The 252252-nt window shown below is 40.9% G+C and overlaps 9 protein-coding genes across 10 annotated transcripts; 5 read left to right on the plus strand and 4 right to left on the minus strand.

Moving 5' to 3' along the window:
* Nucleotides 1-8447: 8447 nt before the first annotated feature.
* Nucleotides 8448-83754, plus strand: eny2 (ENY2 transcription and export complex 2 subunit). Of its 2 annotated transcripts, XM_079561143.1 has the most exons (6): nt 8448-8576; nt 8742-8819; nt 9604-9674; nt 9921-9995; nt 10079-10185; nt 83734-83754. In XM_079561143.1, exons 2-5 carry the CDS (start codon nt 8752-8754, stop codon nt 10150-10152), a joined length of 288 nt encoding a protein of 95 aa, XP_079417269.1. In that variant the 5' UTR covers nt 8448-8576; nt 8742-8751; the 3' UTR covers nt 10153-10185; nt 83734-83754. The 2 variants fall into 2 exon arrangements, with proteins under 2 accessions (XP_079417269.1, XP_079417268.1); XM_079561142.1 differs by lacking the exon at nt 83734-83754 and having other exon boundaries at nt 10079-10471.
* Nucleotides 83755-83911: 157 nt separating this feature from the next.
* Nucleotides 83912-88997, minus strand: gdf6a (growth differentiation factor 6a). Its single transcript, XM_079561239.1, has 2 exons — nt 88498-88997; nt 83912-85398 (listed from the first exon to the last, which is right to left on the minus strand). The coding sequence occupies exons 1-2, from the start codon at nt 88889-88891 to the stop codon at nt 84464-84466; spliced, it is 1329 nt and encodes a 442-aa protein (XP_079417365.1). The 5' UTR covers nt 88892-88997; the 3' UTR covers nt 83912-84463.
* A 2440-nt stretch (nt 88998-91437) lies between these two features.
* On the plus strand, nt 91438-100769 carry sybu (syntabulin (syntaxin-interacting)). Its single transcript, XM_079560823.1, has 8 exons — nt 91438-91585; nt 94732-94777; nt 94891-95065; nt 95412-95597; nt 97424-97508; nt 97844-97993; nt 98943-99098; nt 99240-100769. Exons 2-8 carry the CDS (start codon nt 94754-94756, stop codon nt 100345-100347), a joined length of 1884 nt encoding a protein of 627 aa, XP_079416949.1. The 5' UTR covers nt 91438-91585; nt 94732-94753; the 3' UTR covers nt 100348-100769.
* Nucleotides 100770-101804: 1035 nt separating this feature from the next.
* On the minus strand, nt 101805-106863 carry ebag9 (estrogen receptor binding site associated antigen 9). The gene is made up of 7 exons (XM_079561127.1): nt 106582-106863; nt 106265-106358; nt 106071-106152; nt 105670-105834; nt 103317-103427; nt 103149-103240; nt 101805-102826 (listed from the first exon to the last, which is right to left on the minus strand). Exons 2-7 carry the CDS (start codon nt 106345-106347, stop codon nt 102709-102711), a joined length of 651 nt encoding a protein of 216 aa, XP_079417253.1. The 5' UTR covers nt 106348-106358; nt 106582-106863; the 3' UTR covers nt 101805-102708.
* Nucleotides 106864-107377: 514 nt separating this feature from the next.
* Nucleotides 107378-115969, plus strand: ttk (ttk protein kinase). Its single transcript, XM_079561458.1, has 25 exons — nt 107378-107447; nt 108372-108459; nt 108539-108761; nt 108848-108954; nt 109035-109178; nt 109254-109347; nt 109469-109544; nt 109612-109703; nt 109785-109869; nt 110086-110185; nt 110272-110494; nt 110589-110695; nt 110768-110908; nt 110982-111148; nt 113631-113776; nt 113854-113983; nt 114075-114167; nt 114245-114402; nt 114486-114637; nt 114739-114863; nt 114923-114994; nt 115080-115256; nt 115327-115423; nt 115556-115641; nt 115735-115969. The coding sequence occupies exons 2-25, from the start codon at nt 108372-108374 to the stop codon at nt 115810-115812; spliced, it is 2961 nt and encodes a 986-aa protein (XP_079417584.1). The 5' UTR covers nt 107378-107447; the 3' UTR covers nt 115813-115969.
* Nucleotides 115970-116876: 907 nt separating this feature from the next.
* bckdhb (branched chain keto acid dehydrogenase E1 subunit beta) lies at nt 116877-143621 on the plus strand. The gene is made up of 11 exons (XM_079561125.1): nt 116877-117106; nt 117541-117618; nt 117736-117804; nt 120739-120872; nt 122104-122259; nt 124320-124428; nt 125903-126000; nt 126970-127080; nt 135998-136084; nt 141596-141739; nt 143238-143621. The coding sequence occupies exons 1-10, from the start codon at nt 116911-116913 to the stop codon at nt 141734-141736; spliced, it is 1179 nt and encodes a 392-aa protein (XP_079417251.1). The 5' UTR covers nt 116877-116910; the 3' UTR covers nt 141737-141739; nt 143238-143621.
* Nucleotides 143622-206913: 63292 nt separating this feature from the next.
* Nucleotides 206914-209897, minus strand: tent5aa (terminal nucleotidyltransferase 5Aa). Its single transcript, XM_079562127.1, has 2 exons — nt 208718-209897; nt 206914-208293 (listed from the first exon to the last, which is right to left on the minus strand). The coding sequence occupies exons 1-2, from the start codon at nt 209141-209143 to the stop codon at nt 207514-207516; spliced, it is 1206 nt and encodes a 401-aa protein (XP_079418253.1). The 5' UTR covers nt 209144-209897; the 3' UTR covers nt 206914-207513.
* A 6828-nt stretch (nt 209898-216725) lies between these two features.
* On the minus strand, nt 216726-227994 carry ibtk (inhibitor of Bruton agammaglobulinemia tyrosine kinase). Its single transcript, XM_079561780.1, has 29 exons — nt 227843-227994; nt 226348-227231; nt 226179-226275; nt 225949-226073; nt 224753-224863; nt 224202-224372; nt 224003-224120; nt 223745-223925; nt 223547-223670; nt 223298-223475; nt 223069-223216; nt 222073-222460; nt 221587-221834; nt 221415-221501; nt 221257-221339; nt 221141-221178; nt 220963-221059; nt 220774-220875; nt 220565-220682; nt 220427-220487; nt 220182-220309; nt 220001-220113; nt 219774-219919; nt 219515-219633; nt 219339-219434; nt 219111-219260; nt 218765-218974; nt 217526-217661; nt 216726-217005 (listed from the first exon to the last, which is right to left on the minus strand). Exons 2-29 carry the CDS (start codon nt 226669-226671, stop codon nt 216880-216882), a joined length of 4023 nt encoding a protein of 1340 aa, XP_079417906.1. The 5' UTR covers nt 226672-227231; nt 227843-227994; the 3' UTR covers nt 216726-216879.
* Nucleotides 227995-231171: 3177 nt separating this feature from the next.
* tpbg (trophoblast glycoprotein) lies at nt 231172-233521 on the plus strand. Its single transcript, XM_079562145.1, has 2 exons — nt 231172-231263; nt 231359-233521. Exon 2 carries the CDS (start codon nt 231574-231576, stop codon nt 232702-232704), a length of 1131 nt encoding a protein of 376 aa, XP_079418271.1. The 5' UTR covers nt 231172-231263; nt 231359-231573; the 3' UTR covers nt 232705-233521.
* The last annotated feature ends 18731 nt before the right edge of the window (nt 233522-252252 follow it).

The following is a 252252-nucleotide window of genomic DNA, read 5'->3' on the forward strand; positions in this document are numbered from 1 at the left end:
GGGATCGCACTTCCTAGAAAAACCCTATGACGAAAAGATGGGACAATATATCACAGAGTCATGCAGTCCTCCCTGTGGATTCATTCGGCTGTGGATGGTGGCTGTAATTGAGGACACCATACATTTTTACACTCACATTAATATAGGGACAACGTTGAGATATTTTAAAAATATAGACTATTTGGACTTATTTGAACAAACAGTAAAACTTGGTGCGCACATGTGTAGAAGAAAAATATTATTGAAGTTCACCACGTTTCCAAATTTTCTTATTTTCCATTTCAAAGAGACAAATCATCATGAATTCTTAAAGTGCTAAATAACTTATGCCCCTAGAGGCCATAATCGCCACTGCAGGTGTTGTAGCATGTCGCGTTTTTTCACTCATTAATTGTCAGTGAGAGTAACTGCTACGCTGACAGAAAAGAAAAAGGGAGAGAGGGATATTGTACATCCAGTTACACAATGGAAATCATTTTTTTCACTCAAACATGGCTGTAAATGCTGCTCAAGTGGCGCTAGCCCACAGTTAGCTTTGCCCATTAGCCTGTTAGCCTCTTTTTCATGATTCTATTAGTGCATAGTTCAGGAATGTGATGTCATATCGCTAAGCATCATGGGATTAGCAGCAATTGTAAACTAATGGAGATTTTAAAAGTTATAATACTGGAGTTATTACATTAAAACACTTGGACACCACAGTGTGTTAGATATTTACCAGCAGTAACTCAGCAGCTAATGGAGTTGTTCCACAGCTTTTTTCTCCACTTTTTATACTGTTTTTGTTTAATGTTAGTCGATGGAAATGTATGCTAAGAGCTGCAAAGATGGCTGATCTCCATGGTAACTGTGGAATTTCCCGAACTCGATTGGGGCCTTGAAGCGAAGTGACTACGGAAAGGATTTATTAAGGTAGCTAAACAAGTTACTTAGTGCTTAAGGCTTGTACAGAGTAGGTCTATATGATACTGTACTCCAATCTGAAATGCAGTGTTATTTAGGTGTTAGCTTGTTTTAAATTGGGCAAAAAAAGTTTGTGACTTGATCCAAGCTCCAACAAGTGTATATTGTGACCTTTTGCAAGACATTACCCCCACTGGAACGTGCGTGTGCATATGTTTGATTGGTGGTGTTCAGATGCCCTTGGTGCAGATTGGCTGCTATGCATCCATAATCTGTTTAGTTTGCATTATTGCTCCATGGTTCTGATGTTTAATGTAGGGTGTGTTCGATTTGTTTGTAAATAACTCTCCCACGATATCAGATCAACATATTGAATTAAATTAATTAAAAACAATTACTTAAAGCCACATGGCGCCAAATTTTACCCAATAAATAAAATTGAAATACAAGCATTTATTTAATGACAGATCCCAAAAATCCCTGCACCTGTCTGCCAAGTCTCCAAAGTCCTAATTAACAAAGTGACACATACGTTGACACTTATGCTTGTTTTCTCATGTAGAGCTTAACCTCTTAATATCTCCAGTTCGGCTTGACACAAATCTAAAAACTTCTCAACTGGAGAGCTCATTAAGAACTCATTAGAAAAGACCTACAAAACGGATCCTAACTTTGTTGCGTTGTCGCCGTGTTTTTGTCACATTTTTTAAGCGTTTTTGTCACGTTTATGTCGCTTTTTGGTCGCGTTTTCGTAGTTGTTTTTGTCATGCTATTGTTGCTTTTTCATCATTCTTTTTCGTTGCTTTTTTGTCGTGGTTTCGTCACATTATTGTCACTTTTTTGTTCCTTTTCATCCTCGTTTTCGTTGCTCTATTCACACTGTCTTTTCTCAAGAAGCTTTCAGATTTGGGTGATGCCAAACTGGAGAAAATGTGTTTGGTCCAGGTGGGGGTTAAGACGTTAAGACAACCCGAGTTCAGCTTTGTTGTTGTGTGCTTTGTCCAAGAAGTGAAGTTGGGAAAGTCAATATCCTGCCCAAGGGCCTGATAATATGATAAAAGCAAAACAAAGCAAAACAACCAAAAAACACATTTTAGTGAATATGTCTTCACAACACTGCCCTGAAAACAAAACTTGTTTACACAAATAGACAGGTATGATATAGACTCTTTCAGAAGATTCACTAAGAGATTTTTTGTTTACTAGTGACATCCAAACCCTCTCTTATTTCAAAATAGGTCGGCGGGTGAAGACAGAGAGCTGGTTGATTGCGAATTTTAGCGAGGCGGTGCATTAACCTTTTCTCAGACTGTGAATAATGATGGATATCCACTGACCCCTTTCCACTGGAGTAGCGTATTCAGATGTGGCCCATTCACTTTAGTGTTGTTCGCTTCAGTTACTGTAGCAACCCGATGAGGCGAGAGTGTTTTTTGTATGTTCAAAATGACACGTCCTCCTCTTGCATGCCCACATAAATGTTAGCTAATGATTAATACACTTCCATATTGTAGTGACGTATTGTGCTATAGCAGCTTATGTGGATATGTAACTGGTGACAAATTAATGAAAGCTCTCATGGAAGAGTTTTTGTTGTTGTAATTTGCAGAATGGAGGGAACGCTGTCTATAAAGTTGAGTGGAAAGAAACAGGTGCTGCCGGGAAGTAAGATGTTCACTTATTTGTGGTAATGGGTGTGAGATGCAAAGTAGATAATCACCAAGGTCATTTGACACTTAGACAAAACATTCTACACTGCTTAAGGGAGGCAACTGTTTGCAAAGACGTGTTACAAAATCCAGTCCTTAAAGGTAAGATACACAAGTACCAGTAAATAAAACAACACTTTTGAAGGCCTCACCACACCCTTAGCCTTACAAGAAGTCGAGCTGTTGGGCTTCATTAAGCCAGTAATATGGCCAGGGGCCTGTGCAAACAAAAGAAAATTATGACTTAAAGGGACTATACATAAGTTTAACCACAAATAAATATATACAAATTAAAAAAATGTCTTCCTCATACATGCTTCAGCAATGAGTAGAACGAGCCATGGCCTTGTCACCACGATTGCCTCTATATGTCTCTAATTTCACTTGAAGAGAGAGTGCCTTGGGGCGAACAAGCAAACAGCGTTCACACTCAGGTAGCGTTAGCTATATCTCCTCCATACTGAAGCCGCAGAGCGAGAAGTAACTTTGGAAGGATGGATTTAGCGGAGAAAAAGAAAAGATCGGCTTCAAGCAAAAACGAAAAGTATATTCGAGTGCGACGAAAAGGGCGAGTCGAGTCTGATCCGCGTAGACAAAGGACCAGAGTTATTATCGGAAAATGTTGAGAGAATCCCTGGGTAGGGCAAAAGACTACCGCAGCTGGCGTCATTTTTGCTTAAAAGGTAAGAAATTATTACTAAATACGTGGGGAAAAAGTGTTGTTGATGCTTTCAAAACAGTGGTGTACATGTTTTGTACAAACTTCACTGAAACAAAAAATAATCATATTTTGAAGTTACCCAACTAGTTGATCTAATAGTTTTATACCTACAGACAAGTTGTGTAGTTATTAGTAGCAGACTAGTAGTGTCAGTAATAACAGTAATTGTGCTGTACCTACAAAACATTTGAGTAGTAAGAGTGGTAATGGTGCTGTATTTTCACTGGCAAACATAATGTGGCTAATGTTAGATCTTGGACGCAAATAAAGAGTGACTATTCACGGATTTATAAGAAGTGAAGCGACTACTAAAAGTAAACACTGGACATGTGCCATTTACAAGCATAGTTTACAGCTAGCTACACTAACTTTATTGGGCCCAGACGATTTTGGCTTTTCCTATAGTAGCATTTCTACCTGTGTAATTCTTTTATTATTACAATAGAGGCCTATGTTTAAGCATACAAAGTATACAAGTATTTTTTTTCCCTCCTTCAAACTCATTAATTCGTTTATCTGTATTATTTGGCTTCTTCACTCGATTCACTTTGCTATGCATTTGTAGTAGTAGTATTTGTATCAAGTATCACATCTTGGAAGATATACGCTCACATTGATTTGGTCTAAATATCTTTCAAAACAGTGACGTTACAGTTGAAGCCATGCCTGCAAATCTGTAAATTGACCAGGACGGGGCCGTTCTGGTGCTTGTAGCCTGCCGCCTCATGTACAAGCTTATCATTGAGGCTGCAGTTACGCGTTTGGCCTGAGGGGGCAATTGTGAGAACAAAACTGACAAACTCCACATAGTCCCTTTAAGCAATGCCCCCCTGTAGTCAATGACAAGCTAACCCACCTGGGAAAATAAATAGCAAGTAATAGTCATAGGAATATAGGTTTGCAAACTCTTTCGCAAGCAGAAGGAATTAAGCATACGTACATGTTCTGATGAGTTAAATGTACTGAAGTTTATGTGTTTTATGTTTTGTTTTGCAATATCAATTATCATTAGCTTGAATGCCAAAATCAAAATATTTAAGACCAAAGAAAATTCCTAATCATCCTGACAATAGAGAATATATAAAAACGTACTTTAGTGAATCATACACTAGACTAGGCTATAAGGTCTCACATAATAAAGCCTTTAGTCTTTTCGCTGTCCATCACTGCACATGTGACCTACCGCTTCAAAGTACAGCATTTCACGGACAAGTGGTTTTCATCCCAATTCACAAAACCATCCAGGCAGAACCACAATGACCGATAGCACAACGCAGGATTAGGAGGATTGTTCTCGACGAGATAAATGCAGAATAAAGAGGCCAAAAACTCATAGCAAAACCGCTTCCAACAGCCAAACGGTGCATATTTAAAGCAATCGCATATAGTATTACAGTGACAAGTAAATAGGGACTTCATTCTAGCAGGCGTAAATATATACATTTGGTTTGGGTGAACAAATTAGCATTAATGTGTCATTTACTACGGGGAGAGAAGACATTTTATAACCTGTGTCTGATTCTCTCTTGTAGCCATCGATCAATGTCTCGGCTGCAGCTTCGTATCGGTCTGACATCTGAGGGCTGAGGCTGCTCATGTGCAAACTGGATATGAAGTGTGGGGAGGAGGGGGGCAGGAAATGATTTCTTTACATATTATATTTTAGAGAAGAGAACATATTTGCATGTCAGTGTCAATCATGTTGATTAATGCAGTTTATGATATTTCAAATCGCCTATATTGTGTCTTAGGGCTCGCCAACCAGTAACTCAGGAGCTGCCAGTATCTCCAGCTCTGTCCAAGGAGTTCATCAAAGGCGTCCGACATTTCAATATGCTTATAGGCGTCTTTTCATTCTGTTCTGCGCACGTTGGACACAATCAAACTCAGAAACTCAAGTCATTTTCTTTCTTAGTGTTGAAATGTGTCCAAACTGTCCTGAGTGCACTCCGCCTAAGCCCATGGTTGCACAAGTATCCCTATGGAGCTTTAAGCACAAGAAGTTCTCCAGGGGCTGCTAAAGCTCAAAGACACCCACTAACAATGAGGCTGCTAGTTTGATTCCAGCTATTGAATGCTACCCTTGGTCAAGGCACTCGGTCCATTTCTGTGTCACTGTGTTTAAGTGTTTGGTTGAAGGGACTTTCCACTGTTGAGTATGGGTGCGCAGTGTGTAAATAATGCACTAAATTGGAAAGCAACTTCGAGTGTTTAATATGCTTTAATGCGATGCCTGGTGCACTATCATTATTCTGGTTTATTCATCCATTTTCTTTTCGTCAGGCATGACTGTTGCCTTTTCCATCGGGGAGCAAGTGAGAGAGACTCGCAACAACAAAGGGGCTGTGCGCACCCAAATACTCCAAGAAAGATAGTATAGGCTGGGAATGTGAAAGAATCTCCCATTAAAGCATTTAAAACAATGGATAAGTGCCAGTGAACTCTTTGTGTCAAATCGAGTAAACACTTTGTGAGCTGTCTTGAGAAACCTGATGTTTAAGTTTATATGTCGCCTGAATGATTCCAAGAATGTTGTGATTGTTTTGTTGTCGTTACATTGTACCTCGCAGCTGTAAACATTGGTGGTACTGCCTCTTGAAAGTTTAGAGGTGTTTATTGTGTGTTTTTTTTCTATTCTATCTATCTATCTATCTATCTATCTATCTATCTATCTATCTATCTATCTATCTATCTATCTATCTATCTATCTATCTATCTATCTATCTATCTATCTATCTATCTATCTATCTATCTCTATCTATCTATCTATCTATCTATCTATCTATCTATCTATCTATAACAATGAATAGGAATTGTTGCATCATTTGATATTGTGGGATCTAAATATTCATGGCGTCCCACATGCGTCTTACACACTAGTCATCACGAGACGCTGCCCTTCTGATTAATGAAGTCAGGGGGCCACAGAGCACAGAAATCTTCTCCCTTCTCCAGGATGGACAAAGTGAAAAAAAAAAAAAAAACAGTGCAATCACACCACTTCACCTGCGCTCCAGCTGCTCTTTCAACTGGGGCCGTTCAGAAAAAACCCTTACAGTATGTTGGACTAAATCACATCACACACACACACACAGTCAAGAACCGAATCACATAAAGCTATTACACATTAATTACTTGGGGATAACATTTGGTATTGAAATTCTATTTCAGACAACCCTATTCGGGCTGTTCCCCAGCATTGTCACGTGATGTTATAACATTTAGGGCAAGTTAAGAATGTGTGGTGTCGTCACTTAGTACTAGATGTCTTTGAGGCACCCTCTTTTTCTGTCACTGCTCCACTCCCCCACACACTGATGACGGTCTTATCACGTGTGAACGATAAGGCCGCTTAATGTTACATCAGCCGTACTACTGCCACCAAATACAGAGTAAAATGTGATTGAGCGCAATTTAAATAATTGAGAACAAAAGAAACTTCAAATATTGACTGCATAATAGTGCAAGAGGTAAGCTTTTATAATATATTGTTTCTTTCTTTTTCATCGTTGTATAGCCTAATTCTGCCCCATTTTGCTTGCATAACCTATTTGTTGATAAGATGAATACCATGTTACATCAGATGCTATTTTAAACCTCTTATCATTGGGTAAATGCAGGTGCATTCGACCCCTATATTTTCTGTAGCATGATGCAAAAACGTATGACTACACAGAGAAGCAGGTCATCCTGTTTGTGTGCCAATATCCTGGCTACCACAGTTCACCGAGTATCACTCCCACTTTCACCCTGTAGCTGCTGTCCTGTCCAATAAAATCTAGTGGCTTAAAAAAACAACAACATTCATTTGTAAGTCTTATAGCATCAGTTTCCTATGGCTCAAAATAATTTTACAAAATCTGAAATCGTCTGTGGTCTATAGCGCTCAAAAACACATACATTTTTTAACTCTGAGGTTACTTATGTAAAATATGGATAATTTTACAATCTCATTATCCATTTTTCTTCCCAGCGACTCACAGGTGAAAGTGGTAGCATAGAAGAAGCAGTTAGTGAGCAGACATAGACATCATTAGGAAGCAAACTAGGTAACAGGGGATCACGAGCAGGGCAGGGCAGGTCAGCATTCTGAAGCTGTTCAACCTCCAAGACACCGCAGTGAAAAATATCTGGACTCGTCCCTGTGAGTAAAGTGAATATGAAGGGCTTTAACAAGGTTTCCACTGTGGTGTTAAAATCACTGGGTGAGAACGTCTTCAAAATGCATGTCAGTTCAATGCTATAAACGCATTGTACTCAGGGCTACTGCAGGTTGAATGTTACTTTCATAGTCCCTATGTCCCTCTGCTGTCCCTTACCAAAGCTATGATGAATGGCCCAACTTGTGTCAATTGTGGAGGGGGTTGGGAAGATGAGAAACATAAGCCAGAGCAGAGTAAATGTTATATTGCACCGGGTGACCCCCCTTTCATTACATCCACTTTGAGATATACACACAACCTGTCATTTTTGTTAAGGTACTCAATTGACTAGGCCTACTGGCAGATTTTTTCAACACCAGGGAGAAAGACAGAATTTCTTACCCACTCTGAATACCATTAGTCCAGGCACATGGCAGCACATCTATCTGACTGTCAGAGAGTGAGGCAGACGATGATTCCCACTTGAACATGATGGAGCAGGGACCACCGACCAGTTGCTCAGGAGTTAGTAGCTCTCCTTCCCTTTCCAAGGCTTTCAACAGATTTGCTTTATTTTTGTCCTGAACATACTCACAATCTGCAAAAGAAGATTGCAGTTGAAAGAAGCTACCTATAGCTAAGTGATGAAAGACAATGCAAAAATTGCCACTATTTTAGAAACGTTGCCTACACAATGTTGCATCATTGGCTTGTGAAGGAGCACTTAACCTAATTGGTAAATTGGCTCATAAATATAAAATATTATTTTAGACTACAAGAGGTTGAGGGTGTAGATATATGAATAGCCTACTAAAGCTCAGGCCAAGGGCGTTGAAGCGATTAGGCAAATGGCGCCATCTTGTGGCTTTTAAAACAATTACAAGACTCGGAACCGTTGCACTCGCTCTTGTTTGTTGTCGGAATCTGTCTACGACAGCACCATCTAAACTTGTGGAGGGGTTATAAAGGGAAGGAGAATGTTTGTTCTAAAGCCACAAAAGTTGTAACAAAGCTAGACGAGCAAAAGTTAAGTTTACTGCGAGTGTCTTTACTACACGTTTATTAACGAGCAGACGGACTGATCACGTTAGCAACAACGAAGTGAGTCTGAGCCTTTCCCCAGTAAACACAGTCCCCTCGATGGTAACAGTTAATGAAATGTGATGTGTGTTTTGTTTATGTTCGTCAAGCAAAACATGAAGAACAGATTAGGTTTGTCTTTACAATGTTGCCCTGTAAACATGTATGTGTGTGTATCTGTTTCAGGTGAATCATCATGAACAAAGACACTAGATTGAAGGCGTCAGTGAACCAGAGACTGACAGAAATGGGTGAGCGAGAGAGGTGAGTCTGGTCAAAGACTGCTGTCATTTACATCATTATTTCAGTTTTGTTGTCTCCTTAAAGCTTGGGTACCTGATTTTTCCGGCACAAACTGTGACAGTTTTTTATTTGGCCTAAACTCGTTTCTAGCTCTCACATTCCCTCATGGGAATTGTTCAAGCAAACGGTTTGCATGCACGTTTCAAGCCTGTGTACAGCTTTGACCAGTTGCAAAGTGAAGAAGTAAGTTAAACTCTTTTCAGATTTTACTTCTATCGCTCAATAGGGAGGATAACTGTAATTGTTAATTTCACCGGGTGTTTTGGTGACTGGTTGGCAAACAAATAAAATCACAGAATAGCGAGGATCTTTTCACAGAAGCAATGCTCTGTTTGTGAACGATGTTTTGACCCACCATAGAACTATTATTTTCTATTTAATACATTTGCGTTGCCTCGGACGTGACAACACAGCGAACCCTCCAGTAAAAAAATAGATGAAGACCGTGCAACAAGGTCTGTTTTTTGCTGTGTTTACAACATACACTGTGGTGATAAAACAAAAAGCAAATTTACTTTACAGTAACTAAAAGTCAGGTACCCCAGCATTGAGTTTAAACGTTGTTTTAACCTCCTTATCCCTAAATAAGTATATTTGACCTCCTTTAGAAATTAGTATATTAAATTGGGCGTGATCACAGCTACAAAACTAAGATAAAGTAATAGTTAAAAGTAAAAATAGTCCATAGCCCTAAAATCAAATTCTTTGATGAAGACAAATGAAATAATTATATTCTTGTTGAAAGACTGAAGGAGCTGTTGAGGGCCAAACTCACAGAGTGTGGATGGAAAGACCAGATGAAGGCCCACTGCAAAGGTAAGAAGCTGTTTTGCTCTGGACTAGATTGTGTTTGATATATTTAATGAATGAATGAAAAACGAAAAACTTACTTTGTAAAAGCACTGAAAATGGTAGCCTAATTGAAGTAATACTACTCGGTAAGCTGTTAACAGGCAGCAGCTAAAGTCCCCGTATGATAGGCTTTATCATATAATTACCCAACGTTTTTTTTGTTTTCTATTCTTTGGAGCAATGAATGTCTAATTGTATTTTACTTTGCAGATGTAATCAAAGAGAAGGGTCTAGAGCATTTGACTGTGGAGGACTTAGTGGCAGAGATTACTCCCAAAGGAAGAGGTATTTCTTTATTTTATTTTTCAATACTTGTCTGTATGAAATCGAGACTGTGGATGCTTACTGCGCAATCTCCTCTTTTGCAGCAACGGTGCCTGACAGTGTCAAGAAAGAGCTTCTCCACAGAATAAGAACCTTCCTGGCTCAGCATGCCTCATGAGCTACTTGTTTTTTTATTGATTGTGATTGTTTGGTTTTTACTTATTGCACCATAATATTTTGTAAAAAGAAAGAAAGAATGAATGGAAAAAAAAAATCATGTGTCAAACAGTTTTTAAATACTAAATCGATAGAACACTAAAAATGTTTTTAGGGGGAAAACTATGCATCTAATTATCAGGTTATTTGTTAGCATTGCAGTTGCCTTCATAAACTCATCCCTATGAAGAATCGGGATGTTAAAAAGCGTTTGGACCTCAACTAACGACTTTCCTTTTCTGTTTTCAATGAATCTACAAAAATACACAAGTGCTGTGCAAATTTTATAAAAAATAAATCTTGATCTTTATACCAATGGTGCCTATTTCCTATCTGTGTTAATACCCGTTTCAATGGTTCTCTAACTTTTTACACCAATCTCAAAAAATATTTGACCTTTCAAGGACTACCGGGCCAAGATCAAATCAGGACTAAACCTGGGTCTCAAAAGGGACTTAAATGTCACCTTTCGGTCCAAAGCAAGGTGACCATATTGGCTAACATCCGGGGTCTGTTGTTATTGTTAGTGGCAGATCAGCACACTATAATGGAAATGCGTGAAACATGACATGACATGTAAAATAAAAACTTCAGTTGAAATACTGTGCCATACTCCATTCTTTTTTGGTGATAGGTGTGCACCTGTTTCAAGTGGTGAAAGTTGGGCAAGTGAATTATTGAAGGTGAGGACCTGGACATGTTGCAGCGCGGTGTAAATCTCGATACGTTTACAACAGTCGTTGTGACGTTTCAAATTTATTAAGACATTGCTTAGGCTTTTGTGTGTCATATATCTTTGTCAATCTTTCTTTTTTTTTAGATATAAAGAAAAGGGTTGGAGCATTGCATAAGCAGACTCTGAGGTCAAAAAGTCTTTTATAAAGCAAAAAAAAAAGGAGCCCATGGGGTTGTGTGCTGCTACAAATTCCCAAACCCCGGTGTGCAGTTGGCCCTTTTTACTGTCAACATGTGTGGATGCCATGCTCGATAAATTTCTCTTTGAATTCCTCTAACAGAATTTATGAGACGTGCAACATAGGCCTGCAACTGTTTTGATGACTACAGAAAGTGCAACAGTGCTCAGAACCATCTTTTGTATGTTCTTAAATAAAAATGGACAGTGATATTCAGGAGAATGTTTAAATTACATTATTTGGTCTGGTCTGCTCACACTGACTGATACTTTTGCTGACGACCACATTTCATGGTTATTTCTGACATCATACTCCTATACATTACCGGTTTTCACTTTCGCTCTCAGTAGCACAGTACAATTAATATATATAAGGAAATACATCATCCTCTTTTTCAGAGTGACAGCCAGAATTTGTTCAGCCAAAGTTAACAGCACAATCTTAGGTTAATGATCAGCAATGCGTATAAAGTTTCATGGAGCATGACTTCACACAATACTTGAAGCCACTTTTTGATTGCTGCTTTTGTTGTTGTATTCACTCTAAATGAAGCATTTGTACCATTGTCCCATGGTGAATGTTGAAAGAAAGTGCTTGAAATCATTGTGTTTGAGCACCAAACTTTGGACAGGATAAACTACCATCATAAAGTGTGTAATAACACAGCTGTGTACTATATAAAACATGTAAGATTTTCCATTCAGTAAAATGGCATTGCATCATTGTGCCATTGATGAGAACTAATTGGTGATTTGTAAAATAAATGTTTTGTGGCCCTACCTACAGCAGAGTGCACAGATGGAGAGTCTTTATGTTTCCCTGTCAGTGCACAATCTGTACATTGTGTTTACCTTGTTCCTGATGCAAAGGCCACTTACAATGTTTAACCCTTCATTAGCTGATCCAGTCTTTGAAGTGTGTACATAGTCTGCTGCCTGACACTACCTTTTCTCTTTCTGCTCTCTTACGCTTGGTGCTCCAAGCTGCAGCAGTATATAATACTGTAGTGCAACTGGATAGACCATGTTTCCAAAGTAAGGGGCTCTTTTAGGCCTGTGATAGAAAACACAAGTGGGGAAGAGGGGAGATCCTCTGAGAGGCCCCAGCCCTGCTTTAGACAACGCTGCAGGGGATTAGAGCACACCCTGGCAGCAGAATGGTTTCACTTAAGAATTTCAGTAATCACTTTTAGGAGTGTAATATATAGCTGACCTTCGGCAGCGCCACACGACCCCCCGCTCCCCCAGCTATTTGATCAAAGGAAGCGGCAGTGGCTGTGCAAACAGGCACTATCAGTGGACTCCAATAGATTTAGTGCCTGCTTCTTCTCTCTTGTCTCCCCAGAGTTCTGTGCTGATGCACACACAAACACAGTTTCATCTACAAACCCAATTTTTGTTCCTACCTTTGCTAATTTACTGATCACGACAAACTTAAAGAGGAAAGATTGGGGGACCAAAAGCCGAGGTCGCCTAGGGGCCCTTCACCACTGCCTGCTGACTAGACCAACCTTAGGCGTTTTCATCATGGGAAAAGCACAGTAGGTGCTCTCCTCTCAACTGGAGCAGCCCGGCCACAGTGGCCTATGATCTACAACAATAACAACCTCCAGTGCGAGACAGAAGACTGACCCAGTAGGGTCACCATACTGCTCACGCTCTCAGGATGATTCCACAGAGAGAGGATGTCTGTTACATGGCAACTACCAATAATCTGGGATATGCTGGTATGAGTCCTAAAAGTGTTAAGTCACTGAAATGAAACATAGCTGTCACTCACTGAACAGAATCTATCAGACCAACTAGGTCGGTCAGACTGTGGTTCCACCTTCCAAGTATTACCAGGCTTAGATCAAATCAGGACTAATCCAAGTCTGAATAGGGTCTAAGGCATAAAGTATGCCGTTTTAAGTAAACCATGCCTAAACCAGAATAACAGATAATTAACAATGCATTACTAAAGCATAAATGAAAACAACTCTAGTTAAAACAAGTAAAGCCCACATTTACAGATGACCTGATGGAGCCCAAATACCACGGTTTGAGAACCACTTGTATCAGGAAGTTCATCCGACTTAAATCCAAGGTAGAATTTGTTAGACTTTAAGCGGAGAACAAAACAAAAGAAAAAACAACATTATTATGAACCGTACAGTACATGCTTAGACTTGTCCAATATCACATGCATATTTCAGCCACTGGAGGGCGTCAAAGAACAATTGATGAGAAGGCCCAGATGCACATCAGCAGAAAGGCCATTGTAACCACAGACTAATGAATCAGTCCTAATAAATGAATATTATCTTCATATTTAATAAAGCATTGCCGTTCCCAGGGTCATCGGAGGAGCACAATTTTGGCTGGCATAGCAGGAAGTGTTTATGTAACCCAGTTGATGACAATGTGCACCATGTTGTTAAATGACCGCAGGAAGTCCTGAGCTTTTATGAGCTTCTTAGACAGGCTTGAAGGGAAAGAAGAAAAATGTTTCCTGATTCGAGCACGTGAGAGCGGCGCACCACATGTTCGGTTTGTCCCAGAAACAACAGGGCGAGACCCAAACAGGACCTATGAGAAAGTAGGGTCCTAAAAAGCAGACTTCACCCTCCCTTTCATCTCAGCGGGTCACTGCAGGTCAGCCTGTGTTGTAGATTTATTTTGGCTATACGTTACAGCAGAAATGGGTGGTCACTTAATTTAGGAATAGTTCCACTCTCCTCTGGACTAAGGTCATTATGCAAGCTTTCAGTTTTCATAAAAAGCACTGCTGCAGGTGAATTCATGCATTCTGAAGAATCCCAAATGAGCAGATCCAAGTTATTTGTATTGATGCCTTTGTTCCTTGTTCCTGTAATGTGTCTCGTGATTTTAACACAAAGTTCAGCTGATTCAGTTACAGTAAGAAATAATAATTTCTCGCTCGTGTTGGCCAGCACTGTTATAACTCTGATGGTGCCGTAGTCGGATCCATTAACATATGGTCAACACTTGCTTCCAAAGAAGAGGAACTCTACTGACCCTCATGATTATTGCCTTACTAAATATGCAGGAGATTGGGTGGCGCGTTGGGTGGCTGAGCAAATGACTAAAGGTTTAAATATGATGAACAACATGTCTGTTCCAATTAGTGTCTACCTCATTATATGTTATTAAACTAACAGGTGTAATTATCATATACATTTGAACTGGCCTAGACACTGTGATATAGAGCGGATGGTGTGCCACTGGGTGTGTAGATCAGCTGAGCCTCATGTGGCTGGCCTGCCCTTGCTCTCTATGACCCAGCCAGGCTCAGCCACCAGCTGCCTAGCACCCACTACACATTCCTGCTTTATTCCCATGCTCGCAGTGCCTCTCCACTGCAGCGGTCAGGACCAAATTTATACCAGCTGCCACATCATTAAGTGAATGGAATCTGTGCACACTTTATTATAAAGCTTAAAGGTCGGAGATGTTACTCATAACTTGTGTGGTGAAGTGTGCAAGGTTCTACACAACAAAACAACTTACTCAATCACGGTCCATGAATAGTTGCATGCAGGTGCATGCAGAGTTTCATAAACAAACATGGATGCAAGAGAACAAAGAGCAATAACAGAATGCTGGTTTGCAAAGAAATCAGTTAAGTAAATCTAATGAAAGACCATGATCTTGCAGATGATACATCAACAGAGAGTATTTTTTATTTTTTTCAACAATACACAAAACATATCGCTGGTTGGACATTTGTGCAAGACAATACGTAATCTCAAACCTGCCCTGACCCAGTTATTGTAACGGATGACTTAACAATGCTTGGTTATTCACTCGTGTTTGCATTAGAAGTTAAACTCCTGCTGTAACACACTTCTGGCTCACAACGTGCTATATAAATCAAATTTATTATTTTACCATCATCATGGACACTTGAGCTCACCCTTAGGACCCATCCTCTGGAGATGCATGCTCTGATATTTTCAAACCAAGACATAGCACACCAAAGAGTCCACTACTAACTATCAGAGACCACGCAGCCAGACGCACACACCCTTCCCTCCAGACCGCAGCAACTACACTCAGAGCACAGCTGTCAAAACGTAGCTTCATCCAACTCCGCAATAGTGAGATGGCAGGGAGCAGGAGGACAAGGAGAGGAAATGTTGTCAATGTCGTGAGCTGCAACTCTGGACGATAGATTTGCGGTTAACACAATCAGGGTGGAACGCTATAATATGTCAAAGCGTCACCTTCCTCCTCCCTGCTCTTTGCACTACTACCTCTCTCATGTCATGGTGATGTGCAAGACTGTTGTCCCCATCAGCCCTCCAAACAGAAAAAAAAAACTATGGCTTCCCATATGAGTGCAAGCGGAGCAATAGCACGCAAATCCTCCAAATCAGGGCGTCTCAAATTAATAGGGGTATTACAGGACGGAGCCCACCCAGGTCTGCATGAGGGGTCAGGAGAGAGCCAATCCAGGCCTCATTTGCATGTCAAAATATACTCCAACATTCAGATGTCATGCAAGTTGAAGGAAAACAGTTGAAAGTGGTTGAGAGTTGAGAAGATGCTTTATGTTTAGGTGGTGTCTGAGCGGACATGGGTGAGAGAACCTTTTGGCAGACACAAGACAAAGAAACTCGACGGCAAATGTAATGTAAGGACACATGGTGTGATGCAGGGTTAGCCCATTGTGGGAGCAAATGTGGAATCAGGAAACAAAACACTATAGGGGTCATTTACTAAGCGTTTGCTCAGGTGCAAAACCAGTAGCACATGCAAAAGTGAAGCAGCAGCACAGTCATTTATGTAATTAATGCATGTTAATTTTCATCTTGCACTCGCAAATTAGCACCTTTCTTGATAAATGCTTCCCTATGTGCATTTGGAGAGCACAGACCTCAGACAAGGAGTTGGTTTTCTTTGGCCATTCAAGGTAAAAGTGTCCTGATTGAACACCTAGTTTTGCAAGAATAATCATTAAAGTCACTCTGGCGTCGGCTGCCTGTTTGCCCATTGTTACCTTTCAGCTTTTCTATTTATCCATGCTTTGAAACGGTACCAAGAACGCAGGCTGTGATCGCAACATTTTGTATTATATTATCGACGAAAGGCAACAGTGGCTCAGGTGGTAGAGCTGGTCATCTTACAACTGGGAGGTTGGCGGTCGAATCCTGGTGGCACTCCACCCACCTTGCCTCTGTCAAAGTGGTGTGTGATGAATGATTGGTGTTGGTTGGAGGTTTGAAGATAATCTCACTGATCGAGAGGGTTTTTAGATTCATATCAAAAAATAAATTCTTTTGTAGATTTGGGGGCAGTTATTATGATAACAGAACCTTTTAATCAGTATCCCTGTGATCAGCTGTTTTCTTGGTCTTTGGCTTTGTTTATTTTTAGTTAGTAGTCTTAGTTAGTATTTCCTCACAACATGACAATCCCTCTGCAGCATCCAGATTTGGATCATTTTAAGATCTATTTGACTTGGCAGACTTTACATTTTCCCACCTTGCACACTGCAGTGCACCTTGCAGCAAAAAGCAGACCACCGAGTATGACTTGTTTGATCAGTGATAGCCCAAAGATGACACTGTTTAGCACTGATAACATTTGAGCCTCATGTGAAATCCCTAAACAATCACTTGGCCACATCGTGAGGCTGACATTCCTGGGAAGTGGAGGTACCGCAGATTTACGGCCAGGATGTGACTGCAGTGAGAGTGTGAACGCTGCGGGTCAGAGAAGGTGCTGGAGTGGCAGGTCGGGGAGATAGCAGTCTGGGATCTATTCAGGAAACTCCCATAGGGGCTGTTGGCTGGAAGGAGGTGGTAAATCTTACTCTGAAGCATTTTGTTTTGCTGATATTGCGTAACGTTTTGAAATGTCAGCAAATTTAACCTTCCATATTAATGACTGCCTATTTTGCAGGGTATCATAATGTCTTTAACCATTTAGAACTGGTTGCTCTTTTGTTTTGAGACGTATAAATCATGATGAGCATGACATAGTCTAAACTTTGCTAAAGATGGGGCAGATGGGGCATGAAGAAGCGTCTGGGATGGCAAAGCGTCCTCAATATAAAAAATCCGGACTTGGAAAACTTTATACTATGATTATGTGTATTGGATTTTACCACCTTATATTAATATCTATTAGAGTCCTATCAAAACCCTATGAGCACAGTATATTTTATTATTCCTGCAGATAAATGTGTCTCCTGTATATCACCCATCCGTCAATGCTGCAGGGGCAACTTGTCTGCAGATGTGGGCGACCGCAATGCTGCACCTGCGCACCTTGCACAAGCGCAATAAAACACCTTTTCCCAAGCTGTTCCCATGTCCCCAGACGCTCAATGAGATGCCAAGCAAATGATGTGGTTTCTCAATTTTTCGATTAGGACTGAAATCTGCCCATTCCCTCCGCAACGGTTAGTGGCTGTGGTGCACGTAGAAATCCACTGAGACTATAGAAACATACACAGTGGTTTAGTGTTAGTCCCAGGCCAAATGACTGCTCCAAGTAGAAATAAACTGACTCGCCATTCCAGTTTTCCATTTTCAAGTCTTATGCGTATTTACTGATGGTGGTTTTTACACATGTGCTCCACGTGACTGAACCGCCAACCAGAGAGTCCGAAAAATCCAGCCATAATAGTACCCCACATGAGGCCCATAGTTATTGGACAGCAATCAGTAAGTAAGTCAGTAAGCATACCACCAGTAAGTATGATCTTCTTCACAACATTATTGCTACTTTGTTTCAGAAATGATCGGTCTGGTTGTGTGCAGAGATTTGCATACTCTATCTTAAAGCTCTACTGCCAGTTCTACCACAGGCAGAATTTAAGTTTTGCTACTCTCAAACCCTTGATGGAAAAAACAAAAATCAACTTTATATACAAATCTATATCAGAATCCATGTGTAGAGTAGGGGTCAGCAGAGGGAGGGAAAGGGAGAGTCTTTCAGTCAGATGGACCTGGCACAGATCAAAACTTCCGTCTTCTTTGGCAGAACTGCAGAGGTAGAACATGGTCAACCTAAGACTAAGAGTTCTGCAAGTTGTACAGTGTTTTTCGAACGTTTTCCGACTGATCATTGTCAGGAACGATGTGTAATCACCTGTGTTTTACCTGAGGGAGCGGTGAAAGCCTGCTGAGCCACCTGAATGAGTCTCAATTAAGAGAACAATGTGTTCAGTCACAGCGTTAAGCGGCCAGGCTGAATAAATGCAGAAGGGCCTGGAGGAGTGTGGCTAAAGATCTGTAGGTCCTGCTGCTGTCACCCGCCCACCCCCCACGGCTACCCACAGGACGACCAACTGGAAACCACTTCATTAACATGAGCGATGAGGGATCAACTAAGGCCGAGACAAAGCCTCAAAAGGGCTGCATCTCCTCTGCTAAATAAGGTGACATTAGCACAGTCTGCTACAGTAAATATTTAACAGGTTTTGTTTGCGGTAAATATACTAAGTTTGCTTTTACAGCTAATCTCTCATTGTGTATGTTTGTGGCTTCAGTATCCAGTTTGTTGTCATGTGCCAATTAAAGACCAATTACAATGTTTTGTTAAGACCATACTTGACACTAACATTGAATGAATCACTGTATTGTGTGAGCTAATTCTAATTTGACGGCATTGGTTCTGCACCTCTTCTTGAAAAGTTAAACCGCCGTTCACATGTACAAGTTTTAGGACCATATGACTTAAACATTCCTCCGCTCTTTCCCTGATGCACATTTTTTATGTGCCAAATGCAAAGTGAAAAAGAACATAAACAGAGATTTTATACATTTGCCCACACAACTGAAGAGGACCTAATTGGGTTGATAAAATTAGCGTCCATCTTGGATAGGCAATTTAGATTAGCAACTGGCCCCCACTCAGCTTTGCTTTGGCAACCGCGTTTCTTCTCGGAGAGGAATGAATGTGCAAATGTGCCACAGGTGGGATTCATTACAGAGCGACCTGGCACATTGGTATTCGCTCTGCACAATTAACATGTTGCAACAGTGAGACTCAGGCTAATGCTAGCATCACATTCTGTCAATGACAATTTACTTTGGGCAGGGAAAAAAAAAAAAATCAAAAGGTGAAACTTTACATCAGCAAATGTGCGTGCACAGCTGAAATATACTGAGTGCAGATTTCAAGGCTCCCCCGGGGCCCGTTTAAAAGTAAATAAATTAGCAGTGCTGCTATGTGTGTGCGCGGTTTCACACAGGATGAAGAAAGTTAAAGTTCAAATTTCACAAGATCTTTTTATTGGTATCCAGGCTTCACTTCGCTCACCTTGCAGATAAAACTTTGCGCAGCCAAATTGACACGTTTTCTATTAAAACCAGGCTTAAACAAACTCTCCCAAACCGTGCATTGTGTAAGAGATGTGTGTCTTTTTTAGCGCGGCCTTGTCATGTAAACTCTGGTGTTAATTTCACTGAATAATACATGCACTGTGTTGTCGGAGTTTGCGGTGCTGCGGTCACATCAGAGAGCATTCTTAAACTTTATAACTTCCTCCTGCGTCCCCTCCGCGCTGCCATGAGAGGCCATTAAAGAACTGCGCAGATACTGAATATGGAAGAGCCGAGTGCAGACTAAAGGTGTAACGGGAAGAGATCCTAATGACCACTGACGACTACAATGTGAGGAATTCGTTTGCAGTGTTGGAAGCAATAAGGCCCAGGGTCCCATCTGCACTGATGGGAGCTGGCTTGCGTTGGCCTGTTGCACTTTTGATTTGATCCGAGGCAGGTTTGAACATTTCTCGTGTAAACTGGGAGAATTACCGCTGTTTTCTGTCACCGCACAGGCTGATCCAGGTGTTTAACATGTGTAAGATATAAACACGGAAGTTAATTAGTCTTACACAGCGTAAATACTTCAATAAACTGGATTGATATGATTTTTTAGAGGTTGTATCATGTAAAGCAAAGGTAAATAATTTGTACAGCTTGAAAACAATCACCTATAGTTGCATTTCAAGTCCAGAGGAATGTGGAACGTATTCAACATGTATAGTAGTGAAAATATTTTAAAGGAAGGTGTTAACATCACACTGTATTCTGGCTGTAACTGACAATTATAATACGACCAAACCAGGAATACGCGATGAGGAAAAATTCATATTTGTATCATTGATAATCGCACCAATGATGTTACAGCAACAATAAACAAACCATTTCAAAACAATATCTCCCATAGAATTACCTGTGATTGTGCTTTAACGATACATTGCTCTGCCCTAAATATAATTAATTGTGTAAAATTAATGAAGTCATAGGCTATTTCTTGCGTCTAACATCTTTCAAGACAAAGGATAATGCCCAAACCCTGAGGTGGCATGTAGGAAACGTTAACATTCATGGAACAAGTATAGTTTTCAAACGGACATGCACATTAATGAGAAATGTGCCGAGAAATCCTGAAAGAACTGACTGTTGAGCGTCAGTCAGTCATAGCACTCTTCCATTTACACCTATGAGACAGAGTACATTCAAATGTCCTGCTTCCAAAATCCACAGTTAATAATTATTTCCAGTTGCAATTAGAGAAACCGCAAGATTTGTTCTGTATAAACGGGATCAGCAAATACCCTTGTCTTGGGTTTTCTGCTTCTCTGACAGTGCTTGTATAAATATCCTCCACCTGGTCATGGGAGCGCCTTTAGGGGAGCTATCAAAGCATTCATAAAATCAAGATGTATGTGACATTCAGTGGATTTCCCCTTGTGCAGCAAATGGCAGGCCCACTGAGGAGGGCCGGGGCTGGGGTAAGGTTTCCTCACTTCTCCTCTCTGACTAGCGCCTGACGCCTGATTGACTCTGATGGGCTTTTTTATGCCCTGCACGTGTTGTTCCGCTGCACAGTCTTCACTTCTGTCTCAGCGTGCGGTTCGAAGTCTGGCCTCTGCTGCTGCTGCTGCTGCTGCTGCTTTCCATAATGTCAGTTTAACAATCTAAAAATGTGACCAGAACAGGCCAGGAGCATGTATTTCACGCTTAGAAGAATTCTTTTTTTTTTTTTTTTTAACCACAATCTCATTTCCTTCAAACGGTTCGTTTACAAATTATAGCCCGTCGGCATTTGTCAGAACTAAAGAAAAAGAAAAGGCCATTTTATATACAACAGTGAATTGCATTTGCAGCTTCTCTGATTTTTGGGTTGCTAAAACATGCTTGCTTGTGATATCTTCATGTACTGGTGGTCAACGGCATGCACGAGTGATGGAAAGTCAGTTCTGAATGATATATACTGCTCAAAGGAATTAATGGAGCACTTTGTCACCTAAAAACTGGAAAAAACAATGATCCTTTCAAACACTGCAGCTCAAAATACATCATTATACATGTAGGTCTAATTATGTGTTAATTTATTCATCTTAAAGCTAATTAGTTATGGGGTTATGTGTTGTTGTTTCTTTTCATTTGTATATATTTTTAGTAGTCTGGCAGTAGAGTGGGGGAGGGAGTTTGTGTAGCAAGACACAGAAGCACTTCACACAAGGGAAGGGGATTTTCATTTATTCCATATTACATATGTAGCCACAGTTGCCCCTGGGGCAGACTGACAGAAGCATGATTGAACAACGGACCATCCGACCACCACTGCTCACTCATGCCGGCTCTCTGGTATTCCATGGCGGTCTCCCATCCAGGTACAAACCAGGCCCTATACCCTGCTGACAGCTTCCAAGATCAGGCGGATACAAGATCAGCAATTTCCCCAATTTAGGTAGATTATAATACTTTCCCCCACCTGTAGGGGTCAGTGTTAGTTTTGCACAACCTGCCCTGACATCAGATTAAATGGGCACAGGTGAAAGCAAGAGACCTGCAGAGATGGCCACATACTTTCCATTCTTTAATGCAGGTTTTCCGATGACTCTTGTACCGCCACTTAAAACTCCACACGCACATACATTAGCATTACTGCACTTTCTGCCCTATAGCACAGACTGCATAGGAGGCCCGTGAAGTATTTCAAAGTGCTTAAATGGCAGTAATGTTTGAGCAGGCTCCTAATATAAACGGCACTATTCAGATGCAAGCAGAATGTGGCCATTAGGGTGATCCGAGAAGTGGCACATAATAGCACTAGGCCTAAAATACTTGGGAAAACTCATTTAGCTTCTTCAAGGGACAATTAGGCTTAATGTTGAGAAGTGATGTTTGTAACAAAAAGAAAAAGAAAAAAAAAATAATCCAATGATTGAAATTGTATAACTGAGATTAAATGTGTAATAATATTTAATCCAGGCCTGATACCCTCGTTTAAACGTGACTCAACCCAGTCTAAAACAAGTTTAAAACAGTATAAATTGGGTGTAAACTACCAAAACAAAACACGTAAGTTAAATGCACCACCTGATGAGGCCCAAGCACCACCATTGGCAGACGTACCACCAGTTTGAGAACCACTGAGCTACTTTCATGGTCAGGATAGAAATGTGCCTCCTTCGTCATTCATTAAAAAAAAAAAATTGTGTGACATTGCAAAGCTGATCGTATTCTACTGGTAATCTGTGTGCTCGCACGATCTCGCAGTTGTTCATGTGTCAATCTATACAACATGGTCTGACATTAGTTCTGCTGAGAAGCATAACAATAAAACAGCTGTTTTAAACATTTTCCATTGCACACTGTGAAACTCATAATTGTATTTTTTTTCCACGTAAAATGTTTGTAAATTACAGCCATCAGGAGACCCGCCAGTGCACCACTGAGGCCCACAAATGTTCAAAAATCTCCAGAAAAATTGGACCACCATCCCACTCCAAGATATCCAACGACTTGTGCGGCCGGGACACTGGACCAACCAAGTTATATAGCATGGCTATCACTAGATTGCAATATAATTCAGAGCAAAACATTGCAATCTTTAAGGAGAGAAATTATGAAGCAGGAAAAAAAACAAAAACATGAATGAATAACATGTTTCTGTCTTGGCTGCTGTCTCAATGGCCAGCTTTGAAGGAAATTAAACTAGTAAAAGCGTGAAAAAAGCAAAGACTGAGATTAAGTTGATATGAAATACCCCAACCAACCAGAAGTACAGCTTTTACAGCTTTAATGGGATGGTTTTGATCAAAAGGAGACTGCCCTGCCAAGTTGGTTGCTGCTCCGCTGTTTTTGGCCTCCGCGCTCCTAACCATCCTGTCAACACTTACACCAACTTCCTTTTTCAATATTGGTCTTGTTATGGTCCTTATTAATTGGCTTAAACTGACAGACGAAGCATAAATTACAACTTTTATGCCCTAATATTCGTTATTTTAATTTAATGAACAGCAGTCGAAAAATAAGCTACGTTCTATGTGTCCAAAAATGGCACTTGGTCATATTACTCAACTCCAGCACCGGCTGAAATCCAAATGACCTCTTTTACTTTTTACCTTTGAAACGACCAAGCAGCAAGTTTCCACGAAGTTCACAATATCCAATAATTTACAACCTTACATAACTACGAGACCATTAAAGTAAGTAAACTTGCTCTTGGCCAGTGGATTTGGGTCCTTTATGTGGGCTGAACGCCACAGTACCTTTCTGTGACCTCTTCAAACTTCATATTATTTTGCGTTTCATCTATCCTATGATGACAATTGCGCAACATTTTACTCCCATTCGACCATGGTGGCTTCGACAGGCCTGATTGTGACCAAATGGACACTCAATGTTGTGCTGAGAAATATGGAAACATTTGGTGTATTATCCCACTTTGAAGTCAAATCATTTTAAGATCTTATTAGGAACGGAAAAGTTTAATGCTTGTGTATATTTTTTTGCTTCTGAAGTTTTAAAGGCTTAGTGGATGTTGGCGCAAGTGGCTCGTCAACTGGAAAAACATTGGCTTATAGTTGTAAAGACCTAATGAAGCATTAGTTCACTCTCACACACCCTCTCCCTCAAACGCCTTGCCCAGAGGAGTTCTAGGAAAGCTGGTCTCCATAATCCTGTATATCTTTAGCCACTTGTTGCGAACTTCCTTCTGACAGTTATCTCCCAGAGCAATTGTTGGTCAACACGAGTGGACTGCTTAGAGCAACAACAGCTTTCCTCTTAATCCCGGCAGCAGGAGAGACCCCATCGTGCCCTTTTGACCCTGCCCCCATCCTGTGGCCCCTCCCCTCTGTGGTGATGGCGTTCGATGGGCCGGTGAGATAAGCTGCGGTGGAATTCCCGTCTGGGTGTTCTTGTGAGTGACCTGGGTGGCAGAAGAGCGTCACAGAGAATCACTCAGCACTCAGCCCAATAAGGAACCAGTCACCACTATTCTGTCTCTCCGCTTTCATTCGCCCAGTGCATTTGATTTGGCCCATTTGCTTGAAACAGTTCCAGCAGTGTCAAATAGAGAAAGTAGTGCTGAATGAGCTATGAACTTTTGACAACCTCTAGCCCAGGGTAAGACAGCCTTAAAAAGTCTTGTTGTGCACAAATCAAGGAATGAGCTTAACGTGGAAAAGAGCTTGAAAAAAGCACCAAGAATGTGATCTAATGCAAATCCGATTTGTCAAATTATAAAAGAATCATATTTGGGTCAGCTTTAACATTTATCTTACAAAGTGGCATTTTGTCAGAAAGAAAAACAATCAGGAAATCAGCAGTTACATTGAGAACTAAAGCTTGAACGTGCATAAAAGCTGCTTTCCCCAATGGCATTTTGGGGTCTTATCCACCATATTTGTCCATGCGCCGGGCTCTTCCTTGGGTTTGCGGTGGAGGGGCCACTGTCTGGGAAAGAATGCTGGGGTCTGGAGTACCCTGGTTAGGCAATGGCCTGGCCATTGTGCCCCAGGAGAAGGTAATTAGGAAGTGAAACCTTGACCAGTTGACAGCACGCTTTGTTCAGGGGCGAGTGGGCCAAGAGAAATGCTTTTGAAAGCTTTTTCACTTTCTTAGCTGCCCCCCTCCCTCTCAGAATACTCTGAGGGAGACCTTATACATTTTCTGAGGAATATGTACAAAGGGGGGGTTAAGTGTTATTTATTGAAAGAGAAGTAATCTATAGGCAATAGGCTGTTTGACAAGAGTAACAAACCAAATATACAGAGTGCTGTATCTGCTTACCACAAATGTCATTTCTAATTCATGTAAAGGTAGTTACAGTAAATTCATTTCCTTTCCACAAGCCCACTCAGATTTGTGCATGTGGATATTTTAATAATACCCACATGCAGCCTGTGTCCAGTCCTAGTCACCTCTTCAGGTGCAGCTGCACTCAGAGCTGCCAGTTGTCCATAATCAACGCAGATTGTGTACTTTTCCCTTACTGTACTGTGCAACATTACCCTTATTACTACTTGGAAGCAGCCAAGCAGCCACACCTCTGTCCTGACCGACCCCAGAGCACCCCTCCTAATGTGGCAACTAAAGTGTGAACATGGCTCTGGCATACACAGTCGGGCCAGTTCACAACTGCTCACCGCAGCCCTGCAGAGAACTCATCCAGTCTCTGAAGCAAAGCCAACTTTTGCACTTGTTGACTATAGACTTACGTGCAGTAAGTGGGCTGGATGTGAGATGGACAGACACTGATGGCGAGTGGCGATGTTATGTACAACAAGCTTTTTCCTTCTACAAACCATATAGACTTTAACATTTTACATGTGCCGGGTTTGGCGGGATGTGGGGCCCATGGCACGTGCTGGTGTTTTGATCATGTTTCCGCAGCATACAGAGCCCTGCGCTCTTCAAAACTAGTGCTAGAGCGAGCAGACAGTGTTTAACTCACAGTGGGATGAATAAAGTTTGTATTTGGTCCTGTAAGAGATTAAAACCCAAAATGCGTGCGACGCCCTCAGGTCACTTATCACAAGCAGTGATGGGCAGGTATGCCAGGTTCGCAAGATACCGGGCTCGTCTGGACCAATGCTGTAGTTGCGCCAGGTGGAAAACACTGTATGTCTGTGTAGGATTTTCATGGCGCTTTTAACAACCTTTTTTTATGCAGTTGGAATTTTAAACATCAGACCAATACTGTCTTTTTTATAGTGCATTGTTCTGTGACTTTTGCAGCAGCGTATTACTCCATCTTGATTCATGTTTGAGTAAATTGCATGTGTTACAAGTTTCTGAGCAACTCTCTTAATTTTCATGGGATTAACAATCAAAGTGCTGGCTTGTAGACATGTTGCTCTAAAGGCATCAAGGTTATATACATGGATTAATAGTAATTTGTGAAACATCTGTACGTAGCATTTAACAGTGTACACAAAGCAGTTTTAGTGTAAATACAGGGTTGTTAAATTAAGTATATAAATTCAGCTGATGAGGAACTGCAAACACACTACACGCTGTGGAAAAAGTACATCAGAGTACTTGAGAGAGTTTGTCTTACCTTCAGTCATGTTTTATGAACCTGCTGGGGAAAACCGTTGTGGGTGGTTTTGCAGTGGTGATTGTGAGGAGCAGGTGTCACAAAGACATGGTGTCTGGGACAGGATCAGTCCACTTCATGGAACTGATGGAAAGTCAGAAATGCCAAGAAACATTTAGATTAATGATGGCCTGCTCCAAGCCAGAGTTATGTCACTGTGAGTAACTGTGAAGAGGGAGAAGGATGACATTTTTACAAGTGCACTCTTGTAAACACATTTGTGTGTTTGTGTAAGTAAATATTACTCCAGAACTGGAGAACAGCAGTGTACACATGTTACGGCAGAAATAATGAGTGTAGCGGGTGCTCAACCTGTGTCCTGTGTGTGGGGAGTGCCACAGTGAGCTAGTGCGCTAGTGTTTGATGATGAAGTCATCAGTTTAAGTAAACTCCAGATGGCCAGCGCCAAAGTAAAACAAATGCCATCTGCTTAGATTCAGGCACTCCTGGACTCTTACCTCTCCCTTCTCCCTCTCCTCTCTCTCAGCGGGCACCGCAAGAGGACCAGAGCACTCGGACATTAATGCCATTAGTGAAATGTGTCAGAAGAGGCAGTCAAGCACAATGCATTACTCCTGCTCTGCACTACCAGGAGAGCTCAATCAAGGTGAAACTTCATCTAATAAAACTCACCATTTTACATTAAGAATCAAAATTAAGGCAAATCGTAATAAGTATAATCTAAGTGATAATCAACAATGTATTAAAAATCAGTTTGCTACTATAGCTGCAAAAAAGTAAAGCCATTTGCATGCAGTTTATTTTGGATCGTATCAGTGAAACAGATATAATCTTACACTACCTTCTGTGGGAGGATGCACATTGCTCCTTTCCAACAAATTATAGAAATTATTTAATCAAAATGTCCTTTTCTTAAAGCCACATTTCATTCATAACATTTCACCTAGCGATAAAATACAAGCATTCATCATTATTATTATTATTATTATTATTATTTTTATCATTATTATTATTTTATTCTCTTAAACAAGCAAGTGGGTTCATGCTGAGATGACCTGGCTATAAAAAAAAAAGCAAACCTACAAACATAAGGACTTTTTTTTGCCGTCTTTCTTGTTGCTTACTGGCTCTATGATGCCTGTCTTAGGTTCAGCTGTTAAACGTGTTGATTCCTTCCTTCTCATTGGCCTTTCCTCTGGCAAAACTCACGTGCCATTGTACCCATCGACTGGATGAAACCTTTGTCAGACCAGGGCCAAAGAGAACGCATTTTGGGACCTTTCGTCTGCCTCAGGGCAAAGCAAAGCGAAAGCTGCTCTGATATGAACATGAAGTGAACAGACTGCTGGCCTCTGATTTGTCAGAGGAGAGAGAAGACAGCCTCCAGTGCAGGCAGGTCTTACGTGATTAATTATTTCACAACATTATGCCGTAATAGTAAGAGAAGATTTTGCTGGTTGATAGCACTAGCCACTATTAGCATAACATTGCTGCTGTTTGCATACTTTAGTTAGTTGTGTTTTATTTCCTCTAGTTTTTGTCTTGGCACTTCATAATAACTTGAATTTTGAACTCCAGCAAAAGGCAGTAGCCTATATTTGTTCACATAATGCTCTCATCGGGGACGGCAGATGGCAGTTAATTCAGTATTCCAGTATTGCTCTGCATTGTCTGACTGTCTGAAAGTGAAAGTTAATGGGAAAGCACATGGCAAACAGTTGACTTTACTTTCGCTTTAGTCTGGATTGAGCCTTGAGGCCAATCAGAGATGGGCAGACTATATTATAGTCTATTTCATAGTTTTAGAAAACATTTACATAATGATTTTTTTTTTCCTATTGCTGTTCATGAATGTAAAAGACATAATATAGGGGTCTGCAACCATTCACATCCAAAGAGCCATTTCGGACCATTTCACATGAAACTCTCAAAGAGCCGCAATAGTTTTAACGTTTTGATGACCAAACAAATTGTTGATCTGTTTAGAAAAATACAAATAAAGTCACAATATGTATTCAAATTATATTAATTATCTTTTATTTTATTATTTTAAGTAATACCTATTTGGGAGCAAGTCACATGCCATTTGAAGCATTCTGTTGCATTTTATATGTAATATTTTTAGCTGCTTGCATTGATTCAGCAATCTACAAAAGTCATTATATTCTAACACTGTACTCATAAAGAGACTATAGTTGCATAAATACATTGGCTCAGCACAAGCACATATACGCAGAGAGCACGGACTGGGCTGGTGTAGGTCGGCCCAGCGCGTGTGACTGGGAGGAATGACAGCGGCACTGAGCCAAAAGAGAGGAGCGATAGTTTACAATATGCTCCCGAAGTATTTCACAACAGACAGTTTTTATTACAATTTACTTTGGTCGTGCCAGCTCCCAATTTGGGCACATACTCGTGGCTGCGCCAGTGGGACAAAGAGCCACAGGTCGCCGTGATATAAGTCTTTTTTTATATCACGGCGATGGCTGCGTTCGGTGCCCGTCCAAGAGGATGTGCCCGAGAACACCTCTCCACCGCTCCCCTCCCGCAATCCGAAGTCGCAAAGTTGGAATCAAGTCGCTCGTTCATCGGGACCATCCTGGACTTCCGTGTTTACATCGACGGGGAAGCCGGCCGGCTGTTGCTACGGCCGGGAGTCACGTGACCGCAGGAGATGGCTGAAACCAATCCCACTGCGGCCAGCTGACCGAGGGACGCCACCACCATCGAGCCATATCGGACTTTTGAACGCTCGCTCTATTGCAAATAAAGCCTTCTCCCTAAACGAGCTCTTCACCAGGGAAAAGCTGGACTTAATGTTTCTTACAGAGACATGGCAGAAGGAAGGAGAACATATCCACTTAAATGAGCTGTGCCCTGTAGGATGCTCAGCCCTTGGTTTGCCCCGCCCCCGTCGCCGCGGGGGAGGTCTTGCTGCTGTGTATCGTGACAGCTACACATGCAGAAGGTTGAACACTGACAACTTCTCCTCTTTTGAGTCACAAATAATTAAGATTGGCTCCTCCAATATCTTTTACTGTTGCTTGATTTACCGTCCTCCTGGCCCTGCAGCTGACTTCTTAAATGACTTTAATCTCTTTTTATCATCCATAATCAAACTGGATAAAGTTTTAATTCTTGGGGACTTCAACCTCCATGTTGACGATGTGTCATCCAGCTCAGCAGCTGATTTTATATCTTTGACTGAATCTTTTAACTTTCAGCAGCATGTCTCAAGCCCCACCCACAGCAAGGGGCATACTCTAGACTTGGTTCTTTCACTTGGTCTGTCTATTGGAAATGTCTGTGTCGTAGATGTCCACCTCAGCGACCACAGCTGTGTTCTTTTTGACTTAAATGTTCCTTTGGAGCAAAGGCCCGCCGCTTTGAGGGCAGAAAGGAGGATAATCACAGAAACTACAGCTGGGAAATTTTGTGCCATGTTTGATCCAAATATTTTAAACCAATGTGCCAATGTTGATGATTTTATGCATTGTTTTAACTCACATTGTGGCTCCATCATTGAGCAAGTGGCTCCTCTAAAATCGAATGATGTCTCCAAGAAGTTTTCCTCTCCCTGGATAGATGAAAATATACGGGCCCTGAGAAGATCTTGTCGCATAACTGAACGGCTCTGGAAATCCACCAAGCTTGAGGTTCACAGACTACACCTTAGAGATCAAATCGCGTCTTTAAACCTTACAATCAAGAAGGCTAGAGCTGAATACTTCTCCAAACTGATTGCCTCCAACAAAAGAAACCTAAAAATGTTGTTCGACACTATAAACTCAATTGTGTCACCTCCCACTTTGTCTGCTCCTGTGCTTTGTATAGCAGACAGCAATGACTTTTTGAACTTTTTCATTGACAAGATCAAAGACATTAAAGATAAGATCCCACCACCGTCCATGTGTAGTCCAGCTCATACTAACCCGCCATCCTACGTGTGGTCCTCTTTTAATCTTGTGTCTCCTGAGGACATCTCAGCAATGGCAGAGAAAATGAAACCCTCCAGCAGTTCTACAGATGTACTGCCATTTAAACTACTTTTAAATGTTTTTAAGACAATTGGACCGTGGGTGACTAAAATGATTAATCTGTCACTCTCCTCCGGAGTTTTTCCACACTCTTTTAAGCATGCTATTGTGGAACCAAAACTCAAAAAAGCCAGCATTGATCATGCAGATTTTAAGAACTTTAGGCCAATCTCAAAACTCCCCCTTCTGGCCAAAATGCTGGAAAAAGTTGTCTTCTCCCAACTTGCATCATTTCTAGAGTCACAGAACATCCATGATACTTTTCAATCAGGGTATCGTAGTAACCACTCTACTGAAACTGCTCTGCTGAAAGTGTCAAGTGACATCATGATGTCAGCCGACTCGGGAAGATGTACGGTGCTGGTCCTCCTGGACCTGTCTGCGGCCTTCGACACAGTTGACCATCAGGGCCTGATCAACAGGCTGCGTGACCTGGTTGGGATATCGGGCCCAGTGCTAGAGTGGTTCTCCTCATACCTAAGTGGGAGGAGCTTCTGTGTGTCGGCCAACCACATAATGTCTGACCCAGGCAATCTGCTTTGTGGGGTGCCCCAGGGCTCTGTTCTAGGACCCCTCCTCTTTCTTCTATATATTCTACCTCTCGGGCAGATCATCCAGCAGTTCAGTGACGTTGCCTATCATTTATTTGCCGATGACCTCCAGCTATACTGTTCATTCAAACTGTCTGAAGTCCACAAACTGACTTCCCTCACAAACTGTCTGATACAGGTAAAGCAGTGGCTAAGCGACAACAGTCTTCAACTGAACTCTGACAAAACCGAGACACTTATCTTTGCCCCTGACGGTGACCTCCCCGCCATCAAGCAACACTTAGGCAACTTGAGCCTCACGGCAAAAACAAAACTGAGAGATCTTGGCGTCATCCTTGACAAGAATATGTCTCTTGAACATCATGTCAGGCAGTTGGTCAAAAACTGCAACTTCCATCTGCGTAACATCGCTAAACTCAGACCCATGGTGTCCAGAGAAGAACTGGAAATGATCATCCATGCGTTTGTGTCCTCGCGATTGGATTACTGCAACAGTCTCTTTACTTGCCTGAGCAAGAAAGAGCTTGCTCGTCTGCAGTCAGTTCAGAACTCAGCTGCGAGACTTCTGACCAGGACAAACAGGAGAGCCCACATCACACCTGTGTTGAGGTCCTTGCACTGGCTCCCTATTGAACATCGGGTTCAGTTTAAAATCTTGGTGCTGACCTTTCGAGCTCTACACGGTCAGGCGCCCACTTATATTGCCGACCTACTTAAACCCTATAGTACGTCTCGGAACCTGAGGTCCTCTGGGCAGAACCTGTTGATGGTTCCACGAACACACTTTAAAACCCGGGGAGACCGCTCCTTCAAAGCCGTCGCGCCCCGACTTTGGAATGAACTTCCTCTTGACTTGCGCTCACTGGAGTCAGCAGCTACTTTCAAAAAGCACCTAAAAACCCATCTGTTTGAGAAAGCATTTGAGTCCGGCTGATGCAATACTGACACCATTTGTACCATGATTACTGAATTTTGAATATTATTATGTTTTAACACTGTGAAGCGCTTTGTGACTCTGTGTCTGTGAAAGGCGCTATACAAATAAAGTTTACTTACTTACTTACTTACTTACTTTTTTGTAGAAGAGTGCTCGGCCCCACCTAATGGCCAAATATTGTATATACAAAGGTGTTCTGATACAAGGCCATAGCACAAGTGTGGTTGTTGCCTGTCACAAGCGTAATTTCCTTGGCCACCCCCATACTGCAGACCGCTTTACCCGCCTAAAGGCAATTGAAACGCAAACTTGCAGGGACTGCCCCTTCCTAAATGAACCGGTCTGAAGCACTGATCTGGTCCGCTCCCATAGAAAGGGGCTATTTAGGCACCAGACTCACAGCATGCACCATTCCACATTTAAAGCAGTCATGGTGAAGTTGTTTTGTCCAAATACTGTACTTGTTTTGTTTTTTGTTTTGCTTATTACGGTCGTGTGTGTTCTGTTTTGTGATACAGATGAAGTTTCGCACAGTAAACAGTGACATTTATGTTTAAATCTGTATAAAATTACAGTATGCCTTGAAAAATCATAGAGACATGGTATGTTTCCCCAGTAATGCCAGAGTTCACACCAGATCATATGTTCCCAAACTGAATTTAATCTATTTACTAGCTGAAAATGTCATAAAAACAAAGCTTACTGGAGTCGGGCCGTTCCCTCCTCCCACTGAGGCAGATCTTTCAGCGTTTCCCTTAAAAACATTGGAGTCTACACACTGGTTAAGCTGCGTGTTCCAGAAGAAAAACAGGACCAGTCTCCCTCACCACTGTGTGCTGTAATTAGGGCCACAGCTGGCAGTTCCCATTACACCATCACAGGGTTCAGGCAGCACCGGCCTGTGCCACACCCCCTCGGCCCGCGCCCCTCTCATGCGCTGGCACCTGTACATTGTAAAGGGCCACTGCCTACAGCTAACACAGCTTTCAGAGTGTTTGTTGTGCAACTCTTGGGCGTAACAGTCCCCCTCCATTGCCTCGTTGCCCACTTTAGCAGTTCAACTCTTCTGGATTTGCAGATGCACATGGTTTTGGGTTTAGTAAGATTTACACCACCGTTTTATATCCGAAAGGAAACTGCATTTGGGGGAAAACAAAGAACAGACAGGTCACACAGCAAGTGTCACGCAGTGTCAAGAAAACAGTAGCAAAGTCTTCACTGTGCATTGCAAAAATGTAGCTGATCATGTTCGTATTGGAAACCAGGTGAGTAGTAATTAGACTCTCCTGCTTTCTTGTCCTTTTTTGTTACTTGTTCCCCTTTGTCTTTGACTTTAGAGAAAAAAACATTTACACTCTCTGAGGGCTGGCTCTTCTCTGGCCAAGATCAGCTGCCTCACCAACGCTCGGCCCCCTACCCCCCAAAAAAAACACTTGCCAGAGTTACCACACGCACGACTGCAGCAGAAATGAGCACACTGACAATTACAAGCAACTATCGTCAACAAAACCGTTTTGCCACAGCTGCTTGACATTTTGACTTGCGTACCGACAATTAGAAACAACTGGTCCAAATAAAAGCACAACATTTATCTCAGACATTGGGAAGTCTTTTGTAACCAGCAGTAATGAAATACACATAACAGTTCATAGTTTGCCCTAAACCTGGAAAACATATATTGTCATTTCGGATTGATTAGAGTCATAGGCAACTTTTACTCTATGACAAGAGTATGAATAAAGATCAGCTTTGTCAAAACATGCTAGTTATTATATTACTGGCCTATATATAACTGTAGTCTAAAATATAATGATTCATCTATAACATTTCCATCCAAACTGTTAAATATCTAGTTTGCATGTCTGTCCTTAGTGCTCTCCAAGCCTCCCTATTAGACTCATAAGTGTGCTGTTAAAGGACATAAAGCTGAAACGGACCATGTGGCACCCTGGTCCTGGGTCACTGTTGTTTTTGTTCCATGCGCTGCTGTCAAACATAAAAATGGCCATGCACTTTGTTGCTCCGTCTCCCTTTGTTGATCTATGTTTATGTGAGCCTTTCTGTCAAAACATAGAAAAAAAGACAAATGTGGCTAATTAAAAGAGCATTTCTTTGGTAGTTGCTGTAACCTCATTGTGAGGTCTGGGGACAATACAGCCTTTAACCAGCGCACTATAAAATTAACTCATAAATTTGGCGTTGACAAAACATGACTAATGTAACCGCACATTCACCGAGACATATGGGCTTTGAAAAAAAAAAAAAAGTTTGCTGTGTCATTTAGGAATAACAAAAAACAATGTTCAAATTCAAAGTGCTAATTTGATGGAAAGGCTGAGTCCCAATGAGTCAGAGCTCAGAACCTGCCGTACCTTTACAATTTAGACACAATGTCCCCACCGCATTAACTGTGATATATTCCAGGTGACCGCAATTAAACAGTAAACTGGAAATACTTACCAATCATTGATTTAGTTGTAGGCTACATGAGCTAAATGTGTTCCAGGGGACTCAGTTCTTACCTCACCCTCTTGCCCAGAGCGAACACACTCTCCACACATCTGAGCTTAAAGACTGAAGTTCCTTTGTTGCAAGAAGTTTGTGTTTTCCAGTTACAACAGGCTGATACATACAACAGGCTAATACATACAATCATCCTCTGACCTAAAGACTGGCAGCGATAGATCAACGCTTCCGCCGATTCATTTTGCAATTTTGTCCACATTGCCCGTGTGATGTGTCGAAAGCTTGAATGAGCTTCTGGGAAAGCGTGGCTTGCATTTGGGTAGACCAGGCACCTGCAACCTTCTGTTTTAGAGCCACATTATTTAGCATTTCTTTGGCATTTTGGTTGAAACTGGTCTGATAAAGTTCTGTTAAAGACCTGGTTTCATTTATGTTGGGACATGCTTTAGTCCTGATCTAATCTAGACTATTCTGTTCTGGCTTAGTACGCTACTTGTTTATATTTGAGTCTTCAAATTTACAACGTCGTCTCTTTGAATCTAAAACGTTGCAGACCCCCAGGTTAGTTTCCAAAAATGCATCCTTGTATGTTGTTTTTGTGTCTGTTTTGGTTGTGGCACGTTTAAAACTTTCTTAAAACTCACTTCAGCACATGAGGTTATGTCATTTATCACCTAAAACAGACTGTATTTGATTGCTGGAAAAAGATCATGTGTATTCTTCATTTGTTTTGATATATTCCTCGGTAAGATCATCTGGAAAAACAGATCTATGCATGATATTTGTCATTAATAATCTCTAATGCTGGGCTACAACTAGCTATAACAGTGAGTTATTGAGAGCAAAGTACATTTTATAACTTATTTTCTTCTGCTGCTTTATTATTTCACGTGCGTAAAACATTATAAATCCTGAAGCTTGGAGATGCACTAGAGAGCCCCAGAGAGATTTATATGCTTTGCCTTTTTCTAATCCAATATTCCCTCCTCCACTCTCTACATGGTTTGGCTGTGAGGCTGGAGGCTCGGAGGGGAAACACATGTTCACAGTGACCAAAGAAGCAGGAGGAATGTAGCGAGTTGCGCCACATCCCAGCTGGACGGACAGTGAGCTTGTGGTGTCCTCCTCTCCACCAGAACGATGAAAGGACCTCAGCTCATCCACCACTCTGAAGGAACGCCTGGAATTACGACAAGGGAAGCTCTCCAACAGGGGCCGGCCTCTGGGACGACCTCGGTTCACTGCTAAAGCAAAGAAGAAGAAATGAAAAAAAGAAGAAGTTCAAAACACTCCCCACCTGTGATCAATTATCAAGTGCAAAATTAGAGACTTACCAACAAGAGCCCGGCCTGTAATAATTCATAATTATCAAAAGAGCAGGGAGTAAAGAGCCGAGTTCACACAGACTGCAGCAGGTCTGACGTGAGAGGAGGGCTGTCCTCCGTGGGACGTCCCAGGGTCAAATCATTGTAATTGTGCTACACTCATGACTATTGTCAGTGAAAATATTTGCGTTGAGTAATGGTTGTAGTTAGGAGCAATATTTTTGAAAGCATCAGCTGCAATGTCTCACTGTGAAACATCCTTTAAACTTGTATCATATGAAACACACGCTCTTTGTAGAAGAGCAATAAACACCTCCTAAAGCCATACAGTTTGAGTCGCTACAAATCCTCACTGTGTAATAAATCCTGTGGCTAATGACAGCCAGTACCAATTGATTTAAAAGAAATTGTTCCTTAGATCCTGGACTCCTGCACAGGAAAGGAATATTGGAACATAGCAAAGCAAGTAAGAAAGGGTCAACACATTAGCAATTCACATTGAAAGATCAAACAAGATGTTGTTTTCTTTGCAGTCTGTAAAACACAATCTCTTAACACGCAACAAGCCCTGTGGTAATACCGTCCTGGTTTAAATCAGACAGACTAAGTGTGTCTCGGGAGCTTCCACAGGCGGATCCGCAAGAGTACAAACTCTGATGTGGTAATGATAAAAGTATCTCAGCTTATCACCAGCGCAGCTCTGATTGTGTCTGACCATCAGCCATAGAGCAGACAGAGGGAGGGCCAGGGAGCAAAATGAAACTCCTCTCCAAACAACCCCAGAGCCAGAGAATATTCACTGAATACACTCTCCCTTTAAGAAAATAAATTAAATCTTCTGTTTGGGTTAGATGGTTCAGCACAAAAAAAGACAATTTTCTGGAAGTGCTCAACGTGCAGCCAGTTAGTGATGAAGCTAATAGGGAAACGAGTGTGAGAAGCCAAAGTAGACAGGGATAATTGTTCATTGACAAGTGGTGATTAAACATACCAGTGCCAGTAGATAATTTTACATCCATCTGAATATTGAATCAGATACAGACTTTCTCATCACAGAAACGTGACAAATGGTTTCACACCATGTAAATAATTGAACTAAGGCTGCAAAAATGATCATGCAATTATGTACAAAGTTTTCTCAGCTGCTAACAGCACAAATGCGCTCTTATTTTTGGCCGTTATACACCAGTGTTAATGCTGACTCTTTCTCTGCAACACCTGTGAATACTAACAAACATTTACATTGGAAATGTAATTATGTTCTGAAGCTCTTATCCTTGATGAAATGATAGCAGTGTCTCAAGTATCTCTTTGAGCACTGGACATTGGGGCAAGCAGCTGGAGTCATCTTTGGAAAGTGTGTGTTTGATATCGCGCCACATTAAAGCTTCAGTCTCCAGAGCCTCAACACTAAACCACAGCTTTACAACTTTGTTCTGTGCGATATAGTCAGCAGCATCCTCAGCTGCCCTTTGGGCTACATTCCTTATGTGTCAATGCATTTTTATGTAGCATTGTCCCAACCTTACTCAAGTTGGCTTTAAGTGTCATGAGCAACGTTTCATGTAGCATTTCACATTCAGATGTAGGTGTCACTAACGGCACAATGCCACTATATTTTTGAGGACGGCAGATTTTTTGTGAGAGTATGGCTTGTTGGTCAGACGTTCAGTTCAAGTCATTGCTTTTTACTACTGTAACACGTGTTTACTACTGCACATAATATCCATCTCCTATGGTTCAACAATAGATCAAAAACAGCATTTGCTTTTGACTTGGAGTGTGAAAAGAAGATTAAAATTATCATTTCAACATCTCCTAATTTTGGGGGTATGGCCTAACCAGATTGGCTGCATTTAGCACCAGGCCAATATGTTGAGTAGTCTGGCTATACCTGTACGCATGCATGGTTTTCAGTTGAAAAGCATGAAATCTGCCATCTTAAACCTTTGTTAGTCAGTGTGCTGTACGTTAAACATCATTGACTTTATCATGTCTTTGTCATTGAAAGGGGTTTAGAGGAAGCAAATCCATAACTTAATTCATGTACTTTTGATGTTTGCCATTATTGGTGTCATGATTAGGGTTACCACAAGCAAAAGGGGCTTCTATTGCGGCATAGAGGCCATTGTTACACATTTCTCAATGAAATACTCCTTCCCCTCTTTCTCCTCCCAAACCACTTTGCCCTCCAGCCCCACTGCGCCAGCATCTTCAGACCCCTGCCAGCCTCTGGAAACTCCCAGCATGCTTTGTTCCAACAGCAACCACAGGAAATGAACCTCAGAGTGTGCTGAAGTTTAATAAAACATAAATGAATGGGGTGTCATGGGGACAGGGGTGAAATCAGGGAAGAGAAAAGGACAGAGGGGTTGCTGCCTTTAATTACGGATACTGGTACTGTGCTCATGTAGAAACAGAGAAACCTGAAGCAGACTTGCGATTCAGATTAACTTCAGTTACATTTTAATGTGGACAAACAAACAGAAGCCATCCGCGTGCGGTGAGTGTGTGCACAGTGATAGCCTCATACATGGCTTTTTGTTTTTTTCTGTCGGGCCGACACAATAACTTTCATGCTCTGAATGAGGGACAAACATTCCACACATGCCGTATGTCTGCTGCTGGCCAATCATTAAGCTGTGCAGGAGAAACTGCAGGATCCCCTCTTTTTCCCCATGTCTTCTCTAATTACCCCATACCTTTAATTGATGCTAAACATGAAACATGTATTAACTCAAAAGGGGGCAAGGGAAATGGGGAAACTGCTACCCATTTGAGAGCCAGTCAGTGCACTGTACATGGTGAGAATAGGCCTTTGTTCTCAAGTTTACATTATATTGGATGAAACAAATTGATAACAAGGAGACTTCAGCGAAACGTTAAGCCATTGAAAGAATTGCTGGGCAACACAAGGCACAAGGAAATTATTTGTGTTGCAATTTTTGATATATTTTTTGCCTTTTTTTTTCTTTTTTTACTGAATATCGTTACCACATGCAGAGTAATAGATGTTTAAAAGAGCATGTGCCTGGATTATGTTCTTTCACACCTTGCTAATTACTGTACTCAAGATGGACATGAAGACCCGAACAGGTTCAACAAGAAAGAAGTAACTTTTAGAAACCTACTTGCATACCCCCGGGGCATATCCAGACCTCCCTTTTTGAAACGCAGTCATCCGAGCGCCTGGAGCGTAACACCAAGCGGCCTGTTGAGCTGCAGGTGATGTGCAGATTAGAACAAAGAGAGGATTGAGCACCTCAGTGACACAGTGGGGAAGAGATGAGTGATGATTGGCCCCGCTGAGCGCCCTGACGGACCGTTTAAAGGCAGCTTCCTTTGATAGTGACAGTGTAATTGTTTCACACTTACAATCAGGTCGGGCACTTACCTGGGGCAGGGGAAACTGGACTTTCATTTGGAGCGTGGGACTGTCTCCAGGCCGCGCTGTAATTGTCCCTGTTGTCTTATTTTGTGTAAGTTGTCGAGCCGCGTCACCCTGCTCTCCGTGAGCTGATCCAGAGGTGTGTGAATGACCCGGAGCAATGGGAGATACAACGCTAGATTCCACGCATGCAACCGTCAAGTAAAAGTGCTTAAGATGCAGTGAAGCTTCTTAAGCGCTTTTACTGAAGAGGTATTTGGAGCTGGGCTAATGGGATTTACTGTAAATTCTTTTTACCTTTAGGCCATTTTTGTCAGGAGGTCACGCTGAATCTTTTGTCTTTGCCTAAGAGACTTAAAGGAACAGGCCACCATTTTTCCATACTGAGATGTGTTCTTACTTGAGCTTAGAAGAGTTGGCGTGTGCGCTCAGTCACGCAAAAAGACCAAAGATTGTGTTAGCATTTAGCCTCTTCTCCTCTCCTCTATGAGGCTCTTCCACGTTTCCCCTATTTAAATACGGTTACGTGAATAGTTACACAATCCAAGTATAGTTACATAAAAGGCGGATCAGCACCTCCAAATCCGAGGAAATGGTTCTCCACCGGAAAAAGATGGCTTCCCCTCTTCAGGTCGGTAGGGAGTCCTTGCCTCAAGTGGAGTGGAGTTCAAGTATTTCGTGGTCTTGTTCACGAGTGAGGGACGGATGGAGCGTGAGATCGATAGACGGATCGGTGCGGCGTCATCAGTGATGGTATTTCGGCTGTATCGGACTGTTGTGGTGAAAAGGGAGCTGAGTCGGGGGGCAAAGCTCTCAATTTACCGATCGATCTACGTTCCCACCCTCACCTATGGTCATGAGATTTGGGTAATGACTGAAAGGACAAGCGGCCGAAATGAGTTTCCTTCGCAGGGTGGCTGGGCGCGAAAGGAGCCAGCTGAGGTGGCTCGGGCATCTGTTTCGAATGCCTCCTGGTCGCCTCCCTCAGGAGGTGTTCCAGGCATGGGACAAGGCCTCGTGGAAGGCCCAGGATACACTGGTGGGACCATGTCTCAGAGCTGACCTGGTGTCGCCTCGGGGTCCCCCAGAACAGCTGGAGGAGGTGTGCGTGGATCAGGAAGTCTGCTAGCATCTCTGCTAAGACTGCTGCCTCCGCAACCCGGCCCCGGATAAAGAAAATGGATGGATGGAAGGATGTTCTAAGCAGTTATAAAGGGGTACTATATTGTAAGGCGTAATAATACCATAGGAGCGATGTCCGGACGCCGAAATACCGTTTGGCCCCATAGAGGAAAGGAGGCTAAATGCGAACAACATCTTTGGTCTGTTTGCGTGGCACAAAGACCAGACAGGTAAGAATCAACTCGTCTAAGTTCAGGTAAGAACATATCTCAGTATGGAAAAACAGTGGTCTATTCCTTTAATTCTGAGATTTTCATTTTGATTTCAATTGTTAGGTAATACCCTTTTGACCCTGTCTGTTTTTCAAGGCTTAGAACTGACTCAGGTAATTATTTGAGTATTAGAAAAGAGGAGAAACAGAATCAAAGAAATGGTATCACAATATATTGGGTTCTATTGTTTAGGTTAGCAAAGACATAATGATACATTTCAAAGATTCTGACGCATCAACTCCAGGTCATGGTTTGGAAATAAAATGGGTTCTTGTTGCATATATGAGTAAACACTAAAGATGACAGATTGAGCAGAAGATATAAGTTCCAAAAACAGAAATAGTATAATGTGCCTCTCCTGCTTCTCATCTACTGCATTTGTTGTATGCATCATCGAAAGTAACAGATTTACCACTAAATATATCTGGAGTATCCTTTCGAATAAAGATATGTATTATCAGCGTAATAACCTTGTTTGTGAGCACATATGAGCCAAAGCTGTGACAAGTGGAGGAAAATAAACCACACAAAGTGAAGCAAACTGTGGCGGAGGGTGTTGGTACGTCTCACTTAAGCCCCTTTGTTTGTTTTTGATCGCGGGCAGAGAGAGATGACACAGTCTGCTGGGCGCTCTATTGGCCATGTGGTCTGGGTCCACTGAGCTGCCTGTGTCCGAGGGCTGAGCTGATTGGACGATAAAACGCCAGGTACAAGAGAGTCAAGACAGAGCAGTTAGATGGATGATTTACTCCTGCAGCAAACAATCTGTCAAACCAGCAGCAACAGATTTATACTAAAACACAGCCAGGTCCAAGCAACGTCTCAGCTACAGTCAGAGGTGAGACTAAATGTGTGGTATTACATTAAAATAACAAATTCACTCACACAACATTTCATTGTTTGTAATAGAAAATAAAAAAAATCAGGTATAGGGCCTTTAAGCAAAAAGATAAATTGTCTTCATATTTGTTTTATGTAATTGGAAGGAACTACTTACAGCATTTATCTGCTTTGTTAACACAGGATGTTTTGCCATGTGTTTCGCTAATGGCTCAATGAAACCCTGACACAAGCTGCAGATGTTGTAATCTGTTGATAAGCGAAGCAAGCAAACATCTCCTTTGATATCCTGCGGTTGTTTGATATGAATAGATTAGCCATGCATTAATAACACTGCGGTGCCAACCATGATTTAGCAAAAAGAAATATACAACACCCAGCCGGGAGCGCTCCCTCTGCACTTAATCTCCCCGTGTCAAGATGTGGTGTGAAGTATTTTTCATTAGAGCAAAATAAATTAGCGTTATTATTGTTCGAATCAGTCACGCTCTCCACGCACATGTAACCGAATCCCGTTGCCCTTCCTCTCGGTCCTGCGCTTTTAGCCGCTCAATTTCAGCGATATGTTTTGGTTTTCAAATGACAAATGTGCGCTAACTAGAAAGTCGTGCGTCTCTGTCGGCGTGAGTGGTGCCACTGACCCTTGTCCCCTGTGTTTATGCCCCAAATACCTACAGCTAATTTGCAACCTGTTGATAGGCATGGCACAGATCAAGAGCAATTTCAGGGCAAGTAAACGAGAAGAGGGAGCACAGGAACACAGAAGATCGACTGCCTCTGGGTGGCAATATAAGGACTTTTTTTCTACAGAACTGCAGGAAATGTACTCCAACACTCCAGACATTTGAAAAATAAATGATTTAGCTGATTTTTAGTCAATCATGCAGGTAATTATATTTTATATTTGCACGACATAAAATGTTATTAATTTGGCCATTTAAAGCTGTACCAAGTAACTCATGCCCATAGAGGCCATAAGCGCCATTGCAGGTGTGGTAACATGTTGCGTTTTTTTTTACTCATTAATTGTCCGTGAGAGTAAATACTACGTTGACAAAAAAGCTTGGCTACAAATACTGCTTAAGTGGCACTAGCCCACAGTTAGCTTTGCCCGTTAGCCTGTTAGCTTCTTCTTCGTGATTCCACTAGTGTATATTGCGCCTCCGACCCGGAGACAGGGAAGTTGCAAGGGTGGTTTTCAGGACAGAGACACCGGGGGAGATGAAAGACCCCCCCAATCATCCCATTAACACTTGTATTACCCCTAGACTATGAAAAGGATTTATGAACGTAAACAAATTACTTTTTTAAGAGCAGGCTCAAGACCCAACTTTTTAGCTTAGCCTTTAACTGACTAATCTATTTATTTAATTTATTTAATTTATTTAATTTATTTAATTTATTTAATTTATTTAATTTATTTAATGGGAGGTTGTCCGAGGCGCATTGTAATCTGTAAAGCACTTTGTGATACCTTTCGGTATGAAAAGCGCTTTATAAATAAAGTTTGATTGATTGATTGATTGATTGACTTAGTTGTGCAGTAAAACTTCTGCCACATCCAGACCAAAGAAGAAGACAAACAAACACTCAATAAAACATTAGAGCCAGGTTTTGGTTTTATAATGTTGATGACAAAAATGAAGTTAAAAATCTAAAGCAACCCTGGACAGCCCCTAGTGTAGCATGATGAAATCAGCATAATAATGTAAGCTATTGACTAAAGAAATGCTATCAGATGTAAATAACTGCATCGTTGTAGGGCTTTTGAACTAGATAGTTTACTTGCAAAACTCCGAGTAGTATACGCTTGAGCTCAGTCCATAACTTAACAATAGCCATCTGTTTTATTCATGGCCAATATTAGATTTACATGTATTTCACTAACCTCATGTGGCAGCTTTACTCAAGCTGCTTATTGGGAGGTAAAGTGACAGTTGACACCAATATTGCATCCCTCAGTGGTTTGGAGTGTGTCCATAAGTCCCACGGCTTTTGTTTGATACAAAAGCCCCGCTCTCCAAGCCGAGTCCCATTCCAAAAAGGATTTGGGGGGGGGGAGTATAACATGGGCCCCTTGAGCACACCCCGTAATGTAGTGCCTGAGGGCCATCTCTGTGCAAATATCAGCTCTCCTCCTCGCTCCACCGTGATTTCTCACATTCAACGGATCACAGGCACTTCCTCTGCTCAGTAAATCTGAAGAGCAGCGGCCCTGATCGACATTAATTAGCCGCACTCCTCCTTAAAGGAAGTCTCCTCCTTCGCAAGCATCTCGATCGGCCAAATGCGCGTTCAGGCCGTGCGCGTGAAAGGGGAAATTGAGTTCCGATAACAGGAGATGAGCAAATTCAATTCTCACGCTATACATTCTTGCAGCAGGACGGCCCATCTTTAACCCGCCCCACCAGCACCGCCGCCACCCTCTCTCCAACCAAGGTCCCCTAGCCTGCTGTTTATAAGTGCCTCAGCCCCCAGAATTTAAAATAATAAGATCAGGTATCCGGGCAGGTAAGTGCATCCAGACCCGTTATCTGTGATATCGCTGCAGCCTCCATCTCTGCCTGATCCCCTCTCACTCCATCCCTCTCGTTTCTTGGGTATCTTGCTGAAACTTTACAGTGAAACCAAATCCTTTGCATTATAGACTTTGTGAAAAGCGGTTTGTGCAGCATCTTGTCATGGTTTGGATGACCAGCCCGCTGTTTGAAGTGCTCTCCGGTTCAGGCCTCTACGGCAGCGCTGCGTATTATTTACCCAGATGGGGTTAATTGCTGGATAAAAGAATGGTTCTTTTCAGTTGACCATTGTGAAGCTTTGGCCCACCCCTCGTCCCCGGGCTTCTCCTCCACACACTCGAACACAAGGCGGCAGAAACATGAGCGCACACGGGGAAAACGCACACACAGCGTATAGAAATGTAAAGAAAAGCACATACCCTGAAATATTGCAAGAATGTTGGTAAGCCAGTACAGAGAAGTGGGGGAGTGCGGGTATGAGATAATCTCGGCTTTGTAACTCCCATTAGGAGCATCACAGGTGGCTGCAATGCACAAAAATTACTTGATATGATGGATAAACAATTGATATGAAGGGTAGTTTCTGACTCATTCATCCTAGATCCAAAAGCTGCACAGGTTTGTGACCCCTTTTACCTGAATTGTAATATTTGTGTAAATACATATCAAGTCAAATTCGACCTTCCATAAGTTTCTCTTCTTAAAGTCTAGTCTTTGTTCATTTCAGAGACAATTTGTTCAATGTTTTTGGATGCTTTTAGTTTTGTTCTGTTGGTTTAGATCTAGTGATACTAGTGGGTTTTTTTTAGGTGGTACATGGTGTGTACATTTTGAGAACCCCACTGCCATATTGTTCTAATGTATATTGTCTGTAAGAAAACTATCTAAATGCGTGAGAGGAGCAGCTGGGAGTTAATGCAGAGACAGAGAAGGAGAGAGGATGCGAGTGAATGTGAGAAAGCGCGAGGAGGAGAGGTTAAATAGCTTCCACACTTTAGGGCAGGATGGCAGCTCAGACAGGGCTTGACAAGTCCCAGAACAGTAGCCTTTCCTGATCCCCATTAGCAGCAGGCTGCCAGTATTTCTCCTTTGAAGAACTCAAAGTCAACACTCCATTTGTGGCGATAAGGAGCAGGTGAAGGAGTGGAGCAGGAGGCAGGGAAAAAGAAACAGTTTGGAAGGAAAAAATCTGAAAAGGTTAAATCATTTGACCTGCAGTGCCGTTTCATTGAAACAATGTGTACATTATAGCAGCTCCCTCCATCTTCCTTCTTATCTGTACACTTTAATACTCTGCGTTCCAGCGAGGTTACTGCCTCTGACCTACTCTTCTAAACAATCACCAGCTTTTAAGATCTAGGAAATTCTATTTATCCCCATAGTCCACTCCTGTAAGAAACACTGCTTACAAAAAATAGCACCTTTGGGGCAGAAAGTTGGTCAACTTTATGGGAATATGTTGCCATTTTAGCACTGGATATTGCAGTTGTGTCTTTGGGCAAGACGCTATGTTGCCATATATGGGGAAAGAGGATAATCAAAGGCATGTATGTCATGGAAACTGTGTTTAGACAATGCCTTTAGAAAATGTAGAATTGACAGATCAATGTATGGTGTTGAACCATTTAAGTATTAAATTTTGATTCGTGCTTATCTTTTTGTTTGGATTGAATTTGTTTAGTTAGTTAAAACTCTTGCAGAGAAGATACAGGCTTTCACTATGCACCAAGCTAGATGTGTATATTTAGCTGATGGTTTTGAGAAAAAACAAATTGTTTCTTCCCAGAGCCAGAGATATTAACTGAAGTCTCACCAGGTTGCTGACTGGGCAGTGTAACGTTCCAGTGCACAGCTGAAAATTGCACCTGACAAACAATGTCAAACTTTAGTTCAGTTTAACAAGTATTCTCAAACATGTGAATATGATTTATGGGAGTCCAATGCAGTTGGTTGTATCAGTATGTCCCCTGGATCAAGGGGGAAAATCCTCTGTGGAGCATCTTCAGCCATGACCATAGTCCCCTCTGCATGTGAACGTATCGAGAGTGTTTCCCAGTGTTTCAACAAAGAAAATTAGGCTGAATACCATCAAAGTCTTTCTCTTCTCCAACCAGGACCCCGCTTTTAGAAAACCCAAGTGTCCCACCTTGGCCCTGCTCTTCAAACATGGCCTCTATTGATTAACTCAGGGTGCTTTCTCCATACCGTCCACCTATTAATTATATGGCCTTCGTTAACACTGAGCTGAAGAATGGCCCCTGGTGGAAAGGCGCGTTAAGAGGAGGTGTTAACACAGCACCTGCCTGCACTCATGTGGACACTTATTACCAACAATGACCTTTTACATCATAAACCCACTGGCCGCCTATTTGCTGTCTAATAAACTCAGTCCCTCTCACTCTCTCTCCTTCTCCAGAGGATCCCCCTTCACTAGAGCCCCTCGCACTTTATTGTTCTGCACCAAGAAGGAAAAATAGATGCCTATAAACCCAGGACACCTGGAATCAACTAAAATACAGTTTCAAAAGGAGTTAAGTGTGAAAGTAGTTAATGGATTGATGAAAAAGATGAAGAGGCTCTTCACAACATAAAACATACTTAAAAAATAGATAGGAGTGGCTATAGGTGGACAACCACAGCTGACAATGAGGTATTTTGAAATAACAGCGTCTGAGCAATCATTATTGGTTGAATCGAGGATTGAACTGCCCATCTTTAGATCAAAACATTATCACAGAGCATTTAAACTTCCCATGATAAAAACACAAACATTAAGGAAATATCTGAATGAATATTAGTGTCACTTCTCTTATAAAGTTTAGCAATTAGCAATCAAAACTATGTCACCTTTGAACATGACATCTATAATTCATGAAAACTGATGCAGTCTTGAGATAACATTACCTCCACTTAGTACGTTTATGTATGTGTAAAAACTGCACCGCGACATGTATAAACAGCATTAATGAGACTGCCAGAGGTTGTAAAAAGCTTCTAAGGATAGTTTTTCCCCTGTGTTTACGGGATCAGAGAAGTGCATGTCTCTGGACTGTGTCACACTGGCTTTAGTATATCTATGGTTTACTTTCCTTTGGCTTTAACGGGTCTTCAGGAGATGAGTTGAGTGGTCCACAATACCCCTCTGTCCATCCAGTTAACAAGTTCTGAAAATAAAGATGTTCCAAGGCAAACTACGTAAGATGTTGCCATTATAGATAGGTATGGCCAATCACTATTTAGGTATTTCAAGTGGACACTAGAAGTGTCAACAACTTATTTTGGCAAAGAAAGTGAGAATATAATATGCCAAAATAAGAAACATTAAACTCCCTCCAGATGTTGCCTGAAAGTTCAGCTTTAAACCATGTAATAGCTCGTCAAAAACATCCTTGGAGTAGTATTTCACAACATTTACCCAGTTGTGTGTAATCCTGTTTAATTTAAGCTGTTTCTTCTTTTACATTTTTAAAGAAATAGTTCACTGTTTTTCAATACTGAGATATGTTCTTACCTGAGCTTAGACGAGTTAATGCGTAGCACAATGACCAGACAAAAAAAGACCAAAGATGTTGTTAGCATTTGGCCTCTCCCAATGTATTGCTATAGCTCCAAACGGGGTGAAGTTGGAAGCGACCACGCTCCTTCACGGGCACACACACAGACCAGACAGGTACGCATCAACTCGTCTAAGCTCAGGTAAGAAAATATCTCAGTATGGAAAAACGGTGAACTATTCCTTTAAGGCCCGTAATCCAACATCCAACATATTTTGGTTCTGAGCTGTTCTGCACTCATAGTGAGTTTATCGGGCTGCAGTGAAGAAGTAAATCGAAACTGAAAGTTGTTGTTTATGTTATTCCTACAGCTGCCAGCAGGACGCGCCTATGTCAAAGTCTTCTTTAGCGCTAGCTGTATTTCATTGTTACTATTTTATTCTTGCAGTGACATCATTTAAAGGAAGTTAAAGGTTAAAGGAAGCTTAAGCGCAAATTCAACCTGAAAGACCTAACCTGCAATCATCCAATCACAGTCCCATCTCAAGCCGCACCTTCGCATCAGCCAATCACTGCAGCTGCTCATTCCTGCTTCAGCCATACATCACCCAGGATCCCCTTCTTAAGCTTCCCCCTGTCCATCGATCTCTGGGCCACTTCCCAGCTGTGCTGCGACCCTCCTCCATATATTTACAAATCATGAATAGTTTACCGCTAGTGTTTCCAAAGTGCGGGCGCTGACATGTCTAGACTTTATCAGTAGTTGGAAGTGAGATCAAACGAGAGCGCAAAAATAAAGACATTTTCCATACAAATGTTTTTGTATAAACTCTATGCCAAACATGACCGCATGCGGCACTCAGCCTAAAGATACATTTCCATGATCCACTAATGAAGAAAGTCTGAGCGCCCCAAGTTTATTGTTAATCTGAAATGGTTAAATCACTTCTTCTATAATAAAATGGCGAACTGAAGAAAGAATTGTGGATATATTTCTGTCAGTACTGAAGTAGTCGAGTCGGTTCATTTGGTTCATGCATGGTTCGAGTGCTTTTGAGTGACCGTGTGGATGGACACTCTCAACAGAGGCTAGAGTGGTAGATCTCTGACAGCCATAATGATTCTGGACCTTACCACCAGCACTGTGGCCCTCCACAGCTAAAAGGGGAAAGAGAGGTCCACTAATGGCTCCTAATGTGAGGACGTATTTATTTCATCCACTGGCCCAAGTAATTGTCTGTCTGTCAGTGTAGCTTGGGTTAAAATGGTGAGTGATGCATGGTAGTTTGGACAGAGGTTAGAGGCTTTCAGCTTTCACTGCTATTCTCAGGGTACAAGTAGTGAAGTATCTCAAGGGTAACATTATTTATTGAACTAAAATATGCAGTACTGTTCAACACCTCAAGACAGGTTTTCAGGAAAGGTCCACCAATAGAAAAACATACAACTTTAAAATGGTTTTGGCCAGAACTGGGCAATGTTCATTATTTTAGTAAATGTTTGCCCAATATAGCCACAAATTGTGTGTATGTTAAATTGTTGTCATACAATCCCAGCAAATATAGCCTAAAAATGATATTGTGTGCATATTATTTCAAACAAAGAAGACAGTAAAATGTCACTGTATTTAGTCTGCACCAAATACAAGTTTCACAGTTTAAGTTAAGATGTCATGTTGGAATGTGTGTGTGCTTTGGGAATATTAGATGAATGTGTACATCAAATGTTTTCACAGCTAATGCTAAAAAGTCAATGATGAAAGAAGGTACAAACGGGACTACCATGGCATGTGGAGAGTTTCCTCTCTGTCGATGATAATGTAAACTACAATAAACTTCATTCCAATTCCTATGAGATGGGAACTTTTTCTTTTGAATTGAAAAAAAAAGTGTCTTGGCTGTGGCAGAGATTCATTATACATTTGTCCAAAACTCCATCTGAAGAAAAGTTGTTAATTGAATGTTATATTCCTTGTGAGCTTGCAAAGAGCTCAAAGTTTGGATTTGATTCATAAAACGCTGCCAATAGGGGTACAACTGAGGCTGAGGCCAGCTTGCTTTGGCTTGTTGTCAAATTTTACAAGTGACTTGGGGATCTATAAAAACGCACATTTCCGAAGAGTAAGGAAAGTTTGCCGGATTTAATACCAAGAAATAATTAACAGAAGTTTATGACGTCCTGTCCATCTCTACCTGTTTAATTTAGTCTTGGCGTGAGGTTAGATCTTGGCAGGTGGATTAGAAATCATGTTTCACTGGTCAACATCTAGACCTGAATCCATCCGAATAGAAGAAGTGTAACACATTAATCTAAAAAAACAACAAAAAAACTGTCCCTCATTTTCTCATTATAGCTGCATTCATGCCAGGACAGCTGAAAGATCCAGGAATATGAACCAAAACAAGTTAAAAAGGAAAGTCCTGACATGGACAAATGCCTACTGCCTGCAGAACTGAGGAATTATTTGCCTGCAGTTATTTGGCAAGCTGTGGAAGGGGTTTCAAGCATTCAAAATACTGCTTTATGTGATTTTATCAACCATGTGTTGTGCCTGTTTTGAATATTCCCATGAGCCTATTGAATAAAACGATGGTCGATATGGTGCATCTAAAAGTAAATCAAAATGACATTTGCTTCTCCATTTGATTTGTCTAAAGCCACTTTTTTCCTTTCACCCCTCTCTTACCCTTTCTTTCTTCTGTCTGGCTGGAGAACATTCCCTGCTTGAGCGACCGGGCCATAGGGATATTAGTCCAGACAGGCAATAGTGTTGATTACTCATTGGCCATTAGATTGCTTTCACTGCGGCTAAGCCCTCTGCATCATGAGATCGCTTGGCTGAGTGCAAGATTAGAGAGCGTGCTTTGCTCAAATCCCCCCTAACTCTACCCCCACAAGCCCACCGGCCCATCAACTTTACACCCTTCATGGCCCCCATCAAGTTGGTGCAACAGCAAAATATACTGGAAAACCCAGCAATACCATATGTAATTAAAATCACTCAACTGTCTTAAAGGGAACAATGCTACTTCAGTGCGAGAAGTCAACTGGTATTTTGGTCCTCCTACTTGTGTTTGCATCACCATCGGTCAAACGGGTTGCATCAGTGTAAGCACGACAAACGGTAGCCCAAATATGTCAAAAGCTTTATAGCGTGTGTAGCGCTAAGGCTTATGAAGTACACAGGCTACTTCATCCATTCATCTCACAGGTGACTTAGATTACAACTCAGGATTTCAAAAGGAAAATCAGGATCTCCTGGATTTCACACACAGTAGAAGACATCTTGCCTCTCCTCTTAAAGTTTTATGAGAGGCAAAAGAGCAGATGGCAACTTCTTGAAAATCTTGGTGTTTAAACCAAAGATTTGATTAGACGTACAAAGTCAAGTGGAGCATGAGGTCACACAGGGGTCAACCAGACTTTTGAGTTGTTATTATAGTGCTTACATCCAAAGCATTAACCTGAACCTCCAAATTAAAAGAATGGCAGCATGGATGCTTGTGTTTAATGTATGATTTGTAATTTGTTGCATTCATAATTTATTTCTTAACCGTGAAGGACAAGCTGTGCAGTTATTTCCTACTCTCTTTTACTGTAGATGAAAAGAGCAAGACTGGCATACTGTAGTTATTGATCCATGACTTCATTGTTTTGAGGGCTAGTTTGGAGTGACAAGTCCAGAGCATAAAGCGGGCTGTTTTGTTGGTTCACGTGAGAGGCGTTTGGTGAGTGCAGATTGAGGGCTGCTCTGTTTGTGGTTCCTGTCATAAGCCTCAAAATGTACACGCACAAAACAAGTGAAAGTTCCCATATACATAAAACACATGGGTAAACACGCTGCCACATACATTTGTAGTTATGACACCCCTGTGGACAGAATGAGGGATGGTAAGAGCTCAACCTACATAAAAAAGTCCTATGACCTGTTTCAACCTGAGTTATATCCGTGTGTTCCTCATGCTACCTTTTTTAGTTCTGACGGGATTTAGCAAAAACAACAAAAGATTTCCTTCTTAAAACAGAACAAGATTGGGGGGGGGGGGGGAATCACATGCACTTCACGTCCAAATGTTCCCTCCGAGTTACTTGGCAAATGCTGAACTTACTGTGAAGCCTTAAAGCTCTTAGCACCAATTTTGAGAATAAGCTTGGACTTGAAAGGTGGCAAAGCTAAAGGCAGTGCAGCAGAGGCATAGCAGTGCAGCTTAAAGCTCATTACCTTCACTCCCGGCACCTCGCTGAGTTGAAAAGGCCCCGCTGCCTCTCGTAGACACATCTACCGGCCACTAATCAGGTCAACAGCGGAATTAACAAATCTTTTAGATTTGATCACTGATGCTTGCAGGTTGTAAAAATACTTGCTTTTGAGTGTCATGGCAGTTTACTGTGATATAGTTCTTGTCTGTCATCAAGAACAAAGAGGTAAATCAGGAGAGCAGTTTAAAGGTAAGGGCGGATTTTAGGGAGCTCCCAGGGACACGAAAGTTTGAGTTATGATTGTGACAAAAATCTTTAGGGATGTGAGACCACCATGGACTTACTTTTTATCTGAAGTTATGTGAACTCCGCTTGACAAGGGTTATGAAACACCCTTCACGACCATTAAAACTTGCAGTGTGGCCTGTGCCGTTCAAGCTGTGTTATAAAGAGGACCTCTCATAATGAAAATAATAATAATGATAAATGAATCTGTTTATTTCGTTTTGAAACACATAGGCCATTGGACTGACAGGGTCAAAGGGCCTAACTGTACTGTCTTGGAAGTGTATGGATGTGTTGGTCTTGAACCTGCTGAACATCAGTTGTATACTCAATAACACAATAACTAATCTGCCGTTAGCCTACCCCCTCCCATGCAATACTGGGGTGAATAAATTAGCAACAAAAAAACCCCACATTGAGCAACTATTTAAACCAAGCTAAAGAAAAACCATCAAAGAAAAACTGCAGATTTACCTTAAAAACTGTCTTAAGTTGCTGAGTCTTTCTGCCAGCTCAGTATGAACTGCCTGTATCTTTGTAATGTGAATCCCGCTGTATCCTCCTCCCTCTTCTTCACTTCCACAGCCAGGGCCAGATGTTGTGCACTGCAGCCCTTTGACACTGACAGGCACCGGCACATTGTCTTCACTGAGAGGTACATCAATCTCCCTCTGCAGCGCGGTGCTAAAACCGGGCTGTAAAACTGTTAAAACATCGAGTGGCATGTATGTGTTTCCCCCAAGGAATTTTTACTGAGCCTTCCTCCTCAAAGACCACATCCAGCTTCGAATTTTTCACTTGCCTCCTTCTTAACACACACATTGGTCACGTATAGAACCGATAGAACTAGAACAAATTATTTTTACTTTACTAACGTTCAATTTGCAATTCTAAAAAGACCCAAGGATTCGTATATTGGGACTTGTGGTGTCTCAGCCCTTAGTTTAACCTATTTGTAATGAATTATGTGGTGGTTCTTCTTCTCTTTGTTCTTTAACCGTACTGCCAGACAAAACAAAGTAACGGAAACATTCGAGTGCACACTCATTCCCAGACTGCAGACAATGGACCAGACAAATTAAAGGCCAAAGATAAAATAGCTTCACCCCATCACAGGAGAGTCACTTCATTCCTCACATTCCACTCAAACCGGGAGCGAATCTCACCAGTGGCTCATTTGGCGTGATTGACATTAGTCGCTACCATTAGGCACTAGTATGCGGTTGCCCTTTGACCCCGCAGCAGCCACGTTGTTTGAAACAACTTTTAAGCAGAACGATTTAATCTGCATGGGAAAAAAAAGCTAGAGGAAACTGCCAGTCCAGGCCCTCTTTAGATCGATCAACAATTAGAGGTGAGGTAATGGCCCTATATCTCCAGTGCCTTTGATCAGATTCTACTGCTCAACGTCTGGTTATCAACGCCACAACAGTTTAAAGGGAACGTTATATTCCTTAGTTACTGAAAAAAGTTATATATTTTTACCCCAAGCACTGATCATAATGCATGCAAGAACATCAACTAAACCGTCAAATGGGGTGGGGGTTTTGAACGTGTCCTGATATATCACAGAATTAACATCAACTGTCTCACCTCTAATTATTGCATGCATTACATTTTACACATGACTCCAACGGACTGTGGAATATGCAGGTGAAGAGGTTTTGCAAGAGGGCGCCCAAATATGCCAAAGCCTTTTGACGTATTCAATTTGAACCAAGTCCAGCACTTATGGCACAAGCTATTACCATATTTGCTTGAAAGATGGACTCACAAATGTCAAATGTGTTTACTATCTACTGTGCATACTCACGGCTCTGGTGAAATACTTATCCGGTTAAAGGCTCTGGCTGTTTTTCCGCAGAATGAGTGAGATATCAGTGACCGTGACAGATCTACTCTGAATGTTTCACTTTCTGGAGAAGATTTAGATTTTCAAGCTGGCGTTGTTTTGTAAGAGGAATAAAATGCATGACATGAGGTTTCAGCACCTGGACCGTTTTTCATTCAACATTTCAATGTTCTGTTCAGAGGTTCTCAACCCGTGGTATCAGTACTGCTGGTTGTGCACATTCATAAATTTATAATTAAATCAGTGAGAATATGGAGAGAGAAAAGACGTGTACAGGGTCTAGCACCAAAGTACATCTGTGACATGTTAGAACCATATCAGCCACCTCAGACTTGGACCCGGAGTCGTCATCAGGCCACACTACCGTTCATCCAGTTAAAATGATTCTCTGAAAGCTTCTATGTGTGTCCATGCTGGGCTGGCTCCAGAAGACGGGTGCTTGGTATAGAAATGAAGCGCACCTGAGGTATATTAAGTTTGCTTCAGGCTCAACTGTGACCCGACCTGTTCAGAGCAGCTGGTGTGAAACAAGGGTTAACAACAGCCTCGCGAAAACGCCCCATCCTCACCCCACAGCCCTCGAACATAAAGAGAGGTGCGGCCCACATAAGGCTACGAAGGGGGGGGATTGAGCTACTACGGGGGCAAATGAACAAGGACGGTGTAAATACAAACAATGTCTGAATGTTCTTTGACAATTACTGAAATTGCCATTGAGGCAGATTACTGGATGTGTATCTGCCATGGATTAACCCTCCAGGTGGCTGTTTGTGTCTGTATTTGACATGTGATATTGATTCACTGGTGTCTGTCAGTGCGTTGAGTCATTGTTTAACTTCCTCTTCCAAAAGCGTCATCTCCCCCTCTCTGGACTCAGGAATGTTTGGATGTTGAAGGATCAGAGTTCTACTGTTGTTACGGTCCTCTTGTCCGCAGTGGAGTGATCTAACACATTGGATTTAGACATCAGACAACTCACAGAGAACGCTCGCGAAGTCCATTACCTCTGATTTCATGATTTAAAATGTGTGTTATTTATCTTCTAATTGCTGCTTGTGTTGAGAAATGCGATATCATATGTTTTATGTATTATAATTTTGAAACTCTTCTTGGATCAGTGGGTCAATTCTAAAGGTTTTAGAGACGAGTTCAAATATTGGCAAAACTTCGCTGTTTCAATCAGTATAGTCCGGGTCACATTTTGTTTTTACAACAAAATGTCTTTGTGAAATTGACTCTGTGCAAAACTTCAAATCACAATAACACCACCCAAGAAGTGACTTCCTGTTTTGATCCAGCATACCAAAATAAAAGCACCATTGTATTCATTAGTTCAGCACTTCATTAGTTCAGCTTTCTTAATGCCTAACTATTAACAGACAAAACATTTAAAACGTGTGTATTTAATTATATTCTTGTAATGTTGCAAGTGCCTGCTGAACTGATCAATGAGACGAGTGTGCTTTTATTTTGGCGTGCTGGATTGAAACAGGAAGTCACTTGTTGGGCGGTGTTGTTATGACTTTAAGTTATGCACAAAGTCATGCGATGTTGCCTCGGCCTTGTGAAGGACTAAAGCATAACAACGTTAACCTGTTCACCCCCGCCTGAACTGAATGCATATTCTCCAACTTGGCTTTACCCAAATCTAAAAGCTCCTTGAAAAAAGCGACAAGAATGAGATGAAAACAAAGACGAAAATGCAACGAAAGAGCAACAGAAAAGTGACAAAAAAGTGGTCAAAATGAGGATGAAAATTCAACAAAGGAGCGACAAAAACGCAACAAAAAGGTGATGAAAAAGAGATTCAAAAGCTGCGAAAATGCAACAAAAGAGCGACGAAACTTTTAGATTTGGTTAAATCTGAGAAAATGCGCTCGGTTATGGCGGGGGTTAAGAGGTTAATAAGTGGGTCAAATAAGTTGTGGAAAATACGACAAATGAGCGACAAAAATAGGATAAAAATGACCAAAATGCAACGACAATGCCACAGAAAGTTTAGATCTGTTTTGTAGGTCTTAGCTTTCAAATGAGGCGTTACTCTGGCCTGTCGTCTGTTGCTCTCCAGTCGAGAAGCTTTTAGGTTTGTGTAAAGCCGAACTGGGGAAAATGTGCTCTGTTAAAGTGTACTTTGTGGAATAAAGCAACACATTTGTCAATAACTCTCTGAGGTTTGATATTGAGTAAAATGAGAATGAATATTTTTTTATGTGTGGCTTTACTCACCGGGGGCTTCATCCTTATAGCTGAGGTATCCTTCACGGACCTGTTACGTGTCCATAAAGATTAGTGGAGGATTGTGCTGATTGTCGTGAGATAAATGACATGCTTAGACGGGGGTAGTGTTAGTCTGACACAGAGCAGCTCCAGGTGAAGCAGCCTGACATTAGGAGCTGTATACAGTAGTGAGCGACTGTCAATAATACACATGTCCGCGTAGACCTGTTTGTGTCTGCAGTGCCAGATGTGCCACTGATGTGCTGGCCCATATGGAAGCACTTGACAAGGCAAACAGAGAGGAGCCAAGATCTCCCCAGCAGGAAGGCAACCGTACCTCCGAGTAATAATAATGAAAAGTAGGCTAACCATACGTCAACGATCCCACATTTACGGTCTCCATCCTTCAAACTCTCCCTCCTACCTCTCTGTCTCTCTCGCTCTCTCCCTCCCTCTCTCCCAGAAGACAAGAGCAGGTTCAGAACAAGTGCACAGATGTGAGCTGTGCACTTGCTGTTGGCCTGTGCGGCATGTTTCCATTCATTAGAGTTAATATGTTAATAATAGCTTCATAACTGGGATCAGAAGTCACACATGGTTCACAGTTTGTTATGCTGTCAAAGCCAGCGGAGGGAGAAATGTTATTTTACTATTCGGAAAAGCTGTGGGAGCAGTCAAACATTCCTCGTCTGTAAAAGTCAAGGCAGTGCGTGGGGACTTTCATTTGACTAGTACCACTGTTTCTGTTGCTTTGAATTTCTTGTAAATTCTTCTATTGTGAGATAAATGCATGCATAAATGAAATCATCTCTAATTTAAATGAATAAAGTAGATGACCCTGAAGACTAGCCATTGTGGGCATCATGTTTATTAATCTGCACTGTCCCATCTTAAAGGGACTATACAGAGTTAAAAAATAATAATAATAATAAGTATTTTCCTCCCCCTACATGTTCCAGTCATGTCCTAATGTGTAGAATGAGCCCAGACCTATTCACCACAACTGCCTCTCAAATCCTGCACTGTCACTCAAAAAGTTGTTGCACAGGCTTAATATAGAAGGTGCAGTTACATGTATGACCTGAGGTGGCAGTAGTGAGCATAAAATGGCCAACTTGCATCTAGTCCCTTTAACCTCTGAACCACAGTTTGACCAAGTCTGAAAGCTTGTTGAAAATAGCAACAAAAACAGAGACAAAAATGTAATGAAAACGCAACAAAAATGTGACAAAAATAGGGACGAAAAAGTGATGGAAAAAGTGGGGAAAAAAGCAAAAACAAAACACAAAAAGTGACAAAAGACGAACAAAAATGTGAATGAAAAGTCAACAAAGAAACGTCCAAAAACGCCAATGTCAGGGTAACCAAAAAGGTGCAGGCTTAAGCCGTGGCTTATTATGTCTACCCCAATGTGACAAGAAAGTGATAGAAAAAGCAAGAAACGATTAACGAAAGAGCGACAAAAAAGTTCTGAAGACACAACAACAACGGCGTCTAAAAGTGACTAAAAATGATGGAAAAAGTGACTTAAAAAGCATCGAAAAGAGTGACAAAAATGTGACAAAAACACAACACCGACACGGCGACAACACAAGGAAAAAGACCCATTTAGATCAATTTCGTAGCTTTGAAATGAGGCGTTACAGAGTCTGTGAGCTCCAGTCGAGAAGCTCTTACAGTTGGGTAAAGCCAAACTGGAGAAAATGCACTCGGTTTAGGCGGGGGTTAGGAGGTTAAACAAACATACATCATTTTGTGTGATTGTTCCACTTAATTAATAGGTTGACGGAAATAAAAAGACAGGGACAAAATAGGAAAGCTCTTCACTACAAACATACATTGTCTCTTTTTTCTCCATTTCTCCACAGATCACTCTGGCAGTACGTTTCATCTGTTGCACATTCAGTCCTGCATTTCTTTAAGCTAAACAACCCCGTGCCTTCAGTGCCACGCATAGACTGTCAACATGTGTCCCCATCAGGCGATTATCCAGTAAAACACAGTCAATTCCCCGTGGCAGCAGGCCTTTGATCACGCCATTGGCCTGTCTCCGCCACTGATGACACACAGTCTTACCCCTTTCTCTCTCCTAATCTGCCCCTGTGTCCCCCACGGGGTCAAAACCAGACACTTTTATATCTACACACACTGCACTTGAGCCAGCAGTCCCCCCGCTCACTCACTCCGGCTATATTACAAAATATGATTTATAGCCCCTAAATACAGACGTGAGGTGCTTTAATAAGACGGGGGAGCTTATAAAGAGGAACATGATTAAGAGCAGATCCCTAATCCTCCAGGGGCACTGAGGAGCATGTAATATTGTTAAGAGGTGGGGCCTGGGGTAATGTAGAGGGGCAGCAGCACAGAGGTCCCGGGCTACAGGGCCATTAGATCTTATGGGCTGTCAGGCACAATTCAACCACTGCAAGTCTCCCCAACCAAACCTGTCCACGGGAGGGACTGCTATTGCTAAAAATAGTGTTACAGATGCAGCTTTATTATTTTTTTTACAATGTTAAGAGTCTGGAGGATTCTCATGCAGCTAAATTCATGTTAGAAAGACAAAGAGCTATGCAAACCTTAGTCGTTTTTTATATGATGCAATACTATAGGAGCAGGAGAATAATGCAAAGGGTCAAAAAAAAAATTTGTAACAACACCCCTGAGAAATAAAACCTCATGCACAGCCCCTCCTAAATGAAACTGTGTAACTCTTCGGCAAATACAAGCTCTCCATGTGATATGATCCAGGCTACACTTACACTAATTGTGGCATTTTGGTCAAAGGGTGGTTCTCAGGATTTTTGTCCCTCCCAGCGCTCTGTATCTAAAGGGAACAGTCTTTTGTCCTGGCTGTAGTCGCCAATCAATCAGGACAAAACTTAGGACTAATAAATCTGTTACGCTGCTTCCTGTTGAAGGTGAATGGAGACTATACGCCAGAAAAAAGTTTTTGGGAGTCGATGACAAACCATCTCTGAAGATTTGTTCACTGGATCTAAATCGACATAAGTTGTATGCTATTGGATAGGAGGAGGAAGCAGGGGTTACAAGAATTATTCCATGGTCTGGGTGAATACGCAATTCTGATTGGCAAACTGGCGTGCGTTAAAAATGTATAACGCACAGTTAGTCCGGCAACAGTTAAATCATGTTCTATATCAGCCCATAGTAACAACAAACATTTGAGTTGGAACTAGTTTCAGGTTTAACAGCTTAAAACATAAAATAACTCCTGCCCCGGACAAAAAAAAACAGGCCACAATGAAGAGTTTCAGTTTGTGTGTTCATTATTCTATCTATTAAAGGTTATAAACAGCATAAGTGCGTGTGCTGATCTGTTTGTCAACCATGAAATATGTGCAAGCCATCTTGGGTTAGAGTGGGGCAGGGGGGCTATATTTCCTGGTTATCCCAGGGGACTATGGGTAGGTTCAGTTGGCCCTAGCTGCGTGTCGTGGTGTTCTTGCCTCCACGTCGTGCATTAAAACTGTATAATGCACAGCTCCTCATTATTTAATCCTTAACTGTCACATGTGAAGATACCACTTGGAGCGACTGTTTGAGCCAAGCATCTAACACACTATCATACACCAATCCAAACTTGTCTTAATAAGGTTTCTTATGATGGTGGAACCCAGCGAGAGCATAGCACTATGTCTTTGAACAGCGGGAAGAAGCAGAAGAGAACCTATAGCACATACAGACTCCATTAAGTTATCTTGAATCAGTCAGATCCCACAGACTCCACTAACTAAATGAATAAACCAAATACCACGAGGGTTATAGAGGAAGTAAAAAATATGGAGAATCTATATTCCGTGTAGTGGACATGGACATGTTCTGCTTTGGCATGAGGCATGCAACAAGCTTTCATCATCACAATTACTATCATTTTGTCTGTCTGTGCGGTCCAAAGTCATGACCATCTGGGACACAGTGAAGTGCTCTCAATCCAGCTAAGTCCTGTCAGCAGGCCCCTCCCTCACCTCATCCAGTAGATAGAGAGGAGCGAGTGGGAGAGACAGAGGCAGCAGACAGAGGGTGCCTCCCCAGCCCCAGCATTGCCTCATCCTATATGAGCTCAAAATGGGCTGGGACCCATGTGTCAGGGGTCGCACTGTGCACGGGGACTAGGCTTGGCCAGAAACCATGGGAAATGTGTAGAAACTCAGCCATATACATTCTAGCTGCCAAGAGCAAACGCAGCATTCATGCATGCTCGAGTGGGGGGAAAAAACACGGAAATAGACACATGCGCACATTTAAAACACATGGCTCTGAAAGTGGGTGTAAAACTGTGAAAAGAGGGAGGGGGCAGGTCTAGGTGCGGGGCAGGTTGGACGCATCGTAAGTGCGCGGTGGGGAAAATCCCTGAGGCAGCTCTCCCCCTGTTGTCCATCCACCACACACACCTCACAAATCATAAAGCGTCTCACCAAAGTTCACATTCCTCAACATTCAACTTCATGAGAAACATATGGCTGACGTGAATCGCATTATTCCTGATTGAGTGAGTATCAGGGAAAAGCATCCATAATAAACATTGTGGGTAACAGACGTGCGTTCACTGGACCACGACAATGTTTGATACTTCACTACAGGCGTGAAAGGGTTGATATGGGGACAACTGACCAGACAGTTATGATAATCAAATGGTCATGTGCTGAATTATACTAGTTGATGTAGTACTAAATGGTTACTTTTTGGCCATCTGCAACTCTTACCATAAGATAAAGTCTAGTTTGGCAATGTTCTCCATTTATTTACAGACATGACCAAGTCCAGGCAGTGTCTCTTGTCTGCAACGGGTGTTTCGCCACGTTCGGGACCATCAAAATCTTTCCCTTTGGCAAATTCCCTTATCCATCAGGGTCTCTGCCACCTCAGCCACCCCTGTAACTCCGCCACTGCTTCCACTTCTGATAATGAGCGTGCCGTGACTATTGAACCCTCTCTATACCCTGCAATTGTCACTCTCCTGCAACTCCCTGAGGAGATGATGAATGAGAGCCAATGAGAGGCGCTAGACAGTGACAACATGGTCGACGCACAGAATAATGTTTGTGAGGAAAGAATGAAAATGCCCAAGCGAAACAATGTCGGCAGATAATTAGAGGGCGAGATCATGTCATGCCGTGTGACTCCGGAGACATCCCTGGGCTCTGTAATCTAAAGCTTTGTCAAGGGAGGAAGAAGATCGCAGACAGACGGATGCAGTGAGAGCCGCTGGTTCACGTTGTCAAAATCAGGTACAGGGGCGAATTGCAACACGCATTTAGCACGCATCACAAAAGCTCATTGATATTTCGGCATTAAAGTGATTACAAGGTACTCAAAAGAACCATCCATCTTCAAAATAAAACACTGCCGTCTTCAAACACCTTATGGAAGAAAACAAAAAAAAAACAGTCTGAGTCATTTTCCCCCAAGGGCGAATGGGAGTCAAAATTTTATTAAGAGCTTCATAAAGCCTTGGCACATAAATTACACCTCTGATTATGAATTACCGCAAAAGACATCTATTACTGAGTCCTCCACATCCTGTTGGCCAAGCTGGCAGCGCGTGATTCATCGGAAATTACTGTGGGAAATTAGGAGTGTAAAAGTGCAAAGGGCTGAAACACTGCCCCGGGCCATTAGTAGCAAAACAGGTGAACCATAATCTGTTATTTAGTATCATGGCGAGGCGGCTGAGAATCACTAATGGCTACACGTCAATAATGTGTACGGGGAGATTCCAGTGAAGACACCAATAAGAGACACAACTGTCATCAGGAAATCAGGTTGATAAAAAGGCAGGTTAATAACAATGGTCAACACAAAATGACATGTGAAGTTAGTGCCTAAATTTAACAGTAGCAGAATAATGTGTTAATCAAAGTGCCATATCACAAAGAAAGTGGTGCAAACAGTGGGCATGTGTTCACCAAAGTTGTTATTCATGAATAAAACCTCCTCCCACTCGCACGGCACCGGTCTTTTTCAAAGAGGTCTATTGTAAAAGAAGTGTGGTTAAACAACAGGCGTTGGTTAAAGAGGTTTATCGCAATCAATGCAGTTCACTTTTTCCTAGACAGTGAGCGAATGCTTCCAACGTTACGATAATCTATACACAGGCCACTCGTCTTCCTATTCTGTTCTTACTCATGTGTGTGTTGTTGATTCCAGAGACTTTTTTTAATGTCTGCACTGTAAACCCCAACAAGTTCAGTAAACTCAAAACTTTTATGGAAACTTTATTACAACATTGATTTTGAGTTAATGTTTTATAATTTTTACATTATATCTATGTTACAAGTTCAGTGGACTCATCCAACGTATAATTTTTTTAAGCTTAGCAGACTTATTACATATTACTTTTTTGACCATTTGAACTTAAAATTTTCAAGTTAAACACACTCCTTACATGAACTTTTTCATGTCAAACTCAACCTTAATTTTAAAGCTTGGCAGACTCATTAAATTGCCTTTTGTATCTCTATTACCATTACCATTCTAATTCATAAGTTTAGCAGACTCCACTTGGACAAAAATACTACCATTAATAAACTTTAAAGGGACTATATGGGGTTTAAAAAGGTTAAAATTATGTATTTTCCTCCCCGTACATGTTCCAGCCAAGGTGTAGAATGAGCCCAGACCTTTTCACCACAACTGCCTCTAAAATCCTGCACTGTCACTCAAAAAGGGTCCGAAGTAACATCATGCACAAGCTTGATATAGAAGGTGCAGTTGCACGTATGACCTGAGGTGGCAGTAGTGAGTATAAAATGGCCAACTTGCATCTAGCCTTTTTAAATACAAAAAAAAAAACATCCAAGCATTCAAAGCCCTAGAATTATTATATTGACATAATATTAAAAATATAGTGCCTCATATTACATAACATTTCAACCATAAAAATGCAACTTTAGCATATTTTGTATATTCAGGCACAGAATATCTTCTCGTGACGATGAAAAATGCAACAAAAGTGATCAGTCTTCATTGGACGTTCATTTACTGTGAAATAATAATTTAAAGAAAATATGCACAGGTGTAGTTGAGATCTGCAGATAAATCAACACATTTCTCCGATAGCTACATCCGCTGTGTCTGCGTTGAGATTTATGCTTGAAACAAGAAACGACCCACGTTGATTTAAAACTTTTTCTTTCCTCTCTTAGCCTCTCTCTTCCCAGCCCCGCCTCCTCCCTCTCCCCGGACCCTTCGACTACTGCCTTCCATAACGGCCCTACTGATCTATGAAAACATACAAACATGACACTGAGCCTATGATAAACACCAGGGCACTACTTAGGGCCCGCGGAGGAAATCAACTCCAGTTCAGGATGTGACCACTCGCTCTGCCCAGATCAATCATACTCCAGGCCTGCACCATGTGGGGGGGCAACCATATCGCGCACACATGCAAACAAAGACTCCGGTATACAAGCCCCTGTGCAGTGTATAAGGTATGCATATGAGCACTCAATGTTAACAAATCTCCCCTGGCAGACAGGTAAAGGAATCAGACCCCCCAATGCAACTGGATTCCATAGGTTGCAATTCTTGGTTTACACTTTCAACTCCCCCTTCTTTCTTATCTCCCAGATTAGCTCGATAAGAGAATTATGAAGCCAGACGGACATCTAAAGCTTCCTGGGGGGTCAACGGCGTGATGAGAGACAGCCCAGGAGAGCGGTGGTGAGGTGGGGCGGGAGGTGGTGGGTGTGGGGGTGAACTAGTGCTTAACCCTTGGACAATATACACACAAGTATATACCCCAACCTATAGGGCCCTACTTGTGCCTTTCTCCATCATCTTTTCATGGCCTTCATCGGTGGAAAAAAAGAAGTCGGAGTGTGACACAAAAGAGGAGAGAAGAAGAGGAAGGGGGTGCGAACAAGTAGCCTCGGTCCCGGGACTTCCTTCCTGAGCATTCCGAGTTTAGTGACCCCCCCATTCAAGGGCACAAACTCAAAACCTGCATCCCCTTTCGAGAAATGTTGTTTTAAAAAAATAGATAAATGTAATCTATATAATATTGTATAGTCAATAATTGGGGGGACGGGGGAAGCTCATAGTGAAAGCGTGTTTCCACTTTGGTGTCTTTGGTAACGCTTTATATTAAGGTGTGCTCATTAAGTGTTCATAAGGTATTAATAAGCATTAAAAATATGCTTGTAAAGTACTAACAACCTGTTTCTTATACTTTTATTTGTTAACATACTAATAGGCCATTAATAATTGTCTTATTCATAGCCAACCCTTAACCTAATCCTAACCTTAACCCTTACCCTAACCCTAAAATTATTATTATTAATTATTAATACTTAATGATACTAATAATAATACAAATAAAATGTGTGGATTGTATGTCATCAGTGGGATATTTTTGTAGTATGTGTTAAGTCAAATTGAGGATATACAAAACTATAAAAAAAAGTATTAAACATCACCATGTCAGCTAGAGAAACCTCCAGAGAAACATTTAGATTTTTTTTCATTTATTGTTTTGTAATATAAAAAAAAGAAACAATAAATATCTGTCTCTAGCAGAAAAAACAAACAATCATTCTTTCAATCCAGTCAAGCCATGTCATTCTTCTAATAAGCAATGTGAAATACTGAAACATTATTTGTGAACTCAGGCCAGTTAACTCTGCTGTTTCCTCTGCCATGTGACTCTGTGAAGGACAGTATCTCCAGGTGGGTTTTCTCTTTATACCAATAAGGCTGAAAAGAAACATAATACCACTATACCTCCACCCAATGTCAAATCAGCCAGTCAAGTAGCTGCAGTGGCTGCACAGTAATCATTAACTCTTAAAAAGTCCTCAGCGTAACTATCCAAAGTCAGTGGGTGTAACTTCCGCATCCAAAGTTAAGGGAAAATGTTTGCAGCGAAATCTCACAAATCAACTCAAATTAGTTATTGGTTCTGTATAAGTTTTGCCAATTGCAAATAATGTTTATTTAAATTGTGCTTTTCTTTTTGATTTTCAAAATAACATTTGTATAAACCTGTCTGTCTCTTATTACAGTTTTCAAGCTTAAAGCCAATCTGCAGAACATGTTATTTTTATATTGCTACATCACTAGAGCGACTGGGGTTGAAATTCAAACAAACAAGCTCCTAAAAATCAGCTGGACCCACAATGCTGTTTTTGCAGTGAGTTGTCAAACCCATGCTTTTAGAAGATATATTTAAACTTCATGTTTGCAACTTTTAGTCAAAGCAAGGCAGCAACATCTGCTTGGAGACAAGATGGTGCTGTCCCTCTGCAAGCAAGGCTACGAGTCAGGTCTAAGGAGAGATGTTTGTTTAAGCAACAACAAGAACACATTTATTTGATTATTTATTAAATCCATTGGGTGGAATATTACAGTGTCTTGCTTTATGTTGCAAAAATAAATTATGCATCGAAGTTGATTTGATATTTCGTAGTTTAAAGCCAACATTTTTTTAATCATACTTTAAAGTTTACAGTCCTACTCTACCAGTCACTCACTTTGCCATCTGTGACTGTGACGCACTCTGCTGCCTCCTGGGTCATGATTAACCCTCTTCTTTAGATGCTGCAGCTGCACCTCCGCCGCCCTTGGTATCATCACCTGCTATCAAACTGCCTTATAAATACCGCGTCTAGACCCTTTAACACCCACCGTATGCCCTCTCTCCCGGGCTGCCTCTGACCGCCTTCCCATGCCAGGCTAATTTGATCCAAAAACACTTCCTATAGCAGCCTGTTAACGTCAGGTTTGATTTCCTCTACGTTCTCCTTGACCCAAAAAGGAGCACCACCCTGCCACTTAGCCAGGAACCTTCCTTCGGCTTAGTGTTTCTCAACAAACGGCAAATATGCTTCAAAGCCAATAAAGCCAGCCTTGATATTTATTGAGCTGCTATTCAAGCATTCACTCCCTTCGCGGACAAACGTGCACTCTCGTCCATATTGCTCGCACACCTTTCGTCGGGCTTATTAGTGATTGTAATGAGGGTCAGAAGATTAAAGAACCGGGCGTTACAGTACACGGCTAGCCTTACCATGAGGAGCAGAGGTCAAGAAGAGGAACAGGGAGGGAGGAAATTGAGAGCATTTCTTGATTAAAGGCTTCTGCTGCATATACAGTAACCTTTGACTGGGAACAGGCTTGTCAGTGGCTTCGGCGCATGTGTTGCCAGGTCTTTGGTGACGTGATACGTAACTGGAGAAACATTTAAACAATCAGGAAACCAGTACTAGGACAAAACCTGGAGTATAGACATGGAATAACCCGCTTTATTCATGTGCTTAAGAAAATCCTTTACCTGGTGGATGCACGGACATGGAGAGAGCAGGCAAACTCCTCACAGAAAGTCCCGGTTACAGAATATAACAAGGATTTAGTTGATATTCAGACAGGGCCCGGGGTTTTCATTTGGTTTTGCCAAAACATCTGTGCAGAGACTGGTAACAGCAGCAGCTAACTTGGCAGTGAGGTTTATTGTTTGGCTCTCAACAGTGTGCAGAATGAATTGCCATGAACAGAGCTCACACTTTTATGGAAATTATGAACATTTCTTTCTTTCAGCTCTGCTTCCAACAAAGCTGTGTTTTTGTGCATTTTTCAGTCCTATCTGTTCTTTTTTTGTTTTGTTTGTTTGGCTTTTTAATATGAACACAAACTGAAGATTCTGTATGTTGTTTCTCTCGCATCAATTAAAGAATATCATTGTGCACAAACATAACATTTCAGGCGTTTATTCAATCACCGGGTCTCAACAAACATGATTCAAATAATGCATGATTTTCTGTGTAAATATTTCCGAGAATGTTTTTGTCCAAACGCGGCTTTCTACTGTCAAACTGCTGTCCAAAAAACAAATCCCATCCTGTAAACGAGTTTATTAGGCATCTCCTCCTTTTCCTCTCATTGAGCCACTGTTTCCTTATGACCCTTGACCCTGCGAGCCCCCTTGCGCCCGTTTAAAAGTTTGCTTATCAATGCTCTCTCAGCTCCATCGTCAATCTCTCTGTGAAAATCCGCTGGTTTCCTCAACAGTTTGCAGCCTCCCTGAGACATGTCCCCCCTCCCCTCTTTCCTGCCAGGCTGCTCGGGAGCTAATAAAAGTGTCCTGGTCAGTCACGGGACACCCCAAGAGAGAATAAGCGGGTGGGATTGGTGCAATGAACCCTGGTCGTGCAACCCAGACCAGCGGCAGTTTCTTAAGGGTCTAACGTTTGGACCTTTGGATCTCCACAGGGTGATGGATGGAGTTTAAAAGAGACAGTAACACACGGCTATTGCATCAAGTCATCATTTAAGGTTAATTAGGAATTATATGGCGCTTTGATTAAATGGGTCTCAGAGGAGTGGTGAGAGAGAGGAGCAGCGCCTCTGACTCACATGCATTCCTGAAGCAGGACCTGGTCTGTGTAACGGACTTCAATGGGTCGGGATGATTCATCTTTTTCAGCGGCCCTAAAAGCACAAGCCAACATAGGACACTTCCAATGTCAATCTACGACCAAATACAATGATTTTTTCTGCTAAGTTCAGGACGAGAGCCAAAAGCAGTTGTAGTCATTTGCTGTTGACACTTTAACGGAGGCCTATTGGGTGGCACTTAGTTTTTCTGTTGTGCTGCGACTGGTCTAAGCCTTTGGGGAAGTTTTGAATGCTTGAATATGTGTGCTATTTATAATTGCCATTTCCACATTTTGTAAGCGTGTTGTCATTACAGACCAATGCACTCAATGCCTCAGCCCTTCAGAGTGGGATGACCCAATCAGATTCCAGGGGTGGCCCGTGCTTGCCCCTGCTCAACCCCAAGACACCCTCCACTTTACCTGCAAGTGCATGGATGGTGTATTGACATTGAATCATTCAGTAATATGTGCCATATTTGTGAACTGCCATGTCATATGTGCATATCTGTGCTATTGGCGCGATTCTTCCTGTCCCTGCATCGAAAATAATGTGTTGAAAGTTTGTCGTAAAAGTATTACTGAACACAGTTTGTAGTTTCGTCCACTAACATTCACACACCTCTCCCGCTCCTCCATGTGTTTGTGTGTGACTGCGTGTGTTTTGGGGGCATCTGGTCCATTTCACATCGGCTTCATCGTTACTGCTTCTGAGTGTTAGTGTGCAGCCGCTCATGCAACCAGTCTGTGCTCTTTATGTGATCTCCAAAATGTCTGTGTTTTGGTGTCTCGTAACTCAGCAGCAACTCAACAACAATCCCCAACAAAGAAACATACTATATCTTCGATTTCCCGCATAACATGATCAAAACCAGTCCCCCACTGGGTGTTTTCATGTTGCATCGACAGTCGTATTCCCAATCAGTACTGCCAAACAATATTAGCATGAAAAATGAGGTTAACGGATGTGTAGAATTCAAATATACATATAGTATTTATTTAAACTGCTATTTTCATGACGATATGCTGTTCTCTGGACAATGAATGTGGCACCTGCTTTGCCACTGTATCAAATAAAACCACCTATTCAGATGAAAACAACTTATTTACTAATTTGAAAATGAAGGAAAAATGAGCCAGGCCATTTGAAGGGCAGCGGAGAGGAGGCTGAGGTGGTTTTGGGAGCATAAATCTTCATGGGGTTTCCACTGAAGGAAACTCTTATGCAAAAGGAACAAGAAGCACATGTAGCTACCAGGAAATTGGTATAGTCTTGTATGATTTTATAGGGATCTTGGGCATGCCCTTCACATTAATTAGGATGTGGAGGGCTGAGGTATTTCTTACAGGAAACTAAGAATGGGACCCCTGCTGTTTGCCTCAGGGTTCAAGCTCCTGAGTCAGAATATCCTAGAAGAGACACAGTATCCAAAGACAAGGAGGATAATTCAGGTCATGTGCACATTGCACACACACATACAGGGATGTATCCTCATGCAAATTTAGATCTGACTAAATAATGGCTGCAGTGCTGGGTGCATATAGAAAGACCATGATAATATTATTCTCTTTATGTATTATAATTCTCTTGATTATTGCCTATATACTGCTTTTTGCAAGTCTGTCACCCAAATATACGTACGTATGCCTTGGGGTAGACTGACGTTAGCCCCACTGCCAATCAAACCGTCCAACAAAACGATCATCATCTCGCACTCACCCAGGCTGGTATTCCCACACAGTTTCTCATCCTGGCACTGGGTCAACCCTGCTCAGCACCTGAGATCAAATAAAACTTTCACAAGCTGCACTCTTGTATAGTCCAAACGATGTCACATCAATGCTTTTTTTAAGTGTGAAGGTTGCAGTTATGTCCAAACTGAAGAGAAGTTAACTTCATGCATGGGGCTTATGTGTGAATGTGTGACCAAGCCCACCCAGGTAGAGCCTATGAACTCAGAGTAACCTTATTTTTTACACTGCAGAAAGGCACAACATGAGATGAACTTAATAAAGGTTTAAATTGACAAAGGTGTGACAAACCAAACAATGAAACATCAGACAGATTGTTATCCTCATGAAATTAAAGTAGCTCTGGACTCCTCCTTGTGGTTAAGAATGACATATCGAGCCACCCAGATTTAACATAATAAACAATACAATGAATTGACATCTTTGGAAACATTTAAATGCCATATGTTGCATCATTCACTCAAATTCAGTCGCGAGTAGCACTAAATTTTGGTTGAAACATGGAAAAGATTATGTACAGTTTGTACCCAGGGTTCTCGTTTGACAAACCACAGAGAAAATCCTGGCCTTCCTCTCATAAATATCGAAGCTGCTTTTATTTTTGACCCTTTGCACTTTCCCTCTCTCTCACAGACACACACACGCACACACATGGACACGCAATGCCGCCGATCCAAAGAGGGCCAATGTGTGGTGGAGCAACGCACAGTCAGGACCTAAGCATCTCCATGTATGTTTACACAATCTAATGCACAAGTTCAAAGGTGAAGAGGAAAAGGGCTTTTAATGTTTCCGGGTTTATTTATTCAGCCTAGTGTCTGGCTAAGAACTTGCTCCCACCCACATAACCCCCACCCCCATTTTGCATGAGAGATCCTCCCACCTCAACGTCTACCTCGTATGACATCTGAAATCTCTCCACTGGGAATGGCTGGTGGCACAATGCAGTCTGCAGAGGGAGACAACTGCAACAATACACAATCTACATGTTTTTTTTAAGGCAAGTTAAAGCCCCTATACCTGACTTATTTATTTTTTATTTTTTCCAGTGGAATGAAATTAGTTTTGTCCTTTGGAATTTGGTGAACACAGACATTTGTGGAAAAAATATCTCAATCAATTTATTTATTGTGAGCGAGCAGCTGTTGCCGTTTACATCGTCGTGAGTATTGCTCCCTGACAGTTGGGAGAAGTGCTTATAAAGTCACGCCTGAAAAGATTTGTTTAAAAAAATGTGTTGGGAATTAGTTTGGACAACAACTAACAATTGAAAATGTTGTCCCGCTTTCATTGTTTGTAAATTTAAAAAAAAATGGTGTAGTGAACTTAAAGCAGAACTAAGTAATTCATGCCCCTAGAGGCCATCAACGCCACTGCAGGTGTTGTAGCATGTTGCGTTTTTTTTACTTATTAACTGTCCGTGAGAGTAAATACTACGCTGACAGAAAAGACAAAGGGAGAGAGGGATATTGTACATCCAATCACACAATGGAGATCATTTTTGTCACTCAAACTTGGCTGTAAAAACGGCTAAAGTGGCGCTAGCCCACAGTTAGCTTTGCCCATTAGCCTGTTAGCTTCTTCTTCGTGATCCTATTAGTGTGTATTGCGCCTCTGGGTCAGAGCAGGGAAAGTTGCAAGGGTGGTTTTGTGGACAGAGACACCAGGGGGAGATGAAAGACCCCCAATCATCCCATCAACACTTGTATTACCCCCAGAGAGACTACGAAAAGGATTTATTCAGGTAAACAAGTTACTTAGTGTTGCTTTAAGTTCACAATGTAGGCGTACATACCACCAAAAAGCTGCTCTCCCACGCATATATTCGGTGTAGAAATACTCTATATACTCAGTTTCAAATAGCTCATTTAATTACATATAAGTACAAAAAAAAAGAACATGCTTTTATTTTTCATTTATTTATAATATAATTTGAGCAACTACCTCATGTCTTGAAAAACCGTAAATCACAATGCGCGCAGATGTTCAATATAGCATTTAATACACAGCACGCACTATTAAAATTGTGTTCGGTTGGCAAGACTTTAGGGCAGTGCCTGTGAGCGTAGTCAGTCATAAACAGTTGAGCTGGCCCACTATTACTTGGCCAAGTCGCTGTTAGTGGATAGCACTGGCACACACAGCCGCGCTCTCGTAAAATTGACATGTCTGTAAATTCATGTATTTATTGAAACAAATGAGTAGAATCAATGGGGTTTTATGCGCCTTCCTTTTTCACTTTGCTTTACAATGAGTCCGACAGATTTTGGATGCTGTTCCCAGTCCTAAGAAAGAAAGAAAGAAAGAAAGAAAGAAAGGAAGGAAGGAAGAAAGCAAGAAAGAAAGACAGTTTTTTCTTCTTTTTTTTAAGTTTCAAAATCAGTATGAGGGTTGAGGCCAGACTAAACAGAAAACAGAGAGTTTACTGTGCACAGATGCTTGGCAGTTCAGTTCGAGTCCGGGAACACAGGCCAAAGGAGCACGGCTGACTGTACATTATGGCTATCAGGGGGCTTTGTTCTTCAGACAAGGACAAACCATTACATTATGTGGAGGAGCAGAGAGTGTTTTGCCCCTTGAATCAGCCGCGCTCTGGTCTCTGTGCAGTCTGCAGGTGTTTGTCTGCTTCTTGCAGGTGAGCCGCAGTTTCCCACAGTCTCCCAGACTCAGGCGTGTCAGGGGAAATCCATCATGTTCATCATCCATCATTCACATATTGTACGACTATTGCATTGTCTGGGCTTGTAAGTAGACGTGGGTAACAAGTCCTCTCTATGCGCAAGCAGAGTGTGCTGTTTGGATCAGATCATGAAGACCATATAAATACAGAAGGTTTCATCACATGGGGATATCCAAATCAATAACTTAAGGCAATTCATCTGGTCCTTCAATGCTTTGTTGAATTGCCAGGGGTCGGTCATCACTTCTGTAAGCTATATTCACGTTGAGTGCAAACTATTATTTTTCCTGTTTCAAACATTTTGCCAATTTCATGCTGCTCAAATAAACCGAACCAAACTAACTTAGCTGCTGTCATGGACTTAAAACTTGCATTAACGCCTCCTCCCTCTTTATGTATTTCTCATTGACAGAAAACTGATCTGGTAAGCTGAAATTGTGGCCTATGAACTGCATCAAACTGCCCACCTTTTTTTAAAATGTATTTCCACAACAGCACATCCAACTCTGGGCTTAAAGGCTGTAACTTTCCCAATCTCATTTTCTCAATTTCACACTGTCCCGTCCCCCTCCGTGAGCCGCTAACGAGACGTGCCAGTCACGAGACGTCCTGCCGGTAGAGGTACAGCACTGCCCCTGTCTTTTTGGCCCAGGGGCTGCCTCGGCGATCTGCCTGGCTGGGAATCAGGAATGCCCTCCCTCTCCTCCTCCTCCATCCCGATGGCTCATACCAAACTCACCGGGAGACCAGTAACCGCACCATCCGCAGGGCATGCGAAGAGCCACCATCTTCCCAGAGGAGCAAACTGCACATGCGAACGCAATGTGTACCTATACTACTGAGTTCACTGCCTCGTTTTGAAGCCGACACTCATTTGCACGGAAAACGGTGTTTAATGTAACACTTGCACACTTATATTGTGCAAAATGGTCCAGTTCTTTACATGTTTGTGCCTCCAATCATTCCCCGCAATCCCTCAGAAAGAGTGTATAGCATGTGGACTCTGGTGTACCTGCCTGGGCCAGTTTTGTGCATTGCTTAGACCTGATGATAGCAGTGATGTATTTCTATCTGGCTGCTCTAATGGTTCTCGGCAGCATCTGTTCAGTGTCTGGGCCCAGGGTGGATATGCCTTTTAGACCCAATAGGAACACAACAGTGATATGAGTCAATGCAAGAGCTTGGGTTGGATTCAGCGCCATACCCCCGTCCAATCCCGGAGAATTGGACCTCTATGATGTATAGACAAAGAGGTAATTTCCATGAGCATCTGGTTCCGGTGGCAACGCGGCGAAGTACATTCCCATCTTAAAAACCTCCCCCCCCACCTCCCCCTCTGTAGCCCGCAACCACCACCCCGCTCTGTTTATCATAGGATCTCCAACACACAATCAAACATGAAAGGATGAGTGCGCACAAGAGCCATTTTAGATTTTGTGGAAATGTGACATCTCTGGAAACATTTAGCCTGTCATAGCTGCTGCTGCTCTTCAAAGCGCGCCGAGAGGAATAGATTAATGTTGCTTCTGTAACAAACCTTCTTCCTGTCCGTCCTTCTTAGACTAAAAAGGCTGTCCCATATCTACTGTTAACCGTACGCTGCCTGCGCCGCAATAATGCCGCAAATCATTTAAAGATGCGAGAATCAGTGAAGTGCAGGCCTTGATTTCACTGATAAGACATTTGTGATTCATTCGATATCCCCAAATGCCTGTCTCTGTATCCCATTATACAATTTAGATTTATACTAATCTATATGTTTTCATGTTATGCCAGCTAAATAGAAAAGGCATGTGAATGTGCACCGTGCAGTTATCTGTCATCATGGAATGAAGATATACTTTGTGTGCTATAATCAAAACAAGTCGATTGTACGGAAAGCTAATATTATCCAAGCCATTTGTTTTATACCGATGATGGTTCGCCTCAATGTTTGTCCTTTCCCACTGTTTTGTTTTTCTGTTTTTGTTAAGTTGGGACTAAGGACAGGGGACACCCGGAGACAATTATGCATCTGCTGCTTGACTGTCAACTGTTGGACATTTGGACGTTACATGTGCTCGTCTGTTTCACAGCTTGATCTCTGTCTCATTGTTTCCCTGTGCTGCGACTGCGGTTGTGACTTGGGGATTTACAGAAATTGATTGATTAATTGAGTTATGTTCTGGGTCTTTATGTTGAAACATCATGTCATGATGATCTCTTTGTTTTGTTTATTTGAAAATGTTTTCAATACTGTCTGCATTAACAATTTGAATTTACAGAAATATAAATAGACCATACACTTGTGGACCTTTAACAGAATGTCCTTTCCTTTCCCCACCTCCAGTTATCTTTTGCAGCAGATCTCAGCTACATCCCTTCTATCTCCACTGCAGCAGAATCCACCATCTGATCCTCTCCATCTTCTCCATGTCACCTCAACCATAATGTTTGCCCTAATCAGAGGGTAAGGTGCATGTTTTCTCCTGAAATATCTTTAAATGTGCAGCATTCAAATATTTTAATGAACCCACTTTATTTTACCACTCAGTATAATGTGCATGGTGATAGGATTTAAACTGCAAGGTAACTATCCTTGTTACCTGGTCATTTAAGTCTTCATCTTAGTTTAGGATTAGGACTTTCCTTCCCCCCTTTAGGCACTCAGTGTTCCTGGAAGAAGAACAAGTCTCAGTTTAATTAAGCGATTCAGCGATTTGAATTGATTTTCCTTTGATCAGCATGATATCAATTCAAAAAACCTTAAATCTATTCTAAGGTCGTGTATGACCGCATCAACTATGTTTATTTCGATCGACAATTACTTGGGAACTACATGAGTTCCACTCTTCTTTGAGTGAAGCAACCTATCCCTCTGGATAAAAAAAGGCATTTGCGCACATGTTTCCTTGTCCCGTATATCCTCCAAAGATTTTTTGGTTTATCTCCAAAAATCTTGCCATGGACAGCTTGAGTCTGATGTAATGGTGGCATCCATGTCCATGTTGTTTACTTTCAAAGGCCTGATTGGCTGTGCCAGTGCCTCATTACGCACATTGCAACAAAGGGGGAGTTAAATTCTTAATGTAAATATTTGTATTTTTACTAATTTACCAAGTTAGAGGAAGCTTCTACTATTGGTAGCATTAGTTATTCTGTGAATGGTGCTGTGTGATATCCATAACTGAATTGAAAATCAATCAAATTGAATCGTGAATCGAATGGGCCCTTATGAAGAGAATCAAATCGAATTGATTTGGGAAATCCGAATCCATACCCAGCCCTACTTCTAAGTACTATGTCCAATCGTAAAGTGAGGTGTTGTTATTCTTATATAAAATATTTAAATTTCATCCATGACATTTTGACTTCATTCAAAATTAACTGTGGGATAATCTATGGTTTTGATTGTAGCAGCAAAGACAGAGAATACTCAGTGGGGTAGACAAAAAGTCGGGAACACTGTTTACTTATAACACTCATCCATAAGATGGCTCCATACAGCAGCGGGACATCCGACCAACTTTCCCCCCTCTGTCCCTCTGTGAAACCCTCAAAGACCCTAAACCGCCACCACTTTACCAACACAAAAAGATGCGGCACGGCACTTTCCTTTTCACCCAGCAGCACCCAACACACACAGATACCGCGGCCTCCCCCCTTCCCCACCTTTGTATCAGTTGAAAGGCATATGGTTACTGCCATCCGATTCCCCGCGGCTGAAAAGTGCCTTTCACTTTGCCGCAGTTCACAAAGAGGTCAGACAACGGCAAACAGAAATATTGTGTGAGTTGAACTTTTTTTTTTTTTTTAAAGATGTGAGGGAACAGCGGAGGAGAGAGCAGGAGTCTGATAAAGTTACATCTGGTCAAACAAACCCCACTCCATTCCTCACGCCACGACTGGAGGATTTATGTAGTCGAGAATAAAGAGGCGTATTTGGGAGAATTGACAGAGACTAACCTCGGACATGGTCAGCCGTAGATCATTCATTCAGCTGCACATCCATGCACCCAGTGTTCAGAGCTCTGTAGATTTCCTGTGAGCAGCTGAAAGTGGAAATCTGGACTCAAACAGTGACAAATGAAAAACAGGGTAAAACATAGCGTCCTGAGGTGACACAATGAAGAGATCAATCACTGATGCATGACTGTATCCTCCTCAGCTATTTACATGCACCAATAATACTGAATATGATATTTCCCTTTTATTTTCATTGTCAGAGCAAAAACCAGTTGGCCCATTGGCTGCCCTTGGGTTTGCGTAATGACTCTTTTGCAGCTGGAGTTACATTTATGTGTGGCTGCTTATTCAGTGGAAAGTAACGAATGGCTGACAAGGTCATACTGTTGGTGAAGACATCCAAAGGTCACATTTAAAGCAGTACTAAGTAACTTGTTTAGCTATAATAAATCCTTTTCGTAGTTCCTCTGGGGGTAATACAAGTGTTGATGGGATGATTGGGGGGTCTTTCATCTCCCCCTGGTGTCTCTGGCCAGAAAACCACACTTGCAGCTTTTCTGCACTGGGTCGGAGGCCCCAATACACACTAATGGAATCACAAAGAAGAAGCCAACAAGCTAATGGGCAAAGCTAGCTGTGGGCTATCGCCACTTAAACAGTATTTACAGCCAAGTTTGAGTGAAAAAAAAAACATATCCATTGTGTAATTGGATGTACAATATCCCTCTCTCCCTTTGTCTTTTCTGTCAGCGCAGTATTTACTCTCACGGACAATTAATGAGTAAAAAAAACACATGTTAAGACACCTGCAGTGGCGCTTATGGCCTCTAGGGGCATGAGTTACTTAGTACTGCTTTAAAGGCCCTGTACCCGTTTTGTTTACAAACAATGAAAGAGGGTTCAAGTAAAGATTGATCTTGAAAGTCATCCCAAACTTTCCTCATGCATTTAAAACACTATGCACAAAAACTAGCCTGCAAGTTCACAATCAATATTAAATGCACTGTAATCTGAAGTAGCATTTTTTGTTGGTTAATCAAACAACTACACAAGGTTTTGTGTTCACTTGTATTATACAATGATCAAATTTTTTTCTGCCTTGATACCTTAACAGCCTTGTCTGCAGTATAGAAGCGCCAAACCCTATAGGACCACTGCGCTATCTGCTCCCTCTGACTTTCTTTGTGTTTCTTTGGTAAATAATTATTAATGAGTGATCCTCTGTTGATCTTGTTGAGTAACAAAGTTGTTGAAACTTGTCGCAATAGAAAGTCCAGTCCAGACAAAAACCTATTTCATTTTGAGACTTGTTTTTAATCCGTCATGTGTACTTTTCAGAGTTAAATTTGTACGTATTTATTCACATTTTTTTCTGCCCTCTGTATCCCTGCTCCTAAACTCAACTCCTAAACCTTAATCCCCTCAACAGAACCATTTTACAATTATCCACATATATAATTAAAAATGAATTGCATCTTATTACTTTTTTTGTGTGTAATTGTTTAATCCTTTTGTTTTGGTTTTCGCGGGAAAAAAGGAGGCGTTGACGTCATTTCCTGTGGAGCTGTGGACTCTCTAACGTCTTGAAGAATTTAGTGAAATAACATTTGCTACAGTTATTAGACGTATCTGATTAATGTTTAGTATCATAATGCAGCAGAGAAAAAAGATGTATACGGTACATTATTACAGTGGACCGGTAATGTTATTTTCCACTATTAAAACACTCAGCGTGATGCTAGCGTGTCATAAAAAACAACTTTTGCAATCTCTACTCCAGTGTCCTCATTGTTAACCTTAATAATTGTAGCCATGAGTTGAGGTTACATTTTCACCACACTACCCTGTAATTAGCCGACATATTCCGGCACCAATTTATGAGCGATATTTTTCTTGGCACAAAGAGCCACTGAAGTAAAGATTTGATTTCCAAATGGGAACTCTGAGGGAACCACACCAAAAAACAGCCTGTGGAAAGAAAACCACGCAAGCCAGAGAGGGAGGCACTTCAAAAGCTTCAACAAAGGCTAAAAGAGATTCACTCTGAAACGCTAACTGCTGTTTACGTTGCCCCGTGCGATGGTTCCCTTTAGTAGGATAACATTTGGTGAGAAAGTGTCAGAGTTGGTTTTCCTCTGCGTCTACCACTTCCCCTTTCTGCAATGCTCTTCCAGGAGGTCTTCCCCGACTCCCTCCCTCCTCTGGGGTATTGACTGATGACTGACCTGGAATTGTGCCTTGGTCGGTAAGGCTATCAAACATTTATTCAACACCTGCGTCTTTGCCAGCAGCTCTGTCTGTGTGTGTGTCTGTGTGTGTGAGCAGAGGTACACTGGGCAAAAGTCAGTTTGTTAAAGACATAGACGTAGAAAGTATTGGTGGTCGCAACCATTACTACTTTTACTGTAAAAAAATGTGAGTACATGTTTATTTTTATGCTGAGTACCATACAATAGGAGAAGAAATTTGAGCAAATATTTCTGAAAGCAAGTGGACTTAAGTTGCTAGAGGCAAATGACAAGAAGTATTGTAAGATTCAGTATTGTAATATTCCACGGTGGCGCAGCGGTTAGGGTTTGAGCTTCGCAGCTAGAAGGTTCTGGGTTCGATTCCCACTAGGACGGGGCCTTTCTGTGTGGAGTTTGCATGTTCTCCATAGATTTTCTCCGGGTACTCCGGTTTACCCTACCGCTAAAAACACAAAAGTACAATAGGCAATAGGCACATGGGGGATGACAGATGGCTACAATCTGGCATGAGACCCATGTATGTTAACATGCACTGTCCCTACAAAAAAATAAAACATAAACTTGTTTTGTGCTGGGTTTGTCGTCTTGTGCACACGTGTTTTTGGGGAATGGAGCGAGGGAGATTTCACCCCTCAATGGAAGACTGGCTTCCCCCATAAATCTGTCCTTCATTGGGAAGACAAAATGAAAATTGCCCCGTCATAAAACATCTATAATAGCTCCATCCACCACCGACACATAATGGGGCAGTTACCCAGAAGGGGGCAGGGACTGTCTCTTTGGTGCACCACACAAAGCTTTTGGATATGAGACTCCGAGTATGCATATGTTAGTGCTTTATCCCACCACTCCATAAGACTCTCTTTACAATAGCACATTGTTTCCAGTTGAACTGTGTATGATTTGGTTCCCATAACAGAATTATCATTATTAATACAAAAATTAGCAAATTTACCAAAGAGTAAAATGTACGTTTATTCAAGTTTGGCGCTGGAGTTCAGAACTTTTTGGATATAACCCTCGTTGTCCCCTCTGGGTAAGGCCCTACTCGCACGGATGCATATAATCAAGAATATTGTACATTTGGAATTCTAAACCTTCTCTAATGCTCAATGATAATGTTCACTAGATCACATTTTCATATTTTGCCCCCTTCTTCCGCCAGTCACTAATCTCACATTAAGTGGTGGAACTGTCTGGTCAAAGGGTGAGAGTGATCTATCCGACCATAAGATACCATGGACAGAGCCACTTCTAATCCCAAACTGCATTATTGATGCTGAATGTGCAGTCTGAGCCAGTGCCCTCTCGCTTCCACACCTTGTAATCAGCCATAATTGAGGTTAACTGTACGATGCTGTTGAAACACTAGACAGGTGAGCCTCCAACCCTCATGATTTATGTAGTGTGTTAGTGTGCCGGGCTCTGACCTTTTGAGATAGGCCAGGCACCATTTTTAAGTGAAAGCTCTGCCTCGGCCTGCTTGAGGAGTTGTCCGTCAAATCCTCCCTCTGCTCAGCCTACCATCCAACACCCACTGGAAGAGGCTTTTCTCCTGCCGCCTTTAAAGACCCTGTAGTGTGTTTGTATAGAGTACTTCCTTATATTACACATCATAAGTAAGTTAAAGTGTACAGTGAGTGTGCTGATGTTATACCAGGCGTTTTACAAGAGGTGAATCTGGATACAAAGAACATGGCAGGGCTGCATACATTTAAGATTTTACACTCACATTGTTATTTGAATGCAGTGTGTTAGGATGTGACACAATGATTGTTTTAACGGTAAACTCTAACCAGTCTTCCTTCGGTCGCTCTCCTCCTCTCTCCAACTCACTTTTCTGAGCGGATGTGAACTGTCAAAAGAGGTCATATCCTTGACTTGCTCCCAAACATTTGTATTGTCGACGTTAACTGAGCAAATTTACTTTGGGCTCAAGCTCATCCTCCCACCGCGCACCGGCCCTTGTCTGCGCACACTGCGGACACTCGTAAGTCCCCAGTGGGAGAAATAAAGAAAGATGGACTGCGAGTTTATACAGCAGTCTTCCCTTTTAGTCTTGGGGCTGGCTGCCGAATCTGAAGGTGTATGTGTTAATCGCGGTGAGCGTGGGCTGAGGTCACCAGCTGTAACATAGACCAGGGGCAGTAAATGGATGGGGAGAGGTCAAAGGTTGCGCTCAGACATTCCTTTAGAAAATAAACAGAACCAAAAAATGGGCTTCTCCAGACAGGTATTTCAAATAGATTCATCAGAAATGTTGCTGCACAATCGTGAGCTGTATTTAAATGAACTGGTCTCCGCAATTAACAAAATCTGCCTTGCTCACATTGGGCAATATTGACATTACATTACACTGTTACCAATGTTCCACGGACAAGATTCACCTTCAACTTACTATTTTGCTGGGCTTGGGGTGGCTTCTGAAGTTGCAACAAGCTACATTTACTAGAATGACGATTAGAATACATTAAAATGGCTCTTAAACATTCACTTACTTTCTTTTGTAATCTTTTGGGGAACATACCTTTGCCAGTCATTTAATGTACTGGATTTAAACTGGAAGGAAATTGCTGACCTGATTACCATGACTTTTTTTTACAGTTTGAAGAATATCAATTTGATTTTGGTCATGTATAATTGGCTCGAAGCAACGAAGTGTACGCTTTGATTATTCAGGTTATATGGATATTTGATCTGGCCATACTGCATCGTCACGTTCCTCACATTTCCAAATCCAGTTGGAAGAGAGTGTAACACGATTATCTGGTGAAACATTAATGAAGCGAGGTGCTGTTTTCTTGTTACCGTATGGTCTGATCAGAGGGGGGAGCGCTTCAAGAGGCAGCGGAGGGAAAGAACAAGACAGATGCTGCTGTCTGAAGGAAATATCTTTGCCCTTTGTTTGCTCTATATCGCTCCCCTTTTTTGACGTTGTCTTGTTTGTAATCATTCCTGTTTTGATTTTCTCACAGCTCAAACGAATTAACCCCCGCTGATAGTCGCCTAAATCTGAATCTACCTCCTCTCTCAATGTTGCAACTCCTCCATTTCCCTTCATAAAAAAACAAAAACAAAAAAACACTTGCAGAGAATACGTAAAGCAATGTCTCGCACTAAAACACCGGTCCTTCTGTCGTGAATTCAGTGCTGTGTGAGAGACAGCGGGGGTCAGCTCAGGCATCTGCTCCTCTTTACACTCATCTGTCCATCTGTGTGCTCTGCTGCTGCCCTTCTGTCTGCGCGTGTATCCAAATACATCCACAAAATGAGAGAGGTCAGCATAATGTTGTGGTCAGAGCTGCACAGACCGGGTCGTATAGGTGGGACTGTAAATCTGCAATGTCAAGTTAAAAGCAAACTTATCGAAGGGGAATTAGATCCAGCACAAACAAAGAAGCCTAAGCTAGTCCCAATTATATATGCAGACCATCGAAAACTTCATAAGCCTCATGAAGTTTTCAAATGTGTGCTCTTCCTTCTTATACAGATACAGAAGGCCCAAGGACTATCTGTGTGACACAAATGCATGATGAAAAGGAACTGTCCACTGCTGCTTTCTGTTTGCTCAGACTTATGTTTGTAAGAATTTTCCAATAAACACTGCTTTTTAGCTTTTTCTGTCACTGCCGTGGTGAGGAGAGACAATACAGTGGTCGCAATAAGAAGCTTCATAGGAACATTGAAGCGCAGAGTGCGGGATTTGAGGCGAGTAAACAAAGCATTCCTTTCCTTTTCATCAGGGTTTAACTGGACTCCTATAAGCAGTCTCCAGCGGGCCAGTGCCCACTAGGCCGGTACTTGTCAAATAAAGATAAATCAGAAGCTTAATCTCGTAACATACATTGCTGGGCTTCTTAATATAAAGCAAAGATTGTCTCTGTTTTCACACCAGACACTGTATATTGTCGATATATGAAACAAAGAAAGGTTTGTGCATTAGAGCCACACATAACACACTTCTCCAGTTTAAAAATGATTGATATCAGGGAGTCTGTTCCTGAGCCCTCTATATAGTGTGACAGTACAGGAAGTAATGGCGGTGCATATCCCAAAGTGCACTTGGGAGGTGGGACAGAGGTGGTGAGGGTGCTCCACAGCCTCAGGGGCCATTTGGTTGTACTCAGGGGGATGCTTGTTGTGTCAGTCATTTGCAGCGGCTGCTAAAGAGTGCACTTAGCATCCTCTGTTTCCCCCAGCAAACATGTGGGGAGTGACATGATACTGTACAAGAGCCTGCACAACATATAACATTTCAAAGCCATTTCCTAATTGTTTCCAGGCCAAGGTCGACAGTCTATATGGAAGCAATCCCTCCTCCCAAGCTCCTTTTTTTTTTTTCATCCACAGATTGGGAAACATTAAAGTGTTAAGTAAACTTAACCCAGGCTGGCTAATTCATTGGGAAATAGCCAGGGTCTGTGCATTCACTGCCGTATCAGTGTCACTCTGTCACTGGGCTCCCTTCCATTTCAATGGCCACCATATGTTTATACAGTCTGTGTGGTACATGTGGCCCCACAGCCACAATGTGTGTTTGAATTTAATCATTAGTGTAGTTTATGTGATGAGTGGCCTGTGCAATCACTGACATGAGCTTTATGCAGCATTGTTTGTCTCCACATTTGTACATTAGCACATCACACGAAAAGGGTGTGCTTTGAATTAGTGACACCAGCAGAACACAGATACACGTGTGAGGTTTAAAGGTGTCAAAATGGGAATTAATGGATGTCTCCCTTCATTTTAGTCACGCTTTCGCACACATCATCTTTAGGCAAACACTGATGCCACACAGTTTTATGGTGTTGTGGGTGACTTTAAAACAAATACTCAGCTAAAGTTGTGTTTTACTTGAAATACTGATGCATGCAGCTCTTTTTCTTGGGGGATGAAAATATTGTAATATGTTTATCAATTCAAACCCTGAAGTGACTTTATAAAAAGTGGATGAACAACACCATGATAATAGTAACAAGCCCACAGGTATAAATGCATTTACATGAGAAAAAGGTTGGCATTCATTTCAATTGGATTTTATTTGTACAGTAATGGTGTGAAATATCATCCAGTAATATATGTTTATAAATGATCTTATAGTATATCATTGAAAAAGTACTTTACACTCAAAGTGAATGCACCTCAAACTCAGATCCTACAGAAGTAATTATGAGGTAGACAACAATGACGGTATTTTCCACCCTCAGCAAAACAAACATGTCCAATAGTACATTTTAAATTACTCTCTTCAATGTAAGAAATATATGATTATCATGAAACTCTGTACATCACAAATAATAAAATAATTATAGAATAAAAATTATACCGATTTGAGTGCATTTGTATATTTACAAAGAAATGCTATTTGCTCATTTCTCCATTCGTTGCACTTTGTAGAGTATTTACAAATTTACAAAAAAAATGAACAGCAGTGCATTCAAAGCTAATGTGCATTTAAATATTGTCTCGTCTCGAGTCTCTTTAATTTTTCATATCTTTCATCAGTCGCTCCATTCTCAGTCTCTATCTCAATGGAAGTGCATTGCGTAAAGATGCCTCAGTCAGTATTCTGTGCTTTTTCTTTTTTTTTATATATATAGGGCCCTATAGTTACTCACACAGCGGCGAGTCTATCCTCATCCTTCTGGAGGCTTTTGGCGTCTCTCTCTATCCGAGGATCTTGTGACCTTAAACGTCAGATCAATCGTGTTTTACATTCGTCCAAGACAAAATAAGAAAATAAAATAAGGCTTGATTTTAGTTGACTTCTCCAAAGATTTAGTGTTGTCACTTTTTGCACCAGGGCGAAAGTGACATATAGCTACTGTATCTCATCTAATCACCTGACAGTTTTTGCCACAATTGAAAATGAAAAAGAGGCCTTCTTTGATGTCTTGTCATGTGAGTCCGAACAAAGCCAGGCTACCATCTATCTGGTATATGTGCACAGTGCTCCACGCTGTCCCCTGTCCACTTAGCAGTGCTAAATCTCATTTTGGCAAATCTTCACCCCCGTGTTTGGTACACTAGACGTTTTGCCCCTTCCTTTACGGCAGAACGGCGACACATGCACTTGTTGCTTGGGGCCTGCGCACTGACCCCAGTTGGACAGTAAAGCAATTACTGGCCTCTAAAGATGCACGCAGCCAAAAGCGTCCAAAATGAATGTGCGCATTGGCAGAGCTACAACGGCGCATGACTTCACATCATGGCCAATCACGTCCTGTGTCCTCGAGGCCTCTGCACGTAACAGGTGCACTGTTTGGACGCCACTTGTAAGGCACCGAAAGGAACAAAAGCCTGTTTGATGGACATGTGGGCGAAAGAACACTTTAGGGTGACAAAAAATAGCAGCCAATGTGTATCCCTTTAAAGTAAGGCGCGTCGTTGCATTGGAGGGGAGAAGCACCTTCTTGCTAAAAAAAACAACAACAACAACAACAACAAACAAAACAAAAACAAACAATCAACCCATAGGCCCATCAACGCTCTTAAAGAGTCCTCAAGGGCCGCTACCTGCACCCACACTGCTCCACCACCATGTCCTCGTACTGTTTGTAGACCACGTTGTTGCCAGAGTCTATGTACAAGATACTAATGGGGCTGAGTTTGGTCGGGACGCAGCAGCTGGGTGGCGTGCTGTTGGGGTCCATGGAGTTCATGAGCGTCTGTATGATCGCGTGGTTAGTGGGTTCCAGGTGCGACCTGAGCGGGAAGTCACAAACGCCCTCGCAGTGGTACGCCTCGTAATCCAGCGGCGCGATGATCCAGTCGTCCCAGCCCAGCTCTTTGAAGTTTACGTGCAGCGCCTTTTTGCTGCACCTCGATTTTGACTTCTTGCCGTGTCTCTTGCCGTGTCTATTGCTCAGCGCGGTCCTCCTCCGCCTCCTTGGACCATCTCGCTCCGCGCTCCGCAGTGAAACGCCTTCCTCTTCCGCAGAGACCCTCGCCACGGCCTCATCCGCGGCGTGTCTATCACTCACTGACCTCCTCGATTTGATTTTCTCCTTGATTTCACTGAACAAATTCTCTCGCTTTTTAGACCGGGTATACGCAACCAGTATGGCCTTCTCCTGCTGGGACCTACCTTCTCTATCCAAACCCAGCTGCCTCAGGTCCACCTCGGCGTCCGTTTTGCCCAGAGTGACCCTCACCTGGAGGCAGAGCTGCTGCTGTCTGTGAGGGTGCATTTTAAACATTTCCCACGCGTCCAAAACCTCCCATCCGGCTTTGGTGGAGTCCAGAGAGTCCAGTGACCTGGAGTCCAGCAGCGTGTCCGCGCGGCACGGGTAGAGCTGGATGTCGTAGAGGCCCAAGGACGTGTGCAAATTCCCAGACGGTCTCCTAAATATCCGTAATTCCGCCCCGACCAGCTCCTCTTTGTCCGAGAGGGTTGACACATCAAACATATACTTTTGTCTTCGCAGGGGACTGTGCAAAATATCGTCTGTGGAGATAAAAAGAGGAAAATAATTGCAGTCAGATTCAGTTAGAGAGTGCAGTGTTCAGACACAGAGGGAGGGGCGGGCATTCTCCCAGGGAGGCCTTATTTCACTCCATCACAAGTCTTGTTTTCTACGTTCGCGTTAAAACAACTGACAAAGTCCTCTCACTCATAGTTTAAATTCTGCAGTTGCAAGGGGTCGTTTATTACTTATTTATTTCACAGTGGCTCTTGTTGGGAACTCGTTTTGCTGTGCGTAATTCTCGTCTCATCACATCTTTAATCTTTCTTTTCTTTCCTTTTTTTTGGTCCATTTTACATAAATCTCCTCACAATAGGCTACTGCTGTTAGACCCGATGACAGATTGATCATAATTCCACTTCTTTGGCAGAACGGAAAAGGTAAGCTTTTCTTACTGTGACAGAACGGAACAAAGAAAAAGGCTATTAAAAAAAAAAAACAAGTGGCCAGTGAAGTGAAGGCCCCTGAGCGCCGCCAGACACAACTAACCGAAGGCGACACACTGTAGTACACTATAGAACAATACACAATTAACTCATTATTCAGCCGCACAGAGACAGAGGCCTGCAGGAGCTGTGTGTACACGCCGTGACACTGCAGCTATTGGATTTAGCAGGCTGTGTTCTCTTTACCAAAATATATGCATGTGCTGACTTAAGTTCAGCAAGGCAAATATTTATTTTCATATCGATTTCTTTCTTTCAGCAAAGTGCCTGCCAAAGTGTGGTTTAAATCAAGACAACTGTGGAAACATGTGTGTTCTCGCTTTAGTAAATGAAGTGTAGTTCGCACATGGTGTTATTGTGGTTATAGTAATTCAAATCAAGGATAGGGGAAATGTCTTATTAGCGAGGATTAAGTGATTTTAAATGGCGCCTGTTGCTTCAGTTTATGGCCACTGTTTTGGCTGAACTTGAATGAATCAAAGTATGATATGCTTCACTTTAAACATGGCTATGATTATGGATCATAAATCACCAGTAAATGGGGGGGAAAGGATCTGTAAAGTTGTTTTGTTTGTAAAAAAAAAAAACGTTTGCGTAAAAACCTTTTCTCTGAGTTTGTGCGTATGGTCTGCATTAGGGGTCTTCCCTTTTCCCTTTTAATTTGTTTCCAACGGCCCTCAAACAAATGCGAGGCCAGCAAATAATTTACAGTTTTTATATATTCCCATCTCCCTCATTAAAACACGGGAGCTCTTGAATTTCACCTCATTTTGCCAATGACAACATTATTCCCTGCAGCCCGCGCGTGCTGCGCTGCATTGGTGTTGACAGTGAGAAATGCAAGCCCTTAATTTCTCGACTATGTTAAATTACATATTTCCATTACGCATACAGATACGTAGAGCGGAGTGTTTTTATTGCTCGCTAAAAAAAAAACTGACGAAGCTGGAGTTTAACGTGACCTTGTTGGTTTGTTTCTGAACAAACGCAAAACATGTTTTTGTCATCTGCCTCTGTTTCAAGCGGCACTGTGGCAGGGTTAGCGGGGGAGACGGAGAGAGGCGAAAGGGGACGCCATCTGTAGCTTTAATGAGTCACCCCCGAAGTGCCAAAAGTAATTTTCGGATAGGGTTTATTCTTTTATGCTTTTGCCATTTCTGACCTCTAACTCTATTTGACATGTGTTCTGTCTTAAATTTATAGGAGCGGGAAACCCAAAAAAGTCCCGGAAGGTACCTATTCTGAATCTAAATTACGTAGGCCTACAAATATTACATGGCCTTTTCTTTCAAGTTGAGGTTATTTAGACTTAATCCCAGCTGAAGGTCCATTCTAAGGTTATGGCAATGCAACACTTCATGGATCCAGGGAAGGAAAGGGGGAAAGTAGGCTATATGTGGAGCTGAAAGAGTGGGAAGAAAAATAATTTCCCGTAATTAAAGTGGCGCTCGCACATGAGGCTGCGGTAAGGGAAGTTCGAAGCACTTTGCTCAGTTGTGGAGGCACTTTGATTTTTTTTCTTCTTCTTCTTTTTATGATTACTATTTCCCCTTCCCTTTCCTTTTTTTTTTCAAGATGTGCCATTGTGGTCCTGGGTCATCATGGGAGAACAGACACTATATGGTACTATGTTATGACATGAACGCTCAATTAGATCAGCAAGATCAAATACTTCAATCATCTTTTCTATGCCAAGCGGCGCTCACAGGTCCAGCTCGGGGTCAGAGGCAGTGACACATCCCATCACAATCACAAGAGACTCGCCGTTTTTTTTGCCTCTGTTTTAATCATCTTTCCGATGGGGATTAGTTTTGCATAATTCTCGAAAGACAATTATGTTGTTCTAAAGCACTGTGTGATTAAATGCCTTCTTCCCCCTTCGACCGATTGCGCAAACTGAAAGCGCGCGGAGAAAGGTCGCTTTTATGTCGTCCTACAAAAGAATAACTCGGTTTAGTGACCCTGTGTGCTTTCTCCGTGTTTGTGTTTGCCATATTGCATTTGCTCACGCGTGCACAAATCCATCGATTACATGACCCAAACACCTGTTTCTCACACCGGCTTACACACAGCGAAATGGCCCTCGTCTGCCTTTGAGAGTGAAAACTGTTTCGTAATAAGTCTTTGTGGGGGGAAAACATAATCAATGGAAACATTTTACCCTACTATTCAGGCTGTTGGTCGCTATGGAGCTGCAGTGACAGTGATTTACAGCCTTCATTTAGAAAGAACCCCAATTAGTGTTTTAGTGTTGTGTTACCCAGGGGTTAACCAGAAAGCCATATAACTTACACTAATACTAGCATAAATAATACGTTACAACTCGGCTTTTAAGTTATTTATCTGCTTTTTTTTGGCGTTGATTGACGTATGTAGCCTACCAAACAAAAAACTTAGCTGAACGTCATATTGTCATAGGGCCTATAAGCTTTCAGTGCCCTTTAGGAACTGTGCGTAAAAGGCGCGTAAAAGTTGCGCTTGCTTTTTTTCTTGCGTTGTAGATTGGCTATGTTTTGTAAAATATATAATTTTGTAGGAATAATTGAATTTAGAAAAGCATCTGTGGGAGACAATATCAGCAAAGACAGTGTGGAAGAGAGCGGAGGATGTAATAGGCGACTTCATGAAACCAACCTGTTCCTCTGTCCACAAAACTCGTTATGGTGTTTGCAGATTTGGACGAGCGGAAAAAGCTTGCGTTTAGTCCGAGCTTCTCTGCGGCTGAGTACGTCCTGTAAATAGAAAGCATGTACTCGTGCGGAACGATGCTATCTTTTAAGTCTTCTTTGTACTGGTGGTAATGGCTCGCCGCGGCATGCGAGGACGAGAATATGCCTTTCAAAAGTTTGTTTGACCTTTGTCCACCCTGATGCTGCTGCTGCTGCTGCTGCTGCTGCTGCGCTTTGGCTACCCGGTGCCTCCTTGGTATGGACGGGGAAATGATGGCAGCAGATTGAATGCACGGTATATTCCCAAGAAAAGCAAAACAAAGACCCAAAAAAAGCGTGATGAGGCGAGACGCATCCATGGTTGAAAGAGCGAGAAAACGGCTTGAGTGAGACTTTGCTTTGCGGAGCAGTCGCTGGTGGTGCTTGTGGTGGTGATGGTGCGTGCGTCAGACGTATCTCTCAGAAACCCGCTGTTGCTTTACGCATACTCCGCGCTCAACGAGAAGAACGGTGTTTGCGTTCTAGACTCCGCAAGAGCGCATAGTGTTGGGCCGAGAGAAACACGCCCACTTGATTGCACAGTGTAGCATGCGTCCCAACCAAACTCATGTTCGCAGACCCACGAAGGGCACACAGTTTAGACAGGCCTCTAGAGAGACGTTGAACTAAAGTTGGCCAAGAAAGGACGGGACTCACCTGCTGCACGGAGAGAAAGCAGCCGTATAATCAGGCACATTAAGGAGATATGCTTTTGAGTAACTGTTCAAACAACTTCACTCTTTCAAAGCGTTAAAACTTTACGACCTTCCGGGAAACAAAGACTATGCAATCTTTAATAGTCACATTTTAAAGCATCGAAAACAGGTTGGTTAAGGTCAAATTTTACGCAAGGATATCGAAAGAAAGAACGCAGCCGTTTGTGATACATTTAGGAAAAGTTGTGTTTTCATGCCAATGATTTATATTGTTATTGGATTCATTATAACATCACATAGACCTAATAAGCCAAACAGGTGTCAAAAAAAATTATAATAATAATCAAGATGGGATGATTTCGTAGCATTTTGGGCAACACATTTGCTAATAGCCTAGTTTGTTTTCGCAAACTCAATTTGAGACTGTGGCATTGAAAACAGTGCGCAAACAACTCTACTGACATCTAGGGGTTATTGCTCGTCACTGCGGGCAAAATAAATAAATAACTTAAAGAATTTGATAAAAACAGCTAATTATAGGGGAAAGTGGTAGGGCTACGGTTTCCCCTACCACTAAAACATGTACAATAGAACAGGACGAGGCATGCTTGTATTCGAGTTGAATTCATGAATTCATTGGGGCAGGCCAATGATCAATCATGTAACCAACAAATAATAGGCCTGATTGAGAGAATTCAGCGGATCTATTGCAAATAAATCAAAATTTAACTACGCACTGGATAGAAATTCCCAAAAAATTGCCGGTGAGGAAGAAAAGCAGAGGAGAAGGAGGCTGTAGGGTAATAAGTATAATAGGACTTATAATTTCTTTGTCTCGCCTGGTCAATAGGCCAATTTATATATTTTTGATTAATAATATAAAAAAGGATTTTCATCAGTGGTCAACTATAGCTTTGCTATTGTTGTGTAGTTCCCCTTCAAGTAAAAACATGTACAATAGGCCCTGATGAATGAGAGTGTGCTTGAGAGTGCGCATGTTCATTAACATGCACTGTCCCAACCCAATAAACTAAAATACACTGTGACAGACAGTCTATCTAAGCCAGTATGAGCCTACACACATGATTGATTGATTGATTGATTGATTGATTGATTGATTGATTAATTGATTGATTGATTGATTGATTGATTGATTGATTGATTGATTGATTGATTGATTGATTGATTGATTGATTGATTGATTGATTGATTGATTGATTGATTGATTGATTGATTGATTGATTGAAAAAGATTTAATAGTCTCAACTTAAATAGCGCTTTTCCAACCAACATTGGGGACGCTTTACAGCAAGGAACCACTCATGCACCAATGTATGCAGACACTAGAGGTGTCTTGCCCAAAGACACAATGACAGTTTGCAACTGCAGGAGCCGGGATTGGAACCCCCGATCTTCCGATCATGAAACGACCCGCCCTACCATCTGCGCCACTTTATTTTATCTAGCCATTCGAAGCGTGTTACGTTTCTTTGTTGAATCTTGGGGGAGGTTAACTGGGCCTGCTACGTCGTGTTGTAACATAAAGCAAAATTGTAGAAAACTCTACCTCTGCAGCATGAGCTCAACCCTGTTATGATCAGCGTTGTCCTGAAGTGGCTCATGCTTGTCGTTTCCTCTTTAGTCCAGCAGAGGACAGAACGATAGACTCATAGACCCAAACGTCATTAAAGCTATGACCGACCACGATAGCGCGTGTTTGTGTCCAGTTCCAGGTCGGCGAAACCTGGTCAAATGACAAAGAATCATATGATGTGTGCAGCTTGCATAGGCTTTAGGGTTATATGAGCCCAAAACAAAAGCCTGGGCGTTTAGTTTGTCGCATCAGTGCATATAAGTCATTGCATCGATGCTATGCCTTAGACTCGCTTAGCTATGTTTGCGCAGTCAAATTTCAGCACCATGGAGAGCCCTGTGCCCAGACCACAGGCGACCGAACATGATGTTGCCCATTGTGCACAACAGTGAAGCTTACGGCCATTACCAAAACAACATCCGAATAATTTGTTTTCGTTCCAACCATGACAGCGAACATACTGGTTTGATTCGGTTTCCATTTAGAGCTGCGATAGGCTATCGGTCACTGAATGGTGAAGTCATGCCTCGCATGTTATGTAACACACTTCAGCATGTAGTCATATTGTGCTTGTCATGTCAGTGGTCTCGCTTCTTGTCCAATCGCGTTGGTGCTCGCTGTGGTGCGTAAGAAGGATGGAGCAATAGAGAGACAGAAGCACTGGCCCCGCCGTAGCATCATCACCGTCAACAACATCAGAAGCAACTGCATCAGGACGGACTCTTTGTGCTTCATCCCTCTCACAAATATTACCACTCGTACGGGTAAGAGCTTTTCAGTCGTTAGTACAAAAAAAAAAAGAAATGGAATGAATTGGCATGGATGTTTGGATGGTTGACTGTACAATAACAACGCATTTGAGTCATCTGAGGCTATACTCCTGTCTCACCAGAAAACCTTTATTTGTGGTGAAGTTTGTTTAAATATTTGTAATATATAACATATAATATTTGTTTAATAATTTGTAATATATGTTTCCTATATGGACCTCGAGTCTAACATACAGTATAAGCTATGATCATGATGATTTAAAGGCTCCTCTGTCTATGAATTGCAGATGACTGCCTAAAAAATACATTTAGCCTGCATTTTAAATTCCCATAACTCCCTCATGTGATTCAGGATTTTATGTTTCCTCTTTGTCAAGAAATTGTCGGTCAATGGTAGCTGGGAGTGAAAGAGATTACTCATTGATGACCTAAGGCACCCACACGATGTTTCAATATGTTTTACAACACCAAAAAAATCATAATAATTCTGTAAAACATTACATTGTTTGTGTTTTTGCCCGTTTTTATTCAGTGAGACAGGGCTTGCTGATAGTTTTGATATGTTATTCTGAAAACACCTAAAGTGGTTGGTGAGTAGGCTACATTAGTGCATTTCGAAAGCATCGGCTGCATTTTGAACAAATGTTTATGATAGGAAGTATAAAAACATAGTCTTATGTGAGTTACATCGGTCACTGCAAGTGGAGCAGTACATTGTGCGTCATCTCTGAAATTATACAACTTTAAACCTCATTAGATCAAGAGGCCGATCTTGATCTATCAGATCGGCCTTAACATCACAGAGGCATTAGGCTGTGTCCTTGATAAACACGGAGGCACATGAACCAGGGAGGATTATAGGAGATATTATTCACGCCCACAGTGTGCTTTTTTTGAAAGTAGACCATCTGGACTGTCAAAAGGCTGGGAACCAGGCTAAAAATCCACATTGTTTATGGGATGAAAGCTTACAGTATTTGTATAGCGTTTTCACATGACACGAGTCACCCAAAGAACTTCACACAGTGTAGGAAATTTGTACCTCATTCACTCCACACATTTATATATTATATATTATGCAATACTGATCACCGGCTTCTGGTTCACTGCAAGTTAAAGGCTTTTTGCTAATTTTATCTATTTATTTTATTTTATAATCTACTTAATCTAATTTGATTGTTACTTGCACAATTGCACTGAAGAAAATGCCTAGTTCGTGAACCTGTTCACTGATCATGGCAATGAAATCTATTCTGAATCTAATTTTATTGTATCATTAGTAATGACATGGATATTTCAACATTATAAGGTTAAAGTCCAAGCTTACACCCAAATTAAACCTGGTGTGAAATATTTACATAAGCATCTATGTCCTAAATGTTCAAACAGTGCTGGTTGGGAATGATTGCAGTGGTAACCTAATGGAGAGGACCTGGGAGCAAAAATCCTTGGGTTGAAGCTTCAGACAATGCTTAAGCTTGTTTATTTTTTTATTGTTTTTTATTGACCTTTATTTAACCAGGATAGTCCCACTGAGATTTAGAATCTCTTTTCCAGGGGAGTCCTGGCCCTAGAGGGGAATCTATTGTACATGTTTTTAGTGGTAGGGGAAACCGGAGTACCGGAGGAAACCTACGCAGACACGGGGAGAACATGCAAACTCCAGACAGAAAGAACCCGGGACCTTCTAGCTGTGAGGCGAGAGCGCTAACCACTGTGCCACCGTGCCGCCCAGAGGTAGCCAATAAATACAAGCTGAGGTACAAACTGAGAACCCAAGAGGAAAGGAAATGTACTTTGTTTGTTTATAAATCAATTTATAACACATCTATTACATCGGCCTGTCAGCTTAAGTTCAAGCTTTGGCGATAAAGAGAAGGGATTTTTTTTTTCAGACACAGATGGTTTTAACATGTGCAGAGTAGGTTGTTATTATTGGCTGATAAAATAGTGACATTTCTATCCTTTTTACTGGCCATCACATTCGATTTTCACACCACAGTTCAATTGAATTGAATGACGCAGCAGAGGAGCACAAGTATCATCCTTTTCATGAATATGAAAATGATTGTTCCATGGTAACCACAGTGGAAGCATTTTTTCCTGCGTAACTAAGCCTGTTGCTAGGCACAGCTCCTCTCGCCCTGTCCTCTTCTATGCCCCGCTTCTGTCTTATCCAGTTGTATGATGCCCGATTGCCATGTTTACCAGCTGCGTAGTAGGGTCTGTGGGAATGCAGATACTGAAGCTGTGGATGTGGACAGATGACGCATAGGCCTCAGTAAATGAAAGCTATTTTTGAGGTGGACTCTGATTCTCATAAGGCAGTGCTCCAGTTTTAAAATCCTCTGGGCACATTGCGGGATTGTACAGATTGAGCAGCTTCTAGAAGCAGTGGGGAATATTCTGGTAAAGGTGTGGTGCTACATTACTTATCTGTTGACTATAAGCATAGAAATATATATATTGAACAATGAAAACAAAATCCACATTAAATTACTGCTTATAATATTAAATGCTGAAACATGAATTTCCCTCAGGATCATATGTATCTATCTAATAGAAGAATTTGATGTGGAAACTGCAATAGAAAATAGTGATTATTCCAGGATTCAGCTTCTGTGCAGGACTTGGGGACAATTACATTACATCATCTTTTCTTCTTATGCAACTGCTCTCTTGGAGCCAAAGATGCAACGGGAATGATATATAGGGAGTTCAAAGGACTTACTGTACACACAGTGGATTACACAAGTATTTAAGTCGCATCTACTTAATTGAAAATAACACTCAAAGACATGAGAAAACATCTGCGTTTATTTGGATGACCCCTGCTTTCAAACTGAAGCCCCTTTTGGGCACTGGCAGGCAGCCGAGCAGTTCTGGCACAAGACATTATTCTCCTGCTTTAAAGGATCAGACCTAATTTCACCATTATTTTGAATTAGTCAGTGTGTAAGTGTATTGCATCTTGTGAATTCGGCTCCAGTGTATTGCTGTGGTGGGCTGGCCTTATAGGAGCATTAGCTCCTCTGAAAGTCCTTGTTTTCGAAAGGGTTGAGTGCCACGTCAAAACAGTTTCACTTTCACAGTCTGCAAAAATGACTCACCTAAACCTTTTGCTATTTTTTGTTTATCAGGGAATACGAGGTTTGAAGCACAATGGGACAATTCCAAGATTATGAGGTAAGTTTATAAATCTATGGTCTTCAATGGAGTATATTGTGGCCTGCATAAGAACATACAAGTTTTAATTTTGAATGTATGGATTAATAAAAAATACCAAAAAATTGTTTTAGATCAAGAAATCAACAAACAAGCCAATGCCGCGTAGCCGAATCCCACGCTTGGTGCTCCATCCATATTGCTCAAAAGACAAAAGCTTGCCCCCATGCGATTCTCCATATTCAGAGGAGGAGGGGAAGGATTCTGACAACTCCAAAAGGACTGTCAGCACAAACAGTTTCTACTCTGGTGAGATGTGTTGTTTATGTAACACTTTAGTTTAAAATTCAGACAGATTGTTTCCCTTAATTTAGCATGGCATCTAGGATTATGTAATGCACACTCTTATCTATTATTGATTGGTGTACATGACATTTAGAGGGAAATTGAGCTGCACTGCTAAAAGTATCTCAGGGATGTTCAAATCAAATTGTTGCCTACATAGATTTTTGAAAGACATTGTTAACATTCATTACTTTAACCTTGATGGTAAGGTAAAAAAAAAATGTCAGTAAAAAAAAAAACAAGTGGCCATTACACTTGTTGCTTTTTAATTGCTGTACTTTTATTTTCCCTTTGTAACTTTCCAACACAGATGACACCGGCTGCCCCACCAGTAAGTCAGTCTCCCCTTCCAAAACCCCGTCAGGCTCGGAGCAGAGCGCACACAGCTCGCCTGTCCTGCCCGAGCGCACCATCAAAGTGAAGAGGGTCCGGGTGGTTACAGAACCACGTCCTACAAGACACAAGAGGGAACTCAGGTCTGCAATGAAACACAGAGGTAAGACTGGACAGTATAGAACAGGGGTGGCCAACCAGTCAGAGACCAAGAGCCGAAATTTTCAACCTTGATCCTGTGAAGAGCCACAAAGGCACCGACCACTAGCGAGATTCCGGGGCGGTACTTTATTGTGATTAAATAGAATGTGACCGTTTTATTTATATCACAATAAACTATAACTTTATGCCTGGCCTTTTTCTTTTTTTTAATAATTGTGTTAGATTGAATGGTTTTACTCCTCAACAAGATTGAAATACATGTATATTAAATGACATTTTGTGTTTCCTGCTCTGACTGAGACAGAATTAGATTATTATTATTATTATTTTATTTTATTTTTAATGCTGGGGTGTGTTTGTATGTGGGGCCCTGCCCACTGAGCCCCCTTCTCTGATTCGCCCCTGGCCTGTGCGCTCAGGGCCTGCAGCTTCGTCCTGACTGGACTGTGCAGAGAACGCACTCTCGGCTGCATAAAGTTCATGAACTTTAACCAGGAGCCTCTGGAGGATCTGAGAGTCTGTTTTAAGTTGCATCTGCTACAGTTATAGCACATGTGAAAGAAAAGTCATGACTTTGCGTATTTCCGCGTTACGATGTCGCGCTCCGCATCATATGCTTCAAAAGAGCTCTGCTTTTTTCCATTTCCTAATTTAGATCTTTTTCTGTGAATATGAGGCCAAATTACATCAAATAAAGAGTAGCTGATCAGAAACCTGAAAAGCACAGAAGCTGATCCCAGTGCCACGATCTGCCTGCCTGTTGTTTAACCTACATCCCGCTTTGACTGAGGCTGCCGCACGGGCACCTTTTACACACCGGGAGATACAGACTCTCATTCATGTGTAGAGATGGAAACAGGGTCTGTAGGACGATGGTTGGATTTTTGGTCAAAGACTTACAGTTTATGGGAAATATTTACCAATTATTTTGCAAAGAGCCTCATTGTATTAAACATATCCAATCATGCAAAGAGCCGCACTCTGATTGGCCAAGAGCCGCATGCGGCTCGAGAGCCGCGGGTTGGCCACCCCTGGTATAGAACAATAGGCTGTAACGGGGCCTTTGAGTTACTGTCAATGCAACACAATATGGATGAAGAAGAAGACACTGAATGGGAGCAAAAGATATGCTCATTTGCTACTACGTTTATTAGCGGTATTGATTGCTACATTTAACAGATTACAATAATAGGTGTTGTACTGTCTTAAAGTGAGATCAATCAATACAACCTGAATATAAAACACTTCTTTCACTATTTATATAACCTTTCTGGACAAGAAAACAAAGTGTGGAGCTAATATGTGCTGTTTGCAACCCCTTTACTAAGAAACAAGACCACAGCGCAAAAACTCAAGTTTGCTGCTGATTAAATAAGCAAAACTAGCCAAACCTTCTTTTACTCCTCGCACAGACCTCACATAAGCCACAGTGAGGAGGAAGCTGATTGGTCAAAGCAAAGTTTCAGGGGTCTTAGTCAATTAGGCTGATTAGCTGGAGGTTACTAGACTGGGTGGATGAGCTCAGACTTCAGCAGATTCACCAAAGAGGGAGATCACTTTTGGAATAGTTTTGTTTGTCACTGGACACTAATATGGTTTTGTTTGATGGCAAGAGATGCTTCTCAGGTTTGGCTGTAAAAACTTTGACCTTTTAATGAAATCAAAATGATATCAACTGAGGCATTTGCTGCAAGACTGTTAGGTATTGTTTAGACCTTTTCGTAATGGGCTATTTCATCTGGAATGTTTAATCAGTGTTAATTCATTCTGCTCATAAATTTGTCTGAATATATGCCCAGGTTTTTGAGTTTCCACTTGTTTTTGCAGGAAGTGAAGTTGACTTCAGCTCTTCAAGTAGCGCAGGCAGAGGTCCCTCCTCAAGTTCAGTTGGAAAAAAGACTCCAACTCACAGGTACCGAAGATAAATTAATTCTGGGTAGTAACATTTGGGAACCTTTTTGAGTAATTGGCCTGCCTCTATCATTATTCACTTTTTGTTGTGTCACTTTGAATTCTAATTTTGTGTTATCAATCTCATACTTTGCAAGTTATTGCAATAAGTACTGCAAAGTGTCAAACTGAGCATTTAAAGTATTATGTTTGTTTAATTAACAATTGCATTTTGTCTAATTCCTACTGCGGCTTAATGTGTTTTTTCTTTTATAGTAATTGACTAAGATAAAATAGTTAAGGAACTTTTTGGTAACAATGATTTCTGTGTTTTATTTATGGACTTGTTGAAACAAGCCGGATCAGTCACGTCAGACCACTGCCCATATTTAAACCAGCTGTGAGTCCTTCAGCAAACCGTGATGCAGAGCTGTATGCCCCTTACAGGACACCCCCTAGAGTGACCTCTTCCACAAACAGCAGCTGCAACTCTAGCCCCACTGCCAGGTATCAGCCCTTATCTTTTATTCATTAGCTGAGGATATGATTTTGTTTGTGACAAATGTGTCGAGGCATGTGATAAAATCCATAGCCTATACTTTTGATCAAAACCATGCACCAATGTAACTGATGTCAATGTTCTCCACCACTGTCTTATGTGAGATGTAACGGTAATATGAAGAGGTTACACTTGCAAGTAGATGGTAAATTTCTCATATCACCTGAAAATGGTGAAAAGGCAGCAGTCATATTTAGCAAAAATGGACCATTCACATAAAAATCAAACAATATGTATCCAGTTTCTGAGCAGAATCTGAATCATTTATCCCTTCCATAAATCCATAATGTTGTTCTTCCTGTCAGCTCTGCGCCTATATGGCCTTGTCATGTGACCTCTCTACCTCTCGCTCGCTCCTTCTCCTGGGCTCTTTCTATTTCTGGCTGCAGTGCACTCTCATCAAAGCCTGCTGTATCCAGGTTGCCTGGATATAATTCAGGGGTGGAGAGAGGGGGGATTGGCACGTTTTGTCTGAATTGAGCTACATAAAATTGATTTTATTTTCTTTATATACTAATGTCGGCATAAAAGGCTCTTGGCGACGCAACTACCTCAGGCATAGTCCTGTCACTGTGCTGAATCAGTGTTGATTAATAATGTTTTTTTTCCAATAGTCTGCACTAATAATGTCAGCTTTTAGAGGACCTAAGCCCACGTTCACTTGGCCCAATTATCTTCTGCAAAGTCAGTACCTTAAAAGGTTTTACATAAAACGATGAAGTGATTTGATTCAAAATGCCCATTAAATTGTTTTTAAGATAAAGAGCCCTGTACATGCACTCTGTCACTTGTCACCCAGCATGGCAGTTTCAGTTTTAAATGTCCCCCCAATGAGAGTTGAATGTCTAGTTCATCTTAAGAAACTTCGATTAATAATCCTAATACTTTTCTCTACAGAAGAGCTCGTCTGGGTCGGTACCATTCATGTGGAGACAATCATGGCATCAGGCCCCCAAACCCAGAACAGTACCTTACTCCCCTGCAACAGAAGGAGGTGGCCATCAGGCACCTAAGAAGCAAACTGCTGGAGTCCGAAAACCGAGTCAGTGATAGGTGTGTATGAAATGTCCCTATTTATGGTGTGTTGCTGAGCGGGATCTGAAGCTATGACGAATTGCCTATGTGTTGCAGCTTCACATAAATGGTTTTGGATGGAAAATGTAACAAAGACGAAATTATTTTTTTCACCCACAGGGAAAATGAAATCGATGCATTAAAGGGGCAGCTGAGCAGAATGAGAGAGGACTGGATTGAGGAGGAATGTCACCGGGTGGAGGCTCAACTGTCCCTCAAAGAAGCCCGCAAAGAGATAAAGCAGCTACGGCAGGTGGTGGAGACCATGAAGAGCAGCCTGATGGAGAAAGACAAGGGCATCCAGAAGTACTTCATCGACATCAACATCCAGAATAGAAAACTAGAGTCACTACTTCACAGCATGGAGTTGGCCCAAAATGGCAGCAGCATTGATAATGAACAGACCCTGGACTTTATCTGTGATGGCTCGAATGGTAGCGAGAAGAAAATGCTCTGTGAGGTGCATGCTGGGATGGAGCAAGGGGCGGAAGCGATGGCAGATAGCGGGTTACTTGTCAATGACGAGATGGCCAACCGGGCAGACATTTTGGAGCAGGTTTTCATGTCCACTGCAGTAGATTGTAGTCAGGATGCAAGTGGACAGCTAAGGCTTGATGGGGCCATGGTAACCGCACTGTCAGATTTGTCTGCCAGTGAACCGTCTGGTGTAGTTGTAAATACAGCGTCAACAACCGTAACCTTATCCCAAATCGGACCATCCAAAGAAGACCAAGGGGTTCAGACTGAACCTATGTCGTCAGATATCCAGACTCTACTTCTCCAGCTGTTAAAGTTCCATGGCATAACATACGATGCATACAATCCATTAAAATCTGAGAACCCACAAGACTTCACCACTGCTCGTCCACCATTTTCCAACATGCCTTTCACAGAAGAAAGCCCAGATACCTTCTCTGATTCAGGCATAGGGTCCACAGAGCCTGCAGATAGACCAAAGTTTATGGAAGAGCTCGACTTCAGTTGTGGGAATGAGGAGCTTTGCCTTACCCCAAAACTCGAGGTAGTTGGAAAACGTTACTGGAGCAACAACTTTTTGGTTGACCTGGTTGCGGTGGCGGCTCCAGTCTTGCCTACGGTAGCCTGGATGTACTCGAGGCATGGAGTGGATGGAAGTGCGCCATTTTATAACATCGCTGCTTTGATTCGGGGCTGTTGCATCATGGGATTGCACTCTCTTCGTCATGTTGCTAACAACCCGGACACCTAATGGGTTCCTGCATGCACAAACTCTTAGCACATTGGCATCTTTTTATTGTGAGATTAGTTGTGTTAACACCTTAATTACTTTGCACTCTGTAGTTTCCATGAAATGAAGCAAACATGGTGATATGGAAGGGATTATTTATAAAGGGTTATTTAAAGTATTTCTGCATAAGATAATCATCTAGGTAGATGGTTGTGAGTGTTGTTGTCCTGCTGTCCCTAAATGTTTCACAAGATTTGTTTTGGATGGTATTTTTGAAGGTTTGTTGGAAAAGTCTTAAATTGTCACTTGTTTTTGTTTAAAAGGGATCCTTAAACCTTCAGCCAAAGCTTTCTTGTCGATACACTTTTGTTTTGTGGGAAGTGTGTAATATATATATGTATATTTTTTTTCCTCACTGGGAATAGAGCTTTATTTTGTACCTATTGTTCCTAAATGCTTAAACGTCAACACGTTATGTGCCTGAGCAATGTGCAATACTGTTCGATACATAATGTCCTTTTCTTGTTATTAAAGCATGATAAGTAGTAATAAATCAGGATTTCTTCTTTGGCTTATTAGTTCTCAACCTCTTGAGGTTCCACATATAGTTACAATTTAAGATTAAGTGAGTTAAATGCTCAGTCTAGTTTAAAATCCTTGCCAGGACCTTTCCCACCAGCTCTTTTACAGTTTTTGCTCCTTATGTACCTGCCTATCGGTGCCAAAAATGGAAGTTCGAAATTGTGGAACCTTGTCTTTTGACCAGGATTAGTTCCTCTAAACATGCTTTAAAATATCTTGTAATATTATAGGTAAAAAGTTTGCAAATGTGTCTGGACATCTTGTCAGCACAGTGTCTCCATAATCGCAGGTTGCATAAAACTAAAAGCTTTACTACTCTGACATTCCCCGAGTGGAGAGCTATCCAAGCTCACCAAAAGCTGCAGTCTGTGACCTCATCCCAAAAAGTGGGTCAGGGCTGGAGCAGCTGTAATCTGACCGTGCAAAACAAGTCACATAATCGTTTAACATGCACAAAAGTGAGAATCATTCTTTGAGCTCGCAGCCCTGCTTAGATTAGGGCATCTCTGCCATATGGTGATGTGCAAGTTGTGTAAGCACTAATTCACGCCGCAATAGCGTCTGTCTCCCTGGACTTTAGATGAACTATTGCCACTGACCCAATGCACAATTCAAACTGGGAAGATCACAATGTTCCTATCTAGAAACATTCTGCATGTCTAATGCAAAGAACATGAAGAGGCAAAGTAGTTCCTGTTCTGCATAATTAATGATTAATAAATTAAAACCCAATAATTGTTTCCTGTACAAACATTCAAAAATAATTTGCTTAATGCTGTAGTTATTTTAAATGGGTTGAAACAAAATTGTGTACTAACGAAGTTCCAATATGGACTAATAAAGTAGCCAAACCAAGTACATTCATATGCCTTCATTTTGATTTAATTTAATTAGTAGGTAAAAATTTTGCAAACCTCATTACATTAGCGTTTCCATGAGCAGAAATAAAACAAAACATAAAAAATAAAGAACAGATTATAAATAAAAGCGACTGATGTATGCGTAATTTCAAACAAAATGTTTACCCTTTTAATCAGTAGCATTCTTTCCATATCACTCAGTCATCAGTGAAAAGGCAATTGACCAGTCTAATGCCGTTCTTCCCATAGTGCCACTATTGCATGTCTGTCTGCTTATTTCAACATGTGTCCATAGCAGCTTTGTACCAAGAAATATACGGCATACTTCTTCCCTTTATGATAGATCAGAGAACACATTACCACAACCTTTGTGGTCAATAAACTAAAATGTGAATTGGCAAAAAGCATAACTTTTCCCAAAGTAAAGATGTCATGACTCAAGTCAAGAGCTGCAGGACCATTAGCAATGGGGTTACCATAGGAACCCACAGCTACAGCAAACAGATTAAAAAATAAATAAAAAATAACTAAGTCAAATTAAAAAGTTGTCATTGGTATACCAAAGATGTCTTTTAATAATTACATTTAATACAATTCTCTGCCTGAGGTTGAAGACAGAGGGGAAAAAAAAGCTTGCATTTTAGAGAATTAATTTACAAATCCCCCTGAATATTTTTTACACCCCAAACTGAAGTTTAAAGTATACGGTGACAAGTCGTAAAATGCATCAATCATACATTGTCTTTAATGCAGATGACCTTGAATAATTAAAGGTCCTTAGCAACTACATTGCGATGGTACCATAAATGAATGCTGGTGGATACCTGGGAAAAAGGGGAAGTTTGTTGTACACCAGTTTGGATCAATGTATTTTAAGAGTAACTTAAGATTCAGTGTCTTTGAACCCCCTCTGACTCGGTCCTGAGCAGTGAGAAAAGTGTTACGAGAGCTTGACGGCCATTTTCTGCTCTTTCTTAATCATTCTCTGTGCCTCCTTCTCCATCTTCTTCCTCTGCTGTTCCATGTACCGCTTTTCCCGCTCAACCATCTTTTGTTGTCTGCAGCAAAACAAACCGTCAGATTTCAAGAGTCATTTACAGAAGCCTTGTCAGCTGGACATGAAGGAACACAATCTGGTACTTTCTTTGTTTTTACTAAAGAACACTGCCATCTGTTGGCCAGTCAGTATGCTTACACTGACTACATTGCGGTGTTAATGAATTAATTCACTTCTAAACAATAGCAAAACAGACTTGATATTTACATAAATCTGTTTAAATCTGTCAATTTGTTATTTGTCATTACAGAATGAATAATTTATCAAATTATTGTCGATCTCCTTGTCTAATCTGCACACACACACACACATCTTGTTTTTACCTTAGGACCTCTTCAGCCTCCCATGTAGCATCAGATTCCTCCTCCCAGGCGTTTGTGTCTCCCTGCCAGTTGTCCAGTTCTCCCAGCTCAGCCTAACATTGGCATTATAATTATAATATAATATTTATTTCTGTAGCATAATAAACACAGCTTGGAAGTGATATTTACTGAAGGAGGAGTGAAAGTCATCATGTCCTGAGAGGCCGCCAGTCGGCTGGAGAAACCTGATGAGCCATCAGGCACCAGGTAATTTGTAGGCTCCCTTTTCTTTAAAACAATCTGCAATAAGGAAAAAATGTTTTCAAATATATACATATATGTGTGGAGGGATCAGAGGGTCAGAGTGAATGGCCACCTCAGTGCTGTCAGGACAATATCTACTGGTTCTCCTCAAGGTTCAGTTATCTCTCCACTTCTCTTCACTCTGTACACAAGCGACTGCAGTAGCACCACCCCAGATATAATTTATATCAAGCATTCAGACACAGTTATCATGGACACTACAAACACACACGGATTACTGCAAACTGAACTGAACTCGTTTTTACGGTGGTATAGGAAGAACCGTTTGGATTTAAATGTATCCAAGAGCAAAGAAATTAATTTCCACCATGGCCACTCCAGCTCTCCCTCACGCACTGTTAACAACGAAATATTTGAAAAGGCTCATTCATACAAATACCTCGGCTCCATAAACTCACATTCCAACTCAGTGCTGAACAGTGCCTGGTTTGGTTCACTCACTCTCATTCACCGCAACAGGCTCAATAAGATTATAAAAATAAGTAACAAAATCATCGGTCAGGAGCAGCAGCCACTCAGTAGTACCCTCTATGACTCAAGAGTTCTGAAAAAAGGCACCCAGATCTCCACAGACCCCTCACACACCCTGCACTCTCACTACTCCCCGTTACCGTCTGGGAGCAGGTTTAGGTCCCTCCCACTGGAGGTAGGACAAAGAGGGCGACCTCCACTTTCCTCCCTACCTCCATCCGCCTGTTAAACAAATGATTGTGTGGTAGTGATGCACGGGTAGGGCTGCAACTAACGATTATTTTGGTAATCGATTAATCGACCGATTATTTTTTACGATTAATCGATTAATCGCTTGGCTGTGAAAGGTGCATGGAAATTGTATTTTTTTCCATTTTTTTATCACATAGAGCTAAAGTGGCACCGCTTGAGGACACGTGGATGGAGTAAACTTAAAGTAAACGTTTGTGGGAGGCTCTTTGTGCTAATTCTGCTTTGATTGGACGAGACAAAGACAGATATTTATGAAATTTACGATGTACAAAACACTGCAGACCCTAACTTTAAAAAACAAAGTAGGTTTTCATCCAAAATACATAATTGTCATGTCTTTTTTGCTCAATTTTAGTCTGTGTTTACTAGAAAACGATTAATCGATTACTGGAATAGTTGACAACTATTTTAGTAATCGATTAGTTGTCGATTAATCGATTAGTTGTTTCAGCTCTATGCACGGGTCAACCCGATATCCGTGGTCAACTTGCAGGGCCGATACGTTATATATATAATGTACGACAAACTTTGGATGAGGGTGGGTCGGGTTAGAAAGCGTACATATTTTTTTTTGTCCTTACATTGTTGGCTTGCAACATACAGTGCATTCTTATCCATAAATGCCAGACAAACTCGGCTGTGTTTTGTTGAATATTCGGTTTTATGGGGTAAACATATCATTAGCATGTTTTGTTTAGATGTCGCCTAGCCTATCACTTTTGTATGACTTTGATCTCCGCTCCGCACATGCGCGACAGGCACAAGTGGTGAAAATAATGCAGCAGCAGGAAGAAAGGTAAAATTAAAGTAACAAGGCGACAGCTTCGTACAAACCTGAGGAGAGCAACTTCTTGTAGCATCAGGTAAAGGCTGTTCCACTTTAGTCCAAACTCCATTTAGTTTGACAGAAAGAGTTGTCCATGACGTGGAAGCCTCACAATAGTTTCTGCTCCTCGTGTCCTGATAAGTCCATAAGTGATTTCAAAGGTTCCTCAGCGGCGCAGTAGCAAATCAAAGCATCAAGCACTAACGGGCTCGACACACAGGAGGCGACAAACGACAGCGACTGGCGAAACTCATTGCCTCCGAGGTGAAAACCAACACATGTGACGGGACAAAACTGCAGCAGCCAACAGAAGCGACACACACCGCGCTGTGTTCCAGCACGGATCACAAGTTTATACAGATTTGTTAAGCTATGAAAGTTGACGGAATTTTAGCTACATGATGTGGAGATGATGGAACATATACTCATTGATGATTGTTTTCAATGGGGTAAGCATTGAATTTAAAGATGACTGAAGAAGACTGTGTGGGTATTGGTCTATAACAGGCCTATTATTTCTAATGCATTTATTGAAACACATGTTGATTGTGGTGTTGTATGTCTGTGCCATTTTTATTGGACTTTTTTTTTCACTTAGATGACAACGGTCTGCCGCCATACCATAAAAACGTATGTTAAAGTTTGTCTAGAACACTCTAATAAGTTTACCTTTTGTGTTTTTCTGATGGTTGGGGCCATGTCTTTGAAGTAGTCCGGCTCTTCTTCTTCATCATTAGTTGAATGATTGACATTACCATTACCACCTTCAATTTTGACACTTGTTGGAGCGTCTTCATCCCAAGAACTCCATTCTTCTATTTCAGGTTGTACAGGCTAGACCATACATGGCAAAAGTGAGTAACAGCGTACAAATACAGAATGCCAAAACATTACAGCCACTAGCCTATGACAACATGTATCATGAAGGAACTAGGCAGGTGGTTGTAATATCTATTTATAAATGGATCCTGTGATGAAGACTTCAAGACACCACCACCCACCAACATAATATTATGCCCGATATCGACTCAAGTGAAGAAGAAAAAAAAAAGGTAAAAATAAATACTGACCTGCTTCGGTACTGAGGATGAGAAATCCACTGTTGTCGGTAGTGTTACCTGGTCGCCGCTAAGCTTGCGTCCCCTTCCACTCCTGCATTTATTGCAAAGTTTACATTATATACATTTCCAATGCTGAATTCTTTATGCTGTAATTACAGCATAATAACAACATGAGATACGTAGTTTAATTAAGGCGAGCTCACCTGCATACTAGCCTTTTAAAGAATGAAAGCAAGCTGGCTAAGCATGTGCAAATCTTGAAAAGACGGAACTGGGTGATAGCCATGGCAGAGTCAACTAAAGGTGGTGGAGAGACATTACATTACAAAAACATCGCTCAATCATCAGACAAAAATGCAGTATATTCAGCCAATACAAATTAAAATAACAATGACAAGATCTGGTTCTAGTAGGCCTTCATATAGCTTCAAAACAAAACACATCTGCTTGTGTCAAGATCGGTTGATGCCAGGTAATTAAATGTACAAAATGATGTACTATATAAATGTATTACTGTTACCTTGAGAGATGTTACACCGTAACCTGAGCAGCAGCTGCTTTCTTCAGCGAAGTCCTCAAATTCATTTGAGCTTGATGCTAATCGCTGGTTGCTAGCTTTGAACATAAAGAAGCATTTTCTATTGATCTTAAATATGGCCGTATCAAGAGAAATTCACCAAAACTACGAGAAACGATCAAAGATCTGATTGAATTAGTCCAGCTAAATGACAATGCATGTAAATGTGTTTCGTCGCTCATCTCTGTTCCATGGCTGCCATCATTGAGGAGGAGCAGGAACAGGGAAGTACATTGGCTCCGCTGCATTCACGTCCCGTAGGAGAAATACCGTCTTTGTTATTATTATGCAATTATTACAATATTCAACACCTTAATGTATTACTACTTATTTATTATGATAAAAAAACTCAATGCTTCATAGATGATTTAATGACTTTATTGTATTTATTTATTTCGTGCAAATACAACGTCAACACAGCAACAACAACAAAAACAGTTAACACATACTCAAAATTGAAACGCATAGACATGTGGCAGAGGGAAACATCAAGTGGCGTTTTCCATAGGTTTTGCATTTTGCAGCGTTGAAAGTTGCCAGATTTCTTTGCTTGTTTGCACAACCAGTTTAAACCAAAATCTTCTGTTTAGAACATGCCTGCTGTGTTCGTGTTAATCCTTGGCGTATACATGAAAAAAGTCAACTTTTATTTTATTTTATTTATTTTTAATAAGCCGACACACGCTTAAGGCGTCCTCCGCTAACCATCCAATCAGCGCGCTGGCTGAGCGGAAGTGGGATTTTTGAAAACTGGCAGTTGCGGGGTTTTTCTCATCGCAAAACAGAAGAGGATAAATTAAAATATAAAGGTTGGACACGTTTCGATGATATTATATAGATATGTATGCAGTTGTTTAGCGTGTGAGGCAGTAAACCTGAATAGATCAGCCAAATAATTGCGTTATTGTCTGAAGCAATTGTGTTAGATTGTCTCCAGGTAGTTAAAGCTAGCAGCTAAGTTAGCTAACAGTATAATAATACCGTGTTGCTCAAAGCTACAAGGTAATTAACGTTCACTATTATTATCAAATGTCTTATTATCAAAATAAAATAGAGATGGTGGTGTATTTCGGAACAATGCATTTGTTGTGGTAAAATACGTTGTTTTCTAATCGGAAAACACCGATCTCAGCAAACGAGTGTCTGAATCCCAACAATAATTATTACTATGCACATATTATGTTATGTCTAGTTCGTGACGAGGTGTATTACCATTTATTGCATGTCTTTAATACATGGCTGGCGTTAAACCTTATGTGAATGCCTCTTTTTTTCTTTTATTTTGCATGAGATGACACATCTCATAGCAAATGAGATGTGTCATCTCATTTTCAAGGGGGTCCTTTCAGTCATGAATTGAAACTAACAAGGGCCACACATGCACAAAAGATGTCAATGCACAATAACACATGTAAAAAGAAAGATATTACAGAAATAAAGACCAAACACAACACGAAAACAGTCACAGTATGCTCCCCCCTAAGACCCACCACCTCCTCAAATTATACAGTAAATTACAAAATGACAAAAATTGAATGATTAGACATTAAGTAATGAAGCCTCATAGGCTGTTCAACGTGACATGACAGCGTCCTAGTGAGCCTATGATATACTATATTATGAGCATAGAGGAAGAATCCACTATTAAAAACATGTACATGGTGTCTTTAAATATGAAAATAGTGCATGCTTGAATACATGTAATATATCTGCCTCTTTATTGTTTATTTAAGATGGAAGAAGAGGATCATACCGACAGAAAGCAACAACTGGCCATGCTTTATCAAAAGATAAACAAAATAAAAAAAGGTCTTCACGAAGGTACACCTAGTTTTACAATAACACTGTATTTATTTATCCTCTTTATTATTGAGTGATGGTTGATATTTTCATTTTGCAGATGACACTGACAAAATCAACCAAGTCATTGGGTCAAATTCACCTGAATCAAGTTACTCATATTTAATGGATTTGGAAAAGGCAGGAGATCCTCATGTGGATCATAGCCATCTCACTAGACTCCTGCATTTTTATACTCGGGTATTTTCTAATCTCCCACTTGACAAAAACTGTCAAAATGAAAGTTATGCCAAGATGCTGGTCAGATTTGCACAGCTTAAAGCGTAAGTATTATCTAGCTGAAAGACAGAATCAGCACCAACTAATACTATGTATAACATAATTGATTGCACATCTTTGTTTGTTATAGAATTCAGGATGTCAATGAGGCAGAGGCTAATTTTAATGTGGCAAGATCTCACAGTCAGAACTTTGCATTTGTCCATATTGCCCATGCAAAGTTTGAACATTCTCAAGGTAAATGTCAATTTTTTCACTCTGTTCGATACATTTTGTATGCTGTTGTATGGTTTGTTGACTGGCCACTATCTTTCTAGAAAACACAAAAAGGGCCATTTATATCCTTCATAATGCCATTGAAGTTGGTGCTAAACCAAAGGAACTGCTGGAGGTCGAACTGCAAAGTATGCAGTCTGGGAAAAAGCAACAGTCAAATTTGGAAGATAAAGAGAATCTGCCAAGTTAGTGTTATTTTATGTATCATGTAGGACTGTGTGTAGTTCTTTTTACTGATACCACAGTGTAATCCTTTCTAGTATTATCAAACAACATACGATCTGAATTCAGCAAAACAAGCCGTAAATCTGATGGAACAGAAGACCTGCAAATGTCCAGTAACTTTGGTTCAAGGTAGGACTACATTTGTAATCTTCTGTTTTCCTTAAAGATTTTATTTGTGTGTGTGTGTGTGTGTGTGTGTGTGTGTATATTTATAAATATATATATAATTTCTTTTAAATATTTCGTTCAGGACTGAAGCGTGCATTGCATCAGATGAACTACCAGTATGGAGATCATCATCTCAACGCAAGAGAGTAGTTTGCTTAGTAAGTGGTGATTGCTAACAAAAATACCATGGCTCTGTGTATCTGTTTTAAAAAGTATAATTTTCAGCCAGGAAGAGTTCCTGTAGTTCCCTTTTCTATCCCAGAAAATGATGACAGCATTAATGGGAAATCTTCAGTTGGTGTTCCAAGTATGTCTAGGTATGCCTATGAACCAAAAATGAACTACAATTGAACTCAAGTTGAGTGTCTACTTGATAAGTGAACTTGATTTTATTCAAGGTATCCCTCTGGATCCAATGTAACCAGTATGTCAGGATTTTTATCATCTAAAAGATATTCTTCAGACAGAGAGATCACCATCCAAGTAAGTTCTGTAAGTTAGTGTTTACCAGGTTTGACCTGAGCCTGGAAAACACCAACCCAATTTAAAAGTAACAAGGCTTACAACTGTCATGTAATTGTATGGTTTTTTTATGTTTACTTCCTTTATTTTGTTTTATTTTATTTTTTGCGCTGTATTGCATTTTTTGATTGGGAGTAACACTCGTAAAAAATAGCGATTTTATTCTTTAAATTGCAGCCACCTGCTTTAAGTCCAGAGCACGACCTATGGGAGGACCGAGCAACTGTAGACTCCACCACCACACTTCTGAACATTAAAGACACCTCACAGATTGAAGGTACATTACTATTGTTACACTTCACAATTCTGATTTTTAAATTGTTGATGTTTTAAATGTTACTTTTATTATCTCTCGCTTGCCAGATATAACTTTCAATTTCGACCAAATTGTCAACACAAAATCTCCTGAATCATGTTGGACCCATCTCATGAATATAGAGAAGAGAGGAAACTTGCAAACAGACCAACATTTTCTGAACAGACTCAAGGACTGCTACTCCAAAATATTTTGCAAGATGCCAATAAGACAATACAGCAAAAATACAAGCTATGCTAAAATTTTGGTTCGATATGCTGAACTCATAGGGTAAGTACTTCTGAATAAGAATAAAAATATGTATTCATTTGTAAATGCCTGACTTTTTCGTAATGTAAATTCTTATTGAACATATTTTGTGTAGTATTGAAGACCCAGATGATGCACAGGACCATTTCATTGTTGCAAGATCCAACTGCAAAGCATTTGCTTTTGTCCACATAGCTCATGCCCAGTTTGAAGTGTCCCAAGGTATTTTTCTTCACTGTTTGCATTCATAATACAGTACATCCAGATAGTTGTTTTATTATTATTTTCTGTTAGGTAATGTCATGAAAGCCAGCTCCATTCTTCACAAAGCTCAGACGTTACATGCCAAACCAGCGGAGCTTTTAGATTTAGCTATGCGTAATCTTAAAGCAGGACAAAAACAGCTGGTGCCTCTTGGGGAAGACCAGTCAACAGGTAAAGACAGATTTGCTTGTGTATGAGTGTATGAGTATTTTGCATTTATTTGTATTTCTAATGTTGAAATTAGATTACAAGACTGAGCAAGTATGTTCAGTTCCTAATGTATCAAAAGAGAATCTCCAGCTGCCTCAGCGAGTCCCAGTGAATCGACCGGTGGAGAAGCCTAAATGTGCCAGTAAGGAGCCTGTACCAGACTGGAAAGTCCCACAACCTGTTCGCCATGTTTCACCAGAGGTATGTTTGATATTATTTGCTGGTACCTGTTTATACTTTGACCAAATGCTCTTCTTTTGTGCTAATGAAAGGAATTTCCTAGGAGAAACTTTTGATCTTTTATTTTATTATGTATATTTGTTTTCTTGTCCTGACTATTATTGGCCTCAATGGGCTCTATGCACACAAGTAGGCAAGGCAACTTTATATATACCACGTATTTTGTACTCAAGGCAACTTGATGCGCCTTCCAAGTGAATTCTCCGTAGGCCGCTGTCCTTCCTCTGCTCCCTGCTCTTAGCGAAAACATCATGGACAGAAAGTTACTGATGGACTCACTGGCTACGTTTTAACATAAAGCTTTATGTAAATACTTAACAGGATGTCTGCGTTCATTAAAGGAATAGGCCACCGTTTTTACATACTGAGATATGTTCTTACCTTAGCTTTGATGAGTTCTTTAGGACCTGTCTGATCTTCCCCCTTGCCTTCAATCACGTAAACACAGCGCAGACGGCGTTAGCATTTAGCCTCTCCCCCTCTCCACTATAGCTCCAAAACTGGTCAAGATAGAAGCTACCAAGCTCTTCCATGTTTTCCCTATTTAAATATGGTTACGTGAAGTGTTCCACTACAAAGTATAAATACACAAAATTAAACAATGTGGATTTTCTAAGCGGATAAAAGGGGGAACTATATTGTAAGGCGTAATAACACCAGGAGTAATTTGGCATCCGCACAGTAAAGTGAAGATTTCGAACTACTCCTGGTATTATTACGCCTTACAATATAGTTCCCCTTTTTATCCGCTTAGAAAATCGTTTTATTTAGAAAATTGTTTAATTTTGTGTAATTATACTTTGTAGTGTAACACTTCACGTAACCATATTTAAATAGGGAAAACGTGGAAGAGCTTGGTAGCTTCTATCTTGACCTGTTTTGGAGCTATAGTGGGGAGGAGGAGAGGCTAAATGCTAACGCCGTCTGCGCTGTGTTTATGTGATTGAAGGCACAGGGGAAGACCAGACAGGTCCTGAAGAACTCGTCAAAGCTAAGGTAAGAACATATCTCAGTATGTAAAAACGGTGGCCTATTCCTTTAAGGTACATGTTTTTGTCCTATTGGGGAGACAGTGGCGTGGAGAGTAGAGGGGGTCGGTGGTTCAAATCACGCAGGTGCTCACTGTTGTGTCCTTGGGCAAGACACTTCACCCTCCTTGCCTACGGTGTCTGACACTGGTGTGTGAATGAGAGTGTGAATGGGTGACTGGTTCTTTGATGTAAAGCGCTTTGAGCCAGTAGCAGGTAGAAATGCACTATATAAATGTTACCATTTACCATTTATCCGAGAGCTAAAGGCAAGTATAAAAACTACACCGCAAAAATGAAACAACTAAAAAGCATTTGTACTGAAGACAGGCCGACTGCTTTATGAGCAGACTCGGTCAGAATTCTGGTGCTATTTTCATTTAATTTAGTCTTAGCTGTTAGCTTCAATGGGCTGTCAATGGCTTCAAGACAAACCTCTACTGCAATGAACACAGAAGTTTCCTCCAGTTATCTCTTTAATTCTAAAGATGCAATGGTGGACAGCGAATTCATGGAAGATGATCACATAGTGTGCATTATATGTGTTTATAAAGATAAAAAACATTGAGTTAGAAATGTAAATACTTGCTGTGAGGTGTCTAAAAAATGTTTTAACTGATTTAGATAATTCTTGTAACAGAAAATGACATTCCTTTGTAGTGTACTACAGGGTCAGGTTCTTGTTTTAAGTGTATTTTCCAATCTTCATATTCCATGAGGCACATGAGTTATACTTTCTGTAGTACTGTTAAAACCAACCATAAGGGATGTTACTAGTACTACCAGCTCCAGCCAATGAGGCGTGTGTATGTATTAATATAGACCGGCCTGACTAAATAAACTCGTTTCTGGATTGGATTTACACGTTCTCCCTGTTGTCATGTGATCAAATCACATTCTGCTTCAAAAGACTATACTAGTGTTGTGGCGCCTTTAAAAGTTGGATGAACGAGTGCTTTGGCTATGTGCAGGGTAAGTACTGTGAGAAGAGTAAAGTACCAGATTATTGCAAATGTCCAGTCGGATATGCCAATCCATTTATTGTAGGCAAAAAAAAAGAAGAAAAAAAAATATATATATATATATATATAATGAATAGAACTTACAGTTTATGGTTATTGATTCAACACACACAAGCACGTTTGAACGGTCAAAACCATTTGCCTCTGTAGCACCACACCTGGTGCTAGGTGCACCCTTTAACCTTTTTGGGTAGAGCCACTCCCAGAGCGCCCTCTACCTGTATTGGCTCCACCACTAGTATACTACTCCTAGTAAATCTCCTAAGTATACTTGTCACTTAGGAGATTTACTAGTTTACATTTGTTTTGTTATAATTCAAAGGATCCTGATGAGACGATTGCCTTTCTCCTCATTTTGTAGTAGCATCATATTCTTCTCTTGTGTTTGAATAGGATAAACGTGAAACTCCTCCTGATCCAAGGCTGAAGTCTCATTCGTTGGCCTCAGTTCCCACCCCATCCTTTCAGTCTGCCCCCAGATCTACCCCCCAAATAGTCTGCCAGACACCTAACAATTACAGAGATACTTTCCCTAACAGGTACAAGCTTTGTTGCAATTATTGAGTTATAAACTCATTTAACCCGGTGACCAGACCTAAGAATGCTTCTCTTCTAGCTTTATTACCCCTGTTGTGAAGAGGTGTCCGGAAGAGCCTTCTTCCTCCTCCGCAGCATCAGCAAGCTCAGCCAGGCCGATGCAGCAGCCATTTACCCCACTAAACCAAGCCACTTTCCAAACACCACAGGTACTGTCCTGTCCCCTCTCAACGTATAGTTCTATAATTAGTTTTGTTTGTTTGGACATTATATTATGTGTTTTTCTTTTACATATTTTAGGCTTCCATTACAACAATATCAAATGACTCCATTACTATCAAGGGCAAGCAATTTTTCATCCTAAAGATTATTGGCCGTGGTGGATCTAGCAAGGTAAGTTGGTCTAATTACGCAACAACATTTTTCTGCTCTTCGGTTAATGAGAAGTTGATGCCAATTTCTGTCACCAGGTCTACCAGGTTCTTGATCATAAAAAGCAGTTGTTTGCGGTGAAATATGTGGACTTGGAGGAGGCTGATCCGCAGACAGTGGAAAGTTATAAAAATGAAATTGAGCACTTGAATCATTTGCAACAGTACAGCGATCAAATAATAAAACTTTATGATTAGTAAGTCTAAGGACATCATCTAATGATTATTTATAAATATTTGCAGCATTATGTAATAACTGCCTTTCTATTACTGCCTTCAGTGAAATCACTAACAGCTACATTTACATGCTGATGGAGTGTGGAAACCTGGATCTGAACACCTGGTTACGAAACAGGAAGTCTATCAATCCACTAGAGAGGAAGTTTTACTGGAAAAACATGTTGGAGGCTGTCCACACAATCCACAAACATGGTGGTTATCTATTTGTTATAGCAGCTAACTGCAGCAAGTGATCTTTTAACTTAATTTAAAAAAAAAAAATAATCTTTTAACTTCATTTTCCAAATTTCCAGGCATCGTTCACAGTGACTTGAAACCAGCTAATTTTGTCATTGTGAATGCATCGCTGAAGTTGATCGACTTTGGAATTGCAAACAGAATCCAGCCGGATGTAACAAGCATTATGAAGGACTCACAGGTAAAATACATATATATATAATTTCTGTTATCTGAAAAGACTAAGATAAACTATCACAGGTTGGCACTCTGAACTATATGCCCCCTGAAGCCATCAAGGACACTTCCTCCCAAGGAAAAGCCCGTTCTAAGGTAATTTTTATATTAAAGCAGCCTAATACTGTATATGTTCATATATTACATATATAAGGTAGTAACAGTTTTAAATGCAACACAGATCAGCCCTAAAGGAGACGTGTGGTCCCTTGGATGCATCCTGTACTGTATGACCTATGGGAAGACTCCATTCCAAAGCATCACAAATCAAATTGCAAAGCTTCACGCCATCATTGACCCCTCTCATAAGATTGACTTTCCTGACATATCCGAGAAAGACTTACTGGATGTCTTAAAGGTGAGACTAATGTGATATCAGTGTGTTTTAGTATTTATTAATATATTTCTTTATTTTCTTTCATAAACAGAGATGCTTGGTAAGGAATCCCAAAGACCGAATTTCTATTGCACAACTGCTGGACCATCCTTACCTTCAACTAAAGCCACAATCTTCATCTGAGCCTGGTAAACGCACACCCAATTTCAAAGTAGCACAAGCTTTACAACTGTCCAATCCAACTTTATTCATAGTGCACTTCACAAACAATATTGAGCAAAGTCATGTAATTGTATATTTGTATCTTGTTTTTATCCTAGAACGGCCTTGCAATAGTGATCTCCAAAAAATCCTCAATGATCTTGCTGCCCTCCAGTCCCCAAATAGCATAGTCCGAGCTGCTAATGTAAGATGCATTTATTTCTATATCAAATATTTGATCATTGGCCCATTCTGTGTGTGTGGTCATGGGTTTTCATGTATTTTGGTTTATTTTCAGAATCTTGCTCGAATGTGCAACAGTGGCCGAAAACTGGATGTCGCTGAGTGTGCCAAGTCATCAACCGGACTGTTCTGAAAGTATGATGACCCTTTTCCATTGCATTTGAAACCTTAAGTGAACCATTTAAACCACTTTATCACTGTAACACTTTCTCTGTGTTTATTGTAAAACTAAGCTCTGCCTGTGTATATGTCGTGCTTTCTTTTTCTTGAAACAAAATCTTATTTTTTGAAGTGTAATATTTCTAACCAAATTGTGTAGTATTTCTAACAAAATTGTGTAACATTTGCATAAATGATTGAAGTTTTATTCATCAAGACTTTTTGTGTTAATATATATTTATATAGATGCTCAAAACCAACTTTCACAGAAGACAAAACAAATACATTAATTATGTTAGGCTGTTTTTGAACAAATGGTGTAAACTCACCTCAAGCAAAATCGTAAAGATGGTTCAGATCCATCCAGTGCCAGAAGCTATGACCATTGATTTATGTTGTGATTCAACAAAAAAGGAACTCAAACTTCAACATAATCAAACTTGGGACGTAATTCAAACACTTAGATGCATCATGGGTTTTGGTTTACGCAGCAGCATTCAAAAGAATTCAATATCCAAACAAACTTAGTTAAAAAAAAAGGGTTTATTTTCCAGGCCTACTTGATGCCTCTCCTGCTCCATTGGTAAAAAAATAAATAAAACATTAACCCACCCAGGTGCGTGCTGGACTATGTGCGTTACTCCCCTATATCCCCTTGGTACGCAATGATAAAATAACATTTAAACCAAGAAACTGACAAATAGCTCCTACAATTTAGAAAAGTAATCTAGGATAGGGCCCGTAGGACTGCAGCAGTACGCCCCCCGTTTAACCAATCAGCTTTTCGAAATAAACAAATACAGAGGCAACCGAGGTCCCGCTCTGACTTGTTTCTAAACACATTTTATCCCGAATTTTATATTGAAACTGCCGATTGAAGGTAGAGAAAGAATAACATTTAAGCTACATTTGACTGGATAGGCTTTTGATACTGGCCTACATCTTGCCACACATCAGTCAGGAAAACAGAGGTGAAAAGGGACAGCGAAATCCCAACGTTCCCATCTCGACAATAGACGATCTCTGCGGCTTGATTCACTGTCGTCCTTCCTGTTCAGTCACAACAACAGTGATGGCGGCGGCTGCACGGTTTTTCGTCCGAGGTGCAAACTCGAAACTACCTCTCACGGGGGTTGGCACCGGAGTGCAGAACTGTCTCGGTGCCAGTCTGCTTAAGTTGTCGCCGATCTGTGCATCCCGAACAAAAACGCACAAAAGACACGCAGCGCACTTTACCTTCCAGCCTGACCCCGTCCCAACACAGTATGGTGAGTTCACAGCTAGTGCGTTAGCCACATCTGCTAACATTTCTGGATCTGGTTGACAATGCGCACTGTTTCATTTTCTGTGGTGAGCAAGTAATAAGTAAATAAACAAAGGTAAAAGCGAATGTCGTTATACCAAAAAAAGATTTCTTAGCTGGTGCCTTTAAGGACAAATAAATAATTAAGAATGGCACATTTTCGGTGTCAAGTTCCTCACTCTTCTTTTACGGAAGTGTGCGGACAATGTCAAAACAAATATGACCGTGTTGTGCCTCGCTAGTGCCTACAGGGATTATGTATTTAATTTCATTACCCTACTTGGACTAGGTCAACATTATAATTGCTTCTTCGTGTTGGAATGCTATATATTAATGGTTAAAAAAATGTTTTCTTGTCTTCCCTTCCAAATCTAAGTCCGTGTGTTTTATTTTGTTAAGGACCCACCCAAAAGATGAATTTGTTTCAATCAGTTACAAGTGCCTTGGACAATACTCTGGCCAGTGATCCAACAGCAGGTATGTCTTGTTTTCAGTGCTGAAAGTTTGTATCTGATCAGAGACAGTTCTGTTCAGGATGCCCAACACAATTTTTCATTAAACATGTCTCTCCTGGGTCTGTTTGTGAATTTGCAGTCATCTTCGGTGAAGATGTGGCCTTTGGTGGTGTTTTCCGATGCACAGTTGGCTTAAGGGACAAGTACGGTAAGATGTTCTCAGATCTTACCCAGGGGCCACAATATTTACCCAAAGTAAGACTAATGTTTAATGTTAATGTTAGTAATGTGTTTTTATGTAGTTTTTATTTTGTTAACTACAATAAGAAATTATAATAATAAAAAAATAACGTAAACTGATTTTGCTCAAGTAGAAGTAAAACGTAGCGGCCCAAATATTTACTAAAGTAAGAGTAAAAAAGGACTTTGAAAAAGTGTACTCTGAGTGCTGAGCAACTGTTGGAACGTAATAGTGACATAACTTATAAGAAACAAAACATTAAAAATGATGTAAAAAGAAGAAAATACCATAAAATGAAATCAGTATGGAGAGTTGGTACAGATACTTAATTTTAATATTACTCAAGTATAAGTTTTTTTTTTACTCAAGTTAGAATACACATACTTAATTTAGATATATAAAGAGAAAAAAGTAGAAATCAAAAGTACTGTTTGAAAAACTAGTTGCAAAAGTACAATAACTTCAAAATGTTACTTAAAGGGATATTTCAGGATTTTTGACATAAGGCCTCATTTCCTAGTTATCCAGAGTGTTGCTGATCTCTGGAGATATTTTTTTTCTTTGTAATTCATGCAGTTCTTATATTTGAAGAGTTTCGTGGTGCTAGGCTAGTGCAAGGCTAGTGCATTTCTATGGTGTCAGCTGCCCTGCATTAAAAACAGTCTGACCCGCTCCACAGTGCATCTGAGGCAAATCACTTATAACACCAGACTAACCATATAAATGTCTGTGTCGATAAAATAATTTTTGGAATATAACTGAACTTGCATCACATGAATGATCGCATTTTGAGGGACTATTTTCTCGCAGATCACTCCGCCGCTGTGTAGCTTATACAAACACGAAGCTGATGCTGCTCAAATATAAGGTATTTTAAATGCAAAATGGTTAAAATTATTCTATTGACACAGACATTTATATGGTTAGTCTGGCGTTTTAAGTGATTTGCCTCAGGTGCACTGTGGAGCGGGTCAGACTGTTTTTAATGCAAGCTAGCTGATACCATAGAAATTCACTAGCCTAGCGCCACGTAACTCTTCAAATATAAGAACTGCATGAATTACAAAAAAGAAATATCTCCAGAAATTAGGAACACTCTGGATAACTAGGAAATGAGGCCCTATGTCAAAAATCCTCAAATATCCCTTTAGCCTCTTACCCCCACCTAAACTCAGCACATTTTCTCCAGTTCAGTTTTACCCAAATTTTAAAGCTTCTCAACTGAAGAGCAATTTGAAAGCTAAGTTCGCTTCATTGACGCCGCATTTTTGTCTGTTTTGTTTGCCATGTTTTGTTGTTTTTCCGGCAGGTTTTTTTGTAGCTCTTTTGATTCTTTTTTTTTTTTACCATTTACATTTTAAGATTTAGTTAAAGCCTAGTTATTCTAATTGGTGTATTCTTATTTATTTATGTTTGCACACATCAGTCCCATGTCTGTGAACCGTGTTTCCTTGAATGCCCACTAGATGGCACCAGAGCATTTCGAAAATACAAAAGACATTTAGGTTACAAATGTCAAAATGTTGTCATTTTCTGCACCTTAGTGCCAATAATGCATTTTGGCTTATGCACCATTCTTTAGTGCAATCGAAGATGCTTGATACATTGAGCAAGGGCCAAAATAATCTACATATTATAGATTTAAAACAACGCCCTCCAAATATTTCAGCATGTTGCAAGGGGGAAAAAATAAAGAAATTAAATATTGTGGCTTTATGTTTCACACCAAATTGGAAAATTGCATGTGCTAAAATAGATTTACCAACTATTTAAATGGTGCTGTTTTTTTCCTGCAGACTGATTTCGATGTCCCGTGTTATTTAGTGTGGGTTGTCTGCAGAGTGGACAGATGCGTCTCAAATCTACCCTACAGTAACCGGCTTTGCCTTTTTGTTTTCACTGACGTCAGGAGTGTTGACCTTTGGAGGAGGATCATTATTTTCCATCTCCTCCTTGTGTACAGTGACGAGCATAAAGCTGTTTTGATCCCTCTCAGTCGCCCCACAGAAAAAGGCTTGTGCACACCTTTACTACCTGTAACCATTAATGCACAGGGGCTCATGTAGATTGAAGACTATAAACGGGATTCCTTAATAGCCTACATCAAGATGCATTCACTACAATGCTCTGTCCTGTCCACTATTAGTTGGTGAGGTTTTTGTTTCTCAGGAAATGAAAGTAGATGTTGATCGTTTTTCCTGGGGGAATTATGTCATGCTCTGTTAAGCTTTGCCACTAGACTAGGCTGAAGTCGTCCCCCCCCCTTTCCTCGCTTGTGAATGTTTCTCAATCAGTGATTTGCTAAATTGTTTGTTTTTTGGATTCTGTTCTTTTTTCTTTGTTACTCTTCTTGTTCCACTCTTTGATGTCAGTGAAGATCACACCAATGTACACTGTCACATTTACAACAGCTGCATATTTGAGGTTGACTTTATAGTCTGCAAGACAGGGCATTACATTTTGATCACTTAATTGTCTATGCCTAAGGGATTGTGGTGAAATAGTTGCTAATTGAACTTTGTGAGCAAGGGGCACATAAGGGCATATTTTTTTCTGCTATGAAACTCACTTCCCAGCTGAACAAAAAGGCCGCTCTGGCAAATCCACAAAGATGAGAGCAAAAATAACATCCATAGCCCAAAATTTGTGTTTTACCACAGTTGGCGGCTTTTTCAGATTACAGGCTGGAAAGTTTTTTTTCTTTTGTGTGTGTGTGTGTGTGTGTGTGTGTTTGTGTGTTTGGTTGGCTATAGCTGAGAAAGATAATTTATATGTCTCCTTTTATTTTAGGATTTTTAGGACAACAGTTTCAGATAATGTATTTGTTCACCCTTAATTCAAGTTGAATGTTTTTTTTCCACATCACCATTCATTTATATATTTACTCTCTTTTATCCTTAGGCAAGGACAGAGTCTTCAATACACCCCTCTGTGAGCAGGGTATTGTTGGATTTGGAATAGGAGTGGCTGTAGCTGGAGCTACAGCTATTGCTGAGATACAGTTTGCTGATTACATATATCCAGCATTTGACCAGGTAACTAAAAGGCAAAGAAGGGGTTCGAAATCGTTACCAGATGGCTACTTTTTAAGTATCAATAATGGGTAAAAAGTATTGATAATAACTTGCATATGTAAAAGAAGGCACGGCAGCAGTTATAAACACAAAAGGACAATTAACTTCATTGTTCTGCGGCAAAACACTCAACAGCAGCTGAGTATTGAACTGAGCCAACTATATCATTCTCGTTTACGTTCTTTTTGTCATTAAAATATTAATATTATACTTTGTTTATGTATTTGATTTCACATTGACATTGTTTAATTAACCAGTAAAAGTAATATCATTTAAATTTACATATTAATAATATAAAATAATTAGTTGATATATCAATTGAAATGCATTCAGCCATATAAAATGACCAGTATCAGTATTGATATTAACAAAAATGACCCCAAAAGTTTCAGATTCTTATTGATTCCAAAAAATGCAGTATTGCCCATGACTAGAAGGAGTTGATATTAAACTGCACAAATGAGACCCCAATAGTAAAGGCTGTTAGTTATTAGGCAGGGACACTGCAAGCCCTTTGACATGTGAAATCAAAATGAGTTTAGTGAGGAACACCACATGACCACAGAACATTTCAGCTCGAGACGGAGATTCCCTTTGTATACCAGATTATTCTAGCTCAGAAGTAATGTGTGTAGTCTAATATAGTTTATCTTAAAATCATAATCTTGTGAAAACATTATATGCTATACACTACAGTGGATTTTCTGCAGAATTCTGTCATCCATTTCAAGATAAATACAGTCTGTGTTATGTCAAGGTAGCACAACACAGAAAATACCCCAACGGCGCCATATTTCCAAAAGACAGTAGTTTCTGTGCGGGCGACTGAGTTTAATCTGGTGTCAGGCCTTGAGTGGGCTCCTTCTTGCTGTCTGTGCTCTCACTTATAATGACATAGCCCAGTCTGACCTTAGTCATAAAACCAGCATTAACAACCCACCTGAGTTTAGTAAGGAGCGGTTAGGGGATGTCTTTTGGAGTTAAACCATTACCCGGAGCTGTTTTAGTATGTAAAAGATACCAGACAATTAAGGAGATATGGACTGTAAAAATAAAATATGGTGGTTTAGTTGCTTTAAGCACAATAACAGAGCTTGGTTTAAAATCCAGTAATACTCACCACTGTGGTCTCCTTTGTCCATAAAAATAAGTTATGCTTTGTCAAAAAGTACAATTTCTTTCTACTCTTCAGATCGTCAATGAAGCGGCCAAGTACCGATACCGCTCTGGAAACTTGTTTGACTGTGGAAATCTCACGATTCGAGCTCCTTGGGGCTGCGTTGGTCATGGATCTCTTTACCATTCTCAGAGCCCAGAAGCTTTTTTCGCTCACTGCCCAGGCCTCAAGGTGCGGTATGGTTTGCAAGTAATTCTTAGTACAGTTACATGTAAATAATATTGTATCATGCAATAGTTGATTCATATTGTGTTCAAAACATAAATTAAAAAATATATATACAGGTGAAATTCGGAAAATTAGAATATCGTGAAAAAGTTCATTTATTTCTGTAATTCAAAAATGTGAAACTAATATATGATAGAGACTCATTGTATGCAAAATGAGATATGTCAAGCAATTGTTTATTTTTGCACAATTTTGATGGTATTGGCTTACAGCTTGTAAAAAACCCAAATTCAAAAATCTCAGAAGATAAGAATATTCAAGAACTCAATAAAAAAAAAACTGTTTTTCAACAGAGAAATGTCGGCCCTCTGAAAACTATAATCATGCAAATGCACTTAGTACTTGGTTTGTGCCCCTTTTACTTGAAAAACTGCCTTAATGCGGCGTGGCATGGACGCTATGAGCCTGTGGCACTGCTGAGATGTTACGGACTCCAGCCTCAGTCCACTCCTCGTGAATGTCCCCCACACTTTTGAATGGCCTTTTCCTGATGATCCTCTCCAGACTGTGCTCTTCCCTGCAGCTTGTGCACCTTTTTCCTCCGCACTTTTCCCTTCCGCTTAACTTTCTGCTTTGATACAGCACTTTGAGAACAGCCAACTTATTTTGCTATTACCTTTTGAACCTTTCCTTCCTTATGGAGGATGTCAATGAATGTTTTCTGCGCAACTGTCAGGTCAGCAGTCTTCCTCATGAGGGTATATTCTACTGAACCAGACTGAGAGACCATTTAAAATCTCAGGGACCCTTTGCAAGTCTTTTGGATAAATTAGCTGATGAAAGGGTGACACTTTGAGCTGCAATAATGTCCTTTTTCACTATATTCTAATCTTCTGAGAATTTGAATGTGAGATTTTTACAAGCTGTGAGCCAAAATAATATAATGAAAATTTTAACAAAGGCTTGACATGTCACTTTGCATGTAATGAGTCTATATCATATATTAGTTTCACATTTTAAGTTGTATTACAGAAACACATGGATTTTTTCACAACATTCTAAAGTTTCACCTGTAAAATCCTTTTATTAATAATGTTATGCTTTTTAACTTTATAATTTTAATAAATAATTATTTTTGTCATTAAAGCTTTTATGACAAAAAGCTTATTAAAAAAAAAGCGTACATTTTTTGCCGTAATGCAATTTAAATAGAGAACCGCAGATTATATGTGGCTTTGCTCTATTATATAATGTAATGCTCAAAGACAAGACATATCCTTGACATTGACGTAAGTGACATTGCTTAGATATTTCAACCACACATATCACTCTTTGCAGATAAGATAATACTCAAAAGTTTGCTTCTCTTACAATTATAACCTTTCACACAAATGCAAATGATTTGGTTGAAAATGTACTTATGGTTCATATGAAAATAATTAACTCTAACCAACCTTATGCACAGTACATTGCACTTTTCAACACAGCCGTTCACAAAAATTCTTCACAGTACGTCTTTCAGAAATATAAAATACAGCCCCTCCCCTTTGGAGACAAGTTTAGTCCTGGGCACCACATTAGGTATTTAGACATTTGAAATCAGCCGCAGTTGTTCCACTTGGAATAACCAGTGGGAAAAGCGATAAGAATGCTCTATGTCGTCAAAGTCAAGCTGATAAACACTAATCTTCGTGCGTAATATATATTAGTGAGCTCCATCTGGGGTCTTTCCCAGCTCTCACACTGACTCGCTTATTTCAACTGTGCTCTGCTTTCTCTTCATTGACGTTCAATGACAAAGTTTTTTTTTTATATATTTATTTTTTACTTCTATTTTCCAAAATAATTGTACTGCATGAGAGAAAATAGGGAAATTATATATAAAACATTATAAAGCATTTACTGAAGCCTTAGAAAAAAATGTTCTTCCCTCTTCTCGACTGAGCACAACATACAAAAGAGAAAAAATAAGTAGGGCCAATTATTATGTTATCTTTGCCAAACGTGACTTGGAGGTGAAAATGATCTAAAATGTAATCTGTTTGTCTTTTTTATCCTTTAAGATTGTCATACCTCGTGGGCCGGTGCAGGCCAAGGGGCTGCTCCTTTCCTGCATCAGTGACCAAAACCCGTGTATATTCTTCGAGCCCAAGATCCTTTACAGAGCAGCAGGTGAGCAGATTTACTTTGAATATTAATATTTCCCCACTATTAATTTCATTTTATTTATCCCCTTGAAAGAAGAAACAGAAAGATAAGAATCCATAGAATGATTCATTCCTTTGACCCTCTGTGGTTCGGATCACACTGCGTAATGCATAACATTTGTCTCATTAAGTAGGAAAAAAATACAAGCATTTATTTAATTGCAGCTGTTTTTATTGGTGGAAAATATAGCTCAAAAAAAGTGTGTCTTTATCGTGAGCGGTCTCGCCTCTCCTTGGACCTGACTCGTAACTCTGCTGGGAGCAGAACATCAGCTATGTAAATCGGCCTAAAGTATAACATAGAATGTGCATAACACACAAAATCATATTACAGATTAGAATTACTTCTTTCGGTAGTAATTCTAATTACTACCGAAAGAACCCCAAGCCTAACTCCTTTTTTTCCCCACCCCTTTTGAACAATTCTTCAACCATGCGTAAAATAATTGTACAATCATTTTGTCTTCGTAGTGCTTGGACTCTCATTCAAAGTACCATATGCCACTAGTTAGAATGAGGTCATAATAATAACAAACACTATGATTTTCCTTTGGATGAGATCTCTATGCAAGTGTCCCATCAACCTTATTTTACATAATGCGATTTTACCATCTGTCAAGTACTACTTTACGCCAAATGTATGTATGTTTTCTTGCCAGGAGGTTTGAACAAAAGAATTAACAAGTGTAAATCACTCTTGGACACTATTTGGACAAGCAGTAAATGCTTTTCAAATGTGTTTTCAATTATTTTTTTTAAATGTAGATTGTTCAGTGCTTCCAGAAAGATCTCCCAAAACATTATCTTATGAAAGTCAATTTCATACATACGTTATTTAGGAACAATGTGGCTCATGTGTTGAACAATTCAATATATTTTCAATCTTCTTTTGGTTCAGTTAAATGACTTTAAGTATTGACAGACTTTAAGTTTTGTTAGGTTTGGTTTATGGCCATGCTTTAACTATTATTCAAACCATATCCTGCATGCATTTTGTCTTGGAGTGGGGTTCAAAGGGAGGCTGACTGTGAGCACCCTCTTTTAGACTAAAACCCCATTTATGTGGCCTCTTGACTAATATCCCATTCCCACTAATGTTTGTCGTCAAGTTAATTCCCAGTCATGGGCCTGAAGCCCACGCAGCTCATCAGATCATGCATTTGATCGTGCCGATTAAATGCCCCGAGTGAAACACTGTTTTGGATAAGGTACATTTGAAATCAGATTAAATCGATGTTTGATGTTTTGGCTCTTCAGTTCCCGGGATGTAAGAGCCACACTTGGTGTATTGTTAGAAGTGATTAGAGTTTCTGGTTTGAAAGTAGTTTTTTTTTTAAATAAAGATCTAAATTGTGATCTAACCTATACACAGCAATATTGTGTTCATGGACCGTTCTCCAAACTCTCCGCATTAAAACACACCATGCTTTTTATCTCAGTGGATCAGGTTCCTGTGGATGCCTACACAATCCCCCTGTCGCAGGCAGATGTGCTCCAGGAAGGAAGTGATCTTACTCTGGTTGCCTGGGGTACTCAGGTAAGCACACAGCTACATCTTAGATTGATTTTTTTTAGTTGAATTGATACACTACATTGCACAGCAAGGTTTGTCCTTCAGAATTCTCAGACATCTCCAAAATACATGGTATTAAGACTCTTTTTAGCCATCAAGGTCCTCGCTATCTGCGCCTGGTGTTAAGTCTCAGCAATGAAGTACCTGCAACTCACCAGAAATGACCTCTGCCTTTGATTGTGCTGAGCCACTTGGAAGAGTTTATCCAGGCCGCAATGTACCTACAACAGCAGGGGAGTCAGGACGGCAATTTTAGAAAAGTCTCTTATCAAAGCCAGTATTATTGCACTGTAAAAGGAACACCTAAAACAGTGATTCCCAACCAGGGGCACATCTCAGGTGTTCAGACAAGGGTTGTTCAAGTATTTCAGTCAAAATGAGAAATGAGTTTTGTGGCTACAATTTTGGTAGAATATTTTTGAACGTAATAAAATTCTGTGATGTACTTCATTCATTTATACTATATATTATTGCTGTTTAGACAAGCCTTAAGTGCTGAGGTTGGATACACACTGACCTAGAGCCGTTTGTTTGTGTCGTCTGTATACTTTATTGTCCCCATAGGGAAATTTGTGAACATGAAAACTCCACACAGAAAGGCCCCGTCCTGGTGGGAATTGAACCCGGGACCTTCTAGCTGTGAAGCGCAGGCGCTAACCGCTGCGCTTACCGTGCTCACCTGTGTGAAAACGCCCTTAATCTCCACTGTTGACAGCACTGGATAGGAGTTTTACTGCCAGCGCTTTACAAAACGTCTCAGTAACTTCAATTGTGTGCTGTTCCTATTGTCTCAGGCCAAATATAACAGCCTGCAAATTGCACTCTGTAAACTCTAATCACATAAAACAGCAGGCACTTTCCCAAAAAAACATCCACAAAATATTCTACCCAGAACACTGAGGACTTGAATCCATTGCCTTTTGTTTCCTGTAGGTCCATGTGATGAAGGAAGTGGCCAATATGGCACAAGAAAAGCTTGGAGTGTCCTGTGAAGTCATTGATCTTCAGACCATTCTGCCATGGGACTCAGAAACGGTTTGCAAGGTAAAAACAAGCACCAAGTCAACACACAATGCAGGCACATGAACAAATAGGTGAATGCATTTTATAAATTCTGAAATTCTTTGTGTGATATATGTTGCAAAGCGGCAGTAATTTGTGCTTGATGAACAATCTCACTATATCTGGAAAATACAGTTACAGGCCTTTTTAATGGCCTCTGGAATACAGATCTGTATGATCCTAAGCGGCCAATTAGCACTGCTTTGTTTTTGGCCTATATGAAGGATTGTTGTAAGTTTTACCCAAAATATAACATACTAAATCTCTACAATTGATCATCTGTGTTCATTACAGCCAGAGTTCACTATAAATCTCTCTCAAATGGGCACAAAGAAACATTATAGTATATATTTTTTTACTTTCGGAAATAAAGTTGATGCCAAAGTGGATTATACTGTGAGTTGTGTATAAGTGTATGTGTTAGAGTCCAGGGGTATGAACATCAAAGAGCTGTGTAATGCTATAATAACCAACATCTGAATCACAGCACAACATTGTGGTAAAACAGTAGCAATTTTAATATGAGCCCATGTGACCGATGCAGTGCCACCACCGCACTGGCACCGGAGGACCCTGGAGTTAGAGTGAGGGATGGTGTGTCAGAACAAACAAATGTCTCATAAAGCTTTTCTGCGCTTTTCTCCTTTTGAAGTGTGGCCCCATTAAAACAGTAGCCATGAAACTGAACAGAGTTTTATGTGCTATACACTATTGGCCTAATGCCCTGCCGGCCCCGTCAAGCCCGTCAGCATCATCTCTCACTGTCGTTTCCTCCAACCAAACGAGCCTGTGATGCAAAACTCTCAGCAGAAGCAAATGTCATGTGTCCAGGGTGCATATCTGTTAAAATGCTGCTGTGTTGCTGCTTTTTAGTGTTAGTCTCTGCCATTGAGAAAGCTTTTCCTGGCGCGTTACACTGGTTGAACATTGAACTAGCCTTTTATCAAGCCATTATCAAATCTCGCATGCTAAATTATGATCATTATCAGCCAGACTAATGCATAGGCACAGACATTAGGGATGTTCCTTTTATCTTTTTTAATTTGTCAGAAGCACATGCAAATATCCAGATGTGCATTAGCCATAACCAAAACAAATTAAGCGCTGCGGTGCTGTTCAGCCTATACAAGACATCCACTTAGCTTTAACTGATTTCAAAGTGGACAAATGTATGCAGTGGTGAGCAGCATGATACTTACTGCCTTCAGTGATCTTTCTCAGTGTCCTCACGGATGTGTGCTACTCCAGGGAGCGATGACATCATTGTGTGGCTGCGGCTATGCCCATCCTTTCCAATTAGGAATCTTATTACACAAGATGAAACTTGTGCACAGGAAAATGAATGCACCTCTTTCTTAAAATGCTGTGGTCAACTCGATAAATGTATTCAAAGCCTTTCATTGAAGTAGAAATAAAAAATAAAAAAGTTACTATTCTAAGCTAAAGTTTGTCTTCAGTACTGGACTGTACTATAGTCTACATCAGGTTGAAATCTCAGTTGCTTTTCTTTTTTTAGGTTGACATTGAACTGCCTGGTTCTGTTTGACTTGGATTTAAAGACTGGTATAAAAGTTCTGTCCTATCATTATGTAAGTCCATTATTAGTGCATTAGCCCATCGCAAGGTTTTCCACTCTCTGTTCCTAACCGGCCAGAATTAGTGACCTGCTATGTGAGTTTATGGAGAAATACTCTTCATATTGCATGTCATATACTCTGACTAATAGACCAACTAAATCCCTCAGCACTTCTTAAAAGTATCCTGTCTGATGATTGATATGCTCCAAAGGGCCAGCTAGACGTTTTCTTACCAGGTTAAACAGGCTAAAAGCAGTCAGTTTTAGGAGTGGTAATATTCCCCCAAAATTCATTTCTCTCTCCCCCGTCTGACACAGATTTTTTTAATTTGTTTTTCTTTGACCTTAACCGTCTCATGATACATTTATCTTCAGTTATCTTGAGTATCTGAACTTTTAACCAGAGAAGTAGCCAGGGAATGTTGTTTCTGCAGGTCTGTGCTAGTTGCGCTGCTGCTAAAGACTTGTCTATTTTCCATAGTAACAGCCTTGACAGATAAACCCATTAGTAGTATCCATAATCTCTAACAAATTGCATTTCAACTCTTTATGTATGCAGTCTTGGATCCTCACTTTTCCTCAATTCTGTAGCAGCTAGATATAAGTGTATCTAAAGATAGAAGTCGTTTTAACTACTTGAATATGGCCTATGCAGACCTCATACCACAATAACCGCATGTCATGCAAATGCATGCTTGGATCTGAAATGCTTACTGTTGAATAATGACCCTTTTCTCATTTTTAAACTTTTCCCCTCTGGAAGATTGCCCGCTGATTTTAATGTCTTTTAAGTGTAGTGCTACTTGGATCTGGTCTCTCCCAATGATGCAACCAATTCAGTTGAACCTGCTCAGCCCCACATATGGAGCGGGTCACTTAAAAACCAGCAGAGCACCAATATGTTGATCACTTACCAAAGATAAATCTGGTTACAGCTCAGCCAGGAACAAAAGCAACATTTAATTGATGCCTTTTAGAGGACGAATGGATGTCATGAGTGTGCTGAAGCAGGAATGTGCATCTGCTTTGCGGCTGTGATTCTTGGAATTGATGCAGGTTACACTGTCTGTATGTGCCTGGTTCTCTGAAGTCCTGTTGACTCTCTGCACAGATAAGACCACCTTATCTGGCTCTGCTTACCTTACACTTACTCATAATGGCTCTGAGTCATAATGTTTGTGCAAGTGAAAGGCATCAGGTAAACGGAACAATTCTGTTTAACCCCCGGGGCCTATAGGTACATTAAGGTGGGCCTGGCCTTGAGATGGGCTTGTTGGCTGTGCACCGTAACGGATAAACCCTTATTATGCCTTTAAATTCAAATGGAACAGTTTTCTTTACTATGTACTACTTACTCTTGCTGTCGTGCTCAAAATGCTTAAAAATATAGTAATTATTTTTGGCTCATTTTTCAAATGACACTGTACAATGTACTGTACAATAACTAAACTTCCTGCATATTATTGAATTATTTTGTAAAATGCATACAGAAACGTCTCCTCATTAAATAGGTTTAACCCACCGTAATGTCACTTAATAAATTTAAATGCATATAGACATTCTTACTTTATCCTGTCAAGTACCTTTTTTTAATCTAAAATGTTCCAGCATTACAATTGTGGTTAAGTGTGTTTTATTCAGTGATCAGTTTTCTTGGGCAGTAACCAGGCAGCAGTATTTTCCATTTGTCAAGTCGGACATGGCTTTATTTTTGGCAAAGCATATGAAGTTATTTTAATCCCTTCTTTAAACCTTGAGCTGCATTGATGATAATAATGATGTTCACTTACTTAGGAATTAGAAGATGACTATGGAAAAATGGCATATTTTTGCCATAAACAATGTGATGCCAGGGAAATGTAATGCTTTCTCAATGGCCACATGGATGTTTATTCAAAGCTGTAATCATTATTCATTCACGCTACATTCTGTGGCGGTAAGCTACTATTACTATACTACAACTACAACTGCCCTTGTGTGACTCACGGAAGTGATGCCGCCAGTCTGTGCCATCACCGACCACCACCAACCCCTCACTCACAATCTTCATTAATTCTGGCCTATTGTACATGTTTTTTAGTGGTAGGGGAAACCGGAGTACCCGGAGGAAACCTATACAGCCATCTAGCCGGGGATCGAACCTGGCACTTATAGCTGTGAAGCATGAATGCTAACCACCGTACCGGCCAAGTGGATGCATGCAAGTGTGCGTACATCAAGACAATCAAAACCATTAGATAAGAAGGCAAACCTGTCTTCCTACAGATATTAAACCTGAACTGAACTGCAAACACACACAGCCAGCGTATCTGTTGAGCCTCATACATGAATTTGTAACGCGTTTAAAAATGTTAATAACAGAAAGGGGTGGTTTAGCTGTTGTAATGAGTTCAACTAACACAACAGAAAATACTCAAAATTTTGTATTAGGGAATAGTTTAGGAATAGTGTGGATACATTTTGCATTGTTTGCTCCTTTTACAAGTCCTTATCAAAGTAGTTTTTAGCGGCCCCATGTTTAAAGATGCCTGCGTGTGGCCACTGGCCAACATTATATGCATACTTTGATTTGCTTCATATTATAAGCTATTAGATGTTGATGGCACATGTAAGCTTTTTAGTCATCAGAGCCATCTGTTCCATGATTGTTTTGGCCAGTATCTCTTCACAAGCCCACCACAACAGTCCTAATATCTCTGGCTTGCTGTCACAAGCGCTGGAAGCAATCAAAGACCAAGTCAATGGCACAGGAAGAAAGTGACCAGAGGTCTGGGCCCCCTCTGTGCATTCTTATTATTGTAACCCATGTCAGTAATTACAGTGTTAACACTGGGCTTTGTGGACTGAACCAGCAGGATGCCGCTAAGAGAAGGAAATGTGAGGATATGTTGAATAGAGGTTGACTCTGCGGGGCTTCCAGTCGTCATAATTCTTATGTACAAGAATTGGACGTCAGTGAAAATTATTGTCATTTATAATTCTTTATGTATTGATGTTATATTTTTTTTACCATAATATACATGTTTGCCTATTTTGTGCCTATTTTGGCAAGAGTAGAGAAGTAGAATAATAATTTTAGTCATAGTCCTTCCTGCCGAGCTCCTCTTTGTCTCCTCACCCTTCTCTCGTCTGTCTCCACACTGACATCTTTTCCATTCCTCTTACTGGCAGTAGCCACCACTAACATACCTCAGAGAGGCACTGGAGATTTCTCAGATTCTTCCCAGTGTCACTCATGAAGTAAGCAGCCTCAGATGTGCTGAAGTTGCACAGAAAAACTAGATCAAGCCAAGTAGCCTATAGATATCAAAGAGACTGAAGGTATGTGTCCAGGAGGTTCCATTGCTTTCCTGGTGATGTACTCCATGTTTTTAATGAAAGTACAAATAAGCCTGAAATAATCCTTTGTTGTTTCAATTATTAATTTGGAAATACATGACTAAATATGTTTGAAATTATCATTCGCACTCTAAAAAACACAGAAGGCAGTTTCGATTGGCTCAGATTTCAAGCTTGTCAGTTTTCCACAGGTTTTATTTTAAAAGGCTTTGGCTGACAGTATGGCCAGATTGAGATCATTGAGGTCAGCTGCAGACCGATAGCCAGTGTGGAATGGAAAGTCAGGAAGGCCGAGAGAGTCCCTGCCGTATAATGCTAGAGTACTTGATACAGACTTGCTCATTTTTCTACTGTAGAAGTTCACAACCTCTAGCAGACTGTTTGCTCTAACTGCTATAGTTAATTTCATTTTATACAGCTGTCCCAGAGGATAAAAATACTTCTTACTAGGAATGCCTGGGATGTAACATCTACCAAAACCACCCCTTTGTTATGTTATACTACACTTTATAGGGCCTTAAAAGCATTGATGGTTTTACAGCCTTTCTGTCTCAGACTTGTGGTGGCCTGTGGGATGCTCACCTAGAGCTGTCATCGAGTAGTTGTATTCACAAGCGTTTGTGTACATAGTGGAAGTTGCCCTCTGGCTCAGAGGCACAGAGGTAAGAATGCATACGTCTGTGTGTCAGGGAGTAATTGAGTTGAATTGGTTTTAATGGATCTTTATGGGATGTTTGGAGTTATTTCTGTCTGAGGTCTCTGCTGGCGTCCCGGCTGCGCTGCAGGATGGCTTGGCCCTCCGCCCAGCTCGCAGGCCAAACTACACTCTGCTCTTTCATTTTGGTGCTGCCTTCTCCTCTGATTCTCACTTCCTCTGCCTGTCACTTGTGAGTGATTGGTTGTATGGCACAGAGAACACACTGGTGAACTCCTAATTCCCATTGAGCACTATCATTTAACAGGGACCCCAATCCTCGCAAACTCCACAATCTTTATTCTCTGTTAATCGTTCCACTTTAAAGTAGTTCAATGCATTGTCATTGAGATCACATGGGGCTGAATGACCTGCAGCAGTCTCACAGTTACAGAGAGAGTCAGTGGATTTAGAGAAAGGATGCTTTCTTGGTGGCAGCTCAGGACTGAGTGTTCTCTTCCTGCCACACTTTGATGGACAGTTCTGGGGGCGGCAGTGTTTTGGAAAGAAGACATTTACTTGTATTTACTTTGCAAATAATTAATGATCCCACTTTGCATTTGCTGAGTGGAGTCAGTTTTTTTTGTTTTTTTACCTTATTAATTAATTCTCAGGCTTGATGGTGATGGTGCTTTAAAACAAGTTGTAATGAAAAAAAGTTTACTGTGTTTTATTGTTACACAGGTCCTGTCTAGTTTGTAATTTAACAATTGTTTCATTGGATCTCTTTTCACTTAATGCAACAAACACAAAAGCAGCGGCTGTGTGGGTCTGCCTTTGCCGTTGGAAAGTATCAGTCTATTGTGTGATGTTAATTGGTGCCTCCATCTGCTCTGTGGACACATGTACACAAGTCACCGGTGTGATTGAATGCTCTTTGCGAGCTGACTGTCTGTGGGTAAGTGCTAGAGCCTACTATGACTGTCATGACCTCAGCTGTTGAAGACCAAGTCAGGTCACAGGCGGCCAGAGTCAGAGGGACTGAAGAGTGGTGTCTTTAAAATTATACACGCCACATAAAAGCATTTGAATAACTGCGTAAAGAGAGAGACATAGTTATGCCTAATTTGCATATGTAATTTCTGTCTACTATACGAAAAAAAAAAAAATTCCCATGTGGAAATTAGTTTTCGAGTGTGGGAGAAGCGCAGAAGTAAAGTCTTCAGCACCAGACAGGAAAATAAAGAGTAAAGATCGGGAGTGGCCAACGATGGGTGTGTGAACGTAGAAAACATTCAATTTGTTAAAGGCCACTTTGACACTAGTAACTTGCTGCTGATCTAACTGTCAAAACACTCCTTAGCCATTGCAGATTGAGCTACATGTTACTGTTACTGTAATTGTTAATTATCCACTTTTAATTGAAACAACTAATTGATCAATATTTGATCATTAAAATGGTTGTCAACTGTTTCCGTCGTCAAATAATCATTTTATGAAATCTTTGTCGTTTTGCTGAGAAAATAATTTAGCTTTTTACAATGGGGTATGTAAGTGTTTTTTTGTTGAAGTATTTCATAAATATTACCCCAGATATAAGATAAATCTGAAGATGATTATTACCCCATCAGAGAGTAGAATGAATTGTTCCTAAGGCTAAAACCTAAACAAAAAGTAAAGATTAGGGCTGGGCAAAACATCGATTAAAAATCGTTGATTTATATTTTCAGAAAAGCACATTTTATTTTTAGATTTTTTTTAAATATCATTATTTTGGATGTTTAAAAATCTTTGTAAAAACACTGCAGTGACTTTTTCTTTTTTTTTTTTTTTTTTTTTTTGCCTTTGCTATTTTTGGATTTGTTGATACACTTTAACTAAAAACAGTAAATATATATTTGAAATACACTAACAGTCAGCTGTATTTAAAAATACTTTCACAATTCCAATCCTATCCCCAACTCCTAAACCTTACAAAAGTAATTATAGCTAGATATACTTTATTTACCACAGAGTTGACCTCTTCCAAGGCATTCAGTCTTTGTCACTGTAGGAAAGATATATTCCTTCTGAACGTGGAGGCAAGCAGGAATCGTGTAATTCAGGAGTGAATGCTCTCTTAATGGAACTATAAAACATTTCTCAAATAATTACTGACTACTTGTGTGGCAAGAGTTTTTGTTATTTTACATTATACAGTCCATTGAAGGATTTCCTGAATGTGATCTGTTTTCTGTATCTAATTTTAACTAACAGTGATCCAAATCACGGTGTGTGTTTTTTTTTTTAGCAGCAGTGCTTGAGACATTATTAGGGGGGGTCATGTTTCCCCATCCTGCTGTGATCTGATATCCTATCACACAATAATGTGAAAATACTGGCAGCTCCCATTGTGCCAAAGCATCTAAAGAATGCTCTCATAATGGTGTGAGCGTAGTTGGGTGCCCTCTTGTCCCCTTGAGATGGGCAGTCAGGAGGAGAATAGGGTAACTCTGTGCACATCAGTGTGGTACACATCAGCATTAAGGTATCGGGTGGGGAAGAAGATTGGGCTGCCCTTCTGTTTATTCACTGACCCTGTATGAGTCATCCTTCTAGCAGCAATATGTCATATCGAGGCATCGCCCCACTCTCAGTCTCGCGCTTGATTCCTGCCTGGTGTGCGCATTGCCAACTTTAGTTATTGTTTTGCACTGCAGTTATTAACTCACATTCCTAACTCTGGTGTCATATAATCAGTGATTTTTGGTCTGAACTCATTCACCCCAGTCAGATATTTGAAAAAAAAAAATATCAGCATACTTGTCTCTAGCACCTCCTTGTATTGGTTCTGACTTTCAAGAAAGCAGGTTTTGATCTGCTAATTGCTTTCTCCCTTAGATAGTCATAGTGGGACGTACTGTAAGGTCTAACACCTCATGCTAAACCCTTGTTTGATTGAAAATAGTTCTTCTATTTGGGTTGTCCTTTGTAAACTATTTCTGTAATTAAATTCTTGATTGACCAGTGATTTCTACAAAAATATATATTCCAATTATATTTTTGCATTTAATTTCTATCTTGACAGCGTAGCCCGGTATTGAGCCAGGAAACAATGTTCTCTACAGTGTAATACATCTTGCATACTCTAGGAGGTCTGGTATTGGTAAAGCTTTTGCACTTTGCAGCCAAATCCCAGTGTGTAGTGTTAAGTGCATAATGCAATGGGGTATTTTCAAGGCATCATTTAGTGAAGTAAAGCAGCAGACCTTACGTAAGTTCAGACTACCTACCTACCCCTATATCTGAAACTATAAAATAGTCAGTTTCATTATTCCACCTGACTGTATTCTGTGGTTTTTGTGTTTCAGTCCGTGGCAAAGACGGGCCGTTTGCTAATCAGTCATGAGGCGCCGCTCACTGGAGGTTTTGCAGCTGAAATCAGCTCTACTGTACAGGTGAGTGCTTTGTCAACATGTGCACAACATGAAGAAATACAGTTTATTGCTATGAGGTTATGGGGGTTGTCAATATAGCTGTCCCAGTTGTTATTAAAGAAAACAAGAAAAAACAGAAATTGATGTGATTGATGCACACTCAAGTCATGAGTCCATCAATCACAGGCTTCATTAAGTCATGGGAATGTGCATAGAAAACGCTTGCTTATGGCAGTAGTGCAAACAACCAGATGGCCACTGGTTATTTTTTTGGTTTTCATTCCTTGCTTCCAGTGTCTGTGTAAGCTCATTCGTGCAGAAGTTGTCCATCCTTAATGAAGGTTCTTGAGTCATTGTTGGTACTCTGTAGTTCAAGTGTAGGACGTTTGGCCTCATTCAAAAGGCTTTGTCAGCAACACTACTCATTGCTACTCGCATTTGACCTAGTTGGATACATTTTGATACTGCAACTTATCTCGTGGTTGTTGTGCTGATCGACCCATTACTTCATAATTGTAAAGGTTTGCAAACTATTTCATTGACTAGACTGGGTTGATTGAGTTGATTGATGTTGTCCTGTATTCTATCTATCACATTGTCTTCCATTCAATGTACAAAGTGCAGTGAGCAGGAAATAAAGGAAAGGAAATAAAAACAGCCTCTGAACAAGTAAATGTATTTGCGGGGAAAACTACAGTGTTCTACAGTCAGCTGTACATCTCCATCTTAAAGCCATTAATCATATTTTTAACAGAAGACTCGGGTGGCCTCAGACATAATTTGTGTCCTTTCTACAATGAACTTCTCAGATCAAGGGAGTAGCAGGGACTCTGTTCCACCCAGTCTTAAACTATTAATCTGTTTAAATAAACTCTAAACAATAAGTGCAGTAAGTGAGGTTGTAAGGCAATCGTCTCACCGTCCCTCTGGAGTGGAGATTAAATAGACCTCAAGCTTGTGTGTTTAAACCGTCTTACATTTAGACTACAAAAGCAAGAAGAAGCTTCTGAAGATAAAAGTGAGGCCAGTCCAGTTGACAATGTTTAAGATTCTCAACCGTGAATTGATCATTCCTTGACGAGTGAAAGCCTAAACAAACATAGCTATCATTTATCTTTTATCTTGTGCTTTGAGCATCCTTTATTTGGATATATACATTGTATCCACCGCTTCAAGATTATTTCTTATCACATTATTTACCTAAGCAACAGTCCCAATTGCTTCTTCCCCCAGTGACTCTTTTGTTAAACTTGGCACAACTCTCCTCTGTAAAAGCCTTTTCAAAATATTACTCATCGCTGGCAGCACAAAAGGCCCCGGACTTTACATCGAAGACATGCCAGACAGCAGCAATGAAAAACCTGTACCTAAGTGAGGCATGACGAGATGACAAGTGAACCCTTGCCCATTGCTCTGATTGCATTAATTTTTCCCCGTGAGATAATTACTTCTTGCAGGTGGTTGGTGTTTTCTGCCTCTGTCGTTCTTTGCAGCGATTTGTGTTTTGCTGGCAGCAGCAGTGCACCCCTGTAGACCTTTTTAAAAGCAGTGATATTGAATAATTACAGGTGGATTTGCATGATCTTCGTTCCCTTTCCACTTTGTGTCTCAAAATTGAATTGCCTTTTCTCTGTTCCCATGCCATTGAGGGGTTAACTGAGAGTGAGTCATCTGCCCTGATTTCCATGTCCTGTCTTTACGTGCGTCAGTTGTCCGCTGATTCTGTTGATGCAGTTTTCATGCTGCCTGCTTTGAGAGATGACTTTTCTATGGGTACTCAATATTGCGTTTAGATCAAGATTAACAAGTCACATATTGTTCCATTTTACAAATTGTTTTTTAAGACCAAAAGTAAGTACGTTCTTCCTCAATGTGAGTAATATGTGAACTAAGTAAGCAATGAGGACCGTCTGGATAAAATATTGGAATAAAATGGAGTTTACTTTATTTGTTCTATAGCCACAAGGACTGCATTGCACATTACGTGATCCATTTTTGTTTTTTTAAAGCCTTGAAATGCAAAAAGCCTTGTTTACCAATGATCTTAATCAATTGCAGTCCAAATTTAGGACAACCTTCACCAGCATTTGTGGTCCTGTGCCTGGACCAAGTATCTTTTTCAATTTAGTTGAGTTTTAATGTCAGAAACATGCAACACAGGTAAGAGCAACCTGGTAACGCAAATGGGTGATGAAATGCAGTTTTGCAATTAGAAATAGCCTCCTATTAGCCACCTAATTAGAATAATAGCTTACCATTTCTCCAGGCAAAATGAAAGCAGAACTAAGCAACTCATGCCCCTAGAGGCCATAAGCGCCACTGCAGGTGTCATAGCAGGATATTTTTTTTTGTCCGTGAGAGTAAATACTACGATGATATTATTGTACATTGTGTGCCACAAATCAATTACACAATGGAGATAATTGTTTTCACTCAAACTTGGCTGTAAATACAGCTTAAGTGGCGCTAGCCCACAGTTATCTTTGCCCAGTAGCCTGTTTGGGATTCCATTAGTGTGTATTGCGCCTCTGACCCGGAGGCAGGGAAGTTACAAGGGTGGTTTTCTGGACATAGACACCAGGAGGATCATCATCCCATTACCACTTGTATTACACCCAGAGGGACTACGAAAAGGATTTATTAAAGTTAACAAGTTACTTAGTTCCTCTCGAAGTTATTTTCATATTCAAAACAAGCCTTCATTGTGTTGTGGAGAAAAAAAAAAGATAATAAATGCCAGGAAAAAATTCAATCCAGAGTAAATGTGATATTTCTGATGTTCAGATGTTTAAAAAATAGCATTATAGTCTGCTCAAAAGCAAACTTCCCAATATAGTTTCCCCTACCACTAAAAACATGTACAATAGATTCCCCTCTGGGGCCAGGACTCCCCTGAAAAAGAGATTCTTAATCTCAGTGGGACTATCCTGGTTAAATAAAGGTCAATAATATATATATTTTTTTAAAACATTACATTTTGAAATGTATTCGACAAATGATAAAAAGGAAATTAAAAACGAAACAGATTTTGGGTCTGATATGGGATATTTACAAACGACACAGGGCCGCATCATAAAACAAAATAGACATACCTGCATGGTAATATCATAATACCCATACACACAATGTTCTCATTTATCAGGTGAGATCATTGAGTGTAGTTGAATTGGAGTAATGCGAGCTGTGTCGCGTCAGCGTTCGCCGCACCCCGCTATCTTACAAAATGGTAAACATTCTATAAAAAGGAAAATAAAGGTATAGGCTATACTTCAATACGATTTGATAACGAAGAGCAAGGCTACCGGGTGTTGCCGGATCATTTGATTGAGGTTGAAATGTTGAACTGTTTAATATGACTAAAGTTCTGTTGGACCCAGGAAGTGGAGCAATGACATCATCTATTGAAACACAGAGATCTACACGTTTTTTAAGTGATTATGATGTTCAAATAAATGATACACAAAAACACAATTAAATATCTTTGCTTTTGAGGTGTGGTCAGTGCTTGGCTGCAGAAGTGTCCCCCAGTTTAATCTTGTAATAATGAGTTTTAGGGCTAGCTTTTCTGATACAGTTATTTATTGTTGTTTGTTTTTTCAGCTAAAGTGCAAATGCACTGGGAATCAGTATTTCTTCCAAACTATTATAGATATAGCTCTGGTTACTCCTTTTGGTCAGCTTTAGTAATTTGTTCCTTAAGACTCATTAGATTATGGCATGTCAGAGCAGTGGCTGTGTATTGGGCTTTAATTGAAGTTTCGGTGAACGTCCTGAGGCTTGTTGTTTTACTATACAATTTATTTGGCACACTCTCTCTGTGGGATGCCCTGAATTGGCTTCAAAGGATTTCAAAGGGTTTGCATGAAGTCTGCTTTAAGAGAGATGTGCACAGGTAGCACCCTGGCGCCCCGGGACAATGTGGGGCTTGTATAGTAACTGTTGCTCATTTGCTCCAGTTGTTTATTATCAGGCCAGAGCTTCATTGCCTTATTAGTTACAGTTCCCTTTGAGTTTACCACTTCAAAACTTTGCCCTTCAGTTCTGGTTTATCTCAAGTCCGTCTTTAGTTCTTCTGATGCCAAATTCTTGCTCTGGAGATTTTACTTTCAGCTAGATTTAAATGACAAAAGATCCAACATAGAGAAGTTCGGTAAACTCCAAGCTTGCATCCAAAATTAAATGCCGCTTTGCTATTGCACATACATTGTCTCTGGGTTAAAGACACTCAGCAGTGTTTCTGTAATGATAAAATAGCACCAAGGAAATGCAGGTTGTATCCAGTTCACCACATACACTTTCAGAAGGCAAGGCACTTTAGGCTTACATGATAAATGTTCATGCCTCATTCCACTGTTTAATATTGCCTGTGCATGTATTCCTCCACCTCCATGGATCATTTTGGATCTTACTTGCTGCCTTGGTTGCCTGGCTTTATCTGCCAAAGCACAAAGTGATATTGGCTGCTTTTTCCCTGCCTGTGTTGAGAGAATAACCCTCAATCTGTGGCGGTTTCTGACAAACATAGACTTAAGTATACTTTGGTTTATAGTATCATCTCTACATTTTTCTCAGCCCGAAATCCAATAAAGTATTGTTATTTTGCTTATTTTGGTGCAGAGTTGATTGTGTCCTCTGCCAGTGCAACGTATTTTTACTCTAACATTCAGTCTGTCGCGTGTAATGATGCTGGTCCCAGAAGATAAACATTGATTTGAATGAAATCGGAGTTGTGTGGCCTTTCCCGGTCTGGCTTAGGTAGCAGACAAGTGAACTACTGTACTTTTCTGCCTCTTCCAGTAAATGTATAAAAAGATTACAGATCTGTACCAGACAAAAGAGCACATTGCCCTGCGTCGTCTGACCGGATGTCTGTGGCAGAGCAGCAGAATAGACCCAGGGGTTGTAATTTTAGTGGAAGCAGATCATGTTGTCACCTCCAAAGACATCCAGTCAAAGAAAAAGGGGTCATTTGGGGCAATTGTCAAGTTTGGATCTGTGGTATGCGAGGCTGCGTTTTGTTAATGTAACAATGGATTCCCTGCTCATTATGTTGTCAAATGTTCATTATTTTTACTAGATGTCTCTGTCAAACATCTGCAAAAACACACCACTGGATACACATTGTTCTTATTTTAGTTTAAGATCATTCAGGATGAAATGTTGTCTGCGCTTCTCTGCTTCAAGATGTTTACCTTGGCTTGTACACTTCAATTTGACAAAGTAAACTCAGTCGATGCATTTTGGGTTCCTGCCTTAAAAGTGCAGTTGTAAACATGATGAAGGCCACATGATATCAATAACGCTTATCGAAGTTAAGCGTTATCGAGATTAAAAATAAAAAAAATATGACTTATGTACACTGTGATATTTTTAAGCCTCAGAGTCGTTTTGATACAGAAACCCTGACTTTATACGCACAAGAAGACCATCCCCACCTGCAAATCAAAGGCAACGCTAGAATAGAGGTCAACCTTTACCTACTAGGCTTTCTGCTTTGACCCAAGTATTTAAATGAAATGGTTATTTTCGCAGGAGGAATGCTTTCTCAACCTGGAGGCTCCCATCAGCAGAGTGTGTGGTTATGACACCCCCTTCCCTCACATCTTTGAGCCCTTCTACATCCCAGACAAGTGGAAGTGCTTGGAGGCTATCAAGAAGATGATCAACTACTGACGGGTACGTTCAGGCGTGTGATATGTTTCATGAGTGTTATGATTATGCAATGACACTACGAGGTTATATAAAGACTTTCACAGTTTATTTTTGTCATTATATTAATTACTAGTAACTCACTCCAACCAGTGATGAAAAAGAACATTGACTTTCATTGAAATCTAGACTAGAGGGAGGTCTGGAATATACCATTCACATCAGGCTACTTACCAGAAATATTTGCTTATACTTTACATGTTGAACAAGAAGAAATAGTTTTCATCCCCTTTATGTCTCTTGTTTCTGCATGCTCATTAATGCTATTGGATGACGAGGCAGTGTAAACCTTAAAGTATTATACGTATATTAAATACCGATCCACTTTTTCTTTTCTTTTTTTCCAAATCTATTGGCTTCTGTTTTAGATTTTCATCTTTTGTTTTTTTGTCAAACGTCAAAACACCGGAACTGCAAGCGATATCGAATATTTATTTTAACTACATTTTATTGTATCATGTGTTTCATCAATCAATCCCAGACTGCAAAAAAGCAATGCTCTAATTGTATGTTGAATATGAGGGCCGCTGTGCTCCACTGTTTTCACAGTAAATAGGCGCCAAAGGTAATGTAGAATTGTTCCAGGACTGCATAGGGCAGCAGTATCGGCCTACATCTAAGCACTTTTCGAATTAATTCACAAAATGTCATATTAACATTTTTCTATAACTGTGATTCATTTACGATTACCTCAATACTACTATAGTAATATGGAATCACCACACTTGCAAATTACACAAATATGTAAGTAATACCTAATGATGCATATTGAATTGTGGGAAAAGTGTATTGTCCTAATGTTTAGCCAATTTATTAAATTACTTTTAGTGTATTTATTTATTTTTCTTAATCATGCACAGTTAGCATTTGAATCGTCAGTTGTTGTCGTTGTTGCTGCTGCTGCACACCACTGTTACTCCAGAATGAATGAATGACACTTGGAGCTACAATAGTGCACATACTATAGACCGGAATCCATTATCAAACTCTCGGCCCTTTGTGCAGTAGGGTATGCATGTTTTCTCTGTACAATGTCAATAACATGGCTTTCTGTAGTTTTCAAACTTGCAGCATCTGGTTTCTCTTCTTCACACCTGTATTTAGTGCGACTTGTAATCACACCACCCAGGGCCTTGTTTTTAATGCCAAGTGTTAACAGGCGCATTTTGGCTCATTTAGTTGTTAAATGTTATAGTGTTATCTTGCAGAGTTGTATTTCATTAGCAGCAGAAGGATTGTTTTCTGTCAATTTGCCACTGTTTTGTAATCCCTTTTTAACTGGCTCAGTTAAAGCTGTTTAACTATTTGTTCTTAATTACTTGGGAGCATTAAGACTTCATCTAATTGTATCCAACACAACACGTCACCTCTCTTTGCTCTGAGTGTCCTATCCAGTATCTATTCCCATCGGTCCTGCACTGCTGACATCCAACTCATTCATTTTAAATTTATTTGTGTCTTTCAGAGCCAACTTCTGCTCTGCTTGAACTCCACTCTTTCCTCTTTCCACTTTGTTTGCCCAATCGGAGAAGACTAGCCAGGAAAAAGACACTTTGTTGAACATCCAATGGGGAAGCCGTATCCAGATGGGATCTACGTACCTCCGTTTGAGATTAGTGACTGGTCAAAGTTACTAACGAGAGAAACCGTTTTTAAAAGTACTGGTTGTAGCTAGAAGTTTTGTTTGGGTAATGAGTATTATGCACAATGTTTTATTTTATTGGAAATGGTGATACCTTCTGGATTTGTGTCAGTCTGCCTCTGTGTCCTGTTACTTTATCAATGAATGTGTAAAACTGTCATTAACTACAGTAGTTTGACTTTTATTAACTGCATAACTGTGTGATGGTTAATGGTTTTTAAAGAAAATAAAGTTATTTAACATGATGAAACCTTGATGTACAATATTGTCTTTGTTGCTGAGTTAAAGCTGTGCCCTCTAAATTTGAAAGACCTGTTGTTTAGTGTTGGGCTTTCCTTCCCCGAGTCGCCTGTTCCAAATATTTTGAAGACAGAAGAAAATTCACTTTTCACTACTGTCCGTGTGCACGAGCCTTTTGGCCCATATTATGGAGAAACATTGTGGCTGAGATGTACCAGGCAGTAACTCTTCCAAGTTGTAAAAATAATTATTTGGCTTTTATATCTGGGTTCAAACTTACTAAAGTTTTCTTATACACTGGCAGAATAGTTGTAGCAGCCAAAATTGCCATATTCCAAAGTCCATTCTGGCTAGAGTGTTTAGGCTTCTCGGACACGTGTCTTCAACCACAAAGAACGGGAAAAATACTGTGTTCCAAAGAATTATTGGCAAACCTCACAGCCATCCGTAAATACACAGATTTCAGGTCTCCACAAAGACACTTCAAAAGATGTAGCACCCGAGTGTCCCGTCTAGGGATGGGCAGATCGATACCAAAGTATCGATACATCGATACCAAACGGCTACTTTTTAAGTATTGATATTGGGCAAAAAGTATCTATACTAATTTGCATATGTAAAAATAAGGCGGCGCAGCAATTATCAACACAAAAGGATGATTTATTTCTTTGTTTTGAGCCAAAACAGTTCACAACAGCAAAGGATTGAACTGAGCCAGTCCCATCATTCTGTTTTAGGTTCTGTTTGTCATTAAAGTATTAATTTTACATTTTGTTTATGTATTTAATTTCACATTAACAATGTTTAACTAACCAGTTAAAGTAATATAATTTTAATTGACCAATTAATTATATAAAATAACAAGTTTTAGAAATGTATATTGATTGAAATACATTCACCCATATGAAATGACGGTATCGACAAAAATGACCCCAAAAGTATCGGTATCGTATCGATTCCAAAAAATGTGGTATCGCCCATCCGTAGTCCCGTCCTCCCTCTTGTATAGGTAATTGTTAACACAGTGCCACACAGTGGCAGGAGGATCAAACATGAAAATAGTGCTGAAATAGCTCCAAGAAGAAGAACTTCATTATATTATACAGACATTGTCACAAAGCGCTTTACATGAGACAATCATACATTCATTCCATAGTCAGTGGTGACTGACAGAAACGCTGTCACCACTTTACACACACACACACACACCATTCATCCTGGCCTATTGTACATGTTAATAGTGGTAGGGGAAACCTACACAGACACGGGAAGAACATGCAAACTCCACACAGAAAGTTCCCATCCAGGTGGGAATCGAACCCAGAACCTTCTAGCTGTGAAGCACGAGTGCTAACCGCTGAGCCAACAATAGTTATAGTTTTAATGGGTTCATGTTACACTGGTAACATTGCCAAAAAGTCAACCCCTGGTCAACAGATAAACTCTACCAAATTCGAGTTCAATCAAACAAACATAAATACTCAGACATCCAGGTGAATAAATACACAGTTTGGTTTTGGTTCAGAAATACTGTTTGCTTTGTCAGGCCTTTCATTAAGGCACTTCTTGTCTTCTGGTCCACTTCTTTAGTCTTGTCTCTGCATCTTAGAAACATGTTAAGACAGTGCCTCAGTCTTGACTTGGTCCTGCTTCTTTTTAATAAGAATGCTGACTTACTCAAGTGATACCTTTTGTGACCTTTTGTGAATGATGCTGCCCTTAATACTATTTTATTCAGGTTCTATTGCCACATAATATTACCATAAGACTACTAGCAACATTGTAGTTTTGATATTGTAAATGTTGCTCCAACATTTCGATTTTCCTCAAAAGTACTATTTGACTTAATTCTGTAGTAGCGAATGCTCAAGTCTTATGGCTTTTGCTAGTATGATAACTTATTTTTTTCTTATTTGTCTTTACATGCTATAGAGACACACTTTGATGATGCAGGTTTTACAGCTCTTCGGTGCTCACTGTATTGACCGCTGCTCTGCTCTTTTACCACTGTACGCCAAAGGGCCAGAAATAATAATCTTACTAATGAGGCCTCTACAGTGGATATGTAAGATGGACCAGATGCCTTAATGCCCCTGGCTCCTTTGCTTTTTCCATTTATTTCAGAAACCAAGGAAGTGTTTGGGAGAAAGGTGAGAACGACTTCAAAGTGCTACTAATAAAATTACAGAATGCCTTTCCTTCGGCTAAAACTGGGCCCCCTGAAAGTTCTACACCTGTACAATGTCTTGCAATGTATTGTATAGCTCCAAGTCAGTGAATGACAGAGAATGACAGAGAAGGTCTTAAGGTTGTAACACGAATCCATTTTTCTCCCCTTCTGACTAAAGTGAACATGTTTGGCCCATTTTGTTTGGAAATGTTTTGTGAAAAGCTCAAAATTGTAACGTACACGTTGGACTCTGGAGCGACCCCTTTCAGCATGTCTTCTAAGTGATTTGTGCAAGTAATACAAATGGCTCTGGGAAAGCACCTCTATCCACATTTCTCCTGCGAAAGAAAACAATTGGCAGCAGATATCAGATGAAAGCAAAAGCTGTATTTAAAATAGCAATGACCAGACCCCTTTTGAAAGGAGCATACACAGCCCGAACTATCAAAGTATTTTGTTAATATGTCTTCCCTGGGTTGACTTACTGGCGGAATGTACCAGCTTCATGTGTTTGTGCCAAAATGCTTGAGGCAAGTGTAGCAAACTTCAACATTTGTCAATGCATGGTGTGTTTATAATGACAGAATAGATTGGGCAAATACGTTATATTATACTTAATGATACAAATACAGAGTTTGGCAGGAAAGTGCTCTGGGCCCTACTCTTTCCAAAATGAGGGGGAAAAAAAGGTTGCCGCCTGAAAATGCATTAGGGCCTAAATTGAATTTTCCTACGATTAAAGCTGGTCCCAAAGAAGACAATTTTGGGTGCTTGGACCTAGAGACAAAAATATCATTATGATTGGACTGGGTCTATTTACAGTAAAAGGTCATCAGAAACTATCTTAGTTAATTGGGCCACTAACATCCACCAAATCCAGCACTTGCGTCACAAAGTGCACGATTTTGCCAAAATGGGCTTCATCAGCTCCGCTATTGGGAGGCAAACCAGAATTGCTATTGGCAGGCTGGAAATCAGAGCTGTTGTACATTGTCAGTCGAGCCTAAAGGGGGATGACGGGGGGATTTTTTTTTTTTTACTACTGCCCCTTTTCTCAACCATTTTAGATGGATACTAGACCAGGGATGCAAGCCCAGACGGACCACTTGGGAAAAGGCCAGACCACCAGGCGCTCGCATATGAGCCCCAGGCCTTGCTCCAGGGGTTGCCCCATAGCGGCCGATGTCAGTCTGATGGTCCCAACAGGTCCGTCAGACTGGTCACGCCCCCTGCCGCTCGGTGGATTTGGGGTGACAGGGGGTGTAATCATTGGAGGAGAGTGCCCCCGGTATGGGACAGGAGAAACGCTCCTTCGTCACGGTTGATGGCATCGGTGCTCCGTTTCCTAATTTCTATGGCTTCTTTCTCTTAGTCTGGCCCATCATCTAGGCTTTAGCATCAATTGTGAAAATTACTAAAAATGACCGCCTATTGAAAAAGCCAACTGTAGTTTCATAAATGAGTGAAGCCTACTCCAGTGAAGTATCAGATATGTCCCTCAGAGCTGCTAACCCTGCTTGAATTGTAAGGATGAACCATTGTCTGTCATTTCGGTCCGGGTGAAAACGGCGCCCGAACCACAGCGGTGTGGCGGCTCCTACTTTATGGGAAGAGTGGCAGCTATGACCTCTTGGTAAGAAGGCCATAATCTGCAACTGCGTTCTCAATAGTATATCATTATACACTATATTTACATAAAAATCCCAGGGTGGCAGGTCACACGGTGCAGCTGCAGGGGGCTGAAGATGATCCGGTCGGTGCAAACCAAAGATTACCGGAGATTATAGAGGCGCTTTGTCTGTTATGTGGCCTGCTGTGCTTTTTAATGGTCTCTGGGCCGTGTTTTACAGCATCATTACATGCTCAAAGCTTACTATTTATCCAAGGTCCACTGGATATCTCATTTTGATAGTTCGCTAATAGGTAAAGTACATGGTAGCGTTGCTCGTGGTTGGAGTGAAAAATGGCTATGGTCAAATAAATGAGGTGTGGCAACAGGAAGATGGTGGATTGTGAAAACCCACTCATTTCACATGGGCCCGGTGGAGGCGTCTTTCCACAGTAGTAGTAATTGGATTAGAGACTTGCTTCTTAACAAAATGTTATCGACAAGTACAAATGAGAGGAGCATGTCACGGCCATAGCGGGAGCTCACTTGTGTATGTGGATGTTATAATTGCAGGACAGTGATGGTGTATAGGATGACAGCTAATTATTCTATTCCTGTTCCTGGAAGCTTGTAAAGGGCTGACCAAATTATCCCTGCTGATTTCTAGACAGGTTATACTTGATTCTTGTTACTTATTGACATTTTAGGACACTGAATAAAATTAAATGGCAACATGTCACCAAATAAAATAAAAAAAGAGTGCAGATAAAATACTTTCAGTCTTATGCATGGGCAAATAGAACTGTTTTCTGCCTGGATTTGAACATTGTCAGAGTTGAGACCTGACTCACATCTTCATGAAGACTGTTACAGATTTTAGCTGCATGAACCTGAAACGCAGCCTCACCATGTTTATTATTGACTCTGGGAACCACCAGGAGACCCCTCCCCGAAGTTCTAAGGGTCCGAGATGGTTCCTACGGCTCTAACATGTAGATGTACTTCAATGCTAAACCATGAAAAGACTTGTAACAAGCAGAGCTGTTTTAAATTCTATTCTCTGAGTGACAGGAAGCCAGTGCAGAGACCGGAGCACTGGACGAATATGGTCGTATTTCCTGGTTCTTGTCAGGACACGAGCAGCAGCGTTCTGGATGTACTGCAGCTGTCTGACAGCTTGTTTGGAGAGGCCAGTGAGTAGGCCGTTATAGTTGTCTAACCTGCTGGAGACAAATGCATGAATAAGTCTCTCTAAGTCTGGTTTTGACACTATTCCTCTGATCTTAGCAATGTTTTTCAGATGGTAAAAAGTTGCTGATGTTATTGGTTTTATGTGGCTGTTCAAGTTCAGGTCTGAGTCCATGATTACTCCTAGATTTCGAACCTGATTTTTTGGTTTTAGAGAGAGAGGACTCAAGGTGACTGTAACACTTTTTCTTTATTGTCTGTGGGCCAAAAACAATGATTCAGTTTTGTCTGAATTTAGTTGGAGAAAGTTGTTTTGCATCCACAAACTGATCTGTTTGATGCAGTGACAGAGTGTATCTACAGGCCCATGTTCACCAGCCCTCAGTGACACATAGATCTGAGTGTCATCTGCATAGTTGTGGTACGACACATTGTTGCTGTTTATTAGCTGACCCAATGGAAGCATGTACAAGTTGAATAAGAGGGGTCCCAAGATTGACCCCTGGGGGACTCCACAGGTCATGGCACTTTTGTCTGAGACACAGTTTCCAATTTCGACAAAGTATGTCCTGTCCTCGAGGTAGGACCAGTTTAGAGCAGTACCAGAGATTCCCACCCAGTTTTCTAACCTGTGAAGTAACTGTGTTAAAGGCAGCACGCAGGTCCAGCAGAACTAAAACTGAGACCTTACTTGCGTAAGTATTCATACGGTTATCATTTGTCACCTTGATCAGAGCTGTCTCAGTGCTGTGTTGGGGCCTAAATCCTGACTGGAAAGTATCAAACACATTGTTAGACAGGAGAAAGTAAGTGAGCTGCTGATATACTTCTTTCTCTGGGACTTTTCCTAAGAATGGCAGGTTTGATATGGGCCGGTAGTTGTTCAGTACCTTGGCATCAAGGCTGCTCTTCTTTAGAAGAGGCTTAATGGCTGCAGTTTTCAAGGCCTTTGGAAATGCTCCAGTCTCAAGTGAGATGTTAACTAACTGAGTAATTTGTGGTAACAAGCTGGTCAGCACAGACTTCAGAAATGTTTTGGGTATTTCATCAAGGCAGCATGTACATGAACTCAGACCAGAGATAGCCTCTTTGATTGTTTTGTCAGTAACAGGTGTGAAATGTGTCAGCTCAAGGTGTTTATCTGGTGGCAGAGTTGCCCTTTGTGTTGTGGAAATTATGGCATTTTTAATGCTTTGGACTTTGTCATAAAAAAACATTGCAAACTCATTGCACTTAGATGTAGAAATTAGTTCTAAGGCAGTGAAACTGGAGGGCTAGTTAATCTGTTTACCCTGGAAAACAGAACACGAGAATTGTGGAGAAGAAGTTACACCATAAGGTTGAAGCCATAGTTTATCATCTGAACAATTTCTTTTCCATTTTTTCAACACAGAAATGTTGGGCAAAGTAATTCATAGGGACAGCGAGTTTCTCTGTTTCATGAACTGGTGCACATTTTACATCCTGCATAGAGTGCGGATCGGGACGTTTTTTTCTGTCCGAGCCCGGCCTTCGTCCGACAGAGCAGTGATCAAATCCGAACCGAGCCCGACAGGCATTAAGATATTTGTGTCCGAGTCCGACCGAGCCCGACACATTTAAAATCACAATATTTCCATAAGCCTAATGACACAGTAGGATACGATATTGTTTGTGTTGAAAAAGTCAGATTTTATCCATCAAAAAGCATTCGGAACGTCAACACAGATGAGCGGAGCACGCACGGCCGCACGCACGCACGCACGTACGCGGAGCAACAGTTTTACCTGTGCGGTCACTACACGTGTTTCGTTGTCACAGCAGTTCACAACTTCTTAAAAGCATTACTGCGTGCGCACTGCGCAGTGCATAAGCGGCATGCCGCATCTTCTATTTATTTTTTTGAATTTTTTTTTGACAAATGAACGCTTGCAATGCATGAAATGAAACAGACCCATTTTATTTTAATTTTTTATTATCGTGCTGATGTGTCCGAGTCCGACCCGAGCCCGAAAATAAGTTCTAAATATTTGTCCGAGTCCGACCGAGCCCATCGGGTTCCGACGGGTCCCGTCGGACGTCGGACGGGTTGCAGCACTCTAATCCTGCATACAGTTGTGGTCAAAAGTTTACATATACACTACATGCAGAATTGTTTTTACTATTTTTCAGAGAATATGAATGACAACACAAAAAACACACAAACAATTTAAGCTGCAACTCTTTCAAGATGCACTATTAGGAGGCACTGAAAAATGGGCTGCATGTGCAAGTTGTCATTCAAAAACCATTGGACACTTGGACATTCCAACATGACAACGATCCAAAGCACAAGGCCAAGTCGACCTCTCATTGGCTACAGCAGAATAAAGTGAAGGTTCTAGAGTGGCCATCTCAGTCCCCTGACCTCAGTATCATTGAGCCACTCTGGGGAAATCTCAAACGTGCAGTTTATGCAAGACAGCCCAGGAATTTACAGGAACTGTACGCTTTTTGCCAAAAGAATGGTCAGTTTTCGAGGAAATAAGGAGGAAATAAGGAGGCCCATCCACCACAAAACAATCCAAGCTGTTGTTGATGTTAAAGGGACTATAGGGGGTTTAAAAATGTTAAAATTATGTATTTTCCTCCCCCTACATGTTCCAGCCATGTCCTAATGTGTAGAATGAGCTCAGACCTGTTCACCACAACTGCCTCTAAAATCCTGTAAGGTCACTCAAAAATGTGTCACTTCGGCCCGAATTGCCGTCATGCACGAGCTTAATATAGAAGGTGCAGTTACACATATGGCCTGAGGTGGCAGTAGTGAGTATAAAATGGCGAACTTGCATCCAGCCCCTTTAAAGGGGGCAATACACTGTATTACAAACTGGGGTATGTATACTTTTGATCAGGGTCATTACTTTTATCATTATGTTTTAAAAGAGCAAACTCAGTTGTTTGACCATGAATGGCTTCACACAACCAATAACTATGAGTGAAAAAATAAACTTTTGTGTTATCATAAATATACTCTGAACAATGGCCAAAAAAATCAGCCAAGGTATTTAAACTTGTGAGCACAACTGTATGTATAATGTGTACTACGCCTGCTTCTGAACTCGTGTATTATGGAACAGGCCCAGTGTTTGCCGACTTGAATCACAAGGGATGTTCAGGGAACACAAGCTGTTTTTGTTCCATTTATTCAAAGCTTCATTGGCTCATCAAACATTTACCTGCTGCAGTCCCCACTCTCCACACACAAACAGCACTTACACAGATGTACAGTACAGCTCAGTGGTTCCTCAAGTACTCTGCTTTATACTCTTTTCTACTCTTGTGCTCACCTACCTGTGAGCCAAACAGGATGCAAAAACACAAAACATGTGTCCATGTGTCTGACTTTTCTTTAAACTCAAAGATTAATTTAGAAGAAAAAAAAATCGTCCCTTTCTTCATTATCCAATTCTTTATAAAAATCAGACCAGAGTTGGTTTTCATTGAGTTTTGGGGCTGTTGCTAAGGCAGTGTTCATTGACAATAACAAAAACAGTGTGTTAAGCCTGGCCAGACCTTGACAGGGCGTTTTTGCACCAATGACATCCTCTTAGACACACAGCCTACAGTTCAGTCCCCTGTGACGTCAGCTCATTTGTGTGGCTATTAAATAATTTCCTAATTACGCACTCAGGGAGACCGTTACTATGGAGTGACTACTTTGCTGATTAGGACAAACTCAACATACCATGGTCTACTGGATTGGAGACATGGAATATAGGAAAGTACATCATTTTCATTCTGAATAGAAATGCTCCAAAGTGAGGGTCTAAATACATAATAAAAAAGTTGTATAACTCAACATTGACTCTGATTTGGCTTCTGTTACTACTGCCATGCTGTGACATCTGCATACCCTATGTAGTAGTTTACAATGGAAACTAGTGCAACAGGATAAGCTTCCTATTTGGAAACAAAGTCCCAGTGCCAGCTTTGTAAGCACAAACGTAATATTGATGGACTAAAATAGCATGTAGTCTCCAGTGTTAGATTGGGGTATACTAAAAACCTGTGCTATTACATGCATGTTGTACCCAGTCATTTCCAGAACGAATGCATCACAGCTATGACGCACAGTCTTAATCAGCTGCGTAACACAGTAAAAAGGACTTGTTTTTATGAATGGGAAGCGGTTGTGTTATCTTAATGTACCATGCACTCAGAGACAGTGGACTGGACGCACGCAGTAAATGCCTGACATCACAGGGAGCAAGGTTTCCAGGCAACAGGACAGGTCATAAACCCGGTGTCCCGTAGGCCTCCTGTCACATACTGTACATTTAATTAAACAGTTTTACTCTGCGGTGGCGGAAGTTCAATCCAAAATGTGCAAAGCATTTATGGGCACCGATGAGGAAAGAAGAGAAGCATGAAAAAAAGTAAAGTTCCAATTTTAGTCAAAGTTAAATTTGAATGACTTTGTACAAGCTTGTTTCTCAAATATATATCAAGTATAGTCATTATTCAGTCACTCCTTTTTTAGCTACAGCTGTCCAGGAGTAGACTGATGCGGCTGCCAATTTGTGTCATCAGCTCCCTGACCACCACCAAACACTCGCACATTACATTCATACAGACGAAGTGGGTAACGTTTCTTGCCCAAGGGCAGTCTGCACTTGCTCTTGAACTGCCAAACGCTCAGTTATAGGATGACCTGCTCTATCTTCTGAGCCACTGTCCATCCATCCATCCATCCATCCATCCATCCATCCATCCATCCATCCATCCATCCATCCATTTATCCATTTTCTTCCGCTTTATCCGGGGCCGGGTCGCGGGGGCAGCAGTCTCAGCAGAGATGCCCAGACTTCCCGATCCACGCACACCTCCTCCAGCTGTTCTGGGGGGACCCCGGCTCGGTGACATAGTCCCACCACCGTGTCCTGGGTCTTCCACGAGGCCTTGTCCCACTAGGACATGCCTGGAACACCTCCCGCGGGAGGCGGCCAGGAGGCATCCGGAACAGATCCCCTAGCCACCTCAGCTGGCACCTTTCGACGTGAAGGAGCAGCGACTCTACTCCGAGCTCGGGTAACTGAGCTCCTCACCCGATCTCGAAGGGTGCGCCCAGCCACCCTGCGAAGGAAACTCATTTCGGCCGCTTGTATTCGCGATCTTGTCCTTTCGGTCATTACCCAAATCTCATGACTATTGGTGAGGGTGGGAACGTAGATCGATCGGTAAATCGAGAGCTTTGCCCCCCGACTCAGCTCCCTCTTCACCACGACAGACCTATACAGCGACCGCATCGATCCGTCTATCGATCTCATGCTCCATCCGTCTCTCACTCGTGAGAGATAACCGAGATACTTGAACTCCTCCACTTGAGGTAAGGACTCCCCACCGACCTGTAGAGGGGAAGCCACCTTTTTCCGGTGGAGAACCATGGCCTGGATTTGGAGGTGCTGATCCTCATCCCGGCCGCTACACACTCAGCTGCAAACCGTCCCAGAGCGTGCTGAATATCCTGGTTTGTTCAAGCCAACAGAACAACATCATCGTGGCCATACCGCCTTTGCTATGCCCAATCCCGTCAGACCTTGGAAGCTAAGCCGGGAAGGGCCTGGTCGGTACTTAGATGGGAGACCGCTTGGTAACACCAAGAAGCCTAGCGAATGTAGTGAGTGAGTGGTTGGTGGTGGTCGGAGGGGCCGATGGCGCAGACTGGTTGCCTCGCTTCCGTCAGTCTACCCCAGGGTAGCTGTGGCTACAATAGTAGCTTACCACCACCGAGTATGGAGTGAACGAATAGTGCAATGTAAAGCGTCTTTGAGTGCTCAGAAAAGCGCTATATAAAACCAATGCATTATTATTATTATTATTATTATCTGCAAACAGCAGAGATGAGATCCTGAGGCTCCCAAACCGGACACCCTCCGGCCCCTGGCTGCGCCTAGAAATTCTGTCCATAAAGGTAATGAACAGAACCGGTGACAAAGGGCAGCCCTGGCGGAGACCAACACGCACCAGGAACAGGTCTGACTTACTGCCGGCAATGCGAACCAAGCTCCTGCTGCGGTCATACAGGGAACGGACAGCCCTTAGCAAAGGACCCCGGACCCCATTCTCCTGGAGCACCCCCCACAGGGCACCACAAGGGACACGGTCGAACGCTTTCTCCAGATACACAAAACACATGTGGACTGGTTGGGCAAACTCCCACGAACCCTCGAGCACCCGATGAAGGGTATAGAGCTGGTCCAGTGTGCCACGACCAGGACGAAAACCGCATTGTTCCTCCTGGATCCAAGGTTCGACTATCGGCCGGATCCTCCTCTCCAGCACCCTGGAGTAGACCTTACCGGGGAGGCTGAGGAGTGTGATCCCTCTGTAATTGGAGCACACCCTCCGGTCCCCCTTCTTAAAGAGAGGGACCACCACCCCGGTCTGCCAATCCAGGGGCAATGTCCCCGATCGCCACACGATGTTGTAGAGACGTCTCAGCCAAGACAGTCCTACAACATCCAGAGACTTAAGGTACTCAGGGCGAATCTCATCCACCCCCGGAGCCCCGCCACCGAGGAGCTTTCTCACCACCTCGGTGACTTCAGCCTGGGTGATGGACGAGCCCACCTCCGAGTCCCCAGCCTCTGCTTCCTCATCGGAAGACGTGACGGTGGGATTGAGGAGATCCTCGAAGTACTCCTTCCACCGCCCGACAACATCCCCAGTCGAGGTCAGCAGCCCCCCACCCGCACTGTAAACAGTGTTGGTGAAGCACTGCTTCCCCCTCCTGAGGCGCCGGACGGTTTGCCAGAATCTCCTCGAGGCCGACCGATAGTCCTCCTCCATGGCTTCTCCGAACTCCTCCCAGACACGAGTTTTGCCTCTGTAACCGCCCGAGCTGCAGCACGCTTGGCCTGCCGGTACCTCTCAGCTGCCTCAGGAGTCCCACAAGCCAACAAGGCCAGGTAGGACTCCTTCTTCAGCTTGACGGCATCCCTTACTTCCGGGCGCCACCACCAGGTTCGGGGATTGCCGCCGCGACAGGCACCAGAGACCTTACGGCCACAACTACGAGCAGCCGCATCGACAATGGAGGAGGAGAACAGAGTCCACTCGGACTTCATGTCCCCAACCTCCCTCGGAATCTGGGTGAAGCTCTTCCGGAGGTGGGAGTTGAAGACCCCACCGACAGAGGGATCCGCCAGGCGTTCCATACAGACCCTCACAACATGCTTGGGCCTGCCAGGTCTGACCGGCTTCCTCCCCTGCCAGCGGATCCAGCTCACCACCAGGTGGTGATCGGTTGACAGCTCAGCCCCTCTCTTCACCCAAGTGTCCGAGACACGCGGCCGGAGGTCAGATGACACAACTACAAAGTCGATCATCGACCTCCTGAAGACCAATAACAGAACACCACTCGGGTTCAGATCAGGGAGGCCGTTCCTCCCAATCACTCAATCACTAAGAGTCTTCTGAACTGCTCTTCGTCTGACCCGTCACCTCGAACCTGTTTCCCATGGGAGACCCTACCAGGGGCATAAAGCCCCAGACAACATAGCTCCTTGGATCATTCGGGCACTCGAACCACCCCACCATGTTAAGGTAGCAGTTCACGGGGTTGGTCTGAGCCACTGTCGCCTCAAAATAAGTTTTTACGATTGTTAAGGTTAAGGTAAATTTTATACAGTCTCCAAGTTGTAAGTTGAATTTCCTGATTGTATGTGCGAAATCAGCTACCAGTCATTACTCAATGAAATTCTACTATAATGCAGTGATATTACATTGTTTGACTCTACAGACTGGCTCTTGAACCGTCTGAGCAGCAATCATTTCCTGTTTTGACCACTATTGGACCACTCACGGACCGAGAGGCGGGAGTTCATCGTACCAAGAGACGGAATCTGTCACTGTCCTCTTACAAACAGATGGTGTGCGCGGCAGTTTTATTCTGCTCTTTCATTAGTTTTATCATTCATTTATAAAATGCAAAATCCCTAAAACTGGAGCAAGAAACAGCGTTGGAAGTGTTCCTCGTGAAAAAGGATGTTTCTGCTGCTTCCGGACTGCGTCATGTCCAGCGTTTCTGTAAATGGTTGATCCCATCTGTCAATCACGGCCACTGGGAAATTGCTGAGATCACACACACTCCCAGACTACAAATCTTTGAAAAGGCATGCTCAAAAATTCTAAACAGAATTCCAGTTCTAGTAAAAAAGATTTGAGCTTGCTGCCAATGGCAACCCATAAAGAGGAAGTAAATAGATTTCTTACGACCTACAGTTAACAGCTGGTCATATTGTCATCAATCCAGTTACCATAAGATGTCAACATTTTAGTGAATGAAAGATGTGGAATACCATTTCTAATTTAGGCCTTCCGCGGCTTTCTGTTCTGAGTTCAGTAAAAACAAAAATCACACTATTTTAACAGGGCACACAATGTAATGCCAAGTTTCTGTGTGGACTTGGCCGCTTTTGTGTCATCCAAAATTGGGTTTAGTTTTAAGGGCATCACCCACACTGCACAATACTATGCTTGCCATGTGATTTCTGAAAGCTTCTTGGTGTGTACATACAGCTGACTCTGCTCGTGCATGGTCAGCATCTGGCCAGACCAAAAGTTCACGATAAATTACGGATGTTCTCGAAGTGGATCTATTAAATCTAAGTCCAAGTCTTTGATGTCCATCTGTGGTCTGTTCATGCTGCGGCAACAAGTGTAAACCTCACATGCGCTATCAGCTTTGAATAAACCAGTTTATGATTTATTTTCTTCTCACCAAACATCAGCAATTCCACTCTGACTCGTGTGGCTTCTCTGTGATAACCAGAAATGTCTTCGGGTCAATTGGTCCACTGGGAAAGTACATCAAGACTGAAGCTCGTTGCATCTTTAAATCATTTGTCATTTGCCAGACAGAGAACAATTGAGCTGCTTTATGAGAAGTTTAACAATGTCAGCACTAGACAAAGCCAGGATTCGATGGCGATAGTTTTCTGTTTGTTTTTTAATGTATTTTTGTATTCCCCTTATTCCGGAAGTTCCCATGAGTGCCGCCATGAACAGTTAAACCTGGCATATTGTAGTGACATAGTCGTCTCTGGGTGGAGTCTTCATTTCCTCCCTGTGTTACTCTGGGTTCTCTCATTAAACTCCAAAGACATGCCACTTTTTAATTCCAAATTCTCTACATTGAATAAATATGACAGACAATCCTATTTAGAAATAGAAAGTAGAAACACTTGTTGACACACATTGATTCATTGTGCGAACCCAGATGTGCCAGATGTGCTGTTGCAGTGGTGCGAAAGGATCTCAAGTTTTGCGAGGAGGTATGAAAGAAGTCATGTGAGGTCAGCGAGGCGAGGGATGTTTCACCTTCCCAAAGGCTTAGTCTGTCTATCAGCGTGAGTGGCAGCAACGGCCCTAAACGATGACAATGGACGGATCCTTTCCGCCGCTGAAGCCACAGATGTAATATTTAAGAAAAGGCAATGTTTACTGTGAGACATGCCAGCACAGTTGCTGAGCTCTGGGTGTAGTTGGGACATCCATATTTAGCTCACATTTGGGTGCGAAGGAGTCCAAGCAGAGGTATTTTATGTAGCCTTCAGAAGGTTCAAAAGTTAACGAAATTATAAAATCCCAGACAGTTTGAAACGCCCTTTGTGCAGGAACAATGATGCCAACTTTCCTCAAAGGCATGTCCCAGGAGGAGTTGAGTGACTGGGTTGATGTTTTTGATGCAGAAATGCATTTAACAGATGGATTTTTCTTTTTTTTCTTGTAACTTCCTTATATAATTTTTCATATGGCATTCCTCACATTCAACCATAGCTTGAGCTGTTTAGAGTTCATGCTCTTTCTAACACAACCACATCCGAGATACCAAACTTGAAACTAGTGTGAAGTAACACTGGCTACTCCCTTGTAGTTGGACTAAAATCATCTAGATAAATCTAGGCAAACTGGGTGAAAAAACTAACGTTAGTAGTTTTCTGTTTTTAAACAGATTTTCTGTGATGTAGCAACACTAATTGGAATCAAAGCAGCATGTTTTTCATGAGTTAGTCACAGTTACTTACTGTATCTTGAACTAAACTATTTAGGCTCCCCTCCACAGATAGTTTAACATTTTATCTTTCTATCCAAATGTTGATAATATTGTGCTTGGAAGTTTTGTTTTTGTTTTGGTATTTTTAGCCGTCCCTTGTCCTGGGCACTGTGCCTGCCTGACAGACACTCTCTAATTAGCCCTGCACAAATACATATTTAGAGCTGTGTGGCTTTGGCGAGGCTCTTTATTTAAGTCGCCAGGGAGAACAATGGTGGAAACAATGGCCGCCTGCTGCTTTCTCAATGTGACATTTCATTTTCATTTGAAATACTGTAACTATTCACTAGAAACTTTATTTATATTTTGAGGACAGTGTGCTGCTTTCTTAACTTACTATGCAGTAGTTTTGGTGTCAGTCAAGAGATCCCGGGTTTCTCATTTGTGCCAGACGTAGCCTTGATTTTGAAACAAACTCTCAAATGACTGTTAAATATTTCATGCATACATGGTATGGTACAATGGTAATAATGGTTATTTCATCTTGAGCTTGCACATATACAAACAGAACACCCTTCACTCATTCATTAACAAAATGGTGATGGGACTGAACCCAGTGTTCTGCCTCTTAACAGCAAGGTTGAACCTCATTGTTAAAGGGCAGAAAACTAATCACAAGGACCCAATTTTCATGTAATGCTGTTTATTTAGTTCGATATTTCGACAAATAATAATGATGTTTTTTGGGAATACCTTTTTCTCTGTCTGTGGCCATGTTGGTAGAAGGAAGTTGTGAATTAATACTGATGGCTGTTTTGGGGTTGGCATCTTCCACAGAGACAGACTGGAGCAGAAAGTTTGGGTGCGGTCCCAAGACATTTCCCTTGGCTCCCCGCAGAGAATCCTTAAAAAGTACATCTTAAATCAAAGCCCTTATGTCTCTACTCGTCTGCGGCTCCTAAATGAGTAAACGGTCCTTACTTCCACTTCACTAGTAATTTGATGAAATTAATGCTCTCTAGTTTTTCGGCGCCAGTGAAGACTCTGAGATTTCTAATGAGATAAAATGATGATGATAGAGCTAGAGCGTGAAATGTGGAATTTATTGTGTTTGTTTTTTTCTCTCTCTTAAGCAAAAATCTCAATCAAAGACAATGGAAAGAAAAGCAACTGGAGATGGTGGAAATGTTGGATGGTTGCATGAGGAATATCTAGAGGTCTGGAAGTCATGCCCACATTCATTAATTTGAACAAATAAATAAAAGATCCGCACAACTTCGTCGCTCCAAAGCTTATTTTAATGCTCACCAGACAGTGACGTTTCGGGCCTTAGCCCTTCTTCAGACAAGAAGAAGTCTGAAGAAGGGCTAAGGCCCGAAACGTCACTGTCTGGTGAGCATTAAAATAAGCTTTGGAGCGACGAAGTTGTGCGGATCTTTTATTTATTTGTTTCTGTTACACTTTCCATTTTTTGATCCTGCACACTTATTTAGAACTGTGGATGTGCGTGCCTTCACCCACTACCACATTCATTAATTTCCCATGTTAATATCAGTAATCTCTTTACTGCGCAGATGCCGAAGTGCTTCTAAGGTGTTATTACGCCTCACAACATAGTACCCCTTTTTATCCGCTATGAAAATCGAAATGTCTAATTTTGTGAAACTAGACTTGGATCGTGCAACTGCTCATGTAACGGAAGAGCCTGGTCACTTCTAGCTTCACCCCCGTTTGGCCCCATAGAGGAGAGGAGGAGAGGCTAAATGCCAACAACATCTTTGGACTTTTTGAGTGAGTGAGTGAGCGCACGCACACTAAAGACCAGGCAGGTACATATCAACTCGTCTAAGCTCAAGTAAGACTATTTCTCAGTATGGAAAAACGGTGGCCTGTGCCTTTTAAACCTGCTGATAAGCACACACATGACAGAGATGACCTTGCTGCAACATCCCTTCACAAAGTTTGTTGTTGATTGTGTATAAGCTTTCTCAAGGGTGGAGCACACAGTGGGAAAAGATGGATTGTAGCCTATAGAACAGCAAAGTGCGACTCCTGACTTTGCTTTTTATAGTTACACAATTCTTGCGCTGGGACTTAGCTTCACACCCTTTGCAAAGATTCTGTGGATTCAATCCTTCAATGCCCCTGTTTTGTGCGATGAGTGCTTACAGTACAGTATTCCTCTGAGGCCCGTTGTTATTGGGACTGGACAGCCCCCCTCCCCCAAAAATAACACATTATTGAAAGAAAAAAAAAAATCTTCCAAGATGACCACAAACAAGAAATACAGTTGCTGAATATGAGTTTAGAGTATACGTATGTGTGCTTTCTCCCCTGCCTCAATGCGTTCTGTGTCTCATTATTTTTCTCTTGCTGCCCGTCAGTCAGCAGCTTGTGGGGCGGCCCAGGTGTGTATATGTAAACATGCTGGTAATAAGGGCCCATTCTGCCTTGATCTAAGTTCAAAGCCACCGACAGCAGGCTACAGACACACCCTCTCCCCCTCATAGCCTCCTGCACCAGCCACTGACCGGCCCACCACCCAAAGCAAATATTTGGCAAACTAGTAATGAAGCTTTGGAATAATTATACTCACATGGAGGTGCCCTTTTGGGTTGACGGAGGAAAGACTGACCATCTGAATAGTGTTTGTAAAGAGAAGATTAGTAAGCAGATGCTGTTTGATTTACTTTACGCTACTAAGTTATTAAACTAGATACCTATCTGGAATTTGATTTGAAATATACTGTTTTGTAGCTTAACCTTTAAATGACTTGTTACGAAATCATAAAACAATGCCATGTTTGTTGGTTCAATAAGGTGAAATGTCCTTGAACATTTATGTTTGACATGGAAGTTGACATTGGCTTTATTCCACTTCATACAGTATCTACAGTAATTATACACAGTATAGTTTTATGCACAGAGGAAGAATATGCTTACCATGTGTGTTCTGTTTGGTCTTTTCAAACTTTTTCATTGAGTATTTCCTCCTTTATTATGCAAGATGTTCAAGCTTTCTGCCTGTAGGTCTTTTAAAGTATATTATGTGACTGGGCCCCCTAGTATCACTCTCACTAACGGCTGTTTCTCATCCACGCTCTGTTTGGCTCACACTAAATACAGCTGACTGAGAGACCTCTGTACTTCATTAATCAATCCTGTTTGCCTGACCTGCCTTGACCCCAGATCTGATTTTTAACTTTCATGAAATACTTCTCATTGTCTCACTGATCAAAGAACATGAAGAATTAACTGAAGTTTGTAACTATAGCTGCAATTTGTGATCTGGCAACATACTGTACAAGTCCAATGGTTTTCACTGAAATTAAGATACAATTTGCACATATTGATACTTTGTTACTTCCAATATCATTGTTGTATACTGCAGGCATCCTTCCATATGTTATATGTGTGTGTGTGTCTTCATCAAATTAACATTTAAAATTATTTTGTTGTTTTTGTCCTCATATTTAGAAGATCTTTCCTTCTCCATTTGAACTCCAGAGAAAATACGAAATCCAAATTCTAAAAATTGACACGTGTCCGATGTCTGTGCTGGAAATCATGAAAAGGGCTCCAACTTTCCAATGATTGAAAGTCACCAGTTCCCAGTGAAGTGCATGATCTATGATTGCAGCTGCAGGTAGGACATAGGAAAGATGCCAGCAGGGATGGCCTTTCTTTGAACACTTTGTTCCTATAGTTGAATAACTGATTATCTGCAGGGTATATGATAAATATATAAAAAAAAGAAGCTCCTTAAAGGGACCAGATGCAAGTTGATCATTTTTATGCTCACTACTGCCTCCTCAGGTCTTTCGCGTAACTGCAGGTTCTCTATTAAGCTTGTGCATGACAGCACTTCGGACCCGAACTAACATCTTTTTGAGCGTCAGTGCAGGATTTTAGAGGCAGTTGTGGTGAACAGGTCTGAGCTCCTTCTACATATTAGGACATTGCTGGAACGGGGAGGAAAATACTTAATTTTTAAACTCCGTGTAGCCCCTCTAAAAGGGCAGGCTGCCGTTTTTGCATAAAGATAAGTTCTTACCTGAGCTTAGACGAGTTGATGCGTACCTGTCTGGTCTTTACACGTGCGCTCAGTCACGCAAAAACAAAACATTTAGCCTCTCCTCCTCTCCTCTATGGACCCAAACGGGGGTGAAGTGAAGTGCTTCTAAGATATTATTACACCTTACAATATAGTACCCCTTTTTATCCTGTTAGAAAATCGACATGGTTAATTTAGTGTAACTATACTTGGATCGTAGCCTGGCTAACACCAGACTAAAATCACAGGTGATATTTAGTCTGGGGACCACCAATACATTTTCTTGTAGGAGAGGTGTGGTTTACGATCGTCCATACTCGTTTATTGGGCGATACGAAAGAAAAAGAAAAAGTCTATCATGTGTCTGCACGTAGCCATGGCCAATCGTATCATCGTATGAGATGACGTATAACGTACCCGCTGTAAACTTTTGAGCTAAATTATTTAGAACAAGGTCTAAAGCTTGATCGAAAAATACCATTGTGTCTGCTGCTGTCATGTTGGATCCGTAAATAAACTTTTTTTTTGTTTAACCGTAAATGAACTACAAGCTTCCGTATATCGAATAGCGCGTCATCGTCTTGCCGTCCCTCCTCGCTCTGTGATTGGTTCCCAAATCCACCGGAAAATTTGGGCCATGGTCCCCAGGCTGTTGTGCAGTTCGAAATAATTCGAGCGCACACAGCAGCATGTCGTTAGCCATCGTGTAACCGCTCACAAAACCGTATTTAAATAGGGAAAACGCTTCTAACTTCACCCCAGTTTGGCCCCATAGAGGAGAGGAGGAGTTAGCATGTTGTTGCTAACATTTTTTCTTTGCGCAATACACATTTTATTTCTTAATGATAGCTAATAAAAAAAGTATCTAGACATAGTTAGTCCCAATACTCAGACACATTGAACCTCAGAGATGAGTGGGTTCCTTCCTCATCTTCTGTTTTGGCCCACAGGAAGAGTTTCACACAGGATCAATCGTACAACAATATGAAAACACTATTTCATTTGCAGGTGCCTCTAGATGAGAGGATGTCAGAGCCTGCAGCAAAGCGTCACCCTAATGCAGTTTATATGAGAAGCATTGGTCTTTTAAACTGGCACTGCGGGTGGTTTCATGGATATGGTGTTGCCATTTGTGCTTGACAGTTCCTGGGAACCACAAAATAGGCATACCAATGTTTACACTGCATGTATTTACTTGAATCTCGACTGCGTTTTCTAATGATATACTGCACTTTTATCCTGGACAGCATTTGTTCAAGTTCAAGTGAGAGACTATTGCAGAAAAAAGATACTGTTAATCCACAAAAAGCTGATTCTGATTTGAATATGTTTATCACAATCCTCTATGTTATGTATACGATGAGATAAGCCTTTGTCAATCTCACAGTGGAGAAATCCACTTCAGCTTTCATGAAAACACACAGGGTGTGCCAAATAGACAGGAAATGTGTCCACTATGGTCCTCAACTGCTGTAGCTTTGGGACTCTTCAGTGTTTTATATTTAGTCACAGTGAGAAGGAGAAGGAACGGAGACCAAAAGTTATGTCAGAGGTGCAGATGTTGAGGAAAATCTTGTGAATAAATAAAAAAGCAGCATCGCACACTCCGGTGTCCAAGATATATTTATTCAATTGATAACATTTCGGCAGAGAACCACAGTGCATGTGGAGTGGACCAGTCGAGGTCACTTATTTATAGTCAAAACCTATATAATAATAATAATAGAAATATTAATTACTTTGCACAATTTTACCTTTGTAGTAGGCCTTTGTCAAATCAAGAAATAAGCAGTGTTTTTCTTGCTTCTCTGCTGATTCAACGATTGTTTCTGTAATGGGGTATGACCTATACAGAAAATATTCCATATATATATATATATATATATAACATCCACTTTTGGAACAGAGCAGGAGCAGAGCGCTATCAAGCATTAGCATTTTGTTGATCGCACTCATGGCCAAGAGATTATTTGTTACATTTTTTATCTTAAAAAATGTAACATGTTTTGCACAGGTTTGTAGACAGTCTGCTCCCAGTCAATATGCAATGAGAAGCAGATGCTTGGCTGTTCATGCCCCACAACCGAAAAGCTAAATGCTCAAGAACAAAAAGAAGGGGGAAAAAAGGATTGAAACAGTGGAGGCCCTGTTCACTATTTGTCCTCATTTGACCTTGTGTGCTTCTGTAGGATAGTGCACTGATATAATTATACATCACCCTGTGTTAATCCCTCCTTGTATAATATTTACCCAGGTCAGTGCTAATGACAGTGTCCCTCGCTGCGGATGCAAGTCCCCCATGAGTTTTTATGACGTCCAGATCAGTTAAATTCACCCTGTTATTTAGGCCACATCACTGAAACTTCCCCTTGATTACGTCATTGACTGTATAGCACGGTTTCTACTCTTTCTGTGCTCTTTAGTTAACAACTATGTACGACATCCTCTGTGTGTTATTCTAGTGTGACCGTGCATGAACGTCTACACATTCTGACTTTGAAATGTGCCCCAAAACGAGTTCCCCTTTTCACTCAATTTGCAGCTAAGTTTAGGCTATAAAATGCATCCGTCTTTCGATCCGTGACATCCCGTCTGAACTTCTCTGGCGCTTTTAAATATGATTTTGCCTTAAGAATGGTGATACAAACACTTGACCAACACTGCAGAAACCTATCAGTACAACTGATGTTTTTGTTTAGATCTTCCACCAATAAAATGTAACTGGGCAGAAAGCTGAGGCCAACAGCAAGGATCGTCGAGTTTTTATTACACTGTTGACCTCCCAGCTCGTCTGTTCATGATTTGACTTGCGACTTGGCCGAGATGTAAACGTTCATGTTATATGTTTCTTATCAGCATGTTGTATTTGTTTGGTGCATAACAGATCTTTAATCTCCAGAGCCAGAAAAGTTTATGTCAAACAAATGTCAATTGAGAACACATTGCTGTGAAAGGCAGTCAATAATACAGGGACATTAATACAGGGATTGACATTTCACCAAGCAATAACAACCCCCACTGTTCTTAGTTCTGCAGTATTTTATCTCATTGCAGATTTCATGGAAATGCATTGGTTTAGATAGATATACTGTCACAGCATAATGTCAAGATCAAGAATGAGCCTGTAGAAGAGGCAAATAATAGTACATAAAAGCACATAATAGTATATAAAGACATTAACTTTTGTGATCACTCTGATCATTGGACTCTTGGTGCTGTGGGTTAAAGGAATAGTCCACCATTTTTACAAACTGAGATATGTTCTTACCTGAGCTTGGACGAGTTGGTGCGTACCTGTCTGGTCTTTGTGCGTTCCCTCAGTCACGCAAAAAGACCAAAGATGTTGTTAGCATTTGGCCTCTCCCAATGTATTCCTATAGCTCCAAACGGGGGTGAAGTTGGAAGCTACCACGCTCCTCCATGTGCACGCACAAAGACCAGACAGGTACCTATCAACTTTTCTCAGCTCAGGTAAGAACATATCTCAGCATGGAAGAACGGTGAACTATTCCTTTAAGTGCTTACTCATCAACTAAAGTCTGCAGATCAAACCATTTATTGCGTTTTCTGTCATCCCTGGGCAAGAGAGTCCTGCAAGGGCATCCACTATAAAATCCTGCCGATGTTACCTTCGCTACCATAACTAGAACCACTTACTGTTGCCTCTGCCATAAGTCTCTAACTCTGTCTATGTCAAATGTCATTCATCTTGAAAACCCTTATATCCTTTCCACACAAATGACTTCCTCTGCTGATTCTCAAGTAGGTCCGAGGCCCTGGGGAGGTCGGCTGTGCATTTTCGAGTGTTTAATCTGCCTCGCTGTGATTCATGTCCAGTGGAAAGACGTCATAGATGTGTTTCAATCCTTAACCTTTGACCCAGGAGTCAACAGAGCTGCCCCAGTGTCAGACTGGTCACAAATCTGTGACGAGTCTGACGACAGGGCGTGAGTCACTGAAGTCCACTGTGAGGGCCTCATACAGAAGGGAACACAATATACAAGTAGGGATTAAAAGTGAATCAACCTTTTAAGTCTGATTCCTCTTTGTCAGGTGCTTTTCTGTTGTAGTGTTTTACTCACATGTGGATGAATTTGAACTTTCTGAGTGAAAGTTTTTTTATTTTTAAAGATTTGGTTTGGAGACTTGGCGTGACTAAATCTATGGTTATGTCCTCAGTGTTGTTGGGACTATGACGGTTTGCAATGAGTGAGAAATAGTCTCAACTTGAAAAATTCATTACATATTCATAAAATAATCAAATTAACCTAATTACATATAATCACATAATTATATAAATTAATGATATCCCATTTCACTGCTTTTTAAAATTTTGACAGTGGATTTATTAACTTAGGTTCATCACTAAGGTCATTCCATAATTTTACTTCGACGGCTGAAACACATCTTTGTTTGGCCCGAGTTCTTATTATTCCAGGTTCAAACCGAAGCAAAGCTCTTAAATTATTATGTCCTCTTCTAAAACTGAAAGAGGATTGAATGCTCGTGGGGATGCTTCTGTTCACAACAAGAAACATGATTTCCAGCACCTTTAACTTGACTAAATCCATAAATGTAATTGTTTGGATTTTGTAAAAAGTTTATTAGTTGATTCCCGGAATCCAGCGTAATTTATTATTGTAATTGCGTGTTTTTGCAGCTTGACTATTGGGTCTAAGTATGTTTTACAAGCGTTTCCTCAGATTTCTGAACAATATAATAAGTAGGGCAGCACAAAAGAGGAGCACAGTATATGCAGTATTCAGTAAAGCTTTAGTTTTATAGAGTATGCCAATAGTTTTTGATGATTTATTCTTGACGTATTGTATATGTGGTTTCCAACTAATCTGATGATCTATTCTTACTCCCAGAAGTGTCATAAACTTTCAGTTCCATTAAAAACACATTTTTATTTTTGGAATGTTTCCCGTGTTATTCAAAAATCATAAATTTTGTTTTCTTTTCATTGAATGAAATGCTGCTAAAGTTGACGACCTATTCCTACGAAAGCCATACTGTTGATCATTTAAAATACTATGTTTGTCAAGATAGTTATCTAGTTGCTGAACAAATCTTTTTTTCTAATATGAGAAAATGGATCCAATAATGAGACAGGCCTATGTTAGTCTCATTTGAATACACTTCTCACTCATAGCTCACACAATGAAATAAAGTGACCACTACGAGGATTAGAGGAACAGGCCACCGTTTTTCCATACTGAGATATGTTCTTACCTGAGCTTAGACGAGTTGATGCGTACCTGTCTGGTCTGTGTGCGTGCCCGTGGAAGAGCTTGGTCGCTTCTAACTTCACCACGTTTGGAGGTATAGGAATATACTAGGAGAGGCCAAATGCTAACAACATTTTTGGTCGTTTTGCATGACTGAGGGCACGCACAAAGACCAGATCGTTTTGAATCAACTAGTCTAAACTCAGGTGACAACATATCTCAGTATGGAAAAACGTTGGCATGTTCCTTTAAGGATCAAGTAACTTGAGGGGAAAATGCCATTGATGATATTGTGTTTTACATGTATTCTCAATTGTCAACAAACATTCATTCAGTTCACAAATTAATCCAAACTTTTGTCCTTATCACACTCAAGCCCTCCCACACTAAACAAATAAAATCTCTTGAAGGGCCAAGTTAAGCTCGTGGGCCTTACCTTGGCCACTCCTGCACACTACAATTTTACCTTTGGAAGCAGAATTGCCACTACAAATGCAGCCCAACTTGATTTCTATGCTGTTGATTTTTAAATTAGAAAGTGGTTCAGTTTACAATAACTTACTTTACTGAACAGTACAGCAGAATGTGATATTTTGATAAGAAAGTGCGCCAAGTGCAGTGCCAATAAAGAAAACCGTGTGCAATGTTTAGGGAAATGTGTGCAGTGTGTCAGGAACGGTATCGTATCCATCGAGGAAAAACTGTGATGTCGTTGTTCAAGCTTCATCAAACAATCCAATAATCCCCAGTTTCTGTGTTGTTTTAACCGCTTCGTCGTACTCAACACCGCCTCAACATTCTTTTGGTTTTATACCCCAGAGCTACAACTGTGTTTAATATATTCTGACCTTTATGTAAAAGATAATAATACTGATCCCACTGTTCGCCTATATTGGATTCTGTCCATTTATAGTAATTCATCCGATGTGAAGTGACGCATGCCTTTCTGATCTACTGTCGGAGCCACCGTGCCATCTGCCTGATCTGGGCCAGATAACATGGCCGTCACGGTTTCTAATCATTTTACAGAAACAGTCATGGCTCCCTTTGTGCATCATTATGCAGTATAGAGGCTCTCCTGGTCAATAAAAACAGCTTTAACCAAAGGAAGCCCAGGGAAAGATGGATGGAGTGTTACACATGGCAGGTCCAGCGTCCAGTCACTTTCACAAAGTACTGGCTCGAGCTGGTCCAATGGAAAACAGCTTGTTCTAGTTTAGATACAGGCTGCATGCATGTGTCCTGTTGAAGCTGCAATTATAACATGGCCGAACGCACAGAGAACAATGATCACAGACATAGAACACAAAATATACAAAGCGCATCAAAATGAATTGGGGCCACCTTTGCTTACAAGCCACCAGGTTACGGCCTTTCATCTTTTTACACCCTTTTTTGTTCCTGCAGACTGACAACACAGGTCAATATTGGGTTCTTAAATGTGCATTTAGCTTCAAAGAAGTAGATTCACACAAGTCGATCTTCGCTGCCTGTGCATTTTCTGTCATGTTTTATATGAAACATGCTGTATGGAATTGCCGTCCCGACTTACAATAGAGTATTTGTCCAGTGAATTTGATTTTGGAACCCTTTAAAGTGAAGAGAAGAAATATAACAAATGTCAAATAGTTTGGATTTCTGTCCCCCCTGTTGTAAGTAGAAGCAGACATGGCATATGCTGTTACATATGGATTGGATATTGTATGGAAAAAGACCCCAGTAAACCACAATCACTCTGGTTTTCATGAGCTTGTCAGTCATTCACATCACAGTACTAGACATGCAGCTTTTAAAACGATAAATCACGCAGCTTTTTATTCTCAAAAGTGACCACTGATCCAAATGAACTCTTCTCGGTAAGGAAACCTTTGCCCCAGGGCTTATCGTCTCTTGTCCGGTGCAGGGAATCACACATTGACTTAGCATATAGGTTTTCCACCATGTGTGCCCTTTTCTGTCCACACCATGTGAAACCCTACCTGGCTAAATGAATAAACCTCTAATGTATGAGAAAGAAAATAAAAAAAACAGTCTATCTTTCATAGGATCATCAATGTCGTCTGTGTCTGTGAACTCCATCAGGCCATTGGCGCTTTGACAAAAGCACACAACATCCCAAAAAGGAATGATGCCGGTCACTGTCACTAAACAAGTTGAAAAGAGATGAAAGTGAGACAAACACAGCATTTACCCTGCCAGCTCTAACTCCTCAGCAGTCCTATGCTTTATTGATTGAGGATAATGATTCCCCTATGCTGGCTCGTCATGAAGTGTGCTGCATTCTCCAGGAAGAGATTAAACCATTCTGTTAAGACCTTGTGAAACATAAAGACAACAGAGAATCAATTGTCCATTAAACAAGGGTCATTTCAAGATCAGCTAAAAGCTTCATTGTACACCACCATACAATGTAACCCTTCCTTAAGAGTCCCGGCATTTTTTCCGATTTATTCATGCTGCATTGCATTAAAGATCAACACTTCTTGGACCCTCCTGATATGGCATTACTTGTTTGTACGTTTTGTTAGAACATAGAAGCTGTAACCTGTTATACTGGACATGTTGAAGTGGTTTAAAGACACACATGAGACATGTCTGTGCTACTGCTTTCGATCCACATGTTCTCTTTGAGGCTATAGTTCTGCGCAAAAGAATTTGAAAAGGGTTACGCACATGTTGGAGGAAAAAAATGCCAGATATCAGCAACATACAAACATGCACCCGACCTCTCATTTCACCTTGACAAAGAAAATCAACTGGGAAGTTGTTCTACTGTGACTTCACACACACTTCAGACACAATTTGTATGTAGGCCATTTGGCAGATGATAAAAAGATACAGTTATTTTGGAATTGCATTAGCGCATTAATGTGTCTTATCTTCTGAATCTCATAAAGTTTTGTTGAACAGCAGTGGGGTTGCAGCATTACTTAAGAACCTCATCTGTGGCCAAGTCTATAAACTTGTAACCCCGCAATCTGACTCGATGAACTCCACACAAAAGAGACTTTAGACAAGACTCGAGGGTATAGAGGGATGGAGCAGTGCCCATGATAACACAGGAATGTTGGAAGTGGATTTTCTTAACACATGGACAATCCTATAGCAATGGGTTTGGCTAAGATATGTGTTAGGAAAATCTTAGCAGAACAAGTAAATTGGAGCTCAATATTTCTCAGAACTACAAAACTACAATATTATTCGCAATCAAAGCATCCATTAATATATTTTTTTTGTTTTTCATAATTTATCTGAACATAAAAAGCGTTCAAAAAACAGATGCATTATTTTTAGTGTTACAGCTCATTTTCAACACTTGTTCATGGAAGCTTTTAACACATATGCAGTAACAATTTACATTCCATTCAGCATAGATGAAGTGGTGTTATTAAACTTACTTGTTCCTTAATTTTATGTTGAATATTTGCTGTATTATCAGAGATTTAGTTAAAAGTCTGTCCCACAGTTATATATATATTCAATTATACAATCATCTCACCTTAGTAAATAGTTATATACAGTAAAGATAAAATGTATCAATCCGCTCAGCCTCTCAGTTTTGTTTTGTTTTTTCTATAGGTGAGTCACTGGTTAAATGTGCATGTGCCGAGAGGATAGGATTTGGACTACTGGGCTTTTGTCAGTTTTACCATTGCAGATATGATACGCTTGTGGCTCAAGTTAAACTCTCCCAAAGAGTTTTGAAAAATTACTAGTAAGTTTTACATTTGTAATTATTCAACATAAGATCAAAGTCTCTATTTCAGAGCATAACATTATTTGGGACTTGAATGGCGAGACAATGAGTATTGCCAAATGTAGCGGCACATGGGCACGCCAAGATCCCTCACACGTGGCATGTTTTGCACACAATCTGCACTTGGACTAGGCCAAAGCTGAGCTCACAAGCTGTGGTTCTAATACACCCCAATGCTGTTTCTCATATCCTCATGTGCCACATAAGCCAAGGCAGGAACAAGCCATCGAGGAGTACAACCCCAAAAATTTAGATAATACCACAACAGTGAAATAGATATTGTTTGCAAAGTAAAAACTGATGATTTATGACGTAGTTAGTGGGTTGTTTTGGGTAATGCGCTTGGTTTGCTCTACAATTTAAGACTTTTAAGTTTGGAATTCATTCCTTTATGCTTTAGTAATGCTTTTAAGTTGGGTGTTTTCCTGGTTTAGATCATTGTTGATGCCCAGTTTAGACCTAATTTAGTCCAATTTAAGCAATTATAGAGAGATTTGATCTTGACCTAGGCCTGGTATTAAAAGAAAACAATTGATCTACAGAATATGAGAGGAGAAATATGTTAACCGAGGTACATATACTGTATAAGATCACATTTCACATCAGGGGTCTAAGCTTTAAAAAAGGAGCTTCGATCACCACTCAAGTACTGACATCTTGCAAAACATAAAAATTGTGTCCTTCAGCTTGAAGATCATGGAGATTCTCTTTCCATAAAGTCACCCAAAGATTAAACATGATTAAGCGCACATTGCTTAAAGCAGTACTAAGTAACTCATGCCCCTAGAGGCCAAAAGTGCCACTGCAGGTGTTGTAGCATGTTGCGTTCTTTTGCTCATTAATTGTCCATGAGAGTAAATACTACACTGACAGAGAAGACAAAGGGAGAGAGGGATATTGTACATTCAATTACACAATGGAGATTTTTTTTTTCACTCAAACTTGGCTGTCAATAGTCTTTAAGTGGCGCTAGCCCACATTTAGCTTTGGCCGTTAGCCTGTTAGCTTTGTCTTTGTGATTCCATTAGTGTGTATTGGTGGCTCCGACCCAGAGGCAGGGAAGTTACAATTGTGTTTTTTTGGCCAGAGACACCAGGGGGAGTCCCATCCCCCCAATAATCCCAATAATACTTGTATTACCCTCAGAGGGACTACGAAAAGGATTTATTAAGGTAAACAAGAACTCGGTTCTTCTTTAAGTTGAGGACAGTGACGCAGGTTTAATACAATTTGAACTTCCAACTCCGATGCTCCACGCCCTGGCCTAAACTACTGTGACTGACTCTCCATAGACGCACTTAATAAGTGAAGTCGTAATCTCGTAGTGCGCATGAGCAGCACTTCTGGTCAAATCGGGATAAATGCGTTATCTCTCAGTAAGCTCAATGTAAAATATGCATGAATAAAGATTGTTTTACAGGTATGCAAACTGTGTTACATGAACAGATCATCAGAAATATATCGAGGGTGACTATTTTGGTCAAATATATTTGTTTTGATTTCCAATAGCAGGTGGCACAAGCTAGATTTAATGTCGACTTTTTGGGTGGGGGGATCCTTCTTTCCTGAAAATTACACATTATATATAAACTGTACTATAGAAAAGCAGAACGTAGGTCATCTTTATGTTTATACTACACAATAATTTGGCATAAACATGCATTCTCTCAGCATTGTATGAGGGGAGGAGGGATTACAAAGATTGTGTATGAAGGAAAGGCTAAATGGCAAATGCCTAGAAATTGAATAAAGTCATGCAGCAAAGGAAACAATAAACATACCCAGCAAAACATGTGCAATAGGGTCCTGTTCAATGATCACATGCTCTTTATGTAGTTTGTTGGATCTTTTCTGATAACACACTCAGCCTTAAACACACTCGTACTTGGCGGCACTGAAGTAAAACATTTCCCTCACCATCCAGATGTGTAGAAACTGAAAGCTTTTCATTGTTAATAACATCAAATCGCGCTTCATTCCTCCTCTGCCTCTCGAGCCACGGCAGCGCTGACGTTCCTTATCAATAAGGGCAGCTGTGCTGTCCCCGTGTTTCCCCCTGTTTGAGAAGATGGTACAGCCCAGCTCTGTGAGATGCGGGAGTAAAGTAAACTGTAAATTCGATAACTTTATGAACGAGCCACGCACGAGTATTAAGGGGAAAGGAAACGAAAGGGTTGCCCTTTTGTCTTGGTTGAGCACCTGCCCCTCAAAATGTCTGTGCACGCCATTGTTGAACAGGTTCACAAAGTAGGAATTTTCTTCAGAGTAACATGAAACATAAAACGTAAATAATAACTAGAAAAACCTTAAAGGGGCATACATAAAGTAGATCAAAAAAACAAATGTGATAAAAACAAAACAAAAGAACAAGCGCATCTCATCAAGCCCCAGTCGCGCAGTTTCATGGTCCTACAATTCCAGACCCACGGTAAAGTCTGTCGCGGACATGATGCTATTTTCACCGATGTCACGGCACAAGCACATCGTATGTGGCCAGCAGCAAACTCCATCTATCTCCACACCCGAGCCTCTCACTCAGTTTAGTAAGTTTTACACAAACGTGTAACAAATCACTTAAAGTACATTTATCTGCACTCTCTCATCTTCGTACATGCTTCTGCGCTGTCAAAACAGACTTCCGGGTCAAATTTATCCCGATTGACCTCTGAGCGATCCCATAATTCATAATTGAGAGCACAGCAATTGAGAATACGACTTCGCTTATTAAAACGTCCTCTCAGGGGGTTGGTCTCAGTGAAGCAACATGTGGACGTGAAGTGTGCTTGCTCTTGCAGGCCCATGGCAGCTGCAAGAAGTCTGACATGACATTTATGATCATAACCCCACACATATTTTAGTTTGGACTGTTTTAAGCTCTTCAAAATATGCAGCGCTGTGATGAATCTGCACTAAAGTCCAATGTGGTCCTATATTATGATTTCCCTTTGAACGTTGTACAATACTTTTTTTTTTTTTAAGTTTCAATACTACAAATCATCTTCCAAAATATTTCTGTCATAAATCATCCTAATAAATCGTTTGAGTCAGTGTGAAAATATACCAGGGAAACTGTCATAGTAAATGTCAAGTTCCAGATGACAAGGCTAACAGGTTTGGGTAATGCCAATTTTTAATTTTTGTTGTTGTGCTAAATTATGAATGGAAAAAGAACTGTGGCAAATTATGTTTGGTTGACTTGCAGCTAAGTTTAAAATAAACAATAATTAAGACCTTGCTTTACCAAGAGCAGCACTGCAACATCCCATTTTTTGTTTTGATTTCTAACACTGACCTAATAACTCAGAGGAGGCTTTTCTTTAGCTGTGTAATTTGGTGCTTGCAAGTCACCTATAAAACATACTATAGCATTTACATACAAGCCCCCGCAGTTACATAACGGCTTCAATATCCATCCCCCCTGCTGTGTGGTCTCACCATTGTAGTGTTTGAAAGTAGTTGAATAACTCCTAAAATGCCTAGGTACTTAAAGCAGTACTAAGTAACTTGTTTACCTTAATAAATCCTTTTTGTAGTCCTTCTGGGACTTCTAATACAAGTGTCACATCAATACACACTAATGGAATCACAAAGACAAAGCTAACAGGCTAACGGGCAAAGCTAACTGTGGGCTAGCGCCACTTAAACAGTATTTACAGCTAAGTTTGAGTGGAAAAAAAAATCTCCATTGTGTAATTGGATGAACAATATCCCTCTCTCCCTTTGTCTTTTCTGTCAGCGTAGTGTTTATTCTCACGGAGAATTAATGAGTAAAAAACGCAACATGCTATGACACCTGCAGTGGGGCTTATGGCCTCTAGGGGCATGAGTTACTTAGTACTGCTTTAACTTAAAAGTAAGTTTTTATGTCAGACCATGAATTCGTCAGCTATATGCGCTAAGCAAATATGCTAAATAGCTTTGTAATTGATTGAAGTACTGTATATACACAATATTAAAAGGAGATTTTACTTTGCTTTACTAATGCAGTTTTTTCTCAATTGATAAGACACTGTTTTCAAAAATAGCACACAAACACTGCATATGATTTTCTTTAAGACACTATTTACAAAGTACTGTACTCTTGAGTCAAAAGTGCACTATGTTATCACACTGTAAACGTTGTCATAGAAATGACACACACAGTGCAGAAGTAAGTAACTGCACAGGAAAACACTCAACACTGTTCAACATATGTTTGATAACGGTGCACAAACCATGACTTGTGTTAGTTATATGCTTTGTCAGCAGAGATACAGCATTTCAGTTTGTGTGAAGTCAATAGAATTTAGTGTCTCATCAATGGTGAAAAACTGTTACTATCCATAGAAAAACATAGGCCTTGGCAGTGGATGTTTCCTGTACAGTTAAAGGCACCTCTTAGCTCTGGGCAGGGCTCCACAGCCTGTCACAAGCTACAGCTGTGCTTCAAAGAGGGGCCACTGCATTCGGCCAAACAGGGATATGCTTTTAGTTACTCTCCTCATCAATCAGTCTGTTTGATCCCGTTTTATCTGTAATTGTTTTATTGTGACTTGACTTTTGATAGAACCAATGTGACTTTCGGAGCAGTCATGGTGGGTAATTGGTTTGCAGTCCGACCTCACACCAGCCTGGCATGTTCTCTCCATGTTGAGCTCAATGGTGCATCATTGTGGTCGCCAGCTCCTCCTGACCTTACATTTTATCTCAGCTCCGCTTGCCCTATACATTACCGTTTTTCTCAATCGATAAGACACTATTCCTGAAACACTGCACACATTTCCCTCAACACTGCACACTGTTTTATTTATTAGGACAGTTCACCAAGCACTACACTTTGACGTCAAATGTGCACTTTGTTATCAAAACTTGCACACTCAGAGAGAAGTAAGACTGCACAGCAAAACACTGTTAAATCAGTGTGTTCTAAATGAAACTGCAAAGTCACAAAAAATGACAGCTTTCTGTCACAATTTCTTATTGATTTTGATAGATGTGGAAAAATGTCTGGGAGGAAAGAATATGTACAGTGTAGTCAGTACAGTGCAGTACACTACACAGTGCAGTAAATTACTGTAAACTGAAACACATCACCATTGTATAGAAATCTACTTCTGCACCACAATTGTTTTACAAATGTGTTATGGGAATTGCTTTATGCCAGTGTTTCCCAGGGTGTCGTGTAAATTTCACTTGATTGGCGTGTCATTTGAGATATATATTAAAAAAAACTGAACAGTACTCAGCTGTACTTATGGCCCCGGCCTCATACCGGTCCGCAGGGACCCGCATGCATTGTATTCAACTAAGCAAGCAACTTCTTACAAGAGCAATAGATCTAAGCTATCCTCAGAAATGAACAAACTATGGTTAGAAAACTAAACCGAACTTGGTACCCACAAACACATTTCAAACTAAGTGAATAGATTTAGATTAGACATTCGATATATTTTGATAAATATACGTTTTGTTTCTCGGTTGCCTGGGCTCGAAAAGTTTGGGGAACACTGCTCTGTGTATAAGGATGTGTACCCTTTGATTCATTTGTGCACTGAATGAATGCATGTTTGCAACTGACAATACAATATCGTCACAATCTCATCAAATGTATTATATTTTATTTTTCCAGATGAGTTGATCCATGTCAAGATTCACATTTTGAGGCTTTATCTTAATGTAAAATCATTAGTGTTCAGAGTTTTGAGTGGTTAGTAAGTAGTTACTGTAGTAGTTAGCTGGTTGAGTTTAGTTTGTCTATATACTGTATTTATTAGAAATAAGTAGCACTGTGTTTTTTTCTTTCCCTGTTTGCTCCATATGGGCATCTGCATGTTGTTGTTCTATTTTTCTTGGCTCGGCTCACAGTGAACACGGCTTTACAGCAGCTGTCCTCGCATCTTTTTATGTCTCAATATTAATTTGTCTCATAGGATTCGGTTTCTCTCGCACACAGCCGGTTACAAGCCTCAAGGATTTTGGAGATATTTTATGAAGTGCAAAAAATGCTGCTGCACGTCGCTGTACTTATGAGAAAGACTGGACATTACCTTCATACAGCACAGGACATTTTGTTCACACACAAATGTTGTTGGACACACGCTCATGAGAGGTGTGCTGGTTGAATATAACTGTGAGACACTGAGTTTAATAGTGCTCTGCTGTACAACAAATGTCATGCCCAGAGCATGAACTGAGACTTTCCAAGAGTGTGTAAATTCCTATTTTAGGTTTGCTCTGAAACATGTGGTTTTGTTTGTATTATTATTATTATGATAAAGACATTCCGCAAAATATTTTATAAATGGGCTCATTAAGAACAATTCATTTGGATGAAGTGGTAGAAATGCTGCATGTTTTAGAAATGAAGAATTACCTGAGAGTTGGTACAGTATCTTGAATATAGTAGTCGCTTGTACGTACAGACACACAAGTGTTTTGCTTTTTTAATACTTCCTCTTGAAGCCATATACTTTATTGTTGATGTTCTCCAAATAAAAGATGTGAAACATACACATGATGATGATGTAAAGTGCTTTGAGTGCCTAATGCAGGTGAAAAAGCACAACATGTATTTGAATATGTTGGCGAGGACTGAAAGTATTTCCATGAATGCCAAGTTCACACTGGTGTTGCATGACAAAAGTGGTATTATCTTTGCCTGCTCCAAGGACTTTGAACTGTCAACAAGATGAGAATCAATGTGCAAGCTTTATTTTTTTTATGTCTTTTTTCTAAATGTTGTAGAAGTTTGAAAGTCATCAACTGAACTGGGTTGTTTGAGTCTCTCCTCTTTTAACAATGACCTCATCTGCTCTCCATCAGTAACAAGCCTTTTCTACATGTTATCTATTTAATACAAATCCAACAGTCTAGTTGGAAAGGCTACATTATCATATGGCAGCGGCGGCTGGTTCAGATAATCTGAATCTGATTAGAAGTTGGTCCGGCTGCTGCTGTTTATTTACTCTGCAAATGTCAGTAATTATTTTGGTAATTTTCCAATCGTTTTATAATATTCAAACATGCTTGAGTTCAGATGTTTGTGGAAATGTGTTTTTTATTTGGATATATCAGCCTGCCCCACACTAAATCAGACTGAGTCCACTGATGACATCAGTTTAACTTTCAGTAATGTGCTGAGAGGTTTTACTGTACAACTTTATGCTTATTCCTAAATTTGCCACTACAAAAACCTCTTTTTCTATCATCACTTATCTATGAGGTTGATTGGCTCTCTTTCTGCCAGATGCCATTTACACTTTACTGCTTCCTGTGGCTGGATTTCACTTTTTAGCATCATCTGCATATTTATGAACACACTTGTGCTGGAATGTATTAAATCTCGCTAATTTGCTTACTTCCATCTTTATTTGTAGCAAATTACTCCAAACACAATCCATATGCAGATTGTCTAGGCACATAATCCCTTCGCAGATCAAAATAAAGCATTTGTGCAATCAAGAGACGACGTAGTATATGCAATATACTAAGCGCTTTGTGACCATGTCTGTGAAAGGCGCTATATAAATAAAGATCTTCTTCTTCTTCTTCTTCAATATATATACCTTAAAAAGGTAATTTCCTATAATTTAGTAAGAGGTATCTATACTTAATTTAACATGATTTATTTCTTATGTTCTTATGTCTTATGATGATGACAGCTACTTTTAATGAGGTTTTAATGCCACAGTTTGGTCCACAAGCTTTGAGCACCTTGCATCCTTATGCTACTGATTCTAATGTGGTCGATGACTTCATTTAAATGCAACTAAAGCCTTTTATGTTCAAAGTCATGTGGATATCACAACCATTTCAGCGTGGGGACTTTTATGTGAAAAGAAAATGGTCGGAAAGTACTGCGCTGCTTTGATCCCCTTGGTTAATCTGTAAAAGCTCTCCATTCATTCCTATGGCAACCAACCTATCCTTTTCAGCCGATGACGCCACATAACGGTATTCTTTCAACAAAAATTGAGGGACATAATGGGTAATTGTTTGTGACAAATGCGTGGACAGGAGCTAGGATTATGGCACCTCCCACAGTGGCAAACTCAAGTGTGATTTTTGCCCATAAGCCTCTGTAACATGTGAGTGGTGGCGTTTCTAAGCAGCGGGGAAGCGGAGCAGAGGATGACGTCAAGCACCTGACCTTGAGCCTAAAAGTGTTTACGGTTGTGTGAAGTCTGTCCAGTCTATGTGTGTTATGTTGTCACAGTGGCTATCTAGTAAAACTAACTTTACAATGTTAATCTCCTCTATTTTATTTTATTGTATTTACCAATTCCATTCATACTACTTTTTTCAATTCTTGAATTGTCTGTTTCTTCTGAGCACTCTGGTTTCCACCATCAATCTAAAGCATGTAAACTAAAACCTCCTTCTGACCAAACCTAGCTCAAAATCTAATGTTCCTCAAAGGTAAATAAACAAAATACTGAATGTTATTGAATGTTTTGAATTCAGAGGCAACACACTGATCCCCCAGCCTTGTAAGGTCTCGTGCCTAAACACATGAGTGAACCAAAATAGCCGCATTGCCTCTCTCCATATTCACACTGTGGGCTCGAGTGGTGCACAGACAGAGGTAAACAGAACATTACCTCCAGGGCTTTGTTTGTCTGTGTTTTATCAGCTGTCAAAAACACCCATTTGCACAGTAGAGGAACCGGCAAGCGCTATTACACAATATACATGCATTCTTGGGCCACAGTCTATTGTGATACCATTATGTTCTGAACTGATTTGACTCCCGAGTATGTCTACTTCTTAAGATTCTGAGGTCAAATCAGAATGAAAATGATAAAAATGTTGAATATGGTAAGAAAAGGTACTGGTCGCCTCACAGATCCACATCATAAGTGATTTGTGACACATAAGATAAGCATTTAACGTTAATCAGATTATTGATAATGATGTCTCCACCTACTCAAAGTTCTCAAAGTGGAAACGGCATTTTAGACACAGTTTAGACACCCGAGACTCATTGCTGTTATTTAAAGCAGTACTAAGTAACTTGTTTACCTTAATAAATCCTCTTCGTAGTCCCTCTGGGGTAATACAAGTGTTAATGGGATGATTGGGGGGGTCTTTCATCTCCCCCTGTTTCTGGCCAGAAAACCACTATTGCAACTTCACGGGTCGGAGGCCCTAATACACACAAATGGAATCACAAAGAAGTAGCTAACAGGCTAATGGGCAAAGCTAACTGTAGGCTAAACAGTATTTACAGCCAAGTTTGAGTGAAAAAAAAAGATCTCCATTGTGTAACTGAATGTACAATATCCCGCTCTCCCTTTGTCTTTTCTGTCAGCGTAGCATTTACTCTCATGGACAAATTAATGAGTAAAAAAACCCAACTTGCTACAACACCTGCAGTGGCTCTTATGGCCTCTAGGGGCATGAGTTACTTAGTACTGCTTTAATTATTCAACAATTAAGTTGAGTCCTTAAGAGGTAAACTACATTAATAACAACAGTTGATTTGACAGAAACAGTATCCCGTAGAAACAGTCGCTTTTGTTTTGAACTGTGCCATGTTAAACCTTTTTAGAGTTGCTCCTTCAGACCAACTTTGCGCCAGCGATGTCTTCAGTGCAGTCGCCAGATAAATGGATAAAATTATAAGGGACACAGGGTTCAGTGTCCGCAGAATTTCAGCTCTATACAGATTCAGTAAAACCACTTTAATTTGACCAAATGCAGCAATAGCAAACCCCAAACCTACCTTTAAAAGAGTCCAGGCCAGAGAGGACTATGGGAACATTTCTAACCATGTGCTTTTTATACATTTAGTCAATCATTATGCTCATGATGGGAACTAAATTTCAATTTGCTACATGCTGTATGTCAGACTCATATGCAAGACTAAGGAGCAACGACTAAGCATCTTGTGTCAGAACTAAAACTGTGATGGAATAAACAGTGACTGCCGCTGGACCAAAAAGCCATTCTTTATTGTGGGATGTTGCAGACAATCTTAATAAAAGGTATAGATATCCTGTCAAGAAGTCATGCCTTCAGAGATGAGAATTTTGATGTAGTCTAGCATTGAAACTCGCTCTTTTTGGACACCTCTTTCAGTCTTGTCGGTATAAATGAAAGATACAACTTGTTTGTTTATCATCAGTGACTTTTAAGAACTACCCTGGCAACAGTGAGGTCCTGCATAGACGGGTGACTCATCACCTCACTGTGGCTAAATCAAACGCACCTTTCTGTGTAGCTCAAACTCAGACTTCACAAGTGAGTCACAAGTGATCTCCTTCACGCCTCGCACAGCAGACTAAACAGACACACACAGGCGCATAGGGAGACTGTGGAATTATGGGAAGCGCTGTACTTCCTGTTGTTGGACAGAGGGCCCCGCTGAGCCTTCATGTTTCAGCGACTGGGGAATCATTTTTGTGATCACAGAGGGACACTGCATGGCCTGCATTTGGAAATAATATGCATGTATTTACATTTTAGATTACTGATATAATCACAATGTTACCTCAGTATTGGGGAGAAGGAGAATTCACCTTTGAAAACTAAAGTAAATTCACATGTTCTACATAGTTTATCCATTAACCTCTTAACCCCCACCTTAACCGGGCACATTTTCTCCAGTTTGGCTTTACCCAAATCTAAAAGCTTCTTGAAAAAAGGCATATAAATAGCGACAAAAACAAAAGGAAAACATTGTGAAAATGCAATGAAAAAGTGACCAAAATGCGATTTTAAAAAAAGTGACAAAAAAACTATGTAAAAGTGGCAAAAATGCAAAAGAGCAGACAAGCAAAAATGGGTCAATAAAAAGAGCCTCCAAAAAAGCAACAAGAGTGATAAATAAAAGGGATGAATGGCAAAAGATAACAACACAGCAACGATGCAAGGAAAAAGGTCCATTTAGATCAATTTTGTAGGTCTTAGATTTCAAATGTGGCATTAGACTGGGACCGGCAAATAGGCTGTAAGCTTTTAGATTTGTGTAAAACAGAACTGGAGAAAATGCATTTGTTAAGGCGGAGAACTAACTGAATAAACCAATTAGGGCCGTGACATTTTCGATTAATTCCGATTAATTAATTGCATAATGTTTAACGGGATAAAAAATATGAATCAAAATTAAACACACTTTCCTTTTTCCTGCAAGACGTTGCTTTGGGACGAACACGTAAAGCCAAAAACGATTTTACTGTGAAACTTGTGTAGTCAGTGAAGCCTACATTAACTTATCGAAAAAGATCATTTTTCAATGTCTTGGGGCGGGACAAAATCAATCAAACTGCTACTGAAGTGTTTGAAATGATCACACAGGCCTCACATCTCTGCTTAAAATAAGTTAAAAGGTAGAAAAATACAAAGAAGCATCTAAAATGTGCCTCTAAAAAATAAATACAACCCCTAAATAAGTTATGTTGTTAAAGGTGACAAAACTATTTTGAACTTTTTTAACATGTAATCCTTTTCACTTTCATATTTTCTTCATCGAGGAGAGGGAACATTATTTACCCAGGAAGAACATCAAAAGTCCACACTGAAAGGCCTCCTATGGTGCAGAAATTGAACCTGGCACCATTCTTGCTAAGAGGCGCGGGTTCTACTAACCACTGTGTTAATTTGATGAGTCTAAATTTCACAGCAATCCCAAACACAGCAGAGACAAACAGCCATTCAAATTGATTATAGTAGTTTGTGAATCGTCCAACATGGTGTTTCCCGATGCAAGCATGTAAAAAGGAGCTATTGATAAAAAATATAGAAACACTCCAGCTCTATTGCAAGAATTAAGTGTTTTTTCTGAGCTTAAGCATTTTGGATTTATGTGTGGAGTTTGTTCCCGGTCTTTAGCCTATGGTCTCTCAGCTGAACTGATCTGTATCTTCTGTAACAGTCGGTCCACAGAGTCCACTGTTGCTCATGGATTCTCTCTGTCTGTCACCTCATCACTCGGCACTATGAACTCAGTATCAGTGCAGCCAAATGTAATGGCTGCTCAACGCTGCTTAAATACACTATGCAATGTTTTCAACACAGAATAGACAGGTGTGTAGACATCTGGTTATCAAGGCCTGTGCACCATGAACAGTAAAAATGCACATACTATGCATTACATACAACTTGCGATGCTAGAATTACAAGAATCGTGACTTAATTTTGCCTCAATGCAACGCGACGCAAAGACTGTGAACAGAACAGTGGCCTTGTGTTTTGATATAGAAGGCAGCAACAAAAAGTGTTTTACAGAAGTGTCTTTATTATGATTTATGACCATGATTATACGTCTCCATATTTAGAGACAGTGATATGATAATAAGAGCAAGGCACAAAGGCTGAATTTGGATAGATTTTAGCTTTGTAAAATACACTTGGATAACCCTTTGTTAATTTAGACCTTTGGAGAGCACAGATTCCATGCTGCAGTTTCCAGATAATTTTTTATCGCCAATTGAAATCCCCCACACTCCCACAGCTCTCCCATTGCAGGCCTGTTCACTCTCACTGCTTAGAGCCAGTTCTAATAGACTTTAGGCTTTTTACAATAAACATCTAGAGCTATTTTCTCTTTTGAAAGGAAATTCTAATGTCCTCTATCTAAAATAACAGGCTTTTTATTTGTCCTGGTTTATCATGTGAGAACAGATGCAGTGCGAGGCGGGTGTAGCTCGAGTGAAGCCAAATCGAGTTTTTCTTATCTGTCAGGTAAACAAGGAAGGAGTTATGTAACGCCGTATGACATTACACAGGGTGACCTTTCATGTCTACAGCTGAGCTCACAGGTGCCAATATGGGCTCACAAAAGTTAAATGGGTCCATCAAGTTATGTGTGACATTATTACATTTTCTTTTTGGGTGCACATCGGCCTTGTCTGTACATGCCACATAGCAGACCATGTACATTCATTGTTCCTCTTTTTAAAACAGACAGACACCTGCACTTGAGCTCCTCAGGCGTAAATGCTCAAGTGGAGGTTAACCTGCTGACCTGGCTTTCCTTTAACAATTGACACCTGTCATTTGTTGCTAAACTGAGTCTCACACTGAGCCTTTTTTCACTAAAGTGATTTTTTACACATCCTGTACGAATGTTTTACTTAGCATAATAGTAGTATTCTTATATTAGTAATAGCGTCCCAAACCTCTTATTTGCGCAATACAGAACTGTATTGCATGGTAACACAGTGGTCAGGCCTTTCAACTCAAGGTCCTATAGGTTCCAAATATGATGCGACTTTTCTTTGTGGAGTTTGCATCTCTGATCCATATTTACATCATTATTATCATAACTCACATAATTAATTCCATGGTAACATGACTAATCCTATCCCAGCATCAGACGGTGAATTATCATGAAACATCGTTAGTATTTTTTTGGTAATAATATGAGATAAGGGCTGCAAAATGCACTGTCCCAGTTTCCATTCTGTAAACGTCCTTTGTAAAGTCAGTGCTGTAAAATACAACAGAAGTGTATTTTGTGCAACTGCTCTGGCCAGGTCGTTATTATTTCTTCAGTTTCGTCCCACACTAAAATATTATTTATCATTTGGATATTAGCTTTAACATAACCGGCCAAAAGTTACTGTATGTTTCAAATTATGCTCTGAAAGTCATAGTTGTAGTTTCTGGCTTTCAGCCCCAGTCCATCTCTGTTTGTCAAACACACTTGGCCAGAACAGCCTCCACCATCCATCATGTTTTCTGGCATAAATCAGCATCTGTGTGTCTGCCCCTGTGTCTCCCTCTATAGGAAATGACCTTAGACGCTGAATGTACAACACAGTATTTTTCCTGTTCTCCCAAAGAGCAGGTTCACACATATGTTGTCTCTTTAGTCACCTCCTCCATCATCCCGCTGTGAAGGTTAGGATTCATTTCACAGTGGAAGATGCCCATCCATCATGCACTGGAATAAAAACTATGGAGCTTTACATGCTAGCTTTTTGGAAGAGCAGTGGTTGTAAATAATAATAATAATTTTAGTATGTAATAGTGTGTAATTTTCTTAAACAGTTGTTGTATCTATGCATAACAACATTAAGAAGGTACATGAGGCACTATTCTGATTAGGATCATTGTTTAATTCGCCAATGTGATGGTTTGGGCTGCAGATTAACTTTAAATTATCCGCCTTAAAAATCCAATTAATTTACAAATTAGTTACTGTCAGGTGCATGCAAGCTATGCCAGAACAAAAAAATCGTTGAAAGGAAAACATACACTATCAATTCAATATAACAAAGGTGATCTCTGTTCACTTTTTGTGCCTACTTAGTTTAGTGTATTGATCGGATCCCTATCTTCGCAGACAAGCTGTTGCTATTCTTCCTGGGATCCTGGAGGTGTGTTGTTGTTTTTTTCTCAAAAATAGCACTTGACATTTACCCACTTTTTTACAAGCCTTTCCTATTGATTTGGTCAAATCCACTTATTTTCATGGTGGACAAGGCTAGGCACATTTATTTGAAGAGCACAACTCATGCACAAAGTATTTGAATCACAGAATGGGAATGAGTACATTAAAGTACATAAAATAACATACTAATACACTATGCTTCAATGACTCATGTTTCCAGTTGAAAACATTACGCACTTGATCTATAAAACTCATTAGCGCTCCCCTTGAAACGTCTTTGGTTCCCATTAGGCTATATGTGGAAGTACCTGAAAGATGACCAAACTGGTTCATTGCAGACGGTGGTTCCTACATTTGGAAGCCTTACTAGTACACTGTGTTCCAAATTATTATGCAAATTACATTCCAGTGTCCTAAAGGTAGAAAAAAAAAAAATTCAATGAAACTCATGGATGGTATTGTGTCTCAGGGCACTTTGAATCACTGACATTAATCTCACACACCTGAGATAATCAGTTGTCAGGTTAAGCCCAGTTAAGGGAAAAACTACTGAAAAAGGACGTTCACCATCATTAAGCAGACCATCATTTTCAAGCAATATAGGAAAGAAAAAAGATCTCTCTGCTGATGAAAAGTGTGAAATAGTTGAATGCCTTGGACTAGGTATGAAAACCTTCGATATTTTATGAAAGATTAGGCGTACTGATTTGTACAGATTTGTGGCTGATGCAGAGCGCACAGGTTTGTGCAGATAAAGGCACAATAAGGATGGTTTCTGCCAGACAAAAACATCAGATTAAGAGAACAGCTGCTACAAAGCAGCAAACAGGTATTTGAAGCTGCTGCTGCCTCTAGAGTCTCCTGAACTGGTGTAGGACCCTCCAGAGGCTGCAGTTGTGCATAAACCTTCTATCCGGCCTCCCCTAAGCAGTTAATTAAATGCTCGTGAGCAGAAACGGCTGCAGTGGCCCAGAAATACAGGAAGACATTTTCAAACTGTTTTTTTTACTGATGAGTGCTGTGTAACCTTGGATGGTCAGATGGATGGAGTAGTGGACGGTTGGTGAATGGCCACCATGTCTCAACAAGGCTGCGACGTCAGTAAGGAGGTGGAGGAGTCATGTTTTGGGCCAGAATCATGGGGGGAGAGCTGGTCGGCCCCTTTAAAAAAATATGTGGAGTTTCTGACTGACCACTTTCTTCCATTGTACAAAAAGAAGAGCCGTGCTTTCCCTAACAAAATCATCTTCATGCATGACAACGCACCATGTCATGCTGTAAAGAATACCTCTCCATCATTGGCTGCTATGGGCATAAAAGGAGAGAAATTCATGACGTGGGTCCTATCAGTTAAAGGCTTGAAAATTATGCTGACTGTCATTTGAATCGATCATTTAGAAAATCTTAGAAAAATATCATTTGCATAATAATTTGGAACGTGGTGTATGTGGAAATGAAAGACTCTCCACTGATTAGATATCTTTGTGTTTGTTGATTGATGAGCCCACCGACTGAGCTGCTGACATGTCTAACCCCTCTGACCCAAACTGGAGAGCTGACAGGGCAGACTGTAGCCAGGTCTTCTGTGGTGGTTGGCTAATTGTAGGTGATGGTGTTTCCTGTTGTGAGAATTTGACACGCGGCGCCTATCACTGCACTGGGTCACTGCGGTCGCGCCTAATAAGAACCAGCATCATATTGTTCACAGCTGAGCTCACACAGAAATGGGGACAGGCTGGAAAATTAAACACAATATGACTCAAAAAGGGGGGAAATTGAAAAGTTTTATCTGAACTGCAGAACATTGATTGTGATAAACCCACATTCAGAGTGAAAGAAAAATGGGATGAAACAAAAAAGATTAATGTGTACATTAATAGAGCTAATAAAAACATAATTGCAGTTTTTAAATAGCAAACTTTTTACTTTCTCTCCACCAACATTTTTGTTGTGGGATTTTGTTTTTGCGTACACATTTTAATGCAAGTGTTTGATCCATGCATTGTCCTAAGCTGGAGTTTGTGCAGCCCGGAGAGCCCTGCGGTGAGGTCAAGTGTGTACAATTACAGGAGCAGGAGTGTACACGGTCACACTTGAGTACACAGCAGAAACTGTCTCCTGTCAGTTTTAAAGTCTGTGTGGTCATCGCAGGTATTATCACAGTGAAAGGAGGCAGTCGGTCAACGCCTTTTCAACCTCTACATAGTGGTTACAGTGTAAAGATAGCCAAGCTTTGCACAAGAATGTGAGGTGAAGCTGTGAATTTTATGAGAGTTGTGTATGAAATTAGTGCGTTGTGTGTCAAAAGGAAGGCCAGGCATGATGCAACTTTTATGCAACTTTTTACCTATTTCATACTTATAGACTCAATATTTGAACTGAAGAGATTAATCTTAATCCCAGTGGACGGTTTAATAAAAGTAAAAGAAAAGAAAAGTATTTGAAGGGTTCATTTGGAAAAACAGGTAAGTGAAAAAAACACATGCTTGAATATTTATATATTAATATGAATATTTCTCTAGCAGTGTTTTTCATTACCAGGTCTGTTTCAGTGCCATTAAAATATAAAGACACTAGTTCGCAATCAAATTTACATAACTTTAGCTTCACAAGCTAAAATGGAGGTATCTGCTTTTGCAAATGAACTCTTTTACTCTCATTTTTAGTTGATTGGCACAAACATAAGAAAATTTACCCAGACTGTGATCGAATCTTCTATAAAAGGAAAGAGTGATCATTAATATGCGACTGTGCCAGTTCATCTTTGGGAAGTTCTTCCACAGTTATTTATTCGTCAAAAAATCTTGAGAGAAATAATAAATATTCTAGACTGAATAAACGTATTCATCACACTTCATTCCTGAGGCAAACTTTTTTGGTGGTGACATGTGTTTGAAACCATAGATTGTTAATGGAAAGAAAGTTATCTTGTAGGTTGCAGCAGCTCAGACCTGATCCAATTCTCTAAACTGGGGCCACACTGACAGTTATTTTGATATCACACACCATCAACCATTCGCCACATCGCCACGATGGAGTGTTCTGTAACTCAAAGCATCACTTTCAAGTTCCACTAAAAACAGATTTCAGAGAACTTTCCTTTGGAGAAATCCTGGAGTAATTTCTGGTGGTAGGTTTTATTGGTCCACTTGAATCAGACACACAGTTGGCGGGTCGATTCTCCATATGCTAATAAAGCTCCTCTGATGATGTTTTGATTTATGAGCTGGAAATTCAAAACACCGCGGTAAAAATGATCCCAAGAAACTGATAAAATGCTTGTTTTGCTTTTTGCAGTCAGGCCACAACTGTAAAAGTTGTATATGCTCTGTCCCAACCTCCCCTTCTTACACAATGTGCTGTATGTGATTGTAGGGCAAAGGGCTTATGAGGACTTGCATGAAGCACCGGGAGAAACTATGATAATGGTTATAATGGTATTAATAGTTGTGGTCACGCATCCCTTTAAATATGTTGCAATATGTTTTACATGACATTATTTTTTCACATTCATAATGACTTTAAAGGCTGTACACAAAGTAGAGCCTCAAAACAGCCTTTCTTTTCCCTCCAACCATACTCTGTTCCCATTACTATCATCCCTTACTATTCTGCGTTGCTTTTGTATCCCCCCCCCCCCCCCCCCCCAGATGGCTGCGCAGATTTTTTTTTTTGCTGTCAACATAAGACCACGACGGGGCATCACAAAAACAATCTGTCACATGTGGACCTCAGCTGAACTGGACTGGCCAATGACTATATGAGCCAATGACTGTCACTCAGGTACAATGACCTCGCGAAGCGTCCCGGGACATTACAATACATGCAGGTGCGAGGAAGAAGAAGCACTGACATCAACACCAAAAAAAAGTTTATGTCCAATTTTCCCGATGTGTGGTTTTACTGCGTGCTTGAAGGCCATTATTCACTGTGATGAGAACCGAGTATCATCTAATGTTTTCCTAGTATTTGGAAGCAGCTTGTTTCTCTTATGAACGGCTGTACTTGCTGTGAATGGGCAGGTGTGTACAGTGCGCAGGGCTTCTGTTAGCCCAGGTATGACGACAGAAAACCTCATAATTAGTGTCATCCTCAATCCAGTTAAGTATAGCTGTGCCTGTGCTCCTCTGGATGCGAATGTTGCTTCATCGCTTTGAGAAGCTACGGCTCGTCCAGTGGTTTCGGCGCTTTCGCTGTCAGGCTGCTGCGGCGATCCGATGGTTTATAAGCCTCTAACCGTTGTAATTTTAGCTTTAATGACCACTTGAGGAGAGAGGTATGTTCAAAATTGGTACTCAGCTCCAATAAAATGTTGAAAAGAGGCAAACCCTTACCTTTCAAAGCCTCTGCTTGTTAGGATTTCAACTGTTATTCTTGCCTTGTGGCTCCAAAGTTATGATGTTTCGCACCTACAGTGTGTTGTTTTGAGTTGTAAACATACACATACAAACACATAGTAAAACGACAGGGATTTATACATTTTGGGTGAATGTAGACCTGAGGAGTCAATAAATGAATGTGTGATTGTTATTGCAAGATAGACAATGTCAAGTTTGAGAGGATTTAGAAGTTTTTGAAAGTATGTTCCTAGATTATTTCAACCGGAAAAGGGCTCACAGAGACAGAATGTGTTAGGAAGTTTTATTGAACATGAATCATGATTGGGGCTCGGACCCCAGTGGAAGACTGCATTAACAATATGGACTACATGGCGATGATGGATGATAGTGGTAGGAAGTGTTGTGACTTATTTTCATGATTAACTGTTTTACATATTTGTGTACATGATTTAAATTGATTTACATGATTACACGGTATTTCCAAATAGTATAGTATAGTATAGTATAAGTATAGTAAAAAGATGTTAAGTGCCATATGGTTTTAATTTGAAGCAACGGAAGTGCTTTTATTGTGAAGGGTAAATACAGGATATGTTCAAGTTGCCTTCGCCATCTTAACTAAAAATGTGAATCAGAAAAAAGTTGTTACCGCCGCTGTGTTTGTTCAATAAACCTGAACAACAAAGTTCAGTGAAAAGATCGAGCCTTCGTCATGATTATAGAAGCTGTATCTACGTAATAGGAAGAGACCCGGGGCGGCTGGTCGACACGACAAGCAGAGCCGAGGAGAGGGCAGGTGAAGGAGGGGCGGAGGAGGGTGGCAGCACGGCAAGGAAACCGACCTTAAGAAGGGGATCCTGGGCGATAGATGGCTGAAGCAGGATGAGCAGCTGCAGTGATTGGCTGACTCGAAGGTGCGGCCTGAGATGGGGCCGTGATTGGATGATTGGATAATGAAGGCTGCAGGTAGGTCTTCCAGGTTGAATTTGCGCTGAAGCTTCATAAGTCTAATATCCAATGCCGTACGTTTTACACCAGTTGCCCCATTGGTGAAACTCTCAGAATTTTTCCAGGCTTGAAACAGATATGAAGAACATCTGTGGCTCTGTTTGCAGTAGACTACTGTGATAAAATATTAACAAGGGAATTAAATCGCATATTAATACATTTGTTTACTCCGAGAACAAGGTCAGAGTTTTATAGATAAAGCAGTCCAGATATGGGCTCACACAGATTGTATAATGCTACAGCTGCAGGACAGGCGTGAAAGTGAATGCAACTTTCATGACTGTGACACTGTTACTCTTCCCCATTGAAAAAGACACACACACAAAAAAAAAACACTGATGTTGTTGCGCCATCTGGGACAGATCACCCCAGGGCTCCCCCCGATGACATCGCCGAGCAATCTGGTTAAACATCCGCTCTGCAAACGAAGGGCAAAGATGAAGATGTCCAAACCAAGGCGGGAGCGTATCAAAAAAGGACACCCTCCAGAGACAGTGGGGTGATCCTGACAGGAAATGAAAAGGAAAAATGATTGGAAAGCATGTTCTGCTCATGAGTCATCCACGGACTGACCGAAGTGGGCAACGACTCACTCAGCACAGCATCCGTCGCTCTGCATTTGTTTTATTTTTTTATGCAAGTTAAACATTTTAAAAAGACAATATTGATAGCGCATGTAAAATCAGTTACTGGTTTTCACATAATTCTCTTCAGCTGTGATGGATTTCACAGGCGTAGTTTCAAGGCTCATGAAAAATGGATCTTCCGAAAGGATTCGCCACAGCATTTTTACTGCAATGACAGACTGACGATTTTAAGTTCTCAACGATTTAGAAATAATCTGTGTCTTTTTTTCTCCGTTTATTACGTTGCTCCAAATCAATTCACCAAGTGCGTAATTCCACGTCTGTCATCAAGAGTTTTCAATGGGGCATGGGGTATGACATAATTTAAAATGCATTTCCTATTTCATAAAGCTTATCTTGGACTATTCTAGTGGAACATCTTGCAACCGGGCATAGCTTTCAGTAGTGCATTCTATTTTCACTGCTCTAAGTGTCATGATGAGGAGGGGGGAAAGCGCTTATTTTCATGTTTCACTACTTAAACACAGAGTTGCCTTTGTGATATAAATTGCTGTGTTCACATTATTGTTATGGGTGACAGTTTTAAAACAACCTTTTCATAGTTGCATCAATGAAATAGCAATGCTTTACTTTTGGACTGTATTGATATCTTGCCAAACTTGAGAAGTTGAGAATCTCTGAAATGGTATTTTCTTATTGTTGAGATTTCACCATCAAACCACAGATTTATGTTCTTCTGTAATGGTTTGGCCCGGTGTGCGGCTCACTCTGGATGAGAGGGACAGACCGTTTTTTGTGCACATGGCTGAATGGTAAAAGTGCCATAAAAGCTTACTGGCAAGCTGAGCATCGAAGGGTAAATGTTACAATAAGCATTGGTGAAACCTAAATGTTGCTATAGACTAAATCATTCCTTTTACCCTAATATGCAGTATCTGAATAGTGGGATTTGGTGTGTGCTGTATGTGTGGCTGGTTGCAGAAACATAGTCTGGGGTTTGTAGTTTAGATTACTAACTAATTGAAGTACGCATTTTGATTTCTTGACTATGGATCTTTTATACTGATGCTGTTTACTGGCAGATACATCAGCACTTGACACACAACATCAGTCTCCCTCTATTCATATTTTTTTCTTTTAAAGGAGAATACTGTCCAGCTGGCCCTATGTTTGGAATTACACCCCAGGATCCAAACGGGACGGGCTCACAGAAAAGAAAACAGCTGTCAGACAATGACTGACTGTCATGTGACCAGGCCAGTGCTTTCTGAGGAGTGAATGAAGAAGCTGAGCGCGGCTCAAGAATGACACACGTGCACACTCTCGAGACAGACCGATGAATCAGTTTGGCCAGGGCGATCTTTCGACTTTCCAGACTCTCAACAATTGTTAAGAGTTGCTGCTAATCCATCTAAATGTGATACATGGATAATATCAGAGCATACTCAATACGTAGTACACATCACATTAATATACTTTCTATACAATGCAACATTTACTTGGTGAATTTCCATAGTAAATAATTCAGCATTTATTAATTGATTGCTGGTTTACAAAATATATTTGATAACACTCATATAGTAAAATTACACATTATCAATTAGTATTTTTTTTTCTATAAAGAACACTTTGTACAGCCACGTTTCATTCACAGGTGAGTGATCATGCACACTTTTTTTTTCACCTGGGGCGAACTGGTGGACGTGTGGTTGGCTAACAGTGATACATTTAATCCCAAACCCCAGACTGTTCTGTCTAATAGACTTCCTTTTTGTGTGTAAACATCCACATTTGAAGTTTCAACTCAGAGTCAAAAATGCCAGACTTTCCAAAAATGCTGTTCTTTTTCTAATCTTACTTGTCTCACTTCGCAGCAGTGTGGCTTTGCTGTACAAACAGTGGACATCCTCAGACTGACCCCGATGAACCCGGTCTGGGTTCTGGACTGTTAGTCGGGAGTCTGCGGGACTGAATGCAGTCTCAGTCCTGCTGTGGCCCCGGCTCACAGAGAGCCCTCTCAGACCAACAGTATGCACTGGGCTCGCAGCTAATGTATGTTTGTGATACTGTATGTGGAAGCTGAGGATCAGACAGATTTGGTAAAAAAAAAAATCAAATGGGAATAGTTTGTAATTCAGGATTTTTTCTCTTAAGTGCTTTGCATGGAGCACTAAATCACAAGTAAAACAGAACATTATTATTATATTTCGCACTTTACAATTTAGCTTGGTCTTTACTTTAATATTCAAGCGGCTGTTGTAAGCTGAACGTAAGTCTACTTATTAACATGCAAGAGATTAGACTGGGTGGTTAAACTCTCTGAAATATGGCACAAAAACTATAACTGGCACATTGCTATTCAATATGACAATCTGTGACAAAATGAAAAACTTATGAAGATTTTAAGGTCCAATATTTGACAAAACTCAAACACAACAAAAGCTTCTATTTACTTAAAAATTGGGCGGACAATCAGTGAAAAAATACTCCAGTGAGATTTGTTATTTTAGCACAGCTTTAAGACGAACACTAGCTAATAGAAGCAGTTTTATTTCATTTTGCTAAACTAATTTAAAACTTTGCAATAACTTGTTCCATCAGTAATATAATTCAACCTCTTGACTTTTCCTGTCATCTATCACTTTCACGCCACACGCGACTTAAAATGAGTAGAAATCCGACTCTTGTTTGTCTAATACGTGCAGTATAATACTGCATTAGTGGGGGTGCGTAAGTATATGATTACGCTAATCAAATCAGAGCTCAGTCTCGTCTCCTCGGCCTTCTAACTGTGTCTGTCACTGCCTCCATTCTTTCCTCACCAACCAGGTTTAATTGGAGACTAATGAAAATTTGTTTTAGGGAAATTATTCCAAGTTTGCAAGGCTTCTTGTCGCACAGACAGGTGAATCCCAGACTGCATTAATATTTCCACCAGTGTGTTGTCTGTCCTCTTGTATGAAATTACCTGTGTTTATTTTGTATCAGCTTCACCATCTGAGCCCCTTTGCCTCGGCTGCTCTGTCTAAACCATTTCATTTATCCGTCACAGAATCATATTTGTGCTTTGCTAAAGGTTATGTTTGTTATAAACAATGCGGTAAACTTCACTCTTTTAGCAATGTTCTCCCCAAAGCTACCACAACTCACATTGCGCTTATTGCACCTATCTGCTTCTTCAGAATTAAATTTAACTCAAGAGAGATTATTATATTATACTTCAGCCTTACACCATTGCGTCAATCAACACATCTGAATGAATGACGAAGAAATGCTGTAAAAATAGGTCAAAACTGCAAATAGTTTTCATCATAAGTTCAACCCTAACGGCACCCAAACGGCCAGTGACGCTCAGGGCAGTTGGACGCCACTGGACACAAGGGGGCGCCCTTCCAACCCTCTCAGCTGAGGCCTCATTGCTCTTCAGTCACAGACAGAGAAGTGAAGAAGGAAGTCATGGGGATTCTGCTTTAGATAGAACTTCAGACTTCTGCTGGAAATGAGTTATATCATACTCTGACACTCAAAAATATGGTAAAACAACAAATATAGGAGAAATTAAAAATAATAAAATCATTAAACCCATGTTCAATTATTGCATCTGTAAAATATTGATCTTTAGCATGTTGCCATTTCGGAAACTTCTGTTTTATGCTGAATGTTATAAAACCAAATGCAGTGTGACATTTGTAATCAGCAAATGCCTTTGTCTGTACCAGGAATACATTCACCTACAGCAACTCACTTTGACTTTTTGGTAGCTGCTTTCTCCCCAGTGCCTCCAGTGCATCACTGGATTGTTTATTGTAATGATAGGATGAGCGGCTGAAATCTGGGTGGCTTTGGCAGTAACACTCAATTTAACCAAAAGCGAGCCTAAATTATGTTTCAGAAATTCAGATCACAGTCATGGTTTGCTAAGGAGAGTATAGTAAAGTTTATGTCAGTGTATAGGCATTCGCACTGAAGTGGTTCAAATATGCAGTAAGGGCTACTATTAGTGGTCAGACGAATGCAAGTGGTACAAGGCAGTAGCTAAATTCAAACCGATGGCTTTTGTGAGGGCCAAGATGTCATCTGTTCAAGGAGAGACAGTTGCAAATAGGAGTTTAAAGACCCATTTAAATGCAGGGAGATGAAATGACTGGCATTTGCTGAAATGTTTGAAATCATTGGCAATATAAAGGGGACTGAAACAGTGTGAGCATAGACTTAGTTCAGAAAATGTGTTAAATTTGGACATTTTTACTAAACTATGGGACAAAAAAATGGTAAGAAAGTTCATCATCTAGTTTGAATACTGATTGTTGCAATGTGCTTTAATGTGTTTTATCTTTGTGATTGAAAATTGGCACATGTGTTATAACACATACAATGCATCTGGTTCGTCCAATGCAGTTGCTATGTCCATATTAGATAAATAAATACATACATTTGATAAAATAAAATGCTTACTAAGTAGTGGAGTCCCCCAGGGGTCAATTATGGGGCCCCTCTTATTTAACCTCTACATGCTTCCATTGGGTCAGCAAATACATAGCGATAATGTGTCCTACCACAACTATACAGATGACACTTTGATCTATGTGTCACTGACGGCTGGTGAGCATGGGCCTGTAGATACACTGTCACTGTTTGTGGATGCAAAACAACTTTCTCCAACTAAACTCAGACAAAACTGAAATAATTGTTTTTGGCCCGCAGACACAAAGAGAAAGCGTTATCAGTCACCTCGATAACATTAGCAGCTTTATATCATGTAAAAACATTGCCAAGATCAGAGGAATAATGTCAAAACCAGACTTAAAGAGACTAGCCCATGCATTTGTCTCCAGCAGGTTAGACTAACTGTAACAGTCTGCTCACTGGCCTCTCTAAACATTAGACAGCTGCAGTGCATCCAGAGCGCTGCTCTATTCTTTCTACCCGTGAATTTGACAACTGAAAGTATTTGATGCACTCTTTGCTTTTACTGTAATTAATTAATTAATTAATAAGATTAAGAACCCCATGAACTGCTACCTTAACGTGGTGGGGGAATGATCCGAGGAGCTATGTTGTCTGGGGCTTTATGCCCCTGGTAGGGTCTCCCATGGCAAACAGGTCCGAGGTGACGGGTCAGACGAAGAGCAGTTCAGAAGATCTCTATGGACGTACAATATTCAAGGACCGTGACGTCGCCCGGCATGGCGCAGCCGGGGCCCCACCCTGGAGCCAGACCTGGGGTTGGGGCCCGAACGCGAGCGTCTGGTGGCCGGGTCTCTGCCCACGGGGCCCGGCCGGGCCCAGCCCGAAGGGACGACCTGTGGACCCACCACCCGCAGAGGGATCCGCAGGGGTCGGGTGCGGAGAGGACTGGGTGGCAGTCAGAGGCAGGTGCCTCGACGACCTGGTCCGCATGCACAGCTTCTGGCGTTCGGGACATGGAACGTCACCTCACTGGGGGGGAAGGAGCCTGAGCTTGTGCGGGAGGTTGAGAGATACCGACTAGATATAGTCGGGCTCACCTCCACACACAGCTTGGGTTCCGGATCCCAACTCCTGGAGAGAGGCTGGACTCTCCATTTTTCTGGAGTTGCCCGCGGGGAGAGGCGGCGGGCTGGGGTGGGTTTGCTCATATCCCCCCAGCTCAGCCGCCACGTGTTGGAGTTCACCCCGGTGGACGAGAGGGTCGCGTCCCTACGCCTTCGGGTCGGGGACAGGTCTCTCACCGTTGTTTCGGCCTACGGGCCCAACATCGGTGCAGAGTACCCGGCCTTCTTGGAGTCCCTGGGAGGGGTACTAGATGGTGCTCCGACTGGGGACTCCATTGTTCTGCTGGGGGACTTCAACGCCCACGTGGGTAACGACAGTGAGACCTGGGAGGGGGTGATTGGGAAGAACGGCCTCCCCGATCTGAACCCGAGTGGTGTTCTGTTATTGGACTTCTGTGCTAGTCACAGTTTGTCCATAACGAACACCATGTTCGAGCACAAGGGTGTCCATAAGTGCACGTGGCACCAGGACACCCTAGGCAGGAGGTCGATGATCGACTTTGTAGTTGTGTCGTCTGACCTCCGGCCGCGTGTCTCGGACACTCGGGTGAAGAGAGGGGCTGAGCTGTCAACTGATCACCACCTGGTGGTGAGCTGGATCCGCTGGCAGGGGAGGAAGCCGGTCAGACCTGGCAGGCCCAAGCGTGTTGTGAGGGTCTGCTGGGAACGTCTGGTGGATCCCTCTGTCAGTGGGGTCTTCAACTCCCTCCGGAAGAGCTTCACCCAGATTCCGGGGGAGGCGGGGGACATGGAGTCAGAGTGGACTCTGTTCTCCTCCTCCATTGTCGATGCGGCTGCTCGTAGTTGTGGCCGTAAGGTCTCTGGTGCCTGTCGCGGCGGCAATCCCCGAACCCGGTGGTGGCGCCCGGAAGTAAGGGATGCCGTCAAGCTGAAGAAGGAGTCCTACCTGGCCTTGTTGGCTTGTGGGACTCCTGAGGCAGCTGAGAGGTACCGGCAGGCCAAGCGTGCTGCAGCTCGTGCGGTCGCGGAGGCTAAAACTCGGGTCTGGGAGGAGTTCGGGGAGGCCATGGAGGAAGACTATCGGTCGGCCTCGAAGAGATTCTGGCAAACCATCCGGCGCCTCAGGAGGGGGAAGCAGTGCTTCACCAACACTGTGTACAGTGCGGGTGGGGGGCTGCTGACCTCGACTGGGGATGTCGTCGGGCGGTGGAAGGAGTACTTCGAGGACCTCCTCAATCCCGTCGTCACGTCTTCCAATGAGGAAGCAGAGGCTGAGGACTCGGAGGTGGGCTCGCCCATCACCGGGGCTGAAGTCACCAAGGTGGTGAGAAAGCTCCTTGGTGGCAAGGCTCCGGGGGTGGATGAGATTCGCCCTGAGTACCTTAAGTCTCTGGATGTTGTAGGACTGTCTTGGCTGACACGTCTCTGCAACATCGCGTGGCGGTCGGGGACAGTGCCCCTGGATTGGCAGACCGGGGTGGTGGTCCCTCTCTTTAAAAAGGGGGATCGGAGGGTGTGTTCCAATTACAGAGGAATCACCCTCCTTAGCCTCCCCGGTAAGGTCTATTCCGGGGTGCTGGAGAGGAGGATCCGGCCGATGGTTGAACCTCGGATCCAGGAGGAACAATGCGGTTTTCGTCCTGGTCGTGGCACACTGGACCAACTCTATACCCTTCATCGGGTACTCGAGGGTTCGTGGGAGTTCGCCCAACCAGTCCACATGTGTTTTGTGGATCTGGAGAAAGCGTTCGACCGCGTCCCTCGTGGTGCCCTGTGGGGGGTGCTCCGGGAGTATGGGGTCCGGGGCCCTCTGCTAAGGGCTGTCCGTTCCCTGTATGACCGCAGCAGGAGCTTGGTTCGCATTGCCGGCAGTAAGTCAGACCTGTTCCCGGTGCGTGTTGGTCTCCGCCAGGGCTGCCCTTTGTCACCGGTTCTGTTCATTACTTTTATGGACAAAATTTCTAGGCGCAGCCAGGGGCCGGAGGGTGTCCGGTTTGGGAGCCTCAGAGTCTCATCTCTGCTGTTTGCTGACGATGTTGTTCTGATGGCTCCAACGAACCAGGACCTTCAGCACGCACTGGGGCGGTTTGCAGCCGAGTGTGTAGCGGCCGGGATGAGGATCAGCACCTCCAAATCCGAGGCCATGGTTCTCCACCGGAAAAAGGTGGCTTCCCCTCTTCGGGTCGGTGGGGAGTCCTTGCCTCAAGTGGAGGAGTTCAAGTATCTCGGGGTCTTGTTCACGAGTGGGGGACGGATGGAGCGTGAGATTGATAGTCGGATCGGTGCGGCGTCAGCAGTGATGCGGTCGCTGTATCGGTCTGTCGTGGTGAAGAGGGAGCTGAGTCGGAGGGCAAAGCTCTCGATTTACCGATCGATCTACGTTCCCACCCTCACCTATGGTCATGAGATTTGGGTCATGACCGAAAGGACAAGATCGCGAATACAAGCGGCCGAAATGAGTTTCCTTCGCAGGGTGGCTGGGCGCACCCTCCGAGATCGGGTGAGGAGCTCAGTTACCCGGGAGGAGCTCGGAGTAGAGTCGCTGCTCCTTCACGTCGAAAGGAGCCAGCTGAGGTGGCTCGGGCATCTGTTTCGGATGCCTCCTGGTCGCCTCCCGCGGGAGGTGTTCCAGGCATGTCCTAGTGGGACAAGGCCTCGTGGAAGGCCCAGGACACGGTGGAGGGACTATGTCTCCGAGCTGGCCTGGTGTCGCCTCGGGGTCCCCCCAGAACAGCTGGAGGAGGTGTGTGTGGATCGGGAAGTTTGGGCATCTCTGCTGAGACTGCTGCCCCAGCGACCCGGCCCCGGATAAAGCGGAAGAAAATGGATGGATGGATGGATGGAATTAATAAGATAAGATAAGAACTTTATCAATCCGTTAGGAACTTCATTTAATAATTACTTTTTACATTGATGTTTTAGGGATTGATTTTATCTGCCCTCTTGTAATTCTATGTAACTGTGAAGCACTTTGAATTACCTCGTGCATGAATTGTGCTCTACAAATACTGTAAACTTGCCTTGCCCTCCGTGTATGAAATGATGACCTGATGATGGCACTTCCCAGTGTAATGACTATGTATCCTGGTGCTGATAGAAGAACATGGTGTTTACTCTGGGTGTGTGAGAGGAGACAGTCATTTGTCAACAGTGGTTAGTGTGGGGCGCCCCATGCATGTACATAGAAGTGTAACCAGAGCAGCCAATGAGGGGCCAGGGCAGTGGCTCTGGGCAACCGCAGCACACTCAACATGTGTTTTGAAAACTCTCTCACCCTTCACGGTAAAGTTGGAGGAGTTCTATGGCAATTAAAAAAGTGTGTTTTTAAGATCAGGACTAGCACAGTAGTTCCGGCCTTAAGCATTAACACATTTGAGTCCCAAGCTCAGATAACTCAAAAGAGACTGTGCAGAGACTAAAGCCAGCCCCCCAAACACCCCCCCCCCCCCCCCCCCCAAGTGCCAATGGATCTGACCGAGACGCGGATTAACCAATGCGACCAAGAGACATATCCTCTATTACTAAACAAACATGGTGACATATGCAAGTGTGAAGTAATCTATTTCGCACACACATGATAGAACGAGAAACATGATGGATGTCTTCAAAATCACTAATACAAAAGCACTAATGCACAGCAGGAGTGAGGGCAACAAAGTAAATAATGTAAACCTCGTAAATGAATGCATGTGCAGTAAACTGAAAGATAAGCTTTGAAACTATCTTGAAACCTCTGACTTCAAGGACTATTTGGAAAACTATCTGTTACAATGCCCTGAATTGTCAAACAAAAATTTAATAGACAAGGACTTATTTTTCTGGGTTAGTATTTGATTTAAAATGAACAGAATTTCCGAGTAATGGTCACACCGTGTCTGTCTGAATGTAGAGGTAATCATTGCCATAAAGCTCGTAAAAATCGTTCACACAGAAATGACTTTACAACATTTTGTGAATTTATGATCCGCGTTGGAAACTATTCTTGTTATATCTTATCCACACTTTCCCTCATATGTCAACACCATCAGCACTAATTTGCTCAAAGATTTTGTCAGGCGTAGGTTAAAGTCAATCCAAAAAGTTTTATTTGCAGGAGAAAAGTACATTGCGCACTAATGTTTGAAGCGGTAGTTCCTGGGCTTAATTTACATTTCTCCATCTCATTGGTTTTGAGGGATGAGGATGTGTGACCTATTTTGGAACATCAGGCAAAGATATTAATAATGTGTTTAATGACTGTGAAGTATTTTGGCCTGTTCTCCAAATCTGTCACACCAGTCTAAAAGTCCTCCAAATCATTACATGGATAGCATGGATTCTCATGGATAGCAATCCATGAGGGGCCACACACAAAAAATATTTTGAATTGTGTGGTGTGTTGATATGCAGCAGTGGTTGGATTAAAAGTAAATTGAGAAAGTGTTTTATCTTTCTAATTAAAATATTAGATTAGAAAAATAGTAAACATGTAATGACTGAAACAATATCGAAAGTGTAAGGGTGTTTGTGGAGTGTTGTCATTACAGCATCTAATACTGTCCCACAAATACCTGAAAGGACAACAAGACAGCGATATTGGTAATGGTAGGATCTGACTCTAAATAATATTCCCCCCCGCTTTGAAAATATCAAATAGACTGTGGCAGTTCTACTATTCAAAGATACATCTGTCTTTGCCATATCAAACGGATAGAGTCATTCGTCCTGCAGCTCCGGGTACTTATATAAGATAAACCTGCTAACCTCAATGACGCTAATCTGAGAGACAAGTGGATCACCTTCTTCCCTTGCCCTCCCCCCACCTCCCCCAGGGCCTGCTAGTCTCTGTCTGCATCGTCAAGCTGTTTTCCTGATTTCACATCCAATTTGACTTCTGTTCCTCACCCACAGTCCATAAATCACAAAGTTGAATCGCTGTGTGTTTTCTTCTCCTCAGCGATAGCGGCAGATGAGGTGTAGATTTACGCAAGTTTGTTCATCTTTGGTTCAGAGCAATAACAGAAAGCAGACAGTTCCCCATTGCTCCTACTCGCTGTTTTGTTTGTCTATCTCAACAAGTGTCTGGTTCCAGTTGAGCTTCCCATAAGAGCTGTACAAATATACAAGAGCTTGGTCAAGGAAAGCTATTTCTTACAGCAAGACACCTGTACTCATTCATACTGCATGTCTGTCTTTCTTTGGGTTTCATAGATTGTCGCAGCAGCTATGGACCTTAGACACGACACAGAATGATGCAGGTCACGGGGGCAATATCTGGATGGGCTCACGCTTTTGCATCTCTCCCATGTCTAAGTGCAAGCATTTTCATCGGGCACACCAGTTCACCCCATCGACCATAAAATTAAAGGCGAATCTTCCAGCTCGCTGTGGAAGTCCCGCCTCAGGATCTGGGGTGGGGTTTCTTGACACATTACAGAGTAAGAAAGCTAGGACAATATCATCCAAATGCTGATATCGTCATGATCTTTGTGGGTCTATACTGGTTAATATAAAAACTTTAATTTCATTTCAACAAGATGTGCGCCTTTAGATGATTATGATGGAAAGGCTGAAACTTAGTAAGTGCGTGTTGTGTCGTGCAGCTTGCAATTGCAATCATTTAAGTGTTCACTAATTGTACTAATTGTATCTGAGATGTAGTTTAATCTGAGGAGATAATTCAGGTGGTGTACTTTGCAATTACTGTATATAACATGAACATAGCTGGATTATGAAATTAACAGACAAAACGTCTCACTGGGGATTGTAGTTTGGAGGCAGGGTTACAAGCATACGTACAGCCATTTTAGAACCTTTTACGGTTCTATATTTCGTCACATACATGGAACCCTTTTCAGGGCAAAAGGTCTATTCTTTTTAAAGCAGTGCTTTTTTCAGGATCTGTGTTGTAATACTTATAAGAGCCCAGACTTAGAACAACGCAAGCCTCCTCCAGAGGAGACTGCTACGTGAACTTTAGAATTTGGACAGAATTGCTTCTCTGTCAAAGTTGCAGGGATGTGCAACTCTTTGTCATTGCCTGTTCAAGAGTGTAGTTACAGTTTAACAGTTTAAACTTTACTTGAAGAAATGGTTGAAAGATGGTAAAAAATGTGTGATCACTAGCACAGACCTGGTAATCATGTTTAAATGGTGAATATTACTCAAATAATGAAGCAAGTTACTGTAAATATTGTATTTGGACTGTTGTTGAGGTGATCCTTCTGTCTGTGCTTCTTGTAGATGTTTATCTGTATTGTACTCTTGGGTGAAAATACGAACCTGCTATCACTCTGCCTCTGCCCAGGGACTGCAGATGAAAATCAGCTTGTAGCTATCTCTTGTCTGTGCAAAACATTTGAAATAATGGTCTATCTGTAAAAAAAGAACAATAAAACAGATTCTGTACTGTGTTATATTGACATCATGTAGTGAAGAGCAGCTCTGAACCTTTACTGAAGCTGCTTAAACTGCTGTGTTTAATATGAAAGAAAGTGCCTAACTGCCATGCTGTTGCTATGCTATGTCATCACACACATAGCCTCTACATATTTGTGAACTAGTCAAGTTGCTGTATTTAACAGTTGATATGTTGCATTAAGATAGAAAGGTCTGTAAAAATAGAACATCTTTAATGCATGCAATGCACATTGTATGTGTCCAATGCTTTGTGTTAATAATAGGTAAAGACTCACCTCTGATGTAGCAGCTTCAATCAGGTCTGGTGGATTGTCTGTCTGTGAAATGGATTCTTTTCACTAAAAGGGTTCTTCTGATTCTAAATAGAACCTTTTACACAAAAATGGAACCCTTTAGGGGCTCATAAAACCTTTAGTTTTAAGAATGATATGCTGAGAAGAAGAGAAATAATGAAGAAATTCCCATGAAGCTATAGTCACTCCCTCACTGCCCATAGATAGCTAATTAAAAATATTATACATGGCATTTTGAAGAATAAGTTTGAGTAAAACACTAACACTGCATTTCAACACAGTGTGTGCTCAAAGCTAAACTCTTTATTTGGAAAACAATTTAGTTGACAGTTGAAATAATAAGAGCCTCGAAAGCTGTTAGCTTCTGTTCCGCCTTTCAACAAAATTTATCTTCAACAAACCACTAGAACAAGGTTTTAAAGGGATTAAGGAAAAGCCAGCCTTGAAATTATAAAACGTTTCATCAGCATATTTTAGACTGAGTGCAGGAGACTCGCTTTGAAGCAGGAAGGGGATTGAGTGATGTGTACACTTGAGCAAAACCTTTATGTATTTTGAGCATGAAGCTGAAACCAATTAAGCACTTATGATATGAGTGCGAGGCTAATTGGCTGCACGTGACAGCTTCAGTCGCCCCATAGGCAAAAGCATTTAGATAATTATAAACAGACCAATAGAAAACTATAGGCAACACACATCATGTGTCTTTTACACTATATGGAAATATTCAAGAGCTCAGTCTCAGTTCAAGACATGTTTTAAATGTTTTAGTTATTATAGCAGTTAAAACTAGAGGAGCAGAGAGCTGTATAGAATACAAATTAACCAACAAATATAGTGTTTGAAACGCTTCTTGCATCAGTCCATTGTCCAAGTCAGTAATTCTCAGATTAATGAGGTGCAAATGTGCTTAAGTGAAATCGATAATGTCCTTATCACATCTGCTAAGAACAGTGGTATCACACACTGAAACTCTTAGTCATACTGCCTCTCCCTTTATCCAGGAAAGTGTGTTCCTCAAATGTGGACACATTTGATCAGATTGTTAACCGTGAGACAGCCCATCTCCACTGGGACCACCAGTGCACTGAACTGCTGCCTGGGTGAGCAGAATCTGATGATCAAGCAAACATATTCAAGACACAATAGTGTCCAAGTGGATGCAAATCCCTTGACATGAAACAATACCACCCAGTCTGGCAGAACTGGGCATAGTTTAGACCTGGCTGTGGAGCAGGTTCAGGCTAAGATCATTTCACGTGTCAAATCCAAGGTACAGGAGCCAAATCCAGCCTTTGCCAAGTTGTTATCCTGAACTTGATAAATAAAGTTTTAAACATGTCAGTCAACTACTCTTTGGAATTGGAGCATAAAATATGCAATTTCTTAGCAACATCGAGTAGTCTTATTCCAGACTTAAAAATATATAAAAATAAAAAATCACAAAAACTGCCATATATATGTTTATTTGTATATTTTATTGATGAAAACAACATGAACATTTTGACCCATTTTACACATAACATAGCAAAATCTATTGAGAACATCTCCTTTGAAGCCTTATCACAGATCAAAACTGCAACATCTGCAGTGTCTCAAACATTTATAAAAATAATAACAATCATAAAAATAGACACAATGACTTTTAAGTTTTTTTAAATGGTGATTGTAAAAGACTGTGTTACAGAAACTGATTTTTTTCATTTTTTTCCCAGACAATGCATACAAGACAATGCTCTGACCAACAATCTATCTGATTTAGGCACAATCACTAAAGGACGGGCAGACAGGAGATAACTAGGCAGCTGTTAGGACTTCACTGAGAATAAACAACTATACATGACCTGTGGAATCCAAACTAGAAACTATTGACCATGGTTTGACACAGAAAAAATTGTGGCAATGGATTGTTGCTGGTCTTTTTGTTATTTGAGTAACACTATGTTATTATGAGATTTGGCAAAGCTGAAGAATGTCATATATACAGTTTGATAGGTGTGAAGTATAAACAAAACATACAGACATATGTGGAATAACCCTATGAAAACACATTTTAGGCAGAATTAAGTGTTATCTTGATTCACACTATGTTCCCTTTCAAGAGCAGCAGCCCCAGGAGCAGCAGTGCTGCAATGCATCGAGCCTCAGAACAACCACATTACCAGCTGCACCCATCTGTCCAGACTCACTGCTCTCACATTACACCAAACTCCCTCTGGATATTGGTCCAATTACTATTGTCAACCAACTAACAAATTGTTTAGCACCAAGCAGCCACTTAAATTAGGCTAATGATATTTTGCAACCCAAAATCCTGTGTGGGCCTTTGAATGCAAGGTCTGCAGAGCAGGCCCTAAGTTCAAGCTCTTGAGCAGAGGCTGAGGAATTCCCTGCCCGGGTGCTACAGCAAACAGTGTCTCATCATCCAATGTGTCGGCAAATATCTTTTCTAGAGAGAGCCTTAGAGTACATACCAACCAATAGCCATTCTAGCGTTTTCTGTGAGTCTGGCCTTAAATAAGGGTGCACCACCATTTAGGAAAAATACAAACTCGTATTAACTTGCTGATGATCTAAACACATCTGTAAACCTTAGTTACTCTCAGGAATAGAGCTCAACCTGTTGTTTTATGCACATTTTTCGAGCCCCACTTTATAAAATGAAAAATGTGAATCCTGCAACAACTTGTCCCATCTTTACGGCTGCCATTTTTCATCCAAATGCACACAGCAATGACTGTGCTGGAGTATGTTACATTCATGATTCTTAGTCTGGAGGCTACTGCTCGGTTGTTATGAACTAACAAGAAGAGCTTAAGTTCACAAACGTCGGTTGGCTAGCCTGCTCTTTTTCCTCCTGAGCAGGCACTAGGCACTTATCAAAACACATGTTCACATTCGCAAAGAAACACTAGCTTCATATGTAGTTAATTTTTTGCCCATCAAAACTGGGTTTTAACAGAAGAAACAATCGAAGGATCTTTGGTCTGTAAACAACCATAAAAATCTCTTTATGAGGTGAGATGTGTGTTTGGGATCCAAACTGTAAGCACCATCTCACCAGTTCATCTGAATGTCTTGTGTCCCTTTAGAATGCTGGACACACCCCCAGAAAGCACATTCAGCCACAGCAGCAGCCTTATCATTTAACTGATATAACAGCCTGTTTTATCAGCCATTATTCATGTCATAATCTGCAAAGTTAGTCTTTTTACATGTGAGATATTCACACTTCAAGAAAAGACCAACTGTATTTTGTTTGCTAGTCACACAAACTTATGAAGGAAAACACAGCTTTGATGCAAAACATTATAAAGTCTCCTTTATAAGTCTCTCAGCTGTTTGGCAGAGCTGCCTGTTAAAATAAGTGGGTCCCTCCCTCTCAAGCCGGGCTCAGTTACAGGGCAGCCAGGTGGAGTAGGCAGGCTGCTGGCAGGCGAACACTGGCTGGACCTGTGCAATGTAGTAGTTACTGAAGTTGCCGTCTGCCACATAAGGAGCAGGTTGATAGTAACAGGTGACGTTGGCTACATTAGGAATGACATTCTGCTCTGCCAAAACGCGCACCGCTAACATAGCTATGAGCCCTAAAGTCTGCCGCCTCTCATGTCCCATCAGACATACTGTGCTTTCATTGACCACTCCATGGAGGGTCATTAGGTAGTCATACTTGCGGTCCTCAAGGCCCACAAAGTGGTTCTGAAGGTAAGACTCCAGTTTGCGCTGCTGTTCACCAATGTCGGGGAAGTCTATGAAGAACCGTGAGCACATGTATCGCTGGAGAGACTTCATCTCAGACTCCGAGGCAGCCCTGAAGCCCCTCACCAGCAGGTGGCAGTACTTGAGCAGACCCCCTCCCCGTATCTCCTCTGGGTTACGGGTGCATATCATCTTGTGCCGCAGGTGGTCCAGAGCCTCACCAAAGTCCCCATAGACGCTCTCTCCCATAATCGTGGGGTGGAAGGTCTCAGACATGGGGTTCTCAGAGCACTCATAAAACAGAAGCAGTGAGTCCAGTTTGATCTGAAAGGAGTCCACACTGAACTCAAACTGCCGCCTCAAAGAGTCCACAAACTTCAGCTCTACGTTCTTCCCTCTGTTGTTGGATAAAGAGATGAGGCTCCAGCGATCCGAGTCAGTGCACACCTTCACCATTTTCTGCACATAGGCCTCCTGTGTCAACACGCAAGTGGGAGACAGACACAAGAAATGTGTTATTCAGAAAACACATGTGAGAAAATCCTATGATACTACATAGTAGGTACTGTATATGTACACCTAAGAAATGTACTTTAAACTGACACATTTTAATCTCATAATGTATGACTGTTTCCAGTGTGTGTCCAAAGCCTGGTGTGATTAATGCTATTGACCCAAATATAAGCCTCTGCTTGGATGTGGGGCATAGGTGCCTGAGCTCAGGATCCCTTCTAAATTGGTTTAATCTAATCTTCTTACCGCAGAAAAGCAACATTTTACTATCGTTGAACTAATCTAATTGACAAATCTGTGGTGTGTAATTGCCTTCAACCCCGATGGAAATAAATACAATTAAATCGTATCACATGTATAGGCTACAAGTAAGCAAAAGGAGTACCTTTAGTGTTAGGGGCGATATTTTCTCTTTATTCACACAGTCGGGTAAAAAGTCGAGGAGACAGTCCAACACTATGTCCTTCACAGTCTGGAAAGCACTTTCTCCTTTCATATCAGCGCAGAAAATGAGATCAAGGTCCTTGTAACCCAGTCCACTGTCTTCGTGCAGTACGTGGCTGGCCGCGGAGCCGTTCAAACGCACCTCACGGACGTGAATGTGCTTCTCCTCCATTCGGCTGCGCACCACTTTCACTATCTGCCGCGGCTGCATCTCCAGAGTGGGGAAGTTGCCCCTGCCGTGGATCGGTATGGTCTCAGTTAGGATTGAGTCCAGACGCTGCACTTGGTCCCAGCTGAGCACACTCACGTTACTATTTTCTAAGTCACTGACAGAAATGTCTGCGGAGCCGCTCTCGTCTTCTGACATTGCGCTGAAGGGATACAAAAATAAAAAACAAGCGAAAACAATTAAGCGCTTTTACGCACGAATGAAAAGAAATAAAGCGTCAGGAAATGTATCCATATGCTGCGTATTGCTCAGAGAGGTTTTCTCCAAAGAGTCTGTCGTGTTCTAAAAAAGACCCAAAAATGGAGATGAATGCTTGTTCTTAACATCCAAAGTAAAGCCACGCCGCGCGTAAATCTGAACTTTCTCTTTTCCAGTACGTTGTTCTCCCTAAACATGAACGGCGCATCTGTCACTGCGTCTGAGCGCTACGCATCCCAGTCTTTGAAGGTTGCTAATGAACCAGGAGGAGGGCTCGCTTTTCCGTCCGTGACTCCATCGCCCGAAGGCACGCCTAGGATTTGATGAATTTGCATGAATAAACTTATCTTCGGCTGGAGTTTGACGCACACACCTCCTTCGTCTTCACGGCCGTTTCAGACCTCCTCTCAGAACTCCTGCTGCATAGTTTCCACGCATCTTCTACATACGTATAAAGTTCCCTATTCTTTATTTCACTCAAGCGCATGAAATCCAACCCTTTTCCCCCCCACACGCGATCACAATTCACTTGTTGACCGCCACCAGCCTCAGCCTGCCCAGTCTTTACGCGCCGTGGCTTTGAGTGAAGTCTGCGCGCGGAGAAGCAGCCGTCCTTCACCACACCCACTACACGTGATTGACATGGCACCCAGACTGACGCTTATGAGGTAGCCCTCGGGCTGTTAGCAGTTTAAGAGATCCTGCACATTATCCACTCAGTTGGCCGGCTGAGATAGTTGGTTGCAGAGTTAGCCACGTTTTACTCAAATGCATTTGTTCGGGATTACTAAACTAAAGAAAGACTTTAATAGATAAATGTGCGGGAAGAAGTCAAGAAGCGCCTGCTGCACTGCACGTACCCATGGCGCCCTCTGTAGGCTAATGCCATATGAATATCCAGGAGTAGATGGGAAGGTGTACACTGCCTTAAGACTTAAAAGATTAAGAACATGTTGTTATTGACATTCAAAATAGACACCAAATAATTTCTCAATAATCTAATAAGCCTGTTATCCCCAGACGCCTAATGTGTTTAGCTCAGGATGTCGTACGGAGTGGTTACTCTTAGCTTAATCTCAACTAGAGTTTGTGTAACCTTTGAACCCAAGACCTAAATATGACTTATATGTAAAACATTACATACAAGCAGTATAAATATAGTGTGAAAAATCCTGCACACTTACTCCAATAAAAGTATGTAAGTATGTAAGAGTATGTTTAAACATTTGCCCATGTTATGTTTATTTGAATAGTAGTGTGAATGCATATAATATAACAGTGGTACAATATAGCCTACTTTACTATATTCAAAAGTCCACACTGTCTTGCAACCATAAGGTCAGAGAGACAATGTCAATGTATCTATTAGGCAATGTAAAGCTCTGCGTCACCGAAGCCCGACCGGTCTGTAAAACCTCATGATCCCATTTACTCCCTGGCGTTGGTTTAAGGATATAGCTCAGGAGACACAAAGCTACTCCCCATCGTCAGCTGTGAGATGAATGAGACAAGTGTAGTTTTTTTTTTAAATTCTGTTTGGTTTTCACGCTTTGCTTTGGAACATGTTTGACAGGTCGTGAAATTCAATGCCACATCTGGAAACGTACATGGAAGCTGTAATAAAGTAATGAGCGGGTCAGAGGATGAGTTTAACAGGTGTGGTACTGGAGATGCACCTTACAGCTTGAGGCAACTGAAAGCAAAACTGTAGAGACATGCTTTCCAGTGTATTGTTTGTGCCAGCCATACATCCTAACGGATTTATGGTACAGGGAAAATTTGCATTGTTAAAATGATTTTACAGTAATATAGCCAGTTCAGCCGAGTCGTTAGTCACTGAAAATGATCCGGTTCAATAAGTATGGCTTTGGATCTCTCCAAAGAAAATCCCATGTAATTAATAGAACTGGCTCTTACAGCCACCGACACACCTGAACTTTTTAAACTATACAAATATATTTTTTACACATAAAATAATGCATGGTGTAGCGCTACATAATATTGTCATAAAACAGCAAGCAGGAAATCTATCAGTCTCCTGGTTTTGTATTTACTTGTTTTCAAACTGCCAAAACACACTGATAAGTCTTCTTGTGGGACTACTGAAACATAAAATGTAAAAGGAAACATATTTGTTTGCTCCCACTATTATTAATATTGTTTATCTGATGGTGGGAGTTGAATTTACATTTGTCAGAGTGTGCATGTGTCTGTGTGTGTCTGCTTTCTCCAATCATTACTTATGTCGTACATATATTGTGGAATACACCCACTAAGATGTTGAAAAACAAATGAAACTTTATGTTGTGTCTTGACAAATCCCCAGCCTCTACTCTCCAACTCAAAGAGAACGGTTCTGTTTTTCAAGTTACCGTTATGTGCTTGTTAAGTCAGCGTTCACATTTTGATCCATGTCAACACAGGATGCACAACAAACCTGAAAGACAAGACATGTGAGCTTTTCTGTTCACTTTTACTTAGACAAGTGCAAATACAATGTTAAGTCTATGTTTTAAAGACAGAGCCGTGGAAAGATATTTCGGTTAGCGGGTGCTGAGGGACAAGATTTCCCCCAAAAAATACTTTTCTGTGCTTATTTCCCATTTATTGTTTTTGCCTGCAATGTGCAAACCATCCGCCAGGGCGTGCTGCAGCACCCTCAGCACCCTGGGTTCCCACAGCCCTGTTTAAAGAGTGTTTTTAAAGAGTTTTTTGGGAGTTTGCATGTTATTCCTGCTCTAGTTTGAGTAAATATGCTCCAGCAGGTACCTGACCATTAAGATCTGGAGATATAGCCCTGCACTGCACTTGCCAGGTCGCTCTGAGGCACAAGTTGAAGTGTGGGTCAAGCGCTGTGGACAACATTCCCTCCAGGGACAATAAAGTCTACAGACAAATGAGAATGCAGTAATTACAGTCACCAACTCAATCATTTCCGTACATGTGCAAGACTTTATTGCCACTGGTCTTCATCTGCCTAGCTTGTGGACTCCTCACTGGTATGTAAACTATGACATAACGGCCCACCAATGCCTCGCTCAATCCTCACTTTTCTGCAGCACTTTTCATCATCCCTGCGCTCTTGCTTTCACAGTGGTGACTGGATTTCCAATACGCTCACATTAGTTTGGCCCGGCTGTCGAAAGAGAGATATTCCCAATGCCGACGGGATAGTTGGTTTTGGTGGTGGTTCAAAGGCACATGGAGGGGACACAAATGAGATTCCCAGGCGCTTTCAGTCAAATAGCGCTGCTGAGCTTCATCCACTGAAAACCTGGAGGATCGCTTGGCCATCAAAACCGTTTCAGGGTTAACTTAGGTCTTTGAGGATGCCCTCGTATACAGACAAAGCCTTTATTTCTACTCTTTTTGATCATGAGAAAGAAAGTGGTTGATTGTGGTGCGTTGAGAGTTACAGTATGTCTAGGTGTGAAGGGGGTAAAGATGTTAGACATGATGTGAGACTTGATTTAAGAGCTGGGGAAACGTGTTTACCATCTCACTCTCAATTATGCTATGCTGGACAGTGAATTATTTTAGTTTTTCTGTTTTGTTGATGTTAATTGTAGGTTTGATCCAGAGCGTAGAGCCATTAAATGGGAACATTATTGTGATAGTGCGTCCCCACTGAAGACAGACCTGTGCATCGTCGCTCCAGCAATTGTTGGAACAATGGAGAGTGAAGTACACAGCAGCTGCTAAAGTGCTTGAGGGGCGGTTAGAAGCTCCAGACCTGCAGCGGCGTGGGGACTATGAGTGCCGTCTCCTCTTTTATAACGGCATGACAGCATTTCTCCACCTGGACATTATTTGAAATCTTCTCTGAGGCCCTCTGGGAAACTGCCACACCTTTCAAAATGCTTTCAAGTGCGCCTTGATAATCTCTGCATCACTGTAACTGTGCCTAATTGCAGCCCGCGTCTTTGATGGGCATGTTCATTTGCAGTAAGGACATGTCAGAGCAGTCGACCGTGAGATACATAACACTTATCTCAAGTGCTAGAAGTGTGATGGCTTCATAAGCCCAGGAGTTTGGCTCGTGGCTACAAATAAAAGTTTCATTACGCAAAGCTGCTTTAGAAAAAACTGGCATCAAACACACTTTATTGGGACAGGTTATGCAGTTATGGGGAACTCAAAATCTTATGGAAAAAAAGTAGGAAGTAGAAAAACTGAAGTCAAATTAAAATGCCAACTTTAAAAAAAAAAAGAAAAAAATCACCACCATCACATTGTACAGAAACACAGGCACCTCAGTTGAGACAATCGACTAAGGTTTCACCCATCTGTTCAGCTTTGTGCACAGATTAGATCCACCTCCTACATCCACATTTGTCACTGTCCAATCCAGCTGAAGCACCAGAGGCAGCACCAGAGGGGACTGCACAATTCTTCTGAGATCCCATCACTTAAACACTGTGCCCAATCATCTCTTTTAAAGTGAATGGCAATAGTGTTGCAAAAATGTGTGTGTGGGGCCGTGTATGTGTTATGAGACGCCCCACATTCATACCTTGAATATACTGTAACTTGTAAACAACTAAAATCAACCACTTTCTTTCTCATGACAGTGGGGTGACAGGTAGAGCGGGTAATCTCATGATTGGAAGGTCGGGGGTTTGGATCCTGCCTCCTGACGGTGCATAGTCGTTGTGTCCTTGGGCAAGACACTTCATCCACTTTGCCTCCAGTGTCTCCATACATTAGTGTATCAATAAGAGTGTGAATGCTGTGCCTAATGTAGGTGGAAAAGTGTTAAATATGTTGCCTGATATCTCTGATAATCACTGTTCCATTTTATCCTATTATATGATTGTACGGTAATTACTTTTACGGTGTGGTCAATGCAGCAGATTAATTGTGCACTTTTGCCTTCCTCTGTAAAGTCTTATGTGGAAGGAAGAGTAAAGATACTCAACTGCAGTATTCTAATCCTTGAATGAGTCAAATTCTTACACACAAACATGCAGGTATCTGTAGCCCAGCCCTGGCTCCATGCCTCAGTTGCAGACACGGTGAACCTATCCACTGGTTTGGCCACAGTTTGCCACAAAGCCATGATGAACCTTCTGCCAAGACACACGTGATTCTTAGTGCGACTTAAAGAGACGTCAGCAAAGCAGAGAGGAAGCCACGTTCACACTCACACTCTTGAGTGAAACACTTCCTGAAGCCAGAGGGCAGCTAATCCACAGATGAATGTCCACTAAATAGGATTGGGAGGGCTAGTCAAACCTTACCACTCTGTGAAGCCGGCTATTAAGAGAAACTAAGCAGCTGAAAGAGATTGAGCTAACGGGCAGAAGTCACAGACGCATCAATAATTATTAAGGCCCCAACTGTAAGTATATTATGTCATTGTTGCACAGCCCTGGTGGGTAAGTAGAGACAGTATAGACAAATGTATCATGGATGTGCAGTGGATCTCCAGGGGGTTGCAGATGAAACATGTGTAACAAAATGTAAATGAGTTGGCAAGATTTTTCCAAGAGGTTGGCAGTTAAAGCCACACTGCGTAACATTTTGGACTATACTGTTGCCATCAATAAACATGCTCCTAATGACCAGCTCAACAAGTGCTATACAAATAAAATGCATTATTATTATTATTATTATTATTAGAGTCTGTATCTGCTGGAAGTGGGATTCAAAGAGCCATCCTTCTGGTTATTATATACAATCACAATTTACCATCTGAGTCACTGTCGCAAGCTTTGCCCAATCGAAGTCTACCAATTCAAGGATTGTTGTTAACGTTAAGATTTCTGAATTATTAAAATGTCTCTTTGGCTGCCAAGGCCACATTTCCAAGTTTCCAGTGTTTTTCTCTGGTGACCAAAGGATGGACAAAAAACCAAATGGTTTTATTTGCGCACGGCATTTCACCAACAAATGCATCGTAAACAAGGTATTAATGCGGCGCAAACTTAACGCGTCAGGCTGATTTTTTCACAAATGACTACTTTTACAACATACTTTAATGGGGGGGAAAAAAAATTTACCCTACAAAAAGAAAAAAAATGTGAGGTATAGCATCTTTAAGTATTGTTTTTGGGGTTGCGGCTTGTGGTCATAAGGCATGGTGGGTCCTGACGCCACACCAGTTGAGAACCACAGGTTTAAAAGACAAGACCTACTCATGACTACTCAGCGCTTAAAGCAGCATTTTTGACCCTGAAGGGGGGAATTCAAAGCCTTGAGGAAAAGTAAGAGGTATTCTTACATCTCTTTCCAAACAACAAATGAATCCTGAAGTTCCAAACTTAGAAGCCAAAGTTTTCCGTTTGCCCAGAAAAGCCTGGGTAATAAAACAGACTAACAATGGAGAAAGTTTATTTCTTACCTGAGAGCAGTTTTTATGATTTTGCTGTTAAATGTGCTCCTCGATCAATGAGTGTTCAATGAATGTTCAATTTGTCTGCTCTCATTTTTCCCTTCAAATTAATATGAACCACAGACTGAGTAGGTAATTAAAAAAAAAAAACTCTTATATTCCCAGGATGCTGCCCTCACCAGCACTTCTCTCATTTTGGTTAAAAGCAGCAGACTTTTTGTTCACATTGTGTCTCACTTCTCCAGCTAATAGTCCCTAATTTCTAATTAATATTTTTCTCCACACGCTGTCTCCCAGAGACTTCGGATGTAATCCTCTGCCTGTAATTACGGCCAATAAAATACCCAAATCGCCACACTCTCTGTCCCGAACGAGGTCATTGCAGTTAATCAGTCACTGAGACTCGATAATGGTGGCTTTGTCATGCAATGCAGAACGTGTGGCACTCAACAGCTAGATTGAACGTTAGCCTTATTAATGCCACAATAATGGTGAGAGATGTTCAGAAACATTGTAATTGAGTGGCTTGCTTGTGGTGCAACTGAAGTAAAAATACAGACAAGCCAGTGCATCAATGCAGTTGATATTTTATTGTGCAATATTTCTTATCACGATGTTTTGTCTCACTCTCAGTCTCACACACACATTCACAGAAATGGCAATGGTACCATTTTCAAGTACCCCTAAAGCTTACATTGGCGCCACAAAATGAGAACAAAACTAAGAGATTAATGACAAGCGTTTTAGCCAGTATATGAAGAAACCAGCCATCTGCACATTCAATCCTAACAATGGGAAACTCCATTATTGTAACACGGCAGTTAGAGCGTTCGCCAGAATTCACAAATATTTAAAGAAACTAAAGATACTTCTTGCTCTGAAAGACATTAGCTATTTGGCACATCATTTTGTTAACCTCATCCAAAATGGGATGATGAACTTTGGACCCATTCATTGGCTTTAGTTACACAAGTAACAAGTGCAACTATGTTCTTTCATCAAACACTAATAACATTTCAAATGGTTATTTAATTCTTCTTATGATATTGCTTTCAAGGAAGAGACAAAAAAAAACTTAAACATGCAAGTAAAACTGAAAATGTTTGCATTCAAAATTAAGAGCGCTCCAAGACGTGTGATCGTTTGATGGTGATGACGACTAATCCTTTTTTTTGTTTTTTTGTTTAAGTCCTATTTTTATTAGTTAATTTAGAAAATGTTTGCTTTCTGATTTAGTTCAATTTCTGTTTGTCCAATAGTATTTGGATAGTTCATAAACAGATGTGTACAGACTTTACTGCAGACAGACAACCTAACTTTGAGGTTCTATGGTGTCCCTGCCTCAGTGCTTGTTCCACATGGGGACGGCCACAGGACTCTTGGAAGCCCTTTCCACCACTATCAGCTCATCAGGGTTGTCCCGAGCCCTGTACTGCAACAGGAGCTCCTGGATGGCACGCTCTTCAATCTGGTGTAGAGACACAAGAGGAAAATAAATGGTTGGTTAAAGTGGCAAACCGCAAGACATTTAGAGCGAGCAAGAAGATGCTGACACAGAGAGCTAATGATAATAGGGACATTTTACATAATGGCAACCAGAAAGCCACAGGAGAGAGATGGGGCTTGTGGAGGCGCTGAAGGAGCTTGGCACAGTAATAGAGTAAAAGAGCAGATGCACTTCATTTTTCACTGAGGAATGATATGAGTAGTGCTAGTATAAATTCAATTTTAGTTTTGAGTTAAGCATGTTGACATTCAATGGATTACAGAGTGAACGAAACATACTTATAATCTAGTACTTAACAACATTAGGAAGGCCAAAAAAAGTTGACACCAAATCATACAAAGAGTTTGGTGCTCTTGTTTCTGGTATATAATAAACTAGTGCGCACCAGAGGCTCCCACACATGAATGCACACATGTAACTGTCCCAGGGCAGTGTTGGCAGGTGAGTGCGTGAGCCTGAACACACTGACACTATGCATTACCTGGATGAGCGCCAGTGGCTTCTCTCGGCTGCGGATCAGCGCAGCTTCCTGCTGCTTCTCTTCCTCTACGATGGAGGCAAAGGTCACAGCGGAGGAGCAGAGGGGAGGGCTGCCCACGGCCCGCAGCACCCAAGGCCTGAGGGGCACACAGAGACATACGGGGGGTCAGTGACTGTGTGGAGGCATGCAGGCAGAGTTTAATACATCTGACAGTGTGGTTTGTGTGCAGGTTCACAGCTGCTTTTACAAACGTCAGGACTGTTATGTAACCTGACAGTTGTTTCTCCTCAAGATTAAAGAAAATTCTGGACGAATCTGATGAGATTTCTAAAAAGAATCCCTTCAACATGAAATGTAAATCAAATGTTTGGCATCTAGCTAAAAACACAAGTTTCCGTCTAGGTTAAATATTATGATATTCAACCCAGCATGAATCGTATAAATGCAATTTGTGAACAATCCTTTGTTTCACCAGGCTAGTATTTACTGCGCCTGATCAAAGGTGTTTGCAAAAATACATTTTATTGAGATTAAAATAGTCTAAAGCCCAAAAACATCACAGGGTCTTTCTGTAATTTTCCAGAAGGAGTTTGGCGGATGCAGTTTCCTGAGTGAGATGTCTCTTTGGCTCATCCAAACACCAAAAGGAATCTGAAACCTGCTTCCTGCTCAGTATGATCGACTGTGACACGAGTGCTGCCCTTATCAATTCTAGTTATAGTCACCGGCTACACTGGACTGACTCACAGCTGTTCGGGATCAGCACAGGCTTCCCTACAGCGTTTCAGTATGAAAAATAAACATACAGCAACAGGAGAAGCTGTGATATTATGTAATGTACAATATTTAGAATAGAGTGTTTCTAATCCTAATTTATTGATATAACTTTGATGTCAAACGCCTAGCCAATGCTGCAGAGGTGTTTAGCTGCTGTCTGGGGAAAGGTCAGGGTGAGTCATTGTCTGTGTAACTCGATTGACCTTATCACATCTGTTCAAACGGACATCAAAATAGAATGTGAAGAGCCAGGTAATCCAAACAAATGCAGCTATATCAAATTTAGAGTGACGAGTGTTGATTTGCAAAACAGAGAAAGCCCAGCATGTGCTTTTTAGGAATGTGTTATAACAAGGGGTAGTGCGCTACAATACTGCCCCCTGAAGGATAAAGGAGGCAAATACATTTAAGCTCAGTACTATGCAGACTTAATTATGTTCTGTGTGACTGTTTTGTACTGACCCGGCCGGTTTGTCAGTCTCACTGCCGTCTGCACATTTGAACGTGACCTTCTTTGGCGCAGAGCTTGTAGAAACAGGGGAGGCCTGCACAGCCTGGAACCTCTGAGCTCCAGCCTGTCCCAGTCGAGGCAGCCTCTTCTCTTCTTCCTCCTCCTCCTCCAGCAGCGCACGGAAAGATCCTGAAGACGGAGGGGACTGGACTGCTGTAGCCCTGTGTGTAGAAGAGAAAATAAATCAATATGTTTTGTGCGATTATGGGAAGCAAAAGTTCCATCTGTGTTTACAAAGTACAGCTGATTTGAGCTATGCTTGTTTTATTGTGAAATAGCAGAAAACCCAGCACTCACCAGGCCTTCCCATTGGCTTTAGTCGGAGTGGCAATAGGGGTTGGTTTGGAGGCTGGGAGCTCCACACTAGGTTCCTTGTTGGCCAACGCCAACATCTTTCTCTGTTTCTGGGACAGCTTTGTGGAGACTGGTGATTGCTTAATGGTGTTACTAAAAAGATAACAATAGATGATTAATAAAGCAATTAAGACTTTTAATGTACACACTATACATTATGAAGGGCCACACCTTCCAGGGCTTTTTGGAGTTGCTCCAAGAATCTGCAGAGAATTGGCTTCCATGTCCATGATGGTTCTGAGGTCCAGAACTGGCGGAGGACCGGGGCTGGGCAAAGCAGAAAGGACACAATTAGACAGATATCGGAGGTCTTTTCACGGTTTCATGGTTTGTTTTATTCTTCAAACCTGGGAATGACTTTTGGAATACTGTAAGAAGCAGAGTTTGGCGGAGTTAGTGGGCCATTTTTCAGAGAAATTGGGGTGCTGGGTGGGGTCTTCAGTCTCTGACTAAACAGCCGTTCTTCCTGTAAAAGTTAAAAGCAGTCACATAAAATGTATACAACTCAAACATATGGCTGTATATGATTTGTGGGTCTGACTATAAATATAATCAGCTACCAATTTAACATTAACCAAATCCTAATCATGTGGTGTAAAAAATTACTTCGCTCTTGTCATGGAAGATGGGGGACTGGATCTCTCGAGGGCTGCCCACTCCTATATAACTGCCTTCTGAGTCCGAAGTGAGTAACTCTGGCAAAGACTCAATGGAGTTGGCTTTTTGGGACTTCACAAAACATGGAGTCACCACTAACGAAAGAGCATAATTACATTACATTTCTATATCAAATATTAGAAGTGGTATGTTACAGGTTTCAGCACAGTGTTTACCTGCAGTAGGGGGACTCTGAATTACATCTGAAAGAGTGTATCCCCCGGAGCTGTCAGAGCGCCGCCTTGGTTTCTTTTTGGCCTTGATCTTTGCCTTCTTCAATAATATTTCTCTACAATGTACAAGAAAAACAGGTCAGTAAATGCTTCATCATTTCAATCTCAAATAATGTCCAAATACCTGCAGGAAGGATCCCCTTCGGCCTCTGGTTTAGGGCTAAATACGGAGTCCAAGTCTTCATTTTCATACATACTGAGATCAGGACCCCCGGGGTATGGAGTAATGATCCTTCTCTGCATTGCCGGTATCTGGATAAAATATCACCAAAAATAAACAACATGATGCAAATTCGGTGTAATACAAGCCAAGTCAACTTGCATCATAGTACAGGAAGAGAATTGGGACATAAGTCTGTTGTGACTTGCCATTCTCCTGTATGCTGCGGCGAGTTCCACTAGCACTTCATCACTGAGGTATTCCAGTGCTCTGAGGCAAAATCAAACAATATCTAAATATCTTAAGACAAAAGTAATGGCTCTAAAAATGCAGATCCTGTTTATTACTTTGAGTCCAGGAGGGCACCAATGTTAAGTACGATGAACTGAAGGCAGGACAGTTTGAGCTGGTCTGCGTTGTATAGGGCAGCAAACTCCAGGAGCTCTGCTGCATTCTTTAGAGTTACTGGACAAATCCAAACAAATGCATGGGAAATATAGCAAAAGAAAGGATGTGTGTAACTTAAGTTATTATGTAGAACAAAAAGTTTACTAACAGTTTTCTGTGATGGCAACTTCACACATTTCCTTAAGTCGTGTGATGAGGAGCTGGTCAGCCACTACCAGCACATTACACACGAACTCCACATTAAGAGACTCTTGAGAGAAAGTTGTACAAACATTAACATCATATTGTATGCGGAAATTACTTATTGGAATAGCTTTGGGGAAAAAAATACATGTACCTTTAACTGTGGGAGATTCATCTGTGTAAAGGTATTCAAGAATGACCTGCAGGATTTCTGAGCCCGTGGGGATCACCAAAGCAGAGCAAGATGTCGCCTGTGAAGATTCAGAAGACATGTGTCACAAAGTTCCTTTTGAAACTAAAATGTCAAAGTGCTGTAAATGAATGTGAACTACCTCAATCCAAGGGTTTCCAAGCATACTGTTGAAGTACTCTGGCAGAAAACATGAAAACCAAATTGATCAGTCAATTGAGAACACTTGTATAGTGGATCTGGTTGATAAATAAGTACCGAGTCTTGCACAGAGGACACTTTTGTGACATGGAAACTCTTTCCCATCTTCAGACTTGAGAGTGACATCACACAGATACGAGCTTTGGGGGGAAAAAGGATTATATCAAGAGTGACGTAGAAAATTAGATAACCCTTCTATATTCAAAAATATGTACCTTTTTTTCTGATTGAATTTAAATTTGCTGCTGGTTTTCTTCTGCATTACATTGATTTTACCATGATCATATTTGACTCCATCCAGTCTGTGAAAGGATGCAGAACATAGTGATCCCAAACAATTAATCATGCTGCGTCAAAAGAGCACAAGTAGTCATTAATTCTACTCACCGTGCAGATAAACCTCCCAGTCCAAGCTTCTTTGCCACCCCTTGTAAGGTCTTCACAGGGTTGTAGCTGCTCTCACTGACTGCGGCTTTGTTTCCTTTGGGCTTTTTGTTCGTCTTGGAGCCTTTCGCCTTGTTCTTGTCACCTTCTCTTTTGGCTGTGGCAGTAAGGGAGTTGTAGACCTCTAGAGCTGAGCGACCATGAATGTCCAAGTCCTGCAGGCCACTGATAAGCCTGTCTTGTTCTGTGTCCTGACCAGTACAAAAAGGCAAGTTTAATGGTGCAATATTTCACTGAAAGGGCTTGAAAATTAAAGACAAGCCTTTAGAATAGATTTAACATTGAATTGTGCAAGATGTTCTTTAAACAAGCCCGTCATCCTTTGTTTCTATATATACACAGTATATATATGTTATGTCTTGTCAAGTTATGCTACACAAAGAGCATGACACAGTATTAGCATGACTTGGATAAGTATACTTTTTGTACCTGGTTTGGCCCTGTGTGGACCCCTGAGACCCTTGGCCGGGCCCCGTGCACCAGGAGCTCACAGGAGTCTGTATACATGAAGTGCAGAGCGTATTCCAGCATCTCGGGCAGGATCTTTTCAAACATAATCAAATCACAACCCACAGCATCTTCACTTCTTCTAATTTCTCTATCAGGCTCCTCCTTCTCCTCTGTTCTGTGGTTCACGGAAAACAGCTTTTGGAAAAACTCGGAGCGCATGGACAGTATATATTTGTGAGCTGGAAAGGTGCGGTCTCCGGCCTGAAGAGTGACGTCATGAATGTTGTCCGTTTCATCGGCCTCTTCCAGGAGTCTCCGGAAGTGTTTGGTGAAGGAGGACGGAGACAAGCTGGGAATCTCGTACAAACTGGAGACAAAAGGTATATTCATAAATCAACTATTTTACCATTTTAGAAAATGCCTTGGTAAATTTGAAAAATATATTCAATTCCATGACCATTTGGTCATTTGAGCTCGTGAATTTCTCCATTGTGAGTCAATAAAGGATTATCTTATCTTCTAAACTCTAGGAGGCCACACCAAGTTCCACTGGCTAAAAAAAGGCTGTATTTCAGAATAATTTTTCTAAGTTTCTTTTTCCTATGTAATTTTCAACTGCGCATGTTTGTATTGTCCCAGTCTTGTGTATTTATGTGTCGGTGAGCCAAACATGAATTTCTACCCTGGTAGACAACAAAAATTTAAAACAATTTAATTTAAAAACTTTTCTATAAAGACAGAATTTAACTTAATGTTACCTCTAGGTGGCAGAATTGCACATTGCATTCAGCCAGTCAAAGTAATAGAATTTATTTATTTAATCTCTTTGAGAAGCATATAAATGAAACAAAAAAAAAATATATAATTATTATATATATATATAATATATATATTATATATAATATATATATTATATATAATATAAATATATATATATATATATAACATAAATATTATACATAATATAAAATATACCTCGTTTTGGGATCCACTTGAAGCACTCCATAATTGCGGCCTTTAGAGTCCATGGTGACACTCACAGCTCGGTGAACAAAGGGGAGTTTTTCCAGGCGGATCCTCTCATATACTGTTCCCACTTGACCACACACCTCCACACAGCTCTCTGTTAACAAGGAACATCTACTATATAAAATACTGCGCAGCTTTTTGACTTGAAGGCAATAAACATGATGTGATTACACACCTTTTTTCTCTTCAAATTTCTTATATTCTCCAGCCCAAGCGCCACTGAAGCCCTCTCCGTCTTGAGTCACAAACATCATGCCGTTCTTGCTGAGAGCAATGTCTGACATGAAAATCTGCCGTGCGTAAGCCCACCGACACTGTCTCACTGGGCTGCCCAAGGACCGCCAACAAAACACCTGAAGGACAACAAGTAAAAAAAAAAATTATCCTCTTTACATCAAATTTACAAGCAGTTTTATTCACTCACCCTTCCAGCTTCATCCAAAGCCAAAATGGTAACTTTCTCTCCTCCTGTCTCACGCAGGAGCTGTGGGTCCACTCGGTGATCAAGAGTGCCTCCTGTAACCAATACCTTCTTGATGTTCAGTTGCCTGTCAAAGTCAAATTGCACTTATAATAAATACAATTTGAATGTGCGCAGGGGACGTGCAGAGAACACAGTTACCTTGAAGCCAGTTTCTTGCATTGATATTCTGCCAGCAAATAAACATCTCCCTTCTCTGTCACAACGACTGTGGCACCGTCGCTAGCTGCTGCCATGGCGATGCTAATATCCTTGTGGTAGAGGGCCGAGACCTGTCGCGGTGCAGTTACACACTTCTCACCGTTGGGGTCCAGCAGATAACCTGAGATGAATACAGTGCATTGTTGAAGTATAACAACACATTTTAACAAATCTAGATAAGCCTCTCGATAAAATTACCAAGCTGCCCGCCATTAAGACCCATTGTATAGACAGCCTCCCTTGTCCACAGCATAGTATGAAACCTTCCAGCAGCCACTCCAATCACAGTTCGCCCTCTCAGCGTTTTAGAAAACACCTATTACCACCGAGGGGTTAACCTTAGACAATCATTTCATGCAAATGATTCTAGGTGATCGCCTAAAAGAGGCAGTCCTACCTGCTTGGGGACATGGGCTGAGGCAGGAGGTGGAGACAGACCCAGCTGATGAAAGGTGTTGAGGCCAAAAGTGTAAACGTAGCCTTCCTCTGTAAGCACTACTGTGTGGTCTTTGGCTGCTGCCACCTGAGAGCAGTGATGAGACATGAGACCCTCCACCATTCGAGGAACCTGCAGCACAATGGACAGGAGCTTGATTCAATCAACTTTGTAATATATGTACAGTAACATTAATTTACCAAATAGTATCCTTAAATAGTATCCTTAAACTCTAAAACATGCAATCATGACTGCCGCAAATATGTTGGTATGGCTTCATTATGTTGGGCCATTGTTTTACAGTACAGTAGTTTACTTTAGATTTACATCAAGAGTCTAAAATGAGAAACAAAGAAACATTGATTGGATCAATGTTCAGGAGACAATGCGTCTCCAAAACATTGATTAGAAAACATTAAGAGTTACTGCAGAAATGTATTCAGTAATCAATGTCTTCCACTAACGTTGATATGCTTCTGTTTGGAGAAATGCCCACACAAACAAAGCTTTACCATATATGTCTGTTCATCTCCATGGCCAAGTCGACCTCCTTGCCCATGTCCACAAGTGAACACCTGGCCTTTTTGGGACAGGAACACTGTATGGAACTTACAGAGGACCACCTGGAGAAGGACAAGTGTTCAAAACTTTATCTGCATTATTTTACATCACCCCATTCCATTCCCCATTTTTGTAATAATAGTAAACACCCCCCCCCCCCCCCCACACACACACACACACACACACACACAACAAGGCACAGTGGAAAGCCATTACTAATACATTGCTCTGCTTCAGACTTCAATGGACCAGAGATGTTTCCCCAAGTACCACATTGATGTGGACATTAATACAGCAGGGAAGATCATTTAATTAAAAACATGTCATTGTTGAATTAATATTTAACCTCCTGCACCTGCTCACTGGGGCCAAACACAAAGACGCCATGCAACGTGAATGGGTCATTGAGTGGTCAGGAAACTAAATCCTTCTGATACCAGCCATGTTTTTCTTAATTCATAAAACATTTTTTAATCATAATTCCAGTATTATAACGCATTATACAACAAAGTCTGACACACAGTGAAGCACAAAAGTCAAGAAACTTAACTCTTCAACTTAGAGAAGAGACATTACCTACAGGGCTATATGCAGGATCCACTACGACCAACACCTGCTGTGCACTCTCTCATGAGAGCCAACTGCTCCCAGTGTGTGACCCTCATAGAAAACTCCTGAACTCTGATGCCAACACAAAGGGTTAGTGTTGAACATGGTCACAGTGTCCTTCATAAACATATTATGTTTCCATTAGGTTAGTTTAATCTATCACTGAAGTGACCATCATGTTAGTGTCTGGTAAATCCTTCATGAAAACGAATATATGGCCCCATTTGTTTTATGCCAATGACTGAACACACTTTAATCTGTGTGTTGAAGTACAAAATAATGCAAAAGGTACAAATGCTATGATGCCCAGAGGATCGGTTTATAACAAATTCAAACCTCTGGGGAGGGAGTGTTTTGCTGCTGTCTCTAATCTGAAATACCCAAGTGCAAAAGGAGCACATGTTGGCATAGAGTTGAAATTGCAGTCATTTGCATGTGTGGTTTTCACAGGGAAACCCTCTGACGTTTCCTACACACACGTTAAAAACATTTTAAGTCTGTCTAGGGAGCAGAGATATATTAACAATGAGTGGCTTACTTGCTTGATGTAAACCCCTGTTCGGGCAAATACATCTACAAGCTCAGGGTGCTGTCGGCTATCCTGATTACCATGGCCAAGGCTGAAATTTATGTTGTTGCCCCAGGTGTATGCCTCCATCGGATCTGTAATAGGGGACACGACACACCACAATTATCACCAAGAGAACAAAAAAAACACACACTTCATCAGAGAATTATTTGAATGATGCTGTAGCTGCAATATCTTACCACTGTTTTTGAAAACCACATGTGCTGGACGATCCTTCATGGTAAGATCCAGTACAGAGAAGCCCTCTTTATCTTGGGTGGAGAGAAGAGCTCCATGCTATTTAAAGAAAATTATTCTCATTCATCATGCTAGAAAACTAAAGTGAGAAACAGCTTTGCATGACCTTACCTTAACTAATGAGATGAGACAGTGGATTTGGCCGTAGAAGGCGCTGCGATGCAGCGCAGTCCAGCCAGACTCTTTATCCCTGACCATAAGTTCTGCACTCTTATTCTCCAGCAGCCACTCCAACAGAGTCTTCCTTCCCAGTGAAGCGGCCATGTGCAGAGCTGTGCGGCCAAAGCCATCCCGCAGCGTGGCCGCATTGTGACAGTGAGCAGACAAGAAGGCCCCGAGCTGCCCCTCAGTGCCACTCGTTAGTGCTGCCACCACGTCATCTGCGTGCTGCAGCGAGCGGCATTTCACAGTGCAGTCTGGTGACCCCAGACTCATCTTGGCCTTCTCCTAATCTTTACAGTCACTCTTTCGCTTTTCGCTCTAGTATTTTTCACCTCCCACAACCCAAAAGTGCAAAAAAAAAAACTTAAAAGATAGAATAGAAAATAACCAAAAAAACAAGGGAACCGTAACAAATATTTTAAAAATGTAAACACCAACTGAAGGCCAAAATGGCAGTGGAGCGCTAGAATTGTGCTTGTGTTGAGGTTCCACAGCACCCTAGCAGCCCCAGATACTTTTGGGGACTTGTTTCAGTCCACCATTTTGACCAGGAGCTGAGCACAACACAAGGTGCCTGTTGTATGTCCTGGCATCAGGAACGCAAAACTACCTAATGTAGGCCTATGTACAGTACAAAAGATTATATAGGTTTAGCAAAAATATACTTTTTCTTCAAAACATGTGCTAATATACAAAAAGCAAAAATGTCACAGACCCTCTACCCTTCTCATCAGTCAATTCAACCATTAGTTCAATCTGAGGGGAAAGCGGGTCCTTCCTTCCCCCCAAAATCCACTCTGCTGTTTTTAGAACTCCATAATTGTAAAGGGTGCCTGCAAATGGAAAGGTTAATATTTTAGTTGCATAACAATAGTAACTTATGCACTTTATCTTGCATTATATCGAAACAAATACTATGGTAATATTGCAGATCCTTGTATAAACTGCAGGTGTGCCTGAAGTAAATAATGTCAGATGAGTTGGATGCTCAACTAACCACTGCATAGTGAAGTGTTTCTTTAACTTGAGTGAAGCAACACATTAACACTTTTCATCTTTCTCTAAAAGAATCGACGTAATAGTGCAAGTGCTGTTTATGCAGTCTAATATTTAAAAAAAACTAACAATAACATTATAACCAGTAGTAGTGGTTATGTAGTAGTATGTGTTATGTAACAAGGCCAAAATTACCATGGCATATTGACCTAATGCAAACTAGGAGCTCTGATCATTCTTTACAACTAATACAATATGGTTATATGTGATTTTCATTTCGATTTTACGACAGGAAGATGAGAAAATTGTTTCTAATCCAACTTTGTATTCCTAAAATGTCAATGTTTGGCCATCGCAAGTTTGCTTGCTTGACTGACACGTAGGCTAGTTAGCATTAGCAGCAGCCGGTATCGCTGAAACGCTATTTGTGTCTTTGTATTTTGCTTACCTTACGTTAGTTAAAGAGAAAATGTCCCATAAAGAAAGCGGCAGTGACGGAATACAAACACTGTGTCATTGCTACAAATGAGTGAATGGAGTAATTTTAAATCAGTGGTATATTTTGACAGGTCTGAAACAGGAGAGACCCTTCAGCTTGAGCGCAAGCCTAGTAGTAAGGGGACTTCTGATTGGCTGAGCGGGATAGATGCGGATTTCTGATTGGTTGTTTGTTTTGGGCGTGCTTCGGTGCAAATGGAGAGGTTGGTTGGGTGTGCAGCAGTTTCTGTAGAGATGATGTAAGAATTATCACCAACTATATGGGATCTCATAATATTCAGTTATACCACAGAAAATAAGCATGAGATTGATTACCTTCTGGGCTTAGCACACTGCAGTAAGACAGCTACTTTATCAAAAACGAATGACCATTGCAACTAAATTATCTCATTTCAAAGCAAGCTATATCAACATATTTACAAGTAAACTACTGTGGTATTGTTGCATAAATCATTGGCTCTCGCACCTCATTGACCGTCTACCAGCTCATAAAATCTTTCTAACTTTCTGATTATCCAAGTACCAGGCCGAGATCAAGATTAAAACAGGATCAGGACTAAACATGGTCTTAAAAGGGTCTAAAATAAACCTGAATTGAACTAAATGATGTGTGGCCATACCGCCTTTGCTATGGGCATAGTATTTTACACTATCCTTGATACATTGTACCTAACTAAATCAGGGCTGCCAACTCTCACGGTTTCACCGTGAGACACACGCATTTGAGTGCCTTCACACGCTCTCACGCCACACTCCTCATATCACACGCTCAACCAAAAAATCATCCCTGACTTTTTGCAGTGAGCGGCTGCAGACGCTTTATTTTGTCTGTGTGCCTCCACGGCTCCTCTGGCGTGTGTTTGTGTGTCTGTCGGCGGCTCTAGTGATGTGATATAAACGTGTTCGCGGAGAACAGCTCATTTTTTGTACAGTGCACAGTGTACAGTACAATGCACGACGCGCGGGACGTGAGCGCGGCCTGCGGAGAAAGGGTTTTAGAGCGCGGCTCCCGGGAAACAGCGAGAGAGCGCCCGAACACTCCCAGCGCCAGCTCTCCCGGGCCATGGGAGAGAAAAAGGCGCGTGGTTTCCGTGGTTTCGTTCCACTCCTGGCCGCCTCCGAAGCGACATCACCGCGCCTACTGCCTCCTCCGCCCCGGTCACCTCCGCCGCCGCTGCTGCCCCACGAGGAGCTTAAAGTGAGCAGCATAAGGCAACGAGTTTGAGCAATAAAAGTCCTAATGAAATAATAAACAACGGTCACAGCGGAGATCACGTTGAACCTAGACCTCTTTTACTTCAGTTTCTTTTTCCCCTCTTGCGCGAGGGAGAGAGAGGCAGAGAAAAACTAGTTATAACATTGAATAATCATATTCAAAGTTTAATCATCAAACATGCTCTAACATACTGCAAAACACAGGGATCAAATGTTCATATTTTCTAAAGCTTGTGCTACTTGATTTTTGTTGGTAATAATTGGAATGACTGACTCAGAGAAACAGAGGCATTGTGTCATTGTACCTTTTGGCAGGGCTGTAACGATGAAGGGGTCTCTGGGCATTTTGCTGAGAGGCCCCAATTTGAAAGGGGCCCAGAAATATAATTCTTTAACACCAGTAAATAGACCAGCTAAAAATATTATTTATGATCTAAAATGCACCAGATTGCAGGAAATCATATCTGAATTATAAAAAAAATTCTTGGGGGAGGACCCCCAAACCACCCCTTCAGAGTGCCCTCCCACACTTTCAATTGGTTCTGATGGTCACCCATCAGAACCAATCAAACCCCCTCTGATCCATTATGCAGCTCCTGACGTGCTCAGTCATGTAAAACGTAGACTTGTTTTTGGGTTAGAACTTAATACAATTACGAGACACTATCGCCATGAAAGAGGCTCCCCAGCTCGGGACCGACCAAAGTCTCACTCCAAAGTTTGGTGAAAAGTTGGCAGCCCTGCTAAATTTAGTACAATGCAATGAGCTCTAACAATGTGTAACAAGCTGTACCTATGGGTTACATACACAATGTAATATTATGTATTAGTAGTTTGTAGGTACATTATGTAATATGTAATAAGACATAACTCTAAGCCCTAACCCTATACGGGTCTCGTTTCCTATTGCATTATGTACCTACAAAGTACTAATACAACTTATTCCATGGGGATCTAACCTATAGGTACAAGTTATTACAGATTGTTACAAAGCTCATTACATTGTACTAAATTTAGTTAAGTACAAAGTATCAAGGTAGTGTAAAATAAAGTGATACCAAAAAGACAAAATAACAGAACTGATTGGTAAGTTACCAAAGGGGGCAGACTTGTAGCCTATATCTTTGAATGTCACATTTGAAAATATAGAGCCTTTTGAGCTCATTCTTGCAGAGACACATGGTGCCACTGATACAGCTGCTACACAATTTGGCATGGGAAATCCTCACAAAATACCTTGAGCGTCTGGATTATTGTTAATATTATTATTATTATTATTATTATTATTATTATTATTATTATTATTATTATTATACACATTTCTGAAGAAAATACCAAACTCAAATAGTATAATAGTAGCCTACCAGTTTAACACGATTACATTGACGCTGACTACGAAGCCTAAGAAAAGAGTCATGGAGGTCAGGGCTAAATTAACCAAGGTCTCAATTTGGGGTTTCCAAAAATGAGTGTTTCTCTCCTCCATCATTCAAAAATAAACACGCAAATGAGCTTCTCTGTGGCATAATCCTGCATTTTCCAAGGCCTACAAATGATTTTCTGTGATGAGTGCTGATCTTATCTAAGGGTTGAGTCAGAGGGAAAGCATTCAGTAGGGGGTCATCCAATTTAGGCCTATTTGTCATCTTGTCCATTGTCAACCAGTTTTGAAATTGTAATCCCGTTGCTCCATAATATAAAAAGTAATCAGCCCAATTTCAATAACCCACCACTGTAATTAGATTACTGGCAACACTGCTTGAACTACCTTTTTTTTTTTTTTTTTTTTAAACTTGTTATTGTATTATTATTACTTGTATTGTCCCAAAGGATGTTACATTGCATTTCTAAAAATGACACCGTGTATTAGACTATAGCCTATGTTGTTGTGGTTAGATTAGGCTGTTATGTTATCTTACAAATCAAAGTCTTTTTACGCACGGAGAGCGAGGAGCCCAATATTTGTAGACCGAATGGTGCTGATCTTCCACCCCTCTTGGGGTGGAGAATGGTATGGTCCCTCCTTCCAATGGTTCGCACAGAGCTGCCGTGTTCAGTCTGTCTCGTCTCCCACTGGTTTGGCGGACGTGGAGTAGAAGTGTAGTGTACTTTATGGCTTCTTTGGAAATGGTAGCCTATTGTCAAATATCCTTATAGTAAGTGCCTGAAACAAACTTATTATAGCGTCTTTGTTACATTATTAGCCTTCTACTCTGATCCATTCTCTTCATCTTGTACTTCTTTGTCAAAGGTGTAGGAAGCAGACAAATGCCGCAAATTCAAGCGCTTGGATATGAAGACCAACAAGGATGATAAGGAGGTAATTTTGGAGTCTGTGTTTGATCCACTGAGATTTTTTCCCCCTTTAGAATAAAGGTGGGAGGTCACAACTGAAAAGTTTCGTGCGTCCCCACAAAGCCAAACACTAGATTTTTCTTTGAGCTGGCTTTCGGCGCTCAGAGCAAAATGCGTTTTTTTTCCACGTTACGTGAACGTTGTAAACACAAAGACAGCATACAGGACTACGATCTGTTCCAGCTAATTTTTCTAATTCTTGCGGTCATTGGGTGCTGTCGAGGTTGCCCAGAGAAATGCGTGTGCCTCTCGCAGACTGTTAAATGCCAAAACCAGGACTTGGATAACATTCCACAATCTTTACCGACCAATACCAAAGTTTTACTTTTGACAGGAAACCGCATTTCCCGTCTGAGTGTGGACTCTTTCCCCAGCCTTTTGGACCAGTTAACAGATCTATATCTAGGTGGAAATGAGTTGGAGTTTGTAGACGCCATGGCATTTGACAAGTTGCCCAGTCTCTTGCGCCTGGATTTGAACAACAATAGCATTGAAAGTTTCAATGACCGAGCTTTTCCTGATGACAACAAACTTCAAGTTTTGAACCTGAGTAGGTGTTTTCAGAATCACTCCTTAGCGGATCTAAGCTTTCTGCTAAGCGGTAACCTCCAGCAGCTCTCTGTCCTGGACCTATCCAACAATGACCTTGTGTTTCTTCCTGACAACATCTTCACCGGTCTGCCCAGCCTGGTGAACCTGAGTTTGCAGAACAGCTCCATCATTTCCATACAAAATGGCACACTAAATGTCCCACCACTGCAGAACATGGATTTGAGGGACAACAGCCTGAGACTTCTCCCAACCATCACTATGTCAGAATTTAACAGTAAACCTGGTCTTCAGATCAGATTGGCAGGAAATCCATGGCATTGTGACTGCTTCATTGAGGACTCCATCTCCTGGCTAAAAAACTCCACACAAGTTTCTGATGTCCAGAATCTAACGTGTGCGAACCCAGAGGACCTGAGACACCTCCCCTTATTGCAAATCCAACATTCTCAGCTTAAATGTTCAGGCAACATGGAAGGTGTTTTGGAGACTTCTTACGTGTTCCTGGGGCTAGTCCTGGCTTTGATTGGTGTCATATTTCTTCTTGTGCTCTACTTAAACAGAAAAGGCATAAAGCGATGGATATATAATATTCGGGACGCTTGTCGGGACCACATGGAGGGGTATCATTACAGATATGAGATCAACTCTGACCCAAGACTGGCTAACTTGAGCATAAACTCAGATGTGTAAAAGACTGGACCCCAGATATATACAGACTTTGGACCATTTTGGATTTGCATGAGAGTCTTCCTTCCTCTGTTCCCTTCCCCCTTTAAGATGACATTCACATTCTGCCATGGTTTCCTCCTAATTAACTCTGAACCTCCATTCTTGCGCAGCCGCATGGTCCTGTTACATACACCTGGCAGCTATGATGCGGTTTATCTGCCTCTTTTTTTAAATATGTAACATTGCATGGACATTGAACAATGCCCAAAAAAAACGAATTGAATGTTTTATTTTTTATTTAGTTGTCAGGCATACAGTGCTGACCAATGCATCCATGTATTATGCATAGAAATAACACTGCCTTGCCCCCCAAAAAGAGTCACCACCTGGATATGGGGTTTGCTGCACTTGGTCAGGTCTAGGTTTCGCAGCATCATGTGGCCGGAGAATGAGCTCAGTTGAATCTGCTGGAGAAGGCTTGACATGGTGGTTTTACTCCCCTGTTAACAATACAAGATCTTGGTGCAAAAAGTAATGTAACACTAAAAGGAAATAAATCACGTTGTGACAGAAGCTCATCAAAACAATGCCACAGTGCAGGACAGGTGTGCTGAAAAGCGGTCCAGCAATATATTGAAGTGTGTTACTTTTTTTTGGAGGCAGGCAGTGTAGTATTGCTTGTTTTTATAATGCTCTTGTGTATAGTGATGATGATGATTCTTTTTTTTTTTATATTGTTGGTGGTGGATGTAACTTTTCTCTTTTTTTTGTAAGAATAATCAGCTGAATAAAATGCCTATGGATTGCTGGTATCTGCCTGGGCTAAAGGGCATTTAATCTTGAGAAAGAGGAATGTGATTTGAAGGCTTTGATGAAGGCCACACACACACAGACACACACACACACACACACACACACACACACACACACACACACCCTCTAGGTGCTTGCACGCTTACTCACTCCGCTAACATGAAACATATGTCGTTGATTCCAGTTAACAATGAGTTCAATAATGTATGAATCCTCTACAGTTGTACTCTTTTGACACTTACTTTTCCTCTCTAAATTATGTTCATATTGTCGTAAAGATTACACATGTAATTAAAGACAACTTCGAAGGCCTGAAAAATATTAAGGATACTAGGGTAGGTAAGAGAAATAGTTTTATTCCTCTATAACCTTTCGGGTCCCGATGCCAACAACTAGGGACCCAGTATTTAAAGTTTTAGCATTAGCACTAATTTCAATGTTAAAAACATTAAAGGTATGGTTTATTAATACTTATTGTAGTTGTTTACATGCCATACAATTTCATAAAATATAAATGATAAAATACATGATTACAAAACAATCTCGCAACCCCCAGCTCATCGCCTTGCGACCCCCATTGAGGATAAACTCCCACTTTTTAAGGTGCTCCCGCGTAAAGGACTAGTGACCCTATAAAGAAACGGGAGGTGATAAATGAATTCCTCAAAATAATATCTTGTCCATTAAAGCAAGAGCATAGCTTTTATATATTAGAATAAGTGAGGCTGGTTATGCAACAAACAAACCCCACCAGCAGCAAATAAAGGTGCAAAATTAACCCCAGATTCTCCCTCATTATGGAAATGAGCTTGAGCAACTTTTTTTATGCAGTTCTGTTTTAAGTGGACTAGCGTCTGTTATAGTGTTTTATGCTGTCAATTACTTTTTTTTTTCTTCATTGTCCAGTTATGAATAAATATAAAGCTGCCAGTAATACTGTACCTTTAAGTATGGCTTGCATGTTGCTATTGAGTAAAATAACGAGGCACATGCACCCAGAGATGACTGTGCATCTCCTTGACCCTGGGATAACAATCTGCTATCTCGCAGACTTCACAAACAAACATGAAACATTTGCAGCAGCCCGGAGAATAGTTTTAATTTGCGGTACTTCTTTCCTCCCTTGAATCCTTCAGCATGACAGGAACATAATGTGCCTTTTTAACATCTTTCTCAAGAGCTGTCTCCCATCATTTTGATCTTGGGTTTGTGGATGTGTCTGATTACTCTCAGTTAGGGATGATGAGTAACACTATCTGCCTGGGCTGAAGCTGGTGTTAATTTGCGGCTGCCTCCTGACGAACACTATGCTCACTGTCGCTCACACCTGCAGTTTCACACCTGACAAATCTCTTGTATGAGAAACATTTTGGACCAAGATAGGACTTGGAGAAAGCTATGAATGTTTATTTTATTTACAGTTCTGGAAGCAAAGGGTTAGGATTTTGATGATTTTGACATGAACGCCTTGAATCCCATACAAGTATTATAATTTAAAATATATGTGAAATCCAGCCACAAGAGGTCAGTAGACTCCTTGCCCTTGCCTGTCCCCAGCCCACATAAATTGAGCGAGGGTGAGACCAGTGGCATTTTTAGCTTTTCTCTATTGACAATTTAACAGATCCTGGAAATGTTTGATGTTTAAATGAGAGGACAGAAATAATAAATAATCCACTATTCTCATTGGTCATGTGCTTTCAACATTTCCTGCATCGTTCTTTATTGCTCATTTATAACTGTTGCAGGTATAGTCTATCAACAGTAGCAGCACATCTCACTCGGCCCGGGAAATTCCCCAGTGTGCGTCTTTCTTACCTCTCGCTCCCCGGAGGGACTTACGGGGCAGCCTGCTTACAACATAATGTTTCCACAGAGACCATCACCCACCCAGCTCTGCACATGCACATTAACAAAGTGAACGTACCCAGCCACGCCTTGAGTTACGCTTGGCAGGGCAGGTGTAATTACAGCGTTCAGGAAGAAAAATGTACATTAGAGGGAGGCTTGAAGAGAATGAGCAAAAGAGAATGGAGAGTGTAATAAGCAATCTTTTTTTCTTTTCTTTTTTTAATTCATGTGGTATACAGTATGTATATTGGCAAACAGGCTAACTGCACAGAACTGCTGGAAATATTCTAAATGATGACGAAACTACATGGTGACATTAACCCACTTTTTACATGGAGTGCATATTGATAAGTACAAATACCTTGGCCTTATTCTTCTCTCTTTCTCTCAAAATATGACTACAAGTACTGCAATGCTAGTATTGCCCAGCCTCCAAACAATGACACGTCTGCCTTGTTCAGTGTGTCCTTTGTGCTTGTTAACACCAGTCCCCAAACTGCCTTCACGTCTAAACAATCGTGAAGACTTATGATACGGCACTGTAGTGTAGGCCCATATCAAGCACGTTGTTTTGAGTGCAAGGTTGTGTAGCAAAGTACAGTATCAAGAAGTATTGGTAGACCAGCAGATGGACATGTATTTGTACTTTTATTTTATACATCAACTTTGTGCAGCCATTTCTAAGCGGTCTTGTTCTGAAAATGTGTGTAAAGTGGACTAGATAAGGCAATAAAACCAGTAGCAAAAACACTAGATGTTTCGAGAGATAAAGGGTACCTAATGGTTTGTATTACATCTTATAATGTTGAGGGTCAATGGTGTTTTGGGACCTACCCCTTGTCTCACTCATGTAATTTGGGAGTTTAGCTCATTTTAATACAAAAGCCTTTGGATGCCTCTAAACAAAGGCTTATTGCACATATAGAGCTATGGGAATTGGAAGCAGCTCTTTCTCTACTTTATGTTATTGTAAGCGGCGGATGACTGACTATTACAAGATTACTGCCAAACACATTGTTTTTTATTACTCTGCTATCCTCCTTTTGCCTCATGTCTGCTTTATGTCCTGATGCTCATGGTAACACACACAGACAGCATTGGCCAGGGACACATTTGTAGTTTATTTGTCACTAAATTATTTACAGGTTCATTTTTAACTTAATTGTTAAAACTGTAGCTGCTAAATTGCGAAGAACTTTATTTATATAGCGCCTTTCATAGTCACAAAGCGCTTTACATAAGACAATTACATTCACTCCATGTTTAGTTTCCCCTGGGGGAGACTCACACACACGTGATTCATCCTGGCCTATTGTACATGTTTTTAGTAGGAGGGGACACCCAATTTCCCTGAGTAAACCTGCGCAGACATGGGGAGGGCATGCAAACTCCACACAGAAAGGCTCCATCCAGGTGGGAATCAAACTCGGACCTTCTAGCTGTGAAGCATGAGCGCTAACCGCTGCACCAGTAGCACACTATACAGAAAAATGCTTCTTTCAAGGTCATTAAACAAGCTGTAGACAGATAATAGGCCAGGCCTGGGTATGCTTTGTGCCAGTTCCAAGCCTGGATAAATGGAAAAGTATAATAGTCATGTCATTGTCGTGTATGCAGCAAATAACCTGAAATTTTAAAAAACCTTTATCTGAATCCTAGACCCAGATGTCTTCCAGATGTACACAAAACGATATGTTTGCTTTGTCATGCCGTTATCAGTCATTTCACAATCAGTCATTTCTATTATTGTGCTTGTTTATTTCAAATTTATTCATTTGAGAGGATAACCTCTTGAGATGCATCATCTCGTTTTCGAGAGGGTCCTCAAAAATCACCAAAGAAAGCAAAGCACAGAGACAAGATACAGCAGTACAGGCATAAAACCAAAACATACAAAACAAAACAAACATACAAGTAAATCTCAACACACACAAAAACACACACAAAAACACCCACACCCACACACACACACACACACACACACACACACATAGAGCTCTCTACAGTAAACAATCAGTTACAACAGGATACTGTAAACTATACATTTCAAAAGCAATTACAGGTTATTTGTAAATATTGCAAAAGTGCATTTTTATACATTTGAAAGCAAGTTATTGAGCGGATAGAGGCAGGTAGATTATTCCAGTCGAAAGGTGCTTTGTAATTAAATGAAAATTTTCCTATTTCTTTATGAATACGAGGAACAACAAAAAAAATTTGATTTACGTGCCTTAAATTATAAGAAGTACCAAATGGTATTAAATATTGTCTTAAATAATCAGGATAACTCAGATTAATGCATTTGAATATAAATAATAACCAATGAAACTGGCGTCTGGAAGATGGAGTGAGCCAAGAGAGTTGCTCATACAACAAGCAATGATGAGTTCTGAAGGGACAACGGAGAATGAACCTACACAGACTATTATAGATTATATTAAGTGGTTGAAGATTATTGCCAGTGGTATTTTGATAGACTACATCGCAGTAATCGAGAATAGGGAGCAGCAATTGAGTGACTATCCTTTTTCTCACTGAGAAACTAAAGCAATTAATTGACTGGTAAAGGACTTTCAAACGATATGCAATTTTATTAACAACAGAATGTATGTGAGAGTTAAAAGAAAGGTTTGAGTCAAGCCATAAACCCAAATATTTATACTTCTCAACTGGTGTAATTGGCGCTGCATCCAGAAAAACAAGATCAAGTGCACCAGCTTTTATACGTTTAGTTTTGTCCTGGAATACCATTGAGTGTGATTTGGATTTATTAAGAAGTAACTTGTTAGCCTGAAACCAAAGTTGTACTGTGTCAAAGTCATGTTGAAGAGAGTGCTGAATATCATTAATATTGGGTTTCGAGCAGTAAATAATAGTATCATCGGCATAAAGTTGAATATTGCAGTCTGTGCAGGTGAGGGGGAGATCATTGATAAAAATTGAGAATAATAAAGGACCAAGTGATGAACCCTGAGGCACACCTCGATCTATAATTTGAAAATCAGAATAATTGCCTTTAAAAAAAACACATTGTTGGCGAAAATGAAGATACGAGTTAAACCAAAGGAGAGAGGACCTGTCAAGACCAATGGAATGTAGTTTGTCTAACAAAAGATAGTGATCAACCATATCAAATGCCTTGGAGAGGTCAAGAAATAGAGCACCAGTGACCAAATTGTTGTCAAAGCCAGCAAAAATATCATTTGTGAACTTAAGTAGAGCCGAGGTTGTTGAAAAAAATGGTCTAAATCCAGATTGAAAACGAGATAAGAGATTGTAGTCAGACAAATAGTCAGATAATTGATTAAAAATTAGTTTCTCAAAGACTTTGACAATGCAATTAATAATAGATATAGGTCTGTAGTTGTTCATATTGCAGGGGTCGCCCCCTTTGTGGAGGGGAATAACTCTTGCACATTTCCAATCAGAAGGCACTTCACAGGTGGACAAGGATAAGTTAAAAAGATCTGCTAAGGGAAAAGAAAGAACATGAGATGCAAGCTTGATAAATTTGGCTTCAATACCATCTGGACCAGCACTTGAATTGAAGGAGAGCCCATTGATAGCCTTCTGAACATCAGCTGGACTTATTTGTCTGAAGGAAAACAAACTCCTATGGGTCTGAGAATCAAAAGACATAATAGGTTGAGAAGGAGGCTTCAACTGAGGTAAACAGGAAAAATGATGACTGAAAGCATTAGCAATAATTGCAGAATCAGTTGTGTTTTGATTATTAATAGTCATATTGACAGAAGTACAATCAGATTTACCAAGTAAACTATTAAGTTGCTTCCAGAATTGCCTAGGGTTTTTAAAGTTATCAGTTAAACAATTTTTGTAATAATTAGATTTGGCATTTCTGGTTTGTGTTGTACAAAAGTTTCTAAGCTGTTTATAAGCTTTCCAGTCATCAGAATCATGTGTAAGATGATACTTTTTCCATGCCTTATCTCTTTGTTTGAAAAGATGCAGCAACTCACCACTCACCCATGGAAGATGATGCCCTTTGACTTTAATCACTTTAAAGGGAGCATGAGTGTTAATAACATTCTGAATTTCATCGTGGAAAAATTTCCAGGCCTCATTAATAAAAGGTATTAATTCCATTCTATTCCAATTGATATTAAGCAAGTCATCTATAAAGCGATCGCAATTAAATGATTTCGTTTGACGAACTGTAATACATTTAGGAGGCAGTCGAGGCAATTTAATTTTCCAGCGACAAAATATGATGCAGTGATCGCTGAAACAGTCAGATAGGACACCAGATTCCAAAAATCTTTCAGGGTGAGTTACTAAGATCCAGTCGAGAAGAGATTTTGTCTGAAGACTGATTCTAGTTGGTTTGTTGATAAGTTGAGTAAAATTTGCACTATTGAAGGTATTACGCTCACTAGCTGAAGACGCAGCAAGCCAGTTAATATTGAAGTCACCCATCAGGATAGTCTCCCCAGTTTGGCCCACAGAAGTAACAGTAGATAGAATATTTTTTACAGAATCAGAAGGAGAATTTGGGGGTCTATAAATATTTCCAATTAATAAATGTTTATTTTCATGTAGAATTACTTTGACAAGCAGACATTCAAAATTAACTGGTGTCACCTTTGGAGAGACAGCTTGTGAGTATAGATTTGAAGACACATAAGTGGCCACTCCACCCCCCCTAGAACCTCTATCCGCTCTGTACAAAGTATAATTGTCCAAACCAATATCATTATCAGAGATATGAGTAGAGAGCCATGTTTCAGAAATAGTAATAATGCTAGGTTTATTGTAAACAAGCCAGGCCCTGAGCTGATCAATTTTAGGTAGCAAACTCCTAATGTTCACATGAATAATAAAAAGACCATCAACCATAATCGGAGAGTAAAAAGTAAAGTATACATGTAATACAGTAAACAAGGAAAAATAAGAGAGAGCAAACAAGCACACATACACATATTCCAGCACCCACACACAATCGTTCATACATACCAACACGAACAAACACCATGCAAAACACAAGACAACGCTGAAACATTTAGCAACAAAAATAAAAAAATATCAAATATCAAAAAACAAAATTCAGTCTGCAAGAATAGCAAACAGGAAATCAATTGATAACAGATGTGCCCTGGAGCTGTATGTCAGTCAACAAAAAATTTGATTTGTAATAAAAAAAAAAAAGGCTTATCAAAGCAAGTGAAAGCAAAAGGAATGATTAAAGAAATACTGTAAATATCTTACTGGGTAAAGATTGCCATAATATTTGTTGTTGTTCCTTTAAAACAAATGTATACGATGTTGTCACCCAAAGAATTACTCAGTTAACATGTATATGGTGAAAGTACCCAGTAACTGCATGACAGTTTAAAGTCTGATTTATGCATTCAGTCCGTAACCTTTCATTTATCTCAGGAGTATGCACTCAAGTTGAAGTAAATTTACTGTGTTACTTATTGAAATACAATTTCTTAAATGACTACTGCCCACCAAGATAGCCTGTAAATGGTCTCTATTTTATCTAGCGCGTTTCTACTGAGGCACAGTGTTCGCAGACAATACATACGTACATTGGCTCTTGCACAGCGGCCAACGAAGAACACATTAGCCCTTGTTTAGTCAGCTCTTGACTTCCTGACAGCGGTGTTTGTTGAGGCCATTTAATATTCCTGTGCACTTTCTGGTGTTGAGAGACAGACTGGCAGGTTATCAGATGAGCCGTAATTACATTCACCAGTGTGCACTGGTCTGCTGCCTCACAGCCACTGGGCACTGTCCCCACATCTCTGACCTTTACATGGATACATTACAGAGGTTGAATATACTTTTTTTTTGTTTCATTGTGAGGGAATTAAAAGGTTTAAATGTTGACATTTGTAGTGTAAGAATGGAGAGATTCTGGAGAGTTTTGCTTGTCAGGACTATGTAGATATCTGAAAATGTCATTACTCATTTAACCAGTGTAAATTACTTTGTAGGTGTAACTGTTGCTTGAAGCAAAATGATTATTTTAGTTGTACAAATTTGATTATATTTATGCCAAAAGCCAACCATTTGCATGGATGTTGCCTTGTTTACAAAGCACTTCATGGTCTTGCCCGCCCCCACTCTCTAACTATGTTAAACCTAAAGCAGAGAGGGGTCACAGAGCCTCCTCCTGAGGAGATGTGGAGATCCCACACAGAAGAACATTTGGACAAACTGTGCTGTCCATCAAAGGAGGTCAGTCTTGGAACAGCCTTCCTACAGACATAAGAGAATAACCTGACTTATATTAGGTTAGCTTTGACATTGTGTTTTGTATTCATACATTGTTTTACTTGTGTGACCTGCCTCGGGACTACAGATGTAAATTAGCCGTTTTGCTATAATCTGCCAGATTTACAATTTTTGTACAACTTGTTTGTTTGATTGTTCATTAATGTGTGCTGTCCCGATAAAAATAAATAAATAAATAAATGTAACAATAAATCACATTTATTTATATAGCGCATTTTAAAAAAATACGTGATTGACCAAAATGCTTCACAAGGAATACAGTACAAAGATATGAAAGAAAAAAATCATTTATTTACATATATCACATTAGTCATACTCAGTTTGTTTGTAGTAGAAGAGGTTTCAAAGCAATTAGCAAAATGTGGTCAAAAAACAGGATTTTAAGTGAAGTAATTTTGAATAATACTTTGACACTAACTTTCCTTCCTGTTCCAGTGATGATCCATCTTGAGAGGCTCTCTGTGTGAAAGTATTGATGTCCTCCTGGTTTAGCTCGTGTCATGTAGATCATCTCTGCTCCACATGAAAGCGCCTCATATTCTGTAATGGGGATTTATGCTGCTGTACATAAGTGTGTCGTGCTGTGGAGGGCCACCCCCCTGTTGAGACATGTTGGCCTTAATGAACAAGCCGCGTTACAAACGAAGATGGATCTGAGCTGACAGCGCCACAGCCTCTCCAAGCTGGACCATGCAGCTCTGACGCTTTAGGGACATAGGGACACACAGAGAGCAAAGGCCAGGGCGACGTGGAGGCTCAGGCTGAGATATGAGTGGGATGTACGGGGTGTGTGAGATTGTGTTGTAAGAAGACAAATGAACACAGCCTTGGTAAACGGCGGAAAACAAACCCAGAGAAGGATGTCCTGATTTTCCTCCATGCTGTGTCAAGCTTTTATTTCCTTTCTGTTTTCAAATCAAGTCAGTTAACTCTTTTATTTTTGAAACAAGTACCGGTACAGTTGACCAAAATGCTGAACAAAACCTTTGTCATAAAACTGTGGTGGGACAGTTCATTGGAGCTATAATTCCTGAACCCTTCCTTCAACCCTCAAATTATAGCTTATCTGCACTTAAAGCCCATATGATTCATTATTAATACAAATATGTCTATAGTTTGAAAAACCTTTGACAAAAAACAAAACATATAAAATGTTTTCATTTTAATAGAGTTAAAATGAACTCTATTAAACTCTATTAGGTGTGAACTCTCTAAACTAATTATTAAGTTTTGAATTTCTAAAACTAATCTGACTACAGAGCAGTTTCTTTACCACATTCATTTTGAATGTGCTTTGACCCAGAGAGGAAGTACAACATTACTAGTCTCTTAAATACATCTATTGTATGCCTGAATTTTCTCAAAAAGCCCCTTCTTTTTCTGAGTGGCTGCTGACGCACTTTTTCTAATAGAAGTCAATCTGTGATAAATGTGTCTGATTTTTTTTTTCTTTTCTATTCACTAATGTGAAATTGAAATTTGCAGCATCTGATACCGTAAAAGGACAAGAGCAGTTATTGTATAAGCACAGATGAGTCGCTTATATGAGTTTGATCATTCTACATGGCCCGTGTACTGCGTCTCGGTAAAATGGGTTCTCCCTTTTATTTAAAATGTGTTAATATTAGTTCCCAATTCACTTAATACTGGACCCTTTTCTTTCATCTAACTACCAGGAGACGCCAAAGGAACATGCCTCAATATCTCTGTACTGTTCTTTTTCACTTCATCCATAAATGTCCTTTTATTGATTATGTTAATGAAAATAATATTTTGACTGATAAGTGCAAAAATTTTGACACAATAATGATGTTGGAAATAAAAATAAAGAGTCATTTTACAGAGGAAGGGGAAGGACAATGGTGTTCACTGTCATAAATAAGTTCATGTTTAGTGGTCTATAAAATATAGGAGAGGTCCTATCTTTTAACCAGACCTATTATTATATTCATTTTTACTATAGCTGCCTTTTATACATTGCAACATGGACGAGAGATGAAAACAGCTCTAACATCTCCCTGTATCATCCCTTTGTAAAAAAAAGAGTCAAAATTGACTCTTAATATTATGATTTAATGAATACATGAGTGACAAGTAACACAGTAACGTGTAGATTTCCAAACAACAAACATAAACTGCATTTAGCAGATTATATGTTTTAAGTAATAAAAAAAAATCTGTTAAATGTTTAGTTTGTGCTATTCTTGATTGTATGGGAGCAAAAACAACTTGAGAAGGAAACTTGACAACATTTCACTTGATATAACACTTAAAAATAGCAACTAATGTGCAAGACTTGAAACAGATTTTGGTCTAAAGGTGTGAAAGAACTTTTCAAGTTTAGTAGTTACCCCATGGCAAACTATGAGGTCAAGTCAATGGTAAATTTTTGAAAAAATGTAAAGGGTAGCACAACAGTAGTTCATATATCCAGACAGAAATACTCACATATTTCTTTATTTGGTTACAACATAGAGTAAACGCTAACGCGTTTCGGCATAAGCCTTCCTCAGAGCTCAGACTTAGGTCAATGGTATTTGGTGTTTGAGAACCACCAAACTGTATATGCAGAGGGGGATACTTGTCTTATAAAAGTAACAACATGGGAAATATCTTGTCAGCAGGCAGAAACGACATGGACAGATATGTTTGCCAAAGTAATAGTTCAAGTATTGGAGAATACATCAAAAACATTACAGCATCAGAATACAGTTGTGTCAATGCTTACTTGCACTGTATTTATGATATTTATTATGGCTAATAGTCCCATATTTCACAGCAGTTTGACACGATCTTAATTAAAAGCTAGAGACTTATGCAGTGCCATGTTTTCCACAGTTTGACATACTTTAAACAAGTCTATTCACATAATTAATATATCAGTAATTCTGTTGTAAATTATATGAATGAAAAATGAATTAAAAATTGCTGGTGTAGCTCATTTGGTTGGCCCAAGGCCATTCGAACTGCAGGGGGCGGATCTAATTTCTGGTTAATATGATGTAGATCCGCAAAGCATGTCACTGTGAGTAATGACCCACATGAGGTAAGCAAGCACAGAGACTGTCTAAAAGAAGCACCAGCCACCACACCAGCCCGCAAGGTTTTCCATGAGGCAATGTGGCACAAACTGCACTATGTAAAATGTCTTAGACCAATGAATTATAAAGCTCAGCAGACCTTGACAAACTGAGTTACAGGGCCACACCGAACATATAAAGCTGTGCCATTAATCTGGGAGTAGGTGTTTTTAAAGGGAAGGTTTGTGGGGAAAACGGTAGGTGACCCGTAATGATGCAATTTGTTGAAATAATTGCACTCTGAATCGTTAAGTGGAGTGAGGGTGAAGATGGTTAAACAGAATTTGCATGACTAATGGTAAAGGTTCTGTAATTCAGAATCTAGCATTGTTACAATATTAGTGCTTCTTGTTCAGTCCTGAAAATTAAAGTCACATTTAGGTCTGTATACAACGGCCAGTCCCAAAAAATGATAAATATTGTGAACATGTGCTAATTTCCATCCATTGTCCCACCCTTGCATTCAAAAACATGCTCTCATTCATCCCGTTTCTAGAGGGTTCCCTATTGCAGTGGTTGGGATGCCTGGGATGGTGTTTGTCTGGTCAGAGGGTCAGGCAACAAGTGATACTATTTGAGCAAATGAAAGGGACTAAACAGAGTTTAAAAATGTTTAAATGTAGTATTTTCCTTCCCCCTACATGTTCCAGCCATGTCCCAATGTGTAGAATGAGCTCAGACCTGTTCACCACAACTGCCTCTAAAATCCTGCACTGTCACCCAAAGGCTGTAATTCGGATCCAAAGTGCCGTCATGCACAAGCTTAATCTAGAACTTGCAGTTACGCGTAAGACCTGAGGTGGCAGTAGTGAGCATAAAAATGACCAACTTGCATCTAATCCCTTTAAGTGGTGGAAAATGATTTAAAAAAAGACTGAGAACGGACTACATGTACAGAAAACTTTCCAGCTTCAGTTTGTAGTTTTTGACGCTGATTGGCAATTATCGTTTTTATTTATTTTATTTTGAGGGCCATGGTTTTGAACAGGGGGGTCTGACACCAGCATGAGCAGGGGTGGCTTCAAGGAAAAAAAGGTGCATGTTTTTTATAGGGCTGGGACAAAATATCGTATCGGATTGGGATCTCAATACTTTTTGCTGAAATACCAAGTTTCGATACTACTCGATACTTACTCGATAGCATTGCAATGCTTTCAATACTTTTGTTTGGAGGCATTTTTATCCTGCACTTTGTTTTCCAGTAACAGCCCTTTACTACATTTTGTGTTAATGCACTTTTCAATCTTAGCACTTCAATAAATGTCAGATGTCATTTGGTTTACAAACTTTGGACACATGACTGTTTTCTTTTTACATATTTTAAGGTAAACCTATTAATTATCATAATTACTTCCTGTATCGCAATACGTATCGGATCGTGACAAAAGTGGATCGTGCCAGCCCTCATGTTTTGAGTGGTAGGAGAAACCGTAGCACCTGGAGGAAAGGAGACCATGCAAACATCACTCATGCCCCCATCTGGCCCCGGGATCGTCATACTGAATGAATCACAACTTGACATGTGATTTATTCTTCCCTGATAGATCAGACATGTGATGTATTCTTCCCTGATAGATCTATTTTTTGTGTTATTTTCAGTTACATATTTTGATTTCTATGGTAGAGTCACAAGGGACTGGAATCTGCAGGGAACATGATGCAGTGCACAACTTTTTGTGTGTGTCTTTTGTAGGAGTGGACACAGGTGCAGCTGGAGTGGCACATACAGACTCTAAAGGGAGTTTCTTGTCAGTCTATACCTTGCTTTATATATGTATATATTTATTTAACTCTTTATATCTGCTGTTCTGTATTCTCTGTTAAATAATTCTCCCTTAAATGCACACTTTGCCTTTGTTAAAAGCAGCACACGCTACCCCCAGGGGCATGAATAAAATACATTTACCTCCACATTTAATGAATAATGGAAGGGGCACAGTACTACATTGTTTTTATGCAAACTCTGCATTTTGTTGCCTTAATGTATCCACACTAAATCACTTGCCTTATAGTGTACAGAAGAAAAAAATAAATAAAAGAAATTTGAGGCTATAATTCATCCAAAGAGTAAAGAATATGACAAGATTACCCTTCACCGGTCTTCCATATGTGCCCGATACCAAAGGCCTATACGCCTCCTGGGAGCTTCAGTCAATGTGAAAATACTTACATTAACATTTCTCCTGTTACAATCTCAGCTCGTTGGTTGTCAAGTATGTCGTTCCGCCCCTTTGCGCGCCCCGTCTTGTCATTTCCTATTCTCTCTATGAAATGAGACAAGCCCCAGTGCCAGCAAAGCAGCCTGGCAGGAGCAGCAGGAGAATAATGAACCAGCTTTCACATCCAGACAACCCGCCTCTGCCACAGATGAAATGCAATATACTCAAAGTGCCCTGTGTAACATGAGTCTCATATGTAGCTATCAGATAGTACTTGATGATAACGCTTTTAACCTTCCACAAGTCAACGCTTTAAGCAATTAGGGTCTCTCCGGTTACCCCCCCTTTTAAGCGGGCCAGTCCCAGATGCGACGGATAACAGGGACAATTAGCTTTTGTAACATGCCGTCTACATCATGCCAGTTCATATCTTCCACTGCTCGACAATAAGTTTACTTTAAAGGCTCTCCTTTTAGAGCGTTGCCAACATTTTCAAGTTGGACACCCAATTTCTCGAAACGAAATTCTTGCAATTCACTGGAGCAAACAGGGATTAATCTACCGTGCGAGTCCTTTTGGAATGTGGAGATGAATCAAAGAAGAAAACCTGAAGTGACATTTGACCTAAGAGCTTAGTAGAGCTTTCTGGTCATCCATAAGAAGTGAGTCACGTAGGTAAAATAATCAATCTGTTAAAACAGTGGTTCTCAAACTGTGGTGCTTGGGCTTCTTTTACATTGAAGTAGTGAAGTGTTTTTCTGTTTTAAACTTGGTATACAGCACATTTAGATACATATAGACTCTTTCTGACCCAGTTTAGGCTCTGGTAGTATTTGGAAGACCATTTTATGAGGTAGTACTTGGTGAGAACCACTGAGTGATACAGAAACTGAAGTGTCTGTATATAAGCAGGCAATAAATGATAACACTGTTTGGTTCACTGTTGGATTAAATTTCTCAATGGACAGCCATAGCCTAACTATAATAATAACTATTAATGTGTCATATTTGCTCAATGTCTGTCTCATTTAGCTTCTACAGAATCCAGTCCATGTGACATACAGTTGTGCTCAAATGTTTTACATACCCTGGCAGAATTTCACCAAAGGACATTGGCCTTGTTGACAACAAAAAAGTGTACCATATTTATAAATGGAGGTGGTTCACTGATGCCACTGGCTCCAGCAGAATAAAGTGAAGGTCCCATTGGTGGCCATCTCAGTCTTCTGACCTCAATATCATTGAACCAACTGTGGGGAGAGCTGAAACGTGCAGTTCATGCACGACAGCTCAGGAATTTACAAGAACATCAATGACTCCAAGATGTCATTGATATTTAAGAGGGCATAACACAGTATTAATATTTTTTTATTATGATTTGAAAATAATAAACTCATGTTCTTTGAAAAATAGTAAAAAAAAATAATGAAAAATTCTGCCAGGGTATGTAACCCTGAGCACGAATGTATATTAAAGATTCAAATCCATCAATGACTGGATTGACTTTGAAGGTTGTGGCAATGGCCAGACACAGTGACAATCCTTCATGTATTCATCATACGTAAGTAACTTCGTATGCCAGAAAGAGCAGAGAGGGGGAAGAATATAACAATGTCTAGACTTGTGCCTCATCACGTGTCAAGCCACGTGTGCTATTTTCTTTCTTCAGAAAGGCATCATCTTTCCAGCTTAACACTCCCACAATGAAAGAGGCAAACTACATCTTTAATCTAACGCAATCTCTGTTGTGTACAGTGTTTTATTTCCCTGTGTTTTTGTATCTAACCACACAAGCAGCTGTTCTGAAGATTAGCTCATAGTACACACTTGAGGCTGGCAGTCTGGATCCAACATAATGTGTACCTCCTCGCCGCCTGTGTTGTTTTCATACCATTAAATGATGCCTCTCAGGGCCTTGTCTCATGCAGAGGCTGTTATTACCGTAGCCCTTCTTACTCTGATCTTCCCTGTGCTGCGTGCTTGTTAGCCAATCTCACTTTTATCACTTGAACAGCTTCATCATTGCTGCAGAAAGGAGCCCTATGCAACTAATTTCACCGTACATGTTAGTGAAGGAGCAAGGAGAGTGAACGTGCACCCAGCACCCATCACTTAATGATCACTTTTATTTTTTCATAAGTCAGGGGGTCACAGCGTCAGGTCATAAGTTATATTGTTTTAGCAAATTATATGATTAAACATGAGCAAATATAACTGAGAAGAGACTACGGTTGCATTAAACACCACACAAATTTTTTCATTTTCATGTTTTCATACATTTGTGAGTCCACAGGTTGGGAACCACTGCTCTATAGCAAGAAATCTCCTCTAATGGCTGCAGTGATGGCGAGGCACAGACACACTCCTGCAGCAGCTGTCCACTCGACTGGCTCATATTAAACACACACGTGTCTATATCCACACACACTGACATCTGCTCTGCACTAATTACAACAGAAGCTCTACCTTAGGTCTATGAAGGGAAATTAATGGGCCATTTTAATGACCAAATTAGTGTGTGATGATTAACCCTTATGGAGAATATGACAATAATGTAATTGTATGAAAGATTTTACTCTGTAACCGCCATTAAAATGTAACAAAAGGATGATATGTCTCAACCTAACTCATCTCAACACTTCCAAGCTTTTCAAAACCGATATGCTAAAATTCCTAAAATGGAAAGGTGTCCTCTGTAAAGTTAAAAGATAAGTGAAAAATGTTGGAAAAAGTAATTTGACGGCAGCCAATATTTCAGTGAAACTATAAAAGTCATTTTTAATAGCAGCAGAACAAAGAGAGTAAATCAGTCAGTCGTCTCTGTCGTTAGAGCCATGAATGTCCACAGTCCATCATCCACAATCTTATGATGTGAGGAAACTATTTTTGTACTGGGAGACTGTGTGCCTGAATTTAATGGCAGTCCATCTGACGTACACCAAGACATTTGAGTCAAAGCCAAATTATCCTTGTCGGATGGAATCCAGTAATTCCCCCTGTACAGCCATTTATAGGTAATATTACTATTGTGCAAAAATATTTAGAAATACTGAAGCACTTCCTGTCAGCTCTTGTTCTGGTTTGCTTTTGTCCATTAAGATACTTGAGGTTATATATATTTTCTGTGGCGTACTTTGTGTGAAAACTTTGGGAGCCACTGATCGATTGTTCATTTGTTTGTTAAAGCTCTGTGCGCTGATCTCTGCAGAGTATACAAGTGAATACTGTGAGGCAAGTCTGACAGCGAAACCATAGTGCACTAATTACAAAGACATCATATCTCTATAGACTCCCGCAGACAGTTACACAAGCTGTAAGACAAGAAGACAGTTTTACTCTGCGTATAGTTCTCCACAAGAAACATTGCATTCTGAGAAACCCATTTACTACAGTGTACAGCTTCAAACAGCAGTGTACAATATGTTGCCTTCAGCGAATTACACAGCGAATCAAGTCTTAACCTGGTTACAAAAGCTGGACACAGTGCTGCCAGATCCACCACTCCAGGAAAAATTATGCACTGGGTTCTGTTACAGAAGAGATGCTGCGATCACTGGTGCATGTAATCTGTAAAGCATTATGTGTTACTTTTTGTATTATTATGTGAACATTGTTAGTTGAGAGGCCTGTTAAAATTATTCTGCTGTACACAAAAAAAAAAAAATCAAGATGTAGTATGTGGTTTAAAAAATAAATAAACAAGTTCACTCTCTGTTCAGTTTTAGCTCTTAAACTTTTGAGATGAAGCAGTGCTGACTGAAAATTCTGCCTGAGAAAAACACTATTTCGCTTTCTCACCAGGAAACGACACTGTCTTGAAACATTTGACGCCCAAGAGACCATTAACGTGCCAAACCTGGAACCATTCACAAAACCAGTGATACGTCTAAAGATAGATTCTTGGAAATTTACTGGAGCGGGCTAAACGCTGGCTCTTTGCTCCTCATTTTTTGGCAACAGGCAATGGCTACAACACAGAGACAATACAAGCTGTCCTGGCTGGCCACTGGGAATGTGTCTCTGCCTATTACAGTCCGCTTTCGTTCCAGGTTTCCTTCTTTTCTTTTAGGTTTATCGTCTGAAGGATGTGTAGCTATAGACTGCTCTGGGTCAAGTCTGCTGCACCAACAAAGGCTGCTTTATCCCCAGGCTACAATCAGCTGAAACTCCTGGAGAAAGAAAAGGTAGAGGACAGTAGAGAAATGTGCAGAGCAATTTCTGGGACTATTGTTTTTCTTAGCCAATAGCCCTATGCCTACAGAGAAAGGAATTTGAAACACCATACTATACATTTTGTTAGCTCTGCTTACACATCACTTACTTAAATGTAAGTGTTTAATATGCTTAATAGTGTAAGTACTGTTCAGTTTTTCTTCTTTTCTTTAATTGCACCTGAGTCAGTATACTATGTTTTCCTTGCTTACATGACCATCTAATTGTTTTCCCCATCACTATGCCTCCTGGAAATCCAACTCATATAAATAGGATCCAACATCATTTGTGAAAAATAGAATCACATTCGCAAATGCATCTGACCACTTGCTGAGATGCCCCCGTGAGGCTGCAGTGGTGACATGCACAGATTGGACCGTTTGTCTTAGCGCTGAGTGTTGACAGATTGCCCTGTCATTAATGTTTCCATCATTCTGTCTGTTCCGGGTCCTGGTCCTCTCCATCCTCCCTTCACTTCCTTCCTGTAGGAGCCCCAGTCTATATGCAGTACGTATCTGTCAACTCAACCAGCGGACAGAGATAAATCACCCATTCTTTTCAATAATTCAATGACCGCTATTTGAGTTCCACTGAAAGCAAAGTTTTAACGTTTGTCTGTCGGAATTACCCTTACAACCAAATCAGGGACGAGGCCCTGACTGTTCTTGATGTTCCTCTTAGTCAACTTGTTGTCGGTAATGAAGTGTTTTAACCTATCAATGGATTTCAGTAAAATTAGCTTTTTCTGCTACAAAAGCCACTTTTGGCCTTTGAAAACATGTCACAAGAGGATCAGAGGCAGGACTGCAAACCAAATTAGCACTTGGAATAGGTCATGTGGATGTGTTCAACCTCTAATTATAATACTTTTTACATTTTGTAATTAATACCTAATAATGGTTTGGAAACTGACAATTTTCCAATGGTTTGAAGATAGTACAGTATAAACCCTGGCACATAAACCCTGGCACAGGTACAACTGTTGGCACATGTGCCAGGAATATTGATTTGCAGAAACAGCAGCATTTTCTTTCTCTACTTTCTACTGCTACCGACTTGAACAGAAAATATAAGGCTACCCGATCTGCAGCAGAATGCCCCTCAGTTGCAAAAATATTTTTGTGGAGCAATCAACAAATCAGCATTGTACACTCATGTAGCCAATGTCCAAAAGGGAATTTATTCAAGGTTAA

Source organism: Gobius niger, assembly GCF_951799975.1.
Source record: "Gobius niger genome assembly, chromosome: 8".
Classification (NCBI taxonomy): domain Eukaryota; kingdom Metazoa; phylum Chordata; class Actinopteri; order Gobiiformes; family Gobiidae; genus Gobius; species Gobius niger.

Excerpts from the sequence above, each read along its gene's own strand:
- eny2 (XM_079561143.1), top strand. The coding sequence starts at position 8,752 with ATGAACAAAGACACTAGATTGAAGGCGTCAGTGAACCAGAGACTGACA. Across the intron at positions 9,675-9,920 it reads GATGAAGGCCCACTGCAAAG|ATGTAATCAAAGAGAAGGGT; the intron begins GTAAGAAGCTGT and ends TTTACTTTGCAG. Across the intron at positions 9,996-10,078 it reads GATTACTCCCAAAGGAAGAG|CAACGGTGCCTGACAGTGTC; the intron begins GTATTTCTTTAT and ends CCTCTTTTGCAG.
- ebag9 (XM_079561127.1), bottom strand. The coding sequence starts at position 106,347 with ATGGCTATCACCCAGTTCCGTCTTTTCAAGATTTGCACATGCTTAGCC. Across the intron at positions 106,153-106,264 it reads TTTAAAAGGCTAGTATGCAG|GAGTGGAAGGGGACGCAAGC; the intron begins GTGAGCTCGCCT and ends CAATAAATGCAG. Across the intron at positions 105,835-106,070 it reads CATCCTCAGTACCGAAGCAG|CCTGTACAACCTGAAATAGA; the intron begins GTCAGTATTTAT and ends TGTATGGTCTAG.
- gdf6a (XM_079561239.1), bottom strand. The coding sequence starts at position 88,891 with ATGGATGCGTCTCGCCTCATCACGCTTTTTTTGGGTCTTTGTTTTGCT. Across the intron at positions 85,399-88,497 it reads TTTTGTGGACAGAGGAACAG|ACGATATTTTGCACAGTCCC; the intron begins GTTGGTTTCATG and ends TTATCTCCACAG.
- tpbg (XM_079562145.1), top strand. The coding sequence starts at position 231,574 with ATGCGTTTTTTTTCCACGTTACGTGAACGTTGTAAACACAAAGACAGC.
- ibtk (XM_079561780.1), bottom strand. The coding sequence starts at position 226,671 with ATGAGTCTGGGGTCACCAGACTGCACTGTGAAATGCCGCTCGCTGCAG. Across the intron at positions 220,876-220,962 it reads TGAATCTCCCACAGTTAAAG|AGTCTCTTAATGTGGAGTTC; the intron begins GTACATGTATTT and ends CTTTCTCTCAAG. Across the intron at positions 219,435-219,514 it reads ATTCCAAAAGTCATTCCCAG|CCCCGGTCCTCCGCCAGTTC; the intron begins GTTTGAAGAATA and ends TGCTTTGCCCAG.
- sybu (XM_079560823.1), top strand. The coding sequence starts at position 94,754 with ATGGGACAATTCCAAGATTATGAG. Across the intron at positions 97,994-98,942 it reads AACTCTAGCCCCACTGCCAG|AAGAGCTCGTCTGGGTCGGT; the intron begins GTATCAGCCCTT and ends TTTTCTCTACAG. Across the intron at positions 99,099-99,239 it reads GAAAACCGAGTCAGTGATAG|GGAAAATGAAATCGATGCAT; the intron begins GTGTGTATGAAA and ends TTTCACCCACAG.
- tent5aa (XM_079562127.1), bottom strand. The coding sequence starts at position 209,143 with ATGTCAGAAGACGAGAGCGGCTCCGCAGACATTTCTGTCAGTGACTTA. Across the intron at positions 208,294-208,717 it reads TATCGCCCCTAACACTAAAG|GAGGCCTATGTGCAGAAAAT; the intron begins GTACTCCTTTTG and ends GTGTTGACACAG.
- bckdhb (XM_079561125.1), top strand. The coding sequence starts at position 116,911 with ATGGCGGCGGCTGCACGGTTTTTCGTCCGAGGTGCAAACTCGAAACTA. Across the intron at positions 124,429-125,902 it reads GATCCTTTACAGAGCAGCAG|TGGATCAGGTTCCTGTGGAT; the intron begins GTGAGCAGATTT and ends TTTTTATCTCAG. Across the intron at positions 136,085-141,595 it reads AAATCAGCTCTACTGTACAG|GAGGAATGCTTTCTCAACCT; the intron begins GTGAGTGCTTTG and ends TTATTTTCGCAG.
- ttk (XM_079561458.1), top strand. The coding sequence starts at position 108,372 with ATGGAAGAAGAGGATCATACCGACAGAAAGCAACAACTGGCCATGCTT. Across the intron at positions 114,864-114,922 it reads GCATTATGAAGGACTCACAG|GTTGGCACTCTGAACTATAT; the intron begins GTAAAATACATA and ends AAACTATCACAG. Across the intron at positions 114,995-115,079 it reads AAGGAAAAGCCCGTTCTAAG|ATCAGCCCTAAAGGAGACGT; the intron begins GTAATTTTTATA and ends AATGCAACACAG.